The sequence below is a fragment of the Amblyomma mixtum genome, chromosome 5 (assembly GCF_055824585.1).
Source record: "Amblyomma mixtum isolate Tamu chromosome 5, ASM5582458v1, whole genome shotgun sequence".
NCBI lineage: Eukaryota > Metazoa > Arthropoda > Arachnida > Ixodida > Ixodidae > Amblyomma > Amblyomma mixtum.
Genome location: NC_143016.1, coordinates 42,533,879 through 42,822,236, shown reverse-complemented (window position 1 = coordinate 42,822,236; position 288,358 = coordinate 42,533,879). Strand labels below are relative to the sequence as shown.

General features: G+C 47.4%; 6 protein-coding genes, 2 long non-coding RNA genes and 1 pseudogene across 14 annotated transcripts; 4 read left to right on the top strand and 5 right to left on the bottom strand.

Annotated features, from left to right (window-relative positions):
• Positions 1–24,936: 24,936 nt before the first annotated feature.
• LOC149341920 (uncharacterized) lies at positions 24,937–33,938 on the bottom strand. The gene is made up of 2 exons (XM_089542037.1): positions 32,329–33,938; positions 24,937–25,195 (listed from the first exon to the last, which is right to left on the bottom strand). The coding sequence occupies exons 1-2, from the start codon at positions 33,921–33,923 to the stop codon at positions 24,937–24,939; spliced, it is 1,854 nt and encodes a 617-aa protein (XP_089398163.1). The 5' UTR covers positions 33,924–33,938.
• An 83,866-nt stretch (positions 33,939–117,804) lies between these two features.
• LOC149341919 (uncharacterized) lies at positions 117,805–131,993 on the top strand. 2 transcript variants are annotated; one of them, XM_089544214.1, is made up of 6 exons: positions 117,806–118,364; positions 120,358–120,412; positions 120,934–121,024; positions 123,095–123,209; positions 127,109–127,177; positions 129,654–131,993. In XM_089544214.1, the coding sequence occupies exons 1-5, from the start codon at positions 117,978–117,980 to the stop codon at positions 127,151–127,153; spliced, it is 693 nt and encodes a 230-aa protein (XP_089400340.1). In that variant the 5' UTR covers positions 117,806–117,977; the 3' UTR covers positions 127,154–127,177; positions 129,654–131,993. The 2 variants fall into 2 exon arrangements, with proteins under 2 accessions (XP_089400339.1, XP_089400340.1); XM_089544213.1 differs by lacking the exons at positions 127,109–127,177; positions 129,654–131,993 and having other exon boundaries at positions 117,805–118,364; positions 123,095–123,327.
• A 5,026-nt stretch (positions 131,994–137,019) lies between these two features.
• On the bottom strand, positions 137,020–197,729 carry Ptpmeg2 (Protein tyrosine phosphatase Meg2). 3 transcript variants are annotated; one of them, XM_089544210.1, is made up of 14 exons: positions 197,623–197,728; positions 180,627–180,770; positions 180,449–180,538; positions 175,775–175,899; positions 173,803–173,908; positions 173,280–173,390; positions 171,244–171,374; positions 166,269–166,512; positions 164,762–164,950; positions 161,725–161,804; positions 157,154–157,314; positions 152,626–152,861; positions 148,868–149,075; positions 137,020–139,923 (listed from the first exon to the last, which is right to left on the bottom strand). In XM_089544210.1, the coding sequence occupies exons 1-14, from the start codon at positions 197,671–197,673 to the stop codon at positions 139,685–139,687; spliced, it is 2,115 nt and encodes a 704-aa protein (XP_089400336.1). In that variant the 5' UTR covers positions 197,674–197,728; the 3' UTR covers positions 137,020–139,684. The 3 variants fall into 3 exon arrangements, with proteins under 3 accessions (XP_089400336.1, XP_089400337.1, XP_089400338.1); XM_089544211.1 differs by lacking the exon at positions 197,623–197,728 and adding an exon at positions 182,025–182,438; XM_089544212.1 differs by lacking the exon at positions 173,280–173,390 and having other exon boundaries at positions 197,623–197,729.
• LOC149341918 (uncharacterized) lies at positions 183,269–185,890 on the top strand. The gene is given in 2 exon segments (XM_089542768.1): positions 183,269–183,908; positions 185,846–185,890. Coding segments are annotated over 2 exon segments (642 nt in total). The 5' UTR covers positions 183,269–183,311.
• On the bottom strand, positions 186,955–189,571 carry LOC149341917 (uncharacterized). 3 transcript variants are annotated; one of them, XR_016282654.1, is made up of 4 exons: positions 188,937–189,571; positions 188,136–188,220; positions 187,525–187,655; positions 186,955–187,099 (listed from the first exon to the last, which is right to left on the bottom strand). It is a non-coding gene; the product is annotated as an uncharacterized LOC149341917 (long non-coding RNA). The 3 variants fall into 3 exon arrangements; XR_016282653.1 differs by having other exon boundaries at positions 188,136–189,571; XR_016282652.1 differs by lacking the exons at positions 188,136–188,220; positions 188,937–189,571 and having other exon boundaries at positions 187,525–187,949.
• LOC149341916 (uncharacterized) lies at positions 189,869–191,416 on the top strand (annotated as a pseudogene).
• Positions 197,730–197,959: 230 nt separating the features above from the next.
• On the top strand, positions 197,960–238,422 carry LOC149341914 (uncharacterized). Of its 2 annotated transcripts, XM_089544208.1 has the most exons (13): positions 197,960–198,099; positions 198,758–199,034; positions 201,543–201,715; positions 213,066–213,176; positions 217,150–217,212; positions 220,396–220,482; positions 222,066–222,181; positions 223,284–223,382; positions 224,417–224,522; positions 230,611–230,775; positions 232,931–233,100; positions 236,993–237,038; positions 237,470–238,422. In XM_089544208.1, exons 2-13 carry the CDS (start codon positions 198,767–198,769, stop codon positions 237,575–237,577), a joined length of 1,512 nt encoding a protein of 503 aa, XP_089400334.1. In that variant the 5' UTR covers positions 197,960–198,099; positions 198,758–198,766; the 3' UTR covers positions 237,578–238,422. The 2 variants fall into 2 exon arrangements, with proteins under 2 accessions (XP_089400334.1, XP_089400335.1); XM_089544209.1 differs by lacking the exon at positions 213,066–213,176.
• Positions 238,423–255,250: 16,828 nt separating this feature from the next.
• On the bottom strand, positions 255,251–261,919 carry LOC149341913 (uncharacterized). Its single transcript, XM_089542036.1, has 4 exons — positions 261,746–261,919; positions 260,449–260,520; positions 257,464–257,669; positions 255,251–257,049 (listed from the first exon to the last, which is right to left on the bottom strand). The coding sequence occupies exons 1-4, from the start codon at positions 261,917–261,919 to the stop codon at positions 256,809–256,811; spliced, it is 693 nt and encodes a 230-aa protein (XP_089398162.1). The 3' UTR covers positions 255,251–256,808.
• Positions 261,920–262,049: 130 nt separating this feature from the next.
• Positions 262,050–277,060, bottom strand: LOC149341912 (uncharacterized). The gene is made up of 4 exons (XR_016282651.1): positions 276,932–277,060; positions 264,677–264,712; positions 263,805–263,837; positions 262,050–262,141 (listed from the first exon to the last, which is right to left on the bottom strand). It is a non-coding gene; the product is annotated as an uncharacterized LOC149341912 (long non-coding RNA).
• Positions 277,061–288,358: the final 11,298 nt, after the last annotated feature.

Sequence of the window (288,358 nt, the reverse complement as noted above, 5' to 3'; positions counted from 1 at the left end):
ACGCTGCTGTGTATGATCCTGAAATTCGGCCTGAATGACTACCTATGTCGACGGGGGACAAGAACAAATATTTCTTAACCCCACCCCCGACACCACTTACTAAAATATAAAGCGTTGTTCATCTAAGACATTGAACGAATTTTAGAAATAGGCGTTTTGAGTTACAAAAGCGCTTTTTTCCCTCATCAGAATACGGCCAAAACACGCTAACGAGCAGCCTGGTTCGCCAATGTTGAATAGATCAATTTTTAACTGTTGCTATTAGGCTCCTTTAACTATAACTGTCAGGCTCCTTAATAACTGAGAGACGTGTAGCTCAATGGAAATAATATCCACGTGATTTTTTAGAATTTCGAAACGCGGTTGCCCTCGGGCCTTTGTCGCAACAAATTTTGGTCTTTTCGATGAGTTACGTGCACTAGAGAGGTTGTTTTTCCTGCAAGCTTCTCGAAAGGGTGTGTATTTTGGAATAATGTTGCCAAAATCTGCTGGGCCACAGCGCGACGGTGACCGCGTTTCCGGAGCTCTAAAAACTGATATGGGCATTACTTACGGCGGGCTACGTGCCTTTTAATAATTAAGGAGCCTAACAGTAACAGTTAGAAAGGTAACTATTCAATGTTAGTTAACCGTCATGGTAATGAGCACGTCCTAGCTCTATTTTGATGTACTACACCGCTGATAATGCTATGCCGAAAAAAGTGCTCTTCTAACTCAAAAAGGTTTTTTTTTTTTTTTAAGTTGTGCAAAATCTTAGTTGAAACACCCTGCATAAGGAGATAGAACAGGCCCAGCTGTTCTGAACAAAAGCATTTTTGAGCTGGAAACCGTTTATGAACGCAATTTTTTAATATAATGTAACGTTTCACTATAATAATCAATAAATTCGCAGATCACACGTCGGCAGTTTCGTATTTTGTTTTCTATTAACGTTTTCGCTATCGTCAAAAGTGTTCCCCATTGGTTCTCTATGGCAGTTTTTAACTGTTCGATGCGATCGATGGAAACGCTTTAAAAGAAAGATATTGCTGCATATCAGAAAAATGCACCATTAACTTCAGTATTTACATTACAGTGTCTTACAATCTTCTAATCTTCAAATTTTTTTACAAGAATGTTGAACATGAGTGAGTTGCACTAAAGGCGTTTTTTTTATTCCCTAAATGACCGAGACAACGCAACCGAAGTACTGCTGAACAGGTCAAGAGCTGTTGAAGTGTAATGACAAGCTCTGGTATAGGCGTGTTAAGGCTGTGCTATTTCAATGCGATGAGAAAACCCTGTTCAGAATCGCGAGCTTCCGTCAAGCTCCACCGCGTTTAAGTAGTGGTTTCAATGACCTGAGACGCCACTCAATGATAAGCGCGTACCCGGACCATGGAATACGACGACTACGTTAGAGGAACTTATTTTTGCGCACTGCGCAAACAGAAAAGTCGGTAACTCAATAATCTGCAGTTGCCTTGAGGTGTGTATTATCATGCCACGTCAAGAATCGACTCCATCCATTGTATAGTTGCAAATCTATTGATCCCATGGCTACACTCGCGTGGAGCTGCGACCGGCAACGGTTCGTTCAAAGGAGTACATACACCTAATTTTGGTGGCCTGTTTTCATCTCTACAATGATGCGGAAGACACTGCTATGCATGAACCACCACGTGGTATTCCTCTAAGACTGCTAAATAACCTATAATCGAATTTTTCTGGCATGCTGTTTCGGTTCCAACCGCCGAACCATCTCTGTGACGTAAACGTGTACTTCTAAATCACGTTAGGCGTTAAAAAATAAATTATAATCGCTGCTTCTACATTTGTTGGCATTCCGGCTCTTGAGGAAGGCTGTGTTTAGCATTGCAATGAATTGAAACGACGAAACTGCGATTATACCGCAGTTTTTTTTCTCATTGGTCGCGTGACCTATAAGCGCACTTTGACGTCACAGTCATCGTTCAGCTGTTTAAACCGAAACTAAACAGCAGGAGGACGCAGTTCAGTTGTAAATTATATAACGCTCGTAGGAGAATACCACGAGGTAATCCATGTATAATATTGCCTTACGCATCATTACAAAGAACAAAACATGCACCCAAAAGTTAGATGTCAATATTCCTTTAACACGGTATCTATTTTTTTTTCTTTTTTCTTGACATGGTCACAGAAGCAGATAATGTTGGTGCCTGATTATGGCGCCGGTTACTCTTCTGCAGATAACAGAAGAAAAAGACTTCAACTGGCGACATAACGTTCAAGAAAGCAAATCTACCGCACACACAATCCACAAGACAACTAATACGATGGACACGTCAGAAATGCTAACGTAAAATAGAAAAATAAACTATAGGTAATGAGATTACCTATTGACATAAAATCAAGATATACTATAAGCCATAGTATGTACTAATCACAGTAAATGGTATAGAAGTCACAGATGGAAGAAATAACTAAGAAACAATGAGCTGCTACACTACCAATCACATACAACAGATACATAATTGAAACACACATAAATTATTGCCAGCTAGGACATTAGAGGGCAGCAACAACAACGAGATCACATACATCAGATTCATAATAGAAACACACATGACTGCCAGGACACTGGACAGCACATTCGGAGGCTAACAATCACAGTATTTAAACAAGCAATATCTGGTACTTCCCAGGGATGCCACTGTACTCGAGTAAATGTTTCAGTGCTATGATCACCCGTTTTTGTAGCGCATGCGTCGGCCATGTGCCTAATACTACTTCAAGACTGAAAGGCCTTTTGAGAAGGGTGGGTAAGTTCCTCTTCAGTCGTGTCCTTAAACTCTCATGCTCTGGTCAATCCAGTAGCCCATGAGGTACAGTCAGGGACAAAAGTCTCCGGACCACGTGTTCCTCTAACGAAGCCGATAGCTCTGTTATTAGTCTGCGGCTGGAGACCACACTTGTGAAGGTAAAAGTTAAATTTTTGTTCTTTCATGTCCACAAGTGCGGTCTCCAGCCACTGTCTGATATTAGAGCTATAAGCTTCGTTTGAGGAACATGTGGTCCGGAGACTTTTGTCCCCAACTGTACATTCTCATCCTCGTGACCACACGCACATCGTGGATTGTATGCACACCGAATTCTATGTAGACTAGGTGATTCGTGTATGCTGTACCCAATCGTAAGCGCTAAATGAGTTTCTAGGCTTCTTTTGACTGGTATTGGGATTGTAAACCGTGAATAGAGGTCAATCTGATAAAAGTTAGAAGTTATAAAAATTGGCTGGAACCACATTTTTTTCGCACAAACTGATTCGCATGTTACTTAAAAGACGATGGATTTCACATCCTGATAATTAAAGGCCTGAAGTTGAAGCATTAGCATGACTTGCCTGGCCGCTGCATCTGCTTCAGTGTTTCCTGGGATAAGGCTATACCCGGGTATCCATTGAAAGACTACTAAATGCTGCTTCTTTGATGCCTTGCAGAATTCTTTAAGCGCTTAGTAAACCAAGCTTGTCTTCCACGCTGCAGAACTTGGGCTGTCGGGGGGTTTTAATGCAGCCTGCGAGTCGCTGAAGATCACCCTCCCACGTGGATCGCCTACTGCCAAATAAACTGCATATATCTCAGCTGTCGTTGACACTGTTGCGTGGGCCAATTTAACTGCTCGTCGTTCATTCAGGTGGGGAATTACAAACTCAGGTGTCGATAAACATATGACTTGAGCCATTAGCATAAACATGAATGGGACCAGGATACCGCATGTATATTTGGTACATGACTAACTGGTTAGCAGGAAGTACCATCATGTCGCGTTTTCCAAGTATCCCTTCGAGAGACAATTCGACCTTGGGGGTCAACAAGAGCCTGCGGGGGTACGTTAAATATCGCGTCCAATACTCATAATTTGGAAGATGCTGTCGGTGTTCTAGAAACACCTGATGAATTTAGCTTCCATCACAATCCTGCAGCGCGGAACTAACGGGTGTATTTTATGTTCTGGCGCCCAACACACTCGAGGACCTCTGGCTATCAGTCTCTGTGGTTCCAGAAAGGCCATGCAGTATCAGTGCAGAGTAGGCAATCTTTTGTTGTATGAGAGCATTGTGCATTTTGACGAGAGATGGTGTCGAGCTGCCCCAAGACGACTCAGCAAGTCTGCGAAGCACGTTTACCATTGAGTTCACCTGATCTTTAAGAGTTTTGACGTGTGCGGCCCAAGACAGTGGTCGGTCGAGTATACACCCGGAAAATGGTGCTGCTTAAGTAATCAATTGTTGGCCCTCCATACAGAGACGGAAATCCTTTAGCTGCTTTATAGTGAAAGGCAGGACTGCTGTTTTCGCATGCGATAGCATTATCCCTCTTTCTTCAAAAAAAAAAAAGTCTATAGCGTCTAGGTCATTTTTTAAGAGTGGTTGGATGAAACTCCCAGCTGGGACAGAAGCCCAAATGCAGACATCATCAGCGTACAGACAACACTACAAACCAGGTGGGAGCATTCGCGGTAAATCCACCATAACGCAGTTGAAAATAAAAGGGCTCAGTGCACTGCCCAGCGGAACTCCCTGCATCAGGTTGTGCTCTGCACTTTTCCCTTCAGTTGTCCCCATGTAAATTTTTCTACCACTCAGAAAATTTGGAATCCATCGCAGCGGCCTTGCACTTACACCGATGTCTAGTAAGCTGAGGAGTACACGAAGATGGCTGACAGTGTCAAATGTCCGTTCTATATCCAAAATTTCTGCAATGGTGACATTACCGCGGCTTCGCTGCTGATCCACTCATGTCGCAATGTTCATGGTCGCATCCATTGCGCATTGACGCTTACGAAAGCCTGTCATGTACTCCCCCGTCAAAATTATATGGCCCAAGGGGTTTGCTTGTGAGGCCTGCTGTATACCTCAGTATGCATCCTCAGCAACCGTAACCTCTCGAAGGAGGAATGACTTTGCGTCCCCAATCCTCCCAAGCTCTCGACTACTAGATGTGCTAGGGAGCCCCGCTAAACAGCGTAGAAGCAGACCCCTTGGGGTCTATACTTTTGACGGGGACTGTACTCCGAGAAGACTCTAGCCTCGTTACGCCACCAAAGAAGCTTGGCCGCAGTGATCTCCATAACTTTGAGCAACTCGTCAGGCTCAAGGGGCGAAAAGAGTCAAGAAGAAGGAAAGATTACATGGCTTTAAGACAGGAATCACATGAACCATCCTTCATGGTTGGGGCATAGTCTCCTTGACCCACAGGTCATTAAATATGTGTACCAGAACAGCTGTTCCCCTGAGTCCAAGGTTTTGAAGCATGCTGTACGTAATAGCGTCACGACCGGCAGCGGTCTGTGGACGACAAGATGCAGGTAACTTTCCCAATTGTCCAAATAAGCATGTTGTGTGTGAAAGCAAGTGTTTTCTTTTTGTGGCGCATATGCAGCTGCTTTCACAAATCCTTCAGAGTGTACCGAAGCGCTTGGACCTGAAATAAGCTGACCAAACTCGTCAGCAAGCACTGTTTCTGGAGCCGCCCGAGATGTTGCAAGTGCTTGGAAAGGGTCATTCTGCGTTATGGGTCCATTTAGAGCTCGGATTGTTATTTATATCCTTGGCACTGGTGTCTCAGGGCCGGCGCTTTCTGCCTAAACTCTGCAGACGTCTGTGCATGACAGTGTATTATTTGAGCTTCACGATATGATTTTAAAGAAATACTTCGACGATAAGCACTTTCCGCTCGCCTTCTAACAGCCCTCAGTCATTCGTATTCTCCGTAAATGCTAGTGAAATCTCCACGTATAGTGACTTTCTTAGTACAACACCTCAGGTTGTCTTGTAACAAGGAGATGAAACCATCCATGTCAATATCCGAGCTAACTTGCTGAGATATGTTGAAACGAAAAGCCTTTCAGTTGGTAAATTTGACTCGGCGCCCTTCTCCCTCACAGCGTAGTCGAGGGTGCTTTACGAGTATGAGATAGTGGTGATTCCCCCGAGATTCAATGTCTGTTACCCCCCCCCCCCCCCCCACATCAGATGCAAAGTCTGAAGTACAAAAATTGGCTGTGGTTTGACCAATGGCCATCCCGAGTAGAATTGCGGAAGCAACGACGCGGCAATCGCAGCCGCGGCGGCATCTCAGGGGCCACATTGACTGTCTAAAGTGCGTAGAGGCGAAAGCGTTTTCCGCACCACCTTGACTGCCTCTGTGGCACTGGTGACGTCACCACTGGATGACGTCTCACATAATTAAGTACTAATTACGATAGGCTGTGACTTTAACGAACAGTGACGTTTTATAGTGACTTCAATTTTCTGTTACTCTCCTTTCTCTTTCTTTTATTTTTATCCCCTCACCCCCTTCCCCCCGTGTAGGGTAGCAAACCGATTATTATTTCGGTTAACCTCCCTGCCTTTCCTCTTCTATATCCTCCTCCTCCTACCAAGTACTCACAAATTACTAATTAATGGCTAATTACTGATTGATGACTAAATACTGATTAACTGCTAATCATCATCATCATCACCACCACCAGCCTGACTACACCCACTGCAGGGCAAAGGCCTCTCCCATGTCTATAACTAATAATGACGCTTAAGCTTCGTCTTTAAAAGTGAAACGCGAGACGGTGTTGTAGCGATGCCAGGGAGGCCACGGAACGCCACCACCCGTTCGGAACGATGCCTTGCCCTTTGAACGCAACGCTTTTTGAGGAAAGGAAATGGCGCAGTAATTCTCTGTCATCTCGGTGGACACCTGAACCGCACCGTACAGGAAGGGAGGAAGTGGGAGTGAAAGAAGAAAGACAAAGACGGGCCGTAATGAAGAAACTGAAAATTGTGTTTGAGGAAAGGAAATTACGCAGTAACTGTTTCACACTCGCTCCTCGCGCATGCGCAGTTGGGGCTCTCCGGGGCTCCGCGAAATCGCTCACACCTAGCGCAGTGTTGCTTCCGCAACAAAAGTCAAAGCTATAAAATTGGAATATCGGAAGTCACGCGGAAAGGTTGGTGAGTCGTCTTTAAGCACACTAAGCACACATAAGTTACGTTTCTCAGCAGCGCACTCAACAATCAATCCGCGGGCATTGCAGTGATCGCTATATACCCCAAGCAGCATGGTGAGCGCTGAAGTCTCCACCAATCAGAAAAGTTGAGTCCGAGATTTTGGATATAGACACGAGCGAATTAATCGAGAGGCGACTAGCTTGCAGATAAAAACAAAGTCAGTCAAAGTCATTTTATTCAGGAAGCAGTAATAGATGCCTGGGAGGCAGACATAAAGGCAAATTAATGCCTGGCTCAGTGTCGGCCCCCTTCCCTCCTTCCCAAACGCATCGCTCAACAGCATTTACAGTCACACCGTTGAACAAACTTTCGATCAATAATCACCACCATGAAGGGAGCACATTAAGACAACATTGCATACAGGAGAAAGTCATATTTCGAGGAAACAAACAGCTAAAATAAGTAACATGTAGTAGTATGCAGAGGAAATAAACAAGCAGGAACAACAAAACATATTCATAACAAAAAAAAACCTGGTGTCTACTTAGAACTCAAAAAAAGATGGAAATAGTCAAAATTGTGTGTTCAGAAAAAATGTGTTTTTTTTTTCAAGGCTTGAGCTGAGAAACTGAGAGTAATGATATTCATAACCATAGCGTGCTTATTCAAGAAGTCAGGAAACTGATATATTAACTTTTATGTTCCGTAGTTTGTAAGAATCCTGTCTGTTATAAATGGGATGCCGGAGATTATACATGTGTTCTTTATGAACGTATTTCTCTACGAACGATGATACATTCTGCTTGATTTGAGTGTATATGTCTACTGCTAGTTTTTTACATAGGATGTTTGTGATAGTCAGGATTCGGTGATTTCGGAATAACGGGGCTGAGTGATTTAAGCGCGGGTCATTTTCTGAAATAAAGATTTAACTGCGCGAAAGGGTTAGGACACAAGGGAGGCACATTCACGATACTTAGAAACGCGACACTTAGAAATCCTTTTAGTCATTTTCTATTTGGCGCAGGAAATGTTTTTGTAGTACATGTAGGTTCTCTAAATTTGTTTTTGTGGTCTTACTCCATATAAGAAGACAGTACTGCAGACGGGAGTGTACTAGAGCATAATAGAATTGCTTTTTTAACCATTGTGGTGGCAAATTCATTAGTTTGTAGGTGAGCCCGATTGTTCTTGATATATCTGTTCCTACTTTTGCGACATGTGCAGACCAATTTAGGTGTTCCTGAAAGATTACACCCTGAAATTTATGTGACGTAACGTGTTCGATTTGTTCATTGCCGAAGTTCAGATTTATATTTTGGTCGAAATACAATATATTTTGTTTTGCTCGTGTTAAGGGCTAATTCATTTGCGCCAAGCCACACCGATAGGTTACATAGCCAGATATTCGCCTGTCCCCAATATCTACTACACTGCCAGAAAAAAAAAACTCCAGAAAAAAAGGCGTTAGTGCATCAGCATACAGCAATTACACACACCCAATCAAAGGACACCTTACATGCCACGTAATCTGGAACGCCTAAATCAATCGACTGAGCTAGAAATGAGGGCAAATCTTTCCTCACGCACACCATAGCTCTGGTCAAGCAAAACCGCCGGGATGACTTGTACGAGACATAATTCGACAGAAGACAATCGTCACTCACGCCAGCTTCGTGTACATACAGTGCAGGAAAATTATGTTCCAGAGGGAGTCTACGAAAATCTGCACTTTCTTGTTCTTAAGTTGTTGCCGTTCCACTGGAGAATCGCGACATTGCGATAACTGTTATAGACTGCTTGCTGAAGTGCGGACATTGTTAGGTGAGCCAGTAAAGGCTCCACAGACAACAGGGCCTTCACTTCCGGGAGGGTGCTTGCCTGCGGAAGGGTAGACAGAATCGCTCGTACTGCTGCAAAGAGCAAAGGCAGGACCAACTTCACCACTGAAATGGAAGCGTTGTCTCCAAATGCTGCTGTCAAAGGCCAGGTATAAGGACGCTGAAAGTGCACCACTGGAGGTTATGAGGCAGAAGCTTGCACTTGACTAACCGGTCTTCGCTGAGCTGGTCTCTTGAACTCGCACGGGTAGGCATCTGAAGAATCCGACGCAGAATCTATCGCTTGACCACTTTATCGCTGTCGAGCAATTCTCTTCTTCAATGCCGGCCTGTGCGACACAGCTGAAACCCGATCCTGCACTTGGGTGCTACAATTCTGCTGAGCAGGCTTCTTTAACGCAATGAGAGATGTCTGAGAATTCAAAACCTGTAGTTGTTGGTTTTGCACTGAAGTCTGTCGCACGGAATTCACTGAGTCCAGATTATGTAGCGTAGCATTCCGATGAGGTGGTCGTCCATTAATTATTTTTTGTCGTGTCCACTAATTATTTCGCGCACTTGGGTTGCAGTAGTGAGTTACACTCTTTGTGTTTATAAGCCTCCGAACAGGTCTTGCATCGGTGCGGACTGTGACAGCCCTTTGCCATGCGGCCGAACCGCTGCGAATTGAAGCACCGAAGAGCAGGGCCTAAGTACTCTTGAACGGAGTGACTTGTATATTCAAAGGGCACCCTTTTCGGAATAGGGCGGTCTTCTCTGGAAGTGAGAATCACAGAGTAGAGGAGACCGGACTCCGTCGCTCAATCTGCTTGGCGCTGGAACCTTGTCTGACGTCAAGATGAAATAACTCCAGCGTCTCTCAAAAACCAGAGGAACTGCCCTTCGCTGTACTGAAGTGGCACAATACGTATTTTCCGACGTCCCTGGTATACAGGGTGTTTCACCTAAGACTTTCTGCAATTTTTAAAAATAAGCTATTTGAATTAGATGCGTGCTTTTTCTGGCATAGCATTGTCAGTGGTGTAGTACATCATAATGCAGCTAAGACGTGCTAACTAGCAGGCTTGTTAACTAATATTTAATAATTAACTTTTAAACTATTACCGTTGGGCTCCTTAATTATTGAGAGGCATGTAGCCCACCGTAAGTAATACCCTTATCAGTTCTTAGAATTTCGAAAACGCGGTTACCCTTGGCGCTGTGGCCCAACAAATTTCGCCTACATCGCGACAAAATACATGCGGTTTGAGAAGCTTGCAGGCAAAGCAACCTCTCCAGTGAACCTAACTCGTCAAGATAGCCAAAATTTGTTGGGCCACAGCGCCGAGGATAATCACGTTCTCTAAATTCTAAAAACGGATATGGACATTACTTACGGCGGGCTACATGCCTCTCAGTAATTAAGGAGCCCAACTGTAATAGTTTAAAAGTTAACTATTAAATATTGGTTAACAAGCCTGCTAGTTAGCACGTCTTAGCTGCATTGTGATGTACTACACCACTGACAATGTTATCCCAGAAAAAGCGCGCATGTAATTCAAATAGCTTATTTTTAAAAATTGCAGAAAGTCTTAGGTGAAACACCCTGTATATCTCAGGTATTAAAAGGCAAGACCTCTAGGCCAGCCGCATGAGATAGCAATAGCAGACGCTTAGCAGCTGCCAAAGAAGCAACATCAACAGAGGAGCGCCCGTCTTTGTTCACTAGCAATTATGTTACTTCCTCTTAGGCGGAGGTCGCGATTTCAGATGACACTTCGTTCAGATTCAGTTGCCAAAAGCTTCGGCCTTCCTCTGACGGGCGAAACACTACAGAAATTCCTTTAGGCCGCTTCTTCTTGTATGTGACTAGCGTAAACGGTGTCTCGTCATATTCTATATCTTCTGGTCCACTGAATACCTAGCCAGACGTGTTGTCAGCCCACCTGCAACTGTCCTGCAGACGGGGATTCTTGTCCTCCAATCCTTCTTCTTCCTTCATAACTCTTGGCATTGTTACTGAAGCTCCTGCTCCTTCAAGCACCAGTAGTGGGGGTTGAAAATGTTTGGCGATACTTGTTGGCCAACCACCTCTTGACTGCACCCAGAAGCAGAAGCTGGTGTTATCACGAGCAGCATTGGTTCACAAGACTGGTCTCGGCCACAAACCAGCGTTGTGGCTGAAGGCGCTCAAAAGCAGAAAAAAGCACTCCGCACATGGCACCCATCGCACCGGAATCTCTAGGAACTGTTTCCTGTTCACACCCGGGCCAGTGAGCTCAGGAAACTACGATCAAAACTACAAAAACGCGAAAAATAGTAAAAGCGCCTGAGCGCAGCATTCGAAAACATGCGCTTCCACCACCACTCTGTATCAACTCATTACGGTGGTATAAGCAACCTCTACCCTCTTGGGATAACACTTCAATAAAACGGAGAGTTGAGCTAGTTGGCACATACTGCTGGAAAAAAAAAAACAGCGCTGAGACGAGGAACAAAGAAAGAAGAAGGCAACAGGACAGGCGTTGACTATCAGGTGAAACTTTATTAGAAACAACGCGCAAAATATACTCCTTCGACAACCAAGAGCGCATGTCAACACCAAAAGTCATAGTGATACATCAATCACCTGAATCAAGATACATTAGTCCACAGTCATGAACTGTTATAGAAGTGGTGCTCACACACGAGGGAATGTTTCTGTGGATATGAAAGGCTTCACTGATTTCCCTTGTTAGTTTATCTTTGTGTTTGTACAGGATCCTAGTTTCATTAAAAATGGGGGTACATGATTTTTCAGAAGAATTAGGTTGGTTATTCCGGGGACAGTTCCTGTAATGCAAGGCTAAATTTGAGGACGGAGCCACTTTCAAAAAAGTGTTGTGGTCTCGTATACGCGGGTATTCAAGCACCTTCCTGTTTGACTTCTATAGGTCTTCCCGCACGTGAACGGCACTTTATACACATCCCCTTCAGCACAAGAGACAAACCTCAGATCATGCTTAACCTGGCAGTCTTTTTCTGTTTTTCTTCGTTTCTTTTCCTCTTCCCTGGCCTTTCTATCTACAATGGCGCACAATTTGCCGAGCTTGTTTGGTGCAGAAAAAAGAGCATCAATGCCATATCTGCTGCCTACTTGCTTCAAACGATGTGACGTTTGGTGAATGTACAGTAGAACAACAAATTTCTTTTTTTTTCCTTTTTTGAAGATTCCTGCGGTTATTGCCTTTTGACCTTTTGAAGTATCTTACTGCAAGCAAGTACTAACACATCATCTGGAAAGCCCGCAATTCTTAGCCTCTGAACCTGCTAATTAAAACTTGTACTGATAGCATGCGCGCACGATTTGGTAATGGCAGCCCCTAGGCGAGAAACTGCTATGCCACATTTGATAATCTTCGATTGCGCCGAACGAAAACTAAGCAAAGGCTTCTCTGACCTCTGAAGGAAGAACCAGCACACATGATTAGGCTTCTTTGCCAATCTTATATCAGAAAACTGTAGCTCATTCACGTGTAGTCATCACATTCGAAAAAAACAAGGTAATCATTCACAAATCTGAAGATGTGTTTTGTACTGACACCCAAATTACTTTTAATAGTTTTATCTACATAACTCAGAAGGATGTCACTTAGTACAGGAGCCATTTTCGAACCAATGCACACGCCCTGTTTTTGAGTGTACAAACTCCCTTCCTATTCAACAAACGTGGACTTAAGATTATATGACAAAAGCTCCAAAAACGCCCCCACAGAGATCCCGCATTTTGAAATGAAATCGCTTTCTTCATTATCATCTTTTATGCACTTGCGAACATATCGCAGCAGGCTATTATGTCGAAGTGAATAAAATAATTCCTGAAAATCTCTGCTGAACATACTGCACAGGCCCGGATTGTGACACTTCAAATAGTCAACAACAGCTAGAGAATTAGACACAAGAAACCGATCAACAATTGTTAGTGAACTAATGTTTTTCTGTAAGAAACTTGAAACCTCATATTGCCATCTTGCTCGCTCCGTAACAATACAGCGGAATGGAACATCGGACTTATGCGTTTTTTCTGAAAAAAAAAATGGATCCAGACAGCCTTCTTCAGCATTCTTAACACGAGTGGAGCAATTGTAGAGTCATTTCCCCCAGTAACCTCAATTCTCACTTTTGCTGTTTAACAGTGGCAGGCAATGGCTTAAAGTTCTTTGCGATGGCTACTCTGGCTTTTTCAGTAAACAGTTTTTCCGGGAGAATGACAAAATGCCCCTCTTTATCAGAAACAGTCAGCCTCAACTTTTCAGACTGTAGAAAATTAGCCAACGGCGCTAAGTTACGACTTTTTCCCCGCACGTCCTGAGTCCTTTTCAGAGCATCAACACATTCAATAACGCACCTGGGCAGCTCCTCGTGCCGAACAAGACGCGAAATGGACCTTCCAAGAGCCAGTTTTTCCTCTTTGTCGAGCGTCGGCAGGACGCAAAACTTCCGACCGAACTTCAGCACCCCCTGGAACCTCTCTGGCACTTGCTGCCCACCCAACACCAGTATCTTCACTTCGGAATTTGCGGGTTTCATTTTCTTAGGCATCCAAGTGCGGGACGAGTACCAAAGGAAATCCGTGTGCCTGTTTGTCACGTCACACCCCTCACGGAAACGCCGGGCGCGAAGAAATTCCTGGCCGCATGCTACCCAGAGGCAGTCCTTGTAAAAGCTGCGCTGTCGCCACCACTCCGAAGATAATATCCGGCACATCCTGCGGCTGTGGCTCTTTGAAGGAAGCATCCCGCCGCACAATACCTGAACCTCAACCGGGCACAGCGCACGTCTTGCATGCCACGAGGCTAGTCGTGCCTTGAAAGCACACAGAGCGATTAGCGAAACCAATGCAGCCTGGTTGTCAAGTTGAGCGGGATTAACACATGGAACAGGGATCAATGTACAAGAAATAAACTTCAAAAAAACGGAGTTGAGCTAGTGGTACATACTGTTGGTACATACTACTTCCTAGCAGTTGGGATAACACGTATAACCGGGCCACTTCTTAAGGCGTACTGCCATCTTTCTTATCCATCATTCATGCAACATATACTTAGTTGTCTTTCAAGCGGTTACATTGTTCTGCAGGTTTCGGCCCGAGGGGGTGACTACTGGCGGAATGCGCAAATTATAAACATTTCCTTGGCTACATTATTTCGCAGAATCCGCGCAATTGACACGTAAAGCTTCGCGACAGGCAGCCTGGTTCTATTATGCTGCGTTTTGGGCACCATGTTCGAAGCAGACTACTTCATACACATTTATTTTAATAAGGGAGTAATTACTCATTGGCATCCACCTATACGCCGTCATACGGCTACGAAGGAAAGCTCAGTTGGTATGCGACTGTTCCAGTAAAGCGGTGGCCCCGGGCTGCAACCCCGAACCCCGATGAATTTCAGCTACTCGGTGCACCAACCCCGCTCAACACCACGTGACCTGTGCGCTGTCTGAATTTCGCGTTCACCCTAGACAAGGCCAAAACGTGTCTAGATATAAATAAAGACGTCGAAAAAAAATCACGTCCACGACTGCGAGTCGAACTTGCGGGCGAACGAACAGACCAACTTCATAGGCCGTTGCGCGAGACCAGTAAGCTATCGCCACTTTTATTTCCTGCACGGAAATAGACCGAACACGCCTCCTGTTGTTGTTGTTCGTCGTCGTCGTCGTCTTCGTTGTTGTTGTTGTTGTTGTTGTTGTTGTTGTTGTTGTTGTTGTTGTTGTTGTTGTTGTTGTTGTTGTTGTTGTTGTTGTTGTTGTTGTTGTTGTTGTTGTTGTTGTTGTTGTTGTTGTTGTTGTTGTTGTTGTTGTTGTTGTTGTTGTTGTTGTTGTTGTTGTCTAAATAGTGGCGCGTACCCACTGCGGGGGATTGGCCACCTCCTGTTAAACTGCACCCCAATCTCGTGCTGTACAATGCACAGCGTCGTCTTCATAAACTTCCATCTGCTCAGTCCGGCGGCACTGCCCGCTCATCGTCCTCTTCTACGTAGCACATATGGATCCGTGATTACAGCAAAGCTGACTTCGCGAGCATAGACTGACCTCGAGCACTTTTTCAACATCTTTCATGCATCTGTGGCTACGAGATCCTTGAACAAATATTCGTGCCTTTTCAAGCACAAAATCTTATCACTCATTGACGCCTACGTTCCATTGACCTGCATCCGCGGGATGTAACACGCCCGTGGTATTCTGCCACAATGCGAAAACTATCACGAAACAAAGTAACGCCTTTTCCGTCATGCCAAGGACTGCGGATCATCGGTAAAATGGGAAAAATAATTCAGCAGCCTTCGCGAATAGAGTAGGTTTTTGCAGTCATTGAAAAGAAAAATCTATAGTAACGATCTTCTAGACATATTGAGCGTTAACCCTAAGACAGTTTGGAATTTCCTAACACCCAACAAGGACAGTTCCCATAACATATCCTTAAGGAGACAAGGCGGCGCAGACGGTCCGCTTTCCGAGCGTTCCGACACAATGAATTCCTACTTCACCTCAGTTTTAAACCCCGAGCAAGCGGATAAGAGCATTACTTTACCGAGCCTAAATTTTACTCCAACGCCACCTGTAACCATCACATCTGAGGGAATTTCAAAGAACGTCTTGTTTACTTCTTTCCTGTGTCTTGTCCCCTGGTCAGTTTTGTATTTTGTAATCATGTCATACCAACTAGCCCCACAACGCTCACTCTTAGAATATCAAGCCGTACATTTCACCCGGACCTGATAACATTCCTGATAAGATACTAAAGTCACGAAACATTTCACAAGCCAAATCCTGCAACTCATCTTCGCCCAGTTTCTCAATGCCAGTCAAGTTTCGGATGACTGAAAATCAAGCAAAGTTGTGCCAGTTTCTAAGAGCGGAGATCGTACTGACCCCTCGAATTATCGTCCCATTTCACAAACATGCATCTCAGGAAAAACTCTTGGACCATGTACTCTACGCTCATATTGCGAATCACCTCGATCATAATTCTTTCTTTTTTCCCAAACAGCATGGTGTCAGGGCAGGCTTCTCGTGCGAAACCCAACTTTTTGAATTTACAATGGATCTTTACCTAAATTTAGATTCTTTATTCAATAAAGTCATCTAGTTATATTTTTCAAAACCATGTCCTCCACCAACGTCATGCCTATCACTCGAACCTCGTATCTATCCTGGATTCGCTGTTTTTTAGCTAACTGCTCACAGTTCACCGTCATCGCCAGTAATGCATCTGAAACTACTGAAAGTATCTCTGAAGTGTCCCGGGGTTCTGTACTTGCTCCGCTTCTTTTCCTAATTTTCATTAACGACCTTCAATCTGGGATTTCGTCATCCGTCCACCCCTTTGCGGACGATTTCGTCATTTATCGCCGCATCTCCGACAATACCGACCAGTAATCATTACAGGTCGACCTAAGCAAAATCCAGAAATCATGCAGCTTAATATTTCGAAATATAAATGCATGCACATCTCACGTAAACGATCTGCTACTCGTTTCCCGTGCTCCCTGAACTCAATGGCGCTATCAGTACCTAACTCATACAGGGACATTGATGTCGAAATAACGAATAAATTAACTTGGGTGGATCATATCTCTAAACTTCGTGCTAGCACTAACAGAGCACTTGGCTTCATCCGAAGATCACTGGCTATGTCCCCTCCACCCATCAGACGACTAGCTCTTAAATGAAGTATGGAGAGTTCAGCAGTATGGAACCCTCACCAGGATTACTTGATTCAGTCGCTCGAAGCGATTCAGAACCGGGCAGCACAATTCATAACTTCCCAGTACAAAGCACGGCAGAGCGTTACTAACATCGTCTCTCGGTCTTGAACCCTTAGCACTCCTCCGGAAACTTACATTGCTTTCCTGCACTGCGTTAATACTTAATTACATGCTCCTTTACGCCCAGCTCGGCGATTATTTAGCTCCCTTCGCATACAGTGTCAGCATGGTTCTTCGAATGCCTTCAGCGAATCCTTTCTCCCCATCGCCATAGAAGAATGGAACAATCTCGCGGAAACTGTTGTTACAGAGTCTAATCCCTCCAAATTTATGCAGCTACTAACTGCCCATTTGAAGCTCAAATAGCCACTTTTCCTCCCGCTCCTCCCTCAAGGGCAAAACGCTTGTCTAGAACACATTCTGGGCGTGTTTCAGGCTGAACACGTGATGTCAAGCCATAAAATCAGGTTAAAAATGGTCAAGATGTAGGAATGTGCAGTTAAACTCATAGGACTTCATCGCATTATTTTGCCGTCCTGGTCGCACTGGCTTCAGGAGCCGCGGAACACATAGTTTGGTCGTTCTAGACATGTGTTCTGCCCTCTGTACTACTGCGTCATCGCCTATTTTTATTCCTCGCCATTTTTGACACTTTTGTTTTGGTGTATTTTATTTTCCCGTTGAGTATTTATTGCTACATGGTTTCTTAAATTTTTATTGTTCTGTTTACCTGACGTCTTCTACCCAATTTGTTATTCGTAGTGATCTGTTACTTTTTTTTTCAACTGTCAGCAAGTTATGATATCGTGGCGGTCAGGCTCCCACCTCCGCTCCCGATGCTCGACCAATCCACGCTGGAGGCGAGCGCCATTTGTTCATCACTGTCGAGTTGGTCGCGCCTGTTTGAGCTTATGTGTGACCTTTTCACACCACTGTCCTCCCCTGCAGAAATTCGTGCCACAATAGCCGGGCTCAAACGCATTAGCGCTTCTTAAACTTGTGGGCAATTCCTCTGCGCGGGGACGCACAGGCAGTCACTCGAGGCAGGACTTTGTACAAAGGGTTTATTCTCACATCAGGGGGGCCGGTCGTCGTCGTGGCAGCTGGGTCAGGTGGTCCTTTCGCAGAGCTGGTCCAAGAGCGAGAGACCGCGAGCCTCTCCGGTCTCGCCTTATAAAGGCTTTCTCCTCGCCTCTCTCCCCCCGCCCCACCACTCGGGAAGAAGGGGTCCGAGACTACTCGCGGTGAGCGGCGCGAGATTTGACTTGCCCGCGAGCAGACCCTACATCTCCCCCCCCCCCCCTCAAACGTCCGTCCCGGGGTCCGCCAGCAGGCGTTCGATGACCTCCGGGTCCGGGTCCATAGAGTCGTCGCAGGGGGGAGGGGTGCTCGCCGGGGGGCCGCTCACCGCTGGCTGGACGGGCTCCTCACGAGCCGCCTGGGGGAGCGAGTCGCCTGGCTCCGCTGGGGGCCCTGCCGGCAGCGCCCTCCAAAGCTCCTCGGCACTAAACACGGCCGGGGACTCCTGGTCCCTCTCCTCCAGGGTCAGGCCGCGGAAAGGCAGCGCCACTTCCTGGAGGTCACCGCCGCGAAGGGGCTGCGCCTGGTCCCGCCACCTGGACCGCGCGCAGTAAGAGATGGCCGCTCCGTTGGCGACCGTGGTCCAGGTGGCCACGTGCCGCAGGACCCTGGGCCGCTTGGGTTGCGGCTGCTCGGCGGCCGAAGCGCCGGCTGGGTGCTGAGGGGGGCCCTGCGCCTGGTCGTCTCTGGCCCTCTTGCGTTGGCCTGCACCACTGGGAGGTGCTCTCCAGTGGTTAGGCATGTGGTTTGGCGGGCGGTGGGGGCCACCGCGGCCGTGGAACCTGCGCCACTCGCGTGGACCCTGCCGCCGGCCGGGTGGCGCGCCTTGATGGCGGCCACCGTTCGACGGTGGTCTGCCATCCCTTCCCGAGCCCCGGGTGTCGGTCCGCTGGAGCTTCCTAGAAGGCATATTGAGAGGGCGAGAGCACTGCGAGTGATAATTGATCGAGAGACACGGGTGCTACCTGGTCCTCAGGTTGTAGCGTCGGTTGCGAACCGCACCGCTACCTGCTCGTCCTCCCGGGGGTGAGATCGCCGCATCGCGCTGATTTTGCACCGCTTCGCAGCCATCGTCCTTGCGAAGGTGGAAAGCCTTCAAATCAGCGACATGCACCGGACCGGCGGTTTCGCCGTTTGTCAACAACCGCAACTGGTAGGTGAGCGGCGTAGTCCGTGCCGTAACTTCGTACGGCCCAGCCCACTTGTGCGCTAGCGACGCGGCGAAACCGCGCGCTGCGTTACTAAGTGGGTGCGTTCTCTTGAGTACTAAGTCGCCCGTGTTGAAAACGACGTGACGGCGACCTTTGTTGTACTGATCCGCCTGCTCCATGCGCGCCACATCGAGGTTTTCGCGGGCTGCTCGCTGCGCTGCCTCCAGGCGCTCCCGGAGCCTTGCCGCGTACTGCGAAAGCGGAGGGGGCGCAGGCCCCGCCGCGTCGAGTAGGGCATTCTCTAGCGGAAAAGCGATCTCTCTCCCAAAATTCAAGTAAGCGGGTGTAATACCCACTGACCTGTTCACGGTTGTCCTTGTAGCGAACGCCAGTTCGGACAGCCGCGCGTCCCAATCTCTGTGCTGCTCGGTCGTCGCGACCAGCATGCTCTTCAGATTTCGATTCACCCGCTCGGTTATGTTGCTCTGAGCGTGGTAGGGACTCGTTCTCCTGTGGCGGATTTGAAGCGCCCGACAGGAGTCTACAAAGACTTTGCTTGTGAAATACGAAGCATTGTCTGTAATCAGGTCGGAAGGGAAACCGAAACGAGTGAAAGTCTCCAACAGTTTTTCCCAAATTCGTTCCGACATAAGCTTCCTAAGGGGGAAAACCTCAACCCACTTGGAATAGTGGTCCGTTATTACCAGGATGAATTGGTTTCCGCGCGCGGACCGAGGGAGGGGTCCCATGATATCGCATGCGACCACTTGCCACGGGTAGTTGCTAACTACCGCCTTCATCATGCCAGCGGGCTTGCCCGCCCGCGGCTTGGCTACCTGGCATACCGGGCAGGTACGGGCGTATCCCAGCACATCCTTTCTCATGCCTGGCCAGGTCGCGACACGGCATAACTTGTCGTAAGTCTTACTGCCGCTGCCATGGCCTGCCAGCGCTGAGTCATGGAAGTACTGCAGGAACCGTTTCCGCAACCTTCTCGGGACCACGACTCGGAAAGGGGATGCTATCGCCTCTTCCTCGTCAAGTTGGGGGATGTAGCGGAGCAGCAAGCCATCATCGCCCAGCAGATACGCGTCGTACTTGCCCTCAGCGTTCCCGGTGCAAGCTGCGCTGCTCGCAAGCTCCTTCAGCACCCGCTGGCAAAGACCGTCTGCTTTCTGGGCCTCGATCAGCTCTTCTCTACTGACCGCTACTCCCCAAGACAGATTTCTTTCTGCCTCGCTCCTAGGCAGGCGAGCGGTCGCCGCCACGAGCTGCTGTGTTTCCCTTCCGTCACAGCACCGTGCGGGACCTTTGTCCGTCTCCTCTCTCCAAACAGGGCGCGACACTCCCGTCCGCCCTCTCCTCCTCTCCAACAGCGGTGACGCCGCTTTCTTCAAAGCTGGGCTGCGCCTCTGAAGCGCTTCCGCCAGCCCTGCATGGTGCGCGCGATAAAGCATCGGCCACCTTGTTCAAGCTGCCCCGGCGGTACTCGATGGCGTACGCGTAACGTTGCAACGTCAGCGCCCATCTCGCGAGTCTGCCTGCGGGGTTCTTGAGCCTCTTTAACCAAGACAATGACTGATGATCTGTCTGCACGGTGAAGACCGCTCCGTCTAGGTACATGTCGAACTTCGACAATGCGAACATGATCGCCAGGCATTCTTTTTCGGTCACGGAGTAATTCCGCTCCGCCGATGTGAGCGTGCGACTAGCGAACGCGACAGGGCGCAGTTTGCCCTCGTGTTCCTGTAACAAAACAGCTCCAACACCGTAGTCACTAGCGTCTGTCTGCAAGACAAACTGCTTGTTCAGGTCGGGGAGGCGCAGACTAGCGGTATTCGCTATCGCGCGAGCCAAGGCAACAAATGCGTCACTCTGTTCCTTGCCCCAGACCCACTTCGAGCCTTTACGCAACAGCAGGTTCAGCGGCCTTGCAAGCTCCGAACAGCGCGGGATGAATTGCCTGTAGAACGCAACCATCCCCAAAAACCTCTGCAAGCTTTTCACATCCATGGGGCAGGGGTAGTTCAGAATTGCCTGCAGTTTGTCCTCATTCGGTCTCAGTGTGCCATCATCCACGACAAAGCCCAAGAGGTTCACTCTCTTCGATGCCAACTGCACTTTCTTTGGATTTATGGTTAGACCGGCACGTCTCATTCTATCGAGAACGGAATTCAGGTGAATGAGGTGCTCCTCGAACGACTGTGAGAATATCACAACGTCGTCGAGGTACGCCATGGCGTAGTTGAACCTTGCATCGCCCAGCACGATGTCCATCAGTCGCATGAACGTGCTCGGGGCGTTAGACAAACCAAACGGGAGTCGAGTAAATTCGAAGAGCCCGCGGTGGCAGGTGAATGCGGTTTTCTCAATGTCACCTTCGGCCACCTCAATCTGCAGGTACCCTCTGCTTGCATCTAGGACTGTGAAGAACCTCGCGTTCCCTAACGCGTACATCACAGCCTCGATCGACTGAAAAGGGTAAGCAACCGTAGGCGTCAGTGAGTTGAGCTTACGATAATCAACACACAGCCTGACCGATCCATCTTTCTTCGGCGCTAGAACCACTGGTGACGCCCAGGGACTTTGTGAGGGTCTCACCGCACCGGTATCAATCATCTCGTCAAGGGCACAGTCGAGAAGCTGCCTCTTATGCGCACTTAACGGCCTCGGGTTACACCTGAAAGGGCGCGTATCACCCGTCTGAATCTCGTGCTGAAGCAGGTCGGTTCTGCCCGGTTTCTCCGTGAAGCAATCCGAAAACGAGAGTAAAGTTTCCGCGAGCCTTCGGCGCTGACTACTGGGTCCTGAGAAAGACGCAATAATCGCTTCTAACGGGCCACCGTCTCTCAGCGTCTCGAGGGAGCTCACCTGCCTTTCTGTCGCACAGGTGTGGACAACCACCTTTTGTGCAGGACAGCCGGGCAAGGATGCGCTTTCGAAGGGAATGAGGGGGGCGAGCTGGCTGTAACGATAGCCATTCTCCCCCATGTCGAGCACAATGCTTTCGCTCGAGAGAAAATCCCTTCCCAGAATTACTGGTATCGACAAGCCAGGCAGATAGACGAAGCGATGTCTCCGCTTTCTGCCGTCAAAACGCATCGTAAGACGCACTGCTCCCTTTGCCTTTGCCGCCCCAGCTGCTAAGCTTAACGGGGTTTCGGCCGGTCTGACACGGATGTTACCTATCCGGCAGGCCTCGTACACCTCGTCACCGACCAGTGACAGCGTTGAGCCCGTGTCTACGAGTGCAGAGTAGCATCGACCCGCTAACTGCACTAGCATAAAAGGGCTTGAGCGCGGAACGACTCCCTGAGCTCTACAGGCGAGCGGGACAAAGGCCTCCCCTTCGCCGGCGCGGGAGTTCTTTTCCTGACTAGCGCCTTGACAACCATGAAATTCTCCCGCTGACGGTGAAAGGTCGGTGTTACCAGACATCACCGCCAGCGCCTGGCGTTTCCCTGCATACGCCTAGCTTGGCATTCGCGTGCCACGTGGCCGGGCTGGTTGCAATTCCAGCAAAGCCGGTCGTTGACCCGCCGCGTGGACGGAGGACCCCTCGTTCCACGAAGCGGTTGGGGACGACTCTCCCCTTTCTCCGCGCATTCCTGACGCTCGTTCGGCGCGTGGCCTGTGAGGCCGGCACGACGCCGCTGCTCGAATGCGTACGGGTCAAGCGCGCGAGGGACAACAGGGGGTTCCGCCTGCCTTTCCACGGCCATTACCTCGGCGCGCCGAGCCCTCATCGCGCATTCTCGGCCTCCATCCCATACGCATCCCGGTTCTAGCGATTCGGCCGGCCTGGGGGGCGGCTGGTAGCGCAGTTCGGCGAGTAAATCCGCCTGCACGGTCTTGGCCTCCTGCGCTAGGGCCTCGAGGTTTGTAAAACTGCGGCCCCGCAGATACGGCTTGAAGCGTGGATGGCACTGCCTGATCACACGCGCAACCTGATCTCGGTCGGTTGCCGTCGGGTCTGCCCTCTTGTACAGCTCTTGCATTGCGCGTACGTACTCGAGGAGGCTTTCCTCTGGGTGTTGGGTGCGCAACGCGAGCTCCTCCAGCATCCGGCGCTCATAATCAGGCGGCAAGAACTCGGCGCGGAAACGATCTTTGAAGTCCGCCATCGACTGGAAAGTCGGCTGGCAGCGCCTCCATCGCGCCGCGCTCTCGACGAGTGCTACAGGCAGGACCTGCCCTAGCATTACGTCATCTGGGGCGCCCAGAGCCGTCTGGTAGTCCTCGAGTTGTTCTAAAAACTCGTGGACTGATTTCGCGTCCGTGTACCCGGAAAAGGAGGGGACCTCCATATTTATCCGCGGGCGCGATGCTGTCGCCGATGCTACCGATGCTGCGGCCTGGTTGGCGCCAGCCACCGAACCGAGCTGACGGGCTAATGCGGCAAACATCTCAGTCACCTGCCCCATTACGGCCGCCGCGTCGGCCGTCTCACTACCGGCTGCCCCGCCATCCAAAGCCGAGGCTGAAACATCCTTTCTGGGAGGCATAGTTCGCGCTAACTGTCCGGCCGCACCGGCTAACTGCTCATGGCAACAAGAACATTCATATACACAACAATCTATTTACAAACACGCGGAAATACACAACACAAAACGCCCGAAAACTACATAAATAACACAAAACCCCTAACAAATTTACAAGACTACACAAGTCGCTACCCCGCGAACATTCCGCCTGACCCGCTCCTTAACCCTATCGGTCCGGCGTGGCCCTGAACAAAGAGGGCCTGCCACGAGTCTGGCTGCACATCCCAAAATCGGCAGAGAAATCGTCCACAAGGTGTTAATTAAAGCCCCACGTTGGGCGCCATTATTTGTGGGCAATTCCTCTGCGCGGGGACGCACAGGCAGTCACTCGAGGCAGGACTTTGTACAAAGGGTTTATTCTCACATCAGGGGGGCCGGTCGTCGTCGTGGCAGCTGGGTCAGGTGGTCCTTTCGCAGAGCTGGTCCAAGAGCGAGAGACCGCGAGCCTCTCCGGTCTCGCCTTATAAAGGCTTTCTCCTCGCCTCTCTCCCCCCGCCCCACCACTCGGGAAGAAGGGGTCCGAGACTACCCGCGGTGAGCGGCGCGAGATTTGACTTGCCCGCGAGCAGACCCTACAAACTATGAAGGCATTTCGAGGAGGAGACAAAGGCAGGGGGGAAGGTGGGCAATAGAATGCACGTGTGTAGTCCTTACGCAAGTCCTTCGGCATAAGACACGCCAAATGACATTGATGTCCACAAAATATTACGCACACAGCCTTGTCGATTCTATTCTTCAAAACGGACTTTCGGAACAGTGAATGATGATTTAGTTCAGGCGGTAACGAACATAGAGCAATTAAACGGTATTGCAAATTATGCTCGGCAAAGCAACAAGAGTCAAACAAAGAGTCCGGCACTCGCTGTTCACGTAGAACCATAGCGTCCCTCAGGAGCCCGGCCCAGGGCGGAAGGGTAAGGCAATCTGTCCAAAGCAAAAGATGCGTAACGCATGCCCCGATTGTCATCATGCACGAGATGAATGCATTCGGCTCGACAGCCCTGACGGTGGCGGGCGGCGCTGAAACGACAGTTCGCTTTCGCAGGAGCGGTCTGCAAGGTGAACATTTAAATATGTCTCGCACTACTTTGAGGCTGCTATCAGAATGGAGCAGACCTGGCCACGGATCACAGATGCTGACAGACAGGGCCTAAGAGAAGACCACAGACACAAGCGCTGTTCTTCCTTTACATTCTGTCTGCCAGCGCTGTTCAATCGGTTTCCGTCAACATGCGCCAACGAGCCCGAATAAGCACTCTTTTTGAATGACTACATAATGTCTTCGTTTCCCGTGCTGTACTTTGAGCTAATTTTGAAGGCTTGTTTCAAAACGAGATAGATAACTGCACAGATTCTCATCGTCACCAAATTAAGCAAAAATGACCCGGAGGAGTGTACTAAGTAAAAAATGCAGCCTGTAAATTTTGCCAGACTTTCGGATACATCCTGTGTTCATGTCGAATGGCACCCAAAACGCCTTCAGCCACGATTAAGTATGTAACGGAGCAAAAAAAAATCTATACAAAATGAACAGAAACACGCAAATGAACTAAGAAAATATCGGAAGGTTGAAGGCTACGTAAGAAAAAGTGGCGGGGTGCAGCACTGGCAAGCACGGCATCAGGCGCACTGGTTGGACGCCACCATTGGGGCGCCCTTGGCGCTGCAGCCGAACGCCGCGGCGAATTCGGGCATGTGCCGCAGCGGCACATTGCACCGGTCGCGCCGCGAAGTGTTTCCGCTGGGAGCGCCGTCATCGTCAACGCCGCAATGGCGGAGGCAGAAGCCGACGAAAAACGCCTGCTCGTCCGAACGCACGTGCGGCACGGTGGGCGTCGCACTCCTGCTCTTGCCGTCCTTCTTCCACTCCTCCCACGTCCTGCGAATCGAGGGAAGCGGCACTTTTAGCTGAGCGGTTTACGTTCCGCTCCGTTCCCGGTTCCTAGCGCAGCGCGACAAAAATACCTTTAGCGCAGCGTCTCCAACGCCCGTCCTAGCTGAACGCTGTGCTGCCCCATATATTGGTCAAAAGTGCAGTTACCCTGAAACGAATAGGACTTGCACTTGATTTTAGTAGGTTAGAACTGCTAAATAAAGATAGATTTCCTGTTGCCAGTACGTTGCTTAAAAAGAGGGGGGAGCATTGTGTCTAATAGTAAGGATGCTGTACTGGAAACAACGGTCTGCCACTTCACTGGCAAACTCAGGCCGACGCCCCACGCCAGTAAACAAGCTCTTTTGGCGCGCGTTTCGTACACTGTAGCTGCTGCAGCGTGAGTGCGTACAACCATAATTCGCGAGTCACGACCGCAAATTGGCTTCACCACCACCGTGTGGTTGGAATGATCCCGAAGAGCTTTCTGCGGGACCCTCTACTCATGTCACAGCTGAAATGATCCGAAATAGAAGATTTGCTGTGCCTTGAGGTAATTCTGGCAGCGGTGGCGTAGAGGTACAGGATTCGCCTCGCGTGCAAGGGGACCGGGACTCGAATCCCGATGGCACGCAATTCTCCACCGGGCTTAAAAAAAGAAAAAACCTCGTGTGTCGATGCAATCGCATAATCAGGCCTGGGGTACAGCCTGACCTCGGTTACCAGAACCGACAACGCACTCCCTCATCAGAACAGGATTTGGCCACCCTGGTTTACCACTTGGCCACAACCTCCTATATGAACAAGCCAATTAACCCTCGGCCCTAGTCCCCAGCGGCTGGCCAAGGAGGTGGTCAGACCTGTGACGCAGCGGATGGTGCTAAGAATCTCTGGCTCCAGACAGGCCGTCATTCGAAACTGAAACTAACAACGTTTAACGCTAGAACCTTTTTCGTGCTTCTACGTTTTCTCAAGATGGATCCATCCCAACTGGCCCAAACTTCGGTGCTTATCCAGTGAGGCTAGTCTAGCAGTGCTGAACTGGAGGCTATTAAACGAGATGTCATAAGGCTTAGTAAGGTTAACAGAAAAGATGGAGCATATTGAGTGTTAAAGGACGGGCACGTACTATGCTATCATGGATTATTGGACAGACGAGAACTAGGTGTGGGATTCATCATCGATCAGGATATCTGATCGATGATCATATATTACAGTGATTGATTTCAAACAATATTTTTATTGGCTACAAAACATTCGAGCCAAGTGTACGGCGGCTTGCTTTCGGTGCTTACAGAAAACCAACGTCTTGGCCCCTGTAGAAAATAAGAAGAGTGCCTTAACCTGCGCTGTCTTCGGGTAAAGAATTGAAATACCCAAAGGGATGAAAAAAGAGATACCACAGTTGAAAGCAAGGAGGGCACCTTGAAATGCTTTGCTGTCAACATGCAGGCATGTCATGCTATCGCTGGTTAAAAGGCACGCCGTCAAAGGCTGCTCCTTCTGAAAGAAATATTAGGAAAAAAATAAGTGCATGAGAGGAATTACACCTCTAAGCTTGAAGTATGACGTGCTTAAAGGGACCCTGAAAAGCTCTTTGCCAAGGTTAGCAAAAGCCCACGAGAGATCGGCATTCCATCACTTGTCGCCGCACCGCAAAAATTGTTAAGCGAACTCCATCAACACCGAAGATATCGCCGATTAAAAATGATGTTCCTCCTCTCCCCCACATACCACCCTCAACTCATACACGCGGGGCTCGCTCCGAAAAAAAAAAAAGAAAAGACGGGCCGATGCTCCGCCCATGCATACGTCAGGCAATGGCGCTCTGCTTGTTTACTTCCGGTGGTCGCAGACACATGTGCGAAAGTGAGTGAGATTCACTGCGGTGCGCTGTTGCGAACGGCGTCGCAACGTCCGATCGCAGCTCGTCGCCTGCGTGCAACTTGCTAGATGTCAACGACGAGCCGCGCGCGGCAGACGCAACGACGGGAAGCGGGAGCGAAAGCGAGCACGGAGAGCGGCAGCGTCGTGATGACGTACAGCGCGCTCCTCAGGGCGCTCGGGGCCGAGCCACACCGGGCCGGCCTGCCAGCCTTGACGCCGGCCGCCGGCGAGTGAAAAACGCGCTAGTATTGTTTGTCACTTTTATAGCAAGCCCTGGGATAGATGCATGTCAAAAATGCATCATTTCTGACGGTCGTTGGCCAATACCGAGCTGATCGTACTACAAGTGATGAATGCGATACTAGCAAATTTTATCCCATAGCCGCTTTGGCGCTTCGCCTGCCGCCTGCTAGCTCCGTTGCTGAAGGCGTCGTGGAAATCGAATATATATTCTATTATGGGACGAGTTCGCAGTAAAGCGATGTGAAGAGTAGGCCTTTTGATATAGCGCAAGCGACTTCCGAAGCGCCGTCAGCGATGCGAAACCATTAGGCCTAGCGACGACTAGGGCAGCCTGGGACCAGCGCGCAGTTCGTCGCCCGGCGTTGCCGCAATCGGTGTCGTTGCCGAAAGATCCACTTTTTAACAGACATGTTGTCGTTGCTCGAATCTAGAAAGCATCATCTCTGGTAGAATGGCTGTTTTGTATTTCCTTGTGCGAATGTCAAGTACGCCGAGCATGCCGGCCGGCCGACCGGCCTGGATCAGGTCTGCCGGCGTCATAAAAAATGAGCTAAAGAGTGTTCTTGACGTAAATAATAAACCTTAGGCCAAGAAATGTGAAAAATGTGTCATTTTTGAGGATCGCTGACCAATACTGAGCTGCTGGTAAAGGTAACAACTGTGATACGAGCAAATTTCTGGCCACAACCGCCTTGCAGCTGCCGCTGGCCTGACGTTGGGGTCCGGCTCGCCTGGCGCCCGCTCGCTTCGCGGCTGAAGGCGTCGCGGAAAGTGACCATACTATTACTTTATTGTGAGATGATGCTGTTGACTGTAAAGCGATGTGTAGAGTAAGCCTTTTATTATAGCTCAGGCGACTTCCGAAGCGCCGGCCGCTGCCTCTTCGACGCGAAACGAGCTATAGGCCTAGCGACGACCACGACAGCCAGGCAGCAGCAGAGCTCGTCGCTCGGAGAGCCCGCGAGCGGTGCCGTTGCCAAAGCTCCCAACATAAGCAGGCATGCTTTGTCGCTGCTCGAGTATAGCTGGCAGTCTTTCTGATGACGATCGGTGCCGCGCCGTCCAAGTTTTCGCACATCTGTCTCCTGATTGCTGCTCGAACAGCATGGATCCGGAGCTCGAAGCGCGGCTGCGTGCAGCCACCGCTGAGATGGGCTTCGAGCCTTTCAGTACACGCCATACTGAGACCCACAGGGCGACGACAGCAGCGATATATATAATTCTAGTACACTATAGCAGCGACTCGTCGGCGCAGCTAGGAAACTCGCTAAGGCGGGCGCCGAGATTTGACGAAAACACATGCTTATGTGAGCAGACGGATTTCCTTCTTTACCGGAAGTACCACATTAATTTCAAGAAATGCGCTGGGTTCTTACCTCTGTATACGTATGTTTTTAAAAAATAATAAGCAATCAATAAAATAATATTTCAAGGAGCATCAGTGCTCAGTTTCAAATGAAATGTTGCAAAAATTGCGCGTGACGTCAATGGGCAGAGCCAATGAGAAGGGTCGCCCAGTCCATGGCCAAGGCTGCCCAGTTTACGTCAAGTGGTAGGGGCGGGTAAAAACGCGCGGTGAGGTGTCGCCCTAATCGGCTGTGAGCGGCAAGTTTGAAAAATTGTTTGTAAATTATTGGTTCCACGCGCAGCTTTCTGAATCAGATTAGAATACTCGCAGAGACCACCTCTACAGAGTTGTTGAAATAAAATATGATTGAAGAAACCATTTCAGGGTCCCTTTAAAGTGTAGAAGTCAAGTTCACAAAGCAGTTCAGAGTGCACTTTTCAATAAAGTAGGTATTTCTGAAGTTTAAACGTTTTTAATGACAAAGAATTAGCTAGTAGAAATTATTAGGTAATCAACTAGCTAATATATATCTGTACCCTCTCGGATGACAGCGGCTAAACGCGGTTTTCAGGAAATCACAAATTCCAGAGAGCCGCTTTCGTAAACGTTAAGGCAACACGGCGAGTGGAAAGCAACGTCGATAGGGAACATTTTTCCCACAAAACGTAAAAAATAAAATGGTCTTACTGAGGCACTTGCGCATTCGCGCTGCCTTTGGCTGCGTTCCTTCATAGAAAGAGGCATTGCGATATAATCTTCTTTTTCACTTGTCACAAGGTTCATCATGCTTTCCAGGCACCATATCAGAGCCAATTATTGAAATCAGAATATGCTAACAAAAGACAGCGCTTTGCATACACGCAGTGGAAGCTTACGTGCAAATTCCTTGATGGGAGAACTCCAAGCCACGCTTTTTAAGGCGTCGTCATTCTGTAGGCATGGTCAAAGGCAGAGCAAGGGTAACGAACATAGCAGGCACTGTCAGGAATAGAAAGCTACCACCAGATCCACCCTCGCCGCCACCTGTCTTCTGTTATGCTTTGCCCTCACATTCGTGGCCAGGGTTCAAAAGAAAACATTCGACACAGGTATATCTGGCTGGGAAAGGAATTTAATTGAAAAAATTAAATTTAAAAACAAAAAAAAAACGCGAAAAAACACGACGTTTTGGAACTTTGGAACCACCTTGGTTCTTTCACCAAATGTGACTGCGAGCGAGTCACAGCTTGCCTTTTTTAAGCCTTCGGTTAGTCATCCGCCGGGCCATTGGTCGTAGACAGTTGATGTAAGATGGAGGTAGAACATTGCCCTGCGTCTGCTGAATACGCCATGACTCAAGTAAGAGCCTTCTGCGCGGCTCAGTGTCCAGCACAATAGTTCCCTCGAAGTCAGTCTTGTCAACGCACGCTTCGTTCCTTGTTCATTTGTTTGACATCCGCTTTGTGCTTCTTCAATTTTCCGGGGAAGTGCTTGGTTTCGCCAATGTACTACGTCCAGCTCGAGCAGGGGACCTTGTATACTGGCGTATGCTTTATTCTTTTTCTTTCGCTGCCTTTCTGGCATCAGCAGTCTGAACCGGAACGCTTGCCTTCACCAATTACACATAATGGAATGTGTTCGGAAACTGCGCGCGATGAGGAAACTTCTTTTCACATTTTTCAAAAGCGAAAAGCTTACAAGATATCAGATTTTGGAACTAGATGCCTAAAGATCCAGAAAGGCAGCGCTCAGTATGGTTTCCACCTCATGTCCGCTGCCGAAAATCGCGGCTACGTTAAGACGCCACCAACTCGGAAAATGTAACAATTTAGGCCACCTGCTTCAGCCCTAAGGCGACGCTATGTCCTGTGCTATGACTGAAAAGAATAAAATCGCTTGCATAGTTTGCATAACAAGGACCTCTAACACATAACACAGGAAAGGAAGCAACCGATTTAGGGCAGGCAGTGTTTTGTTCTCAGCACTGTTCGTAATAACATGACAAAAATTCACGGACCCAAAGGTTGTGCATTTTCACCTGCTTATACACCTGCTTGTATTGCCTGTACAACTTTTCCATATTCATGGGGCGTGAATGCATGGAGAAAATTTGGTCCCTAGGAAAACTGACCATATTTCCAGTTGTACATATCAACGCAAGCAGCAATGACTGTAGTGACACTTTTTTTAGCCGCATGCAACAACAAATTTCACAGATACTTAATGACAGCTGTGTGAGTTGGCTTCTCCGGACGACGATGAATCCTTTTGTCTCGGCGCACCCGGGGTTCACAGCAAGTCTTCGCACACTGAAAAGGGAGCGGCGTTAAGTGCATGCGCGTCTGTGGCATCAAAGGAGAGTTTAATACTGCTTACCACTATACACGATGATGACAATCCGGTCTTTTGTATTCTTGCAATACAGTGAAAGAACGAGGGGCCGTCGGTGTCGAGAAAACTGATGCGTCACACACACACCCCCATGTCGGCGCGGCGAAACGGCAGCAGCCAACACTTGTATGCTGCGTAGACAATGAATGACCAGCCGCTGCTTCTGCACGTATTGCTGGCTTGAGTGAGACGTTCATTGCAGCATGCTGCTGCTAAGGTCGATGATGCCCACTTATGTCACGACAAGCGCGCGCTAAGTAGCGAGCAGCAGGCTGGCGGCTACGAGGAGGTCGACGCGTCATAAACCGCCATGTTGGCTCGGCTGAGCAAGGCTGGAAAGCATCTCGCGGACTGCCGTCGCAGGTGATGCAACACCAAGCGTTGTCAGAACGCAGTGGGGGCTTCACAGGCACTGTATGTGCAGCACATTGCTGCTCAAGGCTGCGGTGATCCGGTGTCTTGTAACATGACAAACGCGCGTGAAGCAGCAAAAGCGGAGGCGAGCAGCGAGCAGGCAGCGACGAGGGAGCCGACATCGTCAGCTGCAAGTGCAGCGAACCGGCAGCTGCCACTAGGCAGCGAGCAGACACTAAGGAGTGTCCGGAGGGCCTAAAGGAGTATTGAAGCCGACATACTCCTACTTGGAAAAGTAGTAAAATCATGTGAATGCTTTATTTTAGTCCTCGATTTCGCGACAGCAGTAAACTAAGGAGGGTTTCCTCATTTTTACTGCTTACAGCACGTCGCACATTTTTCGATAAGGAGTTTAAAAGCGGACAGTAACCATTTATACTCATATTTGGGCTAATTTGTGTTTACAGGACTACGCCTACCACATAGCGCTGCTGTCTCTATGATTCGATGGGCCAGGGTTGAGGAGACCTATTCGACTTCAGTCTCGACACAGGTGTGACAGCTTCACTATCGTTACCAAATCGGCGCTTAATACCTATCAAAATGGCCTTACACTCCTCGAAACAAGAGGAATGTGATCACTTTCTTCTTTAAGGCATAGTGGGCCTCTGCCACATCGCATCATTTATACTCCAGTGTGTACCAAACCAGAGCAACTGGTTGTAAGCCAAAACGATTGCTGTGGTTTAACCAGTTCTTTTGCGAACTTTAAAATTGCGACGTGGAAGCCAAGAATGAACTTGGTCATCAGAATCCTTTTCTCATCGCCCCTACACCAAGCCAAACCGCCGTCAGTAAATGGAGCCTGAAAAATTCCGCGATGGGCTTCATGCTATTGCTAAAAACAAAATGAAAAGGCGAGGCAAGGGGGACTCACTTGTACGCAACCCTGGCGCCGATGAGACGGGTGAGCAGGTCGAGCGCCTCCTTCACGCCGGCCTTGTCCGCTGGCACGCGGCTCAGGCAGTCCAGCGCTTTCATGTAAGCGTTGAGGTCATCCCGAGGGTAGGACAGCTTCGCTGTAACACCGGACAGGCTCTCGGGCATGGCGGCCCGCGCTAGCGCTTCGGCCACGTACGTGCCGAAGTGGCCGAAGTTGAATGCCGAGGGATTGGAGCTGACGTTGAAGGGCGGAAGGAGGAGGCTCGGAAGCACGCGCAGGACGTCTTCGGAAGCGTCGTAGTCGACACGAGCGTTGAGATCCAAGCTGTAGGAGTTGGCGGGCCGCATGTCCTGCTGCATGATCGCCTCTGCCTCGAGCAACGAACGAACCCTCCAGGCGTTCATCACCCAGCCCGTGAAGTCGCTGGCCTCAAACCTCAGGTCTTCAAACTTGGAGCGGATGTATGAGATGTCGCTGTAGCCAGGATCACGGCCCGAGATGATGGTGGTTGTCGACAGTGCTTTCTGCAGCATGCTTCGGGTTTTACGCTCCATACTGGAGTAAGGATGCACTTCGGGAAATTTCCCTATAAGGGACGGGAACAAGTCTGATGGAATGACTTTTCTTTTCTCTAGCAGAAACGAGCGGAAGAATCCGAACTCGGTGAGGGACGGCAACAGCATCAAAGACAAGTCGGCGCAGCGCACCATGCGGTACCGATGCGCAACAGTCGGAGATATGTCGTATATGTCGGTGATGGCGTTAGTGGACGTTATCAGGATGCTTTCGGCCACGACAAAGCGGACCGTGTAAATGAATTCGTCTGGTCCTACCGCATATAAGTACGTCGTCAGGTACTTGAGAGCCAGGCCGTCGGTCGTGAACACCTGGCTGTCTTGGTCGAAGCCGTGTATGGAAGCTTCGCGTACTGCCGCCAAAAACAACTCGACCGACATGCCGACGAGAAGTTCGCCGATGCGCTTGGCCTTCACGAGCTGCGGCAATTTGTCGTTCAGGCTGACGTCCTTAAGCGCGCTACGCGCTCCGCGCAGGGTAGTTACGATGCCCTGGGACACCTCCAGCGCAGACTCCCAGGAAGGCGCGCGCGAGACATACTGGATGATGTCCTGCACTGTCCTCCTCCTGAAATCCCCTTTGGGCATTTCGACCTTGAGGCGGAGGGTGTTGCGCTGCTCGGTGAACGTGTTGCGCGCTACGCCGGTGCTGATGAAGACGGGGGATCCGCGCTCCAGTGACAACGCCAGCAGGAAACTGAGCCTGGAGCCTACGTCTGTCTTGTTGGGCACTTTCCTCCACAGGTCCGCCATTTCGTCGTCATTTCTCAGAAGGGAGGCTAGGTATTCCTCATCGTGCTTGTACTCGGCCATGCACGAGCGGTACGCAACGAGTGGGTGGTGCTCGACGCTGGAACGTTTGTCGCGCTGAATTTCATTGATCATGGTGCGAAACGAGCGTTTGACTCGCTTTGCGAAGGCATCCATGTAACTTACGGAAGTCGGGTAGGCCGACTCAAAGTTGGCGCATACGAATTGGAAAAGATCTTCGCAAGGATCAGCTTCTGCCTCCATGGTGAGCAGCAGTTCTTGATTGAGGTTGAGGCAGCGAGTGTCGTAGCAGGCGACGTAGTGTTTATGAATGTAGGAGGGTGTGTAAAACACGCCAATTATGCTGACTAAGGTGGCCAGCGCCGTCAGTGCTACGGAAGACAATGAAAAGAGGCCTTGGAGCTCCGGGCGTTTCTCTCCAGTGCAAATGACACCTGGGTAAACAAAAAAAAGTTGCTATAAAACGTGCTTTTAACAGGAATTATTTTGTGCTTGACTCTGGCAATGTTAGGGCGCAAGATTTATCTTGGCAAATTACGGCATTAAAAAGCGTACAACTTGCGAAGAACAGCGATGTAGGGAACAAAAGGAATGTGAAAATGCTATGAGAAAATTGGCCGCCTTTAGTATTTCTTGCCGCTAGTTAAACAGCTAGACCAGAACGCCTCACGTTAATGTCGAAAGCAGGGACGGCGAGTATCATTTGGTCGCCATGTCGAGCTTGGCTCAGCCCCTTCAAGCGACCACGCCTAAGTACTTCTCGCTGGTGAGAATGCACGAAACTGAAGCGATTGATTCGCAGAAAAATTCTACAGTGCGAGAATGAACCAAGAAATCACAATTTAACGCTTAAGTGCTTTGGGACAAAAAATTTTAGGATGATTAAAACGACAGAACTTAAGATCGAGCAATGCCTGAAAGCAAGAGTATCAACACCCTAAACAGACCGTATTATTCGGGGTGGGCACCCCCCTTATGGATGACACATATTTAAGCTTCAGTTCTTAAAGTAACATTTTCTACCCTAGGAGTTTACTCTAAAATCTGAGAGAAACGTGAGCACAGAATGTTAAGCTATAGCCAATTCGTATCACCGCATCTGGGCATTGTGCAACTGTTAAGGCAATTTATGATTTCTTCAGCCACAAGAAAGGTCCATGCTAAGCACGAAAACAAGAATATACACATCAACGATGTTACAAAGACGTGTAAAAGACCAGATGACAGAGAAGCGTAGACTGCATGAAAAAAAAAATATCAGTACGTGTTTAACACTCTAAATATTCTAAGACGAAGACGACGTAGAAAAAACCTCTTTTCGAAGCTTCACTGATCGAAGGGACATGCAGATTAAGGCATGCTGTAATTTACCTCAAAATGTTCAGAAAAAAATGCAATGAACAAAGTGAACAAAGTGGGAGGTTCTCTGTCAAAGTACCAAAATAATAGATGATTGAATGCAGTTAGGTTTGTTAGAGTTCCAGAAATGCATTGCTGTTCTCATGTTTTATCCATTTGATTACATAATAAATTTCCGTAGAAGACGTTACGGCGAGTTATATCAATAACCACCAAGCCGGATTACTTTTGCCTTAGCGGCAAGTTGACTAGAAACTGAATTCACCGCGAAAATATCGCAGCAAATATTTTGGCAGTAGTTCGGATGCGGAAAGCACGCGTTTCGCGTGTTTAATGAAGATTAGAAGCTAAGCAGCAAAAAAATCTCCATCATGCGCTTTTATGCTCTTTACCCTATTAACTGGAATAGAACCTACCATAAAAATTCAGGGGGTCACTTTGTTGACCTAAAGTGCGGTGAGGCGAAAGCCTTAAAGGGAGACTGAAGCACTTTTTCTGAAAATCGGGCTGGCAGCGGCATCCTATAGTTTTTCATGCTGTATACTGGAATATCGCATCCAAATAAGGCAAAAACAAGCGCGAATTGCCTTTTTTAGCCGAAATATGCGGCCTGTGCCGCGGGGCACGCCGCGCGGCGCGCCGCCGCCCGTGATTGGTCAAGAGAGGTCGTGACGTCATTTTGAGGACTGGAGAAGCTGCCGATGGGGATCCGGCGCTGCGTTGAGGGCAGATCGCAGCTTTCCGTGTCGTTGTAAAAGCGAATACGGCGACTATTTTTTTTTTACTGACCACCGAAGAAAAGGATACTACAGTTTGCTCATTCCACGTATCGCCTGAAACCAAAAAAGACACAAGCAAAAAATTCTATGCCTAGCACAAGCATACGCCAGCGTCAAAGACGCGATACAGACCATGCGTAAAAGGTGCCAGCACAACATCGGCTCGTATGCTCGGAAAGGAAGGGGTGCGAACAATACTCAAGTCAATTACCACCACCGGACGCCTCCTGGCTCGCCCGGAAGAGTGTCATCCTAAAGAAAAGGCCCAAAGCACTGTGTAAATCTTGTTCTCAGTACCCGGCGTTGCAGGTTGGGGCAAGAAAGTATTTCAAGTGAACGATGAAGGAGCACAAAGTTGGTGTCAAAATTAGCGAAGCGCAGTGGCCAAGCACTGCGAGGCATGTGACCACAAGATAGTGACGCAATCATGGTGCGCTAGAAACCAAGCCAAATACGCGCACAAATACACGCTTCACTCCTGGCGCGTTCAGCAGATGCCAGAAAATATTAATCGCTGCCTCGGAAACGTTCGCCCTTCCTAGATTTGCAGTTTAGGTTCAGTGAAGTAGTTGCTAACTATATGTGTGTTTAAAAGCCAAGCTAGCTGCAACTCGCCCGCTGCCACAACTTGATGAAGAAACCGAGTAAGGTTGCGGTGTTTTTTTGCAAAAACTCGGTTGGCATTCATTTCTGTCATAAATTTGCATCCGAAATCAACGTCGAACGCTTTCATTTTAATTTCTTAGCTAGAATTAAACGAGATGCCGCATATGAAGAGCTTCGATGCTTGCTTGCTTTGCTTTATTGTGCTTTGCTCTGCTTGCTTGCTTGCTTGCTTGCTTGCTTGCTTGCTTGCTTGCTTGCTTGCTTGCTTGCTTGCTTGCTTGCTTGCTTGCTTGCTTGCTTGCTTGCTTGCTTGCTTGCTTGCTTGCTTGCTTGCTTGCTTGCTTGCTTGCTTGCTTGCTTGCTTGCTTGCTTGCTTGCTTGCTTGCTTGCTTGCTTGCTTGCTTGCTTGCTTGCTTGCTTGCTTGCTTGCTTGCTTGCTTGCTTGCTTGCTTGCTTGCTTGCTTGCTTGCTTGCTTGCTTGCTTGCTTGCTTGCTTGCTTGCTTGCTTGCTTGCTTGCTTGCTTGCTTGCTTGCTTGCTTGCTTGCTTGCTTGCTTGCTTGCTTGCTTGCTTGCTTGCTTGCTTGCTTGCTTGCTTGCTTGCTTGCTTGCTTGCTTGCTTGCTTGCTTGCTTGCTTGCTTGCTTGCTTGCTTGCTTGCTTGCTTGCTTGCTTGCTTGCTTGCTTGCTTGCTTGCTTGCTTGCTTGCTTGCTTGCTTGCTTGCTTGCTTGCTTGCTTGCTTGCTTGCTTGCTTGCTTGCTTGCTTGCTTGCTTGCTTGCTTGCTTGCTTGCTTGCTTGCTTGCTTGCTTGCTTGCTTGCTTGCTTGCTTGCTTGCTTGCTTGCTTGCTTGCTTGCTTGCTTGCTTGCTTGCTTGCTTGCTTGCTTGCTTGCTTGCTTGCTTGCTTGCTTGCTTGCTTGCTTGCTTGCTTGCTTGCTTGCTTGCTTGCTTGCTTGCTTGCTTGCTTGCTTGCTTGCTTGCTTGCTTGCTTGCTTGCTTGCTTGCTTGCTTGCTTGCTTGCTTGCTTGCTTGCTTGCTTGCTTGCTTGCTTGCTTGCTTGCTTGCTTGCTTGCTTGCTTGCTTGCTTGCTTGCTTGCTTGCTTGCTTGCTTGCTTGCTTGCTTGCTTGCTTGCTTGCTTGCTTGCTTGCTTGCTTGCTTGCTTGCTTGCTTGCTTGCTTGCTTGCTTGCTTGCTTGCTTGCTTGCTTGCTTGCTTGCTTGCTTGCTTGCTTGCTTGCTTGCTTGCTTGCTTGCTTGCTTGCTTGCTTGCTTGCTTGCTTGCTTGCTTGCTTGCTTGCTTGCTTGCTTGCTTGCTTGCTTGCTTGCTTGCTTGCTTGCTTGCTTGCTTGCTTGCTTGCTTGCTTGCTTGCTTGCTTGCTTGCTTGCTTGCTTGCTTGCTTGCTTGCTTGCTTGCTTGCTTGCTTGCTTGCTTGCTTGCTTGCTTGCTTGCTTGCTTGCTTGCTTGGACACGTCGAACCGAGTGTAAAATCACTAACCGAGCCTTGCTGAGCACGTCTCAGGTGGTCTGGCCGCACCTAAGCTGAGGAGAGCGACACATGCTTAAGCCTCTATAAGGTTTCTTCAGGGGCTAAGTGAGCATGTTTCTACTTTTAAAAGAGGCTCTTCTTCGGAATGGTGACACGCTTGTTATGCGCGAGGAAATCGATGGAACTGTGTCATGGTTCAGCCGCGCCTTTTCGACAGAAATCTCCAGAGATCACACTAGGACAAGCTCTGCCTGTAGCCGCTTTTACGAAAGTGTTTCGAGTACCCCTGCTAGACGGCTGTTTCGAATGCCTTCCAACCGAATGTCATTCGACTCGACTGCCGAACTTACGCTGCTACACGAAGTTTTTCGATGGCATTCGGTTCAGATGACATTCGAGTCGACGGAGCTCGGCGAAGACATTCCAGATTTTGGAATGCCTTCGAAACGCGAACACAGCCTGAACCGACCAATAGCACTCGCCGCCGCCGTCGCTTCGCCCCGCCCACAGCCGCGCGACTGCTTTCGGGTCCGTGGCTGTTCATTTCGATACCTGCTTCTCGCTTTTTTCCTGCTGTTTGTTTAGCAAATAGCTCGTGTTCTGTCTTAGTGAGTGGTTGTAGATAATAGTACACCAATGAACATTTACCGCGAGTGCATGAAATTTCCCCAGGAGTGCGCCGATGAGGACGACTGCACTCACATGCTGCTGTTTACATTGCTGCGTATGAACAGCTTGTGCTCGTTTGCAAGACGTAAAACGAAATATGCGTTTTAGTTCTATTTAATAATCCCTTCTCTTCTGTACCGGTTGTACCCGTGCTTGTTTACGCAGTGCGACAATCTGTGAGAAGCGCCGACGCGATCGCTCTCCTGAGAAACACTTGACAGCCGGGTTGTTGACATCGCGTAGGACCGGCGCTTCTCGCTAATTTTCCCGGCTTCCTCCGACATGCCCAGTACTTTATTTTAAACTACTTTATCCAGAAGTATATTTGGTGACCGTTCGCTTGAACTGAAACGGCCTAACTTGTTACCCACAAGCTAGCGACGGCGACGACTGCTGCTGGCCGTAAAGCACAGCTCGGCAGCCTGAGTCACACCGCCGCTTCCCGTTCATCGTATGCGCGTCCTGCGATGTAAGCAATAGTTGATTTCATGCCACTGTTGTCAAAACTACACTCGTTGACCATTTGCATTCGCTAAAACTTGTGAATTTGTTCTTCACAACCACCGCAATAACCGATCCAACCCTGCGGACTCGCTAGGCCTAGTCGTCGCGGAAGGAAACGGAGTCGTCGTCGACCGAAATTAATTTGGCAAGTGGTTATCGCTAGCGAGTGTCCAAGTGTGCACATGTAGAATATAGCCGTTCGTTTCGCTTATTTCCAATACGGATAATGTATAAGCGCGCATGTATTCGCACCGTCACCACATCAGTGTGTTTTCGCTCAGCCGTCGAACTACCGAGGGCATGCAGGCTGACCGTCCGCCGATCGGATTCGTCGGTGTCGTGTAGCCAAAAAACTTGTCCCGCTACAATCATATTACAGTGAACTAGACAGTTCACTATAATCCCATGCTGCTGTTCACCGTGCTATTACCGTTGTCGGACTAGTGGATCGTCGTCGTCGTTGTACACTGAAAACGAGCTGAGAATTTCGAATGTGTTTGGAAAGTGTCGTGTAGCACCGCGGGAGTCCGTCGAGTTCGAATTCTATTCCAAGTCTCGACTGCCATTCGACTCAGATGTCATTCGAAAGTGCCCGTGTAGCACAGGTTAGTCGGCTTGAATTCTTCGTCACAGCAGCGAGCGGTTGCGCTGCGAGCTTGTGGTCTTGCGGAAAACAGTGGAAGACGACACTGTCGCGGCCGTAGTTGTTCGTGGACACGAACGCAGAGTAGTACCTGTTGAATCTGATTCTCATGGTCGGCTGACACGCTTTGTACGTCGCAACGCACGCAGTACGAGGAACAACGCATGCAGCACGAGAAACAACGCGCGCTGAAAGCGCGCTCGGGTGCGCCGAAGCATCCCCGGCTCCTCAACATGACGTCACGCTGGCCGACATGGACGAGGTTTCCCTCTCCGCTGTTCCCCTCTCCTGGGCTCGCGCGGGGAGCGGGAAATTTAAACATCGCGTTTTTAATTGGTGATTGCGCCACTGTTTTAGCCAAAATCGAAAAAATAATTTCACAGACGTGATCAGCAATGACACTACTTCAAAACACTAGAAGGTTAGCTGATTCGAAAACCGCCTCAGTATCCCTTTAAGCGCAATGTTGCTGCTTGTGTCACTCATGTGTGGTTAAGATGTTAAGCTTCGCCTCGAAGAGTGGAACGTGACAGCGTCTTACAAGTAACAAGTGAAGGCGGGCTAGTTGGTGGTTGATAATGGTTGATAAGAGTTCCAGAAATGCATTGCTGTTCTCATGTTTTATCCATTTGATTACATAATAAATTTCCGTAGAAGACGTTACGGCGAGTTATATCACTAACCACCAAGCCGGATTACTTTTGCCTTAGCGGCAAGTTGACTAGAAACTGAATTCACCGCGAAAATATCGCAGCAAATATTTTGGCAGTAGTTCGGATGCGGAAAGCACGCGTTTCGCGTGTTTAATGAAGATTAGAAGCTAAGCAGCAAAAAAATCTCCATCATGTGACAGCGTCTTACAAGTAACAAGTGAAGGCGGGCTAGTTGGTGGTTGATAATGGAGTACATATTGCAACCGCGCAAAACGACGCAGGACGAAGAGAGGAAAGCACAGGACAAGACGCGTCTTGTCCTGTGCTTTCCTCTCTTCGTCCTGCGTCGTTTTGCGCGGTTGCAATATGCACTCCATTAGCGTCTTACAACGCTGCCAGGGAGTCGACAGACGCCATCGCCCATTTGGCTCTACGCCTTGCTTGTCGATAAATTGGTTATTGAGGAAAGGGAATGGGAATGTATCTGTCTCGCATATCTTGGGGGACACCTGAACCTCGCCGTTACAGGTAGGGACGAAGATGGGAGTGAACGAACACACCGTATTCACTAGGCGCGCCTTTGTTCATGCCAAAGCATCGGGCTGGCGTGGCGGAGTGGTAGCGTCCTCGTCTCGCACTCGGGAGACCCTGGTTCGATTCCCCAGCTCGGCCTTATTTATTTATCTGGTCTGACTAGAAATTAGGCTAATTGGTTAATTAACTAATTAACTAAACTCAGTCCCACTTACTTGGAGCATCACTATAGCATTCCTTTAATTGGTTGCATGGTTATTAGCCAAAGTACAATTATCCCAGTTGGAAATTCGCGCACTGCGACGTCACGACCATTTCGACCAATTGAAAAGCGTGACATTTCTGTCGACAACTCCTGCTTACAACGATGAGGCATTAATCTAAGCGCGTGGGTGCTTAGAGCAACCTTATCTTCATGACTCTAACACCTGCAGGGCACACATATACCTCAAGGCAAAGACCCACATGCCCATCAGTGCCTATGCCCTCAAGTACACTCTTCGACAGAAGTATCCTGGCAGAACTGTTTGCTTCTCACTTATTCCCCCGTCAGGCTCTAAACCTGTGCAACGTAAGGAGAACCCTTGGCCTCAGGTTTCAAGACTCCTTTATCTACAAAGTGAGAAGAAAATTATGCGTAATGGTCACTTTTGGCAAAGACTCAGTGCTGTGGCCCACATGCAGGCACCATTGTCCGGGTAGGCGGAGCAGCAGGACCTACTAGGAGAGTTGCGCCGCCTATACTGCTCTGAAATATACAGCATTGGTTTTAAAGGAAGACCGAGCCGAAGTGCACGTTATGGATCACGGCGCTGTGGTTGACTCTCGGTACAGCGAAGCGAAGAGGAAAGAACTGTCTGATCTGAGCGCATGCACGGAGAAGGTAGGACGACTTACGAGCCGCCGTGGTGCTCATTGCTGCGGACGGAAGCTCCTGGGCTGCTCGACCTGCGGCTCCGTGCAAGCAGAACGTCGCGAGATAGCGCGCGCTCTCGGAATTTCTTCTTTCTCACAGCGTGAAAGAAGGGCTGGTCTGTTTTGAAACTAACTGGTACGTTTTGTCGAGATTGTCGGTGTAAAGCAGAATTTGTTCTGTCACTGCTGAAGTGACTCCTTTGCCGCAAAACAAGACGGTCATATTTACGTGCGAAATCCTCTCAACGTAACCTGAGGTGACGACAAAGTATCGTAATTTGTTTATTGATTGATTCAGTACCGGGCCACGCATTGTTGCTACACTGCCAACCGACGAAGAAAAAGAAGGCACAGACAGATTCTCTTGCTAATAGATGGCACTTATTTTACTACAACAACATATCCAAAGCTTCCGCATTTAAAAGATCTTTCAGTAATTTTCATGTATTGAATTCTCTGATCTTGTCTACCGTTGTGTTTTTTTTATTTTTTCTTTCCTCGTTAATTAATCTCTGACTTACTACCCAAAGCACAATCATTAGCTTGCCATCAGTTTACGCCCGCCGCTGTGGTTGAGTGGTCAGGGCGCTCGGCTACTGATCCGCAGTACCCGGGTTCGATACCGACCACGGCGGCCGCGTTTCGATGGAGGCGAAACGCAAAAGGCGCCCGTGTGCTGTGCGATGTCAGTGCACGTTAAAGATCCCCGGGCGGTCGAAATTATTCCGGAGCCCTCCACTATGGCACCTCTTTCTTCCTTTCTTCTTTCACTGCCTCCTTTATCCCTTAACTTACGGCGCGGTTGAGATGCCCACCGATATGTGAGACAGATATTGCGCCATTTCATTTCCCCAAAAAGCAATTTTCATTTTCATTTTTCTTCTTTTTGCCCCCTCACTGAACCGTGGCCAATCGTGGTTTGGTTTGGTTTGGTTTATGGAGTTTAACGTTTCAAAGCGACTCAGGCTATGAGAGACGCCGTAGTGAAGGGCTCCGGAAATTTCGACCACCTGGGGTTCTTTAACGTGCACTGACGTCGCGCAGGGTCTGTGCCATATCACTAAGGCAACAGCCACAAACTGGCTCCTACTGTGTGCCATTCCTTCAAATGAAACGAATACAACAACGGCAATCTGGCCCTGCTCTTCTGCCTGCTTGTTTATCCCTGGTGAGGCTTTTCCAAGAACGGGAGTTTTGGCAAGGTTTCAGGCTAGCTTTGTAGGTACATCCAATGTGACTTTGCCTTTGCTGTCTATTGAGGCATGTCTCTGACTGAGAGGTGTTCATCTCCGGATGCAGCCTTTTCCAGAGCCCTTAGGATGCAGCGCAATGCGGTGCCTTCGAACTACGCGCCACACCAGATTGCGGAGGTGCCACTTTGGGCAGTACCAAAACCATCTATACGGACAACAATCCCAGGGATAACAAAGAAGACGCACATTCCAACAGTCGGACTGAAACAGCTGGCGCTGTCATACATTACATCTATGTATACTAACACCCAGCATGTTTTCGTGGACGGATCCGTGACGACCACTTCTTCAGCTGCAGCGGTGATAGTGCCAGGAAATGCCTCATGTCACCGTTTCAGGCTCATGCACAAAACGTCCTCTACGGCAACCGAATTGGCAGCCATACGAGAAGCCGTCCTTTATATTGGTCACCAGCCAGCGCAGCAATGGACTATATTCTGCGACTCGAGATCGGCATTGCAGGTCGTACAAACTTATCTAAAACCAAGGGCATGCGAGCAGCTGGTTCAACAAATTGTGGTTTTGTTAGCCGAAGCTTTCCACCGCGGCCATATCATAAAGTTTCAATGGATACCGAGCCATTGCGGCATAGCGGGAAACGAGCGTGCTGACGCCGAGGCTCGGATGGCACATAGTGATGGTGCTTTCATTGAGATAGCCTTTTCTAGATCAGACATTGGAGCCTTGTTGGCGCATTTAATGCAAGCGGCAATGCAGTCGCACTGGCATGATTCGAGTCATCAACAGGACCGCGTCTGTAAGCTTGACGCTGGCTCACGATTACATTTGCCATCTATGGTGGTGCGACGTCATGGGACTTTACTCCACCGGCTACGGCTTGGCGTTGCCTACACCAAACACTATCTTCACAAGATCGGCATCGAAAGTAACCCAAATTGCGCACAGTGCCACACTCCAGAGACTATTGGACACCTTCTTTGCGAGTGCCCGAACTATACTGCTGAAAGAACAACATTGTAGGCGACCGTGAAACGACTGGACTCTCGCCCTCTCTCTGAGGAAACTCTTCTGGGCGCCAGGACGAGACGTTCTGATTGGTGCCGTGTGACAAAGGCCCTGCTCAACTTTTTGTGTGAAACAGGCCTGGATACTCGTCTGTGACCGCCTGTGCACAACCTACATGGTTAATGACATGTGTCGGTGTTTGTATTGCTGACACCAGTTTTATGAGTTTTATGTGCGTCTACTCACCGCGATGCGAGTGCCAGCCAGTGTGGTGTGTGTGGTGTGTGTGTGTGTAGACATCACCCGAGAAACTCATTGTATTATGCCATCATCAGCCTTCATTCGCACTTTCCTTTTCCTCCTCTTCCCTTTCCCCTGTGTGGAGTAGCAGGCCAGGGCCATGTTACCACCGGCCGACCTCTCCACCTTTCCCTCATTAAAATTCCTTTCTCTCTTTTCATCTCCGGATACCAAATAGCCAAACGTAGTCAACTGGAGTGCGTCAAAGTGATGGTACTTCAAACTGAGTTGTAGGACAGCGTCGGAGAGGCATTTCAGAACAGCCTCTAGGCGGCCAGGGTGTGTTGCAAAGTCCGAATAGAGAGAGAGCGATTTTCATGAATACAGGAGACATTTGCTTGCTTGTTAACCTGACATGCTACTCGAAATGAGGGTGAAGGAAGAGGGTATAAAATAGGGAGAAAAGGGAAGAAAATTAAAGGTGAAATAAAACATCCCCAACACTCGCGTACTCACAAACACACAGGATGATTAAAGGGTGTATTTGAAACCCGTGTCCCTAAGATAAACTAGTAAGGCTTCTGTCTCACGCGCAGCCGAAGTCGCATCATCCTAGGGTCGAAGGACATGCACCAGGCAGAGGGCGCCGTCCTGGCGGAGTCATCGGCGCCAATTCCTCCCACAGCGGTCGGAGGGAAGCTAACTAGAGTGTCATATTGTCGTCGTGGTAACGGTACCCAGCAGATAAAACTTGATCCTTGACCGAGGTTCGAGCCACTGCCGTCGAAAAAAGAGCCGCTTCCTATCCCGGTCACTCAGACAATTCGGCCCCAGCCGCAGCCTCATAGCGCTACGTGCGCGGGCAGGAATCATTCAGTTGTAAGCATCAGTTCTCCTTCAGTCGCCAGGTGCGCTACTGTAGTTAAAACCGAAATTAACCGGAGTTTAATATCCCGGGCGGAGTCCTGAAGTACTTAGCACTGCCTCGCGATGAGTATTGAAAATCTGGCAGCACCAAACCAAGTGTTCAAGATCTTCGCGAACAGCACATATCGGGCACAGATGGCTCCCGGACGCACCAATTTTATGAAGGAAATATATAATGTAACAGACGTCCAAGCGTACTCGGTGCAGGAAATTACGGTGACACTTATCTATATTGGATATAGAATGCGAAAGTCAAAAGTGAGCTCAATACGAAGTAGGGGTCTGTTTTGCCGCTGCGCATCACACCACAGAACGTTGCGTCTGCCAGGATTCAGCAGCCACAAGTCTGGCGGCATCACTACTGAAAAAGAGAATGGGTAGCAGCACGGAGGATTCGCCATGCGAAACTTTGGCTTCGCCGTCAGCGTGATCGTTGCCTGCGAGACCGCAGTGGGCGACTACAGCACATGACGTAGCCCGCAGGCCTCGGTGTGTAGCCTGTTCAAGTGGACGATGAGCTGCTCCTGAATGGGCGCCGATTTTAACGATTGCAGGGCAGCCCGACAGCCAGGAAAGATAACCCATGCTGTTCTGGTTGTTGCAGAAATTGAAGTAAAAGCTGCTCGCAGAGCAGCCAGCTGGGTAGCAGTAGTCGAAGTGCGGTGACTGAGTGTCGGCGAAATTGTGGTGCGTGTTGATGGAATCCAGACTGGATGGGCGTGCCAGAGCCATCAGTGTAGATGTGACAGTGCGCACTGCAGCATCGTGCTCAAGGGTCGGGGGATGTTGGTTTTGCTCTGAAAGCCAGGTATTAAGGCGGAAGCCTTTAATGTCTCATCGTTGTAAGCAGCAGTTGTCGACAGAAAATGTCACGCTTTTCAATTGGTGGAAACGGTCGTGACGTCACAGTGCGCGAATTTCAAACGGGGCCAATTGTACTTTGGCTAGTAACCATGCAACCAATTGAAGGGTTCGTATAGTGATGCTCCAAGTAAGTGGGACTGAGCTTAGTTAATTGCTTAATTACCCAATTAGCCTAATTAGCTTTACTAGTCAGGCCATATAAATAAATAAAACCGATTAAGAAATTGGTCGAGCTCAGGAATCGAACCCCGGTCTTCGGCGTGAGAGACGAGCATGCTATCCACTCCGCCATGCCAGCTCGATGGTTTGGAATGAACAAAGGCGCGTCTAGTGAATACGGTGTCTTCACTCACTCTCATCCTCCTCCATTCCCTTCCGGCGAGGTTTAGGTGTCCACCGACAAATGAGAGATAGATACATTTCCTTTCCTCAAAAACCAATTTACCGACGAGCGAGGCGTAGAACCGAATGGGCGATGGCGTTCTATGGACTCCTTGGCAGCGTTGCAAGACGCTGTCGCGTTCCACTCTTAGGGGCGAAGCTTAACATCTTAACCACACATCAGTGACCACACTTTAGGTCAAAAAAGTGCCCCCCCCCCCCTGAATTTTGTGACACAGTTACTGCGTAATTTCCTTTCCTCAAATACAATTTTCATTTTCTTCATTACGGCTCCTCTTTATCTATCTTCTTTGACTCCCACTTCCTCCCTTCCTCTACGGTGCGGTTCAGGTGTCCACAGAGATGACAGGGAATTACTGCGCCATTTCCTTTCCTCAAAAAGCGTTGCGTTCAAAGGGCAAGGCATCGCGCCGAACGGGTGGTGGCGTTCCGTGGACTCCCTGGCAGCGCTACAACGCGCTGTCGCGTTCCACTCCTAAAGGCGAAGCTTAAGCGTCATTAATTAGCAGTTAATTAGTATTCAGGCATTAATCAGTAATTAACCATTAATTAGTGATTTGTCATAACTTAGTAATTAGTACTCAATTACATGTGACGCCACCAGTGCCACAGAAACAGCGAAGGTGGTGCGGAAAACGCTTCCGCCTCTACCCACTTTAGACAGTCAAAGTGCCCCCTGAATTTTTGTTGCCCTGATTTGCCATGCAGCGAAGTTCCGGGCTGGCGAGAAGGACGCGACAGCGGGCTGGTAGTGCGACGGCAGAAGAACGGAAACCTCGTTTGTGCAGTACGCTGCGAGTGCATGGCTAGGTTCACGTGCCACAAACCGCACCTGGGCAAGAATCAGCGCCTGGATTAGCAGCATTGATAGTGAGAGACATCCGCTCTCTGCAAGGATACCCACTGTAGAGGTGTTCTTGGGAAGGCCGAGGCAGATTCTAAAGGTTTTAGCTTGCATAGCTTACAGGAGTTTGATGTTTGTTTGCGATATACCGTCAAGAACTGGAATGGCCGAGGGCCTTTACAGAGCGCTCCATACAGCCGCAGCAGTGAATGCGTAGAATAGCCTCTTCTGGTAGTCGAGAGTGTATGCGAGGTAGAGATGTATGAAAAGAGTTTTGTTTTTAATTGTTGTGCAAGTGGAGGCCACAGCAGTGACTTGTCAAAGGTCACACCTTGAAATTTCTGGCTTGTGACTTACGGAAACGGGTTGCCAGCATTTACCGGCCCGTAGCGCGAAATATCGCGCCTCGGAAATGCAGTTGCTGAGCACTTATCTGACCACACGGCGAGACACCGCTCGCTTAAAAATTAATCAGTACAGCTTACTGGCCTCTGTAGTCGTGCATGCGGCTTTATTATCGCACTTCAGAGGTTTTTCAGTTTTTTGTGGCGTGTGTTCTCGACGTGCGACGACCTGGGGGTCCCTGGCCGCCGGCAAAAGCACGTCAAGCGACCTCCTCGGCGCTGTGCGCCGTATCAACGCCGACACGGAACATCACCACCAGCTGAACTCCATGCTGCACTGATGGCAGCACCGGCAGCGGCGGGTCCAGCGGCCCCTGTAGTTGCGGCTACAGACCTGGGCCCGGCAAACAAGAGACTGCGTGACGACCAAGCCAGCAACGAGCCTCTGACCGACCATCCAGAGGACATAGACCAAGCATCGTTCACAGTTGTCTCGTACAAGAAAAAGAGAGCTACCGGTGTTCCTGTAGTCTTCAGGCCCACCGAGGAAGGTGGAAGCCTATGGAAAGCCAACCCCAACACTGTGGCTTCGGCGGTTGTAGCATCGGCACAAGAAAAAGTCCTCAGCCATCGCATTCACAAGGATGGGAGCCTGATGGTTACAGTATCGACGCTGCCCGCCGCCTACCGTCTGCTCACGGTAACTAAGCTGGCTGGAGTGGCCGTAGAGGCCCGAGTCCCATACTCTTACATGGCAAGCTATGGCAAAATACAAGATGTACCTGTCACCTACACAGACGAAGATCTGAAAGAATATCTACGCGACCAAGGTGTCCTTTCAGCAAGGAGGCTAACCGCCTACACTCCTGAGGATGGTGGAAAGATCAAAGTGGTACGCCGTCGCATAGTTATATTGGAATTCGCAAAAGATGCGCCGCTACCAAAAAGAGTAACGCTTCGGTTCTGTAGTTACCCTGTAACTGAATACGTCGGAGCAGCAACTCAGTGCTATAAATGTCAGAGGCATGGCCACATATCAAGACATTGTAACGGCCCCGTGCGCTGCAAAGTGTGTGCTGGCCCCCACTCACACAAAGAATGCACTTCGAGAGCACAACCTAAATGCGCTAACTGCGGTGGCCCACACCCTGCTTCCTATGGAGGGTGTTATAAAAAGAAAGCAGCCACAGTTGCTCGCACGGCAGAGCAAACACAAGGGAAACCCCCTAAGCGCCATGAAGCACCACCTAACCCCGACGTGGTTTTCACGACTACGGCAACTCTTCCCGAGAATCAGTCAACACAGCGTGGCAAAGCAGCTGACAAGACCTATGCAGATGCAGTAAAAAAGAAGCGTGGGAAGTCCGTTGGTTCTTCTCTTTCATCAAAGCTGCTGCAGCGCACTGCACAAGACCCGACAAACAGCGTCGCTCGCTCTGAGCCTAAGGCGCCACAACATGACAGGAAGATCAGCGACAGGCAGCAAACCGGAAGCTCTGAACAAGATATCACAAGCCTACTCATTCCGATGCTGTTTGCAGCCATCAAGGCTCTTATCCGTGCAAACCCCTCGTCAGGAGGACTCCCAGAAGTTGAAGCTGTCCTTGCAATGGAGCCGTTGGTGTCGGTCTCCTACGCTCCGCAGGGGCGTAATACCACACTTCAGTAATCATGGCTTCAACAGCGAGAACTTCGCCGCAGCTGACAATCCACAACATCTTTCGTACATGCCCCATTTTCCAGTGGAACGCTCGTGGGCTACGCTCTAAACTCTCAGATTTCCGACAGCTCGTGCGAGCGTACCGCTTCCCCTTCATAGTCATCTGTGAATCACGCGTCGAGGAAACTTTCCGACTCCACGGATACTATTTCCATCATTCACAACGACCAGATAACGTCAGCAGATTGCTGATAGGCTTTCGCAAGGATATCCCGGCCTCATCGGTTGATGTCCCGCCTCACAGCGACAATGAATACGTGTGCGCTGTCACAGTTATTGCCGGGCAACAGTACACTCTGATTGGAGTATATCTTGAGCCAGGCACGCCATTTGATGCTATAAGACTTGATAACTTGATAGCAAGGACACCCTCACCGCATATTATTTGCGGAGACTTCAATGCCCATAATGAAATTTGGGGCAGCTCACATACATGTGCCCGAGGTGCCAAGCTTGCAAAACTTCTCTCCAAGCATTCAGTTCAGCCATTAAATGACGGCAGCACCACCTACCTCCGAGGCCCGACGACTACCAGCAGCATCGACGTGACATTTGTCACAAGTTCATTCGCCCACAACTTTGGCTGGTGCACTGATTTGGAGACACGCGGAAGCGACCATTACCCAATCCTCATATCGGCTTTCCATGCGCAGAGGAACCCAAAGAAATTCCTTACAAAATCTACAGACTGGGACGCATACAAGGACGCTGTAAGCAGAGGAGTTACTGCGGCAACTCGCAATGAGGAATTAGCATCGACAATGGCGTATTGCCTGAGAGCGAGTACACAAATTACAACTAAAAATGATAGCCTACCTTCAAATGATGACACATTTCAAAGGCTCTGCGCTATACGCAGGCGAGCTGAAAGGAAAGCTCTGCGCACAAAAAGCCTCGATGACCTACGTGCTTGCCGACGGGCACAACGTCACATTCGACGCTATATGGATAAACTCAGTCGGAAAAAGTGGCGTGACTTTTGTTCTACGCTGGATGTGCGCCAACCAGTAACCAATATTTGGCGGATAGTTAGAAGTATGCGCACGCCACTTCAACAACTCCACCCCTTCGCTGCACTCTCCCTTCACGAACAAAAATCTATAAAAGAAGTCTCAGAAGAATACTGCAGGCTACTGTCGGCAGGGTCAGGGCATTCGACACTCTCCGCAGATGGTCAATGAGGCATCCCAAAGGCGGCAGTGCCAGCGTTAGACCTGCCTTTCACAATGGAAGAACTAGCCACAGCTATCGCGGAGACAAATAGACACACGTCTCCGGGTCATGATGAGGTGACCTATGAAGCCATTGCAAAGCTACCCCACACCTCCCGTCTTCGACTCCTGGAGTATTACAATTCTTCCTGGATGACTGGTGAGGTCCCCACGGAATGGAAGCTGGCGAAAATTGTTCCTGTTTTGAAACCCTGTAAGCAGCCAACAAGCTACGCATCATTCCGGCCCATTGCCCTACTGAGCTGGGTAGGTAAGCTCATGGAGCGCATGATCTGCAAACGCATAACTTGGTTCCTAGAGAGCCGAAATGAGTTCCCCCAAGAAATGAACGGGTTCCGTCAAAACAGGTCTGCGACTGACAATATCATCGCCCTCGTCTCATCAATTGAGGAGGACTTTCATGCTGGGTACATCCCGACGGCCGTTTTCCTAGACATCAAGGCCGCCTTTGACTCTGTCTTTCACCATGCAATTCTCGCCGCCTTTGCCAATCTTGGCCTTGGAGAAAAGCTATACAAATGGATTGGGCATTATTTGAAAGAACGGCAAATTTTTATGACCACTCCAAACGGTCCAACACGCTTTCACGCAGTGGAGAGGGGCGTACCACAGGGAGCGGTGCTCAGCCCTCTCCTGTTCAATATTGCCCTTATACACATAAGAAGAAACCTTCCGCGAGGGGTCCGTATAACAATTTACGCTGATGATATCTGCATCTGGACCGCATCACGCTCGCGCTATATCACGCAGCAACGTCTACAGAGAGCGCTATTGCACATTTCGATGTACCTGGCTTCCAGAGGTCTTCGTCTCTCGCCAGAAAAGAGTGTTGCAATGGCGTTTACAAGAAAAACGATGACCCGATATCCGCTGCTCCTAGGCGGACGATCGCTACCATATGTACGATCTCAGCGATTCCTGGGTGTTGTAATCGACTATAATCTGTCATGGACACCTCAGATCAAAAAACTCCGCGAGAGGATCACTGCAGCATCGCAAGCGTTTAGGTTCATGGCGGGAACAAGGTGGGGTAGCAACTGCCGATCAATGCTTCTGCTTGAAAAAGCCTACGTTGAAGGAGCCTTGCGCTACTGTCTACCAGTGTTTCAAAGATTATCTACATCAAGCAATAAGTCTCTCGTTGCCGCACGGAACAACTGCCTGCGAATATGCCTTGGCCTCCCAAAGGGTTCCTCTGCATCAGGAACAGTAGCGGAGGCAGGATGTCTCCCACTAGAGGTGATTGCCGCCCAGGAAACTATGCGTACCCATCTCCGCCATGTTCTTCAAGGGAAGAAGCACTTCCTGCACCGTGTCCACCTAACTCACAGCAACTCTAGCTTTGGCCAGGCAGTGCAGCTCCTGCCCATCCCTACTATTAATCAGCCACAGAAACTACTGCCTCTGGCCTTTCCTCCATGGACACTCTCTCCTCTAAAGGTGAAGAAGTTTGTTCCAGGTGTGAATGCAAAGAGCCGCATGCCACAGGCAGCGCTTCTGAAAACTACTCTCGCCTACTTAACGGAGGAATATAGGCAGCACACCCATATCTTCACCGATGGTTCAACTACTAAAGAAACCTCTTCATGTAGCCTTTATGTGCCCTCAATAGGCCATGCCCTTTCTTACCGGCTGCAGCGGAGGACATCCTCTACGACAGCTGAGCTTCACGGCATTAAGGAAGCTGTTTCTTACATCCTGCGCCGAACCGCCGGCTGTTGGGTTATCTTCACCGATTCGAAAGCATCTCTGCAGATCCTGGCCAACCTGCTGAAGAAAACGAATCACCAGCCAGCTTCCCTGGACATCGGATATCTACATCATTTAGCTATTGCCGCAGCCCACTGCATAACATTTCAATGGGTACCTGCTCACTGTGGCATTCAGGCTAATGAAAAAGCAGATGAAGCGGCCCGTAAGGGCCATCAACATCGGAGATACATTAGAACTTCTTTCACGAAATCTGATGCGTCCCAGATGGCTAAAAGTTGCTTCCGAAGAAACGTATCGGCTTTGGAGTTTGCCGACACATCAGTACCAATTTCTTCACTCAATCGACCCACATCTTAGATCAAGACTCTCACCCAGAATTCATCGACATCTGGAAACACTTTATCATCGACTTCGTCTGAATGCTGCGTATACAAACGGCCTACGATACCGTTTTAGACAAATGAACAGTCCGCACTGTGACAACTGTGGCGCGATAGAAACTGTGGAGCATATCTTGCTTGAGTGCCCTGCGTATGCTAACGAGCGTGCGTACTATGAACATTGCATGCAGAAGGTCTGCTCAGTGCCCCTAACAATGGACAAAGTTTTAGGTCCCTTAGCCTGCCTTAGGCAACACAGACTTGCAATGAACTTTCTATTCACATATTTAAAAGACATTGGACATCTCGATAAGCTTTAAATTCACTTGCACGTTACCTTCATGCATTCTTCGTGCAGTGAACTTCGTCAGCCCATTTGACGGACTATGCACTCCATCATTCCATAGCTTACATCATTACTCGCCATTGCATCCTTAGTACCCATTTCATGGCCGCATTTTATCTTCGTTCTTTTTTTACCTTTTCCACTCTGCTCGCCTTCTGTCTTTATCTCCCAAATTCCCCTCCCTACGCGGAGTAGCATGCCCGCGATTTTTAAACGCCGGCTAAATTCTCTGCTCTTCATTAAAGAGTCTCTCTCTCTCTCTCATGCGCAATGCGCCTGTTGCGTCCGGATCAGCACACACAGATGTAATCTGCGTAGAGGGAGATTTCAACAGTAGGCGGCAAGCATTTGTCCAAGCCGGCAAGAGAGGTATTGAACAGGGTAGTACTAAAAGACACCCCCCCTCCTGAGGTACTCCATAGCTGTGCCCCTTCACTTGTTGACATGAAAATCGATCTTCTATGAATACAGTCACACAGCCAGTTATAAATTTGTCCACTAATGCCAATTGACTGTAAAGAACCAATGAGAGAGCTTGTCGGACACTTCTGTGGTTCTGAAGTCGGATGAGCTTTGTAGAATTATGCGTGGGCGAGGTCAGCCCCTTTGCCCCCACACTCCCACTCCGCGGATGCAGCGTTTCCGCTCGCTAACCGCGGAGGGGTTCGTGCTCGAGGGAACGAAGGGAGGGACGACGAAACGTGAACACTCATATGCTATTTATTACACTTACAATGAATACACAGAGCGGGCCAGCTAGCTACAAAACATCAACGAGGTATTCCTAGGAAATAGAAGCCTAACGGAAGAAGGGTTTCCGACTTATCGGCTGGGGCAGGGGCGCGACTTCGGGGGTATCGGCGGCGAACGTTTGTACGCGCCGACAATGGCGGCCGGGTTTTCCCGTGCGCGCCGCATTCTTGGGGGTAAGCCATCCCCGAGCATTTGCTTGGGGAGGTGACGAGAGCGCGCGTTTGCTGCGCTGGTTTCGCTGCCTGGTTCGAACCAGAAGTCCAGCGGCAAGGCACAACAAATCTCCATGCGCCTGCCGCGGAAGGTGACGAAAGCGTGCGGCTGCAACCGTTCGTGACGCTAGCTGGACACCGAAGAGAATCCCACCGGCTCCGCGGAGTTCCGCGTAGCTTTCGAGGTGGCGCTCCCGTCGCTGCTTCCGCTTCCCCCATGCGAGAGATTTCCTCCTCGCAGCCGGTGCTGTCCTGACGCACGATTATGATGGTTGGCCGCGTCGAAACGAAGGGGGAAAACAGGTTTTCCACAGCTTTAAAGGTATCGTAATCACATGGTGCAAGAGCATCAACTTTTGTCGCTAGTCGGATGCAAGTCAAGAACCATGCGGCTGATGCTTCTCGAATGAAGCCCTCCAGCCAATGGCGTATAGACCCATTCTCATAACGTCGTGGTTAATCCCCTCGGGCGTGACAACGCCATTGGCTGGAAGGCCTGCTTTGAAGGACATGCGCCGCTTCGTTCTTGAGTTGTACCCGACTATAATTAAAAATATGAATACCTTACATCTTTCTTGTTACAACTGCGTTGTAAGCGTTACATTTTGCTTTAAAGCCCGCCCGCGTGCAGGCGCCCATGATGTTGCGTCGGGGCGCCACGCCCTCCTCTTGCTCCTTCAGCCGTCGAGCGAGCAGCTCGCAGGAGACCACGGCGAGCCCGGCGGCCAGGCCAGCTGCCAGGCAGACGAAGGGCAGCAAGCTCTTGCGGAGGCGCAGTGCCGCCTCGTGGTTGTCGTCCGGAGAACAATGGGACCTGGGAAGGCTCCGGTAACGCTCGAAGCGCTCGAACTGGTCGAACAGCCCTGCCTCGAACATCCGCAAGAGGCTGCGAAGAGCGCAAAAGTCACACCTCCCAGAGTGATTTGTGTGCACTCACTGCGGAGGACTTATACAGCATTGCTCAAAAGTTTCCGGGCCGTAGTGTTCGCTGTTGAGTAGGTCAGCAGACAGCGCTTGTGGGACAGCCACGTAGTTTCGTATCTCTCTCTCTCTCTCTGCGTGCCCCTGCGGAGCTCTCGAGAGTCAGGGGGTACGTAAATATCCCACTACTTTCATCAACAGCTGGGCGGGGCCACTGTCAACAAAGGCTGAACAGTGAATGTTTTCCGCGCTCATTTTTGTTAACACCGCTTTCCTAACTTCATTTGAATTTGCTTTCTAAAGTTGTCAGCGTTGCTTTACGCGTGCTGTACTCAACTCCTAACGATATCCCTGCGCCGAGAAAAGACTGGCACTGTATAACATATGCAACGCACTTTTCTGCGCGAGCCCAACATCCTTCAAGTGCTTTCATTCGGGTGGCTTGTGCCTTCTGCGCCTAGTGCTGAGGCAGTGACTAGTATTCGTACGCGGGTATGAATACTCCCCATGCATCGCCTATGGGCCCGCTACTGAAAGTTACCTATAAGCCATGGACCTTATAATGTACGCACGGGGACGGAAGTTGCCGCCCTCCGTTCGTCGCTGCGAGCATGGCTTACGTTTAGGGCTGTGATTTTTTTTTTTTTTCAGTTTCCGCCAATTTCTGCCGTTGTATCATGGAGCAGAAATGGTGCGCCCTTGTGAAAAGAGAGCACGTACACGTCGGAACAGCCATCATCGAGAATCCGTTACATGTACTACGTCCCCGTAGACAAGCGGAATATAGCGAGCTACGAAGTGGACGCTAATTCCACTGTGTTTGCGTCGACTATTCATTGCTCATTTCGAGAGTCTAATTCATTGTTCGAATTTTCTTTTTTTACGTAGCCGCTGCACTTAAGCATCTTTCACGTGCGAGCTATTGTGCCGCTCGCCTGAGCGTCGCGCAGGTGCCTCTGCTTTATATGCTGCTTCTTAAGCAGATTTCGATGAACTTTTGGAATGAAATATACCTGCGCTTAAAAGACACGGACTGAAAGATAGAGACACACACACACTGGAATGAGTGCTTCTGGCGGAAAATCATGAGGAAATAAGCCGCTCCAGAATGCGGCAAAATGCGTAAGCGCCGGTGATATGTTGCGCGGCATGTATACTGCAGCCCGCAAACTTAACACAAATGCTCGAGAGAGGCTGACATTAAAGAAATTGAGCGCAGTGCGATCCGCTTTGCTGCGGTGTTTTCGGCGGCTGGCGATAGCAGTGCCCCGTACCCACCGCAGCACTGTCTCGGACGACGCGGCCAAAGCTGAGAGCTGCTGACGTCACTACAAGTCACGTGATCATTCAACTGACACACACAGGGGGCACTCCGGGTATGACAATTTCTGCATTATGACCAGCTGATGGAGAGCTCTTTTTGTGCTGTTTCCTCAGACTAGATGGCTGCGGCGAATCAAAAAGTGCGTTGTGTAGTAGCGCATGACATGTGGTGCTAGCTAATGACATTTTTCTCATCGTACCGAAAGCCCGAGAAAGTTTAGTGCTCAGGTAATCACTATGATGGCCTCATAGCATGAACTCACGGAAGAATATCCCAATTGATTTAACAGCGGAAGAAAATTAGGTTATGGAAAATTCATAGCTCATTCTTCAGAAATAACTGGCTCAGACGACTATTTTATATCGTATTGTATACACAGACGGTTTCTACTAGGAAGGCAGCGCAGAGAGTGGCGCGGCCGATGTGGGCTATCTATCGAATGTAGCACATCTCACAACATGGCCCGACAACGGAGCGGAGCTAGAGATGTAAAATTTCAAGAAATTTTAAATGGCATGAAAAAAACGCTTTTTTTTTCAGGTTTTTTTTTTCATGAAAAATTGGAAATTTTACAAAACGTGACAAAAACAGATATATTTGCAACAGCACAACGATCAATAAATAAATAAAAATAATAATGCTCCGAAGTTCAGTCGAATATGCAGTTACGGATGTCATATTGTGAAACGAACTTCTTGTTCTACTGCACCGAGAAGAGAAATAATGATTTGCACTTCAGTCGAATATGGAGATATAAATATCATATTTGTGGAACGAACTTCTTGTTTTGTTGCACCGAGAAAGGGAACATGAAAACTGATCTATAAGTCACTCCATATCGGACACAGAGTCACTGTCGGTGGATGCGGCACTACGCGCAGCAGCATGGATTGAATCTGTGTCCACAGCTAGGTTCGACTGCACATACACGAGCTTTCGTACGCGTTCCCCTGAAAGCCTGTTGCGAATCCTTGTATGGACATTTCCGAAACGTGACCAGTTTCGTTCGCAGCTGGCGGATGATGGTGGCATCTGCAGCAGTCGGCAAGAGTTAGCGGCTGGTAGGTGCAAAGGCCTTGCCACCAGGTAGATGGGGCCACGTGCTTCTCTGAAGACCCCTGTCCTGAACCAAATTCCTGCGGATGTCCTGTACTCTGCTACGTTGGAAATCAAGAAGCTAGACTGGTATTTGGCTAAAACCGCTTACGTGCACAGCAGCCTATGTGCACGTACGTGCACATAGGCTGCTGCACGTAGGCTGTGCACATAGGCAGCCTATGTGCACGTATGTGCACATAGGCTGTATGTGCCATGTGTGTAGCGCTTTAGAATTTGCAGCCATTTTGTTCTCCTTCAGCTCTGAGTTCAAGTATTAGTGTGTTTTTAAGTCAAGCCTGGATCTTATATGTGACCTGGCCTTCAACCCGCGTACTCGCAGCACGAACGTTTTATAAAGCACTACCTGGCACCGGCGATGACGACTTCTCCAATCGTTCAACGATGCACGCTGTAATGGTTTTAAAAGCAAAAACAAGAACCTACACTAAAAGCAAGCAATCATAAAACCTTGAAATTGCATTGTGAAATTTTCGATGTTTCTTTCCATTTTTTCTCGTCTGAAAGAAACGAAAAAAAACGTTTTTTTTTTTTTTCAAAATTCCAGTGTTTTTTTTTCAGGCCTTCACATCTCAGCGGAGCGCGACTGCGAGGAGGCAGCGCGTGGGGGCGCGTGGGCCCGTGCCGCCGCAGACAGACCTCCTTTCCCCTAGCCGCCCACATCCGGTCATGCAGTGGCGATGAACTGCCTGCTAAAATCACTTTACTGATGATGATGATGATGATGATGATGATGTAGCCTTCCCTTTGTAACGGGCGGGCGCCTACCAAAGGTGCCCTGGCTGGATAAAGCCTGCGCCACTCCGGCGCCATCTATGAGCGAGCGGTGGTACTCTCGTCCGCTCGGTTACACCGGCAACGACAACGGCGACGCGGCTCACACCACGAACGGGCGCTATTAAGAGCTGCGCTCTTCCCGTGACTTCGGCTTGTCCAACCAATGCACAAGTGCCTCGGCTGCTGCACGGCAGAGCACACTACAAGAAAGAATTTCCGAAGAGCGAAGATAATTCCAGACCTAAAACGAGCACGAAGCGATGACGTTTCACATGCAGTTTGCTTATACTTGCATGCTATGCAGGACTTCCTTGTACGGCGATGCCTTCGGAAGCACGTAGCCCATTGGCGTGTAGTCTTGGATGTACTCCGACGAGATCTGGACGTGGCCCTGGTGCGAGTAGACGAATCTCTCCAAATTCTGGAAGCTGCTGAACATGACGGCGCGGCGTTGCACGGTGCGCCGCGCACACTCGTGCATTGAGGCTTGGATGAACGGACTCCAGTCGGCCACCGTGTCATGAAGCCGCTTGACCATATTGGAAGACGGACTCTGGAGAATGCATAAGGAGACACTCAGACTTTTCGTCTTCCTAGTACCTCCTGACGCGACGACACCTTCCGATACTCATAAGAGCGGCCATTTGAGGCCCGTATGCGCCAATTCGACCTGGATACCGATGTTAATGGCCAGAAGTCGAAATTGGAGCTTTCTGTTACGAAATACAAAGACGACGACGCTGTTTAGTTGAGGAATGCTGCATCTACAGCTAAGGATGTAATGAATGCGGACAAGAAAAAAAATCGGGCAATTTCTGTGCATTGCCGCTCCAGTCAGCTGGAAATAATCAGACATCCGCAAGTTTGTATGACGCAGCAAAATAGACATGAGAGCTACCTCTCGTGCTAACGAGCACGTGACTAGTGCTCCGTCGGGGTGGAGCTTCGAAACGCATCCATCAGATGGTGCTGCAACTTAATCGCCGCTTCTGTTCATGATATATGTTTGGTTTGGTTCATGGGGTTTAACGTCCCAAAGCGACTGAGGCTATGAGAGACGCCGTAGTGGAGGGCTCCGGAAATTTCGACCACCTGGGGTTCTTTAACGTGCACTGACATCGCACAGTACACGGGCCTCGAATTTCTCCTCCAAAGAAATTCAACCGCCGCGGCCGGGATCGAACCCGCGTGATAAATACGAAAAGAAGGCTACAAGCAAGTAATCTTGGTTGTAATCTATCGTACAGATTAGGCGGAACGGTTAGTGAGCAGCGGCTCACCGGTTTAATGTATACGCACGATATCGTTCTCGTACTATTAGCTGATAGCCCTGCAGGAAGATTTGATGACATGGGTTAATTTTTGTGGAAACGAAAGAGACGCTCTAGGCTTCAGTTTTAGCGCAATTAAGTCAGGTCTTGTTATTTCCAAAGGTTCCACTGACTAGCTGCTTACAGTACAAAGACATGAGATACCGAGGCAGCCAGAATACAAATATCTAAGGGGATTGATAAACGAAGAACAGATATACACGGAAAAGCACGAGCAGTCTCTTGAGGCGAAAGGTCGCAAAGATGCCGGGATAATGAAACATAGGGCATTATGGGGGTACAACAGGTATGAGGTAGAGAGCGGTATTTGAAAAACAATAATGGTGCTTGGGCTTACTTTCGGGAATGCGCTTCTGTTCTTAAGGGCAGAAGTTCATTCGAGATTAAAAGTAAATCAGAGAGCTGTTGGAAGATCAGTGCTAGGTGGCTGCGGCAAAACCGCTAATGAGGCAGCACAGGACATGAGCTGACATCGATCGAAGCACGGGCAGCTCAGAGTAAAATATTATATGAAGAACGCCTGAGGAAACTGGAAGATAACAAGTGGGCAGCTAAGGTATTTAAATACTTACGCAGGAAAAGATTTTACTAACAGTGGCGGAAAAATACTCGGAAACTTGCCGAGCACTAAGTATGCAGGAAACAAGGACAGAGAGATAAAGAGGTTTAAACAACAGGTAGAAACCAACGTAGAAGGCAAGAAGTGGATTAACGGAATAGAAAAGGAGCAGAATGTAGAACTATATAGAAATTATAAAAGGCGAATCAGGAAGGAATCGTTCTGTGACAACTCAAGAAGCAGCGCCCTACTTTTTGAAGCTAGGTCAGGGTATCTGAGAACGCGAAACAAAGAAATGTAACCAAGAAGGTGATACATGTGCAGTGTGCGGTAAATCTGTAGAAACAATAGAACATCTTATACTAGAATTTGCTAGTATCCATTCATTTGATGGTCTAGTTGGTCTATGAAATCAAGTGAAGGCAACAGCGCAAAAAGCTGAGGTTTACTGTAAGACAAGAAGGGTTTATATGTCACACAAAACAGAAACAGAAGTGCGCCAGTTGGGCTGCTATCAGCTGATAAAGAGCATGAAGGGCAACTTGAACGTGTCAGATGGCGTATGAAAACGAAGCTAGAAACTTTGAGAGAACATAAAACTGACATGCGTAGCTAAAAAAAAAGAGAGAAACAAGGAACAATGGTGCATCATTATTTTTATTTTTGCTGGAAGGCACGTCAATTGCTGTGTACACAGCTTCCCAAACAAGTGTCTTTTAAAATGAGAAAACACTAACGAGATCAATCCGGCTCGCCGAGTTTGTGCGAAGCTTGACCTTCAGGGTGAGCTTTACCAAACCATAAACAAATAAAAACGTTAGAGGGCCCTGCAGAAACCGCATTGGACTAATCCGAAAGCACTGACGTCTCCTCGCAGCCTCTAATTGCTCCTCTTTGCCTCCATGTCTATTGTGACTTCGCGTGTGGCAATCGAATCACATAATTTACCTTAAACCACAGTCAATGCGCTTAACTGTATAATTAATTCGCATTAAAATCACAATTCATTTAATTCACACTTAATTAAATCACAACTTTGACGCATCAACCCACAATCAATTCATTTAATTAACACTTCATTCATTATTTCTCGGAACTGATTTGTTTAATTCGACTTAATTTACAATTAATTCACAATTTATTTATCCTAAATCACCTTTAATTCATTCCAATGTATCATTAAGTCGCATTATGCCCACATTAATTTACCTTAATTCACTCTAATGCACCTTAATTCATCGTCATTTACTACTGACGTTTCTATAATTTGTTATTATGGATTAGATTAACTCCAAAGCCCCCATCTTTCACCTCGTTAGTCATTTCGGACATCCAAATTTCACTTTCAAATTTCGCTTTCAACTTCACTTTTCCGTTCACGTGGACCAATCACGTGGTACATCACATGGTATGTCACGTGGCACTGCACTTCCGGCGATTCAAATTTCGCACCACTTCCGTCAAGACCACGGCCACTTTTGGTCACTTTTTTTGCTCTAATTAATTAACTAATTATCCGATCGACACCAAAATTTTTGCGCCGCATCCTCACATCATCCTCCTTCGATTATAAACACTTTTGAGACGATATATCCTCAGTTTCTTACAATCGCTGCGGACACGCCATTAATGACAGAAAGCCGCCGACATAGCCTAGTAATGATTTCGAATTAAAATAAATACTGGCGCGACTGGGATTCGAAGCTGAGGTGGCGCAAGCTAATCAGCTTCGCTGGGCACTGCACGAGAGCCCCAGTGCTATCGACGCAGCCGAGTGCGTCGCAGTATTAAACTGCAACACACCCTCGCGCTGTGCACTGCACAAAGTCATCGTCATCGGCTATTACTGCTGGAATGAAGAATATGGTCATGCGCCGACGCCACCGAGGATGAAGCTCTTGAGGCGTGCGGCTGACGCTCGTTCTGGGGAGCTGCTCCTTTTGACCCTGCCGCTCGGCCCGCTGCTTCATCGATTACATGTGCAAAAGTCTTCGTCGGCGGCGCTTCCAACGCCCCTTCATTACTGTCGAACAAATGGCGACGTGCCGACGACGTAGCAAAGCGAAACTGTGAGCCAGCCAGGCTAAACACGTGCGCCTACTCTGTTTAACTACGTTAAAACCCTACCCCCTTTTCTCTTAGAGCGCATGTGTTATGATAGTGCCTAGCAACTTATTTTCATACATTGCTACTTGTGTTCTTCGTTGCGCCGTGCAACGCAACGTAAAATATCGTGAGGTAGCTCACAGCGTAACGTAATGTAAAAGCTAGAACCGTCCGTCTGATGTTCAGGTGACAGCCATGCGTTGATGATGATGATCCGAAAAAGAAATGGCGCATACCTACACTGGGAGATTGACCAGGAATCTGAAGGTCACACATAATGAAACCAGTGAGAAAAACGTGAACACAAGAAGAGTAATTATACAAAGGTGCGCTGAAATAACAAGTGACGTTTTAGTGAAATATCGCCGACATAGAAAAACAAAACAACGCGTGCGTATCAGGCGCCGAAAACTCCCATGTGGAACGTGCTGTTTGATGCACACCAACCAGGCTGCATTGTTGCCCTGTTGCAGTGGAGGTATAGACAGCTTAGTCAGTCACAGAGCTTCATAAGGAAAAATTAAAGGAAAGAAAGGGGCTGCCGTAATGCAGCCGACTTGTTCCTCTTCGTATTCTTTGTTAAAATAATCTTCACCTCTACACTCTTCGGGACAGAGGAGCGCAGAAGCAGCATGGACTGAGAGCAACATGTTCATTTAGGCAGGGCATGCAACGCATGTGACATTGAAGTACCGACAGGCGGACTGGTCATTATTGGTCTACACCTGAATCACGCAGCGGAGGGAGCAAGACACTGAAGTAGCCCTCCTCAGTGTCTTGTATAGTTCACGCTTGTGGGGATTGAGCGTCTTGAGGGACCCAGTGTGCATCAGCGGCAGCCGTTTTGCTCGTTGGAAGACCCCCGCGGCTCCTCTCCAAAGGACGCTCTTCCGAGAACCGCCTCAGTTCAGCCTCCCTTTTGTTCTCTCGCTTCGACCTCGCGTCCCCACTGGGTCACTCCGAAAGACATTCAGGGGCGCTGTTTCGGCGAGAGGCCGCGGCACCGCCAGTGACTCGGGCGGCAGAAAGGTGCGCAGAGTTTGCCTCCCGGTGCCTTTGCGGGGGACCCAGAATGCGGATGATCGAACGCGCGCACCTGAAATGTATGCTCGAGTCCAAGCATGAACCTCCGGAGCCCTGTCGCCCGCCTGTGCGGCGCTGACACGCTCCGGATTCGGGAGGGACTTATATGGCTGGTTATCCGTCGTTGCCGGTGACGCACGATGGGCCACCGACGTGCGACCTGCGGCGTCAAGATGTGCTCCGCGCATTCCCCATCCTCGCTTGTCTTGTGTCGCGCGCGATTTAACCCTGTGGTTGGCCGCCCTTACAAAACTGGTGTTGAAATTCTGTGTAATTTCTGTGAAGTTGCCTTAATACGCATTGTTTAAGAGCTGTGGATATCCTGTGGCATTTTTGTTGATGAACATTGAGCATAAGTTGAAATTCCGTTGTGGATTTTTGTGTTGATTTTTTGTTGATTATAAACTGAATACAAACTTAAAATCAACATGCAGTTCATGTGTTGACTTTCAGTTGTGCACGTGGTAACCCATTTTGTGTTGATTTTCTGTTGAATATAGACTGAATACAAACTTAGAAGCAACATGTGGTTCATGTATTGACTTTCAGTTGTGCACGTTGGCAATCCATCAAGTACGCACTGTACTTCCTAGATAAGATAAAGAACATGAAACAGTATTGCACACGAGGCTGCAACATGACCTCACTAAGAGTTCATAAGGTAAGTTGCTGGGCGAGTTGGTTCCGATATTCCATGACTACAGCGCAACGAATGGGACAAGAAGGACACAGGCAGAGACAACACAGCGCTGTGTTGTGTCTGTGCCTGTGTCCTTCTTGTCCCGTTCGTTGCGCTGTAGTCATGGAATATCGGAACCAACTCGCCCAGCAACTTACCTTCTCAAATTTCATTTCTCGTACAAGGGGCTCTTTTGCATGTGACTTTGATCTACTTCAGTTCGTGCCAGTCGTCGCCGCTGCGTCGTGCATAGCGAGAACGTTCGGTTTTTGCGTCCGCACGAAGATCCTTCCGCCTCAAGTCTTGACCCTACTGAGTGGCGTTAAGCCCTCGGGCGGACATGCTAAAAGGATATGCAAGTTACTGCGAGCGGAATGGCAGCGGCAGGTGCGTGTGCACAGGGAGCACATCAAGCTTCGGGTGCAAGTCTCTTCGGGACCGATCCACCCAAGGAAACAATGGCATCAGGTGTAACGGTGCATAGACCGCATCACAGAATTCCTTTGGCAGCAACCTTTTCCCAGACTTCGTGCACTTCTGCCGAAGAAGAGCCCACCAACCGGACAACAAATCCACACAGCGGAGAACATCTCTTTCCCTGAGAACGTCAAACAAGTCCTGAGCCTGGGACCCAAGTTTGCGGTCGAGCCAAAGAAATCCAGACCGGAGCTCCTGGCCATGGTGAGGCAAGTCTCTAGGCAGGTCGACAAAACTGAGGTGGAACGCTGCATATCTGAAGGTGTAGACGTTCTAACTAGGTAGAGGCGTTCCGGGAAGAAGCTACCTTTGCAGAAGACCGTTAGGTGGCTTCAAGATAACTCGTATTCATTGTTACCTGCAGATAAAGATGGTGGATTTGTTGTTCTGGACAAGGATGCGTATGTGTAAAAAGCATCAGGTGCTATTAATGCCGTGTTTGAAAAATGCAGCAATGTTTTAATGCCTAAGGTGAAAACTAAGGCAAAAATACTTCTGAATTGGCTAAATTTGACCAAGCTAGCAAGTGCGTTAGACAGTAGCCACAACGTTTGACTGCACATGTTTTTCACAGCGAAAACCCACAAGCCGGAGTGGCCGTTTCGTGCGGTAATTACTGAAACTGAAACATGGCAGAGGCATGTCGCGAAGTTTTTGCAAGAGAAACTGAAGGCTTTAAGATTTGACGACCCTTACAGAGGGAAAAGTTCAGACAAAGTAATAGCGTTTCTAAAATGCAATTACTACATGAAGCTTCGGGGATTTTCAATTGATCATAAAGACCTTTACTAGAGTATTCCTAAGGCTGAAATTATGTCTTCTGTTAGTCACTTCATTGACCAGTTTGGAGCCATTGCATTCCACAATGAGTGCGGGATTTCCACCGCCAGCTTTCTCGAAATGTTATCTTGTTACCTAGAGTCTACTTTTGCTGAGTGGAATGGTGATGTATATATTCAAAAAGATGAAATCTGTATTGGTTCATGCCTTGCACCCATTCTTAGTGACATGTTCCTGGCTTTGCGCGACCAAATATTGAATAAGCGGTTCAAAGGGTCCCGTGTTTGTGGCATTTTTAGATTTGTAAACGACTATTTCGTGTTTTTAGAGTGTGACAACCTCGAATTCGAGCAGCAGTTCCTTCTACATGTTTCTTCAGTGTTCTCTGAGTGCCTGAAACCCATGATTTTAAAGCACGAAGTACCGCTTAATGATTCCATCAGGTTTGTAGATCTCTCACTTCAGTTCACTTCATCCCATGTATGTTGGGCTTTTGAGCCCCGTGGTCAGAGACCTATCTTGCCATATTCATCAGCCCATTCGAAGCTCGTGAAAAGAGCAATTGTCCATTCAGTTTTTAACAATGTTGTAAATAAAACATGCGAGCACGGGTTCCAGCAAAGTTTCCACAACCAACTAGATCGTTTGACACAGGCCGGTTACCATTCACAAGTCTTGGTCTCCGTCGCAGAAAAACTGCAGAAAAAGTTGAGGTGTGATGTCAACAGCAAAACTGAAAAGAAGAAAAAGGAAAAAGTCGCCGTTGTGCCATATCTGCATCAGGTCTCGCATAACCTGAAGAGAATTGGGAAGCATGTGGGGGTCGACGTCGTGTTTTCGGCACCTATCCGATTGTCCAGCCTGGTCAAGAAAGTAAATTCGGCCAACAGGGAACCCCGCGGCTGCTTGAAAAGGCATGCAAAACAATTTGTCCCCTGCCAGGAGGGAGTCATCTACTCTTTGCTGTTATCATGTGGGAAGCAATACATCGGCCAAACCGGCCGATGTATCAACGAAAGATTAAAAGAGCATGATTGTAATGTCGCACGTGGGTCTATCGTAGGCCACGTAGCGAAACAAAAAAACAGCGCTGTGTTGTGTCTCTGCCTGTGTCCTTCTTCTTGTCCCGTTCGTTGCGCTGTATTCATGGAATAAGAGTTCATAACTTTTCCATCTTAAGTTCAATCTCGGTTTAACCCTTATATAGCCCTACCCAGAGGTGTCCGGATCTGCCTGCCGATCAGCAAAGTTATTTTGAATTATTACTAATAATATTTATTTATTTTCTGTGTAGTACAAGTAATCGAGTTCACATTCAACGTTCTGTTGAAGACCTTGATTCATGCATAAACAACAGAAATAAAGCACTAATTAAGCGCCCTTTTTTATGAGCGCACATACGAATCTTCCGAAGTAGGTATGCCTGATAGGGCATATTGCACCACTAGCACTTTTTTCTATGCAGGAAAATGACTTTGAGTGGTTTACGAGAATTTTAGCAGGTGCTGCATGCGTGATAGAGTAATGTGATAGAGTACCAGCGCCACTCGTGGCGCTGGTACTGTCCTGTATGTTTCCCTTTTGTCCCTTTATTTCGCGCCGTTTTCTTTGTGCATGCATCAAGAGTAGCAGCTGATTTCTAACATAGCATTACATTCTCCTATCAGAACAGCACATAAAGTCGGACACACTGCCACGGATTATTGCAAAGCACTTACTGTTGAACATTTTTCTGGTGGGCGCTCAAAGAAAAAACAACAGAAATTCAACAAAAATTTTGCACCATATTTGTGTTGGTTTTGGGCACAGAAATTCTGCTGAGTGAGTGTTGTGTAGACTCAACACAAGTTGAATTTCCAATGAATTTCTGTTGGCTCAACACATGCTCAACATTGCGTCAACAGAAATTCAACGCTCATTTTTATACTGGCGCGCGCCATGTGATCGCCCTTAGGTGTGCCGTCACGCTCGCATGTATACTTTACGCACGTGGCTATGCGCACCCGCTTTCGGGTGCTTCGGCTGGGCTATTATAGGGTTGCACTCAGGTCTGGAGATTATTGCATTGTTCTGTAATGCAGCTTACCGGGTAATAAACACTTGTGCTCTCAAATAACTGCGCCTTCCTTCGGAGCGACAGCGCAGGCGCGAACCAAACGCTGGCAGTGCCCTCAGCTTGCTCTGGCCCGAACCCGCGATATGTGGGCTACTCATTTAATTACGCAGCATCCGTGGTGGATCCCACCCTACACACTATATATATTCTCCGGATCATTACCGCAGGACAGATAGCCATTTGTCGATAATAAAGACACCATGGATAGGAGGTACACTATAAAGTATAATCGGCCATGTGTCCGAGACAGAATGATGACAGGAAGAAATTTCATAGATATGATGCTGGAAAAGGAACCGATGTTCTGTGCAAAAACGATGTTTCTCGACTTCTGTCAAACTGCTTTGAAACAATGTAGTGACTGTTGCTGAACGGTTCGGCAGCTGCAAGCAACAGCAATCTCTGAGTAATTTCCCTGATTAATTGAATGAGTGCTTCCCTCACACCTCCTCGTAGAGGCAGAATTCCCAAGGGGCCAAAATAAATTTTTCAACTGAAGGGCGTACGCTTTTGAGTATGTAGTTATTTCTTTTACCTTTTAGTTCCTTTTGCAGAGGTACAATTGAAAGGTTCAAATTTTCTCTCGCACTTCCTTCACTTCCCAGATCCCCATAAACATAACTTGCACAGTATTTGGCTGCTCAGAACAACCAGAAATTTGTCCAACCGTCTACGCCTACCCTTTCTTCATTTCCATTAGATTTAAGCCGTGTGCATACTTTTGCCGTGAATGTTTGCGGCAGTCGTGAGTGGACCAGGTGCCTACCGCCAGTGTGACATTGATGAAGGTGTTCCTCCCAAGGCAAGGTTCGATGAGTCCGCTTTTCAGCATCTCGAAAAGCTTGTCCGTCGTGTCTGGCACCGGTTCGTGGCCTCGCAGGTTCAGGTAGGAGATGTAGCCGCCCGTGAACGAGTAGCTCACCATGAAGCAGAGAAAGTGGAGGGTCGCCAGAAAGGAACGGACGCTTGCCTTCCGTTGCCGAGTCAGCGACGGATCTGCAACACGCCGTTCATTCGTCATGTGACGGCTGCATGTCGCGTCAATTGCGGCCCGCGTTGGCGCGCTCCCAATGACAGACGCAGCGCTCCGTCGCGCTAGGGTGCGTCGATGGGCCAGCGCGCTTTCGGCGCAGGAATCGAGCCACCCTACAGCATCCGCTACTACCGTGAAAAGCGGTTATGGTGGACGGGGCGTTTCAGGCAGGCTCCAGGGCTAGATCAGTGTGCTAAGGGGTGAAGCATCGAGATGGGGTACAAAATCTCTTGGTGCACTAGAGACGATGTTGTGCTAACACTCTGCGGCTCCCTCATTATACCTTCATGGTTGCTTTTAGAGGCTTATAGCTAGGCTTATAACCTGCCAGTCTTCACTTTACACGAATACAGACTTTTAATGAGCGTCAAAAGTGCTTCGCGGAGCAATGAAAATTATACTGGTATTTTGGCACAACTTGCAAAAAACACCCATATTCCACAAACCAGAAATAAAGAAATGTGGCTAGTTCCTACACCTAGAGCATATTACTCAGAACAATCTATCTCGTATACGCTACAAGTGCTATTAAATAACTTAAACAAAGAAATGATTGACCCTTTCCAGCATTCAAATACTGTTATTAAGAAATTTTTATGAACAAGTTTGTTTGATGACGCTGCATGTATTTTTGTGTTAGTACTTTTCACTCTTTTTTCTAAGGTGTGTTATCTTCCTTTGTGCTATAATGTATAGCCCAGAATTTATTACCGCTTGTCTGTTGCAATGCCAACGTGAAAAAACGGGGCAGAACCTCTGTCAAGCTTCCGAGCTTTTAGTCCTGTCTCTTTCTCTAATACAGAGAAAATAAAAGGCTGATTGATTGATTGATTGATTGATTGATTGATTGATTGATTGATTGATTGATTGATTGATTGATTGACTGACTGATTGATTGATTGATTGATTGATTGATTGATTGATTGATTGATTGATTGATTGATTGATTGATTGATTGATTGATTGATTGATTGATTGATTGATTGATTGATTGATTGATTGATTGATTGATTGATTGATTGATTGATTGATTGATTGATTGCCAATTTCGTTTTAACACTACATATAACATAAGAAGGGCACATAATTGGACTTACTGCTTCGAATAGTGTTGAAGTATGATTAAAGAGAATATTTCATCTTTTCTGGGCACTGTGACCTTAAGAACGGCGAATAAATGCGGTCTAAGTTTCAGCTCCATGCCGGCAGTGGCCATCACTGGCCAGGTTGCGATCACGTGGTGCAAAAATATTTATTTCTACAAATTAATGCGCCGTGAATTTGGAGCGCATAAGACCGGCAGTCCACAAAAAAATCTGTCATGTAATGGCTCTTTACAGGCATAGCGAAGATGTGTAGGGGGGTGCTCGGAGTACCATCGCTGCTTTCGCTCTACGAAGTGCACTTCATAGAGCTGCGGTCTCCGAGATAGTATTTGTGCTCAGGCGCGGCAGTTCCGAGTACCACCGGGCAACCCACCTATGTCCTGTCTCAAGAACAACGCCAATACGACGAAGCCTGGATCGGACTTCCACTCGTAGACGTAGGTTAACATGTAGAGAAGAGCCGTCAGGAATAGAAGAGATGCCCCAAGAAGCGTCCAGACCTGTAGCAACAACGCAGGCTGAAATCATAAATGCTGCGTTTTTCCTTCGCATGCTGTGCACTAACACGATAAAGGGCTATTCCTCAGCTGATTAGGCAATTGGTGCGGTGCAGCGCTTTTCGGCATTTAGTGCGCTTAATAAAATGTTTTAAAAGGACATTACATGAATTAGTATTTTCTGAGAGTTAAGCGCTTTCGTCGACGACGCTGCTACACTTTGATGAACGATTTGCAACAAACGTAGTATCACCAAGGCTCAATACACTGCACATTATTTATAGACAGGAAACATGGGCACACTGGTTATACCAGTTATGGTAGCAATGCGTTAAAGGGCTGATATGCTGACTGTGCACTCATTACAGCCGGGGACACTTTGGATATTATGGAGTCACTTGGATATTATGCGACAGCATAGAAGCCTCGTTGGAGCGGGAACCCAGCGACCGCCATCGTCACACCTGCCACCTGCCAACCATTCTTCCCTCCTCCTCGCCGCCTCTCTCTCTCCCACTGTCCCCTCCACCCTTTCTCACTACTCTTGTGAGGGAGAGAAGGGGGACGTCGGACTAACATTAACTCCGCTCGTATGAAAATGGCTAAGACTGGCGCAGCAAGTATTAATAAAAGAAGCGATCATAATCAGAATAGAATCAGAATTGGAATAGTCAGTAATGGAATAGAATTAAGAGTTGAATAGAAATGACACTTAAATATAATCAGAATTGGAATAGATTGGTGAGGGAAAGAAAAATGCTGCCGCATTTTCTCCGCATCAGTCCGATTGATCGGCCTTGAACTTTAGGGGCTTGACCGGTATTACTAGTATATCCGCCCGATAAATAATCGCTGAACGTTAAAAAAAAAGGATTCTTGCCAAGAATATAAGCGTTTTTGCATTTTGCAGTCAAACTGTCTACTGCGAACAACACTACCGTACAATCATAAAATGTGGGTGTCTTACCTTTACCTTTTAGATTAACGTGCAAGTAAGACTAGCGAACTAACAACACTGCGGGGGTGCAAAGGAGGACAGTGATCACGTGGGCAGCTGTCAACTTGGTAAAGTTGTTCAGTAGTCATTGGCTGTTATATACACCGATCGTGTCCCCCATACGGGGAGGACCAGTCTCCACGACAGACAATGCGACACTGCGTGACCAGTGTGGCGCCATCTCAACGTGGCGGTTTGCACTAGTGCAATGTTGCCTCAAAGACCTGTTTCTGCGCCTCCAGCTGCGCTTCCCAGTGACCACACCGTGCCAGTGACGCACAGCCGGAATTTCGCTAGGCGGGCGCCACGGCCTCAGTTGGGTAGCCCTGGCGTCGTCATACACCCAGGCACATTCATAGAGATTAATATGCTTTGTGGTGAAAAAAAAAAAATGTCGACGATTACGTTAGTTACTAATGCGAAATTTGAGCGCAGCACATCAGCTATTTCGGCTTTTCGATAGATTGAGGCAAATAATTCGAGCAAGACGTGTGTGTACAATTACAGACAACTTGTTATTTTTCACACATATTCCTTCCTAGAGAAACACTCCGCTAACAGTTCTTGATTGTCATAAAGGAAGCTTTTTGGTCGGAGAAATAGATGATATATGTTCGACTTGCTGTACAGGTCTATGCAAGTGTTTCGCGAGGTTGTCACAGATGTGGGAGGCGTTACGAGCGAGAGGAACGGGATGTTCTCCACATGAGTGGTAATGAATTCCTGTTTGTTTGTCTTTATATCTGCATTAAAGTCCCCACCCACCCTCCCACCCTAGCAGGTGGCAGTTAATGGTTGACAGCGAGAGTTCGCTCACCGTTGTCAGCGCTAACGCATACGGATAGCCCACATCCCTCTCTCATCACCCCACGTACCTATAAGCGCGATTCAGGCGTCCCCTGACCCAGGGAGCCAGTTATTCGTTCAATGATCGGAGTGTAAAATGTTATCGACGCCAATTGAACACAACGAACGCCGCGTTTCTGGCATAACGTTGTCAATGCCAACGCATACACAACGAACGCCGCGTTTCTGGCATAACGTTGTCAATGCCAACGCATGCAGCGCACATGTGTCACTATCGCCACATAGCTTAAAACACGATTGAGGTGTCCACTGTTCCAAGAGGGCAGTTACGCCTTCCCTCTGGTTCAGGTGCCCACCGAGATGTGTGAGAAAGATAGTGTGCCATTTCTTTTCCTCAAAAACCAATTTACCCATTTTTTCCCTCTGCTTTCCAAGTTCCCGTTCCACTGGTTGCGCAGCTTAAAGCGCGACTAAGGTGTCCACTGCTGGTTACAACGGACAACGGCGACGGCGACGGCGACGGCAACGGCGACGGCAACGGCGACGCCACGAAACGCAGAAACACTGCGTATATCGTTGCGTAGGCGACCGAAGGGCCAAAGGAGTCAGACAAGCTCGTGGCGTTGTCTGGAAGGCATGCTCCTAAGTTATATAACCCTTCGGTACGTTTACGACGCTAAAGAAGCGCCGAGCGCGAGTTATACTTCTCGAAGCCATTCAAGTGCCGAAATGAAGTGACATACTCACCGGCAAAGAAAATATTCTCAGGGCGGCGAATCTGCTCGTGTAGGCCCTTGGAGACGGGAACATGTACGCAAACTTTTCGTACCGTATCGGAAACACAAACTCCGCGGCAAAAGCTCGGGGCTCGGTGATCACTGTGTGGATGAAGTTGACGTCCGCTTTCTGAGGGAAGACAACGATGGGGGGTCAGCGCATAGACTTTATTCGGGCCACTTTGTCCAAACAACGGCCCCACCGAGAGTAAACGAAGAGCACAGGGCGTTCATTCAAGTGTACCTTAATAACAAAGAACGAAAACCGATAAAGGTAGACACATTCCCATCAAAAGCTAAGAAAGATGAAAGAGAGACTCCGGGTAATTTTTTTTTTTTACACCTTGAGCTGATGATCGCACTACATTCCTCAGACCTCGAAGTCTAGTAATGGTTTAATCGATTGAGAGTAATAAAAATAAAGTATTTTATATGGCATTTTGTTTTTTTTTATTGACGGGCGAAACAATGGCAAACCATCAATTAACAGGAAGCCGAATCAGAATCTGGTCGGAAACAATGCCTCGCATGTCCCGTGAGTTATGTCACAAACAGTATCGGCAAAACAAGCACCGAGGCAGTATCCATGGACAGGCTTGAGCTCTTTGACCGAGCTAATTGCAAAACTTGCCACAGGGCCCACGTATCAAAGCCCGGGGCTCTGATTGCTCCAGAAATGAGACAATGCATTAAGAAAATGCTGCATCACCTGTGGGCTGCGGAACAAACTAATTAAGGCCACAGTGGTGCAAAATATGGCCGGTGATTACTGGTACTCAAGAAGAAGCAAGAACGCTTGCAAGCTAATCCGGGCTACGCCTGACTGCTGCAAAAGTTTTTTTTTTTTCCATGGAGTAAATACCATCTCGTTGTGCGTCTCTAAACGCAGCTTCAGTAGAGGCCCATGTAGTCTTCGAGGCTATCATCTGCGCTCGTGAATGCATTAATGTTCCTCCGTTTTTCAAGTTAGCTCAGGTCTGTCTTGGTGGGGCGGACTCTGAATTAAGCCCGCGTATTACAGCGCGGAGCACATTTGCCATTTTATGACTCTTAGAGTCCGCACAGGGAAACCTGAGGTCCATTCCAGGGGTTCATTGACCTGCTAATACGATAGCCTTTAGGTTTCTCGTTCCATTAAAAATTCGCGGCTTCCCTTTCACGAAATTACCTGACTCATCGAGAGGGTCGTGACATCATCAAAACCTGCACGAATCGTGGGGCACCGCTAAGTTTGGAAATTTGAGGACACCGAAACTATGGAAGTAAGTCGGTCCTCCCTTAAAAATTCAAAAGCAGCCCCAAAATTTTGAAAGTAGGCCCAACCCAGAAAATAGATTAAGTTAGATTAGTGCGTCGGTTCAAGTGGATTAGTGGGTCGGATTAGCATAATCCCACAAGATAACCCAATGAATTGTACTAGAACAATCTAGAAGCTTAAATTGAAGCATACCATATAAGTGAAATCTAACCGGCTCCAGCCGCAGTCTCGGCGGGAATATCGCAAGAAGCACATCGGGCACTCGTTGTAGACACCATAGCAGGCAACCTAAACGCTGTCACATTTTCTTCTTTAATTACGTGGCTAAGAGGGCCCCCAAGTGTTGCACCTGTGCACTTGAGTGAACGGATGGACAAAATTGAGCTGACCGGGCACGAGACAGTCATCACGCAACCATACAAAAAAATTTCGTGGATTAAATCAGGTAAGCGGGAGCGGTAGCAAAGCTCTGTATACGAAAATAATTTCCGTGTAAATTTGAAATGCTTCCAGGCATGAAGTCTCCACCTTTTAACAGACAGTGGATAAGTTTCTAGGCGGGTTTTCGCTGCTGGTATAATAAGTGAGCTCTGGAGAGTGCAGTACATGACGCCACGAACGCAGGGTTGCCAGAAGACTTTGCCAAAATTGAGGTTACAAAATGGGGACGATTAAAATTTATTTGCTCCAAAAGAAAAGGCGGCACTCCCGCGGGATTTGCGAGAGTTCGAATCACTGACTAATGACCCACAGTACAACTTCTATATTAAAAGAAGGGGGGGGGGGGGGGGCGCAGCGAAGTAATCCAGGGTGCAAAAAAACAAGAGTATATGTTCTGGTGTAAAGGCCGTGGCACTCACCCCGTGTACCAAAAGTCCTGTCAGTGTGCCATCTTTGGGAAATTTCTTGTTGGATGTGAACGGTAACGGTGCTATGGCAGCTCTCAAATGCCTAGAAATAAATTTTAAAAAGATGAGCTTTCTAAACAGCCGCAGGCGCTGAACACAATGTCAGTCTCAATTACTACAAGGCAAGGTATAATATGGCTCGTGGTAAAAAGAGCGCGTATTAAGAAGTTTTCAGTATTCTACAGAAACAGGCGCCGCCGCGGTGGCTTAGTGGTTATGGCACTAGGCTGCTGACCCGAAAGACGCGGGTTCGATCCCGGCCGCGATGGTCGCATTTTGATGGAGGCGAAATGGTAGGGGCCTGTGTAGTGTGCGATGTCAGTGCACGTTAAAGAACCCCAGGTCGAAATTTCCGGAACCCTTCACTACGGCGTCCCTCATAGCCTGAGTCGCTTTGGGACATTCAACCCCAATAAACCATTTAGAGAAAGTAGTACTTACTATTTATTCACTAATCATATCATTGTCGCATCTGCGCTGAAAAATTTTGAAAAAGTGATTGAAATGCAGTTCTCGGGCTATTTAATGTAGAGGACATGCGCAATTCGTGCTTAACTTATGTAACGCTTAACTGTGATGGAACTGGGCACACATTTGAAAGAGAAATAGGAAACACCCCTTTCTCGGTTGCTATCAGTCCTACACTAAGAGTCCGGGGGCGAATACGGGTGTAATTAATTTTTAACCAAGCGTTCAGCTTTAAGTACATCGTTCCATTCTTTACTCGGCGCAGAAAAACTTACGTGATGTTCAAGTAGCGGAGGATCATCCGAAGCCCCTCTAATTCACTTGGTCGAATGAACGTAAGCTTGAGTGAGAGAGGAAGAAGAAAATGCTCAGAATAAGTGAAAATGAAGCATCAACAACGTTTAGCCCCCATGCCTTCCGACTGTTTTCAACTTCAACAACTGCGAAAGCACCCCTGTCATTCCAGCCTGTTCTCAAGAACTAATCTTGGAATTATCATGGTCCATCTCAAAGCTGAATGTAAAGGATTGGTTTAAAGTAGCACTTAAGTCATAAAGTTCCGAGGAAACTTCTTGTTTGATGTCGAAATGAAATAAAACCTCAGTAGTTTCTAAAGGGCATTTTTAAAGAAGCACGCCACCCTCTGAGGCCGATTTGCTTCCTAACGCTTCGTCGTCAATTCCCTGTTCCAGCCACAGCTATCGCAGGGACAGCACAGCCACCTCGTCCATTCTTCGCCTCGCAGGAGAGGAAATGTGCTAGCAGTTTTTTTCCGCTCAACATGCGTTAGGGTTAGCAGCATGGGCAAATTGCGCAGCATAAAACGTACGTGCTTCTTGCCGTCGACCTTTATCTCTGAGCAAGCCAGAGTAAGCTTCTTCGACCGCTCTTCCATGGCCGGTGCACGGACAACAGCCGAGGTCGCATTATCGGTGACGGGCCACTTTGCCAAGGTCGTCACTCCAGTGCATTTCGCTCTTGTGGCCGATTCAGGCCCCAAAAGCTGAAATTCCTGGGTGCAGTGCAAGAGAGCGCAATAAAATTTTTGTTCGTCGGCAGCACGCTGCACAAGCATTCAAAGATAACTAAGCAAAATGCGCAGTCTGAAGCTGTAAACTCACTTTCCTACCAGAAACTGCGATCACATTACCGTCTACTGATATATTTTCTTGGTTTTAAACACGAAAAATATTTTCATTTTTTATTTTTCGTGGGTACAAGGAAAGAAGTCCTTTCCTTGTTGCTTCGAAGAGCAATTTGACGCGGCGGCTGCCTCTATATTTGACGGCTTTTGGCAGCACAAGTTGCTCAACTGAAACGCTTATAATAAATGGTTAGATAACGAATGCAGTTGAAGTCAGATTGCAAAAAAAAAACACTCAAAGAAGTACGTCAGGCAGAATACATGACATTAACACAAACAAACGCTTGAAGGAACCAATGTTCGCTTAGACAAGCTTGTACTGACTAGAGGGAATAACTTTCATTGACGGTGCGGTAGCTAAAAACACATCTTCAGTAAGACGAGAAAGTAGTCCTTTCCGTGTGGGAATTGGGTATTTAGCACTCCATGCTTGCAATAGTGGGAAAGGATTTCTTCAAACATAGGTGTTATAGGCAACGAGGTGGGGAACAGCCTCGCCCATAAAACGCTGTCAGATAATCCATCAAGGAAAGACGCTCGAGATGCCAAGAGTCTCTTCTGAGAAACGGTGCTTGGCCATTTCAGTACCCTGTAGAGTTCACCCAACAAGTCACGCGTGACCTAGGGACTAAAAAGGTAACAGGCCACATTTTCGCACGGGCCCGCGTGGAAAACAGTGATCTAGAAAGGAGGTTGCACGCTTTCTTTTAAAGTTCCTCCTGGACTCGGATCTGGACAGCACAGGTTGACTATTGTCTATTATGGGTGATTGTGTGTACACCTATGTAGATCAGCCAGGCCTCAGGTCATACGCCTGATTTGTGGGCCTTGTTTGACCTTTAAGCGTCGTTACGGTGGAGCAATTGCCGGCAGAATCCGCAAGGCTTATAACACCTGTAGCTTGCATCAACCTCAACTCAACTCTTAAGCTCGGCCCGGGCTTGGCTCTCATGATGCGGCCCGTGCAGTGCTCTAGTACGAACTATGGCGAAGAGATGTTTGCTTCAGGCTTCCTACCTTAATAAACCAACACACATCCAGTAATGGTAAAGATCTTACACTTGTTCCCTTTAAAAAGATCCATGAAATTTTTCTATGAATAGTTTGTGCTTAATTCCACCAGAGGTTTTGCTTCGGTTTTATGCTCAGACGAATATAGAAGCCTCTGCTGTGCATATTATGCACCATGCGTAGAGAGCTGAGCGACAAGGCATCAGTAGGGAACCCGCGTTCTAATCTTTGAAGGGAACATTTGGAAACCGTCGGGATCCCAATAGGATGAGCCGGACAAGACCGTAGCTTCCGTAAAGCCGCCTGAATGGCAACGCTTTCCGCCCATGTGGAGGACACGACTTCAGAAAAGCATACAGACCAGGCAGCATTCAAAGAAGGAATGTGAAAAGCCGCTGCGCCAGCTCCCCTTACCTTATCCACAGAACCATCAGTGAATATTTGAAGATGGCGGACATACTCTGTTTCTAAATGTTTAAGTACAAGCGAACGTGTTGCCGCCTAAGGAGAACTGTGCTTAGCGCGCACGTGAGGAATAGTGACCATACAGTCGAGGCTCTCAAATAACCAGGGTGGTTTCGACCGCTTTGTCTTCGAACATCAAGGCCTAGGGAACTAAAATTTTAATTACCAAGTCGGCTCGGGACTCGTATCTATTTCTGAGCCGCTGCAGAAGCGCTCGACCAGCTACCGTTCCTCCGAAGCGGCCAAGTTGCTTTAGTAACCGTTGTGAAGCGATAAGGCTAAGAGATTTCGACAGCGACTCATGACAAACCACATTGTTCGCTGCCGCCTGCGGAAAAACAAGGGCTCTTCATGGCTCCTTTGTGTGCAAAATTTGCGCACGGTAAAGCTGTGATAGCGATGGGGATCTTAAAGGTGGTTGGTACATTAAATTGCCGGTGGTCGCATCGAGACACTTCATAGCACGTCCAGAAAAACGTGCTGGTACCATGCTTCCCTGAGCACTTTGAGAGGAAGGTGTCCAATGAAATATTCCACTTCTCCTTCCAGAAATTTTTCGCAGTACGTTCTCCCGGTCCCGTCATCGCACTCGCCGCTTCGGTAGTTAGACGACAGCTGTAGCGACGCCATCTTTTTGGGGTCATGTCTCGGCCTCAACAATGACGGTCGCCGACGGAATTTCGTCTCATGGGGCTACAATGCTTTTGCTTTTAAAGAAACGAAAAATTACAACGTTTAAACCGCGAAACTTAGCGAGATCTATAGTATACCTGGTGTTTATTCTCTTAAATATCTCCCTTCACGGTGCGGTCGAGGTGTACATCCAGTGTAAGACTGCTGCCGCGCCTTTTCTTGTACCTGCTCATAACCCCACAATCCTTTCACAAACTCTCACTATTTGTCTTAGGCAGAGCGACGAACTGATAGCGCTACCAGCGCGTACAAGTGATAGTGGTACCTCTGAGTGTCCTGCTTTACGGCTACCCCTTAGTACGTGCTCCTTGTGGTTAACTCGATGCATGTTTGCGGGATGTTGGTGCGAGAGGCGTTTGGGAGCAGCGTTTTATGACCCAAAAGTTGCACGAAGCGCGAGGTTCGGCGTAGGTGCAGGAAAGTCACGTGATCATGAGTGAGCGGGCGCTCCTCTCTCGAATACCATGAGCTTATACCGATATCTTCGTCGTTTCGTGCCGCTAGAACGTTTGTGATGCAAATTATGAACTCCTGCTCTAATATCATGCTGGACTTTGGGTTATACTGCTTTATTACGCCCAGATTTCCTTGACATTAGCAACAAGCGTCAACGGCAAAGTACCGCATAACTCAATGGGGATATATTTCAAACTTGAGAAAACTAGCTAGTTTCGAGAGATTCTGATTGAAAATGGCGGTTTTCATGGCAGACCCATCCTTTTCGCTATTTGCGACGGCCATTGAAAATCAATGAGATCTATTCAACATTCCATATTACCGCAGTTCAGCGTGCAGCATGTCGTGGTCGGCATGCAAACTAGAAGAGTTCGTTCAGATTTTTGTGCTTGTGTTATGCTGCACTGTTATGTTATCATTCTGCTTTGCTATCTCAAGCAACGAGGATCACTTACCTGTTTCACTCTTGACAGAATGTAGAAAGTGCACGGTCTTTGTTTCAGCGCATACTCAGCACTCCTAGTGTTGTAGTCGAGGATCACCCAGCGACTGTGCACCAAGTGAGTCCAGACGGTTCTGACCTGCCAGGGAGCACGAAGTGAGCCACAGCGGCCGAAACTCGTGGGAATGCAAACCTGTGACACCCCACAAGCGATCTAGTAGTCCAAACATTTTGCGGCTTGCAGTTTATTCTTGCACAAGTATGCCGCAACAGCTTGACGGAACGAGAGAAAAACCCAGGTAGTAAAAAACTTGATTTGGCTGAAAAATTTAAGCGCTAAGAAGGACCGCGAAAAATTTTGTGCAGTTAGGGCTCATTTAATATGCTGTAACAAAACATCACTCCACACCGCTTTTTGAGCTTGTGGGCTTCAGCGACAACGAGTACAGAAAAAACTTCTCGTATTATTGCGTATACGCACTCCCAATCTCTTTGCAAGGTAAGGAAAATTACTGTCGCCAGCAGTCTCAAATCAGACAACAAGGCGCATTTTATCACTGTTACAAAGAGAGGGACGCATACTCACTTGCTTTGAAATGCTTCTCTTAAAGGTTCTCTCCGAGAGCAAGCAGATGACGTGGACCATCGTGTTTGTCCGCATACCTTGTATGACACGCTTGAAGAGATCTTTGACTGACATTCTGGATCCAGCGTTAATGTTTCTCACGGTGACGTTGAACTCATGGAGCTTTGATGTAACTTCATATGCGAGGGCGGCTGAAGTAAGAGCCACGAACGGAGCAGGTATGGAAAAAAATATATTTGGAAAAAAGTTAAATCAGTTTACTGCACTAAAATGTTCAATACCTGCTCAATAACATTACTCTTGCGTTGCGCGGATCTCGCTCTGCATGCTTATCGATGGTTCCAGAAAATCAGGATATGGAAGCTTCCGACACTAAGTGCACGTAAAAATTAAGACGATGCTACGTGTAACCGGGTCATGCAATCATCATTATGTTTGGGTAACGATCACTGAGTATCATCACGCCTGCGCTGTACGACCCTCGGTATGGTTGCCAATGGTTGCTAAAAAAGAGCCCTAAAGCTTTCGAGGCCGAATGTAGGAATAATTTGGCTATTCTACACTTAAGAGTATTTACGGATTAAGTAGAACGTGTTGTCGGGCTAGTTGCTTCAATACTTCAGACATGGCAGTCACACGAAACACACACACTCAAGACAGGTTACGGGACGAGTTGTAAATTTGCGCTCGTCCCGTAACCTATCTTGTGTGTGTGTGTTTCGCGCAACTGCCATATCTGAAGTATTTACGGACGCCTCGCAATGATGAAAGCGCATGAGAACAAGCATACCGCCCTCAACATGTTAAGTGCGAGAAGACATGCGAGTATGTCGACACTAAATAAAAAAAATTGCCTCCTGTAACGAAACCTATGTTGTGCTACAGAAAATTAAATATGCATCTGTTGTTGCCAGAGTTTGTACCCCATGTCCGCGCAGAGATATAGGCCGTAAGGATAATTTTTGTCCCCAGGTGACAAAATGAACTCCGAAAAAAAACTGGGGGGGACACCTAAGCTCCGCCTCAAGGGTGTGACTAGATAGCGTTAAGGGGTCAATGCCCATTACATGCGGCATTGCTACATTCATCTATCCATGGGAGTCCTCTCCTGGCACAGTATATGGCATCAGTTAAGGGATGCGCCACTGCGGCGGCAGGTGGTGCCACCGGTGTAATTTGTGCGATCCAGTTTTCTCTTCCCGAGCAACCAATCATTAATTTAGCTGCCACAATCCGGTGGGCAGGTTGTGATGACGCCACAAGGTCACGTGACCTAGGTTGCTTCTCCGGAGAATTTTTCGCTCACTACACCAACTACGACGGCGCCAGATTTTCTGCAGAACGGAAGCCTTAAAGTTACCGCGCTAAAAACTTTGCTCTTGTGGACAAAAATACGAACTACCTTTTAACTGCCATGGCTCTTGTTACTCATGTAGTAATGTTTAAGTTCTATTACCACTCTCGTCCTCCGTGAGAAGATCCACGCTTGACGGCCTGAAGAGTTCGGCTGTCGACGACGCGAGAAAACCTGTGGAAAGATACCGCAGCCATCCAGCTGTTTATCACTGTCGTTGATCACATGATGCCAGTAGTGGCAATGAGCACTCTTGCAATCTAATTTGATTCAGGGCCATAAGCACGCACCCAGTGCGGCTGTTCGGAGAACATTCGCCGAATGCGATGATAGCATTAGGGAAGCATGCCAACCGTGGCAGGCGGTGCTTTCCCCCTTTCCACACCGGGCACCAGCCGGAGATAACAAACCGGAGATGAAAAAATGGGGGCAGTAAAAAGTAACCGCTGGATGAAAATAACCATTTCTCAGACAACAGTAGGTCTGCGTGTGCAATACAGACAGCTTCCCAAGAGCTGTCTGCGCAAAAATAAAGCTTGCGGGAGCTATTGTTTCCCCGCAGTCGCTTCTCAGTATTGTGAGAAGAGATGACGAATAGCAATGGAATAAAAAAACAGAATACAATCGGAATGGAACCAGAAATGGAATGGGTTGGCGAGACAATTAACTCAGAATAAAAATCAAATCAGAACTGAAACTGGTTAAGGAGTGAGAGAAGAAGAAAGGGATCGCACGTCCTCCGCATCAGTTCAGCCTAACTGTTTTTCGAAGGGCTGAATGCTAAACAGCTTAAGTAAAACTTCCCCGCATAGACTGAACGGCGACAGGAGAAGAGGAGCGCTCACGCTGCACTGAATTGCGATGGTTTAGTGCAGGGAGTCGAAGCTTGCTACCTTCAAGCACAAGCTCCAAACTGCGCTGCTCGGAATAGGTAAAGAAGCATAAAGTTTCGCGCACGCTTTTGGCTGCGTTTAAAACTTAAGTAGACATTGGAGGCAGAGCAATGTGTTTTTGATCAATAAAACCACTCTGGATTTTTTTCTATCGAGGTTCCGAAACTTTGACCATGATCTGCGGAGTACAAAGTGTGGAAAAGTACGTTTTCCTCTCTTCAAGCTGGAGCGGTGACGCTTCGCCGGCTGTGCCCAAAAACGTCATTCCCAACGCGCATTGCAGAGGCAATAAGGCTTCTTTTTTGCCCTTTGCGGCCTACTTAATAAAAACGCAGGCGGAAACCGTATAGCGGCCTTGCCGGCTGCAATCGGCGGAAAAGCCGAAACCGAGCCTGTGATCGGCGGAAAAGTATCACGCGAGCTTTGAAGACTGCTTTCTAGCTTTATTTTTCAGGGGATATTGGTTTTATTGTGGCATACACCGCTAACCTTTAACGGTAAGCTCATCTGCACGATTTTCCGAGCACACACAAGGTGGCTCCAAGTTCAAAATTTGCAAAATAAGAGATAAAAGCTGCACGCTATTGCCTCTGAGCAATACTGCATCAAAGAAGACTGTCCTACCTGGACATCAAGTACTTTAAATTTAGAAAAGAAGCCCGTCAAATACATCTGCAGCGGCTCAAATCTCTCAGCTCGTTTTTCTAAGTTGGCATTGTGATGCGACACTTCCCATTTAAAAGCTATCGCGGTAATAAACAGCAAGAATATGCTTCGAAGTTGCCTTCGTGGCCAAAATCTTTTGCGGAATAAGAAAAGGCAGCTAGCATGATCACTTGTTAGGTTTTCATGTGGAAAATTCAAAATGTAGTCAAAATTAGCCCAAAAATTCTTCAAAAGTAAAAATGAGTGACGGTAAAAAAATGCTATTAAACGGTGTCATTTTTAGAAAATCTCACCCTACAACAACCATTAATTATCCTGTACAAGGGGCTTTCCTATGCTGACCTATGCTGAAAAAAGAAATAAAGTAAAAGCATTTCTAAATTGACATGCTCACTAGCGCAATGGGCTGCCAACAACTTTTTTTCAAACTCACGATGAAATATTGAGATTGTGCTTATGCTCAAATGGCAAAAGGATGCATAATCCCGGGTGTGTTAAAATTTATGCAGCGGTTCAAAATGATCACCCTTCATCCACGCAGCCGCCCTTAATAATCGGCACCTATCTTGTATTTCTCGTGAGTCAAAAGGAGAATAATTTATATCAGCTAATAATGCAACTGTTCTAAAGTAAAATTACGTTTGATTGCACGAATGAAGAAAATGATGTGTCTGTTTGATGGAGGCTAAATCTACTTCCTTCCAACTCTTGGCCAGCGCTAAGTGTGTCACCCGATATATTTGCCGCGTTACGCCACGTTGCGTTAGTGACAGTGAAATTCGTTTTCTCCTAGCCTACGAAATCATGCCTTGTTCAAATAACAAAGGCGCCGAAGGTACAAGAGATAGTTACACACATTTCGAGAAGCGCATAATGCACGCGGAAGACGTGTATACCCGCCAAAGTCATCGCTTGGGCCTCGTATGAAACTAGAAACTGCGAAGCCACCAGCGTAGCCATCACCAACAGCCCCGTCCTTGGAAGCAGCCGAACCATCCTGTGGCAGGCAGAGCGTGCATGTGACTTGTAGACCATTCACTACCATCGCATGCCGTTACTCCGTGAAAAGGGCGCAACGTCGGGGCAGAGAGAGACGAAAACTATACCGGGGCATCATCATCATCATCAGCCTGACTACACCCACTGCAGGGCAAAGGCCTCTCCCATGTCTCTCTTTGTCCCAGCATATATAAAAATAAAATGTCCCAACCCGTACCACGAGGCACAACGGGCTGTGGAAAGAGGAGAAGTTTGTGGTGTGGATGGGGCGTTATACCAGAGCGTTATACGGGTGGACAAGTTTGATGCCGGCCAGGCCTGCTGTCCGCTACGCATTCGAGTCTCCCTGAAGGTGCGCGCGAAGAAATGAGAGCATTGCGCCGATCAGCCAACATCAATCTCCGAGAGTACTCTGTGGCTGACTGTCTTCACTCCCACACGCGCGCCACTTACAAGAGTACTCGATTGCTAAAAGAAGTGCAGCACGTCACACACGTTTCGATGAGAATGTCTGTCCACATAGGTAACATGAGCGACGTTCTTTGAGAACAAAATCAATGGATGGCGATCGCAGCGCAGTGCGCCCGTGTCGCGAGAATATATGCTGCAACAAGGGATGAGTGGCCGGAAAGTCGTGGGTTGGCTGAATTGTATACCGTGCGCAAATAAGCGGGCACCTTTCGACGATGCAGCCAGGTCATTGTACGCACCTGACCAAGGCGCATCGATGCGCAGCGCGGACAGCATTCGCGGCGCTTGGGCACTACGTGCTGAGAAATTCGGACGGACAAAGCTGGGGTCGAGTGACGACTCACAGTGTTGTCTGGACCAAGCAGACAAGCAGATTCGCATGACTAGAAAGTGTACATCCACGTTTTTTTTTTAATGTTTTCAGGTTAATCGTTTTGGAGGTTCTCTGTACCTCCACAGAAGTCCATCGGAATGCCGAACAGGGCGTCTGTGCCATTCAATGGTTTTCAATCAGTTCAGGAACCATCAACATGGGTGCCGTTGCTAACACTCCTGAGACAAATCGTAGCTTTAGTAACCAAGAAACAATAACTAGATAGTTTTGCGTTAATGACCAGTTAAGTTAATGACAACCAAACGGTTTATTGCTACAGGTGTGGCAGCATATAAATGAAATGGCACGAGTAAAAACACAAGAAAAAGCATGAGGAAAAGATGCCGCACAACCACAGAACCTGACTGAAAAAAGGCACGTCGCTGATTAAGATACGCAAGTTCCTTAGGTAGTAGATTTATCGATGGGCTGCTGATACAGGTGTTACCTAGCTTTTTAATATGGCAAGCCTCCGAAATGAGCCTCGTGGTCTCACCTTTATAAAGGGCGATGATAGTGGTCCGATTCAAACGCGCTTCGCAATCTTTATACTCTGCACAATGCAATGCAAGATGGTTTCTGCGAGACTTGTTCTCTATACCTTTTGCATGTTCGCGTAGTCTATCACTGATGCATCATTCCGTCTCACCGATGTAGAACCTGCACAAGAGGTCGGGATCTTGTAAACGGCACCAACACGACAGTGGACAAACTTTCGCTTATGCTTCTTTTGGCCGCCTTTTTTGCTTCCATCCTCGTGTACACGTTTGCACAATCCGCTAAGTTTATTCCTGGCTGAAAAAACCATCCTAATGCCTCCTTTGCACACTATTTCCTTTAGATTGTGCGAAACTTTGTGCACATACGGGATGCAAGCTGTTTTCTTTCTTTCTGCCTGACCCGCATCGATGCGCTTGATCTTTCGCAAACTACATTCAGCAAGCAGGGACTCAGCAACATTTGTCACCATCTTCTTGGGGTATCCCGCTGCAGATAGCCTGTTCACCTGTGCGTAGAAACTGCCTTTTGTCTGATGCACACATGATCTTTGCAGTGCGGCTCTTAGGCATGCCTTGGCGATACCGCGCTTAACAACCGTGGAGTGAGCTGAGCGGAAAGGGAGAAGGCTCTTCCTGGACCGCGGCGAGTACGCCGAACAAATATGGTTGTTAGAAATTGTCAGTTCCATGTCTACAAATCTGAGCCTATTATTAGAGGCTCAATGGAACCATCCGACCAAACAGAGGCGCCACTTCCAAACAGCCGAAACCGAAAACCGAAAGTACACAGATCAGTGGGACAAAGTGCAGGTGCTGGCCCGTGTCTCCACACGATTTTTTTATTCAGAGATTCTGGTGCTACAGTGCCGCCAACAACAGCGCCGAGTTTTCTGCGGCACGGGGCCCTTAACGCCACCGAGTTAGGGATAACATTAACAATACAATCAGTTCTGCTTAATAAAGGGTTAGTGAGTTGCCACCGGTAGAGAAATCACTGACCCACAGAAACCAACGGTTTGGCAGATAACACTTAAAATACGATAAGCATAAGGCACCCCATCTATAAGAAAACGCAGCGTTGTCATCGACCAAGAGTTCAATATCGGTGCGTGGTCACGAGACGCCACTTAAACGGGAGAGAGGACGCCACACCACACATGCCAACAGAAAATTACGCCAGCAAACAAAGTGTTCAGACAAGCCTAACACTTGCCTTGCATTATATACAGGGTGTCCACGCTAAATTTAGCCAAGGGTTAAAAAATAAGATATTTGAGGTAGGCCAAGGAAACCACTTACATACAGCTACCAGCCGACTTGCGCACCTGGGCAATATTTTTGTTTGCAATTAATTAATTAGCAATTAAGATAATTTTCTTAAATGCGTAAATATTGACTTTAGACAGCAAATGGGAAGAGCAAAGTTGGAGAGCACCTTCAGAAAGCCCCATTCCATTTATTTGCGATAAAGAAAGCCTCACGTGCATCTTTTTTTCCGAGCTCCAAAGAAAGCCCGCGAAACAAAAAAAAATCACGTGACTAACGCATTCGCGCGCAACGATCGTGCTGCTTTCAATCCTGGCTTGAGTGAACGAAATCAGCTGCTAGTATGGTGCGATGACCCCATTGCTCCAGCAGGCCGATATGTCGACGGTGGTTGCGACGCCCGCGCGAGCCAGTCTGCAAGCGTGACGGTTATTCACCCACAAGTTATTGATTTCCGCAGCCCTTCAATACGGCGTCCCCCCACATCGCCTGAGTTGCTTCAGGACGTTAAGCCCCAGTAAACCAAACCAACCATATATATATATATATATATATATATATATATATATATATATATATATATATATATATATATATATATGCTGGCTGGCTAGCTGGCTAGCTGGCTGGCTGGCTGGCTGGCTAGCGGGTCGGTCGGTCGGTCGGTCGGTCGGTCGGTCGGTCGGTCGGTCGGTCGGTCGGTCGGTCGGTCGGTCGGTCGGTCGGTCGGTCGGTCGGTCGGTCGGTCGGTCGGTCGGTCGGTCGGTCGGTCGGTCGGTCGGTCGGTCGGTCGGTCGGTCGGTCGGTCGGTCGGTCGGTCGGTCGGTCGGTCGGTCGGTCGGTCGGTCGGTCGGTCGGTCGGTCGGTCGGTCGGTCGGTCGGTCGGTCGGTCGGTCGGTCGGTCGGTCGGTCGGTCGGTCGGTCGGTCGGTCGGTCGGTCGGTCGGTCGGTCGGTCGGTCGGTCGGTCGGTCGGTCGGTCGGTCGGTCGGTCGGTCGGTCGGTCGGTCGGTCGGTCGGTCGGTCGGTCGGTCGGTCGGTCGGTCGGTCGGTCGGTCGGTCGGTCGGTCGGTCGGTCGGTCGGTCGGTCGGTCGGTCGGTCGGTCGGTCGGTCGGTCGGTCGGTCGGTCGGTCGGTCGGTCGGTCGGTCGGTCGGTCGGTCGGTCGGTCGGTCGGTCGGTCGGTCGGTCGGTCGGTCGGTCGGTCGGTCGGTCGGTCGGTCGGTCGGTCGGTCGGTCGGTCGGTCGGTCGGTCGGTCGGTCGGTCGGTCGGTCGGTCGGTCGGTCGGTCGGTCGGTCGGTCGGTCGGTCGGTCGGTCGGTCGGTCGGTCGGTCGGTCGGTCGGTCGGTCGGTCGGTCGGTCGGTCGGTCGGTCGGTCGGTCGGTCGGTCGGTCGGTCGGTCGGTCGGTCGGTCGGTCGGTCGGTCGGTCGGTCGGTCGGTCGGTCGGTCGGTCGGTCGGTCGGTCGGTCGGTCGGTCGGTCGGTCGGTCGGTCGGTCGGTCGGTCGGTCGGTCGGTCGGTCGGTCGGTCGGTCGGTCGGTCGGTCGGTCGGTCGGTCGGTCGGTCGGTCGGTCGGTCGGTCGGTCGGTCGGTCGGTCGGTCGGTCGGTCGGTCGGTCGGTCGGTCGGTCGGTCGGTCGGTCGGTCGGTCGGTCGGTCGGTCGGTCGGTCGGTCGGTCGGTCGGTCGGTCGGTCGGTCGGTCGGTCGGTCGGTCGGTCGGTCGGTCGGTCGGTCGGTCGGTCGGTCGGTCGGTCGGTCGGTCGGTCGGTCGGTCGGTCGGTCGGTCGGTCGGTCGGTCGGTCGGTCGGTCGGTCGGTCGGTCGGTCGGTCGGTCGGTCGGTCGGTCGGTCGGTCGGTCGGTCGGTCGGTCGGTCGGTCGGTCGGTCGGTCGGTCGGTCGGTCGGTCGGTCGGTCGGTCGGTCGGTCGGTCGGTCGGTCGGTCGGTCGGTCGGTCGGTCGGTCGGTTTATGGGGTTTAACGTCCCAAAGCGACTAAGGCTATGAGAGACGCCGTAGTGGAGGGCTCCGGAAATTTCGACCACCTGGAGTTCTTTAACGTGCACTGACATCGCACAGTACACGGGCCTCTAGAATTTCTCCTCCAAAGAAATTCAACCACCGCAGCCGGAATCGAACCCGCGTCTTTCGGGTCAGCAGCCGAGCACCATAGCCACTGAGCCACCGCGGCGGCATATGTATTATATATATATATATATATATATATATATATATATATATATATATATATATATATATATATATATATATATATCGTAAGAAAGACAGTTTGGGATTGATGCTCCATAGCCAGCGCCGATGAAGCAGAAGTCAAAGCTGACAAAGTTCGTGTTGGCGCTCACGAACGCTGGTCTGTTGAGCAGCACCGTTCGAACAAAGACTGGCCATCCACATTAATTGTGCGAGTTGCCTCTTTACACTTGGTGGAGGTGCTGCCTGCTCTCTCCCTGGAGATAAGCCACGATGCGCAGGCTACCAGGCTCTACCACGATGCCCGACACCCCGGCCCAACCTGCCCAACCTGCCCAGCCTGTTCCCACCGCTTTCATCTGTTCCGGTGCCGTCCGTCAGCGCGACCCTATGATCCTCAGCGGCAAGGACGATACCGACGTAGAACACTGGCTCGCCTCCTACGAACGCGCAAGTACTTATAACAAATGGGACGACGTCGTTAAGCTCACGGACGTCATCTTTTATTTGACTGACGTCGCCAACTTGGGGTTCCGCATCCACGAAGCCGATTTTTCTACCTGGGCGGCCCTCAAAACCAGCCTGACCGACGTCTTCAGCCGCCCCGTTGTCCGAAAACTTCGCGCAGAACACCGGTTGCGCAGTCGTGCCCAGCAGAACGGCGAGAACTTATCGAGCTACATCGAAGACGTCGTTGACTTGCGCAAGCGGCTCAATCTATTCATGAACGAAGCTGACAGAATCAAACATATTCTTAAAGGGGTTGCGGATGATGCTTTTAAATTTTAGTGTCTAAAAATCCTCAAATCGTCTCCGACGTCGTCTCTTTATGTCAGAGCTACGACGAGCTCCGAAAACAGCGTCCTGTCACCCGCCGTTCCATTTGCCCGTACAACAACCTTTCCAGCTTGGCTGTAGGCGGTCCTGCTCACGATCAGTCCACCATTCTTCAGCACATCCAGCAGTTTGTGCGGGAGGCGGTCGCACGTCAATATCGCTGGTTACCTGCCAACCCGCCCCGACTCCATCGCTGTCGCCATCTATTCAGCGTATCATCCAGGAGCAGGTAGCTAAGGTCCTACCGGACACTAATCCACCCCCTCTGGTGACTGCTCCGCTGACATATGCCGAAGCCGTCGTCCAGCCGCGACCTCAGCCGGTTTTTCCTGCTTATGCGCCACCTGTACCCATGTTCCCTCAGCCGCAGCTCGCCCCTACACTGCCACTCGCTCACCATCCTCTGCCTCGCACCGGTCCACGCCCTATGAATCCGTGGCGTACCCCAGATAACCGCCCGATTTGCTATGCCTGCGGTCTTGCTGGTTATGTGGCCCGTTGGTGCCGCACGCGCGGATCCCGTCCTCACGACTACGGGCGCTTGCCGACGTACGACGTTCCATTGCCCTCCGCACCTGTAACTTCTCATCTGCCTCCGCCAAGCGAGCGCTGCTGCTCCTGGCTGATGTGCGTCGCCTTCCTGGGTCATTTTCACGGGCAACGGGGACAGTCCGGAAAGTCTTCGGCTCCAGCGATGCCGAGAGGGGTCCGTGGTGATCGACCCATCACCACACTGTTGCATGTTCTATTTACATAGGCGGGCCGACCAGAGCGTGGTGCTTCAGCGCGATGATGCCGAACTTCTTCTTCCGCACCCTCATTTCGTTGTTTTTTCAGCGTCCACAAGTAGCGCATACAATTTCCCTTCCCTCCTTTCTTGTCTGCTTAACTGCTGAACGAGGGCTCGGTTCTGCCAGCCTTGATGCCATAAGAAGCATAAAAGGGTCCTCATATAGTTTCGCCCTTGCCGTTCGATGACGTTCCACGTCACACCAGCGGTAATACAGGACGTACTATGCCTGCCACTTATGGACGAGGGTGGCGCTGGTAAACGCTCTCAAGGAGAACTTCAGAACGGTTTCAAAAGGGGTAGGCGCTTAGATGATAGCCTGTTCGTGCTTACCCAATGCATAGAAATAGCTAAGGTGGAAAACATACCTCTGTATTTAGCCTTTCTGGACATAAGAGGTGCATACGACAACGTGAACAGGGAACTCCTGTGGGACATATTAAAAGATAAAGGTATCGGTCATGAAGCAACAGATTTTCTACCGGAAATCTACTGAGATAATAAAGTTGAAATTACATGGAAAGGTATAAAAAGTACGACAACTGTGGAGGTACACAAAGGATTAAGGCAAGGTTGTCCCCTATCACTGCTGCCGTTCTTGCTTTATGTGATAAATATGGAAATAAAGCTACAAGGAAGTAATCTAGGTTATAATCTGTCGTACAGATTAGGCGGAAATGTCGTCGAGCAACGACTTCCTGGTTTAATGTACGTGGACGATATTGCACTGCTAGTAGATAGCAAGGAATATTTGCAAACTCTGGTTAATTGTAGTGGAGACGATCTAGATCTCAGTTTTAGTGCAACTAAGTCAGGTGTGATGATTTTCAACGATACAAATGATCAGGTGCTTACAATACAAGGCGATGAAATATTAAGAGTTACCGAATACAAATATCTCAGGACATGGCTAAACGAAGGGCAGATTATACACGGAAAAGAATGAACAGTCCCGTAGGGAGAAAGGGCAAAGAGGTGCCGGGATAAAGAAACAGAGGGCATATGGGGATACAAGAAATATGAAGTACTGAGAGGTATTTGGAAAGGAATAATGGTGCCGGGGCTTACTCTCAGGAATGCTGTTCTGTGCTTAAGGAGAGAAGTGCAGTCGAGATTATAAGTAAGTCAAAGAGCTGTTGGAAGATTGACACTAGGTGCGCACGGCAAGACCACAAACGAGGCAGTTCAGGGGGGTATCGGCTGGGCATCGTTCGAAGCACGGGAAGCTCAGAGTCAAACACTATATGAAGACCGCCTGAGGATATTTGAAGACAACAGGTTGGCAGCTAAGGTATATAAATACTTATTCAGAAAGAGCGTTGACTCACAGTGGCGGGAAAGAACTAGAAAACTAACCGGTAAGTATGCCGGACAGGAGGACGAAGAAAGAAAGAGCATTAAATGAAGGGTTAAAAACGCGGAAGTTAATATTAGATTAATTCAATGGAAAAGAAGCATAGTGTACAACTATATCGATACTGGAAAAGGCAGATCAAAAAGGAATTGTGCTATGATAACTCAAGAGGCAGTGCCCTGCTCTTTGAAACTAGGTCAGGGTGTCAATTCGAATGCGCAGCTGCAAAAAAATTTTAACGAAGATGATGACACATATGCTGAGTTTGGTAGACATGTAGAAACAATTTAACACCTTCTATTAAAATGTGATCGTAACCATCCGGATGTCGATGCAGGCACAGTCACTCTTCCTGAGGCCCTAGGGTTTAGAGATAACAATTGGCATGTAAATAAATCTGCGATGGAAATTAGCAAAAAGCGATTGGAAGATTGGTGGCTGAAAAGCAGAGAGGTGACATAAGGCTAGAAGTGTAGGAAACCGTCGTGAAAGAAGATGGCAAATTTTAATGACAATTTGCAACACAGTTACACAAAAATGAAGAGAAAAAAGCCTAGCATGGTGACAACTGCCACCACCCCGTTTCAAAGGGGACGCTCCTATCTTTCATCCATCCATCCATCCACACACGTGAAACTTAGATGCCCTCGAAAGCAAACGATCTGACAGCCGTCGTCGTAGCTAAGTCGGTAGAGCACCTGACGCGTAATTAGGAGGCCGTGAGTTCTGTTCCCACCGGCGGCATATGGTTGTATTTTTCTTCTGCTTTTCTAATCAATTATTTTTAAGGGATAAAATATTCACTAACAATCTCCATTGATTAACACCACAAATTAAAAAGAATCCCTTATGCTGCTTCGTTTCTGTGGCTGTTGGCTCCTCTCGTGTGTGTGTGTGTGTGTATATATATATATATATATATATATATATATATTCACGAGGTCACAAAAAATATAGAGACAACGGAATATAAGTGTGACAGAAAAAATGTCGACGGAGGCTGCAAGAGAGCCAGCCGGCCAACCAGTCCCGGTGTCCATTCATTTTCCTTTCAAGGGTCCTCGCGGTCGAAAGCGATGACGCGGAATGATTAGCCCCACGGTCTCTCCGGGCTCCTTTGCTGGACCGAATGCACCGCACGAGAGAAGCTGATTCATCCTCCCAATAGGATTTCGCGCTGCTCTCGTATTCCAGTTTAATGCCTCACCTGTTCTCTCTTTTTCCGCTTGTCACATGCTTTCTCGTGAGTACAATTTCAGTCTTAACTTGCTTCGGCGCTTTAATCACATTCCCCTTAATTTGGAAGCCAGCCAAATTCGGTCCCTCCGCTTCTCTGAACTCTTCATTGGTTTGCTTCTTGAGCGCTTCGCGTGTGATTAACAAGGCTTCCTCTCTTGATGATCGAATCGACGCGAGCGGGTGCATTGGTCGAAATTGGCTTCAGAGGTGGAGCGGCGGCTCCCGCTATACTTCACTGCTCCGCCGCTTCTCAAGTGCGCGTAGCGGAGTGACGCGCCGCGAGCTGTGCGGGAAACGTGCGTGCGCGTTGGCCGCCGCGTGGAGTCGCCGCCGGTGCTCGAGTGGCTTTCGACGGGGAGGACGCCTTCGCAGCGGAGAGGAGCTGTGCCAGGAGCGGGGGACGACACTCGGGCCGTGGAGCTTTGTAGGCCGCTTTGAGCCAATAAAACGAGATAACCTCCTTTCTTTTTTTGAAAATTGTTAGCACTAAGCCGAGAAATTCTCACGCTTCGACGCCTCGTCCGATCAAGTCGTCGGGGCCGTTGCGTACGCGGCGCCGTTGGCGGCGGCCCACCCCGCTGTGAGCCCGTGTGAGCCGTGTACGTCACCAAGCTGCTTCTGCGTGTGCGTCGTGGCGCGGAAATCGCATCACAGAAGCCCTTCACTTCCACCCTGGGGGACTGTGCGGTGCTCCATCTGACTGATCATTGTGTCGTGATGTCATTTATTTATTGATTAATACAGGGGTTGATTTTTAGGTTGGACCTCTCTTGTCACCCCTGCAGTGCCGCTTATATCGAGGTCGCTCTCCTGACTGCCTCTCACCGCCCAATGCCTCTGAGCAGAGGCGACCGCCTTTACAAAAGCGACATTGCGCGGAGGCAGCTTCTCTTTTGCGAAGTTCTCCCTCCCCGCCTGTGCCGCATCGCCCTGCGCTCTCCGTGATGAGCTACGTGAACCGAAAATTCCGCGCCTGCTTCAAGTGAGGAAAAAAGAAATGTCTGGAAAAACAGCCACGGCGGTTCGTCTCGAGGAACATGAAGAATGTTTCAGCGGCGGAACGGAGGTGAACACGCGAGCGGCGGACGGAGTGGCTGCCTCCTCACAGCCTTTAAAGGGACACTGAGGAGAAATTGAAGTTGGCTTGTATCGACAGAATACCAGCTCCTGATTACAAAAACGCCACTCATACTGACAACAAAGCTCTTGTAACGTAGAAAAGAGCAAGAACCAAAATACAGGTATCGCCGCCACAGGCCAAACTCGCAAGTACAAGCGTCATGACGTCATATAACAAAACAGTGTTGCTGGAACCAATGGTTCTAGCAACTCTAGGACACGAGAAGCACAAATCACTGAGGCGCAGCCAATGCATGCGCAAATCTCCTTGACGTCGCCAGATGGCGCCACGTGCCGGGCAGCTACGCGCTCGCCTGAAGCATCGGGACCAATCAGCGCCTGCTCGCCGGCGTTAGGCGGGCTCCCGGTATTCCGCTAGCGGTATCAAGCTACACGGTATGCTAAAGGTGTCTATTTGCGAGAACTTCGTTGACGACTTCGAGAACGAGATCCATCGTAACGCTCGCAAAACGCCGGTGCAAACGTAAGCGAAGCGACTGTAGCGACGGCCGCAATAGCCGATAGATGCCTTCAACGTGCGGCCGGCGGTAGCTTTCTTTTCGGCTGCTGCTAGGCCGCACTGCTGGCAGCCAGAAATCACGGAGTCTGCATCACGTCATGTTTCACGTCACTTAGTCCTCTGTCGTCATAGCCGAATCCCAAGTTTGAATCACAGCGGCGGGAAAAACCTTTTCAACTTCGAATCCAAATTTCTTAGAAATAAATGCATTTTTCGCTGCCGGCCAAGTGGCAACAAAGCCATGACATGCCGAACTATCGGATTTTGCTATAAAAAATATATTAATAGTGCTCTCCTCAGTGTCCCTTTAAGTGATGCCTAACTAGAAAGCTTGCTCTAATGCGGAAATTCCGTGTACGTACACGAATTCAAATACAAAAATCAACGCGTGATTCGGGTGTTTTTTTACAGGTTTCAATTACAGCGTAATAAACGTCTGCTGTATTGAGTTTCTGTTTTCTTCCGATAAGTATTTCCTCATACTTCGAGCCAGCCGTATCGACACGTAAGCGAAATCTCGCTGACTTATTCAGACGAAACGCTTCCAGGCCATCTTGACTACGTAGTTTTAACTGTTGATGCCTTATCGCGTGCCACGTGTTCCAGGAAGAGAGCCACGGCCCACGAGCATACGCGACGAGCCGAGCTGGGCTCCAGTAGTGTTGCCTTCGCAACAAAAATAGCGAAAGTGATAGCAGCACATGCATGCCGCATTTCAAATCACACGGGAAGCGAAAGAGAAAACTGTTCGATGCGTGGCTCGTCTACATGCATGCAAGTCGTACGTAGCACACACGCCGCCACAGCGGATTATGCCAGCATGCGCTACGCAAACAATTCGAGCGTTTTGCTTTCCTAAATTTTATCCGCGTTGCATCCACGTTCATTTCGCCTCCATCGATGCGTCATAATTTTCTTTTTTGCCTGTACGTACGTATTAGCGTGGGGGCCGCTGTAACGCATCCCAGTTCGTCCTGCGTTAGTCTGTTTGGAATCATGGGTATAAATTTAAAGCGCTGACAATAGGGTATATTCATGTGGAGTCACGAGCGACATTTTGTTGTGCAGAGCGTAACTTCAGCTGTGCAGTAGCAGTATAAAACTTTATTCCGCAAAATGGGACGGGGTTTAGGGGTTGGGGTCTTGAGCTGCAGGTGGTGTTCCTAGGTACAGGATCCCATTGGTTCTTGCTGCCTCTTCGGCCCACTCAACCAGCGCAAGCAGATCTTGCGGGTCGGAGCTGGACAGAAGCTCCTCCCACTGCTCAACTGACACGTTTGTAACTTTGGGCTCTATGGGACTCGCCCGACATCCAAATGTGGTGTGGTAGAGGGTGGCCATTTCTCCGCACCACACGCATTCTGGAGTGTATTGCGTAGGCCAAATCTTGCTGTATATGTAGCGACTTGGGTATGAGTTTGTTTGTAGCCGTCTCCACGTAGTTGCCAGATGTCTTGTACTCGAGTGTCTTGTGGGGAAGCGGGTATTTACGGCGCCCTAACTTCCAAAACATGGTGAGCTCTCCGTAGCTGCTCGGAGTACTGTTCCCATGCCGGTGGCCATTCGCAGTGCTCCGCAGACAACAAAACGGCAGGCGCTGCGAAGTCGGTGAATACTCCCTAGCCGGCCAAAGTAAGTTGCGTAGTGTGCGCGACGACCGCTTTTTCTGCGCTCCTGTGCTTTACGACGAAGCAAACTTTCCGGAATGCTCAATATTAAGCATTTAGTCAGCCTGTTCGCAAGTTTGCTATATTTTCGCAAGTACGCTCCGTCATAAGCTGCACGAGAACCGAAAACGCGGCCGTCAAGCACACCAGTTAAAGATCTGCCCGGCTGTACATGTGATACACCGATCAAGAAGCCCCTATTTCCGCCTCAACCAATGTTTAGTTTGATTTTATGGAGTTTAACGTCCCAAAGCGACTCAGGTTACGCCGTAGTGGAGGGCTCCGGAATAATTTCGACCACCTGGGGATCTTTAACGTGCGCTGACATCGCACAGCACACGGGCGCATTTTGCGTTCCGCCTCCACCTAAACCCCGCGTGTCTTTCGGGTGAGCACCCGAGCCCCATAGCAAATGCGCTTCCTTTCCTTCTGAACTCTCCGTCCGGTGTGTCATTTTCCGCGAGCCGGCCACTCCGTGCGGCCGCCGCAATATAGTGGCGCGGACACGCGCATCATTTCGCGGGCGTCGACGGCACGCCCGGAATGCCGTGTCCCGGGGTCCAGGCCAGGGCTTCCGCCCACAACCCGCACCCCGCGGGCGCCGCGCTGACAAAAATCCGGCTGTTCGCGCCTCTCCTCCGCGGTCGGTCGCATCGTGGACGCCAGAGAAAAAAAAAACGCATGCAGGGATGGCGAGAGGCGCGCGCACTGGAATTAGCCGGTCATCAATTATTTTTCCCGGCGCTGCCGCTGCCCTGAAGAATGCGGCGCCGACCACAGGCATCATTTGTGTTTATGGCGAGGGGGGGCAAAGGGGAACGGCTGCTCGCCACTGTGCGCGATGAGGAGGAGAAGGAAGATTCGACTTTGTGTGTAGAAGCGAAGAGAAATGCTTTTGCGGGTGAGAGGAGGTCGAGGAAGCGTACGATTGGACGAGGCCACTGCTGGGAACTACTCGCCGCAGTGCGTGCTCTCTTGTCCGGGCGGCCTCGCACACGGTGCCATCTGTGACGTCGCAGGTAGCCGCGGGATGCTGTTAGCTTTATTGTCGTGGTAGATGGAACGAAATTTCATGGATTGATGAGCCGCAAAAAGTGACTCGGCCAATGAGGGACGCCGAAGTGCAGTGCTCTGGGTATTTCTACCTCTTGGCGCTCTTTACCGTGCTCTGACATTGCACAGTACACGGACCTGTAGCATTTCGCCTCCATAGAAATGATTTGGTTTGGTTTGGTTCGGTTTATTGGGGTTTAACGTCCCAAAGCCACTCAGGCTATGAAGGACGACGTATAGTGGAGGTCTCCTGAATAATATCGACCACCTGGGGTTCTTTAACGTGCACTGACATCGCACAGCACACGGGCCTCTAGAATTTCGCCTCTATCGAAATTCGGCCGCCGCGGCCGCGATCGAACCCGCGTCTTTCGGGTCAGCAGCCGAGCGCCGTAAGCACTGAGCCTCTCAAAGAGTAGGGCGCTGCCTCTTGAGTTAGCACTGAGCGCTTTCTTCCGTATTTCCTTTCCCAACTTATATCTAGTTCTACAGTCTACTTCTTTTCCTATTGAATTAGTCCAGTTTTTACCTTCTGCGTTTTTTACTTCTCGTTTAAAGGCCTTTATTTCTCTGTCGCAGTTTCTTCCATAGTCACTGTTTAGTTTGGGAGTACCTTTCCGCCACTGTAAGTTAACGCTCTTTGTGTATACTGAGTACCTAACTACCTTAGATGCCCACCTGTTATCGTCTAATTTCCTCAGGCGTTCTTCACATATTAAAAATATCTTGGTGTTACATTAACAAACAACTTAAGCTGGAACACTCACATTTCTAACACTTGCTCGTCTGCCTTACGAAAACTTTCCTTGTTGCGCCATAAACTAAAAGATTCACCACTTCAGGTTAAGAGACTAGCATACGAAACCTTTATAAGGACTAAATTGGAATATGAGTGCATTGTATGGGACCCGTATACTTTCACTAACATAAAAGCACTTGAGCGGATCCAAAGGAAAGCTGTGCGATTCATGTTTTCGCAATACAATAGAACTGCTTCTGTCTCTGCATTAATGCAGTCGAATTCAATACCAACCCTTCAGTACCGGCGCAAGTTTCTTCGGTTGAAATTCTTATTTTTGTTATTTAACCATAAACTTGGAATATATTCCTCGCCGTATCTTAACCAGACAAACCCGACACTCCCACCCCCTTTCTCTGACCCCGTACTTTGCTAAGACTAACTTATTTCAGCACTCTTTCTTTCCGCAAACCATCAGTGACTGGAACAGCTTACAAGCTTCGTGTGTACGGTCTCTTGACCTTATAAGTGACCATTGTTAGCTTGTTTTTTAGCTTATTTTGTTAGCTTTTTTTTTTCTCTTCCATGTCATTTCCCGCTGCTTGTGTTCTGTTCTGCACTTCGGTATTATTGTTCAATTTGTGATCTGTTTCTGTATCCATTCCTGCTTGGGCCTCACGGCCTGCAGTATGTCATAAATAAATAAAAAATAAATAAATGACGCAAACCGTAACCAAGTGGTTGCCATGGTAACCAAGGTGGCTGCATAATGGAATAATAATAATGGCGGCAATGCGATGCCCGAGCACCAGAACTCGAAAATAGGTTATAGACCATTTCATCTAGGGCGCCGCCATTTTGGGGAGGTGGCGCCGTCTATGCGCTGTTCTTGTCCCTAGCGCCATGCTGGTATGCGCGCGCGCATTTGTGCTGCGCCCACGGTGCAGTACGGCGGCGTCGCAAATTGGCGTTTCGGAGCTTGTGATTTTTTTTTGCGTGTGTGTGCGTATGCTAGAAAAGCGCGTGGGTGACGGGAAAAGCTTGTCGAGCAATACTGCCGCCCTTTGGTTGATTGATGGCCGGAACTAAATCGGATTATGGGGCAGGAGGAACTTCCACCGTCGTTCCGATGATTGACCTAGGCAAACGAAATTTGTTTACGAGTTGTTTGTTTGCTCTAGTGCACAGCAACGGTCGCACCGCTATCTACAACGGCGGTCGAAGAAGTGATACAGGCAGCCGCCAAGCTTCTTTTATGCTATCTGATTGAGTTCGATAGACTACGATTACCAGCCAGCATAACAAAGTCACTTCATGAATGTTTACGTTAGCCGCACTTCACTTTGCTTAAGTGTGCGTGGTGCGCAGACGGTTACTGCATTGTTGGACCACTCACGGTGATGAATTTCCTTCGTGAAAGCTGACCCGTATGCACTTGACAATTTCAGGCAGGTACTACAGTGCACTTCTCAGCGAGATACGCGTCGTGCCAGATTCAGGCGCTTGATACCTGGTGTCCTCTCTGCGTTTCAGCTGGTTATCACTTCGAGATAAATGCTCGCCTACGAGCAGGTCTAGGTGCGAGATTGTTTACTAAGCCAGAGCATGCAGGCACCGAACGAAAGCACTGTCTGCGTTAGTTGACATCGCGTATGTCACCGAGCGAGCGCGAGCAATGCTCGTTCTCGCTGCCTCGCCACTTTTTTTCGCGTACGTGTCCACTCTTCACTCGTCGAAAGAAAAGTGTTGCGGCCCTAAATAAATGTCCGCACAAAACAGAGAAAGTTAGATGAGAGGTTGCATAGGTATTTGCCACGCGGCAGTAGAAATTCGCCACGCCACCCGCAGCTCGATTGTGCTTTGATGAGCAAGCGCGTTTAAGGTCGTCGTTAAGCACGCTACGTGTCTTCACACAAGTTTTGCAGACTTTGGTATCTTGACGACTGGTGCAGTCAGCACGCTCTTTTGCTTCTGCCAAGGCCCGGTTGTCCGAGGTAACAACACTGCTGCTACAATATTGCTTACTCGGCAGTGCTGTAATATCGCATATCATTTGCTGTCATATTTAGCATGCACCAATAACTTCGGAGAGGTCTTTTTTGAAGAAATGAACGGCGGCGCAACAAGAAGAACACAACAAGAGAGGGGACACCACATGCGCATGTGCGCATGTGGTGTCCCCTCTCTTGTTGTGTTCTTCTTGTTGCGCCGCCGTTAATTTCATCATGCACCAACTCGCCCCTCAGGCCATTCTTCTGAAGGTCTTTTTTCTGCTTATCTGAGCTATCTACTTTTATTGCTCTGATTTTGTGACCTTCATACTTGTCTGCAGGTCACAAGCTGTACAGGCATCCAAGTGTTGTCACTGACTGAAGTGGCCACACGTTCGGATGCCACATAACATTTTTTATTTGCTGGAGAAGAAAGCACGTGACATCAAGGAGGCACAAAGTCTTCTCTGTTAACGCTAGGCAGCCAAAGACATCGCTCGTCTTCATCTGACGGAAAGCGATGCAGATGGTCGCAGCCGCACTGACGCTCCGGCTGTTCATGCTGTGCACATGGCTCTGCGACTAGTTTTTTCCGCTTGCGGTAGTTGTTGGTGCAGCCAACAACAGCGCAGTGGTATCCTGATGACCTCGGCTCACGATTCATGTTCACAGTGAGCGTCAAAGCACGTAAAAGCTGTTTTCTCGTGCAAAAGACAGCAGGACACGACGTCACTCAACGCGTAGCTCGCCGCCCGCGCATACCAGGAGGAGAGGAGGAGGAGAAGCGGCGGCGTGCGCGCGCCGGTTCGAGGCTATTTTTCTCCTCGCGCCGAAAACGGTCACCCCTGTCTGGCAGACGTCAAAGTCGGGCCAGGCCTGACATTCGTGTAAAATTTGTGGACCAGCGGTCTACCGCATAATGTACCGGATGGTGTCATAAGACTCAGCGTTTCGTACAGCATTAACTTACTAGTTAAGGTAGAGTCTAGCTCGCGGCAGGAATTCGAATAGGCGACCTATTTCAGGTGTGTTAACGCTCGATATTCGATCGCTGCCTCAGCGTCGGCTCATTTTTTCAATTCGTTTACCCATACCCCGAGATACTTGTTCTCTGCCAGTCTGGGTGTCATGGTCTTGTATTGACAGCACCTGATAGGGAATAGTTGAAAATCATCGTACCTGATTAATTGGGCTAATCCTGGCTATCAGCCATTACATTCGACCCCACTTATAAGTGCGGCCCTAGTTATAACAAACGCTGAGTTATTACGAACGAAGGCGGTGCTATATACTGTCAAAATACGTATTAGAGCAACGGCATTGCGCGTTAGACACAACGAACACATGTGACTGCACAACTCGGTTACAGCGAATAAGGAGGCGCTGTAAACTTGGCACCGAAGCCGAAAACCACCGCTTCTTGCAGGAGCGGCGGGTGTCTCCTAGGCTCCATGTCAACCCTCTGCGGCGACCCAAGCAATGAAAATAATAAAAAGTTAATAGCAAATAAGAAATGCTGGATGTATGGAATGCCAACAAAATTTGTTTAACAGATACGGCTGGCAGAAACGCATGCCGGACTCGCAGGCGCAGTGTTTTGGAAGATACGTTCTCGTAAGCTACAGGCACGACACAACTGCTTGAATAAAGTGCGACTTTTTTTTTTTTTGCGAAATTTGCGAAACATGGCGTAGTGGAGCTCGCGCTCCACGTGACTCGCAGGTGGCGCCGCTCTCGCATGCAGTTTCGCCATGGATGAGAGCACGGCTGACAGTACGCCTCGCAGTTGCCTCGCTGGCATTTCAGACGCCTAACCAAACGTAGCCAAGCATAATGGAGCTTTCGCTTGGTGTAAGTTTACAAGAGTTAAACCAATGCCAATTTCTTTTCTTACTCAGCGAGTGTGCCACTAGGCAGAAATTTAGAGAAAGGGCATGGGGATTACAGGCGACTTGTCCGCCGAGTGGCTTGTTTAGTTCGACCGTGCGAAAAATTCTCGTGCCCAGCAACCCTGCGGCGCGCCTAGTGCTGCCTTCCCTCACGGCGCTGACCTCGCTTTTATGCCACCGAGCACGACCAGCAAGGCCAGCCACTTCACATGGGCATAATTCAGGTGCTCAAAGTGTCTTGTCCCCTGCGCGTCATACCGATAGTGAGTGACGGACGAGGTGCTGCGACGTCCTGTTTCGACTGCCTCTGCTGTGGAGTGGTGAGGTCTCGTGGATGCGTCTAGAATTGCCTACGTAAGGAAGCGTTTAGCGCGTTATCGGACTCGTATGAATTTGTGGCAACACATCGTCGATGCGCTGCTGGCCCGACCCGATGTCGCCTGGTACGACTTCGTTGGTGCGGATGATGACACCGACAACGGAAAGCCATGCACTGACGAAAATAATGGTACGCGAAGTACAAGTACTCTGGCACTGCCAGGAATCTGATGAGGACGATGACGAGGAGGCCGATCTACGACCTGCTCTATACCGTGAGCGCTTCCACCGCGGTTACTTTTACTGCGTCACTAAACCAGCTTGTTGGTAGCAAGGGTATACTAATGTTCGTAGATCAGCTTTCCTAACTAGCAGCGTTTTTAGATAGGTGCAGTTAGAAAACAGCGCCGGCGCGCCAGGGAGCCAAGGGAGCGGAGCGAACACCCGCGATAACCGCCCAGGCAGTGGAGCTGCGGTCGCTTCAGAATGGGCGCACGGTCTGCTCCCGAGAAGCGTCGGCAGACAATGGATCGCGTGCGTTTACAGGAACGTATTTAAAGAATATCGTGTGTTGCTTCTCTCAGCCAAACGGGCGCATTGTTCGAGCTAAAATTTCGCACAGAAATGGCATTTGGTCGGCAGAATGGTTTTATACCACGTTTGCTTGGGGTACTTACCTGATTCGAACAGAATAAGTTGGATATTCACATCGTCTGCGGCGACGACGAAGGAAATTAAGCCGCTCTGTCAACCATAGAGTTTCTTACTATTACCTAGAGGGAAAGCTGGCGGCGCTGCACTTCAGCCACCATGGACGCTCAAAGCATCATGGGGCGGTGAGCTACTTGTTGCGGCACAGTCGTAGTTTTTCGGGAACACAGAGTGGCACTACTAAGATGTTTCATTCCGAAAACGCTGTTCGTGTGTGCGCAGACGACTTTGGCGCGAACGCACTGTGCAAAAACCATAGTAGAGAAACCGCAATAGCACACGACGCCAATAAAAGGTTTCACTTTTTCGAAATGCCACTAAAAACCCTTTTATAGTGTTTAAGCAACAACATTTTTTTGAAAACATTACTTTTAAAAGTGCACCTGTTAATTACAAAATATTAGTTTTTATAGTGTTCAACACTCGGCCAATAGGAGAGCGAGTCGTCTCTTATTTTGGGCAAACTTTGCACTTAAATGCTTTTCTGCTCGTTTGTTGCAATCATTAGACAAGATATTGAATGTTAGGACGTTTGTAGTTATCAAACAGCTTTATTTTTTAATTATTTTTTGGCCAAAAGTTGCAGTTCCGCAACAAGTAGCTCACCGCCCCATGATGCTTTGAGCCCCCATGGTGGCTGAAGTGGTCTCGAGGGGTCGCCATGCAAACTCCCATAGACGGTCCGCCAGCTTTCCCTCTAGGTAATAGTAAGAAACTCTATGCTGTCAACGATCGCACCGGTGGCGCCATCTCGTTTCTTGGTCGTGAAGATTCAGCAGAGAAGGGAGATTCGGGAGATTTGCAGACGATATTTCAACTGGTTTCTTAATGGTCACAGAAAACTTAGCTTGGCCAAACTAAGTTTTCAGCACGTTAAGTTTTCTGGGACCATTGAAAAAACAGTTGAAAGAGCGTCTTCAAACCTCCCGAACCCCCTCCTTTTGCTGAATCTTCACGGCCACCAAACGAGATGGCGCCACCGGTGCGATCGCTGACAGAACGGCATGATTTCCTTCGCTGTCGCCGCAGACGATGCGATATGCGACTTTTTTATGCGAAGCATACTACTTTAGCTACCACTTCAGCCCTTCACCGTGGTTATGCGCCTCCAAATCACGTGATACATGACGTCACACCACGTGACACGATGACGTCACGACAGTAGAGAAACGGGGGCCCACCTCGCGCCGTCGCTGTGGTTGTGCGCCTCCAAATCACGTGATACATGACGTCACACCACGTGACACGATGACGTCACGACAGTGGAGAAACGGGGGCCCACCTCGCGCCGTCGCTGTGGTTGTGCGCCTCCAAATTACGCGACACGATGATGCTTCGCATTCTCCAGGCTTAACCAAGTTAAGCCTCAGCCTTTTTGATCGATTCAGGCAAGTAACCCAAACAAATGTAGGATGAAACAACTCTGTCGACAAAATGCCACTTCTGGGCGAAATTTCAGCTTGAACAATACGCCAGTTTAGCTGGGAGAAGCATTCTACCACGTGCGTTTATTTGCGCAATACGCGATAGAAGCGTGGTCTTCGCCTTGATCTCATTTGTGTTAATGAAACAAGACGGTTTATTAACATTCATAACCATAACTTCAGCCGGACACGTTAAAACGCTGGCAAACGGCTGCTCGTCTCGTTGTTGCTTCCTAGTTAAGCAAACCTTCATGCAGACGATATAGCGAGGGAATGCTGTGTTCCGTCATGGAAGCTTCAAAATCTCGTTTTTCAGGTTTCTTTAACCGTATCTGTATGCATGCCGGGCAAGTTACTTTCTTCAGCCGGCTTCTAAAGGTCAAATTTCGTATTTAACGAGGTGATTTTACGAAGCGATTTTACGAGGTGATTTGCTTTTCGTAAGTGGGGAAAATTTATTTTCAGGAAAATGCACTATAACTTTTTTTTCTGCTCACATCTTTCTATTGATCGCACATTTGTTTCATTTTTTATGTACGCAGTTAGTTTCTATACGGATCTGTATCTGCTCTTGCACTGCTCTGTTTTGTGTTTTTTTCTTCTTTCTTTTGTTTTTCTAGGTATACTATTAGTTTCCATACATATTTTGGATCTATGCTCTTGCACTGTCCTTTCCTGCGATATTTTTAGACATGTTTTCTGCTTAATAAGAATATAATGAATGTTTATATTAGGAAGTTGTGTTGTATAAACATTTACACTGTGATCATTATATTGAAATTCGCGCACTGTGACGTCACGACCGTTTTGACCAATTGAAAAGCGAGACATTTCTGTCGACAACTCCTGCTTACAACGATGAGGCATTAAAGGCGTACGCCTTAATATGAAAAGAAAGGCGGTTAATAATTCTTATCACTTTATGATGCGATCACTTTGTCTGTCAGCCTCCCTCTCCGCACACAGGAAACGAAGAAACATTACTGCAACATGTGGGTCCACACAAACAGGGAACTTAAGTGTAACAGCTTGCTTGAATATAATTTTGCACACTTGCTGCGTGCTCATGTCGACTAGTCTTCTGGTGAAAACGTGTTTCAGTTTGAGCATGAAATTAGCGAAAATGGCCTCATAGAACAATTTATAACTCTTACAAGTGCTCGTAAACATACATTAACACCGCGACCAGAGCAGTGCCAGCGAACTAGACGCCGCCGTACGTGGCCGCAGTGTCGCCGTTTCGAATGCTGACGGCAGTGACCACATACGCCTTAAGTATTAGCTATGGATTCGAGCTACTCTCATTCAGCGCAAATGTCTGAGGAATAATCGTCCTGTCCTTAAGTATCTTAAGTTGCCACGCTGTACTGAAGGAGGCCGAACAGCATATATTTGCAAACATAGCCCACGCGGTGCTGCCGCCGTCATGCGAGAACGGTTGTGGCACATAGCCGAAGTCTTCCGAGCGAGAAATTGGTGCTCCTAAAGGGGAGAACCAACCTACTTAACCGAATTCTTGAACTTCCACAACGCTCTCAAACTCTGCCGCCAACAAAATTCTCGAAGCATAGCCTATAGGCTATGCTTAGTTTGCTATACTTAGTTTGCTGAAAACTTAGTTTGGTCAAACTCAGTTTTATGTGACCATTAAAAAACCAGTTGAAAGAGCGTCTTCAAACCTCCCGATCCCCCTCCTTTGCTGAATCTACCCGGCCAACAAACGAGATGGCGCCACCGGTGCGATCACAGAAAAGCTTGATTTCCTTCGCCGTAGCCGCAGACGATGCAAATTTACGACTTTTTTTGATCGATTCAGGCAAGTAACCCAAACAGATGTAGCATGAAATAACCCTGCCGATCAAATGCCGTTTCTGTGCGAAATTTGAGCTCGAACAATGCGCCCGTTTGGCTGGGAGAAGCATTCTACGGTGTGCGTTTATTTGCGCAACACACGATAGTAAGAAACTCTATGGAAGTGACTGAAAAAAAAATGGTGCAACGACCCCTTCTCGCCAAATCCCGCACCAAACTGCTACACCTGAAGAGTGCACAGGACGTGTCGTTGAAAACCTGGGATTTTCCTGGGACCACTGTCGCGTGTTTAGTCTGTTCACTGCGCCAGCGAGATGGAAAATAGCTTCATCAGTGAACAGAATAGACTGCAAATGTCCAGGGTCTGCAGCAATTCTTCCTTGTTCTCCGAACTCCATTCGTTGTGCCAGGTCGTGGGCGGTAAGTTTGTGGAGCACGCCAGCCTTGTAATGACGCAGCCCTCTCTTCCTGAGCTCTGTGTCGGCTCACTGTTGACGCTGTGGTGCCGAATAGCAAACCTGCGCGTCGGCAGGAAAGCCGAGGGTTGGAGTCGAAAGCGCCCTCAATTGCTTCAGCAATAAAACTCCGGGAGCTACCATCATCGCATCTTTTCGGTCTTGCGACAGTTCCAGTTGACAGAAACTTGGGGAAAAACACAGCGCACTCCTAAGACAAGGACGAAGAAAGACGATACAGCGCTGTATCGTCTTTCTTCGTCCTTGCCTTAGGATTGCGCTGTGTTTTTCCCCAAGATGAACTACCAACTAGCCCACTCTTCCACCCTTGACAGAGCGACCCACTTTTTCAGAGATGCGCGATGCAGCGGTCGACGATGGAACACCGCACGGAACTTCTTACACACGAAGCGCATTGAATCAGATGCGCATATCGAAGACACGGCCATGGCATTCTCTTCTTCAGTGTACGGTCTCATTTCTCAGTGGTAAGTTTTCGTACTTTATGGTGAATTCCAGTCGCAGGCCCGGAGCGGTCTGCACGATCTGTGGCAGAGCGCCTGAATCCGGCGGATAGCGCGCGAGCTGAAATTGCGGTTGGAGTACACTTGCTCTGGCCCATGGATGCTCTGGCCAGAGCATGTAGGTGGCGCTCGCGAACTGCTTGATGAAGTACCCGTCATTCCTTGCGCTTGCTCGCGCTTTTCACGTACGCGTCGTCTGCTTTTTGAGCGTAGCTGCAAGAGGTGTAGATTACTCCCGCTGCTACTGCTACTGCTCTCCTACTCGCTGGCGTCAAGCAGAGCGAGCGCCAGTGCGCGATTCAGTCGATACCGGCGGGAGATGCTGATCGTCTGCTACGAAGCGCGGAGCCGGCTAGGGAGCCTACATGTTGCGCGCCTCCGTCTTTTAAAGCGAAAACTTTACTACTTGCACTTTCAGCCTTTGCCGTGGCGCAGCGGTGCCACCATTGACCTTTAGTTGACCTCTGTGTGACGTCATGTGTGACATCACGCCGAAGAGAACGGCGACCGACTCGCGCCGTCGCAAGCCGCGGCGGTGCCACCACCGGCGCCTAACTCCTGCGCTCTCCGCTAGGAGCGCAACAGGTGCTTTGTGACGTCACGCCGAAGAGAAGGGCGACCGACTCGCGCTGTCGCAAGCCGCGGCGGTGCCACCACCGGCGCCTAACTCCTGCGCTCTCCGCTAGGAGCGCGATTGTGGCGTTACGCTGAAGAGATTAGGCTCGACTCACGTCGCTAGAAAGCAGTAGCTGCGCCAACCACCAGCGGCTTAACATTGCTTCACGATCTCGCGCCGTCCGTGTGCGACGGCGGTGCACATGAGCGGCGGCCTGACTGGACTGGACTGGATTGGATTAGATTAGATTAAATTACATTGGATTGGATTTCATTGGATTGGATTGTATAACAGATGCATCGTCAAAGTCTCACCACAAGCACCACCACCAGCTACACTACCAGCTGAACCATGGCGTAGGTACGGATATTGCTTTCGCAATTACCGGGCTTAATCAAGCTGAGCCACAGCGAATTTTTTTAGGGTGGTGTCGCCTTTTGACCTCGCCCCTCGGCAGCGGCAGCGGTGTCAGAGGAGGATGGCTTGCAGAGGCTGAGCGCGCTCCCTCCTAGTTTTTTTTCCTCCATGACTAGGCTTCAAGATTGTGACGTCATGCTCCCTCCTAGTTTTTTCTTCCTCCATGATGACAACCTCCTCACCGCGCTTTACCCCCCTGGCCATAGAGTTTGTTACTATTACCTAGAGGGAAAGCTGGCAACCCGTCTATGGGAGTTTGCATCGGTTTGCATCTTGGAGGAAGGAAAATTTTCCTTCCTCCATGGTTTGCATGGAGATCCCTCGAGACCGAGTTGTTCGATAACTACGAATGTCCTAACATTCAATATCTTGCCTAATGATTGCAACAAATGAGCAGAAAAGCACGCAAATGCAAAGTTTGCCCAAAATAACAGATGGCTAGCTCTTCTATTGGCCAAGTATTGAACACTACAAAAACTATATTTTGTGCTTAACAGGCGCACTTTTAAAAGAAAATAAGTTTTAAAAAATTTTGTTGCCTAAACACTTTAAAAGATTTTTTAACGGCATTTCAGAAAACAGAAACATTTTATTGGCGTCGTGTGCTGTTGCGGTTTCGCTACTATAGCTTTTGCACACTGCGTTCGCGCGAAAGTCGTCTGCGCACACACGGACAGCGTTTTCGGAATGAATCATCTTAGTAGTGCCACTCCGTGTTCCCAAAAAAATACGACTGTCCCGCAACAAGTAGCTCACCGCCCCATGATGCTTTGAGCGTCCATGGTAGCTGAAGTGCAGCGCCGCCAGCTTTCCCTCTAGGTAATAGCATAGTCCTTCGTAAGAAACTCTATGCCCCTGGCTAGCGCCGCTCACGCAAACTTCCGGTCGACTCCGTCGATTTCGGCGGAGCCGTCCCGACTGCTCCACGAAGCGGTCTCGGCTCGGCAACCGCTCCCTGTCTACGATTGGAAGACGCCATGGAGGAAGAAAAAAACTTTTTTTTTCCTCCATGGAAGACGCGATCGGTGGCTCAGATCTGCGTTTGGAATACAGTTGCTATAGTGCCTAGAATATACAGTATATTCTAGGCACTATACAGTTGCTCCAAAAAGAGCAGAAAAAAATTCAGGGGGCACTTTGGCTCTCTAAAGTGCTGCAAGGCGAAAGCGTTTACTGGCCACTGTTTGTTTTTATTTACTGTTTTATTTTTAATATTTTGTTTTCATTAATTTTTTTTGCTCCTTTTCTTAATTTTATTGATTTTTATTTTTGCATCTTATTTTTATTTGTGTTTATTTTCTTACTTTTATTTTTTATTTTCCTTTTCTTGACTTTACTCCTTTTATTTTATTTATGAAGCCCATGAATTCACTAGATGCGCCTTTATTCATGCTGGAACCTTGAGCCTTTTAAGCAGTGACGCCGAAAGTCAGACGAATCTGCCGACGCGTCTGTCGACACGGCTGCTGACGCGTCTGTCGACACTCCTGCCAACGCGTCTGTCGACACGGCTGCCGACGCGTCTGTCGACACTCCTGCCGACGCGTCTGCTAACGACAGTATGAGGCATTAAAGGCTCCCGCCTTAAAACGTTGCTCCCGAAGTGCTCCAACTCTGCGTTTGGAAGTCACCGCATAGAGAAACATACTTACGTAAAGAGCGGACACTCAAGCTGTTTCGCGGCCGAGCAAAAAGGGTCTGACCACCCGCCAGGCGGCCTACGTTGCTTCCACTCTGCTTCAAAGGTCGACAGCTTATCACACGTCCATTGGGTTGTATCTAAGCGGTCCGTATCCATATATCGCGTGTTGCGTAAATCAGAGAAAATCGAAACAAAAATCTCTCGGCGTAATCGCACGTTTATTCGGGCTCAAATTTTGCACAGAGGTTGCAATGAGTGATCAGTTTTGTTTTATATTACATTTAGGTGGGGTACTCGCCTGATTCGGTTAGAATTATTTGAAAATCTCCATCGTCTGCGGCGACGGAGAACCGAAACGGAAAGACTTCGCTGTTCGCTGCAATGGTACTCGTGGCGCCATCTTGCCCCCACCGGAGAAACGAGCCCTCTACCGAGGAGTGTAGGGGGCAGCGCAGTTTATTAAAAGAACTTTCTTGACCACGTTATTAATGTTAGACATAGAAAACATTCTTTGCACAAAGTTTCCGCAATTTCAACGAGTTCGGTTTTTGTCTGTCGCAATAAAGCGTTTACAACTTCGTTTCGCGTCGTCTGCTTTCGTTTTTCTGTCACCGGCGGCAGCTGTGCGGCTGTGCTAAGTTGGTGCGCGAATTATCTTTGCTTGGTTCTCTCTGCTGCAAAGAAGCACATGACACAACTCCTGTACGCACAGGTGATGTTTTGGATGACAAACCCGTAGAGCGTATGTGCAATAGTTTTTTGTTCGTGACGTGGTGCCATCGGCTTTACGATAACTTCTTTCTTGTTGCTCTTTGTATCATGATGCATTCTATAAAATGTGTGTGTTATCAAGTATTTTTTTCTGTACTGTTCAAAATTGTAAACGCGAAAAAATAAACGCTGTGTGAAACCATTCCCTTATATGTCTGCAACTGAAAGAGGCGACTCAATGACGGCACAAAATTAAGAACAGCTCTGATTGCATTATTTCAACCTGCATAAACTAATTCAGCTTGCGTAGGTTCGTCGAGAAGCTTGGTGTATTTCAAGTGAAAGTCTGCGATACGAGTGTTCATCACGTTTATATGTATGGCATGGTTAGAAATGAAATATTAAAGCCCTGGGGCTGCACCTAGAACATGTAGTTGAATATTTCAATAGCCAAACGTAAATCAGAATCGAAAGCATTGCTATCGAAACCGGAACTGAAACAAAGTTGACGCGTGGGCTTAACATCTCGGAGGACGAACATAGCAGTCTGACCCCCCAACGAAACTGAAACCAACGTTGACTGAAACCGAGCCGCGGCAACGTTGGACGCGGTCAGCCTAAAATCTCGGAGGACGAAATCAGCGGTCTGACCACCCGCTCGGGGCGCTGGCGGCAGTGTAGAAGCTCGGCCGCAGGGCCCTATGGGAGTGTCCACTCTTTACGTTAGTATGTTTCTCTATGGTCACCGTAAGAAAAGAAGGCAGTCGGAAGCAAACAGACGAAAGCAGACGACGCTCGAAAAGATTTTTACGATATGCAATCGAAAGTCTTCAAATTTGGCGTTCTGACGAATTAAAAAGCATTTGAAAGAAAATCTTCAAACCTCCCGCAACCCTCCCCTTCCTTTGCTGAATCTTCACGGCCATGTTCACGGCCAACAAACCACTGATCTCCAGTGGGTAGCTGGATGCCGCATTCCCTCTTTCCGAGCCGAGCGCGAGTGAAGCCACCGGAAGTTGGACGGCTTGTCGCGAAAGTCGAGTGTCTGCTGTGTATTTCAATGCAAAAAGTCGCGTCTTTCGCCCTTTCGTTCTCAGTTTTTTGCGCTGTTCTCGTGCAATGTCTGCTGTTATATGAAAGGAACAAGCAAGCTGAACGCGAGAAATGTGATCATTGTGTGCAGAACCCTGTAATTTCAGAGAAACCGAAGAAAACAGGCATGCAGGTCTCACCCTGCCGCGGTAAAGGAGTACGAGCATTAAACACTATGTTCTTAGTCTGGTTCTTGCCTTCCGAGCGTGAAGGAGAAGTAGTGGAATGACGATGAGGCTAGGTCAACTTAAAACCGAATTTTCTTGTAGCAAAGAAAAGGCACAGCGCGAGAGGAACGACAAGAAAGACGAATGCTGCAGCACGGCCGCTAGATACAAAGCGCAAAGCGAGGTAGTACGTACATACCTCGCTTTGCGCTTTGCATCAAGCGGCCGTGGCTGCAGTGTGCGTTAGAAGTGCTGTTAGAAGTCAACTGCACCAAGCACCACGAATAAAAGCCTATTCTCGCTTAACTTGCTACAATACGAAACAGTACATGATACGCTCCATCTAAAAAGCAGTGCCATACCTTTTGGAGGCGCTAATTCGAACCAACTGAACACCGTCGACACCTCACCAGATAGTAGCCTAGCCCTCGCTCCGGTTTTGTCTCAACATAATTCGGTAAAATGGTCACTGCAAAGTCAGCTGTCTGGTGAAGGTTTCCATCTATTCATGGGCGTCCGGAGGGGGGGGGGGGGCAAGGGGGGGCGGCTGCACCCCCCTGGAAAATCCCTCACTCGAACCGTGAGTGATGGCCGCACGCCAGGGGCGGTGGTGCGCTCAGCCAAAAGGGTAAAAGCAGCCCCGCTTCCACGCTTTGGGTCACATCTGCGAAATGCCGCGTCCGGGCACGCGTCTTTACGCCGTTTTCAAACCCCGCCATCGTTAGCTCTACAAAAGGGCGACCTGTTGCAGACATGCAGCGGCACCGGCGAGCATGTGTTTCGAGCCGTCTATAGATGGGTGTCTGTTTCTTTGATCTCTAGAGAGATAGGCACCGGCGAGCATGTGTTTCGAGCCGTCTATAGATGGGTGTCTGTTTCTTTGATCTCTAGAGAGATAGCGACACGGAGGCAGACAGTGCACAGGGCATGTTGTTTTCGCCTTCGTCGCTCGCTATAATCAGGATACGTTAGTACGCCGGCCACAGATGAATTCTTCAGGAGGGAAGAACAAATGAGCCGTGTCCCCCCCCCCCCGCTTTGTCGGGCTGCTCAGGGGCAAGCGGGCGATGAGTTGGCGCCGCCGCCGCTCACTCCTCCGATCCACGGGAGAGCGCAGTTCGGTAGAAGCGCCGCTTTCAGAATCTTCGGCAAAGGGGATTAGCTGCTTTTGTTCACGGCGACGCAGTCTCCAGAGGCGCCCCCACACCAGCGTTCCTTGCGTCTTCTCCGAAAACCAGCGCCTTCGGTCAACGCAGCCCGATGGCGCCTGCCTGGCTCGCCTGTCCCCTCTGGCTGGGCCTCAAATCCCAACAGCGCCCATGTACTGTGCGTGTCAGTGCATGGTAAAGAGACCCAGGTGGTCGACATTATCTGGAACTCTGTACTACTCCGTCCCTCATAGCCTGAGTCGTTTTGGGGCTCTGAACCCCATAAAAACACAAAAACAAATTTTCCGACCGGAGTGGCGAGTGTTTCTGAAGTCGCGCGGCGTTCCTCTCACCCCTAGAGTGCGCATTCGGGGATATTCCATTGCACGTGTGCGCCCCTCTGTGTTTGTGCTTCGGTGTCTTTAGTGGCCGGTTGTCAACAAAGGTGAGAACAACCACGACAGCGGACGAGAAAACGATGAGCGGCGAGCAGTGTGTGTGCGGTTGCTCGACTGTGCGGATGCGCGAGCAAGATGGAGCAAGGTGTATAAGCGGCGAGCGTGCATTTATCTTGTAAATAAGTTTTCGTTGTATATATAGTCATATTTTTTTCAACGTACGCGTTCAACCGTTTTCCCAATCAATGTGTATGATGAGTGTGCACCGAGAGCATGTAATGAAGCACAGAAATGAATTTATCACCCGTGTAGTCACGCAATTCGCCCAGAAAAATCCGAGGCGCCTACAGTTGCTGTTCAAGGAAGACTGACTGAGTGACTGTAGTTGCGTGTTTGTGAACACGTTGTGCTGTGTGCTGGTCATTAATCCGGGTGAGTCGACAACCCGTATGCAGCAAGACTGAGCACTCTTCTCCACGAAGTGACAGCATCTTTTTGCATTTTTTAGTAATTTTAATTGTTTCTTCGTTGATAAACTCCAATATATCTCTGCTAACCACGCTTTAATTTGCTGTTTGTAATTTTTCTTTCATGTGTGTATTTCCCTTATTTTTTATTTATATATAAATAAATGAATTTACTTCGCAAATAGTGCCTTTTTGCTACGAACATACCCCCCCCCCCCCCCCCCCTCCGGCGCCAAGAACCAATGGAGCCCCCCCTTGCAAAAAATTCTGCGGACGCCCTTGCATGATCTATTCTTTCTTAAATTTATCCCCCATTGATAGCATAACTTGGCCTTGAGCGCGGGACTTCGCTGGTCTCCTCGCTCAGTTGACGGCGCAACAGGTTGGCATTTTCATGTAAAAAGACGAGAACGACGAAAAGACGAAATGCTAAGTGGGAAAACAAAACTGGAACTGAAAAACCGTGCCTATTCTAGTACACTCTAGCACGATGTAGGCATCCAGCTCCCCTAGTGGAGATCGGTGCAACAAACGAATAGCGCCACCAGTGCAATCGCCTTGGATAGCCTTGGCAATCGCTGACAGAGCGGCTTAATTTTGTTCGTCGTCGCCACAGACTATGTGAATATCCGACTTCTTGTTCGAATGAGGTAAGTACCGTGGTATAAAACAATTCTGCCATTTCTATGTTTTAGCTGGCAGATGCATTCTACGGGGTGAGTTATTTCTGCAACGCGGAATAATTTTGCTCGTACAGTCAATACACTAACATTTTGAACTATCGTATGAAGTAAACGCAAGAAAACCTAGCTTGCTTCGAACAAGTTTGGAAACAGAAATGCTTCTGCCGTTTTATTGTGCGGCCGCGTAGCGCTGTTGGCTCTAGCCGCCGCCCTGATTCAATGGGTGCTCTAATAGAATGTATGCATCTGTCCAGCGAAATAGGGGGTGGCCATATTGGCCATATTTACAAAGTTTGTTGGAACGTCTGTCTGCGAATGCGCGGCTTATACGTGCGTAACGGCAATCTTTTGTCATGGCTGCAGAAGAAGACGCTAACAGCATCATTCGAAGGGAGCAGTATCCAGCTAAATTCAAGCTGAGAGTCATCGCAATGGCTGAAAAAGTAGGCAATCGCTGCGCGGGCCGCCGATTTGCTGTGTCCGAGCGCAACGTCCGGCGGTGGCGAATTGACAAACACCGGCTTCAGCATTGCCGCTCCGAGCAACGCTCTTTTCGAGGACCCAAGGCAGGCAGGCTTTCGTTCATCGAAACAGAGTTAGCTGCCTTTGTTGTGGCGAGCCGCAACAAGGGTGTCAAAGTGACATGGAGCATGATCGCAACTAAGGCGCGTGTGCTAGCCACTGCTTACGGCGTTTCGCAAGACAAATTCTGCGCTTCTCGAGGATGGATGAGCCGCTTCATGGCAAGGCAGGGACTTTCCGATGGCGGCCTCAGAAGCATACCGATGCCGCGGTATCCTGTCTTCTCCAAGCACCGCACTGAGAAATTCTCCCTTTCACAGATAGGAATAGTCTGTCAGATTCCTCTCTATTTTGATGATCCCGCCGATTTCCTACACGTCGATGATGGCTGCTGCGAGTACGATCCTTCCAGGGTGATCAACGTCGTGCTCTCGTGCACTGCAGACGGCCAGAAGCTGCCGCTTTACATTGGGTTCAAGCAAGAGGTTCAAGACGTTTCTATATTTCCTAGTAATGTCCACGTGAGTAACGTTCGTTGTCGTTTTCTGATGCCTTACATTTTTTTTATGTCTTCCTTCTATCGTCTGTGGTGCACTGACTTTTGTGCTATATGTCTTGTTCGACCTGCGTTACACTGTAGGGGCCAGAGTCAGTATGCTGCTGTTCATGCATTGGCTGTCGACGTGTAACTCAGAAAGATAGTTTGATTTAATGCACTCTCCTCGTTTCGTTTTACTCTGTGTTGTTACTGAAGCACGGCAATAAACACTTTGACACTTTTTTGTTTTTAGGTTCGACATGTCGCCAATGACAGTGATGTTCTGCATGACTGGGTCCAGACAATCTGGTTATCCCAGTGTGGCCCTCAGTCCCTGAAGAAGTCGGTGCTTGCTGTGGACAGCAGCAACTCAACAGCTGACCCAAGGGTGCATCGTATCCTAATTGACAAGGACACACAGCTGCTCGAGGCACCAGGCCTCTTTGACACTGTTTGCTCTGGCTTCCTGTGTACACTGAGTGCTATTTACACCGACTGGATTGTGGGTGATGGACTGTGGAGGCCACGATGGTCAGCAACATGGTCGCATATTGTGGACTGGATTGCCTTAGCTTGGCTGTCTGTGCAGCGAACAGTGGTGGTACGTGCATTCGCTGGCTACAATGAGAAACTGGGTCTTCGTCTTGCTGATGAGGGCACTACAACAACTGGAATTAATGCCCAAGATGTTCAGACAGCTTCCAAAGCATATGTGAAAGTTAAGTGCACCTCAAAAAGTGGCTGTGCGTCGGAAAGGAGAAAAGTTTCAAGAAGACGAACTGTGCATGAGAAACAGTCTGGGACTTGTGACACAAATACTCATACAGGTCAATAATAAGTGTCTTGTTTCTAAATGAATGAGAGCATTAAACTGTTGTATTTTTGCAAGCAGTGCCTGAAATACAAAGCCATGAACCAGATATTCTTTGAATTGAGCTAGCTCTATGGCATGTGGCCTACTATGAATATGCATCACATTTTGTGCTCATTTTTACATTTCTGTCATACTGCACTGCTGCATAGCTGACAGATGTATGCAGCAACACGTAACTCTACAATGGTCAAAATTGGTAATATGATTGGTTGATAAAATTAGTTTATAGCATGTTGATGCACTACCCATCAATTTGTTGGTATATTCTTGTTGCTAGCTCCAGTTATTTGGTGCACTAGTTTTGTTCTATATTCATTGACATGGACATAAAAGGAGAGGTTGGTGCCTGATTACGGCACCGACTACTCCTTTGCACGTAACTGAAGAAAAAACACTTGAACTTGTGATATAACGCCCAACGAAGCAAAGCTACAGCACACACTATCCACAAGACAACTAATACAATGGACATGCCAAAAATGCTAACAGTAAAGAATTTTCAGTTGTGTTTCCAGCGTTGTCCTGTGTACTTCTCCTTGTGAATGCGTCCTTTTCGCTGGTTTTCTACGTACCATGCACCAACTGGCCCAACAAGCTACGCTTCTTCAATAAAATAGAAAAATAAACTACAGGTAATCTTATTACCTAGTGACATGAAATCAGGATATACTATAAGCAATGATAAGTTCTGATCACAGTAAACGATATAAAACCACAAATTCAAGAAATAAGAAAGAAACAATTAGATGTAACAAAAATGATATCCCATACATCAGATACTTAATAGAAATACTCGTAAATGATTGCCAGGGAACACGACGGCACATGCCGAGGCGAACGATCACAGAATTTACACAAGCAATATGTAGTACTTCCTGAGGATGCCACTGTCCTCGAAGAAAAGATTTCAGTGCTATGATTGCCCGTTTCTGTAGAGCTTGCGCTGATGTGGACCTCTTGAAGACCAAAGGGCCTTATATCAAGGGTGGTCAGTCCCTCTTTTTTTGTGGTAATCGTTGTTGCTATTGCTTGGTAGGTCTAATTTTTATGCAGTATGGCCTGAGATATTTAAAAAGATTTTGTCCTAACAATTTCTTGCCTTTAATTGGCATTCATGTAGGAAAGAGGCGATGGCTAAAATTGCGCAACATTTCTTTTCCTTATCAAAGTGATTTTAATTATAGTGAACTAGAGTATATTAATTGAATAAAAGTTGTCAATAAAATGGCCTCAAATGTCTGACCTTGCATTTAGCTGACGTTGCCCTTTACAGCTCACAAAGCCAATAAGAAATAGAAAACCCAACATAAAACTCCACAGTCATGTCTCGATTATCTAGGCACCTAAAGAAGAAAGCGGCCTTACAGCTGCTGTCTGAACATATCGAATAACGTGGTGCATGCCACAACTGGTAGAAGAGCAGCTATAATCCGGCAACCGTGTGCTATTTACGTCCACATTTTCTGGCACCTCCACCTCGAGTCGATCCGTCAGTACGTGAAATCCGCGTCGTGGCACGGTAGTTTCGTGATGAATTTCGGTTTTCCGGTGTTTCTCTGAGCCAGTACTACTCTCCGCACCATCGAAGCAGAAGACATGAAGTCCAACGGGAGCAACCGCGGCGCGCTGCGGCCTCACTACGGTGGCCGTGCGCCACCGTTCCTGCTTGCCGCCCTCCTCATCGGTTTGGTTCTGATCGGCTTCTGTTACTACAATCTATCTTCGCAGTACAGTGCCTTGGAGGTGCAATACCGGGACTTGCAAGAGCGGCTTCGGGCTGTGGCCGAAAAGCGTGAAACGTTAGAGACGCGCTACGATGAGCTCAAGAAGACGCTCGAGGACAACTCCAAGTCACTCGACGAGAAAGACAAACAGATATCGATAAAAGAACAGGACAGGGCAGCACTTGAAGCCGCGCTTCGCAAGAAAGAGGACGAGCTGATGACCAAGTCCCGAGAAGCGGACACAGCCGCGAAGGCGCTGGTACGGAGAGCATTGTTCCGCGTTGCGGTGGCTGCCAGTTCATCGCGCGTCCTTGCGTGCCCGTGTATTTCTGCCCCTGTCACTGTACCTGACCGTTTCTCATGTATTACAGCACACGAGGTCGTGGTGGCAGTGTGCTCGGCAGTTCCTCGCTTCTCGCCTCTTTCGCCTGCCTGATCCGCGCAAATGTCGAGCGGCTGACGTGTTCAGCAGCTGTTGCTGCGCACAATTATCTCGAGCTCTTTTTGTCCTGTTTGTCCTCTATTGTATTTCATGCGAGTCTGACGATCACTTGCTCCGCATGGCACTCGCCTGGAGTGTGTTGGGCAGTTGTGTAATTAATGCAGCTGGAATCATTATTTAATTCAGGGAGAAAGTTGATTACTAACGTCGCAGTTGAGGGACCTTGCCCGCCATTTCCTCTAGAGTTTTAAATTGAAGACTAGGCTTGCTCATTTGTGAATGACACATATTGAAAAGCCTGCAAATTTCTGAAACTGATGCATCTCTTCTCCACATTCCTACTTCTGAATGCAGTTTTTATGAAATGGTATAAAATGTAGGCTGCTCAGAACATTCTTTGACCAGTGGGAAGTTTTGGTGGCACTGTGACTCAAGCCCATCTTACAACACAAACAATTGTCCCTAGAATAACTAAGTTTGGTGCGTCAGAACAGTTGTACCTAGAATATCTGTAAGCTTAGTGTGTTATTAATTTATTACTAGTAGCTAAGCATTCATTGTGATATTTCAGTCTATTATTTCTTTGGTCACCAATTTCTGTTTGCTTTTGATCATGGGGGCTAAGCGTTCACATTTTATGAATTGTGAGCATCAAGATAGACTGGTAGGGCCTGTATTCTGAAAGTGTCCACTTCAGGCTGCACCGGTTGGTTCGAGCTCCAAGTGTGGAGGTGACAGTCGGTGGGCGACAGCCAGTTCAGTCTTTCTTGTTCTGTCAGCTCAGCTGAAACTGTACTTGCCATTGCATCAGTAGTTGTAGTGAGAAAGTGAAACTCGTGCTACAAATACTTACGTTGAAGCATTTGAAAGCAGAGACAGGTGCCTCTATTTCAGTTAAGAGCAGTGGCAGCTTGTACACATTTAACATGACTCAAGACTGCAATGGCAGCACTTCCTGCTTCCTTGAGCACGAGCCCAGTTCAAACCACACCCAACCCACATGCCCCTATGGCTCAGGTTCACCTAGGTTGTTTATCCAGCAAGTGAATGTTGGTGTTTTCAGTGGTGGCATGGATGGATGGATGGATGATAATGGCTTTACCCTTTGTACCGGACGGTAGCTTTCGCCACCTAGCCTATACTTCCCCATTGTTAATTTATTTTTATTTTCCCTTTCTTTCACTTTCGCTCTTACAATGTCTAGTCTGTCCTATCCTTTTCCCCGCCAAATTCACCCCTTCCTTGATTTCCGCCACCAATCCTCCAACCTCCCCTTCGTCAATGTCACGCTTTTCCCATCCACTCGCCCGTCCTCCCCAGTAAATCCCAGCGCTATCTCTATGGCTGTTGCTGCCCCCTCTGGGAGGGCTGGGCGGAGTTCTGCACACCTCAGAACCAAGTGCTTTATGGTCTCCGTTTCCGTTTTACAAGCAGAGCACAAAATATCCTTTTCTTCAAATTTGGACCTATACGTTTTTGTTCTCAGAGTCCCTGTCCTACCCTGCGCTGATGCTCATTATGTACCTGTGGTAAACAGCTGTTGTCTAAGTAGGCTTGACCAGTAAGGGACATGTCATTGCTCTCCTAAATACGTCATCTGTCATAGTGTGATTCATGTAGAGGGCTGGTAAGGCTATTGCTGCAACTTCTTTACCCCAGGAGGGCGTGAGTTTGTGAGGAGGGAGGGAGTTTCTTTAATGTAATCTTTTGGTCTGTTTGGTCCTCAGTTGTCTTACAGTGTGAGACGTTGCTACACTTACAGTGCTGCCGTCTTAGTGTATGTATCTTTCTTATCTGCTGCCTGTTTCAGACTGGATGCCTGCAGAGGTTGAACGAGACTTCCTCGAAGCTGTCAGAGAAAGAAAGTAAGAAAGTGCTTGGCGTTTGTTATTTCTAAACTCACTTTTCGATGGTGTTGCTTCAGGTTCAGATTCATTGGTTAGTTGTACTGACACGAAATGGACCTGTTATGAATAGCCAGATTTAAGGGGGATTTTAGATGGGTTTGCAACCTGAGGGAGAAATTTTACATAAAATCCAAACTGGTTCTTATTTTAATTAACAAAGGAAGTTTAGAAGCAGTGAGAGGAAGAAGGAAGGCAATGAGGAAGTAAGTTCAAGAAAGTCTTGGTGGTGCGGGCAAAGTTTTCTTCTATCGACCGATAGGACTGTGAAGAGAGATTCAACAAGAGGTTAAAGTCTTTTTCAGTATGTCACTCTGCCTTGCTGCTGTAAGTGCAGGTAGGCATGGTGTTAATCTGCATTTACGTATTGCTTATTCAGTGTTTGGTGTGTGCATGTGCACAGCTAACAAGCTGTCACAGTTAAAAAACTTCTTTGGATGTTGCTGTGAAATGGCATATCATTGTTTAACCTTTTCCAACAGCTTCACTTGCCAAACTGACCAGTGAAGTTGACGCTCTTAAGACGGCAGTCAGGGATGCAGAGACAAAGGCAGCTGCTGGAGCTCATGTCCCGTAAGTTCTATTGCTGCTTTTGTGATTTTGTGAAGCCTAGCTAAAGCTATGGAATTGAGTTTGCACATTGTAACTTTTGTGTCTATTGTTGCCTCTGGGGTTAATGGCTGTGTTCTCATGCTGGTGTGACTTTCGGATCTGGTGGTTCAAGTAATGTATGCATTACTGTTTCCCTGTTAATGTGTGTGTTCATTGGGGATGGCATGACTTGTTGGTGGGTGGTTTTCGTCAGACATAGCCTTTGCCTTCGTAGCCTTTCATGACTTATTTCTTATCCCGTATTCATGGTTCTCTCTTTTATTACTACTGGTCAGCACGCTCACATACTGTATGTCCATAGGAACAGCAAAAGAGGTGTTGACAGTAGCAGTCTTGTGTAGCTTTCTAATGGCATAGCCATAACTTTGTGTAGATGTGGTTCTCAAAGTTTATAGCAGTATGCTTGCCTTCTATTTTGTGTAGCTCTCAATGCAAAAGTTCCCTAAGGATGTAGTGCCTCTGTGAACCTCTGACCTTTGCATTCTCTGGCCTGAGGTTGGCTGCAGCAACGAACAGTAGCCACATAGCAAGCTTTACAGCCTGTTTTGAATCAGACCTCTTAAATAACACCAGTGGCAGAACCCTCTTTGGGGCCCATGTATTGAAAACTGGTGGTCTGATTGGCCGAGAAGTCCGAGGCTTTGCAAACTGCAATAGAGCTTGCTCTTGGGTCACTTGGTTCGTCTTGAAATTCTTGAATCTTGAATCCACTGGTACCCCCCCTTTTGTTAGAATTTGCAGACTTGTGTGCCAGTAGAGGCATGACTGCTCAAAATTCAAGCATAGTAGAGAAGTAAAAGTTGCAGTGTGCTATTAATAGCTTACAGCCCAGCTCGTAGGTGGCACCACCATCTGTTAACCCACCAGACACAGAGTAAAGTGTTCTATGAAGAATGGCTGAGGAAATCGGACAAAAACAGATGGACAGCTAAGGTATTAAGTACTTGCACGGAAAAAGCATTGACTCACGTTGAGGGAAAAGACTAGAAAACTAACCAGTGAATGTGCAGGAAACCAGGATGGGGAAACAGCTTTAAATGTCAGGCCGAAGCAGCATAGAGTGAGAACTGGATTAATTACATGGAAAAATGTAGACACTGTAGTTGTACAGAAAGTGAAGGAGGAAAATCGAGAAGGTATAGTTCTGTGCTAATTTGAAATGAAGTGCAGTGCTGTTTGACGCAAGGTCATGCTGTCTTTGAACGAAAAGCTAGAGAAAGAAATTAAACCAAGATGACAACACATATGCAGTGTGTGGTAGATCAGAAGAAACAACTGAGCATATTTTGGTAGAATGTGGCAGTATTCATTCAGATTTCGATGCAGGCACAGTGCACCTCTAAGGCCCTAGGACTCAAAAGTAACATGAATTGCATCTGCGGCAGAAATTAGTAAGAAACTATGGGAGGTTTGTTGCTTTAAAAGCAGGGCAGTGACTAAAAGGTACAAGTTGACGGTTCAAAATTTGTATAGCATTGAAGTGGGTGGAATTTGTATTTAAAAGGGAGAATTTTGCGATACATAATACATTTGTTTGACAAATTGGTTAGAGAAGTAAAAAGAAAAAATTCCGAGCATATTGGCACAAGTCACCACTCACTCTACAGAAAATAGCCGTTGTTTGAACTGGAGTTTTGCAGCTGGTACGATCAAGAGCTCTGTTTCTGAATGGCATAAGTCTGTCTGTCTTTATGGTTGCTAGGTGGCAGGTGTGATGGAGAGGCACGAATGTATCTGTGCTGTGCTAGGCTTCCGGCTGACGACAGATTGTTTCCGTGAAAACAAGAAAACATCTGCTGGGGTGGCTGTCACTTGGAGGTGCTAATCTTGGGTAGTCATTTTTGAATCAAGGCCAACAAAGGGTGCCCATTTTGTTATCGTGACATCCATCCTCGGGCGTGCAGAGATGGGAGGCTTTTGCTTTGTTCCTAAGTGTACATTGCCTTCAGTGTGGTCAGACAAAAAGCTTTTAGCTATTGTTCCATGAAGGTGTCTGTTTCCTGCATCTTCTCTCTCTCGCATCTCACCCAGGGCAAAGCTGGCAGCTACTGAAACAGTCCAAAATGGGAACACCAAAGAACCAGAGCAAGCTGCCAAGAAGGAAGGTGGTGCAAAGGAAGTTGGAAGCGTAGCACAAGATAGCATGGTGAGAGACCAGATACAAGGGAGCAGTAAGACTTACACAAAGATGGCGGCTCACCCCTCAACACTACTGGCACCACCGCCACCACTACAATAAAGATGCGCATGGCTTATATCCAACATGACTGCAGTCGCTGTCTGTCAAGGTGCAGTTCGCATTAATTTGAGGCACCTTTAATGCGTGATGGGCTTTGCGGTGTGCTTGTGATTTGACAAACCAGCCATTCAGTGTCTACTGTCTGGGTATAGATAAGCAGAGAATTGGTTTACGGAGGTCCTGATACAGGAAAAGTGCAGTACCTGGCTCATCTATAGTCATTTTGTTGGGTAAGGGGAGAGAAAAAGGGGAAAAAAAAGAAAGAAATGCAGACTTTGGTGGCACTAGCACAGAAGAGGAAAGAGAAGAAGAAAGCCGTCTGGCCTAGTTTTAAGTATAGTTATGTGAGGCAGGCCTAGGCAATCTGCGTATTGAGTGTGCCTCACAAAACTTTCTGGCTTTAAAACTAACAAAGGAATGTCACATGAACAGTGATGTACACGTAGGCCTACCACAAGAGAGTGAAATAATTGTAACACACGGGCACTTTTGTCTATGTCATGAAGACTGCAAAATCTGGCCATGTGTGCCCCTGGCTATGCTTGTGCTATGCATCGAGATTTCAAGCTACCTTTGGCATTGGAAACTGTCTGGTTCATTCTGCAGGAAAGCGATTAAGCTGTACCTGCAAGCCCAGCCCTGAAATCTATTTGGTTTACAGGGCAGGCACTGCCATCTGGTGGAATAGATGCAGCATCTAATTCTGCTACTGGTGTTCATTCAGTCACAAAGTGTGGCTCATTTTGTAGGCAACTGTTTCTAAGCTAAGCTGTACGGCATTCGACACATTCCTAAACACAGTAGGCTGCTGTGCGCTTTTGCTTTGCAATACATCCCTAGAAAAAGACCAGGGATCTGTGTGTAACAATTTTTTGAACTTGGCAGGACAGAGCTGCAGCTGTCTGAATAAAAAAAAAATGTTAAATTTCATGTCATGGTCTCCTCAGCAGTGACACTTAAGAGATGCAAAGCCACAATGCTGCTCTGTAATGACGCATGTTTGTCACGCACTCGGCAAGTTATGTGGAGAACGCATGTGGCATGCTTCAGTGAAGTGCTGATGTCCACACTTAGCTGCACACACCTGTGCTTTCTCTTTTTTAGTTTTTGCTTTCATTTGCTACTGCTCAAGTTTCGGCATAGCTTTACATTATCCTTAAATAATGTGCAAATATAAATAGATCTGTTTACAGTTGTGTACTGGCTGTGGGGAACATTGTTCCTGTCTCCACTGATGTGATTGCTGCATCAGTTGCGCCAAACTTCACCAAAAGGCAGAGCCTACTTAAAAAATTACGGAAAATTATGAGTAATCTGCACTGCGTACAAAATCCTCAGGCACTGCGTCTTGCCTATACCTCTGCGTTAAGCAGCACTAGCGGAAAACGCAATTTTTTCAAGAATCCTTTAATCAGTCCTTAGTATATACTGGGTGTCCCAGCTAACTTCAGCCAAGGGCTAAAAAAATAAACTATCAGAGGCAGATGAAGGAAACCAGTTGCATACTGCTGGCAGCCACCTTGAGCACCACAGGCAAGTTTTTGTTTTGCACTTAACTAGGTAAGGTTATTTACCTGAATTACTAAATAATGACTTTCAACAATAAATAGGGTTTGTGAAGTTGGAGAACGTCTCCAGAAACCCCTATTCCATTATTTGCAATAAGGAAAGCCTCATCTGTATCTTTTTTCCCACCTCCAGTGAAAGCTTGCGACATACAGAAATTCTATGTGACTGGCGCATTCACGTGCCTCAATCGTGCTGCTCTCAACCGTGGTTTCTGGCTGTTTTTTTTTTTACCCACCTCTTGTCGCGGAGGAAAAGAGACTGAATGAGAAGGTAATTCAAAAAGATAGGAATGTAGCTGCATGAAGAATTTATAAAGGAACAGAATGCAACAAACTGCATGAAAAGAGAGAGAGAGAGAAAGGAATTTTAATGAGGGAAAGGTGGAGAGGTCGGCCGGTGGTAACATGGCCCTGGCCTGCTACTCCACACAGGGGAAAGGGAAGAGGAGGAAAAGGAAAGTGCGAATGAAGGCTGATGATGGCATAATACAATGAGTTTCACGGGTGATGTCTACACACACACACACACCACACTGGCTGGCACTCGCATCGCGGTTAGTAGACACACATAAAACTCATAAAACTGGTGTCTGCAACACAAACACCAACACATGTCATTAACCATGTAGGTTGTGCACAGGCGGTCACAGACGAGTATCCAGGCCTGTTTCACACAAAAAGTTTCACACATCAGAACGTCTCGTCCTGGCGCCCAGAAGAGTTTCCTCAGAGAGAGGGCGAGAGTCCAGTTGTTTCATGGTCGCCTCCAATGTTCTTCTTTCAGCAGTATAGTTCGGGCACTCGCAAAGAAGGTGTCCAATAGTCTCTGGAGTGTGGCACTGTACGCAATTTGGGTTACTTTCGATGCCGATCTTGTGAAGATAGTGTTTGGTGTAGGCAACGCCAAGCCGTAGCCGGTGGAGTAAAGTCCCATGACGTCGCACCACCATAGATGGCAAATGTAATCGTGAGCCAGCGTCAAGCTTACAGATGCGGTCCTGTTGATGACTCGAATCATGCCAGTGCAACTGCATTGCTGCTTGCATTAAATGCGCCAAAATCCGTGGAGCCACTGTTGTGGTAAGCTTTCTGCATGTGGAGCAGTCGGGTCAAAAAACACTATTGAGAAAACTGGCACTGATGCTGTACAAGCAGGTGATATCCATCAAAATGCCCTAGGACTGTAGTGTTGAACGTTTTTGGTTGCGGGGGCCTTGTAGACGCGTGATTCCGGCAGCAGGAGAAGTGTGAAGCCAGCTTTATAGTGACACCAATCTTGCCGCAAGTGGCAGTTTACTGTAAAAGCCGAGCTATCGCGCTTGAAAATCAGCCTTTTTCATGAAGCCTGTTTTTTGCTACCTTAGGTCACAGAAACATTTCTTGAAGTCACTTCTGGAAAGTTTGGTTGGTTGGTTTATGGGATTTAAAGTCCCAAAGCGACTAAGGCTATGAGAGACGCCGTAGTGGAGGGCTCCGGAAATTCCGACCACCTGGGGTTCTTTAACGTGCACTGACATCGCACAGCACACGGGCCTCGAATTTCTCCTCCATGCTTTTGAGGAAAGGAAATGATGCAGTAATTGTCTCACGTCTTGGTGGACACCTGAGCGGCCTCATAAGGAAAGGGAGGGAGCAAAGTGGGAGTGAAAGAAAAAAAAAGAGAGAAAGAGGTGCTGTAGTGCAGGTCTCCAGAATAATTTCCACCACCTGGGGATCTCTTTAACGTGCACTGATATTGCAGAGCACAGGGTACCTCTTGCGTGGAGTTTCGCCTCCATTGAAACGTGCCTGCCGCGGCCGGGTTCGAACACAGGAACTCCGGCTCAGTAGCCAAGTGCCCAAACCACTGAGCCAGCACAGCGGGTACTTCTGGGCCATTTCTGGCAAAAATTTTTCGGGATGAGATTAAAAAGACCATATATATACCACATTTAATGCTTTCTAAAATCACATTTTTTTTTAGATTTTTCTGATTTGAAAGCCACGTGTCTCCCCTTGATTATGAAAACTGTTTTTCCACAGATCGACTTTTCTGTTATTTTTTGTGATTATAAGACCTGCATCCCCCCTTAACAAGCAGACAGCCTGAGATGGTGATTCAGGACAGTATATGATGCCATATTTCTTGCTCCTCAGTGGTTCAATATTGTATAAGCTCATGCTGTTGAAGCAATCTCTTGCACTCGTGGTGTAGAGTGGTGCTTTGCTGAGTTATGTCGTCGTGCTTTGTGCTTCTAGCTGCAAGACCCTGATGTCAATCCACCTTTGGATGCTGGCCAGTAGCAAGTACATAAAGGAACACTACGTGTGAGCATTACTTATTATTACTCCTGCTGTGGTATGGCACAGAAGTCTTCAGGTGTTGCTTGTGTATGCTCAACTTTCATTCAGCCTGTCTTACTGCTGAGAGCATCTGCAGTTAAACCTTTCCAGTGCATTTTTTAAGAGTGACTGATGGCAGATGATGTGGACGGGAGAGGTTCATCATCATCATCATCAGCCTGACTGCGCCCACTGCAGGGCAAATGCCTCTCCCATGTCTCTCCAATTAACCCTGTCCTGTGCCAGCTGGGGCCACCCTATCCCCGCAAACTTCTTAATCTCATCCGCCCACCTAACTTTCTGCCGCCCCCTGCTACGCTTACCTTCTCTTGGAATCCATTCCGTCACCCTTAAGGTCCAGCGGTTATCTCTCCTTCGCATTACATGCCCTGCCCATTTCTTCCTCTTTATTTCGACTAGGATGCCATTAACCCACATTTGTTCCCTGACCTACTCTGCCCTCTTCCTGTCTCTTAACGTTACTCCTATCATTTTTCTTCCCATAGCTCGCTGTGTTGTCCTTAATTTAAGTAGACCCATTTTCGTTAGCCTCCACATTTCTGCCCCGTAGGTCAGCACCGGTACAACACAGCTGTTATATAGTTTTCTCTTGAGGGATATTGGTAAACTGCCGTTCATGACCCGAGAGAACCTGCCAAATGCGCTCCACCCCATACTGATTCCTCTAGTTATTTCGCTTCCGTGATTCAGTTCTGTGGTCACTACATGCCCTAAATAGACATATCCCTTTACCACTCCCAGCTTCTAGCTACCAACTGCAAACTGCTCTTCCCTTCCGAGACTGTTGAACATATTAAATTCAGTCTGCATATTAATTTTTAGACCCACCGTTCTGTCTGCCCAACTCATTAATCATGATTTGCAGTTCATCTCCTGAGTGACTTACCAAGGCAATTCCATCAACGTATCGCAGATTACTAAGGTATTCTCCATTAACTGTTATCCCCAGCTGTTCCCACTCTAGGAATCTGAATACATCCTGTAAACAGGCGGTGAATAGCATTGGTGAAATCTTATCTCCCTGCCTGGCACCGTTCCTTTTTGGAATTTTATTGCTGACTTTAGGAAGGACTATGGTGGCTGTGGAGCCGTTATAGATATCTTGCAGTATTTTTACATAAGGCTGTTCTACACCCCAATTCCGCAGTGCCTGCAGGACTGCTGAGGTTTCCACTGAGTCAAATGCTTTCTTGTAATCTATGAAGGCTGTATGCAGGAATTGGGTATATTCTGCACATTTCTCTATCACCTGATTGATATTGTGAATATTATTGCCCAATTATTTGTTTGACTGAAGTCTAAGGTTTTCCTGACTATTAGCGATTACCTTAGTAAATACTTGATAGGCAATGGACAGTAAGCTGATCGGTCTAATTTTTTAAGTCCTTGATGTCCTTATGGATTAAGATGATGTTAGCGCTTTTCCGAGATTCTGGTATGCTCGAGGTCATAAAGCATTGCATATACCGGCAATTTTTCTTGCACAATCTCCCCACCGTCTTTTAACAGATCCACTGTTACCTTATCCTCTTTCGTTACTGGCAGAATGTCCCATTGCTGTATGATACTGCCTATCTCATTTACACTCGATTACATTGGCTACTGTAGATATATGTAGAACTCTTCACCTACTTTAACTATATCTTACCCATGTTGCTAATGACATTGCCCTCTTTGTCTCTTAACGCATGCATCTGATTTTTGCCTATGCCTAGATTCCTCTTCACCGCTTTTAGGCTACCCCCATTATTTACAGCATGCTTGATTCTATCCATATATGTTCCTTACGTTATATACCTTGCGCTTATTCACCAACGTTGATAGTGCTGACAGGTCTGTTCTTTCTGTGGGGTTTGATGCTTTCATGCTTTGGCGTTTCTGCAGTGTACTATTGTAATAAGAAGACCACGTATGCTCAGCATGCTCTTGAATTTGCACTAAAATCTTAGATGATCAGAGTGGGCATTAGAATCCACACATGCATGTGACCAGACCTTGTTGGCCTCTATGGCTTAGTGGCATTTGGCTGCTAAGCCCAAGGATGCAGTGGCTGCATTTCGATCACAACAGTGTGCTGTGTGCTAATGAATGAATAAACACGGAAAGTAATCTGGAGCCTATACTGCGTCACATAGCCCATTTTGCAGCTTTGGGATGTTAAACACCATATACCATACCATACTGTCTCGCTTTCTTCTGTCTTGACATCATTCCATTGTTTGTGCAATTTCTTCCGAGTCCGATGCACCGACTGAGGAAGATTCGATTATGTGCATTGGACAGGTGGCATTGGCTCTTTTGTCTGCATACATATGCACACAAGGCTTGTTCGTCTCTTAATTCTTTACCTCTGGGTAGCTACCAGCATGGCAGCTGGTGCAAGGGGAATGGAGAAGACACTTTTTTCATTTGTCATGATTGCCTGTTTTGTCTTGAACAGCTGCTCACCGGGAGGAAGGCCTGAGGTGCCATTATCCACAGGTTCAGGGTGACGCACACTTCACCGCCTCTGTCATTCATCTCAGCAGTGGGGGGACTTCCCAGCTGATCTTCATTTTCTGGCTGGCTCCAACTTTGCACCACCTTGTGTGGCATTTATTGTATCTCATGGGTATGCATTACAGCAGATCTGCTTCTGTGTTTGAGATTGCTCATGCTACCTCAAGGCTTAGGGCTAAATTTGCCATCTTACTGCACGCGTGGCCGAAGGCAGACACAGCGCTGAACTAGCAGCGGAAATGTTGAATGGTCGACATGCATTGTTTCCATATATGTATTCATGATTTCTTGTACTGAATGCGCACATTTGCGAGTTCAGTGCTGTGTCCTGTTGCCTGTGGTGTTCTTTTATGATGAACCACCAGTGTATAGAGTGTAATCGGAGGAGATACAGATGTGATGAATAATTCTTGTTTTGTGTACACGCACACCGCCAGTGCAAAGCAGTGGGCTGTTTGCCGAAACATTCTTGAAAACGGTGTTATCTTCGTGTGCCTGTCAGAAGGGCACCTGGCAAACAATGTGGCCTGATTTGACCTTCTGCTGGATTCATTGTAGTGCTGTATGCACCTTTTTGTATAGCCAGTGTTATCTTTTATGAAGCAATGTTTTGTTCTCCTTGTGAATGGAAACATTTTCAGTTAGCGGTGGTGCAACGCTTGAACTCTCTCAAGTGCATAACTATTTGCACTCCATTTTGAGGAATTGTTGTGTGCATTTGTATTTGTGTTCATAGTCATTTTCTTCGCATGTGTTGCAGTGCTTCTTTAGCAGCTGCAAGTCTTTAGTGGCACTTGGAAGTAATTAACCATGGCTTCTTTTCTGATTACTGACATGCCACAAGAGTTTTCAATGCAATATATTCCATTATATAAGTGCGCATTCCTGGGCTCAGAGCCGCCATTTTCTTGCTAGTTTTTATACTTTTGTTTTACAAGGGCCTGATTTATTGAGCCATTTTTGTGTTTACGTGCGATTCTAGTGCACAGGACGTGTTTACTCATGGAATGAGTTTGTGAGTTTGTCGTTTACCTTTTTTTTTGTTTATGCTTCATACATTTGAAAACTGCCAATGCAATGTGTGCCGCACAAATGTACACTGTATTTGTTCACGTAATGAACGCACCAGTTTTTACCAAATATTTTACAAAAATATGGCGGGTGCATTTATTACGGCAAGCAATGTATTAGTAAAGATTTACATTTTGACAACCAAAATAGCGAGTGCGTTCATTACATCAGGAAATATCGTATTTTCAGTTAAGAGTGCCTCCTCAGAGGTGATTGTGTGTCCAGCAGGCAGTGTTCAGTGCAGTGCCCATTTGGGGTGCTTTCTACCGCCCTACGTAGTGTACACTGCAATGCAGCGATGTCCTCCTTTCCTCATAGGAGTAGCCCTTCCTTGCAGTGTTCCATTGGCAAGGCGTCATCAGATCATTCCTGTGGGCGTGTCTTTATACTGCTGCCACTGATTGGTGGTGTGAATGTTTTTAGTGAAAAATTTGATGAACAGAATCACTGCTGGAGGCAAGAGTCGCACAAGGACAGTAAAGATGCTCGGATAAGCTGAGCGGAAAAACTGTTTCACCTGATGAGTACTTTTGTTTTGCCAATGGCAAGACATTCCTTACAACTGAGAGGTGCATTGGGACCCCTTTAAAATGAGAAACAGATTTCGGACTACCCTGCATTGCTCTCTGTTGTCAATAGTAGCCAAGGACTGAATGCAGAGATGAAAATTCTTTCAAAAGTAGAGTACAATTCCGAGCATAGGAAGGGTGTTCAAGTTAACTTTTTGATTTTCCATTGAAATGTTTCTCACACACAGAAGGAAACAGTTTGATGGGTGTGAAGCTCCTGCACATGAAAATGGTGCAAAGTTAATGAAAGAAAAAAAATGCACAAGTAAGGGCTCACAGGAGAATGCAGTTTAATTTTTGAGATGTTTTTATTTCCATGCTACATGTGATAAAAAGTGTGTTAATGCTTTGGGGCCTCTCAGTCATCCCCGGGACTATGGAACAGTGATTGTGCGAGTTGTCTCGCCACAAAGCACAATGGGTATGGCTGATGTTTGGCAAATGTTTCTTTGTTAAAACCCAAGCCAAAAAAAAAAATACAAGAACGAAGGAAAGCTCCACAATCACAGACCAACCATTTGTGTAAATCTTTGGGAGGGTTAAAGAATTGTACCGGTGATGCAAGGTTGTATACAAGTTGAAGAAAGGAAAAGACAATTTGTAAACGGACAGTTGTAATAAAAGTGACGACTGTCATATGGCATCAGTTTTTCAGTTTCTGTGGTGAACTGTCAAAAGAAGCAGGCTTGCTACCATTCTCATGAATAACCTTGTTCTTCAATGCATCGGAAGTCCTACTGATTGATGCAAATTTTCCATAGTCAATGCCATTCAGGCATCGTGTAAATGACCTGCACCAACTATGAAACACTTGGGAAAGAAATTAGATGCTACATGGTGAGACAAGCTGAAACCTATATTTGTTTTGTTTCTGAATTCTTGCTTTCACTCCTGCTGCTTCTCGGGCTCAATCAACCAAACTTCCAAACTGGCAGTTTCGACAGAGGCTGTTCTACACACATGGCTCACTCAGATCGTCAGTCAAACAGCGATGACAAGTCATATTGCTGGCTGATGTGTGAAAAACTTGTCTACTGTTAATGTAGCTCCAGTGAGCTTTTCAAAATATACACTATCAGATGCTGTGTAATACGCACATTCTGTTACTGAATTGTTAATAATGGTTAGGCTGCAATGATTAAACACCAAGATACTTTGTGCAAGAGCAGAAACATTTTTTTTTTTTTTCAAGCACAAGTCTTAGTTTTCATTTTTTTTTTTTTGGCAGGGGAATGGTTCTCTCCCTTGTTATAAAAAGCACTGTGCACGATGAGAGTATAATACATATCACTTAACACAAACAAAATGTAAATGTTACCCACTCCACACCAGTACAAGCCTTTGTACTTTTTAATTTACTAGGGGATGAGCTTTCAAGACAATTAAAACAGTGCTTCTTCTGAAATGATATTAATGTACAAAACCATTTGTTAACTAACCTCTAGTAGTTTACGAACTGGATAAGACCACTGTCCAAAGTTAAAAAAAAATATGCGGGCACCAAGGAGTGTGTGACAGTAACCTTTCCTCATTTATGCATTGTCAAGAAACGTGTCACACTGGTACTAGTGCTTTCCTGAACGATTTGATAAAGAATGTTTGCTTTCCTTTATTCACCTACAAGCAAGCGAGAACTTTCCCTGCAATAGCCTTGCTTGCAACTCAACTTCAACAATTTGGAGAATGGAGAAGAAAAAAAGGGAATGGGCATGTCTTCTTTTATGAACAGCTCCACGCTAATGAGGAAAAAAACTCAAAATAAATAGCAACTGTTCGGCAACTGCTGCAGTGTTAAATAGTATCCAAGGGGAATTGGTGCTAATGAAATGAAACCATTTCCCATGCAAATGAATAACAGGGATGGCAGAGCAACAATCTTACATGCACAAAAAAAAACAAACAAATATATATGGTATATCAGTTTGGCAAAGGAGGCCCCGTCATTCACAATGGCAATAGCGTTGTTATAAATAGCAGATGTCAACAACATGGGGAAAGAAAGTCCTTTTCTCTGGCGCTGCATATGCAAGGGCCAGTGGGAGCGCACTGATGCTAAAGTGACGAGAATGGTTTGCGTTAAATGCACACAATTCACGCGCCTACAACGTGACTAGTATAATACACGGGGAGGGACATCACCACACACATGCACACATACAATCACAACACGGCGGTTTTCCCGGCAGACTTCTTAAACTAAGTCGCTGGTAGCTATAATCATAACTGTAATAGTGACTGATGCCAATGCAACACATGCAGTGTTTTATGAAGTTTCCTAGAGCACTCTGCTTGGGGCCACACAATCGTAAAACTGGGCCCACGGCGTTACTGAAGCTTCGGAAAGCTGAACAGGCTGTTCTTCCCCCTGCCCAAACAATTCACGCCTGTGATGGGTGCAAGACATGCAGTACGAGAATCCTCGGAAAGCACTGAACATGTTTTGCTTATGAATACCACATAACCTACCATGTCATCCACAAGTCCGCTCCCACCAAGCTACCACGTCACCAGTTTGCTCCTGCATCTTTTTTTTTTCTTGGGTTATGTATCAATAAATATGACAGCTCTCACACTGTTCGAGACTGGGCATATTACAGACAAGTAACAGCATTTCAATGACAGTTTTCTTAGGAGTTAAGTAGAAAAAAATAGACATCCTGTGTTTACAAAACAAAAAAATAAAAGACACTATACATGGTTCTCGGAAAGCAACAAAATGTAACACTCATCTAAGAAAGAAGAACTGATGGCAAGGCTGGATGCTTGCACATGCACGCATACACACAAATGGCCATCTTGTCCACTTCCCGTTCATGCACTCAAACAAAATGCAACAATATTTACAAAGTTTTTTGTGCTTTAAAACAAATTTTTATAAGAGATCCTGAAAGAAAGAAAAATTCCAGTGCTCAGGAGAACAAAGCCACCACCCAGGGAATGCAATGCAATACTTACTGTTGGTGCCTCGAGTGTGCACAAAGCCAGAGGCATCTACATGCACAGATAGGCAGCAATAATCACTCGCAAACAGGAACAGGACATGTCGCCTATCCCGTTCACCACAAATAAAATGTGAACACTCCTGCTTTCTCTTTTCATCACAAGATATTTCAACCTATACTTTGCGCCAGCAAGCGAGTGACTTCATCACACTTGACACAAACCAGCTTTTGTTGTATTTTCTCCCTCCCAGTGCAGCAACACTGTTTTTTCACAAGATTTGTTTCAATGACGCCTAAAGGAGCACCAGTATGTCAGGCGCATTTTGGTTATGTGTGATGAAGTCTGCAATGTAAAAATCTAGAAGCCAAGAACGTTCACAGGCAAGAGGCCACAGTGAAGTGAGAACGTGGTAGGGGCAACTGATGTTCCAAAGCCTTACAAATTGTTGTGTCAGTGGCTCAATGGGCAGGCTCACGCAAACAATGTTTGAGCCCCCAGCGACAACTAGCCAAACCTGATGCAACTAGCTTTGGCTAGTTCAAAGCACAAGATGCTCAATGCATGCAAACTCTTTGGCAGAATTAACTTAGCCGGGGAACTAAACAGCACTGCGAGGGCCTCATTTGAAACAACAAGAAATGAGCTAATTTGATTCGGCTTTTAAAAATACCTGCCACTCTACACACTTGCTACTTCACATAACCTGCACTTTATTTTTCTGGAAAGCATCTTCAGTTTCTTTGTATGCAGGGCACCTATCAAATGCCGACTTACTTCCACATGCCAACCGTAGTTCTTCATTGCACCTTGCTGGAAAGACGTTAGCGCTGGATTCGACTGCGCTATTGTGCTTACACTCACGCATAAAAGCCGATGAAAAACAGTGAGAGTTAAAGAAGAAAGACTGGCTAGTTGGTGCATTTTATTCACTGGCTGAAACATGGTTACTAGCGCTAAAAGAAGACAAGGGACAGTGGTCAGTTGATGTATAGCGTTTGTCCCGTCGGTGTCTTTTCGCTGTCCCATGTCTTTTTTTAGCGCTAGTAACCATGCTTCAGCCAGTGAGCAGTGAGAGTACAACACCTTTAACCAAGAAACACTTTGCCAAGGTGTCTAGCTTGCCAAATATACACACTGCTGACGACTGGCCTCCTAGTCTGCTATACCAAAGTGCACACCACAGGCCATATCGTGCACTCATCTGTGGCATGCCTTTATAAGACTTTACAGTAACGGTGTGTCATGGAGACTGCACGTTATCAGTGTTATTGCCAGGCTTTCCATTGCTGCTTTATGGACCAACAGACACAAGGGTGCAACCAGCCAGCGATGCTGTGGTACCACAACCGGAGAGGCCAGTGCGGCGATTCGTACCTAGCAGAGTACAGTTTGGTTTTTCACACAGTACACTGCCGAACAGTCAGCATCACCTTGACAGTGACAACAGCACAAGCTACACCACAACATCGCATATGAAGGAAGACAAAAATAATTACAACAACAAACTGGACCAATCACCACACGAAGCTTATTCATACATTCAGCAGAAAAAGTACACGGGAGCACCATTTTCCATAGCGCTACAAGCGAAAGGAGGTCAAAGCTGTCTGGAAATACCAACGAGTTATTCCGTGAGAATTTTTAAAACCAAGATGCTTTTGTGTACCAGCCGTGTTAACAAAGCACTTGCGTGGTTACACCACATTCCTGCATGAATTCCTCTGGCATATGCAGAAGAAAAAAAAAAGTGAATGCTGACTCGCAGGTTGTATCCACTGCATTGCACCGAGATGAAAGTGGCTTCAATGGAAAACTCTGGCAATACAAGAAAGGAAAAAAAAAAAAAAACGCACAACGCAAGCCCATGATGTCATAGCACTAGCTAACAAAGGTGCAACTTGTACTGGCTGGGCCACAACATAAGCTGAATGAAAATGTTGCCAATTATCTTCACAAGTGCAGTAAAACAAGCTATAATAAGTGATCCTTTTGTACACTACTGTAAAGCAAGAAACACATTAATCTACAGCTATAACGCTGTTTAATAACATGGGGACACAAACTCGCCACTTCTGTTTGTAGTAGTATTTCATTAGTGCCACAAAGGTTTATGATAAAGCCTTCTTGAAGCTCAGTTTGGGCTCTACAACAATAAAAGTTGCTTTCTAAGGCGTAATGAACAAAGAGATTAAGGAAAAGCACAGAATCTCGCTGCATTTGCAGTAACTAAAAATTATACTAGGTGGTTCAGGAAGTCCGCCATTTTTGAGGTAGAGAATTTTTTGCGGCATAGTAATACCGGTGTTGACGGACATCAAAAAAAGGTGAATCGCATGAACTAGTAGAGCGATCAACTAAATTCCAATAGTTAACTTTTCACCTATCTCTCATAAGCGCCCGATTGCAATCAGATTTGTAGCGAGCCATTAACATCAGTTTATACATTTCAAAAATGCGATTACCCTCCCCGATGTGGCTCAGCTAATTTGAGACATTTCTCACACAATTTGAAAACTACGCACCTGCGGGGAGTGCAGCGTGTTGATGCCCATGAGGGTTTTTGCGTCAGTGTGGTACGTGCATTTGATAAGCCTACTTAACTGACTAACTGCTATAAGTGGGTGATGATAGTGAATAATTAACAGTGCTCAGTGTAGGCGTGCACAGTGGGGGAACAAGCAAGGGGGGGGGGGGGGGGCAGTTGCCTGCCCCCCCCCCCCCCCCCCCCTTTTTCTAAGCACACATGGGAAAGGGGAGAGGGTGCAAATTTTGTACTATATTGTTCCCTGCTGTCGAGAATACATGATAGGGCGCTGCCATGAATTCTGATCTCCCTTATGGAGAGACTTGTGCACGCCTAAGCTCTTAGCTAGCAGGCTGCAAGCAGGTGATGCTTCCTGGTCTGCGGAGTCATGTAAGCTGGCAGAGCCATACGTCTAATTGCACAGCTCCGCTGCTAATCCAACAATATTACTGGCTTCCCTACCTAGTTAATTTTCAACTTTGAACTGGGTGTAATTTGCACTCAACAGCCAACAAATCATGCCTTGCATGCAGAGAATACCAACCTTTTTCAGTTAAAGCCAAATTGCAAAATCTGAATTCAACATGCTAACATACTTTTATCTCTTTTTTTTTTTCAGTTTAAACCAAAAAGTTTAAACTTTATATATGGGACAGCTGCACTGTTTTACACAGGCAAATGATGTACCATGATATGCTCGGTACAGGCAAACTAAGCCACACGCACTTTGCTGAATCCCACAAATACCATACTGACATGTCCACAATGGCTGTGCTACGCAAGACCACCATAGCTTAGTTGCTCCAAAGACAGAAAAACGCTAAAGAAAGCTACCAAGCTGGTTACCATACAGTGCAAACACAAAATAGTGAGGATATGGTGCCCTGATACGTATGAGTACAATCTGCCCGTTTTCATCTTTCTCTGATAAAGTTCGATAGCAAAATGAGCTGAAATATACAAGTGTAGCAAAGTTGAAGAACTTAAAAGGACGCCCAAAAGCTTTTAAAAGCGAATACAGTTGAGCCCACTTATAACGGCCACACATATGACCAACGCCCTGTTATTATAAATGATAGTGGCACTACTATCAAAATATGCATTAGTGCAATGGCAGTGAAACTCAGATGCAGCAACAAACAACTCTGGATGCAGCACTCAGTTATAGCAAACGAAAAGGCGCGGGAAACTTTCCCACACAGTCGAAAAACTCGTACTTCCAGCATGCACCGAGATGAAAGAGTGTACCTCAGCCCTTGTGGCACTGCATCGCAAAAGAAGATGGTGAACAAAAAAGAAATGAAAAGGGTGGCATTGAAACCACAGAGAAGCGCTGGCAAAGCCCATGGTAATTACCTACAAGGCCACTCATTCTGTGCACGTGTGCTAACTGGGCAAAGCATCAGCAAAAGGACGATAAAAAGGCAGCTTCAAAAGCGAAATTACTACGCATGGTCGGGGATCAACCAACAGGAGTGACTTGAGAGGTTTGAGTGCCTGACTGGTCCTGCTGGTCAAGTAGTGTACATTGCCTGTCTAGTCAGCCACATGCACATAATGTGCAGACCGTAGACAGTGTAGCTGGTACGTTCTGTGCACACGTGCGCTGGGCTACCTTTGTCGCTGCATGGGCCCACAAACGACAGATGATGCTGTCGAGAACTCATGTGATCAGACGCATGTGGACCTGTGGCAATGCGTTGTTGATACACAGCTGGTCGGGTATCTCCTGGGATGACTTTACTGGTATGGACGTTGATGTCGCAGGTGTGCTCTAACAAGGCCAGCGTACGCGCAGTACGAGCACTCCCCGACTGATACGAGTCTGATTAAGAAGGCCAACTAGCCATCAGCTACTGTTAATGCTGGAACTGCGATTAGTTACAGAGCATCCCTAGAGCAGGTTGTTGGCTGCAAAAGGTCTCGGCATGTGATCATGATCACGCTCGTGACCATTGCCCCAATATAAGTTTGCTTTGAACAAATAGACTCACATATCTTTGAAGAAATAAATGCCACTTTTGCTGGACTTAGCATTTCTTGCACCAATATGGGAAGTTCATTTGCAATGAGTTCAGACACAATGGACGCTGTTTGCACGACCGTCACGTTCGTTATAAGTGGGGTCGACTGTAATCTATGCTACGAAGAGAATGCTACAGCATAAAAACTGTTCATGTACCAAGCATCCATGACCAGGTGCTGTACAGTTTAGGCGCAATACTAACTTGAAAAATATAAAGAACTAATCTTCAACATCTTTAAATCCGTTGCCTACTCAAAAAAGAAGTGGCACCACTGGCTGCAATTCTCAGCCATGGCCTACTTTGGTTATTTCAAGCAATGAACAGCTTTTGCATCATTCAGGTAGTCCAGCAAAGTACGAGAAAGGCATGGCAGAGTAGTAGGAAAACTAAAAAACTGGCCCCAGCCATACATGCAGTACAGAATAAAACAATGCTTGGCATGAGCCTCTTAAGGACAAATTGAGGGCCTCACTTTGTCCTCTTCCCGCTTTTCACAATACGCAGTTAAATATCAGAAAAAAAAAATGAAATCTCTAGCCAGAGTATTGTAAAGGCAAACCAATAAATCTATCAAGATAGGTGGTCTGCAGGTGACTAAATAAAGCCTACACCATGCTTTTGGTTGTCACAGGCTAGTGTTTACAAACACTCATCTCATTATGTCACCAAACTGCATGAGTGCTCATTCAATCAGGTTTCGCATGCTTTGGGCACATAGAGGAAAGCACAGCGCTGCATGCACTGATGCCACACTGCTGACCAAATGACTCAAGCATCCATGGCAAAATAAAAACAATGGTGATCTCCTAGTTTCACATAAAAAAAGAACAGAAACAAATCACTCGGAATCCGAGCCATCGCGGTCGTCATCGTCATCAAACCCATCCAAAGCAACGTCCTGGAGCAGCCCACGGAGCAGGGCAAATTCCAGCAGTGCGAGGTGGCAGAAGACGTACTGGTCAGGCATCTGGATGCTAAACGCTCGCTGGGCACGAATTCGTTCCACAGTGGAACGTACATCCACCCGGCCTTCCTCCTCTAGCTGCTTGATGCATATGTCCAGAGTAATGAATGTGCCTGCAAGAAAGGAAAGCAAAGCAGTATGACAGCTGTCATTCCAGCCCCGGCCATTAAGGTTTGTGGGGGCTTAACGCCTTAAAGCGACTCAGGCTATGAGGGGCGCCGCAGTGGAGGGCTCCGGAAATTTCGACCACCTGGGGTTCTTTAACGTGCACTGGCATCGCACAGTACACGGGCCTCTAGATTTCCACCTCCATCGAAATTCAGCTGCCGCGGCCGGGATCGACCCCGAGCCTTTCAGGTCAGCAGATGAGCACCATAACCACTGAGCCACCGCGGCGGGGCAAAGCCCTTAACATTAATAAGAAACAACGAGGACAGCCAAACAATAATTACTATGTCATCATTCCAGCCTTCGAAGGTATGCATGCCATTTCAATGTCAGGCAAAAGGTACAGCTTTTGCTGATAGTATCCAGGGCACCTTACATCTTGATCACAACTCTCAGTGGACAGTGAGGGACTGTGTGATGCTCCAAGTTCCTGCGAACAAAGTGGTCTTGCTTTCCACTTTCTATACATACTTTACAGTGTGAGAGCATGGGTGCCGCCATATTAGGTCATGTGACATTTTGGCCGTCGCCGGCATTTGGGCCTTTTGGTTCCTATAGCTGTTGGCGCGCTGCAGCTCTGTTGCACGGTGCTGTTCCAGCTCTTCCTGTGAATAACGAGCTGGAGGACGGCACAAAAACTTCATGTTAATGCGCGTAGTCTGTATGAGTGGCGCAAAATGTTCGATTCAACAATTTTGTTTCCTTTTCTCACTGTCGGCATTGGTCCGAATGTGTCAACAAACCACGCAGCCTGCTGCGAGTCTTTATTTTCCTATTCAATTCAGAGTCTAATAATTTCTGTTAACCGCATAATTCACTGTCAAGCTGCACAGATTACAAACGCAGTGTTATCTGAGAGCTTCTTTGCCAGGGTACAGTATTTTTGCCAAAACGAGCAATGATTAATTAGTTAAAAAGTTAATCGCTTGGCACTGTACAATCACAAAACTGAACGGACACACGTGTGTGTGGCCATCCACAAATTACCCAAATATTTTATATTCTGTTTAAAGGAACAGAGGAGAACTTGAAGTTGGCTTGTATCGATAAATTACCCGCTCCTGATTACAAAAACGGCACTCATACTGACAACAAAGCTCTTGTAACGTAGAAAAGAGCAAGAACCAAAATACAGGTATCGCTGCCACAGGCCAAACTCGCAAGTACAAGCGTGATGACGTCATAGGATAAGACAGTGTTGCTAGAGCCAATGGTTCTAGCAACACTGGGACACAAGAAACCACGAATTACTGAGGCTGACAAACGAAGGTTGCGCAGTTAAATACTGAAGTAAGTTTTGTTTTGAAACCAATAGTGTGCTTTTATCGTAAAGGGAAGACCGACAAAAGACAACATGATGTTGTAAGCGAAGAAAATCAATACTTAGCGGCGCCACAGGCGGCCAGATGAGTTTCGGTATATTATGGCGCTTCGAGTCTATGAGCTCTGCATGCCCGCGTGGTTTTGACGCGCCTCGATTTACAAGCGCAGAACAGCAGAGGAACACCAAGTGCCACTCCAAATGCTAGTTAACTTTTGAAGGAGCCTGTTAAAGTTGGTCAGATGATCGCCACGGTCGATGAAAAACTATGAAGGCACGATTTTCGATGATCGTACAAGGCAGTTTGCAGTGTAAAGAGCACCTTGAGTCTTCATACGCTCGCCCGGCGAAACGTTCCCGGTTGTGCCAGTTAACTTCCAACTACTTGACACTCTGTGGGGCTGAGGTCGCTGAAGTGCAGGCCGAAGTTATTAGACACGTTTAGCATACCGTGTACCGTGTTCCCGTTACCGGTACCTGAGTTCCGGGAGCCCGCGCGCAGCCAATGCATGCGCAAATCTCCTTGACGTCGCCAGATGGCGCCACGTACCTGGCAGCTACGCGCGCCTGCAGCATCGGGACCAATCAGCACCTGCTCACCGGCGATAGGCAGGCTCTCGCTACTCCGCTAACGGTAACAAGGTACATGGTATGCTAAAGGTGTCTATTTGCGAGAACTTCGTTGACGACTTCGAGAACGGGATCCATCGTAACGCTGGCAAAACACCGGTGCAAACGTAAACGAAGCGACGGCAGCAACGGCCGCAATAGCCGATAGATGCCTTCAACGTGCGGCCGGCGGTAGCTTTCATTTCGGCTGCTGCTAGGCCACACCGCTAGCCGCCAGAAATCACGGAGTCTGCGTTACGTCACGTGTACGGCATGTTTCACATCATGTTTCACATCACTTAGTCCTGTGTCGTCATAAGAGAGCCCCAAGTTTGAATCAGCGGTGGGAAAAACTTTTTCAATTTTGAATCCAAATTTCTTAGAAATAAATGCATCTTTCGCTGCCAGCCAAGTGGCAACAAAGCCATGAAATGCCGAACTATCGGATTTTGCTATAAAAAAATATTAATAGAGCTCTCCTCACTGTCCCTTTAATGCTGCAGCATCCAAAAAAAGATTATATGCATATCGCTCAAAGGCTCGTTCAGGTACTTAGCGGCATTCGGCTAAGCCTTGGAGAGAGTAAGACTGAAAACTGCATCAATCTGAGTTCAGGTCTCGCAGATGTAGTCAGCTCTAATCAAGTGAAATGGTATACGGAATTCTATAATGAGAAATTTCCCCGCTGTCCTGTGCATATGCATAATTCTAAAAGCGTCGATTATTCGATGTATTCGATCGGTGTTGTTGAAAGTGATCAAAGTTACAGGCAGGCACACAGCGACATGCCTTTTCCGCATGATGACTTCATCATGAATCTGTAACAGTAATAGCCGCTAAAAGATTCTTTTTAATGCACTGCGACAAATATCACCGCTGTGAAGGCCACCAGCTTGTTTTTACACTTCTGCATCTATTGACGGCGCTGAAATTTGCTGGCACTTGGGGTTTGTAGTAACTGTTTTTTTCTTTTTTGTAGACGTTTGGTCCTCACAGAAGCAAGGATGAACTTGCAAGATACCGTATACACTCGACTAAGGGCCGCGCTCATGTAAGGGCCGCTCCCCCCAACTTGGCAGTCCAAATTTTGTCAGCAACCGGCAGCGTCGTCGTGTCTCATGTATGGCACATTTCGCGGGAGCCAGTTGCGCTGATGGCATCAGCAATAGCAGTCCTGCGGCTTCGTCACGCAGCGCTATCTGTGCGCTTCGGGCACGCGGCACTATCTGGGAGATCTTGTCGCTTTTCTCGCCGGCGCCATTGATCCCTTGTGCCGCCGTTCATTTTAACGAGTGCCTATAGCACTACTGTTTGCGATGGAAAACAAAAAAACACTTAACCGCATACAATGTTGTGTTCAAACTTCAAATTATCGCATATGCCGAACAGGATGGAAAATGTGCAGCCGGACGGAATTTCCACCACGCCGACGACAAGTGCGTGCATTGCTGGTGCGACCAAAAGGAAGAGCTGGCCACAACAAACAAGACTAGGGAAGCATTCTGCGGCAAACCTTGCAAATTTCCAACACTTGAGAAGGAGCTCATGAAATACGTCACGGACATCAGGAAAGACGGCTACGCGTTGTAAACTGAGCTGCTCCATGTCAAGGCCCTTGCAATCGCATGCCACATGAACATTTCACCTACGAATTTCAAGGCAAGCGAGGGATGGCTTTGGAGGTTTATGAAGCGACAACAACTCAGCATCTGCCGCCGGACAACACTCTGCCAAAGACTTCCACGTGAGTATGATGACAAAGTGATCAAGTTTCACCGCTTTGTTAATGCGCTGCGAGCAGAGCACGAGTACCACCTACACCAGATAGGAAACGCAGACCAAACACCTGTTTGGTTCGACGCTCCTGAGAACACGACGGTCAGCCAAACCGGTGCGAAGAGCGTCCTTGTGCACAAGACCGGTGCCGAGCGTCAGCGTTGCACTGTAATGCTATCTGACATAGCGAACGGAAGGAAGCGCCCCCTGTACGTAGTGTTTAAGCGAAAGACGCTACCCAAGGAGAGCCGCCCGAATGGAATCATCATCAGAGTGCAAGAAAAGGGCTAGATGTCCGAAGAACTAGTGGTGGACTGGGTGAAAACGGTCTGGGCTAACCAGCTGGGAGGCCTGCTGTGATGGAAGGCCCTGCTCGTATTGGACAGCTTTGGTGGCTACCTCACAAAGCATGTGAACGCTCGTCTCGCAGAAGCTCATACGCATCTGGCGGCCATCGCCGGCGGTTTAACAAGCATGCTGCAACCACTGGATGTGTCCATTAATAGGCCGTTTAAGGCAGAATTCAGACACCAGTACTCTAAATAGATGGCAGCGCGGGCCACCACGAGAAAGTGCTGACCGGACGACTAAGGAGGGCGGCACTTCAGCTGGTCTGCTCTTCGATTTTGAACGCGTGGCGTGCAGTGTCCATGGAAATTATTGTTAAGAGTTTTAAGGTCACCGGGATTTCCAATACCATGGACGGCACTGAGGATTGGATACATGAACGTGCGGATGACCCAAGCAGCGGCGATGAGCCGAGCCCAAGCAGCAATACCGATGAAGACATCTAGTGAGGATGTCCGAATCTATAGATGCCAGATATCCCATTGTTAGGTATATATGACACGATTAAACAGGTTTTTCCATGCGTGGATCGAAAATTGAACAAAAATTTCACACTTCTGTGGAAGGGCCGCACCCCACCAAAATTGTGGAAAAAAAGTGTGGCCCTTACACGAGTGTATACGGTAAGCTCTCAGAAAACAACTGCCTGGCTCCCGAAGGGCGCTTGCGTATCGGTATGACCGGCATGACAGGAGATCATCGTAACAGCTTTACTCAAAACCTGACTTTCATGCTGCAGAGTCACTTGCATGCCTCTGACATGCGTGCAATGGCAGGCGTGATGACAAACGGACGACCCCACTCTGAGACAAGTCTTACTGCTTAGTTTTGGTTTCACTTTTCTGAGCTTCATACCAGCCCACAGCGACCATGGTAACATCAGCCAGCCAACCTAACACAGCTGAGCACTGTTTCCCACACTCATTAACGCATCCTGGTGTCCCCCCTTTTTGGTTTTTGAGGAAAGGAAATGGCCCTAGGGCAAGGGAGGTGGGAGTAAAAGAAGAGGGAAAGAGGTGCGGTAGAGAATATTTCGACCACCTGGGGATCTTTAACACTGACATCCCACAGCACACGGGAGGCTTTTGCATTTCGATGGAGGCGGAACACAAACAGCACCCATATCAGTGCACGTTAAGGGTCCCCAGGTGGTGTAAATCATACTAGAGACCTCCACTATGACCCCTCCCTTCATTTTCCTCTCACCACTCCGCTGTTCCCTTCGCTCCCGTCCACATGGTTCCAGTGCACTGAAACTGCATGCTCATAATGTGCCATTATTTGTGCAGTGAAGCCTCCTCACACGCAACGGTGCTGTTTATGATGGGTGTGGTGCGGTAGGGGTGGAGTTCCATCGCGTTGCACCGCGCAGAATGTGGGAGGCCCTTACGATTTTGGAGCAGCTTGGCTTCGATAGTCCTGACAGAGCACACAATTAAGCATTGATGGAAACGTGAAAAATAGTCATTACCACGCTGCTCTCATCTCAAAATTGGGCAAACATTGCCTAATCTTTGACCAAATATAATTACTGTAATGCAAGCAGTTCTTGACGGTTTTTCAGGGACATTTGATAATTTGAACATTTTTCTGGGCCCGAGCTGCCACTGCCGCCAAAGGAGTCCTGGTCTAGGGACCCCGCCCATGGAGACTCCCAAGATGCTACGAGCAATGTATAAACGCTTTGGCTCTCTCCCTTTCTGGTCTCTTGAAGTTCAAACTAACAAACTTTTACTGTCCCAACCTCCACACAGCACAACTCACAACCAAGGTGTAGCTCTGGGATGATGTTCATAACTGCAAATGGGCGCAATGTTATTTGACAGTGTAGAGCTTGTCTCTGTCTTTCTGTCTGCGACTTCTGTGTCGCGCTATTCTATCTGGTTAGGCCAGCAGAAGCACGATGACATATGTAATAAAAAGATACAAACATGGAGTGGAAAAGCTGCTTTCTGCCAAAGTCCAACAGAGTCACGGACTTGCTGAGTGATTCAGAAATGGTTGCACTCAGTGGCTGGACAGAGAACTGCCCCTGTATGCTTGTACAGTTGAATCCCGGTACAACAAACGCCGCTTCAACGAAATTTTCGCCACAACGAAGTAATTTGCATTCCCCGTGAAACCCCCATAGGACTTAATGTATTAAAATTTCCTCAAAAACGAAGTACTTTGCGAGCACGTGTTCGCTTCTACGAATTTTTTTTGCGAATTTTCGCGGGTGAGTGGCCCCTCAGTCTTGTCTTTCTTCAGAAGTTGAGTGCTGAAGAGCGACTTTCCCGTTCCCGCCGTTAATTTTTTTGCATCGCAGACTGTTGGGGGGGGGGGGTACGCGCACTCAATCGCACATCCTCCTCGCGCACACCCTCGTGTGCTTTTTTTTTTTTTTTCTCCAGATGCCCACGTGATTTTTGAAGTGACGTCACGCCCCGCTCATTGGCTCTTTGCTGGGCTGCTTCGATTGATGTAGCTCGCTGTCATGATGCTCGCGGTTTCCTGTCAAGCACGAAAGCGCGTCATGATCACTTGCTAGCGGTGTTGGCTGGTAAGCGTTCGCGGCCTCCAAGCGAAGAGGGGCTCCTCGAAAGCGCGTGTAAAATGCGCCAGCGCATGCCATCTGCTAGCGTCTTCGGCCGCGTCCTCCGTGGCCGCGTCGTCTGCTAGGCACCGAGCGCGTTTCAGGCAGTCTGTGTGGACCGGTGGGCGGAGCCATCGGTGGGCGGAGCTTCGTGTCCTGTCGGAGAAAAAAAAAAAAAAGGAAAACGCGAGAGTGCAGGAAGAAGCCCACTCCGCTTCACCATTTCTTCCTTTGTGTGTGCACCGTTTAGCGTGGTCTCGTCGCGTCTCTGCTCTGCTGAATTCCTAGGATGTCGCCGCCGGCGGCAGCAAGCCCGCGAGAGCGCCGTGGTAGCACGCAGCGGTGCAGATGCGATGAGGCCCGACGGCTCTCGAAACGATGTAGGGGAGGAGGCAAGTAGAGGAGGTGGTGAAAGAAGGAACGGAGAAGAGGAGGAGGAGAGGCGGCGTTGGGCGACAAGAGAAGAGGAGGAGGAAAGGCGGCGTTGAGCGAGAAGAGAAGAGGAGGAGGAGAGGCGGCGTTGGGCGAGGAGACATATGCAACGCCAGCCCGGGATCAGCCGACTCGGGCTGGCTGTAATTTCTCGACAACGAAATTCCGCGACAGCGAAGTTTTTCGTACGCCCCGCCGATTTCGTTGTGGCGGGATTCAACTGTACATCCATAATGGTACCAACTGCAACCATTAGGCATTTAAGTCAGTGCTTTTTAATTAAACCTTTCCACCGCCGCGGTGGCTCAGTGGTTATGGTGCTCGGCTGCTGACCCAAAAGACGCGGGTTCGATCCCGGCCGCGGCGGCTAGAATTTCTTTGGAGGAGGAATTCTAGAGGCCCGTGTACTGTGCGATGTCAGTGCACGTTAAAGAACCCCAGGTAGTCAAAATTTCCGGAGCCCTTCACTACGGCGTCTCTCACAGCCTAAGTCGCTTTGGGACGTTAAACCCCATAAACCAAACCAAACCAATTAAACCTTTCCACTGCTCAGTTTATTTTTTTACACCTGCACACGCTTTGTTTGGCTCTTTATGGCGAGAGCCGTACATGGGAGCTTTCCCAAACCATCAGTGAAGCCGAATCCATAACAAAGAGAGGCGCTTTGGCTCTTAGCTTTGGCAAACTTAAAATTTTTACGCTGAAATTTGAGTATCTAAAAATAAAAATAAAATAAATAAAAGCAGGAAAATTTTATAATTAAAAAATCCGTACCAAGTGGATTCAGGTCAAAAGAATTGATGACCCCTCAAGGAGGGAGGTTGGCCAAAGACCCCTTTCCCACGCACTTCACCCCATAACAGCTGAGCAAACAGGCTTGGGAAATCTAATATTAGAGGTGTATGAATAAAGTGGTTTTTTGGTTTGAAGTGCATAGCAATTTTCTTTGAATTATTTGTTGTTGTTTTTCCAGAAAAAGTTGACATCAATTTTGGGGGAGAGTTCATTAAGTGGGAAAAAAAAGTTTCAACACATTCTTTTGAGAGACTAGAAATTTCATATGTATCCACCCACCCACCTGTTAGTTTGTTCGTCCGTCCATCATCAACAAAAGCATGCAGTCAGACATGTTAGTGTCGCTGGTGTTGAGCATCGTTCACTTTGAAAGGTGTTCGTTGTATCACAGCGCGATCCGACAATTTTATGATAGCTGGCGGCGTCAGCAAATCAGGGCGAGATAAAGCGGACATGCTGAACACCAGCCCTCAAGGTCAGGTGCGTGTTGTTTACTCGAGGTTGAAAAAACACACGTAGGATGGTGAGGGGCTAGGCACTTTCGCTCCCGATCTTGAGCTTGCCAAATTGCATGGGAGTCTGAAGGCCCTGCTTTCCCTCATAGCATTTTAGAGTCGAGGATGTCTTATAGTGTTCGGTTTAAGCTGCTAGCAATCCACTGCCACTTCTGTCAAGGGAGGGCACGCAGCAGCCAGTGCACCAAGCAATCCACTTACAGCTGGTGACTGTGCCGATTTGCGGCTGTTGCTTTTAAGACGGACGTCTGCTAGCCTCGGAAAGGGCGCCCGTCTCCGTGTGCCAGCTCCTTCTCATGTTCGTGCCATTGCACTTGATGCAGAAAAGAGCGTTAGGTGCACACTTGCTGCTCGATGGTCCATTATGCTATCAGCTGTGGTCAGACACCATGCCCTCCGTGAGGTGAAAGCATGCCAAAGGGGCCATCACAGCACTGAGCTCCAACATCGGAGCCACATTCCACACTTTGCATGTGAATAAAGGGGGGTGGGGGAGAGGGGGGCATCTCATGGCATACCGGTGCGACCGATTCCAGCGCTGCAGTGAACCACAATGGGTGGCCCCAAGGGGTGGCCGTCCCATTTGGGCTCCATGGAGGCCACAGCCTGGGCCTGCTTCTCCCGCACCACTCCTCGGAAGGCCAGCATGGCCAAGGCGGAATCGGGCACCCCATAGTCGGGCCAACTCGTAAACTGCAGGTGACTGACAGAGCGCGACTCCTGGCTCTGCATCAGCGAGAGGAGAGAGAGAGAGAGCAAGGTCACATCCACACCAGTGGGTGTGGGGCTGCAGGACTGCACTGCTGGCACAATGAAAAGGTAGGCAATGCGACAACATCAAGGAGAAAGGTGGGTCACTCGGGGTCAGGACAATGGCACTTATTCTACATTGTGCACAATTGGCTAACAAGCTCAAGAGCCCAGCCAGTGACACCGACAACACTCGCTCCTGCATTACCAGCGAGTCTGTACACTCACACTCAGCTTCCCTTCCTTCACTGGGTGAATTTTATTAGTTCATCGGTGCCACTTCACTGCAAAGATGATGGTGAAGTGACATTTTGAGCGTAAGCCATGCAACAGGTCTTTGCTAAGAGAATAAAATTAACAGTGCGTGGTTCACATCGCCAGTGCCTTCAAGGAAATACCCTTTCTCCTTTGTCTGGCACCATGACGTGTTTCTTACCCAAGGTGAGCTATGTCAGCTTCTGATGGGCACAAAATTAAAAACATATCAAGTTACTTCATGACTTCTCCCAAGTAAATGAAAAGCTTGTATTTCCAACACCATAATGTATATTTGTTCTTTAAGTCACCAATAGGCCAAATCACTGTTATCCTGCTTCCTTATATTATTATTTTCTTTTGTTAGTTTAATCCCACTGCTGTTAAAAACTGCCATCTAACAACACGACACACATACTATTGTGTCATCACTAAGACAAATTTAGTGCAATTAATGTGACAGATGTTTTCAGTTGCCTTTCCCTTCATGAGCACAGCTCACACGCGTATGCAAGCCCACAAGCCACACATGCACCAACAAAGGCTGCACTAAGACTGAAAGACATAAGCAAAAGGATAGAGTAAAACCCTGCTGATACATACACAAAAAAAAAAATGCAGAGAAAACGTATGATCCAAACCCCCAACTTTAATAAAATATAACTGTTGAATGCGGCATAAAGGCATTTATTGGTAATTTCACTCCTTAAAAATGTTGATGCAATTTTACTTCATAAAAACGTCGATCAGCATTTCCTGGCACAAGATCTGAACAGGTCCTTTCCTAATGCTCGCAGAAATCAGTCCGTATTTGCCGTCTTAGCTCTTTCCTTATCGTGCAAAAATGGCCGACTTTGGGTGTTAGTGAAAGATTTCCTTTTTACAAGAATCGTCAAACGTATTGCACATTGCAATGCATGACATTGTAGCTTATTACATCTGAACAAAAAAAAGTGCCAGAGTTGTGTGTGCAAAACTTTTCAAAAATTTATTGGTTATATATATGCTGTTAACGCAAAAAAAAAAACAAGCAAAATTAAAATAAGCCACTGCACTAAGCCAGAAATAGTTCACAAAAAAAAAATTAATATAAAAAACGTTGCACATGTTCTTAGCGACTATTCGTGCAATTTTCAGTTGCACACATGATACACTGCATTTTCCTTGGCCCTTAAAGTTAGGCAATATGACTGCTGTGCCACTAGAGAAAGCACTGCGTGAGGAGGTAGATGTAGGATATAATAATAAAGAAATAAATACTGGTGCACCGTTTTTATGATTTTTTGGTTGGAGGTAGAACCTTGCCCCTTTGCACATAGGCACTGCAGAGAAGCCACCACGACAAGTGACTGCCACTACATTGCAGCTTTTCATGCTGCGTGTCCTCATGTTTGGCTCATTTGTGTGTTGGCACATATGCAGTGGTCACTAAGTGCATTGTATGACCAAAATCTGTCGAAGTTTCAGACAAAGCAGCCGGGAGGTCATGTTATCCGGGATCGTTAGCCAGAAGACATATAGTGTGACTCTAGGGAACATTTTTAATGTCCACATTTTTTACCATATGAGCTGGGAACGTATCAATGAGGTTTTAGTGAAACAGCACAGGCCTACCGTATTTACTCGCATAATGATCGCACTTTCTTTTTTTGAAAAAATTGATGCAAATTTAGGGGTGCGATCATTACGCGGGGTAAAATTTTCAACAAAAGATTTTTGAGCCCCGAAAGCGCAAACAAGTTGCAGGTCAGACTACCCTTCTGACTCGGGTAACTCGGGCGCACTACCCGCGACGCCGCCAAACGCGGTTATCGCGAACCGAGATCGGCGACCTCAGCCTACGTTGTTAACCGGTAAGAGTGCGAAGAGCGCACAAGCTGGCCCGCTTCAAGAACGTACTTTCTTTGCACTAAATCACGTTCCAAGAGCAACGCATCAAAATAGGCAGTGTGTATAGTGCTGCGCGACGGCGCTTTTATGCAGCCTTCGATCTCATCCGATGGCGCAGCAACAGCATAACAGCAACGTCCCGCGGCGCTCAAGTTACGCATTTTACCGCCGTTACCCCGAAAAATGTCCGGTCCCTGCCGCATCGTTAAAGTAGGCGACAAATTCGGACCGCTCGCAGCACCAGATTCCGCAAGCTTACCGCCGCCCGCGAGCGTGGCGGACGATGGTGCTCTGTACTCCCTAGTAGTCGCTAGGCCTAACTTGTTTCGTATCGAAGCCAGTGGCCAGCGCTTTTGAACTGACCAGCGCTATAATGAATGTTCTACTTATAATGCTGCCTTACTCACAACCTCATTGTTTCATATTAAAAGAAATATATACGATCAATTTCAGCGACGCCTTAGCAGCGGAGCTGGCGTGCAAGCAGATCGGGTCACTCGCGCTGCAACGGCGGCAGCTGCTACGCGGCTGCAAACGTAAAGCAAGCTTGTATTGCAGCTATTACTCCTGCCAGCAACTCTGTACAGGCCAGCGATCCTCAAGGCGGATTCATTTTTGACGTTCCCGTATCCCAGGGCTTATTATTTACGAGAACAAAAAAGTTAACGGGATCAACGCGTCACTTCGTTGCACCGCAACCCAGACCGGTGGCGAGCCTTGCGACAACGGCGAACCGTGATTCGAGATTACCGCAGATAAGTTTGATATCCGCGATTAAGCATAACCGCATTTAGACTGCCCATGTGACTGCAGGTCCGCCAACAGGCGGCTGCCGCTGCAATGCTGACAGAGCAAGATGGTCATCTGCACGTGCCATCTGTCAGACAGATAGCAAGTACGGTCATCGTCGGCTAGACTCGGCATCGTTGACAAATTGCAGCGGCAAGTTCAGGGTGCGATCATTACGCGGGGAATAAAAAAAAATGAATTTTGCGAACAAAATTTGGGGGTGCGATCATTACACGAGTGCGATCATTATGCGAGTAAATACGGTATATATTTTGACAGAATTATGGACACCATTCATGAAGAACACCATGAAACAGACACCATAAAGTTTGACCTCTGCTGTTCTAGAATTAAATTTTAACCCTCTAAAGTCTGAGCTAATGACTGTGCCTTCTGTAGAATTTAAATGGAGTGGCAGTGGCTAGCAGTCACTGGGTAATGCATCTGCTGCTATCAAACACAAAGCCCAGAGACTGGACAAAAAACAACAATGCAAGTCAAACACAGTCGCAACAAAAATGAGAAGATGGGAAGGTGACGGTGAAAGACAGGCAAAATGAGTGACATGCGATGCAGCAGGGGGCACACTTGCCTCACAGTTGTACAGCTCCAGCTGTGCCTCCACATAGTCTGGCTTTGGGTCCTTGGCCAAAACGGTGATCTTGAAAAGGTCTTCCAGCTCTATAGAGGCACCAGCCTCCCCCGGTGGCCAGTACTGGCCGCATTTGCCCCGCCCTCTCTCAAACGTCCTTGTCGTCATGACGATCACAGCACATCGCTGCTCCCAGATCATGCGCCAGAAGTCTGTGTATGTCTTTGGCAGGGGACCTTGAAAAGAAAAAGAAAACAAGAAATGAAGAGGCCCTGTTAGCCCAATTCTACAGAATGCCAACAAAATAATAAAAAAAAACCAGCTGGCGTTGGATTAAAAACACCACATTTATTCAAATGTAACGCTTTTTTTTTTTCACCGAAACTGAAGTGAAAAGCCACACCTTGTTATATAATCGAACAATACTCAGAGAAAATCGTGTACTATGTAGTTCTCCCTTTCATATTGAAGAATAGCGTCATGCAGACCAACCCCCAACTACGGAAGCCGGGAAAAGGGAACAAAAGAAAAAAAAGTCCGAATGCCATATTGGCCGACCAATGAGAGCTATGCAGTGCCACCAATGCTGTATGCTAATGATACTAATTCGATTCGGCTGCACGGAAAGCTTGGCACTGCTGTTGTATGCAAAAAGGCGCACTCGCTGCTTTCACTGCTATCATCAGTAACTGACACACTTTTCAACAACATCAAACTTGCGTACTGCCGGGAAATTTTTCGATGGCTCCACACGCTAGACAATGGCTCATTAATATGCTGCCGAGAACAATCACTGATGTTCGGGAGACATGGTTGACTGTGCGGTTGAGCAACTAGAGGTTTCGTCATTACGATAAGGCCTCTAAAGCACATGGTCGATGTGGTGACGGCGCAGCGAATATTCGTGTCTACTCTATCAGTCTTATCTATAAGCTTTTGCGTGGCTGACTTGAAAAAGAAGGGGGGCATGAAACCTTCCCGTAATAACAGTGGCAGCAACTGCTCCACTATGTTAAGGCTCGAAGGCGCACCCTCGCCTTCCTGCAAAGATGAGTCACAAGAAAGCCACTTTTTGAGGTGCTTGTTTTCAATCTCCAGTGCACTTTCCCCACGTTACTATCGCATACTTTTTCTCCTGTTTGGTGCCCGCAAAGTCGACCCTCGCATTACATTCGGACAAATACGGCAAGTGTCCACCCTTGCAAAAACCACATTATCACTGCATTTACGATAGAATCTCGATGATACGACTCTCATGAGGGCACGAAAAATATACTTGTATCATCTAAAATGAATGAAATCTGTGAGCAGAACTACAGGAAACACATTCACACAGATCCGTTTGCGGCTGATGAGATTGATTTGTGGCTGTGTGCCACCGGCCACTCACAACAGCAATGTGCTGGCCGCAAGCCATTTCTCACTGCTCGCGGTGCTTACCGATCAACTGGCGATTGCAACATCAGCGACATGCTGGGCATACACCACTGCTTGTTGCTCGCAGCGCGTTCTGCACAACTGGCAGTCGGCGTTGGCAATGTACGAGCAGAGTGCTACCGCTCACTGCTCACGGTGCTTACCACGCGCCAGTCATGTGCAGGTAGTGTGTAGTTCTCAAGGGCGCAGTTGTGGCTTTTGAGGAGAGTGCTCAGAAGACTCAAAATTCTGCACAATGTACACAACGCACTCCAGGTGGGGAATTTTACGGACTTGCATCACGCCAAAATTTGTATGTTGTATGAACCAGGATTGTATCATCAACATTCTGATGCAGTTCATTTGCGGCTGATGTCATCTGGCATTTTGAAAAGAAACTCAGCTCTGTAGCCATTCACTTTGCTTCACTACATTTCTATCAAAGCTCCAGAACCTTATTTTATTTACTGATACTGTCAGCCCTGTATGGGGCTTTTACAGGAGTGGAAAAATAATAATGACAATGAAAGTGAACAACAAGTAGCAATGCAGGTAATGCACCTCTGTTGCTCCACAGCTCAGATGTCTAAAGGGTCGTAGTTCTTCCACAAAGCTGGCTGCTTGATTCAACTCACAAAATCAGAGCCTGCCTTGCTGCAATCCTGTCTGTACTAGGGATGGAGAAATATTTCTGAGTTTGCTTCAACTTAGGAGAGCAGAAAGTTGGGCAAGTTGGTTGATATGCAAACTGAAAAAATTGCGCAAAAAAACGAGGACGAAGCAAAGACAAGACGAGGACGAGCGCTATCCTTGCGCTCGTCCTCGTCTTGTCTTTGCTTCGTCCTCGTTTTTTTGCGCAATTTTTTCAGTTTGCTTCAACTTCACTAAAGTCATTCCATAAAGAAAGCAAGACGCTGACGCTGGTTGCTCTGCAGCTCTTCAGCAAGAGCACCAGTTTTTTCTGGCTACATTTCCTGGCAACGTGATGTTTGTTCAACATGAGCAACCTTGTGCTAATTTGTTGTTTTTTAGTAGGAAAGCACTTATCAAATGGGTAAACACTGAGCAAGATCTTTCGATGTTTGTGAGTTTGTGTCAAACAAAAATAAATAAATCAAACAAATATCCGCGACTGAAACTGCGACACACACTTGCGTTGTGCATTACACATCTCATCTTCTTCATCAATTAATATCCGCGCTTCGAGCTATGTGGTGATCGTGACAGAGAAATGTCCACTGCATGCATTGGCTTGGACAACGCTGTGGCAGAAACACAGCACTATAGTGCAGTATATGTTGCCGCTGACAACACTGCTGCAAAAAGGCAGCACTGGAGCATAGGCTGCCGGCATACAGTGGGTAGATTAGCATTGATGATGAAGTTTAAGACGCACATAACTGACAACCTGGGTCTGCGGACATTTCAACCACACTTTCAGGCACATGGCAATGGTGTCCACCTGCAAAAAACTGTACTCTTGCATAACATGTCGTGCTTACCACTGCTAAACTGCCAGCCATATTTTCTGAGAGGGAAGCACACAATTTTTTCGGTGCTGTGCATACACTCTGAGAGAGGCACAGCTGGAAACAGTGTTTGGCACACTCAGCTTTATAAATCACAACAGCTGGCTTGCAATTATTGCAAAACATGGGTACAAGCAATTGAAGTAGCACACTGTTCGCTGAAGTGACACAAAAGGCACTGTCCTTTGCCATTAGTGTCTACAAACCATGCAAGCTAAGCAGCAGCCACTGAACTACTATTTAGTTTTTTTTTTCCCCCCTAGAAGCACTTCCTGAGGACCCTTCAATATCCTGAACAGCGTGAGCCTACCAGCCATACTCCATCTCAGCAGCAGACTTGCAGCACTACCAAGGCTGCAATGAGTGCAGAGATGACGTTCCATGCACATGCGCCAAACACCATTGTATTTACTCGTGCAATTTGCACGCCCCCTTTCTGAAGCTTTAATTTTTAAAAAAGTGTGCAATTTAAGTCAGCGAACACGGTATTTAAAATCAGGCCAAAATGTACACTATTTTAAGAGTTTAGCATGCGCTGAAACAAATTTTCCACCTTGGTGGAATGCTCAGAGGAAGAACCCCTCGCTGCAGAGTGAATTCTTCGTTGTTGCTTAAATTTTCAGTAAGTTCGCTGGTAACTGGTGCGGTCATCGGTCTTTCGTTTGATTTCAACTCATGTACCGCATTATCCATGAGTGATATACTTATTTTATTTTTTACTTCAAGTAATCAATCTACCACTCCTAGGCCTAAAAGGAGCGTCAGCTGGTTGATAAAAATGGTTTCCGTTAAAAGAGCAAATGGCACCACTAGGCTGAAGTTAACGTTGTACGCCGCCGTGGCAGCTCAGTGGTTATAGTGCTCGGCTGCTGATCCGAAAGAGGCGGGTTCGATCCCAGCCACAGCGTTTCAATGGAGGCAAAATGCTAGAGGCCCGTATAGTGTACGATGTCAGTGCACGTTAAAGAAGCACAGGAGGTTGAAATCCTCCGGAACCCTTCACTACGGCGCCCCTCATAGCCCGAGTCGCTTTGGGATGTTAAACACGATAAACCATAATCATTGCGTCTTCGGTTGCACATGTAGCAAATGGTGCAATATCCCGCGTAACGATTGCATTCAGTGTACATAAATGTGCGTACACTATTCTAAAACTGCCTAATGTACCTTCAATGTTCAGTATGTAGACAGTCGATTTATACTCTTTTCCGACCATATCTTCATACACTGCGAGCAGATGACAAGCAGGCAACGAGGTGCAGAGGAACACGTTTAATGAACACTTCTGATTGGCTCAGGAGGTCTCTAGCTTCCACAGAGCTGATGAAATGGAGTATAGGCACCTGCAGCGCATCTCTAAGGAGACACTCAGGACAAATTTAACTACACCTGCATCAGCTGATTACTGTAATCTAATGACACACAAGGGCTACATTCACTGCAGAGCTTTCATAAACTAGAAAAGGCCAGAAAAATGAAACATACCACTCCCAGCCCGTAGTTGCACAGTCTATAATTACCTTGACATTATCAATTTCACTAGCTTGACTGAGTGGCAGGAAAAAGCACACCAGGTTCCGTACCTTGGGTTGATATGAAAGCATTTTTCTGGCGGTAACCATCCACAAAGTTGGCATTGATGTAGGTGCTGCAATCATCTTCATTCCTCATGGAAAGAACTACCCTGCTGTGGTCAAAGCAGAGTACGTCTGTGTACCTATTCTTGCACTGGTTGGGCTTCAATCTGTATGCAGAAAAAAAAAAAGAAAGAGTGCCCATTATGCATTTAACATGTCAGGTAGCTACAGCAACACAGTGCCTTCAATCATGCAGTGTTGCAATCTCTTCGTTAAGCATGAAAACATGCACATAAATCCATGCCAGCATTACTTGGCACTAGCCTTGGTTTTCAACCCAGAACAAATAAGACTGGCAGGTTTCTACATGAGCTACTTATGGGAGCATCAGCTGAGCGCGTTTACAATAAATCGACATGCAACCGTCATTTATGAAGTACGCTAAGAAATTTCCCACAGACAAGCTATAACTTTTTGCATTACACTGAGCGCAATAACAAATGTTTAATGCTAGTGGAGGTGAGCTTAGAAGAAATTTTTGCCAGCACTGGCAACAAAAAAGATTGCAGCAACAAGGATGGGCTGAACAACGATGACATAAAATGTCTGCACACAGGCCAAGCCAACAAACTTGTGCACTGTGTGGATGCCCCGTCATTTATCAGCAAACTATGCAACTTCATTGGATATTGTAATGGCATCCCTGGTGCTCAGTGTACAAGCTGAAAAATATTGGGTGTTTCAGAGAACACTTTCAAAAATTCCTGAAAATATTGGGTTCAATATAGCAAAAAAATAGGTGTAGGATCACACTCTCTGCCTCGGCGGACACAATATGGTGTAAAACCCATCTAATTATCCAGGTAATTAGCAAAAACAGCTGACAATTAAAAAGGTAATTAGTGGGGTTTTGTTAATTACCTGAATAATTAGAGGGTGTTAAGAGGGGGTAAAGTAAATTGCAATTCACTTAACCCTAAATCACCTTGCTTAGTTATTGCGCGCTTCACCAGCATATTTACTGCGCTGCTTTTGAGTGTAAGGTGCTCTGTCTGCGCGTCGTGCCACCACGTCATGTGCTGCTGCAATGGTGACATTGGCAAAGCGGCTGAAGTACCAGGCGAAAGACCTAGCCACGAAAGTGGAATGCGTGCAAGATCATCGTTTCACGCCGCAACGTGGTGGACAAATACGAAGTGAAAAGAACAACCTTGGACATGTACGCCAAAAATGAAAACAGTGTTGGTCAAATGTTTAGGGGAATGTTTAGTATTTTGGAGCCGTTCGACAGTGAAGCCTTCAATACCAAAAGAAAATGACTGCAGACGGCGGCCCATCTGGAACTCGAAGAAGCCGATCGCAAATGCACATGAGGCCTATCTCTAAGTAGGCAGGCCACAATTTTGTGCCCAGGCTGAAAGGTTTGCCTGATAAACATTGCAGATTTTAAAGCTTCTGAAGGTTGGCTCGCTTGTTCCAGAAGCCAGCACAGTCTGACTTTTAAGAATGTTTGCGGCGAAAGAGCCTTCATGAACGAAGAAGTGATCGAAGAGTGATGGACCATCAGGCTTTGTGAACACCTGGCTGTGTATGATGCTAGCAATATACTATTGAACACCGACGAAAAACCCCTAGACAAAATGATCACATTTGAACGTGACCCTTGCACAGAAGGAAAACGCAGCAAGGAAAGAGTTACACCGCTACTTGCTGCCAACTATGACGGGAACAGAGCATTTGTGACTGGGAAGGAGCAGAAGCCGAGGTGCTTCAAAAACACGAGGTACCTTCCTATTGATTGCCAAGGAAGGCTTGGATGACAATGAACATTTTTCAGCCATGGCTGCATCAACTGACCGGCCTTCTGGAGAGTCGAGAAATGCAAGGTGCTCATGGTTGTGGAAAACCACACTGTGCACTGCAAGGTGCCGGGCCTTGAGTGGATCGAGCTCGTGTTTCTCCCTCTGAATGCAATCGGAGTCCTACAGCCGTGGATCAGGTCATAATTCAATACATCAAATGTAAATACGGAAAGCACATGCTTTTGTGTATAGAAGCTAGGAAGAAGTATGACTTTACGCTGCCAACACACCTGCAGCAATCACAGCAACTGCTGCACAGAGGAGATGCCCACTGAAACAGCTGACGCAACTGCAACCACGGAAGACGACAGCTGTGTCGAAAACGTCTTACCATCTTCCATGTGGCTCGCCGATTACATGACCATCGATGATAGAGTCGCAGTCACCAGACTGAGAACGAAATAATTCGGGAGATCACAGGTGCCAGCAACGATGGTTGTGAATAGCTGCCCCAAATGCCGAAGTACATGGTAAAAGAAGCCACAGAAGCCCTGTCCATGCTGGAGGACTTCTGTGAACAGATTCCTAATAGTGCGTGTGCCACGGAGCATCTGGCAGCGATTAGCGCTACTGTCGCTGTGCAAATTCGCCCGAAAAAACAGACGATGATTACAAACCTTTTTGGAAAATAAAGGTATGTGAAGCTGGGGCATTTTTTTTTTTTTTGTTCATTCCATATTTCGACATTTGGATATTTCGACATTTGGATATTTCGACAATTTTTCATGGTCCCATCAGTGTCCAATTAACGAGCTTCTACTGTACATAATTTCACTATAATGCATAACTCTTGACAGCCCAGTATAATTCTGGCACTTAATCAATTATGGGCACCAGCTCAGTGTTGTACAGTTGAGGACAAAAGACTCTGGACCGCACCATCTGCAAACGAAGCCGATAACTCTAATACAATAAAACCTTGATCACTCCAACTCCGTTAAACCAAAACCCTGCATAAATAGAAGAATTTCTGCCATCAAGCGATGTCTAAAGGGAATCTAACTGGATAATTAGAGGCGGCAGCGTGCACCAGCCCAGTTGATTTGAAGACCTGGGGTGCTATGAGAAGATGTTCGATCCCGATTTCGCCGCAAACTGGGGAAGCGACGGGCCCTCAGAGTCACAAGGCGGTGCTGGAGAATGATGATGCCGATGAGTGATAATGTGAAGCACCTCAGCCCCAGTACTCCCGGCACAGAAACCTATCAGTACGGCCTAGCTAAAGCACAAGTCTGCTGAGGAGAAGACGAGCTTCCCTGCAACGTAGTCGAGGATACTAGTTTCGAAGATGCATGCTCTTGGCGCTTCGTCAAGGCCGGATAGGAGGAAGCTGCTCCTCTAGCAGGGTCAAGAGGAGGAGGCGCTAGCATTGAAGCACCTCCCACCTCTAATAGCGTCACTGCACATACCACAATGCAACCAACCATTCTTGCTAAATGACCGCGACAGGTCGACTGTGCACAATGCCAGCCTATGCCGTTCCTTTGAGTGGTGTGCTGTCGGTAGAGGGTCAGGTCGACCTATACGCGGAGCCAACGTATTTGTGGGGTCTATGGTAGTTTTGAACGAGTGGCAGGCAGTACGTGCCCCGTGTGGGTGCCGTTCCCTGCAGGACACAAAGGGCTCCATGCCTCAAAGAAAAAGGTTGTTAATTCGCAAGCAAATTGGTTCCTGCAAAGAAAACTCGATTCGAGCGCCTTTTGCCTGGCTTGTTCACACTGGCGGTCGCTTCCTTGGATGAGCGGCAGGCAAAGCAAGAGCAAACTTCCGATTCCAATCTGCGCCTGCAAGCGCATCACGTCTGCATCCGAAACTACAGGACAGTTTGGAGTTCAGTTTGCCGATAGTCAGTCGGGCGGAATGCGAGTGTAGAGGCAAGGTGGAAAGCCACTGGTCGTTTCTGATCTCCACTGGATTCAAACTGCTGTCCTTGTGATTGCATCATTACGCGTTTGTTGCTTTGAGTTGCACACGAGCCGCGATGCTGACCCATGGGAAACTAACTGCAAAGCAAAATGCAATGGCGGGACGAAGCACAAGGAGGTGGGATGGTGGGGTATAGTACATTGACTTATATTTGGAGCAAATTTTCTTTTTGGCCTATAAGGGCTGTGAGCTGGACAGTCGACTTTTACGCTGCATGCGGCAATATACAATAACAGAAAAGTTCTTTAAATAAAGGTAGCACGTTGCCGCCGCAAACTATTTTGCTTGGGTAAAACTTTTTTCTGTAGTCAGTTAATCCGAATATTTTCCATGGTCCCAATGACTTTGAATTAGCAAGGTTTTACTGTATTAGCTGCTGGATTGCGACCACATTTACAGAGGTGAGAGTCAAAATCCTCTTCGTTCACATCCAAAAGTGTGGTCTCCACCCGGCAGCTAGTAATAGAGCTACTGGCAGCATTTGCAAATGTAGTGGTCGAGAGACTCGTGTCAACTGTACAATACCACACATACATACCAACAAATATTTCACAGATGTGGCACCACAACCGGTGTACACGCACACTTCCACCTTCTGCAGCTTGCACTGATGATGTCTGCATGGTACATTAACTGAACATGCACTGACAAGCAAGTCTAAAATTTCAGTACCTGGAAATTCATGTAGTTTCATGCTGTCATCTTAATGGTTAGAGTTCATAATGACAGTCCATACTGTGCAGGAGGGCTGCTGGCAAGAAACAAGCAGCAGTAATAAGTGCCTCTCACCTTGCTGTGACAAATGTGCCCTCAGGACTCTTTGCTTTTAACTCAGCATACTCCTGATACAGGCCACGGCGACCTTTAACCTGCAACGAAACACACCGTTTTGAGACAACCGTCAGGTTACTTTAGCACACTGATATAAATGTTTTTAATTCTGTGGGATGAACTCAAAAAAGAAGCTTCAGAGCAAACTATACACCTATCCATCACGGGGAGCCATTTACAGTCGAGCCCACTTATAACGAACATGACGGTTGTGCAGATTGCGTTTGTTGTATGCAAGGTTCGTACTAAGTAAGCTGCCCCATGTTACAGCCAAAAATACGATATCACACAATGCAAAACAGTGTAGCATCAAACTGGTCTCTATTGCGGCGCTTTCCAAGCTCCCCAGAGCAGTTACATGCCCCTCACCAAAGCTGCTTTAGGGACGCGATATGTATGACTAATCGCGGTGGAAGCCATCTTGGCAGGTGGGCCTCTTCGGCATCGTCAGCAGATTCGTGGCAATGGGAGAGTGTTCGTACTTCGCAAACTATTGTTTTCATCAATGTATGGCTCTCCGATTGTCGGCGTCCTCGTGTGCAACAACAAGGTCATTCCAGGTGACATCAGGTTGGGCTAGCTGCGCATTGAAGACACGATGTTACAAATAAACATGTGCTCGATAATGTAGGTGTTGAACAGCGTCCTCTATCGTTCCTTGGATCACGAATTCTGCCTTACAGAAGCAACTGCTGAAGCAAGCTGCAGTCAGTTCCATCCATGTGAACTTATTCCATGGCGGGGAACAGAGTCACCGGAACTGAGACGTCGGCCCCTTGTCAGTTAGTTGCTATCATTACTCTCAGTATGCACTAGTGACGGGGTGCCATTAGAATACCTGGAGCACGTGAATTACGCGAATGTCAAGAGGCAGGTCCGGCTTGTTGCATTCGTTGTCAAAAGAGCGTGGTCGCCACAGTCAGGAAAGGCAACACATGGTGTGCCGCACGGTTGTCGAGCATGAACAGGATCTTACAATTTTTTTTCAAGCCACTTGGCAGACACACAAGCATGCGCACAAGCATCGTGCACACAAGCAGGCAGCTTCCAAAGCACTGCGCCTTGCTAGCCTTCACAAGGACACACGGTGGCCGCTGTCTTCCATGTTCAGACATTGGGTACCTGTAACTCGAAGCTTACTGCACTTTTCATCAGCTTCTTTCAAGGCATGCGTTTCCGACGGCCGCATCAGGCAAAAAGCTTAGTCGGTGTTCCCTACAGCCCGTTATTTATTTTTTATTTCTGCTTTTTGGGGGGTTGCATTCTTTCCTTAGAAAGGGGGGAGACGGTGTCAAGGGGGCTTTGAGGTGCTCGTCGCTCTCCACTTCCAAAAGAAACACACGTTTTCTACTCCAGGGCCAAGTTCACAGCGCCTCCTTGTTCGATGTAACACCGTTGTGCAGCCACACTTGTTCATTCTATCTGAGATGCAATGTCACTACCCTGATACATATTTTGATGGCAGATCCGCCTTTGTTCATGATAAGCTAGCATTCATTATATATCTGCATCCGTCATGAGTGGGCTTGACTGTACATGATAAATCGAGACCTGATTACGGCCCACAACTGTAATAGCTACATAAGCATAGCAATTCTGAACAACAAATATAATGACTAAGCTTCTTCACAGAATGTGAGATGGTGCTGGGCCGTATTTACACGATTGTAAGTCGACCCATTTTTCAAAATTTCAAAATCCGAAGTGGGGGGGTCGACTTACAATCGAAACCAAAGCATCGCACTATAAATAAAGGCGAGACAAACGAGATAAGCGTGGTTGCATTTTTTGCTGCGCGGCTCCGTCGCATCGCTCTTGGTGCTGGCCTTGAGCAGCTGCTATTTCAACGCGCAGAACCGGCATCCCCGCCCCGCCCCGCGCGAGGCGGCCGGCCGATGGTAGCTGTTGATAAGCAGCAAACCAGCACCAACCCCCTCCCCACACGAGGCCGCAGATTGCGTATGCTGATAAGCGGCGGCGGACCGATAACGCATTCGCGTTCCTCTTTTTTTTGTTTACTTTCAACCACGCACTCGGCGCCCAAGGGAGCGTCGGTAATTGATGGAAGGGCTGCTGTTCCAACCGTGGCGGCGCCCCCCTCCGAACCGCAGCGACGCCAGGGAGTGTCGGTAGCCGACGGAAGAGCCGACACCGCTCGCGCGTTAGTTTCTCTTTGGCTCTGACGCATTCGACTACTGCCGGCCGTGTTTCACAAGTTTTTAATGTAGTGCTTCGTCATTTGTGCTCCAGGTCTGATAAGCGACCGGCGCTCGTTCATGGCTACACTCAAGATGTCTGTCATTCTTTATGCCGAAGAAACGAACTGCGCGCCGGGCCGCAAGTTCGACCTTCGCACTGAGTGATACAGGAGTGGCAGCTACAACGAGGCAAAATTTTCAGCTGTTCCACGCGATGTCATGATGTGGCTGTTTGCGAAGTGCAGGATTTCGCTGCATGACGATGTTAGAACGACGAGCTGTGGGACTGCAGCAGCGATCACGACGGCAGCGCAAGTGTGGACGAGTAGCCCAGTGACTAATACATTTTTGTTTTGGAATGTGCCCACGGGCACTCCCGCGTGCGGCAGCCGATAGCGGCTGGTGATAAGCGGAGGCCACAGATAGTACTGTCGCGTTCTAAAGGCCAAGTTTAAAAGTTTTTTTTTTTTTCAGAATTGTGACATGGGGGGGTCGACTTACATTCGAGTCGACTTACAATCGTGTAAATACGGTACCTCGCACAAGACTTCAGTACATGCAACATATTCTCAGAGTGAGAAAAACTGGAAATTTTCTCACCTGTAGCGTATATTTTCGAAGTAAATGCAGGTGAGTTACAAAAAACGGGTTCACTGCATTATACAAATGCCTATTACGCTTCTTGGCTAGCCACACCTGATGCAACAAATGACAGGTGAACCCAGAGCAAGCTGAGAAAATAACCGTGCATTCAGTTACAAGAGTTGGCTGATTTGGACAAGTTGACTTCGGCTCACTTGAAGTTGGCTGATAAACTCCTCCAGAGTGACGGCCCCGTCCTTGTGGTCCCCGTTGGCTGTGCCTTCATCCCACTGGGAGGAAGAGGACACTGATGATGAAGAGGGACACTTCTCATCCTCTTCCTCTTCCGTGACAAGCTCGGGTGAGGCAGCCGTGACTCTACCTCGCTCAGTGGGCTCTTCTTCCTGCTTGCAAATGCATGCTGGTTGTGAAGCTGGTGCTGCAGCTGGAACTGTCTTTATCTGCTGCAATCCATCTCAACTCTAGGCACACACCAAGAAAATGTAGCAAGAAGCCTGACAACATATAAAAAGGCAGGGGTGTGTAACTATGTAAATTTTCAGACACAAATCGAATACGAATATGAAGGAAAAATATCTTCGATTATCAACTTGAATATCCATTCAGGACGAGATAAAGTTCCAGAAAATGATGAGTGAATTTGTTGTCCTTACTTTTTTCAAAACAATGCACAGTCATTGCAGCTGAAATCGACAAACTTAAACCAACTCAGCAAGCACAAAAAAAGAAAAAAACGACATGCACAGAAACATATGCTGTTTGATTAAACAGCAAGGCAGTATGCAATGTCTGCAGTGGTTATGTAAAATGAACAATAAAATGACACGACTTCAGACAACCATCAGAAATGCCCCAGTTATCCGAAGGTCGAGTTATTAATGTGGGGCGAGACTTTGTTTTGTAAAAAAATTAGATTTTGAGATATTGCGATCATCTGATTGAGAATTCTTTTATCTTTCAGAAAATATATTACACTTACGTGTTCGTCATTTAAAAAATAATTTCTTTGTCCTTTATTGCCATCAAGTCGAAAGGAATGTGGGTGCATCTTGACGTGCTCTCTTTGTTTTGGATACTTGCAAAATTGAACTGCTCTGAAGTTTTTCATTAAAAACACAATTTTGGCTTCACTTTGGAATTTAGCCTAGTTTTCAGTACGTTCTTCCGCCACTAGGGCTCTTCCTGTAGCTCTTCTGTCAAGGGAAGTTTCGACAAATAAAACAAATTTCAGAGAATATTTATTTATTTATATATATATATATATTAGTGTTTGTCGGAGCAAGTAACTAGGGCTTGCACAATGTTTGGACAGAGAAAAGCACACTACATACGTTTAGTTTTGCTGCTTTTAAAGGAAAAAGCATGTCTCGTGTGCCTTCACGTAGTCAAGAGACTCAAACAAGTTCATCACTGCAGAAGAGCTGAGCTAGTTGGCATATGTTTGATGAAGGAACCAGTTTACAGAACCACGAGGTAGGCATGCCCCATGAGACTGGACATGTGCCTCCCTTGTGGTACCACGCTTTTTTCTGACTGGTTCCTTCATCAAACATTGACCAGGCTATAATTTTTCTAAAGCAGAGAGCACCATTTACTTTTTTTCGAAAACAAGAAAAAACAAAACACAGGCATGCATTTAAAGGCACGAGGACTGTGGCATGAACAAATCACAAAATGACTGATTATTCTTTCTGTGCTCACCCTTTTCGTCACCGCAGGGGCTGAGGCTGGCTCCTTGATGACTTCCACCTCTTTCTCACGCTCCTCACAATTCTGCTTCTCTTGGACGGAGTTCTGCGTTTCAATGGGGGCAGCCGAAGACGCTTCTTCCTCTTCTTCTTCCGTCACCTCCCCACCACCACCCCCGACATCGTTGTCGACAGGTTCCGCGGGGTTGGCTGACAGCACCGCCGGCGGCACTGACACCTCGCTGGACAAATTGTACCTGCACCAGGGCCAGGCAAGCATACAGACTTGTCCAACTCCACTTCTATTCTATTTTCATGACAGCACTTGATACGCAATGTGCATTTTGCAACTAAAGGTGCGAGGTGCCACATTACACAGATTTGAAAGGAGTGAACTAAAACCAAAACCAAATTTCTGAGCGGAACTCCAAGATTCGTCCATCCCCCAAACAGGTAAATTTATGCTAAAGAGCCAGTTAAGTGGTCTACCTGAAAAAATGGCCATTTGGTTGGGCCCTCGGTGCAAGCCACAAAAGCATCCTCTAAATCATGAAAGGTCACGGTGAAAGACACACGAGATGTGGCTCAGGAGATACGGTCACAAAAGTTGCTGCTGTCAAACAGCAGAGCACAGAGGATGTCACAGGAGTGCTGTGGAACCCACATAATACACACGAAACTTCTTTTTCCCTTGCAAGAACTCAATATCCATGTAGCAAAACCTTGAGTTTGCAAACTCAAGTGCACAGCCACACAGTTCAACTCTTTCCTTACTGAAAAAAAAATTACTGATTTTGAGTGTTTCCAATTAAAAATTATTTCTTGAAGAAGTGCCAAATGCACTGCGCATTGCAAGGTGTCAAACTGTAGCTTATTGGTTATACTAGCAAAGGAAAAAAATCACCACAGTTGTGTGTAGAAAACCTTTTAAAAAATTATTGGTTGAATATGCTGGTAACACAAAAAAAATACAAGCAGAACAAAAATAAGCCGCTGCCCCAGGCCAAAAATTGATTACAAATAATTTTAATTTACAAAATGTTGCACATGATCTTAGCTACCATTCTTGTCATTTTCAGCTACATACATAATAGACTCCATTTTTCGTGGCCTTTCAAGTTGGGGAATACGACTGCTGTGCCACTAGAGAAAGCAGTCACATGAGGACATGAAGTAGAGACAGATCTGGAATGTGCTGTACATTACACTTGTCCCAAGTTCTGCTCTTTTTTTCTGTTTGTTTCAGTTGGTAGCACGGTGTAAGAGTAGGTTAGGCAAGTGAATGGCGCAGGCAGGGCGCTACAGGAGAGAAAGTCATAGGATTTTGCTTCAGCAGTGCGTCAATAGATGGCGCTAGTAACTTGTCCTCACTAATCCCCACTTTTGCCCTATGCGCCATTTATTCATTTGTGCCTGTTGAGACTTGTTCCATCAACGAGCGTGCTTTTAATGAAATCCAGCACTTACTGCTCAAGCTATTTTATGCGGCAGTGTGATAGTGAAGTGCTTCGTACCATTCTGCAATGGCAGCTACAAATCATGCAAGGTGATGTACTCGCTTCTCACACCGATGGACGATAAAGCAAGGCTCGAAGCGTGGCGGCGAGCGATACCTCGCTAAGATAGCGTACTTCAAAAAACGCTTGCAAAAGGCGTTTCACTCCTCAGCTCATCCTGAAGACGTGGTCAGAGGTCTATGGCTGAGTGTTAATGTCCAGAACAAGAGCGGGCCTTGCAAACAATGCAGTGTAGTCTATCTTCCAATGAGCTCCTAGCTACCTGTCCAAGCAAATCAAGAGCCCTTGCAAGACAGTGAAGCATTTTCAATGGCAGCGCAGAAGCGACCGCACAATGCGCTTGCATTGGAAAGGAATATGAAAATCATAAATGACTTTGATGGTCACTTGACGAAGCTTGCAATAAAGTACGCCATCCCCAAGAGCAGCCAGACGAGAATACTTCATGACAAGAAGCTGCGGGAGGCCTTCGAAAGGTCGCGCTTTAGTCCAGAGAGGAAAAGACTGCAAGTGGCTAACCATAAAGATTTGGAAAACTGTCTGGTGCACTGGCTACAGAGAGCCCGGAGTGAAAACATCCCCACCAACGGGCCATTCATTCGTGTGAAAGCGGAGGAATTCATTCTTCAGCTCGGCATCGAAGGGTAGCTGACCAGGTTCGAGGAACAGAATGCCCTCGTCAAGACTGACAGTGATGTGGCAACATGCCCAGAAAATACTGTGCAAAGCATTGTAGCGGATGTCCACTACCAGGCATGAAGACAAAGAGGAGGAAGATGAAGCCGGAAACGAGGCCACCGACTCTGACCCTGCTGTAACGCCTGCACAGGCAGAATCAGCAGTCCAGCTGCTGAAGAACTCCTTTGAGCAAGAGGAAGGTTCAGAACTGCTCCGCCGCAGCCTCTCAAGTATGGGTGGTGCCATCAAAAAAAAAAAAAAGAAAGCTGCGCGAGCTAAAGCAAACAAGGATAAAATCATTCTTCACTGGTAATCAATGGCCATTCCCACTATATATTACAGGCAGAATGAGTGATTCAACTGCTAACCATTTCTTTTTTTTTTAAACTCCAGTAGTACTTTGGAAAAAAACAAAAAAATTATTCACTGCTCACTTTTGTGCAATAGTTTGTGCTCATAGTGTAAAGTAGCTGCGAATCGTGCTAAGCTAAATCTCTATTCTCACTCTAAACGAAACTCCTGATAAGCGGAATATATTTTCCTGGTCCCTTGATGTTCCGTTTAAAGAAAAGTCCACTGTACATCATAGCAGCTGACTAGACAAGACCATTTAGGACAAGGGCGGAAGAGCAGGCTAGTTGGTAGTTCGTCTTGTCTTTCTTCGTCTGTGTCTTAGGAGTGCGATGTGTTTTTCCCCCAACATTTAAGACAAGGCAGGTTTCATAGCATGCACGTTTTTCTGTACTTTTTGCGCATATTCATTTTGTGTTTACAATCTTTTGTATTCTTTTCATGTTTTACAGGACCGTCTGGACGAGCACGTTGTCTTCTTCAGAGAGCAGGCCCTATGTGCAAGCATTACGGTTTCCTACAAGTAGACTGACTGATAGGCGCTGCCACCAGCTGTGTGCTTTACCGCCGCAGCAGTACAGTGGCTACGGCGGCTCGAGTGGCCACAGCAACGAGGTTCCAAAGAGTTGGAAATTCTCCGTCATGTTGCACTATTAAATCACTCCACTCGCTTAATTGCTTGCATGTAAAACATGTGCAAGCAGACATAAACAACTAATGCTTTTTTATTTTCTTGAACATGAAAATCGCATGCGTGTCGCAGTCGGGGCCATGTTAGAAGCAAGCAGTTTTGGTAGTCACAGTTTTGGTTCTATTTCTAGTTCTGTTTACCCGATGATGAAAAAAAATTTGGTTCCAATTAAGAAGGTTTTTTTCACACAGCCTTAATACAAAACCAACCAACACTGAGGGACCCGCCATGGTGGCTCAGTGGTTCGGGCGCTCGCCTACTGAACCGGAGTTCCCGGGTTCGATCCCAGCCAAGGCGGCCGCGTTTCGATGGAGGCGAAACGCTAAACGCACTCGTGTGCTGTGCGATGTCAGTGCACGTAAAAGATTCCCAGGTGGTCGAAATTATTCCGGAGACCTCCACTACCGCACCTCTTTCTTCTTTCACTCCCACCTTCCTCCCTTCATTTACAAAGTGGTTCAGGTGTCCATCGAGATATGCCAGACAGACACTGCGGCATTTCCTTTCCCCAAAAAACAATTTACCGTTTTACCAATTTTACTGAGGGTGTTGTTCCATTGAAGTGTGAATTCTGTTTGCTGATTTCCATTTATCAAGATTCTACTGTAAAAGCTTTGTCTTCAGTGAGAGAAGTCTTACTGATTGGAACGTGGTACCCTTTCGATACGGGCCAACTTATATTTATCCTCAGTGTCCCTCTAAAAAAGTGCAGCAGTTTCTACCAGCATTACAGCACGAACATTTCTCCTGCCCATTCTTTTCAAGAGAGCAGCTCAGAAGTTTAAGGCCGATACAAATAGAGGCATGAAGCCCCCACTATGCCTCAGCACCAGAGGCACAGGCACAAAAACGAAACTTCTCCTAGTCACTCAACCATATGGCGAGTCGTGCCCCCTGAACTTTGTGATCGTTCTCGGCAGCATTTCAGCGTGTTGCACACAGAGGTGTGGACGAAACTGTGCGGCAGCACACGAGTCGAGTACTGCCGAAAAGTGCCGAGGAAAGCAGTGGGAGCAAATTTTTGCATGCAACCGCAATGCCAAGCCTTCCATGCACCCGCAGAGGATTACTGACATTAACATGCAACGTTGGCAGCACTGCAAGCGTTAAAGGTGCCTGCTAAACTTTAGTAGATACAAAATGAAGGCCTTTACAACTTCAATCACATATTGCCTGGGACAAAGTACCAAATTCGTGCTCGGTGACGAGTTTCTCGCTGAACCACTGCTGCTCTGACATGCACTGTGCCATAGTGAGCAATGCGCGAGTAAAAAGAATGAAGACTTCGCAACTGCCTTTGTATACGAATCGATTATAACGCTTCAGGTGACGTTTCACTTCTATTATTAGCAAAAAACTTATTTCATTTGAGTACATACAGTAGTATTTTGGATGCAGATGCAGTGATGGTTTGCAGAGACATACCTTGAAAATTAAAACTGTCCGATAATTCATGAACAAATGCTGCACAAGTACAGGACACAAGAGGACGAGCAGTACACCTTTTACGTTAGGCTAGATTAACAAGCTCCTATGTGCGAAACCAACGTCACTGGCTACGAGGAACACAGTAACAAAGCGTTGTGCATTTATTTAGGCCATCAAGGTGGGCCTCTTTAATATGCGCTGGAACCTCACTGAACAGACATTTTTCGCATTTTCTCCCCAATGAAATGTGGGCCCCATGGCGTGGGCTAAACTAAAAAGCACACCCACTGCTCTGAAACCATCGCTTCCTCGCTGCGGCTTACCTGTTAGCCAAGGACTTGAGACAATGGAGCAGCCATGCCTTGTGGTTGATGGCCAAGCTGCCCCCCAGTTCTCGAGGCAATGAAGTGTATGGAATGTGTGCACCTAGCTGTTCCAGGCTAACTGTTGTCACCTGTAAGGCACAGTCCATCAAGCAGGGCAAATATAATTTCACAGGAAACAACCTCTGCATGCAAGATGCATGTCTACTCCGATAGATGTGCCTACATACGGTTATTAATGATGAGGGAATTAAATCACCCCTGAATAACATCAAAACTGATTTCGAGTTCAAATCACCTGGGCTTTAAAAACAAGATCCTTAAAAACACCTCAGGGAGCATTTATCAAGTATAGTCATCACTCATTTTGCAATCATTAACGTCTGGATCAATTCGTGGCTATTGGCACATAGCTAAAGTACTACTCATATTCAAAACTGGTGACCATTGTAATCCTCTCAACTGTCATCCAATATCTTTAACACGCTAGACATCTAAGCTCATGGAACATGTTGTTTACACTAACATTATCAGCTATCCTGAGGATAATGGCATCGTACTAAAATATCAGCACGAATTTTGAAAGGGATACTAATGTGACATTCAACTTTCCAGATTCATTCAAGATCCCCTTATATCAGTGGAGCAGGCATTCAAGTCGATGCACAGCGTCTTGATTTTTGCAGAGCATTTGACCGGGTCCCCCATCGCAGACTTTTGCTCAAGCTAACCCATCTGAACATTCATCCAGCCGTTATTACTTGGGCTAAGGCTTTTCTTGCATGTCGATCCCAGTTCATTTCTGTAAATAATCATCTTTCTTCTTGCTCACCTGTTTCCTCCAGTGTTCCCCAAGGAAGTGTTCTTGGGCCTCACGGCCATACAGACGCTCGCTTGCTCATGCCACTTCCCCCACAGAACTCTTAGCGCCACCTTGTGGAAGGCGTGGTCAACATATGAAGCTCTCCCATAGCGTTATGGACAAGTTCATGACCATAAGAGTATTGAAGGCCTATGGCGCCGCTTTTCGACACTGACTGGGGCGCCACTGGTCATTTTTTTTTTTTTCCTTTTGAAAAGCACTCTCGCTGTTCCGTGACACCAATGCGTGCTCCTCTTGCTTATGTCCGCGTTATTCGTCCAGCATGCTGAAACTGCACTCGTCACAGGCTTTTTGGTGTCAGTGTGATGGAGCCTCCTCATAATGTGTCACTGCAATTTCATATTTCATATTTGGTCATATTTTGTAGCCGTATGGCTGCGCTTGGGTGGATGTCAATGAGTAATTACTCCCTTATTACAAATCTACTCCACCTTGGGGGATTCCCCTAAACATTTGACCAACACAGTTCCCACTTCAAGTTATTGATCAATTCGCTCTCGCCCTACCATAAGCTTGCCATCCCGGTTAGCTCAATTGGTAGAGCGACTGCTCCGGTGTAGCGGTGGTCCCGGGTTCGAACCCCGGACCAGGACGAATTTTTCTTTAACTACGAAGTTTCTGAGAAAGCTGTATAGCTTTTCTTTGTAGCCGTATGGCTGCACTCGGGTGGATGTCAATGAGTAATTACTCCCTTATTGCAATTTCATATTTTTGGCTTTCTTTTTTTTGCCGGGAGGGGGGCACAGGACATTTTATACATCAACCTTCAGATAATTCGGGAATTTATTCCGGTCCCTTAAAATAAAAGTTAATGAGGTTTCACTAGACATCATGTTATGGCAGTCGTGTCATTCACGTACTTCATTTTCTTATTTTGAATGACAGCATTACAGGCTGCATACTGTTATGCTGTCTAATCCTTTTTATAAAGTGCTGAGTCAGTCTGGTTTTGTTTATTTCAACTGCAAAGACCATACACAAGGACAACAGGGTAATAACATTTGCCTGTTTATCTGAAAAAAAATTTTTCTCATACTGAACGGAATTTCGATTCAATATTTAAAGCGATTTTTTCTCCATATTTGTATCTGATTCATATTCGAAAATTTCAATATTTGGACACCCCAAGTAAAAAGAAATCAGCAAGACGCACCCGGTCCCTGAGTTTCTCCCTGACAAACAAGCGGAGGATTCGGAATGGCGCCTTGAACCACAACGGTGCATTGACGATCAAGACTTTCTTCAACCTCGCCGGGTAGGCACCCTGAAATGTGTTGCGGCACAGTTTTCGCAACACGCAGATACAGGCAAAAATATAGCTGAAGTCATCTGCAACTAGGAAAAAATGTCTCCTTCACATACTCTTAACGTGTGAGCCTTATGATAGACGCCATACAGCAAAATTGGCACCTTCACTGAGAATTAACACAACTGAATTCATGCATTTGCAAGCACTAATGTAGAAGCTGAAAGTATCTGTGATTCAGACATACTGCTCAAAAACAGAGGGCAGAAATCTCCTCATGCGAGAGCTCTAGATACATCAATTTCTTGTAACTATAGCAACTAAGGTGACACTACAGTGGCAAGAACTGTACGACAAGAAACTGCCATTGTACCCGGGAAGGAAAAAAAAAGAAATACGCAGAAACAGTAATATTTAAGAAGGCAGTCACCTTGAGAAGGTTTAGAATTTTTTGGCTGAGTTCGTAGTCAAAGTTCTGGTACTTTGAGCCGGTCATGTTGTATATGAACACTATCCCACATCTCTGGCTTTCAAGGCTGCAAAAAAAAAAATGCCAGAGAAACATGAAAAAAGCATGCCAAATGACAAGTTGCCATTTTTACACTATAAAAAAAGACCTCAGTCCACTTCGTACCTGTAAGGTGCTGGAAGTGGTACTGCACAGTACTGAACAGCCTAGTGTTCTACGTTAAACGTAATCTCCGAACGAGAGCGATATGTGCTGCACACAACTGCACCAATTTTATGCGTGGCAGCAAGTAGAAAGTGTATTCTACATCAAGAACAAAAATTGCTAGTTCCTTGATCTTTGAGACTAAATGAAAGAAAGAAGAGAAAAGAATAAAGAAGCACCAACACTAAATGCATCTTTTTGTAACCTAAGGTAAGGCCACCTTTCCAAAAAAATTTTTAATAGCAGATAAAAACAGAAAATTAGTTGTCTTAAGAAGGATGTTGTTTTGTCCTAATCAAAATGTCAGAACAGATGAAAAAGAAATATTTTAATTTTTATTTTTACAAATTCAATAATATACAGGATACCAGCAGTCATAACTTTGATTTAGTTCATCATAACTCAAGTTGCTTGTATACACATTAAGACAGAATCTGTGTATTGGACCAAAATATTATATCATCAATAATAGTCATGGTGTAGTAGGGAATGACCAAGAACAATGGCTTTCGTATAGGCATCTTTTGAGAAAAAATGCTGCAGTAAAAAAAACAAATAGCCCGATTTTATTTACTGTGGTTCACTGCACAGCTAGATATACAAGAAACAAGTATAAAAAAGTTCCAATAAAAAAAAAATGCTGCCACTGTCAAAGTAAGGAGGGTAGCGTATTTTTTCTAAAAATCTACTATTGGCAGATAGCTGAAATTTTGTACGAAAGTAGAAACCAATGCTTTACATAACTGACACCAAAATTATGCACTTCAACTAACACGTTTCGCACGCACTTCTGCTAGTGCTGTGCCTAAAGCAGATGTAGCGTTATAGGCTTCACCCCAGAATTCTGTTCACATGGAAATAAGACTTTTGGTGCAGACTTCGTGCAGACTATACGCACTTTGTCATAATGAAGCAGCATGTGGCAGGCTTTGCTTTTGGCGCAGCAATACATGACTGCTTATAAAAGCTTCGTAATCTTTGGAGAACTGGTAAATTTGTGACAAATTCCACTACAGACTCCCACATTACACACAAAAGTATAGTTTAAGTTTATGGGGCTTAACGTCCCAAAGCGACTCGGGCTATGAGAGATGCTGTAGCGAAGGGCTCCAGAAATTTCGACCACCTGGGGTTCTTCAACGTGCACTGACATGCACAGTACAAGGGCCTCTAGAATTTCGCCTCCATCGGAATTCGACTGCCGCAGCCAGGACTGAACCCCCATCTTTCAGGTCAAGAGCCAAGCACCATAACCACTGAGCCACCACGGTATGATCAATCATTACAATGTCAAACATCGTACCAAAATAGAGGAAGATTTGAGATAAACAGCTCTGTCACTTGTCAGAAAAAATGGTGACAACAGTTTAACGCAAGTACTGTGATGAAAAGCCAGCACTGTTCCAGCAGTCATATAAAGGCCCTTTAAGTCTGCCTTTAACAATTGCCCACATGTGCAAATAAGCCTCAGAACCACATGGCTCTTGCGCCATGAAATGAACTTGCATTTCTGGCAGTGCGAAATTCCCACTCCTGGTAAGGCATATGCATGGCAGACAGAGTTATACCCTAGCTGCTATTCGAGGCAGACGCTGTCTACAAATGCATGCGTAATCCCATTTCAACCTGTCCCCAAACCGCTGTGGAAGAGAAAAATGGAATAAATGGAAGAATTCACACCATGCAGGTATTGCACAATGTGCTGAGATTCAAAGCTGTCAGCATGTACCTCTCCAAGGCCACGTCTAGCTGGTAGACAACACCCTGCAGGGTGACCTTGTGCGAACTCTGCAATGGCCAGTGTTTGCTTGCTGTGAACATGGTGATGGCTGCTCCGGAACTGTCTCGCGTCGGCTACAACCACAGAAAAAGCATTTCATGCAACACTTCACGTATGCCAAACACACGAGCAGTGGTTCTGAGCAAATAAAGAATCAAAATTTCTAACCCCTTCTCAATAAGTACCTCCTTAGGTACTGAAGCTGCTCACTCTAAACATAATAAAAACAGTCATATTACAGAGCCCTTCATGTAAATTTTGTTGCCATCACGACCAGGAATAACACCAGTTACACTGAAGTAATAAGTCATTATTGCCCCAACGTTTAAATTTCACTGGCAACACTGAGGCTATGAGAAAGACCTTCAACTACCTATCTAAACATAAAAACCTAAGCTGATGGAGCATGTTTGTTTTGTTTCATGGGGTTTAACACTGCAAAGCAACTCATGCTATGAGGGACACCATAGTAGAGGGCTCCAGATAATTTAGACCACCTGGGGTCCTTTAATTTGCACCAACATCACACAACACATGGGCCTCTAGCATTTTGCTTCCATCGATTGTATTTTCGATGCAGCAGCAAAAGTTTTCAGAATGCCCAAATGAGCAAACAACCATGGTAGGATACAGCTCAACAGTGAAATGGCAAATACAGTCAAGCTCACTTATAATGGCAGCAGTTATAACGAATGCTCGCCTATTACAAACGAGGGTGGTGCTACCATCAAAATATGTAATAGGGCAATGGTACTGCGCCTCAGATACAAGGAACACCTGTAGCTGCACAACTCAGTTACAGCAAACGAAGAGACACTGTAAGCTCAGCCCCACAGCCAAAAACCACGGTTCTTGAAAGAGCGGAGAGCAAAGCGGATGTCCTAGCCACTCTGTCACCTCCTCCCTCCTTCCTAGGGGAATAACACGATACCCCCCCCCCCCCCCCAAAAAAACTAGCAAAAACAATGAAAAAGTAATAAATAAGAAACATGGGAAGCATGGAATGGTGAAAAAACTTTTTACCACTTTGCCAGTGAAAAATGCATGCCTTGAAAGGTGGCGCCTAGCATTGGTCGGTAGTGGCTTCCAGTGCACTAGCATGAAGGGCAGCGACCGGTGGTGAAAATTTGTCACTCGCAGTGCGTAGTGCTTTGAAGGGTACATCCTCGTACACTACACGCACGACACAAAGGCCTGTATGACGTGTCATCTTTTTTTTTTATATTCGACGAGTCTGCCACTAGGCATAAGCTTAGGGGGAGCATAGGGATGACAGGTGACTTGTTCCCCGAGTGGCTTGTTCGGTTTGACCATGACATGGGAACAAAAAAAGAGAGGAAGGTCCTTCTCATCCTCGACAATCGTGCATGGCACACCCCCTGTGCTATCTTTCTTCACTACTGTTACCCCACTCTTCTGCCAGAGAACACAATGAGCAAGACCAGCCACTTGACATGGGCATAATTCAAGAGCTCAAGGCGTCCTGTCGGCGGCGCGTCACCGGCACAAATCTATAGCCATTGACTGACCAGGTGCTGCGACATCCCAGTTCAAATTTCTCTGCTCTCTGCCATGGAACGATTAGGTCCCGTGCAAGGAACTGATTGCAGAGTGCATCAAGAATTGTTTCCGTAAGTAAGAGTTTTTATTATCCCAGGAAAAATGGAGGACACAGTCAAACGCCAACGTCACCGGATACATGCAGACTAGTAGTAACACATTGTGGATGCGCAGCTGGCCTGACCTGATGTCGCCTGGGATGACTTCATTGGTGCGGATGCTGAAGATAACATCGGAAATCCCTGCACCGACCACAATGATAGTACACGAGGCTTTCCACCCTTTTAAAACTTGTTTTCTCGGACTGACATTTCAGTGATGCGTTCTATTTTATTTTGGACAAATGTGCCTTATTGTTTGTTTTCAATGCTTGCGACATGCCCATTTTAGGTGTATGTTTACTGTTATTGTCCCCCCCTGCTAAAATGCCCCTGGGCGCTGGAGGTACTTGTATAAATAAAAAATAAATGATGAGGAGGCCAACCTAGCACCTTCTACCCTGAGCACTTTCAACGTAATGAGCTATACCACGTCCCTAAACCAGCTTGTCGGTAGCAAGGGTGTTGATGAAGGGCATGTAACTGCGCTGAGAGAGCTAGGAAAGTGCCTTAATAGGGTCTAGCTTGAATAAGCAGACACGTATCAAGGACTTACAATAACTGGCTCCAACATAGGAAATCCGCTCAGTAAAAACCTCGGATATAGCAAACTCTCTCCGCGCTACCGTCACGTTCGTTATAAGTGAGCTAGGAACGCAGAGTCGGCAGTGACATTGGAGATGGCTGTGACAGTTTCGTCGGATTGCCGAGTGACAACACGTTGCCGGCGAAGCTCATCATAACTCTGGCACAGGGTGACGACATCAGCAACAGTGCTGATGTCATCCAGATGTTACCAGTAACATGTGGAAAGCGCCTTCATGGATGCCTTTTAAGATATGTCGAACCTTGTCGCTTTCGGGCATCGAGGAGTTGACGCGATGGCACAGGTCTGAAACATCCTCAATGTAGCTGGTGAATGTTTCCCCCGACTGCTGCGCCCGGCCGCGCAAACGATGTTCGGCGCGAAGCTTGCAGACTGCAGGGCGTCCAAAGACATCCGCAAAGCAGGCTTTGATGGTGGCCCAAGTCGTGATGTCGGCTTCGTGATTAGTGTACCAGAGTTTCGCGACTTGCGTAAGGTAAAAGATGACGTTGTTGAGTATAAGGACGTCATCCCACTTATTGCGCGTGCTCACGCGTTCGTAAGATGAAAGCCAATCTTCGACGTCTTGATCGTCGGTGCCACTGAAGACTGGCGGGTCCCGGTGGCGAAGCATTCCAGAGCAAGCAACAGACAGTCAACAATATCCTGTTGCACTCGATTTTTTCCTACGTCATCAGCCAAGGTGTGCTCATAAGCTGGCACTTATGCTGTTCACCGTCAAAGCCAGGTGGAACTTGGCGCAGAGGCGTCATTGTCACTTTCACACACTTTTCAATGAGTGCATGGTTTTAAATACACTTAAAAACCATGACTGCTCTCATGTTTCCTCTATATTTAACATGCTACTTTGCCATGACAAGTATTCTTTCTTCCCAAAAACTTTATCAGACTGGATTGACTTACCTGATGACTACGTTTTAACCTCCGAGTATGAAACTTACCAGCCAACCAATATTTTTTTTCTTCTTATTCTGCTTCTATCAGAGATATATTTATATGCGGACTTTATTTTTACCTGTTTAAAGTTTTGTGTCATTACTAGTTTAAATGTATCCTATGTTTTTACTGTCGCATTTCTTGTCAACAGCTTTTAGTGATTTTGCATCATGTAAGCTGTACACTCTTTTCTCGTCATGTATGCCCCTCCTGCTTAAAGGTGCACTGAAGAGGAATCTGAACTCGTCTTTTTGGCGCGGGAACTCGATCTACATGTTGCGAGCATTCTTAGAAACTTCCGACTTATTGCCCTGTGTGGCCGATTTCTCTAATTAAATCGAATTAATGTCCAGCTCCTGCCTTTATTTTTTTAATTCTCCCAGTACGGTGGGCGGAGTTGACCAACGCGTGGAGTGCCTTTCAGCCAGCTCCGTGGAGGCTTTGCTTTCGCTTTATTTTGTTTTTTAAGTTTCCGTGAATAAATAGTTTCATTCGCAGATAATATAGCCGCAAAATAAGCCCGCAGAAATAAAAATACGCGCAGACTATTTGCTTCTACGGACTACTACGTATTACTCCACCGATGGCAGAGCGGCAAGCCGCCACGGGACTGGGTGAAAGGCATTCCACGCGTTGGTCGACTCCGCCCACCGTACGGGGGAGAATTTTAAAAAAAAGGCGGGAGCCGAACGTTACTTCGATTTAATTAGGGAAATCGGCCACACAGGGCAATAAATCGAAGTTCCTAAGAATTCTCAGAACGTGTAGATTGAGTTCCCGCGGCAAAAAGACAAATTCAGATTCCTCTTCACTGCACCTTTAAGCACAGTCCTGCAGCATTGCATAAATTAATAATCCATACCTTGCCATCATTGTTTGCCAACGTAAGGAAACTGTGGCTACTTATTAGGTGACATTCACACCATTCCCACATAGGTCATTTCACAACTGAATTGCTTTTTATTTTTTTGTCATCACAGCCACAATTGACTAAGTCACTTTATGTGCTGAACTCAAGTGGGCAAATAATGCAGTGGGCCATGATATTTATTACTGCTGAAAAATAATGGCATCTTTGGGGACTATTTCTGTGAGCAGACATACTTATTAGTAGAGCTTTCCCTTCGGTGCCACTGGTTGGAGGACCTTCTGTGATCTGCTGCTTCACTCGGAGTTTTACGATACTGTAGTATCGCTGGATCACGATAGTAGTTCATATTTATGACCTAATATCAGCGGAAACACTTCAATCATACATTTTGTTGTCAACTCAGTTTGCTTTGATGACAGGCTGTCAATAAAAGAAAAACATCACTCATAGCATGCCCTCTGGCCAGACATGCTCGGCTGTCATGATACTCCCACCAAACTTCAATGTCAACCAGGTAGAAAGAGAGTCAGGCTGAGCAACAAAATGCTTACCAAGACTGTGAACTTCCCAGTTTCCAGTTCCCCTTTTAAGGGCTCAGTTGTAGGGTCAAAAGTGCACAGCCCTTCTCGATATCGAGTGATCTGTAGTGACAAAGAAAAGAGCAAGTAAGGTGATGCACTGTTCACTCCAGGCTTCTCTGCTGTCCAAGATATCAAAAGGTGACGATACCTCGTGAGCTTCATAGAGGTTTAAGGCGCGGCGAAGATCAAATTTTCGGGCCATCATGAATTTAACCGCAGCATTCCATGTCAGGGGCCCTGCACTGTGACTCAACCTCTGTTCATTCACCACTTTCATAAACTCCTTCACCAGCTGTTGAAAACAGAACAGAAAAAATATCAGGAGAAAAAATGAATACCAGTGTTTCTTAAAAAGGAAGGATTGACAGCTACCCACGAGACCAAAGCCCTCAAATTACAAAAAAGAAGAAGATTCGTATGTAGAAAAGGTGTCTTCATCGTTCTGGGTTTTACTGATATGTTCACACCAGTACTGAGTCAAAGTTAGACCCTTTAGTGACAGTCATACGGTGTTCGGCACAGCTTTCTGTGATTTTCCCACTTCTGGGTGGGTAATCTGCAATGACCGTAATTTTGCACTGATTAGCCAAAACTTCACCTGCCCGGGGCATTCACCGACAAGGCCTTCTGTCTTGTTTAGTTTAACATCCCAAGGCGACTCAGGCTATGTGAGATGCCGTAGTGAAGGGCTCTGGAAGTTTCAATCACCTGAGGTTCTTTAATGTGCACTAACATTGCACAGCACATGGGCCTCTAGAATTTCGCCTCCACCGAAATTCGACTGCCGCGGCCGAATTGAAAGTTCTGAAGCAATGACCCATCTCGCTTACAAATTCAAATATATATATATATATATATATATATATATATATATATATATATATATATATATATATATATATATATATATTATGGCAACATAACTGTACTCTACTGACAATAGAAGCAGATAACCTTTACTTGCAAAACAGACCCACCGCTGATTGATGAAATACTGAGTGCACAATCCATACTGAACGGTGCAAAACTTATTCGTGCTTTGACAAGAACGCTATTAAGCCTGGCGCCTCGAAATATATGAAGGCGTATTAACTTATCAGAAGTGCCTGTAGGCAAATTACTACCCGGCAGGGCCTGCAAGCGTGGACCCTGGCAAACCAAGCAGTAACCAAGATATTAATATAACGACCCAAAAACGAAAGTCTCAAATAAGACGGTGTTCCATCATAACACGGACTCGTTATTAAAGGTGTGTTTTCTATCTTAAATCGCAATAATGAACGCAATTGTTCCCGATCTAAATGCACAAGGGAATACCGCGAAACGCAAAAACTAACATAAAAAAATAATTCACTTCACGCGACCATAGCATAAAACATGGTCTCGGACGGCTAGAAAAATGTTGCATGGTTTCGCGTGATGATAACGCAGTTCAAGCCAGCATTTGACAGGTAGCGGCGTATCCGAAAGGATTGGTCCCGCCACATAGAAACCGAACATTCTATTCGTTCTGTTCGCGCACATTCTGAGAAGATGACAGCTTTACCTGCTCTTCCTGTGAACTCAGAGACGCAGCCATGTTGTGTTTCATTCTTCGTTATCCAAGAGGTGTTTTGGTAGACATACAGCAGCACTTAAACTATGGGTTCGTTCGAGCGATTGGCTCCTAGCCTCGCTGTATGAATGGCGTGGTTCCTCCGAGCTCGACCCATCCCTCAGCCAAGCACTAAAAAAAGCTCGAAAAAATAAATAGTACCCGCGGTAAACAGCGGAAACACGCGGTTGCTTGCGCGCACCAATTCACCGATCCCAGCCGGCCATCTTTGTGAGCTTCGCCGCTTGGCCTGCTTGGCCCAAGCGGTTATGGATCAACTATTTTCTGTCTTGCTTTTTTGTTCTTGAAGTTCTCAGGTAAGACGACAAGCCATAATATGATTATAGTACTTTAGCGTAAATAATTTTTTTCTCATTTTAAGCGAAACAAGAAACAATTATAATGAACACACACCAAACCGTAAACGACGGCCTGTTCTCTTATGCAGCAAAAGGTGGCGCCACTAGCCCTAATAGGTGTAAAAGTGCAGGCGAACCGAATTGTTGAAAGATCTTTTTAAATGCGGACAGTTTGGATACCACTAGCAAGAGAATCTGCCGGTAGCAATTATGCAATTGTTGAGGTGCTCGCAAACTTGATGCAATGCGAAACCTCTGACGCTAGCACCGAAGGAGACAAGAAGCGGGACCGCGTCAACCTTCTTGTTGCGAAAGCAACACTACGCACGTCGCCGAGTCATTTCGCGGAGCTGACGAAAGGCCATACCAGCGCCTGGCCATACTGCGCATGCGCGAGGAGCAGTCAGCCGTCGCTGCGCGGATGACCAATGGGGTGACTCAGAGGTGCCGCCGCCGCGCTCGCCAGTTGCGCATGCGGGCCACGGCCGGGGCGATGCCGGGGCCGCCGCCGCTGCCGCGCGCTCTCCATCGCCTCTCTCTCTCTCCTCCTTGCTTTCGCAATCCTCCAGGTTTAACCAGAGCTAAACCACTGCCAATTTTTTGGCACCGCTGAGAAGGCTAACGTTACTAGATTGTTCTAGTAACGTTGGAAAAGGCTACGGGGCGAAGCGCATTATCTCCCTGCGCAGATGAATACAGTCCCCAGGTTAAAATGAGTGTTCAACATTGAAACAAATGGAAATCATAAAGCTTTGATTTTGAGCATACTTCTAACATAACTACAATTAGCGTTGAAAGGTGACTACAAAGTATTTTTTTTCTTTCCCGGTTGGTTCGCGGCCGTCGCGGGTCTTCAAAACACCCACCGCACTGAAAGAGGATGGCGTCTGCTCTTTGCTCCCCGTCGGGTTCTTCCGAAACTATGCCTCTTCCTTCGCCAAAGGAAATCCAAGTGAGACTGAACAACCGATGGTTGTCCAGGCAGACAAAGGAGATGCTGTGCAACGTGTACGCTGGCGTAAGGAGCAGTCAGCCTCAGTTTTCTATATCATCCATGCGCTGCAAAGTCAGCGAGCTCACTGGTGTGAGTGAGTGTGCCGTCTCCCGTATTAAAGCGGAGGCCCTCTCTGGTGCTCTTAAATCTCCAAAGCGAAGAAGGCTGAAGCTGTCACCAGCGCTTGTTTGCAAGCAAACCGGGAAGACGCGGCTTGAAAGGTACGACACTTTCACTCTCGCTGCCCTGAGGCGCAAAGTGCATCAGTACTATATGCACAACGAAGTGCCGAGTGCCGCAAAGCTACGGGAAGACGTAGTAAATGACCCAGATATGGAAATGCCGAACATAAGTGTCCGTACGTTGCGGAGGATACTAAACGATATCGGGTTTGTGTTCCGGAAGCGCAAACGGAACTCTTCCCTCCTGTAAAGAGACGACATCATCGTGTAGCGACGAAAGTACCTCCGGACAATCCATGAAGTGAGGAGGAGGCAAGTACTTTTTTTGTTGCGTATTGTTGGACATATAACTGCATGCATTATGTGATAAGGTAAGGATGGAACAAGATGTATTGTTGTGTAATTGCAGAACTGTAAGACAATTACAATGGAAACGGGCAAGGGCGTCCGCAGAACTTTTTCCAGGGGGGTGCACCCGATGGCCGGGTATGGGGGAGGCGGTAGGTTAGCACCGAAAAGGAGCTATTTGTGGTCTAAACTGCGCACAACAAACAAAAACTAGAAGCAGCAAATTAGTGCTAGGCTTGGAGAACAAACATTAGAATTTATTAATGAACAAAGAACTGAACTCAATAAGCAAAATCCGATAACTTAATATCACCTAAGCGTGCTAATCAAGCTGTGTAGTTGTTTTCTACTAGTGCATAAACAATATCCGTATATCCAGGGGGGGGGGGGGCAACAGCTCTCCCTTGCCCCCCCTTCCGGACGCTTATGGAAAAGGGCGCAGTGCAATGTCGGAAACAGTTCGGATGAACCTGGATAGACAGGTGCGTAATAGACGAAGTGATACGGTCATACGTAAGTTGAGTGTCTTGCGCTGCCGGCTTCGTCGTGCCATCCCAGCCAACCACTTAACATCCACTGGACATTTATTAAATATCTGACATAAGATATTTGATGTCCACATGATGTCTATAAAAGTTAATATTATGTTGACATAAGATCCATACAATGTCAACTTTGTCCCGAGTGGACATCTATAGAAAACCCGCAGCATGTCCACACGCAATATTGATGCAATATTCAATGACATTCTGTAGACTTTTAGGCAACATTTTTTTGGCACAGGGAGCTACATTATAGCACTACATAACCTTATAATAAGGCAGTAATTACTCATTAATGTCCACCTAAGTGCAACCGTATGAACTACAAAGGACAGCTATACAGCTTTCATGGCAACTTTTTTTTCACCTATGATGCTGCTGTCAACTGGAATGTAGCCTCGATGCTGCACTTGGGTGGACATTAAGGAGAAACTGCTACCTTATTGCAAACATACCCAATTTTCGGGGATCTCCCCTAAACATATATATAGAATACTATATCAGTTTTATATGGCCGCAATACTTTGTAGCCGCCAAAAAAACCAACATTGTTTCTGTGTGTACTCAAATTTATTTAGAAATTTACAAGTTTGAAAAGGTGTTAATGTGCCCAGGTAGCACCGAACATTAGAATAGTGTTATAAAAATGTTATGTAAGTTGGAGTAATGTTACATGTTGCATAACTTTACATTAACATTAAAAATTAACATATAACGTTATAAGTTACATAGGAAACGTTACTTTCACATTCTAAACAAACGTTGTTTTAATGTAATCTTCTAAATTTTATTATAATGTTAGAGTCGCAACTATAAAACAACATTGCAAATATATTTCGAGCACGGATTTCCAGACATTTTCTCACTGTTCTTAGAGTAAAGATGTTTTTCAACTAACAGTACCTTGTAACCACATCTTTTAGATAGTACTTGCCATAGATTACATGAAGAGCCCCATTATTTTGTCACAAAACTTTAGTTATTACCCATTCCCCACTGTCACTCATGGGGCATCCCGCAGTAGCGAGTATATATATAAGCTCGGCGGCATGATATCCGTTTGGAGGTGAGTGAATACGAGTTGGTGTGCTGTAGTGTGTCGCTCTTGTTGTTGGTTCCTGCAAAGTGTTGCAAGTTGTGTGCCGTCACCACTGGCAGGCCTGAATGCTTGTGCGGGGCTGCTTCACCATTTTCGAGAATGTTGCATTTATGTTGTTTACATGTTTCATGAATGTTTGGGGAAGGTTATTCGAACGTTCATATGTAACATTACAAAAACATTAGAAAAAAAGGACACTGAAATAACATTTGAGCGTAACAAAAATGTAACATTATCGCAATGTTTCAGTGCTACCTGGGTGGAGGCTTTGGCAACATGGTACATCATATTTAAGGGAAAACGGCGCAGAAGACTGGACAACAGATAACATGACAACACAACGCGCTGACTAGCAACTCGATTTTATTCCGCCAGAAGCGAAACATGTACAGCTGGGAAAGGTATGGAAAACAACATAACACAAAACATTTTATACAACCCAGATAGAGAAAGTGCAATTATTTTAGGTGCTTTGCACAGGTCGGAACAAGAAATAGCGTAATTCTTTTTCAAGCAGTTTTACAGATGGCTTGCTGACACGGCCATGGGTTCTGGTGATTGATAGCGCTTCAAATATTTCCATTGTTTTTTTTTGCTTAGTATCTCTTGAATGACGCTCGTGCAATCCAGGAAAGGTACACAGTTGTCTGAGGGACAGTTCTTGCAGAGTATGATTATATTGCTGCCTATTTTATGCAATACAGCGTGCTCGCTTAGTGTGGTGTTCAGCGGCCCATTTGCCTGACGTACATTTCACCACACGATAGTGGCGTATCCTTCACCACACCACACTAACAGTCAGTATAACGTTCTTGATCGTTTGTGTCACATAGGGGGCATAATTGTTCGTCATTGTTGACATGTCAGCGCATAGCACTTAACTTGGCGCGCGGGTGTGTCAACAATGACGAACCATTAAGCACCATCAAGAACTGACTGTCAGTGAGGTGTGGTGTATGATATGGCAGTATCTTGTGGTGAATGTATGTGAGGCAAACAAGCCACTGTCTGAACACCACACTAAGCGAGCATGCCATGTTGCATAAAACAGGCAGCAATATAATCATACACTGCAAGAACTGCCCCTTAAAAAAACTGCGTACCTTTCCTGGACCACACAAGTGTCATTAAGAAATACAAAACAAAGAAAGCAACGAAAATCTTTGAGGCGCTACCATTCACCCGAGAGGCCAGAGCTGCGTCAGCAAGCCATCCACAAAACCGCGAGAAAAAGAAATATGCTATTTCTCATTTCGACCTGCGCAAAGCACCTACAATAACTGCACTTTCTTTATCTAGGTTGTCTAAAATGCCTAGTGTTTTGTTGTTTTTCATACCTTTCCCAGCTGTGTATGTTTCGCTTCTGGCGGAATAAAATCGAGTTGCTAGTCAGTCCGTTGTGTCGCCGTGCTCTTTCTCATCACATGTTCTACGGCGTTTTTCTGTCTGAAATTCTTGAAATGGTGGTTAGGCGTCATCCAGCGGGGCCTGTGCACTGGAGGCCTGTAAATACAGCAATGCATATACATATAGTGTCAAACAGTAGTGATGTCACAATTAACACGAATGTCAAAAATATAGAAAATGTTAAAATGGGTGCCTATGAAGGAAACCATGTTCATCAATGTAATCACGGCTTCTAAAAAGTAACTCAGCAGCAGCAATGCAGGCAAGCACCTTGCAGTTGAAATAATGACTGTCGGTATAGCTCAAGATATTCATATCCAAACATGGCAACTTGTGAAAACTGATAGCTGGTGCATGCTACACGTGTGCACACACTGCGCTTAAAGTGGCCATCTTCCAAACAAAGTGGGCAGCACAATGCACAGGGATATAAGCTTTGGCAATACGAGATCAACTGCAAATGTGTGTCCTGTTAGTTTTTACAGTGTACATAAAACTTGACCTTGAAATATGTAGCTTACCTCCTCCTGCTTCTTGACACGCCTCTCCTCCTTAAGCTTCAAACGGCATGAAGCGTGCTGAAGCCACTTTTTAATGTTAGCTTCAATTTCGCACACTGTAGTTGTGAACAGCTTGTTGGACTTCACGGCATCTGTAATGAATGAACAGTCGAAATATTGCAGCTCATCTGTTTCCTCTTGTTTCATCAACACTATTCAGAAGGGTAGCGGATCGGGCTAGTTGGTGCAGTTTTGACATTTTTCAAAGCGCTAAAACAACAAGGACGCAGAGGGAACAGACAGGGACGAGCGCTACTTCCAACTGTTTATTTCGTAAAACCGCAAGTGCTTCAAACAGTTCTCGAACGCTTTTATGACACGGCAGTAAACTGCATGTGTGAGATTACACAGTATAGCTGCCGAGACTAACAGGACCAAGAAGATAAGTGCACGATTACGTTGATACCCTGAACAAGGCGAGTTCTTTTTTTGACAATGAAATAGACAGTGAGCTTACACAAGTGCTACCCAGTAAGCTCACCGTCTATTTCATTGTCAACAAAAGAACTCGCCTTGCTCAGGGTATTCATGGTTGGCAGGGTAAGAATGAAGCACGAAAAACAGTTTCATACCAGCTCTTTGTCATGATGGAGCAAATGCAGCTAGTGAGTGACAACATACAGACAGCCTCTTTTCTGAACATGCTCTCCAAAATACCTGAAAATGAACAGGAGAGAAGAATGGTCACACCCAGTTGCATTACAGGTTTACAATTTGCAACTCTCATTTTATATAATGTAACCCCGTAATGGGGCACACGAACAGTAGCAAGAATTTTCACAGCACTACTTGCATTGACACACTGCAATAACAAGAAATTTTCAGCAAAAGTTATGAAACCACAAGCTGAAAGACAAAAATAGTCAAGAACCAAATATCATGAAGTGAGCAACAACTGAAATAGGAGAAAATTACAAGTAAGAAAGAACCCACAAAGGTTTTTTAAAAGCACAAAGATGAAAAAGCAATGTCAGACCGCAAAAGGCAAATTTAAACAGAAGAGCTTGACTTAAAACAAAGCCCATTTAGTTTTGAAGAGAAGAGCACCAACGAAAGGGGACCTGTTAGCAAATTTTACACCAACACAAGATCTGCCAAAACTGTCTTCTTGAGCCGCCGGAGACTGGAAACTGTCTACCTTTGTAGTGAGGGTCATAGCATGCCAGGCGGCCGCCACAGGCATTCCCGCGCCACTACTGTACCATGTCTCCACTTCGGGGACAAATCCAGTTAACTAAACGCCACGCATTTTTAAGCTATCTATGCACTCCACGAACCGATAAACCGGCTGGTGAAATCGCCAGCACGAAAACTGCACAATGGCACAAACGAACACTAACACTTGTTTGAAAGAAAAGTGTGCAAAAACTCACCATTATTGCCGTCCTCCACGTAGTCCCCCAGTACACTGCACAATGCTGGCACAGGACCCATGCACAGGACGGTGTACGCCGCGCACAAGCTTGCCGCCACAACGAAGAAAATGTGAACACGCGAAAAAATAAAATGTGCAAAGGAACGCTGAAAGGAACCAAGAAAACATCGCTTCGCGGCCGCCGCGGCTAATGATGATGCCCATGGCCGTTGGGCTGCCTAATGTCAATAGAGTTCTAGTTACGATTCTGGTTTGAAATTCGCGGCGTTTGTGGCTTTCAGTCTAACTTGAGAAGTTTCTTCAAATAATCGTACTGCACATGCATTTGCTTGCATAAAATAAAATCAAAGCATGTAATTGCTGACTGCTTAAATAATTCATTCCTGAAAACTTCAGATTGCGAAAGCAAGAAAAATTAAAATCTAAAGGCAACATAATTTTAATGTGTTTCCTGGTAAGCTGTTTGCACATTTCCAAATCTTCCACTGTGCTGAAAGAAAAACATGTATGAATGTCATCTGAATATCCACTAACTGATATCTGAATCCGATAGTCCTCTCAATATGCAGAGGATATCATACATAGACATTGGACGTTAGGACCATTAGTGGACATCCTCTGCATATTCATGGTTTGCTGGGATGTGATAGCGATGAAAACCGTCAAGGTGCATCATCTCACGTACCCTGCGATCACTGTCGATTTAGGGCGACGAGACCGCTTCGGCGTCTATATGCTTCTTTTTTTTTTCAACCTCTACCCCTCATAAATTGAAGAGCGCGCCAGAATCACTTTGGGCTCATTGCTTTTTTTTATTTAGCTCTCAATTTGCAATGAGAGCACAAAACCGCGCTCCACATAAATTCACCTTCCTTTTTTGCAGGACCATTGATTACTGTTGCGACCGGGTAGCATGGCCGGAGACCGGTGATGGGACGAGGAGGATGGGAGACTGGGTTATGAGGAAGGTAACGAGAAACTTTATACACTTATTTACATTATTTACAAAGGGTGACTGAGAATGACTCTCAGCAGAAGGGAACTTCGTCAACCGGAGTCGACTGGAGCTAGCAGGCTTCTCTCGGCCACACTCACAGCCGAGTTAAATAGGGTTCAGATTCCCCAGATCCCTGGCTGGGGAATAAAGTTCGAAGAGCACTGACCAATCGGATGGACCGAAGTAGACGCTGGTGTTACCACCCACGGCAGGGGCGGTGCGGGCTATTCCGCTCTCTCGCAGCTGGCTCGATGGGAAGGGGTAGATGCTGACTAATCCAGCACGGCTGGAAAGGAATCTCCCGCAGTCTACCCGCAGGTGAATGAACGCGCTTCCCCGCCGGATGTCCAGAACTTGAGTCGGGAACACAGCCGTCTTCAATTAACAGCCAGCGTGACTGGCGCCGCCACGTCGCCTCCGATTCCGCTGTGGTTGCCGCTGGCAATGCCTCCTGCGCATCTCCTGCCTTCGCCGCTGCTGCCGTGGTCACCTCCGCTCAAGGAAGTCCGCTGCACTAATCCACTTAGGCTCGGAGGGGGCATCACAAGCACCCCACTGCACCACCGCCGTCGCGAGGTTGTCGGCCTCGTCGACTGTTCACGGTTGCTGCTTGATCGGGCCCACGTGGCCAGAAGTACGGTCATACATTACCTTGATGAGACCTGGGTTGAAGCAGGCCACGTTAAAGAGAAAGTTTGGACAGACACCACGTACAGTGGCGTCAAGGGAAGATGCCTTTCGTCAGAACTGGACTTCGTGCACCAAGCGGCGGCAAAGGCGGCAGATTGATCATGGTGCACGCCGGCAGTGAGAATGGATTCGTCGAAAACGCGTGCCTGATCTTTCGTGCTACCAAAGGAACTGCCGATTACCACTCCGAAATGGACGGTGCTCGATTCGAAAAGTGGTTCATGGAACAATTAGTGCCGAACATTGATCAAAACAGTAGCGACGGATAACGCTTCGTACCATAGTGTGCAACTCGAAAAAGTATCAACTTCGCGTACTCGAGAAGGTGACATTGAGTCATGGCTGACAGAAAAAAAAAAAAAAAAACATTCTGCTGCAGGTTGTAAACCAGCACAAACATCGATATTCTGCGTACCTACCACATTCATGCTCTGGCAAAGAGTGCTGGCCACGACGTAGTCCGGCTGCCTCCTTATCACTGTGAATTTAACGCAACTGAACTGGTGTGAAGTCAAGTGAAAGGCTACGTCGCTGCCAACAACACCACGTTCACTCTGTCCGCAGTCGAGAAACTCGTGCACGAAGGGGTCTCTCGCGTTACACAAGAGAATTGGTCGCGGGACTTTGCCCATGTTGTACGCTTTGAAGAAGAAGCAGGGGAACGTGATGGAGCAATTGACACGAAGCTGGATACCATTATAATTTTTCTGGACACGAAATCTAGCTACTCCGGCGAATGCAGCGAAATAAGTGGCGTGGAGGAATTGGAAGGAGGACAGCAAGATTGCTGATTAAGGTGAATTCCTTATTATTTATATGTGCTGTAGCTTTCTGTGCTATATAAAAATACGTGATGTTGTCTACTGGTCCAAGCGTTTATTGAATGCTATACATCAGCTAGTCTTTACGAGCATTAGCAAAGATCGGTTGAGGCGCTGTCTCTTCTTTACAATTTACTTTTTATTTTTCACGGAAACCTAACAGAATATCGCGCACTACAAAGTACGACACTTTGTTAAAGGGACAGTGAGGAGAGCACTATCAATATTTTTTTTATAGAAAAATCCGATAGTTCGGCATTTCATGGCTTTGTTGCCATTTGGCCGGCAGCCAAAGATGCATTTATTTCTAAGAAATTTGGATTTGAAGTTGAAAAAGTTTTTCCCGCCGCTCTGATTCAAACTTGGGATTTTCCTATGACGACACAGGACTAAGTGACGTGAAACATGACGTGAACATGACGTAACGCAGACTCCGTGATTTCTGGCGGCCAGCAGTGCGGCCTAGCAGCAGCCGAAAAGAAAGCTACCGCCGGCCGCACGTTGTCGCTACAGTCGCTTCGCTTATGTTTGCACTGCCGTTTTGCCAGCGTTACGGTGGATCTCGTTCTCGAAGCCGTCAACGAAGTTCTAGCAAATAGACACCTTTAGCATACCGTGTACCTTGTTACCGCTAGCGGAATAACGGGAGCTCGCCTAACGCCGGTGACCAGGCGCTGATTGGTCCCGATGCTTCAGGCGCGCGCGTAGCTGCCGGGCACGTGGCGCCATCTGGGGACGTCAAGAATATTTGCGCATCCATTGGCTGCGCCTCAGTGATTTGTGACTTCTCGGGTCCTAGAGTTGCTAGAACAACTGCTTTGTCCTATGACGTCATAACGCTAGTACTTGCGAGTTTGGCCTGTGGCGGCGATACCTGTATTTTGGTTCTTGCTCTTTTCTACGTTACAAGAGCTTTGTTGTCAATATGAGTGACGTTTTTGTAATCAGGAGCTGGTATTCTGTCGATACAAGCCAACTTCAATTTCTCCTCAGTGTCCCTTTAAATATGCCTGAGCTAAGCGCTATAAATGGATTGCCGTACTGTAGGCTGCTGCGCACATATAAAAGAAAACAGCATTGTTTGTAAGTTTTCGGCTTCAGTAACGATGTCTACAAAGCCCGCGTGAACCTTAGCGCAAAAAAAGAAAGAAAGATATCGGACTCCGATAAGTAAGCTGCCGAAAGCGCTTCTATCTGGCCGCGGAAACGAAACAAACTGCAATGAAAGGCTCCGTGGAGGACATGGAGGAAAAAAAAAAAACTCCATGGTGGAGGCCGACCCACCGAACCATGGAGGAAGAAAAAAAACTGCACCGAACTACATGGAGGAGGGACACAGATGCTGCTCCCCGTAGCTTCGCTAGCGGTGCCAAGAAATGCTGACGCAACGCTGCGGAGGCTGCTGAAGTAGTGCGTCCGCGAAACTATATTACTCCGCCACGCATCATTCGTTCTTCTCGAAACTCCGGTCATTGTTTGGACGAATACTAAGAGCGGCATAAAACTATGTAGTAGCATTGAAAATCACGGTCGAAGCTGTGAGGCGTTCGGTGTTCGGGCTCTCTGGCCATAATTTTCACGAAGTTTGAACCACTTTTTGGGCGCGGATTTAGTAGAAGTGATCCGCCCTACCAACCGCGTATCATACCGCCACGCGTACTTTTTGCTTCTCGAAATCTCGACGAGTCACAGGACGAAAAGGCAAGAGGTAAAACGAAGTCCAGGAGGTTCCAGTTACGGCACTTAAGATTTGTCTCTACGAAATATGCTTGTGTTCGTTTTGGTTGTATGGCGAACTACTTTTTGCGTGCGGACTTAGCCTGCGCGAACATGCGCGCTAGCTTTGGCAGCGTTGCCTGCTATGTATGAAACGGAGTATGAATCTTCCTTTTTCTCGCAAATTTTCCCAGTCGGTTCATGGAACCATGGAGGAAAAAAACTCAGGAGGGAGGGCGACGCCATGCGTCCAGCCTTCGCAAGCCAGTTGATCGTGAAGCCGATCCCTCCCCCTTTTTTTCCGTTCTCTCAGTCAGTCCCTTATATCTTGGTGTTGGTATGTTTTAGTGCGCGCGTCTGCGTGGCCCATGGCGCGGGCGTCTACAGCAAGGAGGTTGCTCATGGAGAAAAAAAAATGAGGAGGGAGCGTCCGGCGACAGCCTTGAAGCCTAGTCTTAACAACTAAAAACATAGTAAAAAAAAAAAGTTTGTCCCCCCCCCCCCCCCCCCCCGATCACGCCACGTGATATCGTGCGGTAAAATCTAGCCCCGCTGCCCGCGCGCATGCGCGGATTAGCGCGGCAAACTGACAGTAGATCAAACTCCTTGCTGTAGACGCCTCGCGCCATGAACCGCGCATACGCGCGCACTAAAACATAGAAGGACCAAAACATAAAGGACTGACTGGAAGAGTGAAAAACTGAGGGATAAAACGGCTTCATAAACACTCGGCTTGCGAACGCTGGCCGCGTGACGTCACGCTCCCTCCTTAGTTTTTTTTTCCTCCATGAGGTTGATCTACAGTCAGTTTGCCGCGCTGGTCCGCGCATGCGCGCGTGGAGCGGGGCCAGATATATATCACGTAGCGTAATCACGGGAGGAACCGACTCTCTCCTTATTACTATATTTTTGCTTTTTATGAGTAGGCTTCAAGGCTGTCGCCCGACGCTGCCTTCTAAATTTTTTTGTTGCGGAAGCAACGCTACGCTATATTTTTTTATAGATGTGAGCGATTTCTCGGAGCCCCGGAGAGCCCCAACTGCGCATGCGCGAGTGAGTCACACGGCGCACAGCTGCGGCGCCTTAAGCTCCCCAACCTCTTTCCTTAATTTATCGAACTCCTCGTCCTTGTCTTTAACCTGGGAAGCCCCCCTGTCAAAGCTTACCCTAGCTCTTACGGTCCCCGCTCGGGCTCCGCTTCCATGGGTTCCTGGAACCCCTGGTCTCGTCCTTGTCTTTAGCCTAGGAAGCCCCCCTGTCAAAGCTTACCCTCTTAGAATCCCCGCTCTGACTCCGCTTCCATGGGTTCCTGGAACCCAGCCCCCCTGTCAAAGCTTACCCTCTTATGGTCCCCGCTCGGGCTCCGCTTCCATTGGTTCCTGGAACCCCTGGGTTCCAGGAACCCAGGAACATGTTGACTGATGGGTAAACACTAGGTGGCTGCTTTTTTTTTTTCGAAAACAACAAGCAAAATGTGGATGGTATCCCGGCATAAATGGCATGTGGCTAAAATTGCAATACCACATATGCCCAACGTCCGATGTACAACAAAATGTTAGGAATTATTCCAAATTTCCATAGTTTTATAGCCTCACTTTCTCATTCCGTGAAACAGAGCAAGCACTATCGCTAGTATGGCAGCTCGAGATATCAGGAGTGAATATGCACATCAAACGCATGTTGTGGATTCCTGAAATATGACAATAAAACTGAGCACAGTTGTTCCCTTACAAGCTTACACCGGGCAGAAATTGCTGCAGAGACAGCTTGATGACGTAGCACGAAGGCAAATTCGATCGCCTCCTTTTAACAATTTAAGGGACTGCCTTAAAGCTGAGCGGCGTGTAAAAGGCATTTCATACAGCTTTAGGGCTTGAAAATTTGCCATTTGTTAATGTCCACTGATCAACAGGAACAAGAAGGCTAAATGTTTGGTTTGGTTCGGTTTATGGGGTGTAATGTCCCAAAGCGACTCAGGCTATGAGAGATGCCGTAGTGAAGGGCTCCGGAAATTTCGACCACCTGGGGTTCTTTTACGTGCACTGACATCGCACAGTACACGGGCTTCTAGAATTTCTCCTCCAAAGAAATTCCGCCGCCGCTGCCGGCATTGAACCCGCGTCTTTCGGGTCAGCAGCCGAGCACCATAACCACTGAGCCACCGCGGCGGCGAAGGCTAAATGTACTAAACAGGACTTCTTCAGCTGCGTCTTGTGAACAGCTTCTACGCAATGTCAGAAAACAAAATCTGGGACTCTCTGCTTTGCACTGTTGTCGGAGCTCATGACACCCCTCAGGTGAACGTACTGATCCCGCAAATCCAGCATTCATATGTAGAGAATCATCGTCTGGCGACGCAAACAGGACTGCTTCTCGCGCATGCCCTACGCACCGCACCGACGTGGCCACTGGCTGGAGTACCACAACTCCCAGAGTGAATCGTGGCGGTGGTGGCGTAGCGCAACTGATAGTGAAGTCCGTCTATTGCTTTTCTAGCTGATGCCATGGTCAAGAAGTGCCGAAAAAGGCAAAGCTCTCACTGAATTTGGAGGCCTTTTCTCACGTGTTTATTGTGCTCATGTCCTATGATATTGTTATTTGTGATAAAAAGTACTTAGTGAAATGAGGATCCACATGTGCACTTAATTTTATTGATGACGGAGGTTATGTTGAAGAAAAATAATTCAATGCATTCATTACGTACAATAGATCGACTTTCACTGTCTGTATTGTCGATCACAAGTAAAGTGTGCTACTATGCAGTGACATTACAAGCTAGTATTTTGCCAAGTAGAGAAAAGCGGTGCGTACAGCTGCAGCTCTACAGATTAAACATGAAACACAGGACTGAAATGATGCACAACACTTTGAAACTTATACTGCAGCCACTGGGTACTCCTAAACTCCTAGAAGTCTGAAAAGCTATGGTCATATATATTATGCACAATACTAGATCTGTGGATGTGAAACATGCTATGTTGCCTTGCAACAAAGGGTGGATTTATGAAGGAGGGCAGTCACATTTTAAACATGTATTTCTTGGATTTTTTTCATTGAGAAAAAGGCATTCAGAATGGTTATCATATGTAAAATTTCAGTCTTTTGGAAGGGGGCAACACCCCCACCACCATAAATCCTCCCCTGCCATCTACTATATGCACTTTGGCCCTCTCCGTTTCTGTCACCTCTATGAGTGGCTATTGGAGTTGTGAATCAAAAGTCGTTGTTGGCACGGCCACCATTACAACATGTTATGATAATACATTTTGCATTCAGGGTCAAGAACTCAAACTTTTTAGTATATTTGCCTATCCTCACTGCTATATGAGAAAGCATTCATTGCGTGGCCAGCCGCTCGAAAACATGCTATGAAGATAAGTATAGTATTTAAGACCAACAACAAAATACTGCAGAACTTTTCTTATCCTCACAGCTGCAGCAGAAGGCACTGTTGACACAGCCTGCTTCCCAAACATATGCAATGGAAGCAGATTGCAACATCCAGCAATAAGAGCTGCATTAAAAGGCAGGTTGAACACTAAGTTGGGGTGTGACCATGCGTGGCAGCATTGTTCACAACTCAGCCAAAAGCAGATACACTCATTCAGCATAAAACTGGGAGGTTTGTGCTATCCACCAAAGAGCGCAATCAAAGTGTGGCCAGTATGTGGGACAATTTTATGCGAGCATAGCATGCAAACAACTCAACATCAATGACCTTGCTCAGAGATATCATGCATGAAGCTCTAAACTCATTCTAGTTAAGAAATTTTTTTTTTGCAACATTTGACAGCTGTCCACTCAAAAATCATTATCCTGAGTGCCATTCAAATATAAGCCTCGTGCCAGCAAGCTGAATATGTAAGGCTTCCAGGATAGCCATTACTAAAACATTTCAGGAAGCTTAAGTTTAAAAGCAGTACTTTACAATGCATTAAGGTGGGATGGTTGGTTTGAAGCATCATGAAATACACTGTGCGATCCAAGACACACAGCATAAAAAAAAAAAGAAATTAAAGATGATACACGGCATAGAGTTACAAGTTCTATTTCAGTCATGGCACCATGTGTAACAGTTTATATAAGAAAAAAATGCAAACAAGCATGCTCTTCTTAGTATACACTAGATTTGGTTTTCTCTTCTGCTATATTTTGGCAGCAGCTGTTTATTTATACACAGTTTCATTCAAATAAAATTTTGTGCCCTTCACCTCATCTGGTGAAATGATCGAACCTTCTAGAACATGCCAACCCAGGGGCACACATCTCCGCCGTGGCAAAACGACGCAGGCAAAAGTGGCGAAATACACTGCGTACCAAGGTGGTCCACGGCAATAAGTGAAAGTTCCTTCCTGGGCTTACCGCTGTTGCGATAAGCGCGTTCGCCGAATGCTACTTGGTTATGACCATGCAAGGCCGGTCTGTTTCGTTTGAACAAGAGACGCGGCAAAGAGCAATACCTGGAAACCACCGAGTGTCTCGTACGAATACTTCCGATGTCTCCAGTACATGAACAACGGTCAGAAACCAAGCGCCACTCGCACCGGAGTCTCTTTGGGCCAGCTCCTTCGCCGGGTTTGAAACGCGCGCGCGGAGAAATGTTTGTAGCGGGCACGAACACCATGGCGCCGAACTCGTTTCCAGCTTCAGAAAATGTTACGTGACGGCCTCTCCTCTAAATTTTTCTTCTCTTTATGAAAAGGAAATTATAGACAGGAAAAAGAATTTTCTTCTCTTTACCTCATAAAAAAACTTCCTTCCTCCATGGCCACGACTATTTGCACGTTCGGCGTCACAATAGCTAAACGGGTAGATTGTTTTTCGGTGCAGGCAGTGGCGGTGTTGTAGGTGTAGTGTTCGTTCGCCTGACGTTCGTTCTGTTAGTTCTTCGGCCGTGCTCGACTTTCGTGGCTTGAGCGAGTTAAAGCAAACGAAAGGTAAGACATGTCGCGCCTGAATGAGCCATAATATTTGAACTTAGTGGCATGAGTGGCTTCACGCCCGTGGCTTCTGTCAGGACTCTGCTATCTCAGCTTATACTTGCGTGAACTTGCCAAGCAAGTTGGCCAAAGGTCGCCTTCTATTTATTGACGTAACAGCTCAGTGTCACGAAGCGAGAACCAAAGCATTTAATACTGCTATCCGAACGTGGCGTCACCGTTGAGAATGGTGTGAGTTATTCGAATGGGATCACAACGTATCAACCGTCCTTCCCCGTGTTTTGTTCCCATTTTGATGTCTGCCGCTCGGTATCCAATGGTGCGTGTTCGCTTGAGCTCTAAGCAGGGCTCATCGATGCTTATATCGGGTGTTGCCCGCCAGTCTTATCGCTTTCGGTGTATTTCTACACTATGACAGCGACAAGTTATAAGACGCTGTTTTTTGCAAGGATTGCACCGTTTTGTGCAATGGCACCGGATAGTTACTGATTCATTTCGCCTACAAATACTTGAACCGCAATTGCCGTGTAGTGAGGAATTTGAATCCATAAGTGTGTCATTTCCAGCACTATTTTCTTGCGACTATATTCTTCCTTTGTAAGCTGTTCAGCAATGGCTGACGTATTTTTTGGTTGACATCGTTTCGGCGCCACAGGGCACTGCCATGATGGCGGTGAGTTCACTTCACGAGCCGAGCATGCCGGCTGGCACGGAAGGCAGCGACGACCTCATGTCAGACTTCGTGGTGCTGCCTGCGAGTGATGACAGCATCGGATTCGGCCCTGTAGCTGCCAACGGGCCCTTGGAACACCTGAAGCTGTCGTTGCCGCAAGACGACGGTACGTCGCTTTCCTCCTGCAGCGATGATCTGACTCACCAGGAAGCGGAAGAACGCATCGCTAAAGTTCTGCAGGAGAATGCCATCCTGAAAGGTGAGCACGCTGTACTACCTTATCAGCCTTCTTGGCAGCGATGGAACCGGCGCTTGGTCTTGGTCTTTTCCTTACTCTTAGCGATGTGTCGTGTGTCGCGATGTGTTACTAATTTAGCATGAATGTTAATTTGGTCCCCACAGGCATTTCGGAAGACTGGTTTCCAATCTAGTGCATCTTGTGTTCGCTGGCTAAAATGAACTGTGTTCGTGTTGTGTTGTAAATTCCTGTCAGTTCTATTTTACCCTCAATGGCCTCTGATTGGTTACCTGGTGCGTCGTGAGAACAATTTTTGTGGTCATTTCACGGCCCTGAGGTGCTGATTCTCGCAGTGCAGTTCATTTTCACTGCTGCCGGGGGAAGTACCAGACTGACCCGGCTCTTGCCAGTAATCAGCTACAACTTTACAGTAGTCCCTCTGTTAGTTCTTGTGGCTATTCATGGCTACTGAGAACTTCGGAGTGCTGTAGTGAACTGAGAAGACGCGCTGGCGCTGCGGCTATCTTTGCACTCCATGCGTGCCAAAAGTGCCAAGCTTAAAAGAACCATGTGGCTTGACACGACTGCAGGTGAACATAATGTACAGTAGCTGGCGCATTGTGGGGCCAAAAATTGCCGACGATTACGTTTTCTAATGCGAAATTTAAGTGCAGCTCATCAGCTGTTCCAGCTTTTTGATAGATTTAGGCAAAGAATGTGAGCAAGACATGTATGTACAATCACAGACAGCTTTTTATTTTTCAGACATATTCCTTCTTCAAGAAACACTCTACTAACAACAAAGTTACACTTGAGAGAGATTACAATACAAAAGAATTATTGCACTTAAAGTGCACTACCACAAGAGAGAGAGGCAAACAAACAAAACACAGTTTATTCACTGAAGCTTAAAGGGACTGTGCTACGAATTAAAAGTTGTTTGTAAATGTTTTCAATGCTTAGAAATGATGCTAAGAAGCATTAACACCAAGTGTGAGTCTTCGGAGCTGAGCTGGCAATTAATTATGAATTCTTAAAACCGTGTTTTTTTTAAATTCGCTTGCCGATTGGTGTCTTCGTAGTGACCAATTTTGAAACTAAAATTGGGGAAATAGACGTTACTAGTCCCGTGACGTCGGCAGGCCACCACACGCTATCATTCACTGGAGCCACGGCAGCCACGACGTCACGGGCACACTTTGGTAGCCGTGAAAATCGTTTGCTCGTGCCGCCGCGCGTCCCCCTTGGGCAAGTGCGAGCCAGCCAGGCATTGCCTTCACGCATGTAGTTTCAGTTTACCTCTGTTGCCTCTTTCTGTCGGGAGTTAGGGAGCCACTCGCAGTGCCTTTGTCGCAGTGGCAACCAAAGCAATCCGACGCGCGCCGCAATCCAGGAAGGCGAAGAGAGACCGGAGAGATGTTATGTTGCCGACGCTGCTGCTGGGTGCGACAACCAGAAGTCTCAAACCGAACGTCAGCGAATGATGTATTCATGGGCGGGGCCCAGTTCCAGAGCTGTTTTCTTTATTTTTTCTCTGGTGCCCCGTGTGTACGAGTTGAGAGGGAAGAGGAGGAGCATAATTTTTAATTGTCTATAACTTTGTTGTTATTGATGCTAGCTCAAAAATTCTTGCACTGGGGTGATGAGTGATGGAATGCCTAACTCCTGCATGCTTTACGTAATCTCAATTAATTTATTGCATAGTCCCTTTAAACAGCGGCTCAGGCGGTCAATGCCCTTCTTATATAGGCACGGCACTGTTTTTTTTGTTTCTTGCTAAGGAGGTTGTGCTTTTACCCTGTCCTGGTTACGACGGCGACGCGATAAAATGCAGGAACGGGCGCCTAAGAGCTGCGCTCTAAAAGTTCAGCTGAGCTCTGCAGAGTTCCGCTTGTCGAGTGCGGATGGAAGTCTCGAGCTGAACCCTCTGATGGTACACATAGTTTCTCGTTTGCTCTTCTTCCTTTTGTTTGATTTTTTTCGTTGGTACATACCCAGTGAACTGCACTTATTTTAACTTTCAATGCGCTAAAGTTCTTTCTTGTGTCTACTGGTACTGGGAGTTGTCTGGCTCACTTTAAGACCATCTCGGCTTAAATATGACACTGCTTGCAGGCGCTCATGACCCAGCAAGCAGTAAAAAATTTCTATCGATGCGCGGACTGTCTGGAGCACTTTATTGACCATCGTGAAAGTACCAAAAGTCAGTTTTCATGGCGTAATGTCATTTGGTTTTCTTTACGAATCGGAGGTGAGTGCCAGGAGAATTTCAATACGGGAATTCTCCTGGCTGCCGGCAGAATAGACACTGCCTAAATTCTTGGTAGGTGCGACCATACAACATCAAATCAGTTTTTGTCTGACTTGATTGGTTTCACTTTTTTGTTTTATTTGAGTTAGCGATTCTTATTGCCTTAAGAACGTCAGTAAAGAAAATTTTACGAAATGTTGAATACAGTTCTCTGCGTGGGCCTTTGTGCACGCTCAATATATGACAGTGAATGGGCCCACTGTTAAACTACCTTGCAGAGAAAGTTGCCAAGAGCACGGCCAAGATCCGCCAGCAGTTCGAAGCCTTTACGACCTGGCAGAAGCAGCTGGACAAGGCACAGAATGCCCTGAAGGCGGAGCTGGCCATGGCACAGCTGATGCTGGATGAGAAGACTTCGGCAGAGGCTGAACTCCGGAAGCAGGTGCAGGAGGTACGTGTCGAGTGGCATGCTTTCTCGGAGTACTCTGGTCAGCCTCACTCATCCTGGTTTCCTCACTTGCCAAACACCTGAACAAAGGGATAACACAGCAGTGCTTCTATGGTATTCCAGTTTGGGAAATGATTACAGTTGCAATTTTTTTTTCTTTTAATTAGATCTGTTCTTATCGCTGGAAAATGGGTGATTTCAGGGTGGCGCGTGTAAAAATATATTTTCACATAAATTAAAAAATTTTGCTTTACTGCAGTACATCACTGTGTAGCTAAGAGAGCTTTCTTTTTAATGATAAAGGATAAAGCGGGACATGTATTGCTTAACCGGACAGTGGAGCAAGCTAGCGAGCCACGGGCTGACAGCCATCCAGCGGGACCAAGACCTCACCTTAGACCACTTTCTACTGGTGAATAAGCATTTTCCAGTCCAGTGCAATCCATGCGGCAGATGAAAAAACTGGATTCGAAACTGATGTGCAGTTCTTTTGCAATGTACTGGATGGTTTACTTTGTGGAAACTATGGGGGACAGCCTTCCGCCCCGCACTCCCACTCCGCAGAAGCAGTGTTTTCGCTCGCTAACCGCAGAGGGGTTCATGCTCGAGGGAAAAAGGGAGGGACGACAAAGCGTGAACACTCATATGCTATTTATTACACTTGCAATTAATACGTAGAGCAGGCCAGCTAGCTACAGAACATCGAGGCAATCTCTGAAATGAAGGCTACGTGAGAAGGGCTTCCAACACCGTCTGGGGCAGGGCGTGACTTTAGCGGTATCGGTGGCAAACACTTGTACATGCCAACAATAGCGGCCTGGTCCTCCCGTGCGTGCCACTTTCTTGGTGCAAAGCCATCCCGAAACATTCGTTGGGGAAGGTGACAAGAGCGTGCGTTTGCTGTGCTCTCTTTGCTGCCTGGAACCAGAAGTCCAGCAGCAAGGCACGACGGATCTTACGTGCGCCTGCTGCAGAAGGTGATGGGAGCATGTGTCTGCAACCGCTCACGACTCTGGCTGGATCCTGAAGCGATTCTCACCGGTTGCGCTGAGTTACGCGTAGCCTTCGAGGTGGCGCTCCCGTCGCTGCTTCCGCTTCCCCCATGCGAGAGATTTCCTCCTCGCCCAGCTGGTGTTGCCCTGACGCACGATGATAAAGATGGTTGGCGGCATCGAAATGGGGGGGTAACAGGTTTTCCACAATTTGTCCTGAAGCAGCCTGGATCGCTTAGAATGGGCCATTTTGACCGATTCTTGTCAAATTAAATGATTTGAGTAGGCAGAGTAGAGAAAGAGTTAATGCACTTTTTTATAGTATATGGCGTACTTCAAGGTGCACTAAAGAGGAACCTGAAATCACCTTCGTGGGAACTCAATCTACACTCTCCAAGCATTGTTAAAAATTTCAAATTATTGTCCTGCGTGGCCGATTTCCCTATCAAATCGAATTAAACGACTTGTCTCCTGCCTTTATTCTTGAACTCACCTTCAAAAAGAGGAGGAGTCAGCCAGCGCGTGGAGTTCCTTGGAGCCAGTCACGTGGCGGCTTCGCTTTCACTTTTATTTTGTTTTTTAGGCTTCCGTGAATAAATAGTTTCAGTTGCAGAGTACCACAAATTAGGCCCGTGGAAGTAAAAATACTAATGGACTCCTTGCTTTCGGCGATCGCTACCTATCACTCCGCCAATGGCAGAGTGGCAAGCCACCATGTGGCTGTCTGAAAGGCACTCCTAGCATTGACTGACTACTCTTTTCGAAGGTGAGTTCAAAACAGAAAGAAAAAACAGATGGGAGCCGGGATCTTTAGGGGAAGTCGGCTGCACAGGACTATAATTCGAAGTTTCTTGGAACGCTCGGAGCTTGCAGATCGAGTTCCCACAGTAAAAAGACGAGCTAAGAATCCTCTTCAGTTCGCTAGGCCAGGGGTTCTCAAATTGGGTTCCGTGGCACCCCGCTGTCCTTAACTCTTTATGAGGTGCAAGCTGTGTGAATGTCTCACATGCATACAAAGGGCAAAAATGCACTCAGAGTGGCTCTAGAAATTGAATGACTTCACTTTCAAGCTTATTTGACTTCTGTTTTGTTGACAGAAAAGGGGCACACATTTGGACGAATGACTTTGTAAACATGCCTGAAATGTGGTATGTGTCCGTACTTCAGTCTTTTTGTAAGAAAACTTGTATTAAAATTGAAAATTACATCAAGAAGTACAGTTGACCCCACTTATAATAGCCACAGTTATCCACAGGATCGTTTTTCAAGGGCATTTAAAAAATTTGCGTGTCGTGGAAAAATTGCAGTCTACGCCGAAAGCGAAACTGTAGTTATGAAGAACAAATTAGATGGCGCCACATCACCGTAACGGCTATAATGAGGAGCTTCGGTTCGCACAAACGGATCGGAAGCAGGAAACTGAACGTACAGGCCAGCGTTCTGGGCTCTCGTTGCACAGTTTGAGCTTCGAAACAATACCTGACGATACAGCATTGTAGTCAGGGTCTGTGCTAATCGATGCATCAAAAATAAGTGGTGCAAACGCAGCAGAATTTCGTGCAACGGGGTTCTTTCAAGCGAGCGCCATTCCCAGTGATGACGGCTTGTTCGGAGCTCCCGACGCCGCACCCCCACAAAAATTGCCGCTTTTTGGCAAAAATGTAAACTAAGCAGGAAATTTAAGTTCAATGTGTGAACAACAAACCGAATGTTTCATTAAGTCCTTAGTGGCCGCGGTCGCGCTGCCATAGCGCTTCGAATTTTTCGATCACTGGCGATTGAAGCACAGTGGCACAGTGGTAACGAAAGAGTTAAGGCTTTCACCTCACTGCACTTTAGGTCGACAAAGTGCCCCCCTGAATTTTTTTTGCTGTTAGAGGAGCGTGCAACCAGGCATGTTTCATGAGGACGATGCACGTTTTTTGCGTTGTTTAGCCTAAGTTCAGCCTTGACAGAGCAGAAAAATAGGAGCTCCTGCTCATGCTTGAGCACTTTGTGACGCACCGCGTGTTGCATTCTCTTGACTGTTGTGGCTACGGCCTTCTCGCCACCGAATGAAAAGTGTAAGATTCAACCACCGGACATGGACGGGATTCATGTGCTCAAGATGTCTGAGCATCAGTGCTACATACAGCACATGATTATAGCAATTGACACACCATGTGGGGATGTTCGGGTTCTGGTATCTTTGTTCGCCACTGTGGAAATGATCAAGGCGGTATGCATGGGACTGACGGTGGTGTGCATCGGAAATTTCAAGCACAATTTATGGACCAAGAAACGACTGAAGACGCTGTTGACCATCCGCATGATTGGACGCATGTCGGTCTGTAACAATGTGTGTGCTGTTGATCGCACAGACAGCTGGACATGATTTCGCCTGGGGTGACTTTGTTAGGTACGGAGCATGACGCCGGCATTGAGAAGTGATACACTGACGAAGCCATTGTACGCGAAGTACGAGCACTCCCTGACTGCCTAAAATCTGATGAGGCCACCGGTAGCTGTGAACGCTTCAACCGCTATTAGTTAAATCGTGTTCCTAAAGTAGCTTGTTGCTTGTCCTCGGCGAGAAACATGACTGCTCTGCAGAGCTTGGAAAGCATCGCGAAGAAGCTGGTGGGCACAACAAACTTTTCTAAGAAACAAAGTCCAGTTTCGTTGGACTTCATATTTCTGGCTGTAAAATAAAAAGTTCACTTATGACAAGCCTCGGATACTGTGAACGCAATCTGCGTGACAGTCAGGTTCGTTATAAGTGGGCTCGACTTTATTCGAGGCAGTTGACTGTTGGAAAAAGGCTCAAAAGCCGGAAACTGAAAAGTTTTTTCATGCCAAAATTGTCCGCTTTAAACTGTACAGCTGCGCTTGTAAAAACTGGCAGAACACTAAGGAGACCTATTAGCGCAAGATAAGTAATTCTCGGTGGTTTTTATGGGGTTCTGTAGTCTTCAGCATGCAAAAATACAGTATGTAGGTGCACTGTTGTCGTTTGCCGCCACTTGAAGAAAATGGGATGTGTCCCTCTGTCGTATGCGAGGTTAAAAGTATTTTGGGTCCGCAGAGCACCTACGTTCATGCGTGCGACAACCCTCGCTTTTCTTCTACCCTCTAAACTTCAGGATGCAGCTCTTGGGCGCCCATTCCTGGCTTGCATGGTGGCGGCAGTGTAACCAGCAGGACTAAAACTAAGTGAAGAGCACATCGAAGGATGAAGGGAGGGTGAGAATGATGAGGCAGAGGAGGGGTTAGCAGTGGAAGAGAGAAAAAGGCAGAAGCGTAAGGTGTAGGGAGGAGGACGAGGGTACGGTGGTGGGTGCAAGCGAGAGGAGCTGCACTCAGTTTGTGCTGGCTGTTGCGTAATGGCTCCTCCTAAACGCATTTGCAGGTAGCTGTGATGCTTAGAACGTCAACCACGACCACCTATGCAAAAGCGACTGCGGTGAGAGCGGTTGCAGGCAGATACTGTATTTACTCATGTATGACCCGCCCCTGTGTATAACCCTCACCCCATAACTTTGAACACCACGAAAAAAAAAAAGAAACCTTGTATATAAGCCACACATTTACCTGAAAAAATAAAAAAAATAAAATAAAGTGCTAGAAAGATACAACTGTCCGCTCGGTGATCATTTTGTTTCCAGAAAATTTATTCAAACGACCATCACCGTGTCACTGCTTATCCGATTCTCAATCGTCACCACTCTCACTGCTGCCATCCAAGGCTTCATCGCCACTCTCAAAGACGACATCGTCCTCTGAACCATCCAAGCTGTAACTGATGGCACATATTTTGAAGCTTTTACTCACCAAGTTGGCCGGTATCGCTTTCCATGCATCCACGATCCACTGGCACAGCAATGAAATATCGGGCCTTCGCACGCGTCTCGTCGGTGTGAGGGCGTAGAGGCTGTCAGCCATCCACTGGGCATACAGCCACTTCATGTGTGCCTTGAACGGCTTGTTCAGGCACACGTCAGGTACAGTTGAACCTCGATATAACGAAGTCCTACTTGCAGCCGAAAATTTCGTTACATCGCGAATTTCGTTACGTCGAGGTTCCCATGTTTCAGCTGTCAAAATAAAGTATAACTGGTTCAGGAACACTGCTTGTTGATGGGAACTTGTAAATCACTTATTGAGGAAATACGCAAGAAAATCGAGTAATAGTATCGCTAACAAGGGCACCGGATGTTTTTTTCTACATCAGGAGCATAATGAGTGATAGCAAACACCGCGACGGCATCATTTTTCTCCGTGTGCGCGTAGCAAAAGAACGAGCGCAGCGCCTAGTACTGAAAGCCGCCACAAGATGTCGCTACTGGTATCATCATCATCAGCATTGAACATTTGCAGCCGGGGACGCATCAGAGAAAAATAAAGAAAAATGTTCGCATCGCTCACGCCGGCGCGGTGGGATTGTGCTCGCGGATACTCCGACGTAGCGCGCGTGCGCGCGCGGCACGGCGACGTCACGTCCGCGAAACAGCGGCGCCCGATCGCCAGCGTGTTCGGCGGCTACCGGTGCGCTCTGACGGCGCCCGGCGCGGAATGCAGCCGGCTGCATTTCGCGCGGGCCCATGCGCGGGCCGCGCCGAGAGCGCGCCGAAGCCGCCCACCGAGAATGCACCGCGCGCGCCTCCCACGCCACGCCTCCCCTCTACCCCCTTCGCCACTCGCCTCCTCTGCTAGGGCACGTTTTTTTTTTTTTTTTTTTCGCCGCTCACCCGTTTTAAAGGTACGACCACACTAGCTCCACGAGTTTGTCAACACTGAAGACTTTTTTTTGTTGTTGTCTACGAGGACATCGCACGCAAAAAAAAAAAAAAAAACGAACGGACGCTGCAAGAAAATTCCGGTTTGCGCTTTCACGTTCAGAGTCTACAGCTCGCCAGTGGCGTCATGGCGCGGCGCGTCTTGAAACTTCCATGCCGCGGGCTTTGTATGCGCACGACAGATGGCGCGGCGGTACGTTCTCGCAGATTCCCACACTGCCGGCAAAATTGGCGCGTAAAAGGGCAAATACAAACTGCGTTTCGTCTCGGCTAAACTTTTAGCTCTCATTCGATTGTCAAGGTAGCTCCTGGCACATGCATGGGATGCGCAAGGACTTCGTTACATTGAAAGTGCGGAGCAAAATTACTTCGTTAAATCGCGAAAAAAAATACATGGTTTTCAATGGGGAAGTGATTGGGAAATGAAAAAAATGCGTTACATCGCGAATTTCGTTACATTGAGGTTCGTTACATCGAGGTTCGACTGTATTATTACGAGGTTGGTGCTGGTCTCGGCGAGGTGAGCCTTCACCGCATTAGTGCAGTGGCCTCGGAAGGAATCCAGTACGAGGATCGACCGGCATGCCAGCAAGGCACCTGGTCTTCGTTCTCAGATTACTTCAAGCTAGTAGCGCCTTGCGTTTGAAAATCACATATGGACGCAGTTTCGTGCCGTCAGCCAAAGCACATAACATGACTGTGCAGCGCAGCTTGTCATTTCCGCCAGTCAGCACGCCGACTGATTTGGAACCGTTTTTTTTTTCCATGGTCGTGTCCATTGGCATCTCAAAGTACACAGATGACTGATCAGCATTTCCCACCTGAGACAGCAAATACCTGTGCTCCTTCCGAAGTGCGATGACATATTTATTTATTTTATTTTGAACATACTGCAGGCTGAGTGCCTAAGCAGGAGTGGTATACATTTACATAAAATTCAAAAAAGCATGAAAGCACAAGTTACAAAACACATCAACACATTGAGTAGACCAGTTGAAGCGGTTATTACTGCACATAAAATATAAGCACAAAAAAAAACTGACACAATCAAAACCGACACCCAAGAACTCACAGGAGGCAAGATTTCATAGTCATTACATACTTAATTCCAGCATATCTAAAGACTGGAGGGAAGAAGCAGGCAAACTATTCCAATCTGCAATATATTAGGGAAAAAGGAGAGTTTGCATAAGTTAGCCCTTGCAAAGTGAGGCGTTAAAGAGGGGGCATGAGAGTGGCGTGTCTGCCTAGTGGTAAGAGGGCAAACGTAAGGGCTAGGATCAAGTGCGAGTTTGTGATTAAGTAAGAGAAATAAAAGTTTAAGATGGAGGAATTTTTTTCTTGCTTGAAGAGTGACAATACCATTTTCTGCCATTAATCCAGGTACCGAATCGGTGCGACCGTATTTGGAATAAATAAAACGCACTGCCCGTCTCTTGAATTTTTTCAAGTTGAAAGTTCAACAATTTTTCCTCGTAGGCATCAGGAAGCCGCTGGCACATGGTTGTTTGCCGCCACATAGAAAATCCATGTCTTTGCATGAAGCGCTGAAGCCCATCCACGGCTTGCACAAAGCTCGCATGGAATGTTCATTTCCTGGGCCAACTTCAGGGCTTCTTCCATTTGCACCATCTCAGTCGAAACAGCGTGGCCACGACTTCTCTGCTTCTTAATGAACTTGGCAAGCTGCATCTCGCGGGGGGGGGGGAACGGACCATGAAACACTCGTCTGTCCTGGTTTGTTGTTTCAAGACTTTTCTTTTTTCCTCCAGTCGCGAATGCACGACTCGTTGACGTCATGCTATCTCGCAGCAGTTCTATTGCCGATTTCTTTGGCAGTGGCTATAGTCTTTAGCTTCTCTTTCGCTGTGAAACACTGCCGCTGAGTTGCACTCATGCCGCGAAAACAAAGCAGGCAAACAGTGCAAACTGGGATGCAGTAAAGGAGGCTATGGTATTACCCGAAACAGCGCCTGACACTAGACTCAACAACGCTGGCTGAAGAAAACGTGGCCAGTGGCATGAGGAAGAATGAACACACTATGAGTGTGGATTTGGCTATGCTTTTCATTGGCCCCTCATCGGCTTGACAAGCGTCGATGGGGATGGCGGACTACATGGGGGAGGCCGCTGCGCATTGCCGTGAAGCCGACCCCCGCCCTCCCCTCCAAGACAAAAAATTAGCAGATAACCTGCACCTCCACTTTTTAAATGCATTTTGCGGGTTATACGCGAGTAAATATGGCACCTCAGCAAACCCTCCATTTCAAGTGGCACACATTGGAGGGTTTGTAAAAAAGGACGTACTGCCTTGCCCAAGTGAGGCGATTGCTTGCAAAAAGTTAGTGGGCCCCTTAATTTTTGCATAGGTATGTGGCTGGTTATGTTCAGTTCAGCGTAACATCTACCACAAAACTGCTTGTCGCAACTTGAGTTGGCCATGAATCGGAAGTAGAACCAGCAACCAGCGCACACATGTGCGTCATTGGGGCCATTCTTGGAGTATGCGCTGTTTACCATGGGAACGGGCATGCACTACTCTGAATGCACGTGCCTCTTGCCTCGTGGCCTGCTCCAAACGAAGGCACGTCCTTTGGGCTTCTGCATTCCTCCTTGAAGCAATGAGACAAGCATGTTGCAATGCATTCTCACATGGAGTAGCTAATGCGGGAGAGGATGCCACAACCGGACATGAGTTGCACTGCGCCGCTTTACACTTCTGAGGAACGTTCATTCATTAGAGGCCTAATGTGACAAAGCACCGATGCTTTGCATTGCACTCTTAAGAGTAGCTTACCGTATTTTCCGGTGTATAAGACGCGGCTTTTTTTCGAAAATTTTGCTGGTGCGTCCTATACAAGGGTGCGTCTTATATGCGAATTTTTCATCTTTTTTTGCGCGTTCATCGATTACTCCAGTTCATGCTCAAGCTTTTTTCACCTAAAAAATATCACTACCAATAACGCGGTTGTAACACGGTTAATACTTCAATACCGGGACCGCCGTGCGCGACATTCTAGGTGATCTATATTATGAAACGGCGGGGATGACGACTTCCGGGATCACAAACGCGCGGCTGTTTCGGAGGCCCCAAACAAAAGTAATGAGAAGCGCCAAAAGATGGTGACAATCGCGCTTCTCGCCATTGTCAAGACAAGCCGGCGTTCTTTTTTAGTCACCCTTTGCAACTTTTTTTTGCTCCGTGTACGTAGTGCATGTTTCAGCCGAGTTGCTTCCAGAAATGGGTGAACCTTTTGATAGCGCATCTGAAGATGAAGACTTCGAAGGTTTCAAGTAGAATAAAATGTTATGGACATATGGGGAGCTGTATCGTTTTTCCGTTCTTTTTTGCTAGAACGTGGACGAGTATGGCATGAGTGTTGCCTTTTTCGATCACTTAGCGTTGCTTAAGAATTGCTCACAGGTACGGTGCATTTCGCGATAGTCGCGCAAGCGTATTTAATTAAGCCTCACTGGCCTAACTGGGTAAACTGGGGTGCGTCTTATACACGGGTGCGTCTTATATACGAACTTTTCCAGTGACAGCTTGCATATATGGCAAGTGCGTCTTATACAAGGGTGCGTCTTATACACCGGAAAATACGGTAAGCGTCGTCCAAATTTTCTGCCTTGGTATATCGCAAAATCACGCTGCGATTAAATGTCGCATTAGGGAGAACCGTAATAGTTAGTCATGTTGTAGAGCAATAGCTCTACTTGATGCACCAACCCCCTCAACACCGCGGAACCTGTCCAGTGCCTGAATTTGACCTTCAGCCTAGCCAAGGTCAAAATGTGCCTAGATAGAAAAATGCAGAAAAAGGACTCACATCCTCAACTTGGAGTCAAACCCAAAGCAGTGCGAAAAGATCAGCCTCGCAGGATGCTGCGTGAGACCACAAGGCTATTGCCACAGCCAAACACGCCTCGTGTTAAACTCCACCACACTCTTGCGCTGTGCATTACAGAGGGTCATCTTCATCTACGTCCATCTGCACCGTCTGGTGGCACTGCCCGCTCATCGTCATCTCCGTAGCACAACCCGTTCTTTTGCACTGATTTGAATGTGGTAAACATTCTCTGCAGTTTCCAAAATTTGGCCTGGCCCACCCCCTGAAATTTGACCTTAGCTGATTTGGGCCATAATTGATGCCCAACCATAATCGAGCGTGCCCGATACAGTGTAGACTTCCAAATTCGACCCGGGCCATTGCCTAAATGCTATCGCTCAACTTCTGGGTATAACCTTGGTTAAACACTGCCTAACTTTTTTGTTCTCACTATACTGTAATTGCCTATAGCACACTGTTTCATAGTACAGGCAATCATTTTTAATTGAGTTTGGGCATTTTTTTATGGAGGCCATGCATCTTGCATGCTCTTTTTTGCGTGCATATCAGGCAGGAAGGAACGGAAGTTGAGACACATAGGGTGTCTTGGCACCTTTTGAAAGCCATTGGGGTTACCCGAGGCTAAAAAGGAGAACTCCTGTGGTAGGCATACAGCTGCTGTCCTATTTTTGTAAGCATGATTTGCATGTAATCATATTTCTTTGTTTTTGCTAGTGTTCTCTGCTGTCCCTAACCTTCGCAGTATTGTGTAAAGAAAGTTGTGGGAACAGTTTCTTTTGTGCATTCGGTGTTACTTTTACAAGCATACCCTTGCAGTTAAGGCTTTTGGCTTACTCAAGGAGCTTGAAAGATTTAGGTGATTTGGTTTGATGCTTACTTCCAAGAAAAGCAGGCCTTTCCAAATAAAATCAAAATACTGCTATCTTTGTTGTTATTTCTCATTGTCTTGTGTAACGTGCCTTAAATATGTGTTTCTTGGAGCTAAAAATGTTTTAGTTCTGGATTTCTTCTGGCTCTGATGACAAGCCTTTACATCTAATTTGGTAATAACAAGGCAATCATTCATTTTGCACACTTAAGCTTTGCATGCCAGTTGAAGATAACTTTTAACTTTTTCTTGCTGAAGATGCTGATGTAGCTCGTTTGCTGAAAGCGTCAGAATTAGCTGTGAATGGTTCTGTCAGTTCACAGTAACGGTGAATTACTTTGAAAAATAAACTTAATATACTGGCGTAGAAGAGATAAAAAAAAAATTAAACAAACTTGTTTGCATGCAAGCTCGAATAGGCCTTTCCATCGGGCGACGAGAGAGCTGAATCGCCTTGTCTCCGGGCTGATGCGAGCTGGTTCCCCTGCTGCTTCCACTGTGTTAGCATGGAGTGCACACAACAACCCAGCGAGCGATACGGCAATATCCAGGCAGCGCTTATTGTACAGGTCTATAGAATCTTAAGTTTGCACATTGCCTTCTCCTTGTGTTGGTCATCATTAATGGCACATTTATTTTGGTTTAATAGTGCACATATTCTTGTTTAAATGACTCCTGCATGCTTGCTAGCACCAAACTCCTGCTCATTGTTTTTGTGTTAATATGACAGTATGTTTAAGCTTAGTTGTGAAAGTGCATGCGAATGATTTCATTCATTCACTGCAGGAGCCGCAGTTTGTCTGGTGATTCAAAAGATAATTGGGCTTTGTTTGTGTCAAGTCTAATTGCATAGCTCTTGACATGCAGCTTGCCGCGGAACGCCAGGCTTTGTTGGAGGCGAACACAGCAGTTGCACAGGAGCGTGATGAAGCAACAAAACAGGCCGAAGCTGTTCAAGCAGTGAGCGTCACTTCTGAGGTGGCAAGCATTTTCATTTCTCACACCTGTGCTGTCCATGTCCCTCCATTCATGCAATTAGTCGTCATTTTGAAGCTCTTCTAAATGTTCACTTGCCCCATAGCGCTAAAAAGACACAGACTCAGGGAGACAAACAGGACGGGCGCTACCTCCCCTGTGTCCGTGCATGTTTAGCGCTATGGGGCAAGTGAACCGTCACCAACTCGCCCAAGCTTCCACTCTGGCAAAGTGTACTTCTAAATGTTGCACGGTGATGTGCAACTTCACTCTGTGATATATGATTTGTCTGGGTAATTCAGTTGCTCACTTGCATGATTTTGTTTAATGCAGTGATTTTGTACAAGGTGATTTATGCCAAATGTATGCGAGATTTTATGTGTAGTTCTGTGTTGATCACACCTGTTCTATAACCTGTCTCATGTAGAATGTTGTGCAAGTACCGGTGGCTTAGCAGAACGTCAGTTGTTAGAAAATGGTGTTTTAAATTTCTGTTTGAGATGAAACACATGAAATGTGCTGGCATTGATGGGCAGGAAATATATACAGAAAAGATGATGTGTGCAAGCTATTTGAGCCTTGCCTTCCGCCACTTACAACATGACAACTGGAAGTCACATTTGCTTTGAAACCCAGGAGGTTCCCAATTTGAGGGCCCATCTCAAAGGGCAGGGGCAACACACTATTGTCGGACTTCATAACTCAGATGAATGTGCATTGCTGTGTGTATTTAATGAGCTGCGCTTGTTTGGAAGAAGTTCGCACGAAGGTGGACCTTTTGGGGAAGCTGTGCAGTAAGAGTACTTCTGTACTGCTGCAGTCAAGAGCCCCTTTATATACTCTGACATTTAGTGGACGAGTAATTCATTTTGTGAGTGCCTTATGGTGTTTCAGGGTGTGTAGGCATAACGGCTGATAATATTAGCAGGACCACATGTAGCACGGTCGTGGTACCTACCTACATGGCGCCCCTCTCAGATGCCCTTCCAGTTGGACAAGTTATTAATCCTACAAAGCTCGAACTTCTGAGACTGCTTTGCACTGCTGTGCACTGCACTTCTAGCATGCCCACTAGCAGCTTTCATGTTGAGTGGACATTGTTGTTCATTTCATTGTAGGCTGCATGTGATACTGCTTGACTTCATCTCTTTGCAGAACTGCATGCAACGTGTTGTTCGCTTCCAGAGCAATACATTGTTGGAAATAAGCTTTATTTAGTAGGTGCAAGATGGGCTTGTTAGTGGCACTCCAACTGCAGAAATGGGGTACATTTCGTGCCTTGGTGAAGTGCAGCTGCTTTAGTTCATCTGGCATGCTCCACTAAGTCTTTTTAACTCCGTGTTAAATGACACGGGATTAGTCAGGTCCTTTGAAGAGCCAGGGCTGCGCTTTTTAATTCTAGCAACTGAGCGTGTTAGTACGACTTATATTTTTACTATATCAAGTTTATGAGAGCCGCAGTGTTTATTTCTTGCTCAGCACCTGCTTTATGTGCATGCAGCTCTAGATTGGGGGGTAGATTTTAGTTTTTATGCTTTACTTGAGGTTGATACTGATTGTTTTTTATCACAACTTTGTTCAAGTCTTGTTCTTTGTTTCTAGGCACATTGACCTCATTGCAGCTCTTGTAATCTCTTCTGTTTTGTGGCTGTCCACAAGTTATCTCTCAGCCTTTCTTCTGTGTTGGTTGCTTGTTCTGTCCTAGGAGCTACTTGCTCTCGTGTGCATTGTGTCTGCGTTGCCAAATGAGGAAAGGCTTCATCTTACTGACAGTCAAGCCCAGGTATATTGAACCCATGTATATGTCGAATTATCATTTACATCGAACTCTCAGACCATCTCCTCAGAAGTCCCATGCAAAAGTATACCACTATTGTTTGCATTTATCAAATTCACGATCAGTGAAACATGTGATATTGGTGCGGGCTCCACCACTGGAGTGAACGGTTCTAGTGTCGTCAGTCCTGTGCCGCAAGGGAGCTCACGTGGCTCCTATCGCTGTAGGAGCAGAGGGTTTTAGACAGAATTTCTGCATTTTTAAAGGCACAGGTTGTGTTTATTTCCCCTTTTAGCCAGTTCCTGGTTGGACATTTTGATCATGTTATGCTTCTGTCACAGTGGTTTGCTGAGCCTCAGTGCAAGGCGTACGTGACCAAGCTTGATGAGAGCCCTGATTTCAATCTGGAAGATGGAAAACTGCGAAAATCATTTATTTATTTATTCATGTTACCCCTGGTCGCCACGGTGACAGTGGTTATGGCGCTCGGCTGCTGTCCCGAAAGACATGGGTTCGATTCCGGCCGCGGCGGATGCATTTTGATGAAGGCGAAATGCTAGAGGCCCGTGTGCTATGCGATATCAGTGCACGTTAAAGAACCCCAGGTGGTCGAAATTTCTGGAGCCCTTCAGTACGGTGTCCCTCATAGCTTGAGTCGCTTTAGGACGTTAAAACCCCATAAACCATAAACCAATCATGTTACCCCTAAAGGCCCCCACTGGGAGGGTATTATGTAGTGGGGAGGGAGTAAAAGTTTTTTTATTAATGTGTTACGTTTTAAGAAGAACAAGTAAAATGGTTTGGTTTATAGGGGTTTAATGTCCCAAAGCGACTCGGGCTATGAGAGACGCTGTAGTGAAGGGTTCCAGAAATTTCGGCCACCTGGCGTTCTTTAACATGCACTCTCATTGCAGAGTACACGGGCCTCTAGAGTTTCGCCTCCACCAAAATTTGGCCGCCGCGGCCGAGATCGAACACGTGTCTTTCGGGTAAGCAGCCGAGCGCCATGACCGCTAAGCCACAGAACACAAGTCGTATTATAAAGGGAAGGAAAACTGAAAGCACAAAAATAATTTTTTTGTCTGTTTCTGCAGTGATATCCGATGGCAAACTATTTTACTCATTGATAGTACGATGAATGAATGAGTTCATTCATGAATTTACGCTGAAAATAGGCAAGAAAGCAAGTTCGCACTGTCATGTGTGCAGCTAGGATTTCGGGGAACAAGATTTCGTTCATGGAGCTGCTGCTAAACTAAGTGAACCTGACGCCCGAAGAGCTACAGTTTAAGGATTTAATGATTGCACATTTTAAGGATTTAGAGATTGAACTGTGTTATCCAAGGCGAAGTATTGTCACATCCACTGGCACAAGCCAAAACAGACTGGCCCATTTGATTTTTACTGCATCAATTTGGCTTGACATTCTGATCAGCGCTGCACCTGCCACGGGGGAAATTCTCTTTTCATTAGGGTTTAGTGACCAGTGACTGCTTCTCTCTGACTACTGGCGCAGCAGCTTCGGTATCATAAACGCCGGCAAGACATGCGCTGAATGACGGCTTGGATAATTCGTCACTGCACCGTTTTAGTGGCAGATAAAATTCACCATGATGTTCTGTGACATCTTGTTCAGGGAGGGGGGTCTTTGTTGTGAGAAATTTCAATTTAATGCCTCGCACGGTATGTCCTCACGCGCAATATCGAGTGGCACACCACTCTCCTGCAAGTGGCTCTTCTCAATATAGCACGGAGGAGAGTTACCGTGCAAGGCGGCACCTGGTGGCAGCAGTAGCGCTGCAAAGGAGCATAAGGAGGTGAATGTGCTTGTTCTTCTGCTCATCTTCCGCGCTGTCACGCTCTGGAGCCTGCTCTACAAAAGCCAGGCATGCTTCGCTGCCGAAGGCATTGCGAAAAGCAAGTGTACCTTAATTTGAATGAGGTTATTCCGTTTATAGTGTACTCATAGCAGGATTAGACATGCTGAGCAGGTTAGGCCTAGCGCAGCACCTATTCAGCGGTGCACTGCTGATAGGCGGAACTTGGCAGCGTGTCACTGTTCCTGTCAGAGCTCGCTTTGAGGCCACCGATAAGCTCTACATATCAAATTATCCTGCAGTTCCCTTTGATATGTCTACTGTATTTCTCTACACATGGCTGTCTTATAACATGTGCTGCTGCTCTCTTAATCCTTTTCAGGAATCGGTGAGCTTTTGTGATCCAGTGCCTGGCCTCCTGCCCAGCAAGGACAAAGCTGAGATGGTGGGCTGCTTTTCATCCCTCACACATCGAATGCTGCTCACAGGGGCTTCAAGCGGAATAACGGGCGATGAGGGTCTTAAAAGTAACGGCTAGAATCTGATGAAACATTGCACACAGATGCGTTTTCCTTTGCAGATGTCAAATATGCAGTCATATTTTAGCTGGTGGTCTTATATAAAATGTTCTTATGAATTATGCGTTATTACGCAGCTTGAATGAATTTTTGGATTGCACTTTGCTGCTTTTAATTACATGAATTGATAGGGAGAGAGTTCCCATACCCAGTGACATTTTTAGTTTTTCTCTAAAGACATGTCATCCTGGAAAATTATGTGAAGTACAAAGGATGGCAATATTTGACACTGCGACTCATTAAACTAATTGCAAATTATTATTTATACATGGCCTAAATAGAAAATGGTACAAAAGTTGTTTTTATGAAAAAAAAATCAAAAAGTTTCACAAGGCTAAGGAAGCCGACCAAAAATAGGAAAACTCCATTTGAAGTTTGACATTTTGAAGTTTGACAGTTTGACATGTTGCAAGATAAATGGTCTGTAGCCTCACAATCAAACAGTCGAACCCACTTATAACAATAACAATAACTTATAAGCTGTGGCACCGTCAGCGTTACCATGTGTTCTATGGCGGAATAAACCGCTCATAGCAGTGGTGTCATAGCACATTATTGGTTATATTAATTAAATCTGGTCATTGAGTATCTACCATAAAGGAAACAAAAACATGGAAACGCTACATCCGAACCAGCAAAACCACCCGACCGACATACCAAGCCCACGCAGTGACTGCGCAAAAGCGAAAGAACCAGTGACCATGCACTCGGAGACACCGCCACCGGGCGTGCCGAGAATGCTTGCTTGTCACGGCTATGCAGGGAGAAACAACAGATGCGTTCCCCTATGCAAAAGGCCCTTGCAGAGAAGAAAGTAGTGAGAATGGCAGGAGGCATGGAGGAAGGAAAGAACACGGGAGAGGCAGTTGCATCACATTTTTTGAAGCCGCTCCCCCTGGCTCCCCGGCTCCCCCCCCCCCCCCCCCCCCCCTACTTGGCCTCCGTCTCGGCGCGCTTGTGCATGCGTAGCAGATAATGCTGCAGGCGATGCCGCTGCGCCCAGTGTCACCATTGGCTGTGCCATCGGCCAAAGACTCCCAGTAGTCCTTGCGAAAGCGCTGGACTTCCGGCACACTTTGTGGCGTGCAGCTCGGATAGCGAGGGCCTCTCCTGAGCTTTCTCCATGCTACGTAGGGGGCCTTGGTGGAGCAGTCCATTATTAATGCTTCTGAGGGGTGCGCCGCTCGCAGAAAGAAAACGCCCTGGCGCATTTTTCTTTGTTTTTGCATTTTGAGCTACGGCTGGCCATGGCAGCATGTGTGTTATTCCATCTTCCCCTGTTCTTTGATAGCTTGGCCACTGTCCGCGCTTCGCAGATTTCACATGCTCCAAGGGCAGGTGTCAGGCAAGCTGTTGCATTGCTGCATTGGCCACGTGCGCCATGCGTACTCCCAGTCAGTCAGAGTGGCTGCCAGTGGGGTTTTTCTCTTGTCAGCTGTCACCACACCTTTGGTTCTGCACGCTCCTTGGATTTCCCAGAACAATTGCTTCTGGAAAACGGGCTTGATGCCAGTGATGCGGAGGTGCTCCCACGGCATTGTATGCGGCGTGTTTGGTCCCTGTTTTTGTAATAGTCGTGGAAGAAAAATACGACAGGCTTTATTTGAACTTCACGCCAATTATTCTAAAAGTGTTTGAAAACTTGAGGACGTATTTGATTCGAATAATTTTGGACATAAGCTATTTGATTGATTCGAATAATCGAATAGGAAGATATTTGATTCAGTATTTGAAATTTCCAAATATTTACACACCCCTGCTGATGAGGCTTGATCCGACTGTTTCAGTCAAATCAAAATTCACCTCAGTATTCCTTCAGGTAATCATAATGCACCATGTTAAGGGGTCACATTTTGTCAGCCCAGAGTGGTGGTGTACCTTGTTTTGCTGCATCTTTGTTTGTTTGGTGATACCTCTGGATCTTGCAGTGAAAAAAAGCAGGGATTGTGGCAGGGTAAGGTGGGTTCATTTTGTAGATGGGTTCAGCTATTGGCCCATTTTGCCATTGCAGTCCACCATATGGCCTTGACTGGTCGATTGGTTGACAAGGTGCAGGAGTACGAGGGGGTATCAAAAAGTTTCGAGACTAGCTCTGTTTACTAGTAAGTGCTTTGTTTATATACGTTTACACCACAACGTTTGAGCTGGATCTTTTATCTTTGGGAAGAAGGCGAAGTCCGCTGGAGCTAAATCTGCTGAGTAGGGTGGGTGCTGATGTGAGATGTTTTTTCAGGCAGTGAACAGTTCCACGAAGGATTTCACTGTCACACTTTTGTTCTCACATGCTGTTCCGGATGAAATCACTGACGTGGGAATTCATGTGGTCTGAATAGCATCAGTTGCACAGCTCCCAATGTATACAGACTGATGTCTTTTGACGCATTGCCTTATGACGGTTGGTGCTTTTTCTGACTGTGTGTGGCCTTGTGCTGCCCTCTGCTGACATTCTGAAAAACTTGTGTTGAAACTTTTTGGTACCTCCTCGTATTCAGTAGTCAGAGAGAGGTATTTTTTTGTTGTGAAAGCAACACTCCGACAGCCAAAGCGAGACCTCTGGTGGCCGCCATCGTGTCGTAGCTACGCTGACCTTGAGCCGCCGCTGCGCCTAGCAGATGGCGCGCCGTTGCCCAGCAACGTGACAGCGCGCTTTCGCTCCACCCCTTCGTTGTCACCTAGCAGCGTGATAGAGGGCGCTAGCTCCTCCCTCTCGCCAGTGCTCGCTCCGGGAGAGGAGGTGATGCCTCTGGATATATACTGGTGCGCTTCCGCTCGGCTGAACAGTCTCGCTATGGATAAAGCTAAGGAGAGAGCAAGAAGACAGACGGAGGAGAGGAAGAAGCAGCGTGCTTTCGCATTCCTTTAGGTCAACCACAGTTAAACCACAGCCAGTTTTTTGTCTCTGCATGACGCGTTAAACACTGATCTCTTGCAGATCAGCTCTGATAAGAGCTGGGCATGGAGACACTTGTGTGGAATTTCCTTGTGCCCTCATTTCTACCCACGTTGTGAGTACTCTTTATTTGCTTTTTCTTCCCCTGCCATTTGTACAGAGCCTGTCGCAGACCATGGTGAAGCTCCATGATGAGCAGAGCAAGACTGCTCAGCTCACCGAGAAAATTGAGCAGCTCACTGAGAAGGTGGGTTCCTTCCTGTCCATGCTTCATTCTCTTGTGTGGGAAAACCTAATAGGCGCAGTCAGTGCTGCCGGCATTCTGCTGGTAAGCACATGTTGGGTAGTCAAGTTCTTGGCTGCAGTGGCTGGATTCCAGTGGAGGCAAGGAGCTGAGTGAAGTAGGGAAAGGAAAGGGGGAACGGGTGCAGGACTGGGCATAGCAGCTGCTGCTGTTGTATAGAAGGCTTCATGCATTAAAGGGACCCTGGAATGATTCTAGTGCAGCAGATCTGTTGAGGTGGCCATTGTGAGCACAATTCAAATTTAAAAGCTCTGCATGGACCTTATAACTTGCAAGTGATTTTTAAAAATTGCTGCTCACAGTGGCTCACAGCAGATTAGGGCGACGTCTCACCGCACGTCCCTTTCCCCAATGACATCAGTGGGCAGTATGGGCGAGCCTCCTCATTGGGAGCGCCTAGCTGGCATGGGCAGGACTTTCTAGATGGGGTGCAGAGGGCTACAGTCCTAACCTGTTTTCTTTTCTTTTTTTTTTGCGTGTCAGCATCTGTGAATTGAGGGGGGCGAGGAGCAGCATTTTTAATCATTGATATATTTGGTGTTAATGAAGCTAGCTTATAAATTTTTTGGGATGCAGTGACGAGTCATGGAATACTGATCACTTGTGCGCTTTTTATTACGTCAATAATTACTGTTTCGTGGTCTCTTAATGCATCGGAGGCTTTGCTTTGCTGCACTCGGTGCTGTGGTGTGCATTTCTGACGTGTTGACTCTCAGAGGAAGCTCGCTTATTCAGATGCTACTGGTCTTGCTGCAGTTAAATTGGACAGGCTCGCGAAGGGAGGCTGCGTCTAGGTATGACTGATGTTGTAAGCGATTATCGAAATCGCTCTATTCAAACCTGCATCGCATGCTGCAGAGTCACCCACACACCTCTGGCATGCCTGCAGCGGGAAATGCGACGAAAAGCGGACGGCCCTGTCTCTGAGAACAGGCTGACCGCACAGTTTTGGCTTCACTTTTTTGAGCTTCGCACCAGCCTGCAACTGCAGCGGCTACCTTTGTTTAAGAACACCGCCATTTTGGGTAGGGGCAAAACAAAAAGCCAACGCGAGATTTTGGAGACACATCACATCATCAAAAACGGAGATAATTGTGTATCATAATCGTGTATCAAATATTGTATCAAAAACAGTATTGCTTCTAAAGCACTTTAGAGAACCTGTAGATAACTCGGCATGCAGTGACGGGCATTTTTCTTTATTTTTTTTCGGTTTTTTTTTCCTTATGTGTGATGTATCGTGTGTGTATTTGGTGGTATACTTTGTTGAAGGGTATTTATCTGTGTTTTTCCTGTGAATAAATCCGTTGCAAGTCCAGTGTCATCCTGTGTTCCTCTCTGTGTCTGCGTCCTTCTGCTGGTTTTTTTCGTTAGAACTATGTACCAACTGGCCCAGCTCTCTACCCTACTGAGTGCGTGTGTTCCTTCCTCTGTGGCGTCCGTTCGTCGGCTGCTGTTTTCCGGTGTGGTACATGGAGGCCAGGGGAACTTCATGTGCTCTCTCATTTTATTTGCCTCTTTTGCAGCTCGAGGCAGCATCACGGGCAGCAGAAGAGTCGGGAGCAAAGGTTGCTGCGCTGAAGCAAAAACTGCACGAGGCAGAAAGCAGGAATGCAGCCCTGACGTCGCAGGCTACTACCAAGTAAGCTAGTTTTGGTGGTGGTTCTTTGCTGTGGCTCTCGTGTTCAGAGTGTCACAGGTGTGGCTTTGAAACAAATGTTATGTGCTAAACACGTCCTCATGATATGACCAGCAGAAGTCACATGGTGTAGCATGCCTTTCATCCTTCACATAGACCTTTCCATTGCACGAGGATGATGTCGAGACGCCCTCTCTCTGAGCTGTTGCAAATTGGTTCCGCTGTCGATTCCACGTTGTTAGCGCAGTGTGCATACAACAGCCGAGCGAGCAATGTGGCGTTGCACAGAGAGCCCTCAGTCGAAAGATCTGCAGAGATTATTTTTCCGTACATGAACCTTGAGGGCGTTAGTCCAGGGCACACCCAACATCGGAAACTTATGAATCATGTAAAGTGTAAAGTTAATCAGAAACTTGTGAATTGTGTAATCTGTAATCTGTAAATTGTGTAAAAGGGCAAATTTCCTTGTTGCTTCTAAAAGTGAACTGAAAAGACATTACACTGTTTTTTCTGTTCACTTTTGTTAGTTCAAACTTCAGTCGCCCCAAATGTATTGGAGTCCCCGTGCGGTTTCAATCATCGAGCTTTTACAGTATTGCTTTCACTTCTGTGCCTTGCATCATGGAGCACTTGTTTTGTGCATGACGTGGCTGTTGCTTTCATGGCCTGTGGTCTTACAATACTGAGCTCTCTTGCTTTCTGGTGTGTAGTCAGTGTTGCAAGCACTTTCTGACTTTAAGGGCGGAGTGCAGAATACGTTTCCGGGGAGAGCCTGGTCTTGGTAAAAAATTTTTTATTAATGTATTCACAGTTATGAAATCTCCAGGGAACAGTTTGTGTTCTTTTTTTGTGTTACCAGCACATTTAACCAATGAATTTTTTTAAAGTTTTGCACGCACAACTGTGGCGTTTTTTTTCGTTCGGAAGTATAATCAATAAGCTACAGTTTGATGTATTGCAATAAGCAGTACATTCAGCACTTCTTGAAGAAATAATTTTTATTTTAAAACACTCAAAATTGCTCATTTTTTTTGCAGTAAGGACAGAGTTAATTGTATGAACATTTCCTGTGCCCATAAACGTTCTGCATTTATTCTACTTCCAGATGTGCAGAGCTTGAAACAGCCCTCCTTGAGAAAGAAGCCCTTGTCAGAGCCCTTCAGGGACAATGCGAGAGCAAGGTTGCCGAGGTTGACGACCTGAGGTGAGGATCTCTTTTGGGGATTCAAGTGACACGCCCTTGTTGGACTACTGATTGGTTCATGCACCTGAGGAAATTAGGCACTTGTGTTCACTTAAAAATGTTATCTTGGTGCGCAGAAGTCTCCCGGACATACGAAGCTAGGGCACAGAGGTGCTCCATTTGCCAGTGGATTGGACCTCTGTGTGAAGCATAAAGCAGAATGTGGTTGCTCTTCTGTGTGGCCTTGGAAGCGAGCAAGAGCCCATTAAAAATGCCTCTACGTCATTCACGTGCCACTCGTGTGACTCAGCGACTTTCTTACCGCTCGCATGTCCTGGAGGCATTTATTTATACAGTAATCCCTCGTTATAACGAAATCGCTTTACTCGAAATATCGCTTTATTCGAAATTTCTTCCGGTCCCGACCCAAACGCATGCATTTTAAGCCGCATTACTCAAAGCGCACGAAGAACCAAACAGAACAAATCACAATTGTGACTTGACTCTACTTGCAGCAGCCGCCGTGGTGGCCGAGTGGTTATGGTGCTCTGCTGCTGACCCTAAAGATGTGGGCTTGATCCCGGCCACGGCAGTTGCGTTTCAATAGAGGCGAAATTCTAGAGGCCCGTGTACTGTGCGATGTCAGTGCACGTTAAATAACCCCAGGTGGTCGAAATTTCCGGAGCCCTTCACTTCGGCATCTCTCATAGCCTGAGTCGCTTTGCGAAGTTACAAACAGCCAGAAAACCATCTACCTGCAGCAGGCCATTGAAGTTGCTGCCAGCCAGTTAAAAATTAGTGTTGCGTGAGTGATTATTACTGGCAAAGTTTAATGTAGTGCACTTCAGCTAAATGAAATCCTATGTTGTGACTAAACATTTTAATTTCAAAACTTCATGCTGCAGAGCACCTTTTGGTGTTTAACGCTTGGAGACATGGTTGTTATAATGGCAAGCTGTTTCAAACCGTCGTTGTGTTTACTGCTGCTCTTCCTTTCAAATTGCACTTTTACCCTAGCTGATGTAAGTGCGTCTGAGGTTTGTCTGTCTACTCAGGCGTGCCCTGCTGACCGCTGAGAAGAACTGTGATCGTGCTCGTCGGGACTATGCTGAATTGCTTCGTACCTGGCAAGAGTTTGAAAATTCCAACGACGCTGGCGAGGTGAGCTAGTGTCACCACAATAAAAATTCACAGGCAGATCGGTGCAGTTGATGCGGAGGAGAATGCGTTGCCCTGCTGCTGACAAACTGAATTCATTCATACAAATGACAAGTGCTTTGTTACCCTCCTGCAGTGGTTCAAATCTCCCGCCATTCCGTGCGAGTTGCTCCACGCTCATCAGATGGTGCTTCCTTGCACCTTTTTTGGGAGGGGTTTAAATGCCCACGTTCTCTTGTGTAGAAGTACTACAGTTGAACCTCGATATAACGAAGTCCTACTTGCAGCCGAAAATTTCGTTACATCGCGAATTTCGTTACGTCGAGGTTCCCATGTTTCAGCTGTCAAAATAAAGTATAACTGGTTCAGGAACACTGCTTGTTGATGGGAACTTGTAAATCACTTATTGAGGAAATACGCAAGAAAATCGAGTAATAGTATCGCTAACAAGGGCACCGGATGTTTTTTTCTACATCAGGAGCATAATGAGTGATAGCAAACACCGCGACGGCATCATTTCTCTCCGTGTGCGCATAGCAAAAGAACGAGCGCAGCGCCTAGTACTGAAAGCCGCCACAAGATGTCGCTACTGGTATCATCATCATCAGCATTGAACATTTGCAGCCGGGGACGCATCAGAGAAAAATAAAGAAAAATGTTCGCACCGCTCACGCCGGCGCGGTGGGATTGTGCTCGCGGCGCGGTTAAGGCCCATCTCCATGGGCGCATCCGAGGCGCACGAGCGCAGCGCCTACACGTACCAGCGTACGCTGGAGCCGGACTGCGCATGCGCGACGCGCCGACGCGAGCCGGCGCTGGCGCTTGGCAAATATCTGTCCATGTCAGATATTCGCGCCTCGCTCGCGCCGGCGCCGGAAGTGACTCGCTGGTTTGCGGTCGGTGTAACCAATCAGAGAACGTAGTTCTCTCGGCATCCGGTACGGCCCTTCGCGCCGTTTGCTTCGCCGAGCCGAGCTGAACGCGGTAGCCGCGACAGGCCATCGAGTTGCATGTGTTTTTCGACGCTTGTCGCGGTGCGGCGCTGGGCGCGTAAGCGCTGCGCTGGTGCGCCTCCGATGTGTCCATGGAGATGGGCCTTTATACTCCGACGTAGCGCGAGCGCGCGGCACGGCGACGTCACGTCCGCGAAACAGCGGCGCCCGATCGCCAGCGTGTTCGGCGGCTACCGGCGCGCTCTGACGGCGCCCGGCGCGGAATGCAGCCGGCTGCATTTCGCGCGGGCCGCGCCGACATGGAGGAAAAAAAACTAAGGAGGGAGCGTGACGTCACGCGGCCAGCGTTCTCAAGCCGAGTGTTTTGAAGTCGTTTTCTCCCTCAGTTTTTCGCTCTCCGAGTCTGTCCTTTATGTTTTGATTCTGGTACGTTTTAGTGCGCGCATATGCGCGACCCGCGGCGCGGGCGTCTACAGCAAGGAAGTTGATCTATAGATAGTCTGCCGCGCTAATCGGCGCATGCGCGCGCACAGCGGGGCTAGACTTTACCGCACGCTATCACGTGGTGCGATCACGGGGGGGGACACACTCTCTTTTTTTTTGCTATATCTTTACTTGTAAAGACTAGGCTTCAAGGTTGTCGTCGGACGCTCCCTCCTCAGTTTTTTTTTCCTCCATGCGCGCCGAAGCCGCCCACCCAGAATGCACCGCGCGCGCCTCCCACGCATGGAGGAAGAAAAACTAGGAGGGAGCATGACGTCACAATCTTGAAGCCTAGTCATAAAAAATATAATGGAAAGAATCATGGGAAATAGGCCCTCACGTGACAAGGCAGTGGTAGCTCTTAGCCGGATTTCGGTTTCGGTTTCGCTCTCTCGCTGTACGAGCAACTGCGCGACCATCTGCTTGTGTTCACTGACGGCTCCGTGGTGAGCGCGAACTGCTCGCTCGCCGCAGCGGCCACCGTCCCCGAGCGACGCGTGCGCTGACTGCGGCGCAGTGGAGACATTGGAGCACATGCTCCTTCACTGTGCCGCTTCCGCAGTGCCGCGTCGCGAGATTCTCGCGGCCTGCAGGGCGCTGGGAATCATCCCGGACAGTCTCGAAGCGCTCCTGTGGCCGTGCGGCAGTGCGCGCACACGTGACAGAATAATGGTGAGCCTCTGTGCGTTCATCGAGCAGGGGGGCTTGACTTCCCGCTCGCTCTTCGCCAAGTAGTGCACGCATGACACGAACGCTCCGTGGGTGCTACCTCGGACGGTATACGCGGCCGGGCGCCCCACCCCGGCCGCTAGTGCAGTGTGCCGCGCGCGCGATTAGTCCGAGACAGGACGCTACGTGCGCGCGGCTATGTACATACAGTTTGCTTTTTGTAAGTGATTGTGCGCAGTGGCCGGGAGACCCCGCGCAGGGGCAGACGTAAAGCCGCCGGCACTCTCTCTCGACAGCGAGAGAGAGAAATACTTCACTGCTGCATTTCACGTCGGAACCGCGTATGTGCGCTAGCGTATTCGGCGCGACTTGTGCCTTGAGAATAGCGGAGAACGGCGGGCCCATGGGCGGGCCGAAGTCCGCCTGCCCGAGAAATAGAATCTTGCGCAGCGCGCCGGAGCGCTCGTTCAACACGTCCGTCCGCCGTGAGCGCTCTGGAAGCCGCTGCGCCCTTTTTTAGAGGCTCGTTTCTTTGCCTACTCTCGAGTTCTGCGCTTAGTGTAATCAACAGAAGTGTTGAGACGCGCGAGCCTTCAGACAACCTCGAGCTCGGTACGCATTCCGCCAAAGCTGCAACACAGGCGCTGCGCTTCTGCGCTACATCGGAGCACGGACGTTCGCTAAAAAGCACCGCTGGTTGGCAGTCTGGTAACTGTGGAGGAGGGCCTATTTCCCAAGAGTCAGTGCGAAAGAGGGCCCTCGGCAGCGGCGTCAGAGGAGGATGGCTTGCAGAGGCTGAGCGCACTCTCTCCTAGTTTTTTTTACCTCCATGCTCCCACGCCACGCCTCCCCTCTACCCCCTTCGCCACTCGCCTCCTCTGCCAGGGCACGTTTTTTTTTTTTTTTTTCGCCGCTCACCCGTTTTAAAGGTACGACCACACTAGCTCCACGAGTTTGTCAACACTGAAGACTTTTTTTTGTTGTTCTCTACGAGGACATCGCACGCAAAAAAAAAAACAAAAAACGAACGGACGCTGCAAGAAAATTCCGGTTTGCGCTTTCACGTTCAGAGTCTACAGCTCGCCAGTGGCGTCATGGCGCGGCGCGTCTTGAAACTTCCATGCCGTGGGCTTTGTATGCGCACGACAGATGGCGCGGCGGTACGTTCTCGCAGATTCCCACACTGCCGGCAAAATTGGCGCGTAAAAGGGCAAATACAAACTGCGTTTCGTCTCGGCTAAACTTTTAGCTCTCATTCGATTGTCAAGGTAGCTCCTGGCACATGCATGCGATGCGCAAGGACTTCGTTACATCGAAAGTGCGGAGCAAAATTACTTCGTTAAATCGTGAAAAAAAATACATGGTTTTCAATGGGGAAGTGATTGGGAAATGAAAAAAATGCGTTACATCGCGAATTTCGTTACATTGAGGTTCGTTACATCGAGGTTCGACTGTAGATGAAAGTTGATGAAAACGATATCCAAAGCACAGCACCAGAGGTTGGCACTAGTGCTGTGCCAGCCTCTAATGCAACACACGGGTCAAAAGGCTGTGGTGATGACCGAATGGTCTAAAGCAGCTGGAAGCAAAGCTAATCTGTACCACCAGGGTTCGAATCCTGTACGGGGCTGTGTTCTTTTCTGGTCAGACTTTCTCGGAGGCTTCGGAGAGTGACTCCGGCGGGGCAGTTTTTCGTGACTTGGGAGCTGTCATGTTAACTCAGTACTGCTTGATAGAAGTGAAATGTCAAATAGCATATTTAAAAAAAAAGTTTTCTTGCTTGGCTTCATTGTATCTTTTTAGACCGCCTAGGTTGCTTTGGGACGTTAAACCCCAATGAACCACTAACCTTTTTAGAGCATGGGTTGTGCGTTGTCTTTTGTGCTTTCTCTTGTCTGAATTGTAACACGTGGGAATTTGCTGTATTATTCCATGTTGAATATGGTATCTTCCTTGACTTCACCCTTCTTTGAAAGCATGAGCAGCAGTTTATGCAATGAATTCTGTCACTTCTCAGCCTGCTTTCATCTGCTTCCTCATTTGGTGCTTCCAAATCGAGCATGTTGGAAGGCTCTCCAAAAATTTTGTGGCATGAAATGGGTTGTGTAATTGAGATTTTGAATGCGTTATTTTTGTGGGGTTTCGCCGAGCCCATGACAGTTTGTAAAATCTGAGCCGTCACATGAATTGGGATGCAAATTTTGGTTCTGCCGTATTTTTTATTTTTTTGCTGACTTGCATGTCTTGGGCATTAAACCTGTGGATTAAGAGCAGTCATTTTGGATCTGCCAGTTTGGTAAACTACTTTTTGTCTCATTACTTGCTTATATGTTCTCTGTTTTCTACATTTTCGAGTGGTGCAAGTTATTTCAAGTAATGGAGGGGCTGGCTGAAAGTGATTGGAAAGGATGTTGGAAGCAAAACGAGTGGTTGTTGCCATTTCTACAGGGGAGGGGGGTCGTTTCTCACCAGCTCTCTCGTGCCATCACAGTGACGTGAATTGCCCAGACCACCTGTGAGTGTGCTGCATCGTCAGTAATAATAATAGGCTGAGTGAAGTGGCTTGCAGAACCAATTCAGGCAGTTCAGGTACAGCTCAGCGATGGCTGCCTCGAAAACAACTGGTCGAGTGCCGGCTGTTTGTCGTCTGCTAGCCTTGGCATCGCCCAAAAAGCTGTGTGCCGCCGACATAAACTGCCTCCAAAACCTTGAACCACGTGAACAGTTTTGAAGCAGCAAATCAGAATGAAGTGTCGCCATGAACCAGCCCCAAGAAATTGTCGTTTTACTGGTGAAAAAAAGTCTGTGCATGCATTACACATATAGCTGGTTAATAAATATGCGCTGAAATGTTGCTGGAGGGGCTCAACCTGATTGCTTAGGTGACCGCTTAGGTTAGGCTTGTGGGGCGAGACTCCGGTCTCCCTAGGCGATCATATTCGCTTCTGTGGATTCCCCCCTCGAGTCACTTGATTCTGTCCTCGCACAGCACGGCTCTTGTAAACACAACGCGTGAGAAGCGTGATGCCGGCTTCGTTCAAGTGGAAGTGCAACGCCTGAGCACGTGAGAGAGCAGTCTGAACAGCGCCGAGGTTGTGTTCCGCAGTGAAGCGGCATTATGGGGCAACCATGACCGGTACTCAATTTCAAAATTTTTTTCTCGGCTAAAACAAAAAAGACCTCGATAAAAGTTGCTGAGTGAAATTACAATAAAATGAGCTATTAGAGGCATAGTATTTTTCATTTTTGCAGTGAGCACCTTAGTATAATATTTTGGTCTGAATACGCAGCACAATGTACTTTTTTGTAACTTTGGCTTTTTTTTTTTCTGAAACTTATTCAGTTTAATTTTAGTTTCAACATTTTTTCAATGCAGTACACATTATGACCACCCAGTGAAAAGTTTTATACTGCTCATGAATGTTGTGTGAACTTTAAAAAAAGTTCAAAAAAGTGCATTTTGAGCTAAAAAAAAAACCGATAAAAGCATAAAACCCTTGTGAAGCCAATGTCTTGACACTTGATAAAAAATACAACTCATATACATGTACACAAAAATTGGGAGGGCAAAAAGGCAATAAATGTTTTATGAATTTTTTACAGAGACCTAGTTTTGTACCTGTCTGGAAAATTCAAAAAGGCTGTCAAATGATGGCAAAATTTTTTCCGCTGACGATTGAATGGAAAGCCACAAATTTTTTAAACAATCAAAAAAAGTCAAGCTCAAACTTTGATGCGTTTGGCATCGAATTACCCCTGTTATGTTGTTTGCATAACAAAAAAATGGATCAAATGTTTGCTAAAGCCCACCAATGTGGGAACAAAAAATTATGCCTGGGCACAGCCATCATAAAGAGACAGGGTTAATTGGAGATTGGTGAGAAAGGCCTTCATCCTTAAATGGATGTAGTTAGGCTTGATGACGATGGTGGGGACTCGTAAACGTGAGGTCTAAAACTTTTACTGCTGTGTGTGTTCATGTACAGAGGACGTTTGTGCGCGTGGAGCGGCAGTCTGGCGTGGCCGCGTCACGCCAAGCTGAGAAGCACATGCAGGAATTGGCAGAGCGGGACACCCAGATCTCCACCCTGAAGAAGGATGTGGAGAAGCTCCAGAAGGAGCTGGAGCTGTTGCCACCTCTCCAGGCACAGGTAATCTTTCAGCACTCTGTGTATCGCATAAATACGTACAAGGGCCCTACTTATTTTTTCCCGATTCAAGGGCCAATTTTCGGGGTGTGGCCCATGTGCGAAGTGTGTAAAAAATTCTCAAGTAGAAACACTCCAATGAGTCGTCACAGAGTATGCTTTTTGCACATCTGTCCTTCCATCCATCAACAGGAGCATGCGGTCAGACGCATTCGTGTCGCTGGTGTTTAACATCGTTTATATCGAAAAGTATTCGCTGTATCGCAGCGCGATCCAATGGCTTTGGGATAGCCAGTGGTGCCAGCAAATTGTGGCGAGATTAAGCGAACATGCTGAGTGGCAACCCACAAGGTCAGGTGTTCGTTGTTTACACGCGAGGTTGAAAAAACACCCAGGACTGTGAAGGGTTAGGCTCTTTTGCTCCCGACCTCGAGCTCGCCAAATTGTTTGGGGGTCTGACGATCTTGCTTCCCGCATAGCATTTCAGGTCATAGCTCTCGTCAAAACGTTAACAACATGCTGGAATGTTATCGGCGCACAGCAGCTTGGTGAGCTGCCAAGGTATGTGCTGTGGACATCGTGAAATCTGATCACCGCGGTATGAAAAGCGGACGGTTTAAAAATGGAAATTTTTGTCAACATAAGTGGCTGGTGGGTTCATTATATGAGTGGTGGGTTCATTACGTGAGTGTACTGTAGGCAATTTCGTATGTCATTATGACACTTTCCCTCAAATGTTTTTTGGTTGCGATTGAAATGGAGCTGTAGCCAAAGATCTGCCATCTAGAGGTATGCTATTTATATTGTTGAGGCACATCATTGCATGAAAATATTCAGTTATTTTCAAACACCATAATTATGAAATGTAATTATATTGTTCACAAAATTTCATATGTTAGACTGGGCCATAAAAATATAGCATAGCTCCATAGCTTGGGTTTTTCCAATGCAACGGTATAAGATTAATGAAAATTTCACCATAAAAACTGTGGGGTTTGTACTAGGGGGATAAATACGTTCTCCCTGCTTAGCAGCGGCCGACACAGTTCAAAACCGTGCACCCCCACCCTGTGATGACGCACGCCGACCATGGCGAGTCTTGCTCTGAGGAAAACAAAGGAACTCTGGCTGGCAAAAATAAGGCATTTATTGGTGCAACAACAATAACACCAGCTAGCAATAAAATGAGCTGAATTGAGGTTGTCCAACTCACCAGCAAGGTTACAAGCGAATGCCTACAAGGTTACAAGCAAGGGAGAAATTCCTGATGCCGAATGGGACGAGCTGACGAGAGAATTTTCCCACCCCCCGCTAACAGAGAGCGGGACGCCACACCGAAACATCCGTGCGCGACGAGTTCCCGTGCCGAAGAAAAAGTCCTATCCCGCTGTGCGTTGTGCTTGTGTTGCTGCAACGCCGGTGCCCTCCCTTGTTAGTTGAAGTAACTAGAAACTAAGGAGAACCCATTGCAGAGAAGGTAGTTCGAAGAGGATGAGTCCCCACAAAACAATGATAACTTCCATGAGGCCAGTCATGTTGGCACGAAGCTGAGAAAATCTCATTTGAAGTCCGCACCAACCATTCGGAAGTTGTTGTAGAAGCCTTGGATAATGACGGAGTGTGGACATTCCATGAAGGTTTCACGAGAGTGAGTAATACCAGGACATAGGGAAGAGTGCCAGCTTTCGAACAAAGCTAGGATGGCGGCCATCAAGGTCACGGGAAGTGACGGGAACGTCTACCCGGAAAATGCATTGAAAATATACCCAGCATACCAAAATTTCCACATTTGTTTGAATTAACCGAAAGTGTGAATTACTAAGACTCCACTCTGTGTGAAGGTTTGTTGTCATTGGATATTTGTGGTAATCTTGGCAGCATTACTGTGTTAACTGGTGACGTTACAAATGCGGGCTGTAGAAATGCAGCTCATGAAATAAACTCTCGTTTTGCTGGTTGTTCACTTTCTGAGCAGTGTGTATGGAACATGCTGTGAGCATGTGAGCTAGACAGCAAGTTTGAATTGATCAAATTTTCAGATTTGTTTGGATTAACTGAAAGTGTGAATTACGAAGACTATTCTGTGTTAAAGTTTGTTGTGGTTGGATATTTGATGTCAGCATTAACTGCTTGCTTTTGTGCATGGGTGCCACCCCAGGTGGACGTGTACCGCACAGACTATGAAACGGAGCGCAACCTGAGGCGGCAGTTGGAAGGAACTGTTCAAGAACAGCTGAGCACCATCGAGAGACTCAACCTGCAGATTACTGCGCTGCAAGGCACTGCTCCAGTGCAGGGGAGCAGCAGCAGCGGAGGCAGCAGGCAGAGGTGCAGCACCACTCAAGTGATTTTTGTTGTAAAAGCAATACTACTGGAGCCCAGCTCGGCTCGTCGCTTAGGCTACCAAATGACCCTTGAGTCGCCGTTGCCTAGCAATCGCTTCAGCTGCGCTCTAACAGGTGGCGCCGCGCCGCTGCCGCCTATCGCCTACACACACAGAGAGCACCACCCTCGCACAGGCGCTGGGTTTCACAGCTCATGACGGCATTGTGCCGGCACAAGCTAAACCAAACGCTTAACCGCAAGCTAACGCCACAAGCGTATTGGCAAAAACGGCACGTACGATCTTGTGCCGTTGCCTGGCAACCCGAGTTGCTACCCGAGCTTACGCGAGTTACTCGGGTAAGCTCGGGTAGTAACTCAGGTAAGCTCACCGAAAAAATCACGAACTTATTACCAATATGCCGGAGGAAGCGGCCAGTTGTATTGCACACATTCTAAAGCTCCTCACGACTATATTTCGCAGTGCGACGTGGGCACGGATGGCGGGCGGCGACCACTTTCATGAGCTTGGCCTGGCTGTGCTGCCCTCTGCATGTCGCTGATGAGCGCACGGGTGGGGACAAAGTCTAAACGGGAAAGCGAACACGCCGCTGCGGGAACTGCGCTGCGCCCGCAGTACGATAGGCCCAGAACGAGATCGCGAGGATGGTGAAACGATAAAAACCGAGAAATGACCGAAGCAAGCGCTCCGTTGGCGTTGGCCTTCACCATTAGGCCTAGTGACTAGAGCCAAAATCTGCATCATATTTGTCGATATGCACTCTGCGGTGGCTTGCGTATAATGAGGCATCTTGGCTATCATCGAAATGCCAGTTGTTTACGGTTTTACAATAAAAGAGTCTGGTTGCGGTGCATTTAGCCCCGGGTACACTGACCTTGCTCTGAAATGCACCACCATTTCCTCCCATGCTCGCCGTCTCCGTGAGGCCGTATGCCTCCCACGCGCTTCGCTTGTACCTCTTCCCGTATTCAGGACGAAAGACTCATCACAGATGAGTTCCGTGAACTCAGACTACGGTTAAAGTTCTTGCGGTGGAAGACATTCAAGAACAGTACGAATTAGAAACCGCTCGGGCGCAATGTGCCAACTCGCGCAGAATTTCAGCATCGCAATTAAGAGGCTCCCTTTAAGATAGAGTTTTGTTTTGTTTGATAAAATTTTCGATGTCTCCAGCAGTTTGAATTAATGAAGTTCCACTTTACACATTATATGGCAGCTTGGGTATTGGCGGCGAGTGCGAACGAGGTCCAAAAAATCGAGTGGTCAGTTGTGGTGTGTCCGAAATTTCAGACGCTTGTATACATTGGCTCTATGGGCCATGTAGCTGTGCCGCGAAAAAGTTTGAATAATCAAGCATGTCTGAAAATCAGGCGTCCAATTTTCAGTCGTCGACTGTATTAACAAAAATCACGCCACCAAGTAGGAGTGGAGTGAAGTAGCCACATGTGCTATAGAGAGGACCCAGCGTACTATAAAAAGTATACCTGTGTAATTTCGGAACGAATGAAGCAATCGTGGCGAAATTTCAGTAATCTGCTTTTGTCTATAAACGAGAATTATGTGCTAAAAATGAAGAAAATCCCACCGCTAGATTTTTCTTGGTCCCTAATGGGTTTAAAATTGAATTTAGGCACATTTTAAGGGGCTGTGATTGTTCTTTTTTTGCATACGTATTGGGCAGGAAGGGACGGAAGTCAAAGACTCACAGGGTTCCTCGGCACCTTTTGAAAGCTCTTGGGGTTCCTTAAGGCTAAAAAAAATTCAGGACCCCTGCTTTAGGCTTGCAGTTTATTTGTCAAAATATTGCACCCAGTTGGTTTGTAACGTTGTCAGTTGACGCCTAATGTTTCTTCCAGTCTTGCGATGAGGGAATGTCCGTCTCAGCTTTTGTATCAAATCTTGCGTGTGTGCAGTCTACGTCTGGTGACAAACTGTTTTTCGCATAATTCATTTGCTTTTTGGTGATGAAAGCTTACAGGCCATGGAAGACTTGAAATCAAGAATTTTCCTGTAGTCTAGCCTGGGAAAGGCCGGTGTAGTTTGCTTGTGTTTGTAACACTGACATTGCTCTCCTTGCTTCTAGGCCCAGCACTCAGAGTGCAGAAACATACGATTTAAAAATGGAGTATCATTCATAAACATTTATAATCTGTACCATATGCAGTCAACTCCTTTTAAGACTAACTTGAAAGGACTGGAAAATTTGTTCATCTCAGAAGTTTGTCTGAACAGGAATGTCGCCAGAAAAGTAAGAGTGCTATGCAGTAAAACCTCGTTCATACGTTCTTGGTTCATAAACGCAAAATTGCGGGCTATGCAAAAGTCCTATAGAGTTGCACTATACTTATCCTGGTTAATAAGTTCCCAGGTAACACAACTCTTGGTTGCCACGTTCAAAATTTCAACATATCCTGGTCATATAATATATGTTCAGTGACCAACCGCTTGTGTGCATACATATGAATGGACCAAACCTGGGAGCACGCGACATGAAAGAACTAAAATGCATTTATTTATTTATTTATTTATTTATTTATTTATTGTTCCTCAGAGGTCCCTTTTGGGACATTACATGAGGGTTGGGGATAACATGGCAAAAGTATTATTCATTAATACAAAATGGACAAAAATTACATTGATGAACAGGCTTCCTCGATAGTGGTCTTGAACAGTCGATGATTCATGATGGTGGCCACTTCAGCAGAGAGGTCATTCCAGTCATGGGCAGTCTTTAAGAAAAACGATTGCTGGAATGTTGTGGTATATGCACGTTCAGGGTTAACAGAGTTCGGGTGGTTATGGCAGGAAATGCTATGTGCACGCGAAATTAATCAGTTGGCTTCTGGAATGTCGTGAAAGAACTTGTGAAATAAGCAGAGACGTGCTGTGTTACGACGGATGACTAGCGTAGGCGTGATTTCAGCCCTGAGATGCTGGTATGATAGGAGTAGTCAGATGAGATGAACCTGACAGCACAATTCTGAACTGACTCAGTGGTATTAATTAGGTTAGTCTGATGGGCAATTTGTAATGATTGACATAGTCACTCGCTATGGTGGCTTCTCTGCAGTGCCATGGCACAGAGGCGAGGCGCAAAAAATAAAAAAAATGTAAGTGCATTTACATACGAGCGGGTTGTTCCTGCGAGGGTGTCACATGATGAGGAGAAACACAGTGGCTTCTTTAGAGTGCCTTTGGGCAAAGTGGCGAACCATCTTAAAACTACACGGATGCGCTTACATACTAGCATGGGTCTGGGAAACTGAGCAAAAGCGCTGCGACAGTCAGTTGTATGGGGGCTTCCCCACAGTGCATTAATGCTAGAGGGTGAAGTGATTTATGTTTTGAGTCAAGTTTGTTTTGGCCAGCGAGGGACACAAGTTGCAGAGTTGACGTAGAGGTGGCAATTTGCCGTATTTATTGCACAGTATGCCCTTTTGTAGAGTTTTTTCAGACGTGTTCGCGAAATCTCCGCGTTATTTGTGCACCCTCTTTTCGAAGCCTTAATTTTAGGGAAAAAGTGCCCAAAATGAAGTGAGTGAATACTGTGCTTTAATTATCACTTGCTGCGGTGGGCAGGTTATGATTACCGTCGGAAGGGAATGTGACTTTATGACGTGGTAGCGAGGACAGCAGTGGGAATGAGAAACAAAAGTATGGCCCTGCTGTTGCTCTGTGCCCTCTTCATGTGCAATAAAATGCGCCCTTTAGTTTCTGTGCAGTTCTGATGTCCTGCTATCTTTCATTTTGTGTAGTGCAGTCAAGAGGTAAGAGGTTCGCTGCTGCTTAGTGCCATAACTGCTACCAGAGTAGTAGCTGATTACATGGAGTCATGTACGTTTGTTTAGCCAGTGTTGCTTATCTTCTTTCTTGCAGAGCTTCTGACAGTGGCTCTGCGTCTGCCCAAACAAACAGCATCCAGGTAGGCACTTGATTGTGTACCTGTTTCCTCTGAAGTTTTCTTTCGTGGTTTTTCTGGTGGCCACACTAGAGGTCCTGAACCAAGTTCAGTGTCTCCCCAGCATGTGGCTTGCATTTTGGGCTCTCACCGAATAGCTCTCTTGTTGGCTTCGCCCCTTCCGAAAGAAAATTCAGTCACTGCTCAGGTCAGTGTTGTACAGTAAATCAGTTTGCCTAGTGTGTTTAGCTGTAAAAGGCACACCAGTTGGTGCTTACAGCTGAGTGAATGATGACACATTTTTCTTAGATGTGCATGCAGATGAGCAGGTTGAGAGCCCTTGGGTTCAAAGCAAACAGCAGCAGCGTACACCTAGTCTGTGCTATGTAGTTTGCTTACCTGTGCACTTGTACTGGCTTCACGAACTGAGCCCTGTGCCATCGTCCCACTTGCAGGGGACGGAGTCTCTCTTGCCATGTCCCCTGTGCATGCAAGCCTGCACATCGCGCTCACTCTACATTGCCCACGTCCAGAGCTGTGCAGATGGCCAGGAAGTTGGCTAGTGCTGGTTGCTGACCGAAGCGCAGTCCAGGGAAGCGGTATCTACTCAATCTTGATTCCCGCTGGGCTGCTGTTTACTTGAGTGGGATTTTTAAGCATAGAGGGGGAAAACGTGTACCTTGTTAATTCATGGCTGCCATCAGCTGGGCAGCATTCTTGGTCCGTTATTATGGCGCAAAATGCCTTTTGAGGTGGCCTGAGCTGCACTAGCTGTTTATGGAGTGTGATCTGTTTGTGTATTTAATTGCAGCACTGTGTCGTTGGAAGGGTTGAGTCCACACTTTCAGCTGTGCGCAAAATTCCATTTGGTGCCTTGGTGCAAAATTAAAGCAGCCAAGATCCTTCTCTGCCTGACAGTGTGATTTGCTGTGTGCTGTCATTAACAAGGTGAAGTGGGAAGTGTAAATGAGAACACAAGCAGAAAGAATTTTTGTCAAGGGCCAATAATTATTATGTGGCATATTCTCAGTTACAGAGAGCACTCTTCGCTTATTTTAAGCCGTCTACCCACACCATTATTCAAGCTACATAATCCCCCTTTTTTTTTCTTTGCATTCTAGATATGCCTCTTTTTTTTAATGATGACTTCAAAAGAAATTTTGACATGACTGGTCTAAGGAAACTACTAATCTTCCTGTAGCTGACATGCTTTTCGGAATTTAAAGGTGTAGTCTTGCATATATGTGTAAAATTATTGCATTGTATGGGAACTGCCATAGTGTGTAAGTAAGGACTTTGCAGAAGCGTGGTGTTCTTATGATGTCTGCACTAGTTTCCATTCATCACATATCTGAGTAATATTGGAAATATTGTGGCACTGACATTCTAAATCATGCTGAAGTACTTGCATATACAGTCGACTCCCGATAATTCGAAGCCGCTTAATTGGAATTTTCGGTTAATTAGAAGTGAAGAGCTGGTCCCGTCAGTTTTGCATGTAACCCTATGGAAGAAATCGCTCGATAATTTGAAGTCCTCATCCAGTAATATTGTTTAATTGGAAGTTAATTTTCAGCCGGGATCCTCGAGGTGACCGTCATTCTTTGGTAGAGTGTGCAATTTTTCAAGTGCTACAACAGCTCCGTGCTCCGCGTTGGTGTCATCGCCATCGTAGCCGTCCGCAGCGCCGCCCTTCTTGGAGCGGTGCGATTATCCATAGCTACGGCTGCCGTGGCCTCGGCGATCGGCTCCGCCTCCCGCCGGAGCCGATCGCGGAGGCCACGCGGGTGTCATAGGCGCATGCAGCGCTGAATACTGGCAGTGGCGAGATAATGCGAGATTAGGCTTGCAGCGTGCACAGCGTATGTCGAGGCGTTTGTTGGCCGAGCGCTTTATTTGCGTGTGCGGTAGAGATGGGCAAAACGGCTCACTTCAGTGAGCGGCTCAGAACGGCTCCGCTCACTGAAGTGAGCCGGCTCATTTGAGCGGCTCACCGGCTCACTTAAATCTGCAACAGTGAGCCGGATGTTTTGAGTGAGCCGTGCTTCTTTTGGGGAGAGGAATCCGGCTCTCTCTCTCGTTCACACTGAGCCGTGCCGGGAGCCGGGTCTTCAGGTGGTAGTGGTTTATTTTAAAAAATAAAAAAGTGAAGCAAAAAAGAGTTGCCGGCCGCGGCAATTGCTATCTTAAGCACCCGAGCTGGAGCCGGCGGAAATGGAAGAGAAAAGGAGAGGAGAGGGGAGCGACAGCAAGAAAGGACAGGGGCATAGAATAACGACAGGGGAGAGCTTTGTACACTATTTGCGATTCCGCGCCATGGTGCGAGAAGGCAACTGCTCTCCTGCCCTTCCTGGCAAGAGTGGCATCCAACCCCTCACCTTCGGCTGTCTTTTGAACCGCTCTTTTTTAGAGAACGAGTGAGCCGTGGCGCCGTACGTGGTTCAGTTAGTGAGCGGCGGTTCTTCTGGAGAGCCGGCTCTCTCTCGTTCAGTGAGCCGTAGCCAAAAGAGGTTTTCGCCTTAAAAACGCGGGTGCCAGCGGCAGTGCACACGCGGAAACAACTGAAGGCGAGGGGTTGGTTGCGAAGGAAGGGAATGCAGTTGATTTCTATGGCGCGCAAATCGCACCCTGGAGCAGACACGGCTCTGACGGAACGGTTAGGCACGGTCAGCACGGCTCACTGAACGAGAGAGAACCGGTTCTCCAAAAGAACCGCCGCTCACTCGCTCTCCAAAAAAGAGCCGCTCAAAAGATCCGGCTCGCTCCTGAGCGACCCATCACTAGTGTGCGGGTTGCTCGTCGGCTAGGTTGTTCCACTGGTGCTCCTACGCTTCGGAATTGACCGTACACGTAGTCGCATCGTTGATAGCCATGGCAAACCGCGGATCTTATCGCACGCTCGACCTGGCAACGAAAGTCGAGATTTTGAAGGAAGTCGAGAAGGGAGGTGCCGCCAAACAAGACATCGCGCGGAAGTTCGGAATCAAGCCGAACACGCTCTCCAACTTCATCAAGAATAAGCGCACAATAATGGACGCATTTGAGAACGAGAAATTCAACACTTCTCGAAAGCGAATGCGCACCGGCGCTTACCCAGAGTTGGAGAAGGCTCTGCTGGTTTGGATTCGGGAGGCCCGGAACAACAAACTTCCTCTCAGCGGAGACATCGTTGCGACGAAAGCCCGAACGCTTGCAACAATGTTGGGGATCGACGACTTCGTTTCGTCAGATGGATGGCTGACGCGCTTCAAACATCGTCATGATCTCGTTTTTAAGAGCGTGTGCGGTGAAAAAGCGTCCGTTAACCAGGAAACATGCGCCACGTGGAAGGACGAAAAGCTGCGTGAATATCTCGGCGAGTACAAGCCAGAAGACATCTTTAATGCAGATGAGACTGCACTCTTCTATCGGCTCCTACCAGAGAAGACCCTGACATTCAAGGACGACGACTGTGCTGGGGGCAAACGAAGCAAGGAAAGGGTGTCGGTGCTGATCGCGGCTAATATGACTGGCACGGAACGGTGTCGCTTACTTGTGATCGGAAAAGCCGCCAAGCCGAGATGTTTTAAAGGCATAAAGACTCTACCTGTGGAATACGAGTCGAACAAGAAAGCGTGGATGACGGCCGAAATTTTCAAGAGCTGGATCACCAAATTGGACCGTAAGTTTGCTACTTCGAACCGCAAGGTGTTGCTCCTCGTGGATCACTGCAGTGCTCACGTGGATGTGCCAGCCTTGAGTGCAATACGCCTCGCATTTTTGCCTGCAAACACCACATCTGTATTGCAGCCAATGGACCAAGGCATCATAAAAAATGTTAAGGTCCTGTACAGGCGCCACCTCGTCGAGCGCATGATTTTGTGCATGGACACCGCCAAAAAATACGAGGTGAGCCTGCTCAGTGCCATCCACATGTTAGCGCGAGCATGGGATAATGTGAAGCAAGAAACTATCGCAAATTGCTTCAGGGCTTGCGGTTTTGTGGCAGCGTCTTCGGAGGATGCCTCAGCAATTTCATCCGAGGAGGTGTTAACAAGCGAGCTTGACGGCACTGATTTTGGTGATGCTCTAGGGGACGTCAATTTTGAAGAGTACATCGCCGTAGACAAGGCGGTCGAAACGTGCGGTGCACTGACGGATAAAGAAATTGTGGAGATGATTCGACCCCAGGAAGCGACCCAGGAAAGCGACGATGACGTTGAAGACGAGCCGCAACCTAAGGCTGCCGATGCAGCTGCGGGCCTTGCTCTCGTGGAGCGCTTCTTTGCCGCTGAAGACAACGCGGAAGAAGCGTTCCGCCACATCTACAGCCTGCAGAACTTGCTTTCAGCAGCGCGATTCTCCAAGAAGAAACAGAGGAAGATGACAGACTATTTTTCTTAGAGAAAATACTCGATTTCGCTACAGTCGCCGACTGTTTATTCGGACCTCACGGGGACCGCGGAAATGTCCGAATAAACAAATTCAGAAAAAAAAAGAGAAAGAAATCGTTTATTTACAGTAAAAACTCGTTAATTCGACGCTGACGGGACCGCGAAAAATTGTCGAATTATCGAATGAACAACAAAAAACAATGTTTGCCGCAACAGGACGTATACCTTTATTTTGCAAGGAAATCTGTAATCACCGTCTGCTTTTTCGAGCGAATTTGAGCGACTACGATAGCTCTAACAGCTGCCAGGTGCTCCGCGGCACACGCGCCGTCAGGGATTTGTTCACAGAAGTCCTCCCGCACGGACAAGGCTTCTGCGGCTTCTTTCACCGTGCACTTCGGCATTTGGGACAACTGCTCACAATCGTAAATCGTCGTCGTTGTCAGCGCCTGTCACTTTAATTATTTCATCCTCGGTCAGCTGACAGGACACAAAGGCGAGGCGCGCAGGCCCTGCGCGCTATCCACCCGAAAGCAGCGCGGGGAGGAGGTGGGGAGGAGGTGAAGAGAGCGCGGCTCCCCGCTTATCTGTTTTTTCAGCCAGCGTCCGCGGGGACGGCGTTGTTGCTGGGACGCGCGTCTTATCTTTTCTCTTTATCTTTCCTCTGATCTTTTAACTCTCCTCTATCTGCACATGGCAGCGGTGGTGGCTCGGCTGAGCCAGTAGGCAATCCCTTGCAATTTCCTTTCACCCTTCTCTCAGTCGCAACAAAACAGCAACAACAAGCAGCGCAGTAAACACGCTGACAAAGCGCGCATTTACCAAAAAAGGCGCCGTAAATAACCGCGATCGTAGCGACTGCTGCGACACAACAAAGCACAAAAAAAAAAAAGACGCCAGCCGCTTCGGCCGCCGCTAACTCGCTTCCTCGGATGGATGGATGGATGATAATATGACCATACGGATGGCCTATCAGCCGTACAGTAGCGCCGCTCATGGCAGTGATTTTTTCTTTTTGCTCTCGGCAAACCGGCTTGGCGGGCTGCGGAGTGAAGTCGAATTAACCGACGCACGGCAAAATTTGTTCGAATTAACGAGAGTTTCGCCCCATAGACTCCTATGTATAATTGTAGGGACCTCGCGCGCGCGTCGAATTATCCGATTTTCCGAATTAACGGGGGTCGAATTAACGAGCTTACATGCACTGGCTGATCCCGGGCTGGCGTTGCATGTCTCCTCGCCCAACGCCGCCTCTCCTCCTCCTCTTCTCCGTTCCTTCTTTCACCACCTCCTCTACTTGCCTCCTCCCCCACATCGTTTCGAGAGCCGTCGGGCCTCATCGCATCTGCACCGCTGCGTGCTACCACGGCGCTCTCGCGGGCTTGCTGCCGCCGGCCTGGTGTTGCATAAGTCAATGCTCACGCGCGCTTCAACGAAACATCTTGATACTGCTACTCGGGGTTCAACAGACCCCTTTCGATGACAAAACGCCGGCTGTAAGCCGCCCTAGGCTAATATCGCATCTCCAGCGCTGCGTCGTGCTACCACGGCGCTCTCGCGGGCTTGCTGCCGGATAAACAAACAAAGCGGCTCCTGGATTGCCTTGAGATGGCTTACTAAGCTGCGGCCGGAACTGGTGGGGCGCGCCACCATGCGGCGCGCTACCGAACCACGCGGAAACGATGATGATGAGCGGGAATTTGCAGTAGCGCCACCTCGCGGGGCAGCAAGGAGGCTCAGTTCAAAACAAAAATGGCGTTGAGCGAAGTGAACCGCGCGTCGGTGAGCGTCGGTGCGGCAAGTGCTGCCGGTCGAGTTGGCTCAAGGAGTGTCCGAAAAATCAAACGAGAGGCTGCAAGATGTCCGAACTTTCGGCAGTTGTTATACATTACGGTCTATGGGGAGAGTGGCGGTGCCACGAAGCAGTCTGAATAATCGAGCATGTCCGAATTTTTGGAGTCCGAAAAATCAGTCGGCGACTGTATAATAAAGTGCTGTTTTTTGTGTTTTGTGCTTAATTGGAAGTTCGTTTAATTCGAAGTTTTTTGCGGTCCCCGTGAACTTCGTATTAACGGGAGTCGACTGTAGTAGTACTCTGTGCGAGGTGCCATCCTCTATGTTGCAATGCTATTCATATCATCTTTTACGAGTTCTGTGAATGATTGTACACTGAAGAGACTGGGAGGTAAAAATTAACTTCATCAGCTTTTCTTGTAGTTATTTGCGCACTTCTTCAGTTATCTTGAATGTTTGCTTAAGTATGCAAAGCTAAATGCTTTATAGTGAGGTCTACATCAACATGTTTCTTCTACGCATGTCGTCATATTGAACCGCAAAGCTTGCTCACATAGGTAATGCGGATATTATGTCTGTGGTGCCTGTTTTTAGAAAATTGGAACTTATCGCTTTATCAGCTGGCCACAGTAAGAAACACTCATGCAGTCACCTGACAGACGGGCAGGCATGTCCCGGAATTTTTTGTTCTGGTATATTGTGTGCTCAAGATGCACCACACTTGGTATTTCGTATGCGCAGTTTTGGGGGTCACAAAATTAGGCTGCTATGTGCAGTCTGCTAGTCAGACACAGGCAGTGAAGATAGGTATAAAGTAAGAGTTTGTAAAAGAACGGATGAGAAGGAATCTGTTGCATCAACTTCCATGGATGCATTGGTCCTGACTGACTGCTTGTTAAAGAGCTAGGCTTGAAAAATTTCTATGCTACCCCTTCCCCCCCTCTTTTTTTTACAGTAAGATAACTTATATTGAGCATATGTCCACAGCTTTTAATTTTCTGGCTTGAAACTATTTCTTGTGCATGAAACAATTTTCCATGTAACTTCTGATCATACCAGGAACATCAACTAAAACGTTTTGCATTGCTCTACATTTTTGGTTTTGCTAGTTGCACTTCTGCAAGGGTGAATAGCCTCCTTAAAACATGCAAGAGAAACAGTATGTATTCAGATTAGCATTCAAGCACTTAGTGATGCAGCACTTGGCTAGGAGCATGTTTAGTTCATGGCTGTAACTTACTGGTGTTCACAAAAGTATCCATGGCATGTCTCTGGAGTGGGATGCAAAAGAAAAAAAAAAGGTAATGGTTGTTTTTTGTTGGAGAAAAAAGGTTTCTCGGCACAACCTGTGATGCAGTGTTTAGTCTATACAAGGTGTGGAAAAGATTTAGCGTAGGTGTGTTGTTGGTGTTATTCTTTACCTTTGTGTCTGGTATTCTGGCATTTTCTACCATTTAGAGGAGCAATGAAAGAAGAGGCGTTCTTAGGGAAGTGCTGCACGCAACTGACAATATGTTGTCAGCCTCAAAAATAGATGCTGAAGTGCTGCACTAAGCTTTGTTGTCACTTATATACGAGGTATGCTGCAGTAGTGGGTAGATGTTTGGAAATCTCGAGAAATTTTTCTTAAACATCTGTGTATTTTGCTCTTACGTCTGTCGCTGAAGTGTCGGGGCTGGTTCTTGTTGAATAGCTGCGTATGTTTGCTTTATCACTGACAGGACCATGCCATCATGTCCTGTGTAGCATTTTACGAGGTAGGCTTATGTTTTACATGCTTACATGATTCGAATCTGAAATACTAGATGTTGAAGTGTGTTTTAGTTTTTCCCTAATGTTAAGTAGTGGCCAGTAGTCATATCAAACTAGCATAAAGACTTGGATTTCTTTCTTGGCTTTTTTTTTTACCAAGAATGTTCCATAAGTACCTCATTCCTTGGTTTGTTTTCATATAGCAGAGCTTAGCTGTTCTTGTTTTTAATGTATGTACTGCTGTCTGTTTGTAAGCAAGCAAAACTGTGTAGGACCAACTAAATGAGTGTTGGTGATGTCACAACTATATGTCAAAAGTGCAGAGCTTTCTTATGGAATCATTTGTGTGTAGTTTTCTACTACAGTGTTCATCTCTAGACTGTTTTGGTGGGTGCATTGTTGCCACTTTAGTGCATTATTTGTATGCTTTAGAAGATTTCCGATGCCAGCACAAATGAGAATAAAGGTGTTTTATTTCATCTGTATTGTCGTAATTGACATTTGGACATCTTCCTCATTTACAAAAGAATGCGAGGTGGGTGTTTGCGCTGATACCATTTTGCAGAAGCACTGTAGCAGTGCTCCTAGACATCTCTAAATAGTTGTTTGCAAATAATGCCAGTGTTTTTCGTGAAGTGCCACAGATTCACAAATGTTGATATCTAGAGGGAAATCACTATCTTTGCCCACATAATATCAGTGAGGCATTGGTGTTTTAGAATGGGAAACCCTGCGCCTTGGGGCCCAAAGGAAATAGCTAGCCCCAATGATGCATGCTAAAATGTAACCAAGCTTTTAAAGAAGACGAAGGGTCCTAGCCCAGTGAAACAAACTGAGGGTTCAGAGTTGTATGGCCTAGTCTGCAGTATTTTTTTCTCCTTCCAAGCTAATTATTTAGTTATGTCTAATAAGTAACTTTTTAATTGTTGACTTTGAGAACAAAGTGTCTGTGGAAAAGTTGTGGATTTTCTCGAAAAATCGCTAGCAGCACTGCTTCTATCGAAATACAATTTACATAGCTTTATTTATTGGCCTTAACAGAACGTACATGTGACCAGCTGCTGGCTGACTTCTCTGCCCCAGTGTGAACGCAAAGGATCATCGGGGAGAACACTTCAGAAAAAAAAAAAAGTTTTGTTCTCTACAACTCATTTTGGGACATTGAAGTGGCACCGTTGTTATATGGAAGTTTTTTTTATTGTGTGAGTTATGGCTTGAGGCTGGTAAAAATACCTAAACAGTACGTTGGTGACAACGTTCCTGTTGGCTGTTTTTCAAAGCAATCTACAACTTTTCTATTGACACTTTGTTCCTCGAGTTGATAATAAAGTTAGCTAATTAGGCCTAACTTAATAGTGGAGAATCCTCAGTTGGTTTCACGCGGCTAGGACAGTCCATGTTTTTTAAAAGCTTGGTTAGATTTAGCTGAGATACCTAGTATATACAGTGCAAGAAAACAATCAACAAAGTAGCCTTTCAGAGAGGATGATTGCTAATAGAGCATTTGTTGCACAATGCATGAAGTGAGCTGAAGACTGAGTATGAAACAAGCTCTTGTTACTGTAGTTGAAAATAGCATTGGTGTAGTTCTATTTTCTTTCTTGGTTTCTTTTTTTGTTCTATCCAACAACGGCTGCTATTTGTGTGTTTTTTTTATAATTTTTGCTTTCCGTGCTGCTCTGAGCGCATTGAAGGTGCCAAGCAGGGTAGCTATTCCTCTCTCTACACTTTCTACAGCATAGCTACAGTGTACTAGAATATTATACAATGGGGGTTGCTCCCGCATATACGGGTTTGGGCAGAAAAAGCGGCAGCGCTGTCGCCTCCCGCACTTGAAGTGAGGCAGCGTACCCTTCGCTTCTTCACTGCTTTTTGCCGTGGAATCCCCCTTTTCGTTCTACATTTATGCGATTGTTATGCACTAGGTTGGACAAGTGGGTATGCAAAAACAGGCCAAGAGCGAAAATTATCTCTTTTTTTAAGGCCCTCAAACATGAACAGCAATGGCTTGTTTGGCGAGAGCGAATTGATCAATAACTCGAAGTGGGATCTGTGTTTGTCAAATGTTTAGGGGAATCCCCCAAGGTGGAGTAGATTGACAAACACTGTTCCCACTTCGAGTTATTGATCAATTCGTTCTCGCCCTACCATAAGCTTGCCGTTCCGTTTAGCTCAATTGGTAGAGCGACTGCTCCAGTGAAGCGGTGGTCCCAGGTTCGATCCCCGGACCAGGACGAATTTTTCTTTAACTGCAAAGTTTCTGAGAAAGCTGTATAGCTTTCCTTTGTAGCCGTTTGGCTGCGCTTGGGTGGACGTCAATGAGTAATTACTCCCTTATTAAAAGATTGAATAAAAATGGCAATCCGCTTGGAACAAGAATATAAATAATAAACTGCACTTGGTAAGGCAGTTGTAGGACAATGGAACTCGTGTCTACCAGGGACGTTTCAAGGAAGTCATTATCTGCCGTCTCCGTATAGGTCACACACACCTATATGCACAACTTTCTGCTGATGAAACAAGACAAACCAGTTTGTACATGTGGAGATGAACTTACATTTAATCGCGTTTTATTTTCATGCTCGAAAAACTAAAGAGAAAGTGCTTTTCTCTGTTTTATGATCAATGCATTCCTTTTCACCCAGCGCCGCATGCTCATTGGTGATAATGCAATAGGTAAGGTGCGTTTCACGATTCAGCGCAGAGGCTCATGAGAAAGTCATCAGCTACCGCTACTTCGGGTTCCAAGTTTCTCCCCCTGCTCGCTTGCTTCATGGCAGTCGCTGTGTTAATTCGCTTCTTACACTAATTTATTTCCACTGCAACACCGCTGATTGTATTGCATCGTCGCAAGGCCAACTAGGTGTTGACTCTGTTCTGCTTCGTAGCGTGTTTTCGCATGAAGTACAGTCAAAATAGTGCAAACGGTTGGAGGCTTTCTATGCGTATGCAGTGCGATGTGTTGAGACGTGCTGTGCGCGTGGTTGCATGTATGGATAGTCTGCTAGCCCACTGGCAGCTCTTACACGCTTTGAGGTAAATACATCTATCGTTTTGCTAAACTGTTCAAGCTCAGCCTTCGTGGCGCAGCAAAAAAAAAAAAAAACGAATATATAGTGACCAACGCGTTAAAACAGTTAAGCCGAGCACACAGCCGACTGCCGTGCGTACGCAGAACAGCCAGCCTACGCTGGCAATATTATAACCACGAGAAATCACTCGTACATTTCGTAATTGTCATTTTCTGCACACAGGACGCGACACAGCACGCGCTGATCCTACGGTGATGCTATGCAATACGCAATGTCACAGCACGAACAGATTAGCGAATAAACGATGCCCGAATGCACGGCAATTTCTTTGCAGAAGGCATTGCGTGGGCAATACCCTGGCTCGCGCTTGCCCGAGGGCAAGCGCGAGCCAGGGTATTGCCTTCGCGCGTATGATTTCAGTTTACTTCTGCCGCTTCTTTCTGTCGGGAGTTCGGGAGCCACTCGCAGTGCCTTTGTCGCAGTGGCAACCAAAGAAATCCGACGCGCGCCGCAAGCCAGGAAGGCAAAGAGAGACCGGAGAGGTGCTGCTGGGGTGCTTGGTGCGACAACCGGAAGTCGCATACTGAACGTCAGCGAATGACGTAGTCATGGGCGGCGGGCCCAATCCCAGAGAAGTTTTCTTAATTTTTCTGGCGCTCCGTGTGTATGAGTTGAGGGGGAGAGAAGGAGCGTAATTTTTAATCGTCTATAACTTTGTTGTTATTGATGTTAGCTCAAAAATTCTTGCGCTGGGGTGACGAGTGATGGAATACCTATCTCTCATCTGCTTCACGTAATCGCAGTTAATTTATTGCATAGGCCCTTTAAGGCTTTTAATGTCAGCCATCTATAAATCTTCTTTCTACTTTGAATATTAGGTCGAAGGAAATAACTTCTAGAGCTTTTTACACCATTTTTTTTCACATAATTGTAAAATTATGCAGAAAATAATGTTCCTATACCTTGAGCTTGGTGCATGATAGCTGCAGCTGCTTATGCACCAATGAACCCAACACAACACCGAGGTGTGATCCCGGTTGCGGAGGTCGCATCTCGATGAAGGCGAAATGCTAGAGGCCTGCGTACTGTGCGATGTCAGTGCATGTTAAAGAACCCCAGGTGGTAGGAATCATCCGGAACATTGCACTATGGCGCCCCTTCCAGTCTGAGTTGCTTTGGGACGCTAAACCCCAGAAAAATCAAAAGATTAACTCCAGGAAGGGTTTAGTGATGTGAAATCCAAAAAATAGATATACAGAAATTTTAACCACTATTTTTTCTTTTTATTCATCCATAAAGTGACTTTAGATCTTGGGAGTGCAGCCATTAAATATAAAAAATTTTAAGCCACAGTAGGCATTAAAATGAAACCAATACATACATAAAAAGGTTAGGTGAAACAATGTGAAAAACGACATAAGCACTCTCAGAAGTACGACGTCGCACCTGCAGCATGCACACACTCGCGAAAGAAAAAAGCCGAAATTGACACGCTGAACCACAGAAGAGCATGACAAACGAAGACTGAAACTTCAGATGCTAGCTGCAAGAACTCCACCGTAGACCATTTCTTGTGACTCACTGAGCGCATTCTTTCCCTCTGCATAAAGACATAAAGCAATTCCTGGCTCCTACCAGTGATGGCACGTTAAAACACCCCACTCAGTGTAAACCCATTCCCAGTTCACACTCATGAATTTTGTTCCGCAATGTACTCTTTTCCAGTAGACCCTCTGTGCATGAACAGGCATGCACGATTTCATAGGGAAGCGATATCTGCAGTACCTTGCCTACAGTATTTTTTAAGTCGTTATGACATTGGTAAACACAGCAGTAGGTCGAGCAATACCTATAATTAGCCAAGTTCATTTTCACCTTCGCTTTCGCCCATAAAGTGTCCAGAAAGGGCAGGACCTCAAGATGGTTTAAGGTTTATGGGGGTTCGACGTCCCCATGCGACTCGGACTATGAGGGGCGTAGTATTGAAGGGCTCCGCAAATTTCGACCGCCTGGGATTCTTAACGTGCACTGACATCGCACAGTACACTGGCCTCTACAATTTAGCCTTCATCGAAATTGGACCGCCACGGCGGGGATCGAACCCGCGTCTTTTGGGCCAGCAGCCAAGCACCATAATCACTGAGCCAACGCAACGGCACACGCCCTCAAGAAGACGGGGCGTGGCCATCACAGTAAAAAAATACAAAACAGAAAATCCACTTTAGTTGAAGATGTTCCTAATCTTGAGTGCTTGTGTCTAAGAGTGTCATGCTGAGGACATGGATCAGTTCCTTTGCACTGCACCTCTCCATGAGGACATGGGTTTATTTTGTATGCTCTCTATGGGCACCGGATGTCACAGTGAGTATCTGGATATATTACAGACGAGTGTGTTAAAATGCAAGAAAAGCAAAAGACTATTTACTGATGATTTGAACCTACCAGGTATTGACTGGGAGAGCCTTGGACAATGCATAGGACCTAACAAATGTGAATGTTGTCTACAATATTATGTTCGCATACAATTTGACTCAAATCGTTTGACAACCAACTCTCGTATCGCTCACTGCTAGTTACATTTTAGTTCTGACATTTATACCTCGCGCTTTTTCTGATTTCACTGTGTCGGTTGAGCAAGGGCTTCCTGGCCAGCACCTTGTGAGCATTTCTATGCCCTTTTATAAACACAGCGCACCGAAACAGCGTTAAAATACTGAAATTCAAAGGATACACACGTGCCGATGACGCCCACATAGTGCATCACTTGGAAACATGTCTTATCGATTTTGACGGAAAGGGTGCATGTGCCCTTTGGAATAAGATTAAAGCAATATGTCACTATTGCCTAGATAATTTTGCACCCACGTAAGAAAGAAAGATCAATACAGTGACACCGTGCATGAATCGACAAATTATTCATCTCAAGCAAAAAATAAAACGACTAAAGAAAAAAACGTCTGCAGCAGATCTCATCCTTGAGCTCAAAAATGCCCTAGCAAGCGCGGTGCACAGATCGAAAGACTTCTAATGCAAAAAAAAAAAAAAAAAAAAAACTCTGCAAACTTTGTAGAAACTGATCCGGGCAAGTTCAGAACATACATTAGCGATATAAAGCAACCCGTATCCGAATTAGCAGTTGCGGATAAAATAATCGGTGATCAAAGGGCCTTTGCTCACCACTGAAACAATTACTTTTACCGTATTTTTTCTGCCTTGGAGCAGCCACGCTGAGCATCACGTGCGCTCATCCGTCTAAGGTGAATTTCATAACTTATAAAGGTTGTGTTTTCTGTGCTTTTGAATCTGAACGCTAAAACTTCCTCAGGACCTGACAATATTCCAGACATGTTTCTTCGTAGGTATGCCAAGTCAGGTGCCAAGTTCCTCATTATCTTTCGTACATCTTTGTTGACAGGGAAAGTACCAGTTGAATGGAAGACAGAACGAGTCATGCCCCTTTTTAAGCAAGGCGATCGCCTGGTATTGAAAAAACTATCGTACCATATCATTACTTTCACCTTGCTGTAAACTAACGTAACATATTATCGCCATTCGTATTCACGAGTTCTTAGAACAGAATTCATTTATGTCGGATTGCCAACACGGCTTACGGAAAGGATACTGTACTGTGACGTAACTTGCATCTGTTAGTCCAGTCCTTCGCCTCAGTTCTCGACAATAACTGCCATACTGACGCACTCTTTTTAGACTTTAGCAAAGCTTTTGGTGTAGCTCCCGATAATAGGCGAATAACGAAAATACAACGAATTGGTCTCTCACAGATCTTTATTTCTTGGATAAATGGCTAAGTAAACGACAGCAATGCGTTGCTGTTGGCGGCCAGCAATCCAGCTCGCCTCCCGCCACGTCTGGTGCGGCCCTGGAAACCTCCCTGGTGCCATTAATGTTTCTGTTATATTATTTCGTGACATTGGTAATAATCAACATGAAAGGGACCTCAGTGCTGCAACATTATAAACTGGTGCAGCTGTTGGGGCATGGCTCTTGATTCGGAGAAAACTTTCTATATGCATTGCACGCAAAAAGAATCCCATAAAATATAGTTATAACCTTGGGTATTCTGAGCATAAGGAAGTCACTGCTGTCATATACTTAGGAGCGACAGTTACAAGTGATCTATCTTGGTATACACATATTGACAATATCCCAAGCAACCACCGATATCCTTCGGACGGCCGACAGAGGTCTTTTTCGGATGTTCTGTACGTCCGCTGAACATCCGCAAACAGCCGGTAGACGTCCGTCGGCCGTCCGAAAGTACGTGGCCAAAGGTATACGGTTCGCCCGCCGACGGACGTCCAGTTGGACTGACCGCGAACTGTCATCTATGATGACGGTGATAGCACAATGCACGGGAGTTTTGATACTTACGAATGGTTTCAATGGCAAGTTTAGCTAGCAAAACGGTGGACATGTCGCACAACTCCACTAATTTGGAGAAGTTTTACAAATATAAAACTAGTCATTGAGTTCTTGCAAAATTCTGCAACACCTGCTTCTCCTCTTAAATAAATTTAGCTCGTTGGCGGCTCTTGCACTGCAGGAAGGAGTGGAATGTTCGCGTCAAACCCTCCAACTGATGCAAATAAAAGAGTATACATACACGAAAGACGCGAATTTTCTGTGAAATAAAAAACGTCCATACTCATGGCCTGGGAAAATACTCGGCCTTACATCCTTCGGACGTACACCTCGTCTGTCATGCGGATATACAAAAGTGGACACTGTTCGTACGTCCGGCGGATGTACGAATACGGATATCCGAAATCGGATTGTGTTCGTACGTCCGATGGACGTCCAATCTCGGCAAAGGACTTTCGGATCTAGCTCGTACGTCCGACGGATATCTGTGGTTGCTTGGGATGTGTACAGCAGCATTTGGAAAACTACGTTTCCTGAGGCATAACCTCTGAAATTCTCCATCCAGTGTAAAACTTCTTAGTTGCCTTTCTTTAATCATGCCAAAGCTTGAATACGCGTGTATGTTCTGGGATCCACGCACTACATCGATTATAAATAAGCTGCAAAAAGTGCAAGGGAAAGCTGTCAGGTTCGTGTTCTCGAAATTTCGAAATCCGATTCTCCTTCCGAATTAATGCAAATTCAGAATATGCTGCACCTAGAAAAGCGGTGAAAAAACTTCCGTTTAGGATTTCTTTCCTTGTTACTAGACAAGATCGATCGCAATATTTAATTCCACAGTCTGTTAGAAGCGCTCGACACTACCATACTAGTTTATTATCGCCATATTTTGCACGAACAAACTTGTACAAGTTTTCCTTTTTTCCTCGCACCGTTGCTGACTGTAACTGTTTGCCCAGGTATAATTACACCTCTATGGACTAGCGCATGTATTCTTGAACTGTGCTGCGCCTCGTAGCTCTTTATGAGTCGCAATTTTTTATTGAACTGCAGGCTCCTCGATTGTTTGAAGTGCCTTCTGTATTGATTAGTTCCTTGCAAACTTTGTATATCTTTTGTGCTACACCTCAAAACTCCTTGTACGTTTCAAGGTTTTGTTACGTTGCAAGTTTTCTACGTTGTTAGTGCCGCTTATGTTGTAAATTGGCATGTGAATTGCTCTATATTTTGTAGTTTTATTTGCTTTTTTATTGCTGCATAAAGTGCCGCCATTCCTACTTGAACCTAATTATGGTTCGCAGTATGTCCAGAAATGAACAAAGAAAATAAATACCACGTGCAGGACCTTAACAGTAATAACCTTCTCTACACAAACAAGATGGATTTCGCAGTAGTCAGCAATGATTTGAAACCATTCACGGCCTTGTCGCAGCCATCAACAGCAAATAGATTTGATTGCTATAGATTTCTCAAAGGCGTTTATCAAGGTGTGTCATATGAAGGTTGTCAAGCGGGTACAGGCGTACCTGTATAATAGAAGGCAATTCGTTAAGATTTTGGGGAAAGCTTAGCGACCGTATACGTCATTAACACCTCTTTTTGGACAGTTGGTGCAAGACCGTATACGTGACGTCCGGAGTCCCGCAGGGGTTCGTTTTAGGTCTATTTTTATTCCTGCTATACATAAAAGACACTGCAAATAATTAAATACCCTTGTTCAAGTGCGATTATTCGCACATAATTGTCTGTTAATTTTTCGCGCGAAAGATGTGTGTGATCAGGTCCTGTCAAAACGAACCCTTCAAAAAGATTCATAGTCGGTTCATAGATTCATAGAGGGAGCTTCGAAAGCAGAGGAAAGGCTCATAACTGGCCCCCTAGGACAGCGGACACCTTAGTCGCGCTTTGAGCTGCGAAACCAATGGAGCGGGAGCTTGGAAAGCAAAGGAAAGGCGCATACCTGCCCTCTTGGAACAGTGAACACCTCAATCGTGCCTACATGGCGGTAGTGACAGATGTGCGCTGCATGCGTTGCATTGGCAACGTTGTGGCAGAAACGCGGCACTGAAGCCATAGGCCGTCGGCGTTCATTGCGTTCATTGGCTTTGGATGGTTTGAAGGAAAAGCAAGTGTGCATAACTGCCTCCATGGGTCAGTGGACGGCTGAATCGCGCTTTGAGGTACGTGGGGTGGTGAGAGAGAGATGTGGGCTGCATGCATTAGCGCTGTGGCAGACACGCGGCACTGCAGCAATAGGCCAGTGTTCAATGGATGATCGCGATCAACCATTAACTGCCACCTGCCAGCGTGGCAGGTTGGGTGCGCTGCCTGTCCAGTGTCCGGAACGCACTCAGCGTTACAAACGCCAAGCCGCGTATGTTGCCCGATACGCCATAGCTTTCGCTCTCTAACCAGGTTCAGCAGTAGTTAAACCGCAGCTAATTTTTATGCGAAGCATATTGCTAGAGCTACCACTCACGCCGTCGGCGTGGGACCCCTAGACGTCACACCAAGTGACACCGTGACGTCACACCACGTGACACCGTGACTTCACACCACGTGACATCGGATGAGAGGCGGCCTCCACCTCGCGCCGTCACCGTGGGACCCCTAGCTATTCTAGTTCACTGTACCCTAGCCGTCACGCCACGTGACACCGTGACGTCGTCGTGACGATGCCATCACACAGACGCCGGAATGTCCTCGAGCGTCATTCCCGCGCATTTCGAACGCGCGTTCACACTCGGTGTAGGTGAAACGCTCGCTCCACCGGGCAGGCAGACGCGGCTTCCGTGGCAATCCAGGCGCTCACCCAACGCGCGTCTCGGGGTTAGTCGGCATTCCGCTGTAGCCATGCCGTTGTCTTCCCCCACGACGAAGGCTTCTAGTGGTTGTATTAAAATGTCCAAGTATGCAACCAAGGAAAGCCATGTATTACCAAGCCTAGCCACCAATATGCTTCGCATCTGACTAGGCTTAACCTTAGCTAAGCCTCAGCCATAATTTTTTTTTTCAAGCCGGCCCAGGCTTCGGACTGCCATCGATGAAATCCGTGATTGCGGCTAGAAGTGCTACGCGCCATGGTGTAAGAATTAATATATTCTTACACCGTACTATGCACTAAATCTGTACTTCCTTATGGAAACAGAACATTGGTCAGCACGCATGCATTCCTACAGTGATATAATCTAGGCACCGCACTATTTAGACCGTTATTTTAGGGCGAAAGCCTTTCTTGGCTCATGAGTGGCGTCGGGGGTATCTGTTGTTTCAGCCAGCGTCTTCGCTTCGGCGGACGCGGTTGTTGCGACGCGCGTCTGTTCTTTCCTCATCTTTTAAGTCTCCTCTGCACGTGGCACGTGGCACGTGACAGCTGTGGTGGCTCGGCTCGAGTTAGTCGGCAGGTCCATGCACTTTCCTTTTCATCCTTCTCTCAGTCGCAATAACAACATGAGTGGTGTGGATGGAAGCTGTAGACAAGAGGCTGTCCGCAAAAGTGTCCGCTCGAACTGTCCGTTATAAGGGTCTAGATGGGAATCGAACCCGGGCCGCCGGCAAGCGAGACGGGGACGCTGCCACGCCGCCACGACACTTCGAGGTTGTAAGCTGAATAAAGGCGCATCTGGAGAATGCGCAGTTCTTAAAAACGTATCTTCGAGATATGCACTGAGGCCTACATGAGTAATTATGAGCATGTTATTTACAGGTGTCGTAATAAAATGAGTAAAAAAAATTCCTCCGTTTCCGGTAAATTTACTCCGTGCTCGGTATGCATTCGTAGCGTCATCATATGGCACCCACTGAAAACCCTCCGCGCAATGTACGGCGCTAGGCCCAGCAGATGGTGCAGATGGCGGACCGCGCACAGCTTTCGTATTTCCGCATGTAAGGAGAGTTAGGTGTACCGCATAACTTTTTCCCTGAACCCTGTGATGGTCTCCGTGTTAATAATAGTAGCATAGGCCTCGGCAAGAGTCGGGGAAGAGAAATGAGCCGGATAGTGTTCTATAGAGCCAGGCCGTCTCGGTGGCTCAGTGGTTATGGCTCGGCTGCTGACCCGAAAGACGCGGGTTCGATCCTGGCCACAGTGGTCGTATTTCGATGGAGGCGAAATTCTAGAGGCCAGTGTCCTGTGCGATGTCAGTGCACGTTAAATAACCGCGCTTCGTCCCGTCTTTCTGTCTTGTGTTGTGCCTTTTTCCACGCCTGTAACCAAAGATGAACAGTTACCAACTTGCCCAGCAAGACGTTCTTTTAAAATAAATAACCCCATTTGGTCGAAATTTCCGGAGACCTTCACTACGGCGTCTCTCATAGGCTGAGCCGCTTTGGGACGTTAAACGCCCATAAACCATATCATGCCCCATAGTTTGTCCTGTTCTGTAACAGAAGTACGTAAGGCCGGAGGCACGTTCTTGACGTCCACAAGCCGAGCTGTGGGTCCTCGGTGGCCGAGTGCGTCAGCAGTCCTCGGTGGACGAAGAGGCCGGGCTGAACACCCTCGAGTACCAGTGCGCGTATGAAGAGGCATGCAGGGGGCCCTTGAGCACGAGCCGGCGCCGGGGAAGCCCCAACTCGCGGTCCACGTCCTCGCGCCGAGGACAGGGCTCGGCCGGTGGCCGAGGCGGTCGCCGCTCCACGCGTTCCACGGGCACCAGGGGCGCTTTTGCCTCGGCGCACGAACGGCTCACCACCCGCCGCCTGCGACGGGGCAAGCTGCGATTAAACCCCTTGCAACGATGCGATCACACGGATTCTTCAACACTCAAGGATTGCTGAAATCAGAGAAGAAGCCTTTGGTGACGCCCTGCAACATATCCATGTGCATGTATAAACGGAGACGTATCCTGTAACCACCGCGCCAGTGGCGGTATCTTGTGAATCTGTTTGCCGAACTCGAAGCTGTCAGACATGACTCGGGACTGTGGGCTATTGCGTTTCATTTCCATTACAACACTGCAGCATCGCGAAATTAAATTCCAGCGCAGATGATTCAGCAACGGAATGTCTTCATCCTTTGCAGCATGGCGTTATGACGGCAACCGGACAGCGCAGGGAATACGTCAAGTATACTGGCTTGGAAACGACGGTGACATGTGAGATTCACGCACATACCTTCCCCTCTTGCGGATGTCGCTGTCGATGTACATGTCAGCGGAGATCTGCCACTGGCTCAGAGGGCCCTGGTAGCGGCCGTAGTTGCCGTGCAGCAGCGACCGTGTGGGGAACATGGGCACCAGGGGTGGGGCGGTCGCCGCTGGCGTGGTCGCATGCACCGTGGTTGCGTCTGTTGCCGTCGGTGCCAGGGTCCGTAGCGACACCTGCACACATGCCAGGCTTTGCTGTCGTGCTTTGCACAAGATTCTTCGGTTGTCCTGATGAGGAAATTCCTGGGCACAGGACAAAGTGCCAGCGAATTGCGTCCAGCGGCGCTGGCATATACAATGGGAATTTTCTAGCTGCATATACCTCAAGATGTGCGAAGGACAGACGGGCTCAGTCGTGCAACCAGCCATTCGCTTCTGCTCCATTCACCTAATCATTTCTTGGAGCTACCCTGCTTCAGCTGCAACTTCCACGCAGCGCATGTGTGAACGAAGTGAATGAAGCTGTGTGCCTCGATGCAGCGTTCTTTTACCATGCGTGGCGGTGTCACCATTGTTCGAGCGGGAGGCGCCATTTAGAGAACTTGTAAAGTTTACCTAGTCTAAGACTTTTGGGACTAAGGTGCATGGCTCGAAGAAGTATTATACGCTCTCGTGTTTCAAAGATAAAAAAATGGCTGTGGCTCAACTCGGCTGACCCAGGCTATGCGGAGCGGCTCGCTGCATTGTCCTTAATTTAAGCTCAACTCTTCGTTAGCCCCCCATTTCTGACCCGTATGTGAGCACCGGTAAGATACACTGAGGGATATTGGTAAACTGCCATTCATGATCTGAGAGAGCCCGCCTTATACGCTCCATCCCATTCTTATTCTTTCAGTTATGCCCCTCGCATGATCCGGATCAGCAGCCACTACCAGTCCTAAGTACACGTATTCCCTTACCCCTTCCAGCACCTCGCCACTAATTGCGAAATGCTGTTCCCTTGCGAGACTGTTGAACTTTACTTTGGTCTTCTGCATGCTAATTTTAAGACCTACCGTTCTGCTCTGCCTGTCTAACTCATTGGTCACGCTTTGTAGCTCATCTCTTGAGTGACCTAGCAAGGCAATGTCATCAGTGAATCACAAATTACATTGGTATTCTTCATTAACTCTTATCCCAGTTGTTCCCAATCTAGGCCCCTGAATACCTCCTGTAAACAGGCGGTGAATAGCATCAGCGAGATCGTGTCTCCCTGCCTGACACCCTTCCTTACTGGAATTTTATTGCTGACTTTATGAAGTAATATGCTAGCTGTGCAGTCGTTATAGATGTCTTCCAGTATTCGCACATAAGGCTCTTCTACACCCCGATTCCGCAATGCCTGCATGACTGCTGAGGTTTCGACTGAGTCAAATGCTTTCTCGTAATCAATGAACGCTGTATATAGGGGTTAGTTATATTCTGCGCATTTCTCTATCGCCTGATTGATAGTGTCAGTATGGTCTATTGTCGAGTAACCTTTGCGACAGCCTGCCATATCATTTGGCTGATTGAAGTCTAAGGTTGCCCTGATTCGATTATCAATTACCTTATTAAATACCTTGTAGGCAACAGACAGTCAGATGATCGGTCTGTAATTCTTTAAGTCCTTGACGTCTCCTTTCATATGAATTAAGATAATGTTAGCGTTTTTCCAAGCTCTAGGTACGCTCGAGGTTATAAGGCATTGTGTATACAGGGTGGCTATCTTTTCTAGCACAATCTCCCCTCCGTCGTTCAAGAAATCTGCTACTACCTGATCGTCACAAGCTGCTTTCCCCCTTTGCATTGCTCCTAAGGCTTTCTTTACTTCCTCTTTCGTTACTGGCGGGATGTCCCATTGCTATTCTCTACTGCCTCTCTCATTAACGTTCTGATTACATTGACTACTGTATAGGTTTGTGTAGAACACTTCGACTACTTTAACTATCTTATCCATATTGTTAATGACATTGTCCACTTTGTCTCTTAGCGCATACATCTTTTTTTAACTATGCTTAGTTTTCGCTTCACTGCTTTTAGGCTACCTCCGTACTTTTGAGCATGCTCGGTTTTCTCCGTGTTAAATTTCCTCATGTCGGCTACATTGCGCTTATTTATTAACTTTGACAGCTCTGCCAGTTGTGTTTTGTCTGTAGAGTTAGACGCTTTCATGCTTTGGCGTTTCTTAATAAGATCTTTCATCTCCTGAGAAAACGAATGCGAGTTACACAATCATGCGCTTTCCACTGAACCTAACGTAAAAGGAAGCATTGTTTTGACATTCGTTTTAGAGCTGCACTACTTGACTTAGTGTAAAAAAGCAGTTTGGTCGGTTACAGAATTAGGCATAATGGACACGTATACTTCAATGTCTATCATCAAGAGGAAGTGAATTCGGCTTCAGGATGGCGAACCCACGAAGGCCACGTGATGGTTTCGGAATATTTATGTTTCGCATAATATAGAAAATGAATAAATCAAGGAGGCTTAACGACTGGACGGAAGAACGCAAATGCAAGGTGACTGTAGGCCTTTCCGTTGAGGACTCCCTGGGCGTTGCCGCACTGCTTGCCGGGTGGTTGGATGCGCCTTGCCCTGTGGAAGCGGTTTGCAACAGCCCGACAGGAGGCGTTTCGACATCACCCTCACCCGATGGAAAGCTTTTAGTTCAGCTCAGACCAGCTCATTGTCTTATGAAATACTCAAAGCAGCCGCCCAGACGGAGCAGTTCCTGACGGGCCACTGTAAGGATACCACCCGCCAGCTCAGTGCTTGTTCCCTGCAGGGATCGATATCGCTTCAGGCGCGTTTTTCGATTGTCACTTAAGATGCAAATGTGCGCATAGGCGGGACTGTAAACGAGCTTATTACGTTGTTTTTCTGCTTTATTCTTATATTACTACACATTTGCGGATGCAGCTTATATTATCGAGCACCGCTATGCATCGGAGCACAAAGACTATGCAGTTCGCGGGAAAAGCAAACAGCTTACCCGAGATCCGAAAAGTGCCGAGCCGAAATCATCCGCTGCGACATCCTCTGCAATTTTGGGCTTCTGTAGAAACTGCACGATTCCGAAGAGAAGACAAAAAATGTCGGTCATGTGGCGCCAGACAGATACAGACAACCTGAGCTGCAGCTTTTACGAAAACATTCGAGTGACGCGGTGTCTTTTTTCGTGTCACTATCGCCTGCCATGCGAGGACGAAAGTGGAGAACCTGTCTGGCTTTCGCATCGATTATTTGCCGCATTGATGTTGTATCGCATACTTTGCGTTAAAATTTAATCCTGATGCTCTGTATACGACACCCAGAAATGTCTTATGCGAAGACTTGCTAAAACTGCCTTTGGCGTGTGGCTCGTCATATTTCTCAGCGTGAAGCTTCTATGTCTGGAAATTGTAATCAGGCCCCTCCCTCTTTATATTCATATACTATAGCAGACAACTAAGGTGATGGCCTTTCACAGCTACACACGCATGCACTGAAGAAAAGAGAAAGAGAAGCACGCTTAGAGAGGCGTTTTTAACAAAAATACGTAAACGCCCCTTTAGCGATGTATCCGTGGCCTGCAAAACGTTCCACACTGTGGAAATAAAGGCGATATATAATATGTGAGTAGAGGGCATATGACGACGATGATGTGTGCTCTGAGTACGAAAACAGCTCTGCATGTACGAATAGGCGCGATGAGTCGCCGTGCCATGATGCGCGTTAACTGCCTTCATCCGCTGTAAATTTACGAATGGTACGATGCGCTGAGAACTCTCTGCGCTTGACAGTCTTCCTTAGTCATGCCGCTTATCTGGCTGTCGTACACGGCTAGAAAACCACAGCAGACGAAGAAGTCTCACTTTACTTGGTGGCATGCAGGTGCCATGCAGGTATGTCAGTACGGCATACGCTACCACCGAAATTACTACAATTCGGTAGCCTTATTTTTCGGGAAGTACATTTCTTAACGAGTTCTTGCGCTTCATGCGAGGAGGAACTGTCTTGGAACAAGGGGCAAAGCAGCTAGAAAAAGAATCCAGAGAGGGACGCAGTAGTGTAAGGACTATCTTTAGGTCACACCGAAACCTCGGTAGACGGACGTGCTTGCATTTCGCGTCCACTGATAGGCGCAATCGAATATCGAACCCACGGCCTCGTGTTGAGCTGCAAAGCGCTGCGAATGTTCAGCCACCGCGACAGGCGGGTGGCATCTTGTGATGGCCACCGGTCGTAAAAATGACTGCGCGCCTGTCTAATCATCGGAGAGGGCAGAAACGAGGGCACAGAGAGCAAACCTTGCGGTCCATGTAACGACTGCGCTTGTATTTGGCCACTACGGTGGGGTCCACACCAGGATCCATTTGCGACACGAGCGGGGTAGGGGCCGGAGCTTTGCCGTCCGCTCGTGGCGGCGACTTTTTCTCCTTCCGCCATCTGAATTTGGAGAGTGTCCACGAGTCGTGCTTCATGGCGGCCGCACAAACTGCGTGAAGGGCGGCCCTCCTTAGCAGCAGCGTCGGCGACGTGACAACTACGTCGTTCTACGGCCAGCGAAAGCATGAGAAGCGGGAGCATCAAAGTGCAGAATTACGAACGCACGTGTCCTTCAGCCCCGAGGAAACTTGGCTCTTGCCCTGAAGACGGAGCGCTCCTCGGATGGACTGAACCTCGAACAGCAGCAGGAGCACAAACTGCGCGACAGAAAATGCATTTTTTTTCTTTCAGTCAGAGAGGAAACTACCGGAGTTAAATTTTAAATTTGGCTTCCGGATGCCACAAGGTTACTCAGTGCAGGACGCTCATTTACAGCAAACAAAAATGAAAAGTGCGCATAGCTGTTAAGACCACATCGGTGGAAATGAGGAAGAGTGGAACGCATAAAGCGCCTCCTAATTTTGTGGAATGCAGTGGTATTTGGTGAGCTCGAATGTGAATGCACAGTATTTGAACGTTTCGAGGATGTGCACCGGCGGACGTCTGTGGAGGGTGGGAGGACATGCCATACCAGAAAGGAAGCGACGAATCCTTACAGCAATCGGCTACCAAGCGTAGAAAAGCACGCAGTGCATAGCAGACGCAGCGGAAGCGCCTATAGGTAGTTTGCCTCGAGCAGAGAAGTGAGGAACCAGTGGCGAGCGAGGCTTCACACTTGATGCCTCCCTTCATTTCGGTACGAAGAAAACGCGTCGTTAGCGCACCAAGGGCAAAAACGCGATGGGCGACTGCAGGCGGCCACTCGTTTGTTTGAGGCATTACAGCGTTGCCCCGTTTTTTCCGCCCATCACAGGCGAGGCGAAGCCGTTGCTCATCCGCCCCTGTCCGATCTGCGCCCTCGAAAGGGAAGGACGTCTGTTGTGAAAGGGAGGGAGTAGTGGGACCATCCCTGCTGCAAGCGTATCTGGCGCATGCGCCGCTGCTTCTTCCTAAGTCGCCCCGCCGCGGTGGCTCAGTGGTTACGGCGCTCGGCTGCTGTCCCGGAAGACGCGGGTTCGATACCGGCCGCGGCGGTTGAATTTCTTTGGAGGAGAAATTCTAGAGGCCCGTGTGCTGTACGATGTCAGTGCACGTTAAAGAACCCCAGGTGGTCGAAATTTCCGCAGCCCTTCACTACGGCGTCCCTCATAGCCTGAGTCGCTTTGGGGCGTTAAGCCTCCACAAACCATTTTCCTAACTCGTAGGTGTTTTTGGGAGGTCGCCAGCTTGCAGGTGGTTTCTGTGTGGGGAGTTGCACCGCTGAACAGAAGTCGGAGATGTCTTGTTCTGCAATTTTTCTCTTCTCATGTCGATAGCTTCGTGTTTTCTTTTTTTTTTTTTGCAGCTTGGGAAGACCAGTTTTGCGCATGTGTTCTTCACATTCATCTCCCTCGTCGAAACGTTTTGACGCTCATGTCGTGGAATCGATGTCGTGGAATCGAAGAAGTATCTCCTCCGGTCACTAACTGCTCCCTGAAGAGTTAACAGCCTGCTGTCGAATTATTTTCACCCCATCGCGGCCGCTCACACTGTATAACCCATTCGAATTACTAAGCTTACGATAAAGCACAACTTTGCGCTCTCAGCAATTCGTGGCAGTATATGGCGGTCACTTTGACATGTAAGCAATCTGTTCCGCGAAATATGCATGTTCGAAGGAATAAAAAACTGGGTCTGTTTTTCGTGTAAAGAAAAAATTTGACAGTATCTTTTGTGATAAAGAACAAAAATATAGATTACAAGAGAATATAATTTTATATCTCGTGTCCATATGTTGCTGTTCTGAGTGCTGAAAACGAAATGCTTACTTTCGTTTGCATCGGTAATTCTACGGTGGTTTACATTTTGTGCGTGCTTTTTTCATTATATTATTTAGCTTACCTTGTGTTTCTTCTTTGCTTCAGACCTGTGACCCTGAAAGAACACGAGAAACGTGTTTCTGACAACCACTGGGAAAATGCACAATATTCACACGCTTATTGCGACAGTACGCGCTACACGGCTGCAAAATATCTTTAGTTTGGTTTGTCGGGGTTTAGCGTCCCAAAACGACTCAGGCAGCGAGGGACGCTCTAGTGAAGGGCTCTGGAAATTTCGACCACCTGGGGTTCCTTAACGTGCATTGACTAGAATTTCACGCCATCGAATTTCGACCACCGCGGCCGGGATCGAACCCGCGTCTTTGGGGTCAGCGGCCGCGGAGCGCCATAACCAGTCAGCCACCACTCTTTTTTTCTTTATTGCCAATTTTGACAGTGGTCAAGTCGCCCCATTAAGACACGTTGACCGCACGCGGATCAACGCAGCAATTTAAAACTTCTTCAGAGCTGGAAGTTCATCCAAAATGGGCGGCCACTCACGCAGCTGGCACGATAAGCTTCCCGCACAATGCTTTCTATCTACTCAGCCATCGCGGGAGCCTGCAAATCTAACTGGTAATGCCTAAAAAGATTCACATGAACTTGATTTGCAAGAAAACTTTGTGTTTTTTTAAAAATCTTGGTCCATCTTAGCGGGATGCCTTGTATATCAAACGAAAAGTCGCTGAGCACAATCGTCGTCGTCGCTCTGGCGGACGCGGCTGTTGCGACGGGCGTCTTTACTTTCAATCTTTCCTGTCACAACTTTCGAGTGTCTTCTGTCTGCGCGTGGCAGCGAGTGTGGCTGAGCCCGATCCAGTGGGCAGGCCCGTGCACTTTCCCTTTCATCCTTCCTACAGTCACAACAACAACAGCAACAACAACTTTGCTTACAGCATGGTAGACGTTCCTGAAGCTGATTCTTCCGTCCTGTAGAAATCAGTTGGAAGGTGCCAGGGGGAAGCATGGAAATGATACAAACATGAGTTTATCGGCGCACGTTGGCATAACCATGGCCGTGCAAATGCGTTGTAACGCACAGTAACCGGCCAAGCACCACCCCACAGTTCGTATATACACGTCCCCCACTGGAAGGAAGGATTTTGTGGTTCACTTCAGGCGTAACATAAGCGCGCGCACATTGAGCGGATATTGGTGAATGTTTTCAGCAGTGCCACTATCATACGTAATTTAATTATGCTTGTCTCAAAAGTTATAACGGAGCGCTGCTAATGCGATAAAATGTTTGGTTTACGGTTTGTGGGGGTTTAACGTTCCAAAGCGATTCAGGCTATGAGGGACACCGTAGTGGAGGGCTCCAGATAATTTCGACCACCTGAGGTTCTTTAACGTGCACTGACATCACACAGCATGCAGGCCTCTAGCATTTTGCCTCCGTAGAAATGCGACCGCCGCGGCCGGGATCGAACCCGCGTCTTTCGTGTCAGCAGCCGAGCGCCATAACAACAGAGCCACCGCGGCGGCTTACGATAAAATGTGTTCGATTTCGGCAGGTTTCACATCGTTCCACATATAAGGCTGTTATCTCCAAGATGCAAAAACTGTGTACTCCGCGAATTACACCGCAACGTTCTAATAAAACCTAGTTGTTTCTGTATGCAGGGAGTGTGCGTGAGTGATACATTACCAATGCTTTATACGATACTCTACAAATAAAAGACGTGAAAGAGATGAAGAGGGTAAATAAATAATTAATTGAATTGATTTGTTATTTCCAATTCTCTAGAATGGGCGAGGTCGAGGTAAAAGCCACATGCAAGCAGCTTGAGGAGCCCTCGAGCCCTACATATACCTACAAGCAACAGCAATGGGAGGGACACGCACATAACTTGTGGAGCAACGTCATCGTCAACGAAGTCGATTATATTGATTTATTACGACATGTAGCTATCGGTACCTCAACATCGCCTTTGAACAGTGTGGTCTTCTTTTCCTAATGATATTTGCGGCTTGTCATATTCTGATTGTAGGGTGTGAAATGGCACGGTATCTAATTATTCGACACTGCACAAGGGAGCAGCAGTTCGTAATTGGTAGCGAGGTGCTGGAAGTAGTAAGATAATATGTCTATTTAGGGTAGGTAGTGACCGCTAATCTTGTTCATGAGAGGGAAATAACTAGAAGAATAAGCAATGCTGTAATGGCGGCCAGTTGGTTAATCTCCTACAGGTTGGCGCGCTATACTTAGGCACAAGGACTAGTTGCAAAAAACACCTGCACCTCTCTTGTCCTGTTTCTTTGTATCTAGTCTTTGTGCCTAAGTATAGCGCGCCTGTAGAAGAATAAGAACGGGGTGCAGCACATACGGCAGGTTCTTTCAGATCATGAATGGCAGTTTAAAAATATATTACCGGTACTCACCTACGGGGCAGAAACGTGGAGGCTAACGAAAATGGGTCTATACTGAAATTAAGGACAACACAGCGAGTTATGGAAAGAAAAATGATAGATGTAACGTTAAGCGATCAGAATTGGGCGGAGTGGGTGAGGGAAAAAACGCGGGTTAATGACATCCTAGTCGAAATCAAGGGGAAGAAACAGGCTTGGGTGGGGCATGCAATGCGAAGGCAAGATTCCAAAAGGAGGCAAGCGTAGCAGAGGGCGTCAGAAAGTTAGATGGGCGGATGAGATTAAGAAGTTTGCGGGGATACGGTGGCTGCACTGGAAAAGGGCAGCGTTAATTGGATAAACATGGGACAGGCCTTTGCCTGCAGTGGGCGTAGTCGGGCTGATGATGATGATGATACGTAGTATAGCGTATAGAACCAGCAATACTACTGCACAGCTGTAAAAGGTGGAAAACACCGCAAGGAAACGTATTCACGGGAGTAAAGAAATACGGAGAAGCGCTGACTAACAACTGATCGCTTTATTTGATGCGCTTTGAAATATATAGGAGCAAAGATGGCCCGAAAGATACATGAGCGGCACGGACACAAATATATATCACAATATCACGACGGTTTAGATAGTTCACTGATGTGGCAAAGAGGTGGGAGCCTGCTCACTCAGCCGTTCATTTAAACAGCAGCCGGTCTGACGCCCACACAATAGTCGAATCTTGTGTGTCACGTAGCTTCGGCATCATCGGCTAGCATGCTTTTTAGCGCACATTATCCTGGCTTGCTCACGGACATTCACTTTTCTGCATAGGCGTCCGAGTTTTTCTGGCGCGGAGAATAGCATACATGCTCCCGCCTGTTTTCTTTTAAGGCGGAAGCCTTTAATGCCTCATCGTTGTAAGCAGCAGTTGTCGACAGAAATGTCACGCTTTTCAATTGGTCGAAACGGTCATGACGTCACAGTGCGCGGATTTCAAACGGGGCCAATTGTACTTTGGCTACTAGCCATGCAACCAATTAAAGGGATCGTGTAGTGATGCTCCAAGTAAGTGGGACTGAGTTTAGTTGATTGCTTGCTTAACCAATTAGCCTGATTAATATTGCCGTACGTCACCTTCGCATATAATACCGCGACGCAGGAAACCACCCAGTTCACCCCGTTCCGTCTCGTGTATGGCAGGGAGGTCCGCATGATGCTAGACGCCATGCTGCCGTACGGCGACGCAGAGCTTCCCCCTGAAGCTGGCCACTTCGTGGAGCAAGCAGAGCAGGCCCGTCAGCTGGCCCGCTTGCACATCAAGGACCAGCAATCCGCCGATGCCCGACACTATAACCTTCGGCACAGGGACGTGCACTACGAGCCGGGCGACCACGTGTGGGTGTCGCAAGGGATTGTGCGAAAAGCTTTTAAATAGGTATTTTGGCCCGTACAGAGTCCTGCGCCGCCTGAACAGCGTCAACTACGAAGTTGTCCCCCATGGAACTGTGGTCGCCGGCCCTCAGCGTCAACGGCCTGAAATCGTGCATGTAGTGCGCTTAAAGCCGTACTTTTCGCGTGACTGAGCGCTGTGTTCACGCTGTTTCGTACCTTTTCCCCTTACCCCACGTGTGAACTTGACTCTCCCTGCATGTAATCTAGAGCGCACTGTATAATTCACCTCACCCCCAGTCTTTTTTTTTTGTTCCTCCTCCCCTCACTGTACATACCCCATTCCACATCGAGACGATGTTTGCTTTCGCGGGGGGGAATAATGCCACGCGCCTAACGCGCCGCGCGGCCTCCGCGCTGAGTCGAAGACGACGACGAAGCGGCGGTGGGCTCTCGTGGCGCGCTGTTCTGTTCTGTGTCGTGGAAGCTGGTTCCATAATTAAAAAAAAGGCTCCCGGTCTTGGGTTCTTCTCGACGTCTACGTTCACGGCTCCTCTGGTCGTGACAATATTTCTAGTCAGACCAGATAAATAAATAAAACCGAGTAGGAAATTGGCCGAGCTTGGTAATCGAACCCCGGTCTCCGGAGTGCGAGACGAGCACGCTACCACTCCGCCATGCCAGCTCTTTTTTTTTTTGTCTTTATTGCCCGCCATGCCAGCTCAATGGTTTGGAATGAACAAAGGCGCGTCTAGTGAATACGGTGTCTTCGTTCACTCCCATCTTCCTCTCTTCCCGCTACGGCGAGGTTTAGGTGTCCACCTAGATATGAGATACATACAATTTCCTTTCCTCAAAAACCAATTTACCGACGAGCAAGGCGTAGAACCGAACGGGCGATGGCGTTCTATGGACTCTCTGGCAGCGTTGCAAGACGCTGTCGCGTTCTGCTCTTAGAGGCGAAGCTTAACATCTTAACCACACATCAGTGACACAAGCAGCAACACTGCGCTTAAGGCTTTCGCCTCACCGCACTTTAGGCCAACAAAGTGCCCCCCTGAATTTTTGCATGTTTCCTTGCGTTGTGTTCCACCTTTGAAAGATGCACGCCAACCAGCCCAGCAACAACCCTTATTGCATAACTGTTTAATTTTTTGTTAATGGACTTACTGGCGTGTCTGGAGGAGCCTGCGCGTCATGACGAACCAGCCACTGCAAGCCATCAGTGCCGCTCTGAGAAGCGAAACACTGTGCAGCCAGTTGCAAAACTGCTCAGCCCTCACAGAGCTTCAATAATAAGCTGTCTTTGCTCTCGACACTTGGTCCAGAGCACTGTCTGTGACAGCAGGCCTGTTTCGCAAGCATCTCCCCCTCTCTCTGCATCGTCCAGTCGCGGCCTTCCGTCCATCCGTGGAACCTCGTTTTCTGGCGACTGATAAGAGCCGTACGGCGCCGTTTCGACTAAACTGCATTTCGAAAGCTAGGGAGGGGCGGCTTCACTGCTCAGCGGCACGCACGTAACCGGGTTGAGCCCAGGTCGAGTGCCTCCCCTCGGTGGGGCGGGCCAACGCTCGCGCGGACGTGCGTTTCGGGAGTGAGATGACGCAGAAGAGAAAATGAAGAAAAACGTAGAAGGGCCCCACGTCCGAAATGCGTACCCGGAGTGGGACCCCGCCCATACGGCACTCTCGTCACTAGGCTGCAGTTCATCCCTTTATGACTTCCGCGGATTGTTATGTTGCGGTCGTTTCTTGTCTGTCCCGCCGACTCCTTATAACGCCTCATCACAGCAACTGTTGTTGTTGTGTTGGGTTTATTCGCACATAAGCAGCTAAGGCTATTATGCGCCAAGCTCAGCGTATATAACATATCAGCATATCGCTGCAGCACCATGAAAGCCCGTGCAGTGTGGCTTTGGTGGTGGTCGGACAGTTCGTATACGACTCTGCCAGGAACAACCAGCCCAGCAGCAAGTGTTTATTTCGTACGGCCACCGCGGGTCTCCAAGGAAAAAAATGTCAGGTTTGCCATATACAGCCAACAGTCGATGAACCACCGCGACAATGAATTATAGCACTTATGACTAAGAATAAATTGGACATTCCAGGGCCTGCCAAGACTTCCTGTTTCCGTTTGTCCGGTTTTGTTCCAAACCACCAAGGCTTTGTTTCACTACCAGGAGCAACTCTGCTTTTATCCATTGTTATCTAATGCATCGAGACTTACGGCACAGCTAAGAGGGGGCTATAGTGCACACAGGTTGTTACGAAAGAATTCTGCTTTCATGCACAGCACCACTTTCACTGGTGCAGTGAATTCCAAGCTTCGGCATTACTTGAAAAAACAAACAATTCGAAAGATGTGTCTTATAATTGTACGCCAACTAAATCAAAACAAAACCTCATCTGAGCAATGAAAGGCTATGTCTCTGGCTGCAGGCAGCTTTTTCAGCGACGTGAGTATGTGTGCATTTGGGCTTATTAAAAGAACAAGAGCGCGAATGAAGACGAACGAACGAAGAGGCAGTTCGATGCCTGTTTCGCGCGTTTGCCTTTCCTTGCGATGTATTCGAGGCGCAATACTATCTTGCAGTTCTCAACAATCAAGTTTTCAGAATAGAGGTTAATGGTTAACACATTTTCAGCTGTCAGTATGCTGCACAGAGTTACTAAAACTGAGTGCAGGGAGTGGTGGCGTGATTGCATGGCAACAGGGCGAAAAAAAAAAAAAAGTCAGGATCACGTCAGCGCAGACTGATTGCAGGTCATAACATGCTTCACGAGAGATCACCGCGACTTCTTTTTCTATTTTGCCTGTGGTGGAATTCAGTAGTGAAACCTTTCCCTTGGTTTCGGGAATTTTTTTCGCGGGAGGCAAAGGGCGGGCAGCAAAGCCGGCCATTTATGAGGAGCTACCTCGCTGGCACCTACAACTTTACTTTGATGTAACCACCCGTGACGTAAAAAAAGCGTTAAATATCGTCGCAAAATAAGTAATTGAATATAAAAGCTCTTTGTTCAATTATATTTAAACCTAGGTAATCTCCAGTTCACAGTACGGATTCTACAAGCTTTCGAAGATAGCATAATAATTTATGCGATCTCTTTCTTTCAAAAGCTCACTCAAAGAATTCAAGCGATTATGTTGAAAAATCTGTGTCCGTTAGTTTTATTCTAAAATTTCGTTCTCACAGAATGTGGACACCAGCTTTCGAGCATTCAGACCGAATACACGTGTAACGACTGCCGAAATTCTCCTCTTGCTCGCCGGAGTGGCTGAGTGGCTACGGCGCTTCTGCTTCTAAGCCCAGAGTGACGGATTCGAACCCGGGGTGGCGGCGAAATACGAAAACCTTCGTACGAGTACTAAGGTTTTGGGGCACGTCAAAGAACCTGAAATGTTTGTAATGAATCCGAAGCCCTCCACGGTGCTGCGTGCCGCATACACGGCGGCAAAATTCACCCAATAGTAAATGCTGCTGCTTGTTCGCGCAGCTGCTGCCGTACGGAAGCTCTCGGAAAAAAAAATATAGTAAAGGACAGGAAGCAACAGCGCACATATTAAAGTACTGCATACACTCGTTACACGTATGGAACTACGCTCGATAATGTGAACTCGAAGATGGCAGAATATTTGTTCGAATTATGCGGCGTTACAATTAAGGGGGGCCTTTTTAATGCACATGGTGTTGACAGGACCGAAGCGTCAGTTCGAATAAACCGGATATTCGAGTTAAGCATGTTCGAACTAATGAGAGCCTCTTGTATTGCACCTAGGTCAGTAAAAGTAATAGAAACGAACACGACTTGACGCTGCAGTTGTTTGAAGATTTTTGTGACTGCCAGGAAACAAAGACGGGACTTCCGCAGACGATTCATGCGCTGACAACGAAGGGCAAACATAGATTTAATACCATTAATTGACATTAAACGCTTTTGCATAAATTGTAAAGAATATTGAAAGTGTACTTTCTATGAAACCTAAGCTCTTTGAAGGGACACTGCGGGCGATTCCATACACCTTGCATTTACTCGTGCAAGTATCGGTGGTTAGAATAGGTTGCAACACACACTGCTTTCTGCGCGAACCCATTAAAAAAAAAAAAAAAACTCCTTCGTAGGGGCTATGCATAGGTCAATTATATGCCCTTATAATTGACCTTCTTCCAATATACTTGATTGGCATATTTCGTACGTTAGAATACCGAAGTATTAATCACGACACATTGAACTGTTTTCTGGCAGCACTTGCAAATGTTGACTGGAATGTTGTGCACAGCAAAAATGATCCAGAGGATACTTACAGTGCCCTTATTACCATATTTAAGTTTATATATGAACGAAGCTCTCCTTTTGTAACTTTCAAAAAGCACCTTAATGTTCGGCAACCGTGGATAACGAGAGACTGCCCTAAAATGACAAAAAGGAAAAAAGATCTTTACAGCCGCTTTATCTAAACCAGGTAACCGGATGATCTTTTACGATTTAAAACATGCCGGAACCAAGTTGCATCTTTTCTTCGACAGGCTAAACAAGATTATTTTGAAACGAATTCAAGCGCACAACAACACGCACACAAGAGAGGAAAGACACAGGTAGCGCCTAGCTGTCCTGTGTCTTTCCTCTCTTGTGTGCGTGTTGTTGTGCGCTTGAATTCGTTTCAAAGTAAGCTATGCACCATCTAGCCCAAACAGAAGTTTTGTTAAAAAAAGGCTAAACAAGAGTACATGGAAAGACTGTTCAATCAAGGCTTATTAAAAAGGAGCGATCTTGTGTGGTAGAGCATCAACGGAATTTTAATTTGAGGTACAACTGCTAGTGGTGCGCGTGAAATTTTAGTTGACAGTGAACTAGTGAATGAGAAAAGTTCAGCAGATAATTTCAATAGCTGCTCTATGGCTCAGGGAGACGAGAACAATGATCTCGTGATTATGAAATGTCTTGACTTGCGGGTTATCTTTAGTGCATTCCTCTTGTTGCGTAAAGCCAGGAGGCATTTTTTTTTTATTAGCAAGTCACTTGATATTGATCACCTCAAAAATTTACCAGTAAAACATGTAGCTTATGTATAGCCCAGTCTTAGAATATGTTTTAACTGTTGCGTTGTACAGTATTCCCCGAAAGAATGCAGATTTCCAAAGTAAGTGTTATTCATAAAGGTGGAGACAAAAATATTCTGTCAAATGATCGCTCAGCATTCATTCTATCTGTTTTTTTTTTTCAAAGTGTTTCAAAAAGATCCTGTTTAGACGATTATCTAGTTTTTGTAAGAAATATAACATTTTAATGCCCTGCCAGCAATGTTTCAGGACAAATCTTTCGAAGAAAACCGCGCCTATAACCCAAAAAGAGCTGATCCTAGAGTCATTTGGTTGGGACCTTCTCACTATTGGCATATTCATCAACTTATCAAAAGCGTTCGATCGTAGCAACCACAGAATAATGTCAGCTAAGCTCGAGCACTACGGTTTTCGCGGAAAGTTTCTTGAAATGATTCAGTCCTGTTTAAATTCTCCAGTGCAACACGTAAAAATAAAAAATGATTCATCAGATTTCAGGCATATCTCTTTAGGCGTTCGGCCAAGCAATATCTTTGAAACACAGTTATTTTTTTCTCCGTTATGTTAACGACGTCGTCTGCATAAGTAAGCTCGCAACTTTTGTCATTTACGCAGACAGAACGTTATTCTTCAGGGCCGCACATTTGCACATTTGCTACATCTTGAGCAACAAGCCTCAGATTGTTTGCATTCACTTCTAGAATCATCTAAATAAATTATTTAGCATACTTTTTAGGCCTCGCAATAAGCTTACTTACACACCGCCATTTTGTTTAAAGATGCGTTCGTCACTCATCTAAATAGTTTCATCGGTCAAGTCTAGGTGTCACTTCTAATTAGAATTTACCTGGGAATTATCACTTCGAAACGGTGGCGAACAAGCTATAACAGGGGCATTTTGTGTCGATGTAGATACTTAATGTTGTATAATGCACTATTTTCTTCTGTTAATGATTGCTCATTGGCTTGGCGCCTTTTGCTAATATCAACCGCTTGCATATACTTCAGAAGAAAGCTCCTCGAAATATTGTGAATGCTCCACGACCGGAACACACTGAGCCGATATTTAAGGCGCTTGGCTTCGCCCCCTTCGCCACTTGTACGAAACTTTACTCTTGAGACGGTATCACGGTATAAAGCAAGTGCTATTAAAGATAATTGTTATATGCTACAACTTTCAGGATTAAAATGCAAATACTTTTTCATCCAAAAAACAAAAATTGCAGTGAATTTGGTGAGCTACATTACAACCGAGACCAGATTGAGTTAGTAAAATCATTCAAATCGCTTGGCGTAATATTCACTGAAGACATGCAATGGGACGACCACATAAGTCATATAGCATTAAAGACATCTCGAGCCATAGGATTATGACACGTTTCAAATGTTGTCTCCCACAAAAGGTAAAACTTCTGTTATATCGTGCATTATTTCGCTCACATCTAAACTACTGTTCATTAGTATGGGGTACTGCTACACAAACCAGTCTGAAAAAACTTGCTGTTCTTGAAAATAGGGCCCTCAGAATTGTTCATAACCTGCCATATAGGTACTCAACTAAAAACTTATTTTCCAAGCACAAGATTATTAACGTTTTCAACCTTTATGCATATAAACTATTGCGCACCTATAAAATAGAACAAAGAAGATGCATTACAAACATATCTGACTTAGCCCCAATTCAGTTATTTCAGTGCGCATACCCACGCCGTCGCAAACCACACTGTGTAGTTCCTTTAGTCAGAACAAACTATGGACGCCAAATGGTAACATTCCAACTTCCCTCACTCCTCAATAGATTAATTACTGCAAACATTGACATAGGAAACATTAGCTGCTCTGACCTCCTCAACTACTTTATTTCCGAAGCCACATTTTTCTAGCTTTCACATTTTGAATTTGTATTTCATGTATTGGTTGCTGCTATAATCTTTATAACAGATTTTTTTTTTGTTGTTATTGTTGTTGCTTTTGTTGTTATTACTTAAAGCCGCATTGATTTTCTGCACACGCTGGTGATTGTGTATCTGTCTGATGTCTTTTTTTTTTCTCTTCTTCTCAGAAGTTCCGTCGCATGCCACTGCCTACTTGCTGTACAGGGGGTGGGAACCTTGTCAAGCGATAACCGCTTTTATTCCCATCCCCTCCAACACTGTATGGTGATGGAAATAAATCATTATTAAATCATTATTATATAGCCTAAATATCCGACGCGGACTATCTTGACCGCGCTGGCTTTACAAATGGCATGAGCAGCTGATTAAACCACTATATATTTAAACCAACGTGCACGATATTACGTCTTGTCGGGCGAGGTTCTCACGGGAAGTGTTTTGACGACACTTACACGAGTCCTTACCCGTCCCGCTTTTCTGAAATTTGTTCATCGGACACTAAAATAAGGGCGTTATTATGTCCGAGACTCAAAACCTGCACATCGATATGGGCTTCGACCACTGCGCTTTTCGTAAGCCGTGAAAATGAAGAGAAACCTGAAAGGAATCTTTACGCCGAGGATCCGCAATATATGTACATTGGGCGTTCGTGGGATATGTTACATTGAGAGTGAAACGGCGCTTGCGTCTGACTTTGTCTTGGCTATTCATCTTTCAGTTATTTTACCCCACGCTAACTTACCACCAAAACCGCTGTTAAGGAAGCCGTGCCTCCGCACAGAACGCTGGTAAGGCGCAAGTTAAGCCGCCATATGAACCAAAGTTCAGTGCGCGACAGCACTGTGGGCTTGTTCCTACGTAATTTTTAACTTTTTCTCGTAACCAAAGGGGACAGTGAGGGTTTCAATGACTGTCATTTCAAAACGGAAGAGCGCGACTTTTGACAGGGACGAAAGGAAAGACCGACGCTGATTATCGGTAACCGCACGCTTTTGTCGAGCAGCCCTTCGCGGTATATCCACCATCAACATTGCTACCATTCGTAAAAAAAAAAAAAAAAAGTTCTGGAATTCGCATGGTCGACACTGCTTCGTTCATTGCCGTCTCTCTCGAAGGTTGTCTATGTGCTTGCAGCGTGCTGCCTCAACCAGTTAATGCTCATGCACTGTAAACACGGATGCGCCTATATGTGGGCGTAAAAAGGAAGCAAGCCGTTATCTGTCACACTCCCTTAAAAATGGAGTCCGATAGAGGACAAGTTCACTCCCTTTTTACTCCTCTCTCTTCAGAGTGTGGTGCAGCAAAGGCTTCTTGAAAGTTCATAACTGTGCAAAAAACAAGTCGCATAACGACATCGCACACACACTGCTAAATACGATGCCCGCTTACGATAATGTTCTAGATAGGGTGCACTATAATGAGCTATGGTATGCTACGGTGGTACGTAATGTGTAGCTAGCCACAGGCCTTATCTGCGCTTAATACTGGGCTGACAGAAAAATAACTTTTTCACTCGACCTTCCGGAAAGGAATTGGTGCTGCCCATTCTTAAACTTTCATAGTAACGAAGCTTATCTGCGCATGAAGCTTTGCCGTCCAGACAGAATGGGCTACTTTGCGTGTACATTTGGTTGTGCGGCCAATAGCGCAGTATTAAAGCGAAACTAAGCAGTCTCAAATTCTAAACCGGGTGCGCAGATTCGCGTTGAGGCAGTTTAATAAACATCTAGGATCGATTTTACGCGGTGAGCTGCGTATGATGCGAGAGTGGCAACTGAAAGCTTGAATAAGCGCGAAAATAATGACCGCCGCTGCCGACACGAGCTGTGCTCTGAAATTCGACGATGACACTCTCGTTCCACGCCTCTATTCTTGTCCGTCGCGGCGGCTCAATTGATATCCGTCGCGGTATCGAATCTCGGCCGCAGCGGAGACAAGCATGCCTGCGAGCGGTGCAATGCGAGTGTACGTTAAAGAACCCCAGGCGACCGAAATTAATCCAGAGCATTCCACTACGGTGCGTGTGATATTCACATGGAGCATCAGGATAAGCTAGTTCCCAATCAAAGATTCTAACTACCCACAAGAAAAAAAGAGAGAAATCTCGTTTTTCATATTTCCGCGAGGCAAGAGAGCCAGAGCGATAAATTAGCGCTGCATGACGATGAGACAGACTGGCTATCGATGCTGGGGAAGGTAGGACTGGAGATTCCAGTTAGCGCGGCCACGCTGCCAAAGTTTTCGCTACAATAGTTGCCATCTAGCGGGAATCTGTAGCACTCGGAGTAAGCGACTGTGTATGGCGAGCACTAACCTGTGGCCTGGAGCTCAGTACGTGCCCCGAATGGCCCCGTTCAGGCCGCCTCTTCGCTAAAGGTATACGCAGTCGATCGAGTTCCACTCGGTGGACGCAAAGCAGCGCGTAAGCTGACCGACAGAGAGCAGTTGTCAAGTGGGACGAACCTTCTGTTGGGGCTCACTGGCGACATCGTAGGACACCGGCTCAACTGCTCCTCAACCCGGGGAGGGCGTCTTTTCCTTCGGCAAACGAAGCCGCCAGCAGCTACAAAGCGGGCGATCTCGTCCGCCGCCGTCACCTCGCAGCTCAACACCTGCTGGTCCTTCTTCGCAAGGTCGCGCCCCTGCCATTGGGCAAGTCGGCTCCAATCACAGGACGAGTGGCAGCCTCCCATTAGGCCGATTAACCGGACCCTCCCTCGCTTCCGACTCCTTTTTCCCCCCAATCTACTCCCACACTTTCTCCCTACTTTAGCTTTCTCTCTTTTTACCTTTGACCTTATTTTCTTCATTTTGTCCTTTCGAGCTTGGCCGCATTTTTACGTCTCCTGGGAGGCAAATATGGGCGTCACGTGTTCGCTCGCACGCACACATCTTGGCGGGGGCTTTCCCCCATGGCTTTACGCTGCGGGGACAATTAGGCGTCGGCGAGACGCGAACGACCTGTTCCCCCGGGAGGGAAACGACAGTTGCGGCCGGGGCCCAAGTTTCGGGGACGCCCCTTCTCTTTTCCACGTATTCACTCTCGCCCGCAGATCGTTGCAATGGATTATCTTGCTGACGCTGCCTGCTGTAGGCGGGAAAGCGGACTTTACGTTCTCTTTCGCGCTTTTCGAGGCAGCTAGCTCCTTTTTCTTTCCCGAGTGGTGTTTGCCTGCGTTCTTTTCTGTAACTCTGTGCACGGCGGCTCCGGTACTAGCACGTGCTCCGAATGATCCCCGTGCAGCGTTCTCTTATCGGGTTTCATCCTCTGGTTTTGTTTGGTGGCACCGATTCCTTTCGGGGATTCGCTAGCCGTATAACTTTCGCACATCTAACGCGATGAAAACAGCTGTGTCCGGTGCTTTACCTGCACTCCACGCGTCCCGACCCACACAGAGGCTTAAACGAAGTAAGTGCTCGCGACACAGAAATGTTTGCTCATCTTATGTGGCTGTGATGTCGGTCTGGTCGTTGTGTTGCATGGCTCTAGCAACCATCTTGGCGGCATCATGCAGGAGGTACTACTTGATTCGACTGGAGCGGTGTAATGTTGCTAAACATCACATACGCAGCGCGGTTTGATCCGCTCCTGTCCTCCGCTCCCGACTCAATAAGAGTTTTGGCTACTATTCTTCGGTTCCGTTCGATGTTGCGCAGCCCCGTTCTACTCCTTCTTTACATCTTCAAAAATAAATGGCCCGGATTCTTGAAGGCCAGGGTGGTGCTGTAAATACGTTTAATATATCCTTACTTTCGGACGTATCGGGAAGGAACTTGATGCACGACTCAAGCAAGTGTTGGGTTGCTCAGCTACTGACCCGAAAGACCCGCATTCGATCCCGGCCGATTTAGATGGAGGTGAAATGCTAGAGGCCCTCGTACTGTGCGATGTCAGTGCACGTTAAAGAACCCCAGGTAGTAGAAATTATCCGGAGCCCTCCACTACGCCGTCCTTCATAGCCTGAGTCACTTTGGGACGTTAAACCACATAAACCAAACAAACCAAATCAAACCGTCAAGCAAGTGTTGGCTCGCCTTGAAACTGCAGGCATCGCCTCAAACCAAGAGAAGTGTTGCTTTGTGATCTCCGAAGTCCAATTTTTAGGCGTCCTGATTAGCACAAGACATCAAACCAGATGTAGCCAAGGTTGAAGCACTGCACGCCACGGCATCTCCCACAGATCACGCAGGTGTCAGACGGCTACTTGGGATGGTAAATCATCTTGCTGGGCTCGCATCACATGTCTAGGAAATCACTGCACCGATAAGCACCCTCCTAATCAAGAATACTAGTTGGACTTGGCTGCATAAACGGGAAGCAGCATTCACAAAAATCAATGTACCTCTGACGTCCGACCGCTGTTTGGCGAAGTACCACCCATCTTATGCCACAACAGTCTCCGCTGATGCCAGCTCTTTTGGACTTGTAGCAGTCCTGTTGCAAACGCTGCTGCCATCTTGCAAACGCAGGCCAATAGCCTTTTTCTCAAGGTCAATGACCAGTACACAGGACAAGGGTACAGTCAGATGGAAGAAGAAGCCTTGGCTCTGGCGTGGGCCATCCATAACGTCTAAGATCACCTCTATCGTCACCAGTTATGAAAAGTGTGCCCTTACTCGAGTGAATCCAGCGGAACCACTCCTCCCTGTTAACCTTACTCGTTGTCACTGGGAAGTTCTTGGCCTCTACCTATTTCACCTGAACTGCCAAACCTTCTTGATTGTGGTAGACTACTATTCACAGTTCCTGGATGTCGTGACTCTCAAACTACAACAGTTCAAATAGTCGCCGATGTAACGCTGCTGTGGCTTGGGCCACGTGATCAGTAAGCCTCATTACCAACAGTCTAATGGGCAGGCGGAACGGACGATCCGCACGGCCAGAGGTCTCCTCACCTGGCTCTTCTCAGCTATAGGGGGGATACGCCAGGGCTGAGCGGCTTTAGTCCTTCTCAAGGGAAGGCGACAGTGAACACGAGTCCCAAAAATGGACGAGCAGCTTCACCCACGCTGGCTGAATCGAGAAGAGCTGGCGGTCAGAGGTGAAGCTTATAAGAAAAATTGGAGGGGACACTTAAGCTCCGCCCTAAGGGTATGACGCCGTAGCTAATGTGTTAATGCCCATATATGAAATAAGGGAGTAATTACTCATTGGCATCCACCCAAGCGCAGCCATATGGCTACAAAGGAAAGCTATACAGCTTTCTCAGAAACTTCGTAGTTAAAGAAAAATTCGTCCTGGTCCGGGGTTCGAACCCGGGACCACCGCTTCACCGGAGCAGTCGCTCTACCAACTGAGCTAACCGGGACGGTAAGCTTATGGTAGGGCGAGAGCGAATTGATCAATAACTAGAAGTGGGAACAGTGTTGGTCAAATGTTTAGGGGAATCCCCCAAGGAGGAGTAAAGTTGGGGGAGTTGGGGGATTTGGCGTTAGGGTTAGGGGAATCCCCCAACTCCCCCAACTTTACTCCTCCTTGGGGGATTCCCCTAAACATTTGACCAACACTGTTCCCACTTCTAGTTATTGATCAATTCGCTCTCGCCCTACCATAAGCTTACCGTTCCGGTTAGCTAAGTTGGCAGAGCGACTGCTCCGGTGAAGCGGTGGTCCTGGGTTCGAACCCCGGACCAGGGCGAATTTTTCTTTAGCTACGAAGTTCCTGAGAAAGCTGTATAGCTTTCCTTTGTAGCCGTGTGGCTGCGCTTGGGTCGAGGCCAGTGAGTAATTACTCCCTTATTACAAATTTACTCGACCTTGGGGGATTCCCCTAAACATTTTACCAACCCCATATATGGAATATTTGTTTTTCTCTGCTTAACATTCTTAGATCCCTGGGAGTCCTCGTACACTCCTGGCGCAGTGGTGCTGCTGTTAAGCGATACGACACTGCCCTACCAGGAAGGCAGCATTTGCCACCGGTTGGGCTTGTGTTATCCAGGTTGCTCTTCCCCGCAACCTCTGGCAACCCACCTGCCGCGGTTGGCCGTTTCGGGAGGTTGTGATGATGATGCCACAAGGTCACGTGACCTAACTGGCCAGCCTGCCTCCTAGGTTGTTTCTCTAGGGATTTTTTGCACGCGGTCAACGACTCCGACGACGCCGTATTTTCTGGGACACGAACTGCGACACGAATATCGCGCTGCGCGATACCGGTAAACAACGGGAAAAAGCGCGGATTGTCAACAGCTTGCCAGTGGCCAAATCACCACCGGAACGCGAACTCTTGCCTTTACCTCTTGTACATTTGCATTTGGTCGGTAGTTGACCAGCAGAGCTTCGGCAGTCTCCAAGTTTTCAACGGAGCCACGGACACCCTGGTAGGATGGCTTTGCCGCGTGTCAGAATGTTCGTAAGAGTTTTGCACGCCTGCAGTATAAGTTTTTCCACAATTTTCTCTTGAGTAGTTGGCTGCACTGCAGGACAGCAGTGTAGTTAGGTGAGTTAGGAAGCAGAGGGAGTTAGGGTACGCCTGACTCGCAACTACCCTTCTCCCACCCTCACCGCCCAGCACAAGTGGCAGCAGCACCTCAGCCACTACCTGTGACAGCAGTGCCTACTACCCCAGGTGACCACAGTGAAAGTGTAGTGCGCGCCCTTAGCGGCCAACGCGTCATTTCGCCCGACTGCCTGAACTTGTGACTAAAGGGAGGATATGTAGAGGTCGCCACCTATGAGCTCCCTAGTGGCGCCTTCTGGGCTCAAATTGAGGTATAGGGTGTTGGGAATAAAGGACTTGGAGGTCTGTTCTGGAGCTTGTGGTCGGGCTCGCTCTCTCGGCTGTCCGTCCTGGCATCACGGCAGGAGTAACTAGGAATCCCACATGACATGCACCTCAACCCTAGATTGGTTTTGAGGAAAGGAAAATGGCGCAGTAACTGTCTTACATTTCGGTGGACACCTCAGCCGGGCTGTGATGTATGAAGAAAGTCAAAGAATAAAGAAAGAGATGCCATACTGGAGGGCTCCGGAGTAATTTCGACCGACTGGGGATCTTGAACGTGCACTGACATCGCATAGCACACGGGCGCCTTTTCCGTTTTGCCTCCGTCGAAACGGGGCAGCCGCGGCTGGGAATGGGCCGGGTCCTCGGGCTCAGCAGCCGGACGTGCTAACCACTGAGCCACAATGGATGCGGATACTAAAGACGCAAAGACATCATGGTGCAGCCGTCGCTTTCAGTTCTGTGTTCCGGGTGAGGTTGTAAAGTTTAAAGGTTGTTTTAAGTGTTTAGATGCTTTGCAGCTAAGTCTCAGTGGTCGCCAAGCTGGAGATAAAGAGCTTGGAAAAAACCTGCCCATTTTTATAATTCGCTTATCGCTGCTAGTCCCTGTCTGCATTATGGAAGCTATGCGCGGTGCTCTGGTATGGTGCCTGTGACGTCACTTGCGAACCTTAGGCATGGCAAGAACAACCTCTATGTTTTCTGGCGTACTGCCCTTACCTTTCGCTGCGGCTTGTCCGGGTCGCTAGTTGACGCCGAGTCTTCGGCGCCGTTGGCGAAGGCGACCGTCCGGCGGCCGGCCTTCTTACAGGCGTCCCGCCAGCGCCTGGTCGTCATCATCGTGCGCCTGCCCGGACCGTCGTCGTCAGCGCCTCCGCCGTAGCACGAGCCGCCGTCGTCGTCGATCCGCGCCCACCGGCTGAAGAAGCCCACAGCGGGTCGGAGGGTGTCGCTGGGCCCGCCCGCCCAGCCCACCACGTCGGGGGACTCCAGAGCGGTAGCCACAGTGTCCTGAACCGCGTGCGCAAGCCCGCGCCTACAACGGGTACGCCTCGTGTGTGCGTAAAACTTCGTCTTCTGGCAAGCTCCACCTGCGTATGAAGGGAGTGAAGAACGAGACTTGTGAGAGGAAATTCACTGAAGGAAAAGTCAAAGGCCATCCTGAGTAGAAGGGTCGGGTTAGTATTAGCACGAAGTCGTTAGGTGATAATCTTCCATGTCATAAGAAACATAAAACTACAACGTTTTTTCGTGATGCCGCTGAACAGTTATTTTGTAGAAAATTAATCAGTGCCCCTACCTCTGTCCTTCATTTCTTCTTCAAGCCTTTCTTGAACTCCTGTTGTGGTTCGAAATTTTTCTGTTGATATCATTATTGTAAACCGTTAATGTGTTGTGTACTACAGATGCATGCCTCTTACAAAATTTGAATGTATACTTTAATATTGTTCACGAATTGTGTTATATATTGTGTCTGCTACTGACTTGAATGTATTCGTTTTCTGGGCCTTCGTTTAGCCAGGTGACTAAAAGTTTACTGAAAATAAACTCTGATTTGAGTTGAATAAAGAAGGGAACTTAAAGGAAAAAGCTAATAGGCTTCCTGTCGTCGCCAAGCGCAAGAAATGACAGCAATATCTTACTCACCCTAACTCAAAAAGGAACGCCCTAGAGTGATCCCTTGCAAAATCTATAAACACTCCCTCGACCTCCCCATAAAGACGTCTACTCAACAGCTCATCGACCTCGGGATGACCAACATTTTTGCGGAGCTACGCGAGGCGCACTTAAACAACCAATACTTATGGTTGAACAAATCACCAGCCGTTAAAAGCCTCCTAGACCGCCTGCAAATTGCCTACAAAGCACACAGAGGAAAGGAAAAACGTTCCGGAGGACTGGCGCCACGCGCTACAGGTCCAACTTCGACCGCAAAGCATGACAAACGAGGTTTACGAGGGTCGTTGAACCGCGCGCGCGACGGCGCTTAACGACCGCTACGTCTCTCGCTACGGAGTCTTCAGCTGGCCCCCACCACGAGGGATGGTGGTGTACACTCGGGGACAAAAGTCTCCGGACCACGTGTTCCTCAAACGAAGCTTATAGCTCTACTATCAGACAGCGGCTGGAGGCCGCACTTGTGGAGATAAAATAACAAAAATTTAACTTTTACCTCCACAAGTGTGGTCTCCAGCCGCCGACTAATAGCAGAGCTATCGGCTTCGTTAGAGGAACACGTAGTCCGGAGACTTTTGTCCCCGACTGTACGGCCGCACTAATCCATCTAAACACGTACGTCCAGGGAGTCGCTTTCCGTGCCTCAAACATTACACACGCGGAGGAGGTCGCCGTAGCACTCGCCGCTGCAGAACCAGACTCTCGGGTTATCATCACCGACTCCCGAGGAACCTGCCGGAATCTAGAGCAAGGACGCATCTCTCGACGCGCCGCTAAAACGTTACATACATGAGAGTGCCGGGATCGCCCGGACACACGTATTCGTCATCTGGACCCCAGCACATGCGGGACTAGAGGAAAACGAGGCTGCAGACACCTCTGCCCGCGCGCTCAACCACGGGGCATCGCCTCGACAATCGCCCCGCTGAGGTATCAGAGCCTAACCCCGCTGTCACTTACAAAGACATTGTTCAATTATATCAAACTCCGCACAGCCGCTTTCATCCCCCTGTGAAAGGGCTAACCAAAACCGAGGAGCGTTGGCTCCTCCGCTTATACACCAACACGGTACTGTGCCCGGCAGCGCTGAGATACTTTAACCAGGCTTTTAACGGGGAGTGCCCGCATTGTGGATGCGCGTTCTCGGACGTGTACCACATGTTGTGGGCATGCCCCTCTAACCCTGCTTACCTCCCTTTCCCCTCACCTACCCGAGAGAGTTGGGAGGCTGCCCGGCTCGACTGCTACCTTAGAGAGCCAACGAGCTCTCGTGGCTAGGGCCCGGGCTGCCGCGGAATCCACAGGGGTCCCGTACTAGGGACTCCTCCTAGCATTTGTAAGAGGCTGGCCCTTAAGGCCAGTCCCAACTCTCTCCTGCAAATAGCAAAAATTAATGTTTTCCACCGCCACCACCACCGCGACCTCAGTCATTACTACAGATGGCATTTTTGAAAGCACGAACTCTTCGTCCAGTGCACTGTCTATAGGGCCAAGGCCCACTAAGACTATTTCTACGACCTAGTGCAAGAAAGAACGGAACATGGAGGGCGACAGGACAGAGCACTGTACTGTGCTCCAGAAAAAAAAAAAAAAACATGGCCATAAAGGAAAAAATGCTAAAAACCGCAATGAAGGAAGGGTAACAATTTGAAGACTAAAACGTCGCTACAAACACGACAGAAGAAGACAAAGAACTCAGCAAATATAACAGGTAAACAGCGGTGCTTGGCAAAACAGCCCGCTGAGTAACAGGACACCGACAAGAACAGACACATCGGTATTTTGCGGAAAGTAGCCGGGCCAGTTGGTGCGTGATTCTTGGCGAAACAGAGCGAAGAGTAACAGGACAAGAAAAGAAGACATAGCGTTGTGTCTGTGCCTCGTTGTCTGCGTACTGTTACTCTGCGCGCTGTTTCGCTAAGAAGCACGCACTAACTGGCCCGGCTATTTCCCGCAAAATAGCGATGAACGACTAAAAGCGCAAAAAAGAATCTAAGATGTGAGTAAAGACAGGCGTGTTAAACAGTGTTCTTAAAATCTAGAATTTCGTGAGAGAAAGGCTAGTTCCTCTTCTGCCAATGAAATTGAAGTCTTCCTCATGCGCTGATCATTCAGCCTTTGTATTCTGGTAGCTCCCATAATTTCACGTGTTGGCTTATCGTCGTGTGTCCCTATCACTGCGGTTTTCGCGAAGTCTGGCGAGGAGTCTGAGCAGATCGCTACAATCCCTGAGTGAATGCCAAGAATTTTGAGCACTAGCATCGTAGTTGTGTTGTTTCAGTCTCCAATTTAAACACCATGCTGTCTCTATGCACTTTTTGCCGCATGACAGAGGAATGGAATAATTAACTGACTCAGAAATGATAGGGAGACACGATGATAAGCTAACACGTGAGGTTATGGAAGCTGCCAGCATACACGGCTTGAATGACGAGTGCCTGGGCAAGGCGTCAATTTCATTGTCAGAAAAAGAAGCAGCCTTTCTCTCACGAAATTCTAGACGTTAACAATAGTGTTTAGCTGGCCTGTTTTTTTAGTAACATCGGATTTTTCTTGGCGCTTGTTTGTGGGTCATTGATGTTTTACCTGTTTTTTTTCCGTGTTCTGTGTTAAGCTTTTATCCTTTTACCGTCATGCATCGTGGGATAAGTGGAAGTAGGCGACGAACAACGCTCATGCACGCTGAGCAAGCAAAGGCGTCTTTCGCAGCCCGGGAGGACATGTTTCGGTAGCTTACTCGTACACCCCAGTTTGTTTACAACCGCAAAAGTATCGCTAGCTGGAAGCACTATAATATATGTTGCTGTTGGGGGTGGCGTTAATGTGCAGGTGGGATATCCCTACGTCCAGTACACGGGAAATTGCCCGGCCTGTGCCAAGTAGCAAAAAGGAAAAGCTTCTGCTCTGACTTGCACAGCAGACCAGTGTCCCCTAAAGAAGTTCAAGGCAGTTTTGGCGAAGCAGCTACTTGCAAGCTGCTATCGCTCAAGATTGGGACGGGCACTGAGGTCACCTGCTTGAAAGCTGCACCAAAGGGTTTAGGGAGAGCTTAAAGGCAAGCTTTTACGCGAAGGAACTTAGTAAAAAAATTGAGAGGGGATGCGTAAATGTATTCAGGTTACAAATTTGTGAAAATGAATATCGGGATGTTTATTACCAACACAGGTGGGCAACCTCATGAGGTTTCGAACTCAGGAGCTTGACCTCAACCTCAAAATGACCTCTACCTCGGAGTAAGGTGAGGTTGAGATGTGGTCGGCGACAGCTGAAAACTTGAGGTCAACAGATCGTACCACAACCTCATGCGTGAGTTTGAGGCTGAGTGAGGTCGTCATGCGGCCGGGCCGGTTGTAAGGTCGAGCCTTTTCGCAGCTGCCGCGCTTCACTCCATCGAGCACGCCTGCCAAAGCGCAGTTCGAGCGCACCGCCGACGTGTGCATTCAAAATCGTCGTCCGCTCCGGAGTACAGGATGCCGAGGGCAGCTCCTAGCCTTCTGCGACTCCACCGTCATGCTCCTTCAGGCCAAGTCTACTGGATGACGGTCAGTTGCCGTTTGTTTTAGTTAGCGATTTTTATTTAAGTTCATCTTCATTATTTTTATTTGCCAACCTTCTTGAATGGCGTGATCTCGCGTACCCTTAGCTAAGCTTTCTTTAGTTGTTTCGCAGAGGCTCATCGTGAAACCCCTCCGGCACTTTCCTTTTCGAAGTAAACACTGCAAGTGCAGCGTAGCTTCCAATTCCAGTTAGACGAGGAGCCCACGCTGTTTTTCCCTCGGTGCGGAACACGGACGCAACAGGTTTGGGGCTATAAATTGTGGTAGTCGCGAGCAAAGCACCACAGAGAGACTGCGAAAAGGGAGCAACGTGTTGGAGAGCGGCTATGGTCCCGGCTGCATGTTCGTATCCTTTCGGTTGTCGCTGTCTGTTTGTGTGTATGTGCTGTAACCATGACCCCAAGGCGTATGCGGAATGCACGCCGTGGCATCCAACATCGTGGCCGCCGGCGTATCATTGGTTAGAGCAGTTTTCAAGAAAACGACTAAAACAAAAAAAAAATGACTGGTGGTTTAGCATTTCTAAGCACAAAATATTGTGGGAAAACAATTTTTTTCTTGCAGGTAGACATACCACCACGTAGCTGAAAGCGCGATTGAGGTGTACATTGACCCAGAGAGCCAGTTATGCGTGTCGTCGACATTTTCATCGTAAGTGCCAATTTACGCAATGCGCGCCGACGGCCTATGCTCCAGTTACGCGTTTCTGCAGCAATGTTGCCAACGGCAACGCGTATTGTTCTATTGCCGCATTTCCACCACAACGTTGTCCACGCCAGCGCATGAGCGCACATTTCTCTGTAACTACGAGTGCCACGTAGCTTAAAGCGCGAATATAAGTTTGGTAGCAGTATTAGTTGATGAAGACGACGATGTGCAACGCACAGCGCGCGCGAAAGCGAGAGAAAAACTTTATTATGGCAAGTGTTTAGACCCCCCTTGGGTCCCTAGACCACCGCACGGTCCCACTCAACGTCGGAACGTTCATTTGGTGTTTGTTCATGACGTCGGCACCCCGAAGCACCGCAGCAAGCTGCGATGGCGGGTCCAGAGACGAGAGCACGACCTCCCAGTCCTCCCAACTTGATAACGCGGGCTGTCCCTGCGGGGGAGGATCAGCAGGGCAGCCGAAAAGGATGTGGGTGGTGGTGGTGGTGGTGAAAACTTTTAATTTCTGAAATAGAGTTTGGGAGCCACAGAGTGGCCACGCTACATGGTCGGCGTCCCTAGTCCGGGACACCGCATGACAATGCCCCGTCTCTAGCCCGTTTCACCAGAGCCCTTTGGGACTCAAGCGAGGAGCAGTTGAGAAGGGCAGTCTCCCATGCCTCTCTGGAAGGGGTAGGCGAAGGGGGAGGTGGGGATTTTGAGTACTGCACTCCAGAGGAGGCGGAGCGTATCCCAGTACTGTGGCGCCATATGCTCTGGGTCTCCCCGCTCCCCCGTAACATGGACACCGACATGCACGTAAACAGGCGACAAGCGCGGGCTCGGGCTCTTGAGAGACAACACGGCTCCCGACCCGGTGTATATTATGTAGACGTAGCAGGCCCATCGCCCACGGGATTTTACACGGCCGCTGTCGTTCACCAGGAAATGCACGTTGATGGACTCTCTTTTCGAGCCCCGAATTCAATGCGAGCCGAGGAAGTAGCGATAGCGCTTGCTGCCGCCCACGCCAATTCGAGAATCATCATTACGGACTCCCGAAAAGCATGTGATCATTACTTGGCAGGGGAGATCTCCCCCTTAGCTGCTTGCATTCTAAGACGGACTGCCACTGATCCAACACCCAAAAGAATCATTTGGGCTCCTGGCCACCAGGGCTTACGAGGTAATGAGGCCGCTGACGCGGCTGCCCGAGCGCTTACTCACCGGGCTCCTCATCCCAGCTCTTCTGGCTCGGAGACTAACCAGCCGCTGCTGCGATTC

What these genes read in the sequence shown, in the direction of transcription:
- LOC149341920 (XM_089542037.1), bottom strand. Translation starts at nt 33,923, where the DNA reads ATGGAGGCAGAAGCTGATCCTTGCGAAGATCTTTTCCAATTCGTATGC. An exon ending in GGCGCCAGGGTTGCGTACAA is followed by an intron (nt 25,196 to 32,328) that starts GTGAGTCCCCCT and finishes CTCGATTCGCAG; the next exon opens with GACGTGGGAGGAGTGGAAGA.
- LOC149341919 (XM_089544213.1), top strand. Translation starts at nt 117,978, where the DNA reads ATGAAGTCCAACGGGAGCAACCGCGGCGCGCTGCGGCCTCACTACGGT. An exon ending in GAAGCTGTCAGAGAAAGAAA is followed by an intron (nt 120,413 to 120,933) that starts GTAAGAAAGTGC and finishes CTTTTCCAACAG; the next exon opens with CTTCACTTGCCAAACTGACC. An exon ending in GCTGCTGGAGCTCATGTCCC is followed by an intron (nt 121,025 to 123,094) that starts GTAAGTTCTATT and finishes CATCTCACCCAG; the next exon opens with GGCAAAGCTGGCAGCTACTG.
- Ptpmeg2 (XM_089544210.1), bottom strand. Translation starts at nt 197,673, where the DNA reads ATGTACTGGAGACATCGGAAGTATTCGTACGAGACACTCGGTGGTTTC. An exon ending in GGGAGAAACTCAGGGACCGG is followed by an intron (nt 171,375 to 173,279) that starts GTGCGTCTTGCT and finishes TGTGCCTTACAG; the next exon opens with GTGACAACAGTTAGCCTGGA. An exon ending in CCCCTGCGGTGACGAAAAGG is followed by an intron (nt 164,951 to 166,268) that starts GTGAGCACAGAA and finishes ATTTGCAAGCAG; the next exon opens with GAAGAAGAGCCCACTGAGCG.
- LOC149341914 (XM_089544208.1), top strand. Translation starts at nt 198,767, where the DNA reads ATGATGGCGGTGAGTTCACTTCACGAGCCGAGCATGCCGGCTGGCACG. An exon ending in GCCGAGGTTGACGACCTGAG is followed by an intron (nt 223,383 to 224,416) that starts GTGAGGATCTCT and finishes CTGTCTACTCAG; the next exon opens with GCGTGCCCTGCTGACCGCTG. An exon ending in TGCCACCTCTCCAGGCACAG is followed by an intron (nt 230,776 to 232,930) that starts GTAATCTTTCAG and finishes GTGCCACCCCAG; the next exon opens with GTGGACGTGTACCGCACAGA.
- LOC149341913 (XM_089542036.1), bottom strand. Translation starts at nt 261,919, where the DNA reads ATGAAGCACGACTCGTGGACACTCTCCAAATTCAGATGGCGGAAGGAG. An exon ending in GTCGTTACATGGACCGCAAG is followed by an intron (nt 260,521 to 261,745) that starts GTTTGCTCTCTG and finishes GGAATCGTGCAG; the next exon opens with TTTCTACAGAAGCCCAAAAT. An exon ending in CGGCACTTTTCGGATCTCGG is followed by an intron (nt 257,670 to 260,448) that starts GTAAGCTGTTTG and finishes GCATGTGTGCAG; the next exon opens with GTGTCGCTACGGACCCTGGC.